The 288,358-nt window shown below is 42.1% G+C and overlaps 9 protein-coding genes across 10 annotated transcripts; 1 reads left to right on the forward strand and 8 right to left on the reverse strand.

The window, feature by feature from the left end:
* Nucleotides 1-365: 365 nt before the first annotated feature.
* acvr2ba (activin A receptor type 2Ba) lies at nt 366-42,102 on the reverse strand (the record flags this gene model as incomplete). Of its 2 annotated transcripts, none has more annotated exons than XM_080855313.1 (11): nt 366-560; nt 1,924-2,054; nt 2,437-2,575; nt 2,663-2,777; nt 3,072-3,220; nt 3,933-4,076; nt 4,644-4,787; nt 5,469-5,617; nt 6,331-6,437; nt 9,715-9,922; nt 42,051-42,102. In XM_080855313.1, 11 exons carry the CDS (start codon nt 42,100-42,102, stop codon nt 366-368), a joined length of 1,533 nt encoding a protein of 510 aa, XP_080711439.1. The 2 variants fall into 2 exon arrangements, with proteins under 2 accessions (XP_080711439.1, XP_080711440.1); XM_080855314.1 differs by having other exon boundaries at nt 5,466-5,617.
* A 91,663-nt stretch (nt 42,103-133,765) lies between these two features.
* Nucleotides 133,766-163,798, reverse strand: xylb (xylulokinase homolog (H. influenzae); the record flags this gene model as incomplete). The annotated part of the gene is made up of 19 exons (XM_080855429.1): nt 133,766-134,153; nt 141,814-141,908; nt 146,182-146,269; nt 147,516-147,574; nt 151,417-151,513; nt 154,820-154,893; nt 155,090-155,205; nt 156,482-156,597; nt 158,294-158,334; nt 159,747-159,828; nt 159,949-160,067; nt 160,598-160,670; nt 160,911-160,976; nt 161,392-161,520; nt 162,012-162,098; nt 162,203-162,283; nt 162,733-162,802; nt 162,961-163,043; nt 163,745-163,798. The coding sequence occupies 19 exons, from the start codon at nt 163,796-163,798 to the stop codon at nt 134,085-134,087; spliced, it is 1,599 nt and encodes a 532-aa protein (XP_080711555.1). The 3' UTR covers nt 133,766-134,084.
* A 12,368-nt stretch (nt 163,799-176,166) lies between these two features.
* Nucleotides 176,167-196,487, reverse strand: nrbp2b (nuclear receptor binding protein 2b). The gene is made up of 18 exons (XM_080854987.1): nt 196,102-196,487; nt 181,998-182,114; nt 181,717-181,818; nt 181,330-181,419; nt 180,739-180,779; nt 180,172-180,266; nt 179,801-179,824; nt 179,558-179,644; nt 178,949-179,004; nt 178,462-178,557; nt 178,212-178,344; nt 177,787-177,889; nt 177,599-177,649; nt 177,198-177,333; nt 176,994-177,047; nt 176,839-176,902; nt 176,666-176,721; nt 176,167-176,398 (listed from the first exon to the last, which is right to left on the reverse strand). The coding sequence occupies exons 1-18, from the start codon at nt 196,219-196,221 to the stop codon at nt 176,318-176,320; spliced, it is 1,506 nt and encodes a 501-aa protein (XP_080711113.1). The 5' UTR covers nt 196,222-196,487; the 3' UTR covers nt 176,167-176,317.
* A 7,435-nt stretch (nt 196,488-203,922) lies between these two features.
* Nucleotides 203,923-204,880, reverse strand: LOC308378144 (B-type lectin plumieribetin-like). The gene is made up of 3 exons (XM_080854975.1): nt 204,847-204,880; nt 204,390-204,483; nt 203,923-204,231 (listed from the first exon to the last, which is right to left on the reverse strand). Exons 2-3 carry the CDS (start codon nt 204,477-204,479, stop codon nt 203,965-203,967), a joined length of 357 nt encoding a protein of 118 aa, XP_080711101.1. The 5' UTR covers nt 204,480-204,483; nt 204,847-204,880; the 3' UTR covers nt 203,923-203,964.
* Nucleotides 204,881-206,345: 1,465 nt separating this feature from the next.
* Nucleotides 206,346-207,384, forward strand: LOC308378055 (B-type lectin plumieribetin-like). The gene is made up of 3 exons (XM_080854858.1): nt 206,346-206,386; nt 206,751-206,844; nt 207,003-207,384. Exons 2-3 carry the CDS (start codon nt 206,755-206,757, stop codon nt 207,267-207,269), a joined length of 357 nt encoding a protein of 118 aa, XP_080710984.1. The 5' UTR covers nt 206,346-206,386; nt 206,751-206,754; the 3' UTR covers nt 207,270-207,384.
* Nucleotides 207,385-211,805: 4,421 nt separating this feature from the next.
* Nucleotides 211,806-213,261, reverse strand: LOC308378353 (uncharacterized protein). Its single transcript, XM_080855236.1, has 4 exons — nt 212,927-213,261; nt 212,689-212,799; nt 212,490-212,591; nt 211,806-212,309 (listed from the first exon to the last, which is right to left on the reverse strand). Exons 1-4 carry the CDS (start codon nt 213,113-213,115, stop codon nt 212,223-212,225), a joined length of 489 nt encoding a protein of 162 aa, XP_080711362.1. The 5' UTR covers nt 213,116-213,261; the 3' UTR covers nt 211,806-212,222.
* Nucleotides 213,262-217,706: 4,445 nt separating this feature from the next.
* LOC308377923 (uncharacterized protein) lies at nt 217,707-219,253 on the reverse strand. The gene is made up of 4 exons (XM_080854703.1): nt 218,948-219,253; nt 218,685-218,795; nt 218,493-218,594; nt 217,707-218,258 (listed from the first exon to the last, which is right to left on the reverse strand). The coding sequence occupies exons 1-4, from the start codon at nt 219,137-219,139 to the stop codon at nt 218,172-218,174; spliced, it is 492 nt and encodes a 163-aa protein (XP_080710829.1). The 5' UTR covers nt 219,140-219,253; the 3' UTR covers nt 217,707-218,171.
* Nucleotides 219,254-219,801: 548 nt separating this feature from the next.
* LOC308378584 (uncharacterized protein) lies at nt 219,802-220,786 on the reverse strand (the record flags this gene model as incomplete). The annotated part of the gene is made up of 4 exons (XM_080855523.1): nt 219,802-219,894; nt 220,022-220,123; nt 220,253-220,363; nt 220,595-220,786. 4 exons carry the CDS (start codon nt 220,784-220,786, stop codon nt 219,802-219,804), a joined length of 498 nt encoding a protein of 165 aa, XP_080711649.1.
* A 3,288-nt stretch (nt 220,787-224,074) lies between these two features.
* Nucleotides 224,075-239,431, reverse strand: slc4a2b (solute carrier family 4 member 2b). The gene is made up of 17 exons (XM_080855150.1): nt 239,311-239,431; nt 236,027-236,163; nt 234,401-234,581; nt 234,024-234,159; nt 233,367-233,562; nt 232,345-232,450; nt 230,667-230,851; nt 229,921-230,137; nt 229,082-229,437; nt 228,697-228,891; nt 228,320-228,562; nt 228,123-228,212; nt 227,776-227,942; nt 226,799-227,052; nt 224,970-225,139; nt 224,478-224,651; nt 224,075-224,213 (listed from the first exon to the last, which is right to left on the reverse strand). The coding sequence occupies exons 1-17, from the start codon at nt 239,402-239,404 to the stop codon at nt 224,133-224,135; spliced, it is 2,982 nt and encodes a 993-aa protein (XP_080711276.1). The 5' UTR covers nt 239,405-239,431; the 3' UTR covers nt 224,075-224,132.
* Between the last annotated feature and the right edge of the window lie 48,927 nt (nt 239,432-288,358).

The following is a 288,358-nucleotide window of genomic DNA, read 5'->3' on the forward strand; positions in this document are numbered from 1 at the left end:
GAAAAATGTACTGAAATGAAGAGGTTGAGGTACCTGCACCTTGTCAGCATTCATAAGTCGGCACCTGAATGCGCTTTGAGATGTCCATTTGCTGTTTTTTAATTCTTTTTTTTTCCTCTCTTCATAAAAATACAGTAGAGAAGTGTGCTGGTAATATTGATCCGATCGGAAAAGAAAAAAGAAAAAAATGTCGGATAAAATAGCAGCTGCATTCATGTTGTTGTCTGAGATCTGCTGAGTCTGGAAAGACGAAGGTTGTTTCATTTTACTTGCTTGCCTCACATTGTTTTATGGTATGTCTTTTCCATTTGTTGATGTTGTTTTGAATTCTGTGTCATAGACGAAAAATGAAAGGAGGGTAGGACTCAGATACTGGACTCTTTGGGTGGCAAGTCCACGTTAGTGACCGAAGTCACCATAGAAACCAGGCAGTCCGAGGTAGTGGCACTGGTGAGCCGACGGATCTGGGAGATCCGCTCCTCAACACAGCCAGCTGAGAGACGGGCCTCTGCGTCGTGATCCCAGCACTCTTCTATCGTCTCGCACAACGACTCCAGGCCCTGACAGGACAAGACAAGAACCACACAACGTTAGAAAAACACACCACAAGAAATATTCTACAAAGGATCGATGAGACATTGTGACTGGCAGACTTCATTAGGTTTAGTTTTAAAGCGTCTATAAATGACATGGTTTGCAGTTTGTGCTAACTCCCAGACTGTAGGTCACTTTTTACGGTAGGTGTCTATTTCGTCCCATCAAGATGCTGGGGACATGCAAAATAATCACTAAACCGGGATGCCCATCTCTTTAAAAGAGAGGTTCCTAACTTTCTATTCAACGAACAAGATGAAATTTGACAGCATCCTGGAGATTCCCAGATTTTTTTGCAATTTTAGTGATAGCCAAAACATCATGAGGAGAGCTTGTTTATGCTAGTGCATATTGTTCACAACAGCTTTAACAGCAACATCACATCCGAACTACAGGTTCAGGCAGAAAGTTCTATTTGTTGTTGTAATACAACATGGTGTAGAAGAAAAACTAGAAGAAACACAAGCTTTCTAATGAATTTGTGCTGAAGCAACTGGCTTAAAACAGAGATCGTCCATACACTCAGTATGGTTTCTTTGTGTTCAAAATATCAATGTTGCATCTTGGCAGGGAACAGGGTTGGAACTCTTTTTATTCTCTCTATAAATTTACTTCGTTTCCATGCCTTCAGGGTCTCAAAACGAAACCTCTTTAATTCCACAGAAAATACAATCTTTCAGATTGCCCAAGACTAAACTCTGGATGTCTGAATGAATGCATGGCAAAAGGCAACCAATTAGTCTACCTTGATTCATTAGCATGCTTATCACAAACTTGGCATAAAGTCCCATGTAATATGTGCACATGAAGAGGGTTTTCACACATAAATGCGGTTCCTTCAGAGCGTGAAGATGTACTTCATGCACTGCCACATGGAAACAGCATAATTGGTAGATGCAGGGAAATCTTTGCATTGCATGAGCAATCTTAAATCTAGGCTACCATCATCTACCACAATCAAATGGCTCTTCACTGTGTTTCTCTTCAGTTGTAGTAGTCTGGCTGATGTCAATCATCAATTGCAATCAAGTGTATCATATTGTACCTCTATGGCCTATGTAAGTCATATGTACAATTGCATGTCACAACTTCAATCTTTTACACGATACTTTAAAATGACTCACAAACAGAGCCTATTCCGTTTCTATACACTCTGATTGGATAGCAGTCTAGTGATTGTAGTATTCATTTCTGGTGGAAACCGGCAACAATTGTAAACCAGAATTAAAACCTTGCTTGTGAAATCCAGCAGATAAAACTCAGGGTCATACTGTGGCACATCATGACTTGTGCTTCAGGATTCATTTTCTGCAGTTGGCGTGTACTCACAACGTGCTTAAGCCAGCAGTCCTTGAACACTGGCCGCATTTTTTTGTGGACCACAACGTCCTGAAGGTCCTCCAGGGACGGGTGCTGCCCAATCTCCTCCTCGAAAGGCAGCATGTACTCGTCTACAGGGCCTGGGGGTATATGAAGCAAAGTTCAGCCAGTGGCGCATTAATCCTGCCGCTGTGTAAATAATGGCCCAAATATACATTAAACAGTAAATATGACTAACATGATGTTGAGGCCTAGATTTCAAGGGCATCCTTGTCATACCTTGTCCCTCCCCAAATGCAATCAATTACACTATACACTTAAATCTGAAGACCTCATGTTTCAAAATGTCATGCGAGTTGTTATACAGCGCTGGGTATAACAGAATGTCATAATAATAGTGGTAATTGAATAATATATGTAGTGTATGCAAGTTATTTGACTGTATATATATGGTGCCCTATGTACAGTCACAATTGTGATAATGATCCAACAGTGGCATATGATCCAAGACAGAATCCTTACCATCGGCTGCTTTACAGCGCGAGGCCAGCTCCCAGAGCACCAGGCCCATGGCGTACATGTCTATTCTCAAGAAGGCGTCCCTCTGGAAGTTGATGGCTCCCTCCAGCACCTCAGGTGCCATATACCTTCTTGTTCCCACCTGCATGCACAAGAACAGGCAACAGTGATGTTGTGTTCTCTGATCAATGAGTCATAACTGGGACACTGGGTGAGGAGAGTGTCTTACCTGCCCGTGGGTGTCTCCAGGCGGCTTCCCTGGCTCAAACCGCACAGCCAGGCCGAAGTCACCAACGATCGCTGTGAGGTCGGTTCTCAGCATGACATTTTTACTCTTGAAGTCCCTAAGGTTGCAATCAAAACATGTGGCTGAGTTGACAGTCTACTCTCTATAACCAATCTAGATATACAACCCCACTCTCCCCCCCACCAAAAAAAAACCACTCACTTGATTGACTTCATGCGACAATACATCGTCTTTTTTTAACAAGTAACCTACATCTGACGAGTAAGTATTTTCAACTTTTAACTTCCAGCTGACAGACTATGTCTTTGTTGTTCACAACCTTACTGTCACCTAAGAGCCATCAGGGTAAGTTGAGAAGAGTTAATTGTTAGAACTTTAAAGCGCTTCTTACCTGTGAGCGATGGCTGGCTTGGGTCCCTCTCCTTTACAGCGCGGCACGTCTTCATGCAGATAGGCCAGGCCACAGGCCATGGTTTCAGCAATGTGACACATGTCATGCCAGCTCACTGCGTTCCCCTTCAGGTAATCAGTCAGGGAACCCTAAAGAAAGGACATAAAACACAACACACATGTTAGCACATGACATATAATGACATTCATTGGCTGCATGTGTAGTACAAAATATTTGTTTGCAACATTTGTATCTTTGAGTCAACATCTGTAACTGGTAATATTTACATGGGGGTAATCTCATACATAATAAACAGAGTTCAGAAAAATGTCCTGACTGACTATCTTGGATTTGCTTCATACTTTACATTAATAAAGTAATTGTACCCAACAACTATATGGAGGCTTTACAAAGGGGTTGTAGCCCTCAAAAAAAGAAAATGTGTTGTACAGTACTACAGTAACGTAACCAAAATATATCCATGACCACACCAACATAGCACAGGCACACAGGTGATGACAAAGATCATTAGCGCCATCTGCAGGTATTACAAGTTACCACAGTAAAACACCTATGTAGCCTACTGATAGTGTGAAAAGGAGTGTGACTGATAGTGAGTAGGAGTAGGAGTTAGCCTACAAAATGAGCGGTCTGGTTGTGGACAGCGTGAACAGGGTGGCCTGGGATCGAGTCAAACTCCCAGCCTTAATAACTTTCAGTCTGCCCCTGACAGAGTACACAGTTATTTGTATATAAAGTAAAGTGCAAATGGTTTATTGTCCCTGTGAGCAAGTGAGTGCATTTCTCTTTTTCCGTCTTTCTTCATTTGACAGCAAGAGAGGCATTTGCAGAGTTACTTGCCCTTTCATGAAATTCAGTGATGAGCCAGAACTCTATCTCCATGTTGGCCCCACGCTTCTCTGCAGCGATGTAGCGCAGGAGGTTCTCATGCTTCATCCCATCCATACAGAAGATGTCCCGCTCATTCTGCCACGACAACTTATCCTGTGCACACAACAGTGGGAGAAGAACTGTAAGAACAATTCAACCAAGGTTTCTATTGGATGTAAAAAACACAAATTGAATTATAGCAAATGTCAAGAAGTTCAAGGTAGATGTGTTGAAGGGATCACAGTTTTTATTATACTTTGTTGGACAGCTTACATGTTCATGCTAGCATTACAAACAAATCACCTGTTCTGATGGCAGTAGTAATCTGCACTGTGGTAGGCTGTCTTGGGGAAAGACTATTCGTTTATTAATAATGAATCATCATGAATGATGAGCGTCGTCTCAACGCACTATCCAGAAACTGAGGTCAAAACCCCTGAAAGCAACTCAACAACACCTTAGAGCAAAAACCTTAAGTAGAGCCTGTTTGACAGAAGTAGATGAGAGGGCTACTAGCTGTGGAACAGAGATTGGACAGGAGAAGGGGGAGAGAAAAGAAGGAAGAAAGGACAGGAGGCGGATAACAGAAAGTGGCATAATAGAGGTGTGTAACTGATCAGATGCAAAAGCCCTTAAATCAAAGGATGTACTCCAAGAGGAGATTCATCAAACTAAACCCACCTGAATAGGGAAGACCTTCACAGCTACATATTCATTCATCATCTGGGCCTTCCACACGCACCCAAAGCGCCCCCTGGCTTTGATCTCCAGTAGCTGCAGGGGTTTGAGACCAACCGATGGCGAGGGAGGAGGTAGGCCAGGGTCCTGAAGAACACGAAAGAGACCAAGTTATCAGGAGGGGAAAAGAACGAGCAGGAGCAGGCAGGAGTGATGTCACTTCTATTATAACACAGCTATCAAATGTGTAGTCACTGGACAATGGACATGGACTGTTTGTTCTACTGTATGTGCAATGGAAACATCAAACCAAAAAACAGATAGCATAACTAGAGAAACTAGGGGAGGAGCGATTGTCAGTAAAGGTAGAGAAAAAGAAGGAAATGTATAATAGAAAGGTAGAGTCTGGCTTGTTGTTTTCTTGACAACCACACAGTAGCACAAATTATCAAATCATTAATAGGTCATCTTGTGTGTTGCATTTCCTTTTTACAGTGCAAACTGGTGGCCGAGCCGCTCCTGTGTGGTGAAGACAGCTACCCTTTCAATTTCTGTTGTACAGAGGGATGCTACTGAACCACCACAAGATGGAACCCTTGCTATAGAATGGGAAAACAGAGAGGCCCTGCTGACTACCTGTGGACTATTGAATTCATGGCTTTTAAACAAAGGCACAGGAATACAATTTCAAAGGGTCATAAAGGGTTGGGAGGGCCCCTCATAAAGGATGATGGAGTATGACTGTAAAATAGTTTGGTTGGATGCAGAGGGACAGAGTGTATAGGTTAGTTAGAGAACAAAAGCGAGAGAAGGAGGTGTCGCCACTACCTCATTGATGTCCACGTGGCCATACGGGGGCTTGCGGTGGCGGTACATCCAGATGGCCAGCAGCAGAGCCATAGACAGCATGGTGATGGGGAGCAGGGAGTAGACCAGCACGTTCAGGAGCGAGGGGGTGGGGTGAGGGGGCTTGATTTCTGCCACACAGCAAAGACAGGAAGGCGGGTGAGGGTGAGAGAGAGAGAACAAAAATTAGGCATTTTGCATCAGTTCCTTTTCTTTTGTTAATTTTAATGAAACAAAGATGTATTCTCCAAAGGCCTTCTGAGCTGGAGAATACAGTGCATGGCACAATGCGTTTTGGAGGTTAAGGAAGAAGAGCAGTGTACAGCTCTCCTGACAGAGATATGCTACATATAGTATCTCACTGCCAGAGGAAGTCATTCGCTGCTGCTGCTGTGTGGACTATGAGACACTCAAGAGTCTGTCTGTTTACTTCTAAAAGCAATGCTGTGTGCCCGTAGCTATAGAGAGGGCAATACAAGTTAATGTTAAACAGAGGATGTTGATGCCTGGAACTGGGTTAAGCTGCCAGCTGAGGGAATTCAAGGTATTTGTTACTCATGTAATCACTGAATAAATTATAGAAGAAAGAAGAAGAAACGAGATCTGGGCATGAACTAGTGTGACTAATCAGATCTATGCAAAGAAAAGAGGAATTCTGCATGGTAACTGCATTTTGTTAATTGTGTATAAGTAGATGAGACTGCTTTGGTTCACACTGAGGTTTTTGTTTCACGTGAGGCCCTGCAGAGCCCAGTCTGACCAGGAGAGAGGGTGCTGAGGGCGACTGGCAGAGGGAGCCGAGCAGCAGTGAGGGACTGTGGGAGACTCCATAGCAGTTTCTCACCTGGTCCGTTGACGTCAGGCAGATGGGTGAAGCGCTCGTTGCAGAAGTTGCCCTCACAGCAGCAGAAGAACACCTGCGGGTTCTCCTCTGTGGCCACACACTCTTGCCTGTTGCCATGGAGAGGAGAGGAGATGGATTACTACACACATTCCCAGATGTAAAAAAGCACAAACAGCACAAACTCATGTTGTGACTATTTAAAATAAAGACTATTTGGGTTAGAGTCCAATGCACAATGGGGGGTGTCAGCCTATGTTTGACAACAGTCTCTGACCTTGTCATTGCACTTAAGACCACTGATGCCATCCCTAGTTGTTACCTTATTAGGTTCAACAGATTCAGTCCTGCTTTGGCACTGCGGGCCACTCTCAGCCTTGCCCTTGAAATTTCACAATATCCACGGAATGAGCAATAATACCACCGCTGTTCAAAACATTTGATCTATGACTTCTGCGATCTGGAGAGCTCCTTTCACAAATGTATGCACCCAAATGAGAAATCGTCTTGCATTATTCCAGACTCATGAAGCAGGGCGCATGAGGGACTGCGACGCCTATCTAAACAATCCCACTTTAGTTCCGTGGGAGTCCTCGCTCAACTAGTTTCCATCCTTTTCTCTCTCTCTCTCTCTCTTTTTGCCATGCGGATGACTTATTGCACCATTGGGCCCCCTCTTTGTGCACCAGGCAAATGAAAACGACTTATTGACCTTTCTTAGGGACTGCTGGGAAAAGGGCCCGGCGATGGCGTGCCGATTGTGCTGATGGGGCAATCTCTCTCTCCGTCGGAGTTTGGCTCCGTCAGCGCTCTGGTGGCACGTGGGTCACTCATTCAGCAGCGTCCTCTTTGTAAGGCCAAAGCAGAGGGCAAGCCAGAGCCCTGACAGATTGCCCAGAGAGCTCCCGCCTTATGATTAGCAGAGTCAAGCGTTGCTCAACGGCATCCATTCCCTTAACAGCAGTGGGGTTACACTGACCACTATCCACTTTTGAGGTCTCTATTTGCTTTATTGCTGGTAAAAACAGCACTCTGACTCTCTGGTAAATTGGCGGAGACTCAGTCGGAGAATGGAATCAGGAAACAGGCTTCTTGCAATGATGCATCAAGGGAGAGAGGGAGACTTCACTCAAAAGATTCACGTATGTCTCTGATTAGACATTGAAAGTTTAAGTATCCTACACAGCATACAGGCATGTCAACCAATAGCCCCGACCCTACATGAATACGCATCAGTCTGCTTCCTCAGATGGGAAACGTCACAATGTTGGTTCACAGAGGAAGTTGTTGATTAAGATCCAGCTGTGAGCAAATGTCTCCAAGGCCTCTATTCATGGTCGTGGGGGGGTAAAAGGACAACAATGTCACTGACATGACCTGAGAGGGGAAGTGGTGAGGGGAGGTGGTGGCAATTAAAAAGCAACAAATACATATGAATATAAGATTAATTGTATTATTGATTAACTCTGATCTTTAATTCTATGCTATTTTTTAATTGGCAACTCCTTTCACACATAGGGCCAAATATAAAAAAAGATGTAGAAAATAGTGAGGTGGCCCATTATCATAAGTCAGTCCGTATCACCATGAATGCCTAACATTGCATCTTTGCCAGCTAACTTCGATTACAGGCAATTTTAATTGGAGTTCTCTCTTTCCAGCTTGTCGCCCGTTCAGGAATGTTTGGAATTTGAAGGCTGCACCTGGGGCTTAAGGGATAGCTATTTTCAGAGCAATACCCATTAGAATAGGCAACCTGGGATTGGCAGAGAGTGTTTTTTTAAAGAGCAGTCATTTGTGACTGTCCCACTTTCACTTTGATATAAGTCCAACAGGGAGCGGTACGATCATTTAACCAATATTCTTTTCACAGAGGGTGGTGACTGATTGTCTTGCATTGACTTGCTTTTATGGATGATTTTTCCTTTTTGTTTCTTCTGGTTGTCAATAAGATCCAACTTTAACACAAATCATTTAAACAATTTAATCTGCAAGGCATTTTCCTTCTCAGAACGCAACATTGTTGAAAATAGTTTTTCTGTTAATGAAACTTCCAATATCTCATCTGTGGTGCACATCCGGGGATGCCTACAGCTTCCCATTCCAATCAATTTATAAAAACCATTTATCTCAGTCATCAGAAAGGGGCTGGGAATAGATTTCCATAGTGGGGAAGAGATGTAAAAAATCTAACATGCCGAGTTCACAGCTCCTCTTGTTCTCCATAGATAAAGCTTGGCTATTTGCCACCTTTACAGCCTATCAGGGGGGTTGTCAAGTGGATATTCAAGAGACATTTAAATGTGATGGCGAATGCGTTTGGCAATGCATTAAATACAGTTACTGATTACTGGCAGTTGCACAAGAGCTTGGGAGGCAGGTAGCTCAAAAAGCAGGTCAACAGTCATAGGAAGAGACAAAAACTACAACAGTAATAGAAAGAGACAAAAACTACAACAATTACAAATCATAATGAAAGGAAATGAAGGTGTCTGGTCTACAGATAGGGATTCTGTACAGCTCTTGTTCAGATGCACCCTTCATGAACTACAGTTGGTTAAACCAAGACAGAATGTTCAGACAACATTTTAGGACGCTGTGTATTTTCATAGTTTTTGCAGTTGATTAAAATGCCCGATTCTCATCTATTAATCTCAACAGCAATGAGAACCATGTACTAACCATGACCCACTACTCCGCATTCCATTACGATTAAAATGAAAGCCATCAAATTTAGTAATGTATCCTCACTTCAGGTCACAGGTATTTAACTTCCTACTGTTAACAACCAGCTGATAAAGTGTTGTTTTGAACTGTATTGCTTGTATTAGTAGGTAAAACATGAGCTCTAAAATAAATAGTAACCAGGCAAGTCAGTCCAAAGTGACTCATTAAGAGCTGATATTACTGGATGTGTATGGGTATTCCCCCCATCTGTTGTGCGACCCATGGGAAATATTTCTGCGTTATTAAGCGTGCAGGCCATCTTCATTCTAGAGGCGTGTGGGAAGTTAATACTGCCAGGAAATTCAATATATATTTAGCATTAAAACATACCATGTATTCACCTTCAAATTGTGTGTAATTCATTTACTCTGGTAATATGCAGGGACAAATGTTTGTGAAAAGACCTAAATCTATATTTTAACAGTAATTTTTCAAAGGAACTATTTCATAATGACACTACTCAATACCTGAACCTTAATAGTTGCTAAATTGTGTTTTTTTTCCCCTTAGGCTGGAGTCACCTTATTTGAAATAATGAAAAACACCCTCTGGGTGTTGTGAGAACATAATCCAATGTGTCTTTCATTTGGATTCAATTTTAAGGAGATAATAACCCCCTTTAAAATGTAGCTCCTGGTGTGAAGGGAACTTGAAGCTGACCTGTTGTAGCAGTTGAAGTCATCCAACCAGCATCCTTTCTTCACCAACTCAATGGTGCCGGAGTTGTTCCGCCAGGAAGCGTAGCAGTGTGAGCGCTTGTCCTTCTCCTCCTCGCAGCGCTCCACCCCACTCTGGTTGGTCTTCTCGATCTCCCAGTTGATGTTGTAGTACAAGCACTCATGGGTGTCCACCTCTCCATGGCTGGGTCCTGGGAACAAACCAACACAGAGAAGAATGTCAGTCTTCTCTGATCACCAACAAAAGCAGCTCAGATATGGCAGCCAGAAGCCACAGTAGCTGTACATTAACATACATTACATTAACAGAAGTTGCAGCTTATACTTGTGCGAATAAAGTCTGACAATTATTATTATTATTATTATACCACAAGTATGTGTGTAATTTTTCAGACAAGTCAGTGTGACACACACAAACACAGACAGAGACAGAGACAGAGACTGAGACAGAGACACAGACACACACACACACACACACCTGAAACTGGATTTTCTAGACATATGGGCATTGCTAATGCAGATGCCTTTATGCAACATTAATCTATAAAGAATTAAGAATGAAAATGAAGGGTTTACTATTGATGGATTTCACAAAAGACACCAATGATCATAGAGTGATCGCGGAACTGTTATCTTTAACATATCCTGTCATTGCAATGGTACTGGCCATTTGCAGAGAAAGTGAGGAGCCTTGCATCAGCCACTAATGGGAGAGAAAGTTTATCACTTGGCAAGGCCCAAGGGCAGCGCTAGGGACATTGTGTTTGTGGCGCTTTGTGGCTTTCGTTCAACAAGAACTTTTGAAGTCTTCCACATCAGCCCATACAGACTGAGGTCACTGCAGTAATCCAGACCGCACAAAGAGCAAGGTGGCTCACCTCAATGAAGATCAGCCAGGCTGAGAGAACTCCCCATTAAGGATTCTCATTTCAACCCACAAACATAACATTACCCTGCTCTATCTACACAGGGTTTTTTATCAAGCACAGTCTTAACTTATAAGAAAGCCAATTTCCTTGAGGGGGAATGTGATCTGTGGGAGTAACGTATATAAGAGGATGAATTCAATGTGTGGTTTTGAAACTGGACGCTACTGGCAAGCAGCTCGGTCACCACTTCCTTTGAGGTATCAGAATAGCAGTGTGACAAGGGCAGCGTATCCTTGCGAACGCAGATGATATGAGGGTCATCGTGGAGATAACACCCTGAGGTCTGCCCACAGTGTGAAAGGCCCCTCTCCCTCCAACACGAGCAGCCAAGGAGAACAGCGGGGAGGACCATATCTTTTTCTCTTCTGCCCCCCCCCCCCCCCCTCTCTCTCTCTCCCCCGCTCCTCTCTGCTGGAGTGCAAAAGCATGGAGCCATGTTTACTATACAACACAACATTTGGCAGAGCTGGATACGGCAGATGTTCTTGCCAATCTGTGCATTACGGTTGCTAGGCAACCACAAATGTGGGAGTAGAATCATAGACTCGTCTCCCAGACAAAGCCCCTTTTCAGTCACCGGTCTAAACACGTATGCACATTGAAACACACACACACACGCATAATATGCACATACAACTGTAGAGATAAACCTACAACACACAAAAGTACACTTACACTCACACATAAAACCGCGCGCGCACACGCCACACACCACACACCTCACAAATCAACTGAGGCGCTGTGCGAGTGTTCCCGTCGCTGTACTACACACACTAAAACTCTGCTGGCTCCACGAAGGGCCCTCATCTGCATTCAGCAGCTTTATTTACAGGGCTCCATGGGGATATTAAGGCTAATGGCAATAGCAGATGTCAGCAGCACAAAAGGAAGTATGTCATCAAAACATGACTTCAGAAACCTGTACCTTTGAGCTGCCCAGAACTGGACCCCCGCCCCCGCTACATTATACAGCCCATAGAATTTAAATGTAACCAAGCATATTTTCTTGGTTTACTACCTCTCCTGGCAACAGGTCATGTGTGGTGATATTGGTGGGCTGGGTGGGCTTGACTTCCTCCTTTCAGAGTGCCACCGACCCCAATGACTGTAACCCACATGCCACACTTGATAACAAAAAGGTAAGGTAGTAGGATTTATATCCCTAATTACTATTTGTGTTTAATGTGTGATTGTATCAGGGCAGAAACCTTCACGGAGTCCCTACGTACATTTATACTGATAGGCAGCTCGCCACTGTGGAGACAGAGTAGGCCTGGCTATTCTAAGGCAGAAGAGGAAATGGTAGTAGAGACAGCAAAAAAACTTGCACTAAAGTCAGCATGTCCACTTCCTTCCTTGGGAATGACTGCCAGCTCACAGACAGCTACAAGGAGCAGCGGGAGAGAGAGTGAACATCTGTTTCTGGAACTTGTGAGGCTTTGCACTCGCCAAAATCTTCCTTTGGAACAGCTCACAGCACTGCGGGTCCAATTCAGTCCCTGTGCAGCTGATAACTCCAGATCCCTACGAGATTTGGCCCAGAACAGAAACCAATTCCTACCACTGCCACCAATCACTGTCAAATCGACAATCTTACAGGAAAAGAAGGGTTCTTTTGGGATGCCGCAGCAAGCTCAAATGTTTAACACAGCTGAAAACTGCTAGAACATTTTTAATCCTATCATAGGGTCCTACATAAAATCTTTTCACTTAAAAAGGTGCATTATGGATCAATAGCTATTCGCTAAAGGTATGCTAGCAGCTAAAACTAACGAAATCTCTTGAAATGTGCTGACTTTGACATTATGACAAACTAGTTACTCAACGACTGTCCTTACACAGTCAAACATCAAGCAAGTGCAACACAAGACTAAGCAAGACAGCAAATAAGCTACTTACTAGATCAGCAGAAGGTAAACAAGCCAGGTCGGCGGGCTGCGGCAGGCAAAAATACAGAACGCAGTTATATGCCTATCGACCCTGTTATGCCAATGGCACGGACGCGATTCTCCATATTAAAAGTCATTGTAGCGGCCCAATTGTTTTTAAGCTGTTATTTTAAGGTTAGACTGCTTATCCTAACCCTAATCCTGAAGCATAATTGTTGCATAATGCACCTTTAAGTGGACGTGACAAGCGTTAAATCCAATCTGATGGCACAGTCATGGATAGTGAAGAGTGATACAACCACTGCTTAGGGTTGACACAGAAAGACTTTGACTTGACAATGCCACAAGCGAAAACCAGAGAAAATACAAGGATTACTTAACCTCAGAATATATGACATTGGTAAGACTGACCCACGGGCATATTTATTCCGGCCTAACTGTACAACAGAAACACATCACACTGTAATATTCCATGGTATCCTCAAAAAACTTGTTTGAAATATGCGTAACTAGATTTCAGGGAAACTTACGATGGGAAATTCACAGTTTTACCCATTTTAATGGATATAGAATGTGTTACCTCCAACATATTTTAAGATGGATATAATTAGCATATTTGTATCTATATCTCCCTGTGCTAACTCAACTATTGCTTCTCTTCTACAGCACCACCTTTAAGCATCACCATATAGTATATATTGGCCAATGTGAGGCATATGGGAGCCTTGATGTAAACAAACATTTGAAATGCTGAAATATTACAACAAAGGGAATTATGCCGCAATATCTGTAGGCAACGTACCCCACAGGTCTGCCATGTCAATAAAAGTGTCTGTGTGCATGTGCCGTTTAGTGATGCTGTTGAGCAGTGTGCACTGTCAGAAATCTGTAGAGGACCAAAGACTGAAGCACTTCTGTTTCATGACAAGAAAAGAGGGTTTGATACTCTTGATAGGGATGCACTGATCCGATATTTGTATCGATATCGGTACCGATATTGAAGACATTTTTTTTTTTTTATGTTTATGTATATAGGTAGTGTATTATGAGTGCACGTTGCTATTAGTAGCGATTAGCATGCTAAGCGGAGATTTAGTTATGTCCTGATGTTGATTCGCTCTAATAAAGATGGGTTCATCCTGTTAAGATTTCGACTGGATGAGCTATGAATGAGATTCATGTTGCCTTGTGTAATGTCCACAATTATGTGTATCGAGTAATATTAGTTGTGTAATTGTTATCGTGTAGCAATAACTCATGTAGGCTATAAGTAATTCAGTGCAGTGCTAATTAGTCCCCATTCTCATTGCAGACACTCACATAGGATCACATGCATCGTCATGTAATGGAAATTGATGAATGCACATTAAAGGGAGATAAAGAATACTGCTTTGGTAATCGTGGGTCTTTTAACAGACTAGAACCAGCAAATACATTAACAGGTCACCATGCTGAGCCTCTAGCGGATATATGCTAACTAATATGAACACTAGCGCTAGTTAGAACGTACATTATTTGTGATTATTTTTAGCCTATGTTATGAATTGATAGTGATGACTAGACATGATGTCAAGTAGCAAATGAGCAAAAAATGCAACAAGATCTCATGTCTCACTCCTCATTTCTCCCTCTCTCACGTGTGGTCACACACATACACACAGTTACCAGTTTCGCACAGTTTTTTTATATCGGTATCGGATCGTATCGGCCGATACTAAACCTCAGATATCGGTATCGGTATCGGAGGTGAAAAAAGTGGATCGGTGCATCCCTAACTCTCGACCCATCAGTTGCGATATTCACATTGAAGCTCCAAATCAGAATGAAGCCATTGGCTGTAATCTACAATCTACTTAAAACGGCCAGTCTCCTTGGATCCAGAACCACCACCCACAGCATTGGATCCAGTGTTGTAGCCCTGAGAACCACCCCCCACAGAATTGGATCCAGTGTTGTAGCCCTGAGAAACACCCTCCACAGCACGGGATCACAGGGGCCATGAGCAGTATAGGGTGGATGTGGTACGACAACAGAGCACTGGAAAAATAAACCACTGTGCTTTGTGTTCTACTGTAAAGGACAGGAAGTGGCCCTTTGCTGCATGAAGAGAAGCGATACTACCCTCTCTACCACAACAAAAGCCACCGCAGCAGCACCTCTCCGCTTGTACACGCACACACAAACACACACGCGCACGCGCACACACACACACACACACACACACACACTGCATGCACAAAACAAAAGATTTAGATCTGACTAAATTCCAATGCAAAACAACATTCATTTCCATAATTAGAAACAAAAAGAGTAGCCATTTCAATTAATGGCATTTCAGAAATCTTTTTTTCATCATTTAAATGCAGTTATATGGATGTATTCTGTAGTCCCCACATGAAAGCTCCTAATCAACTGTTGACAACTCAAGGTACATGGTACTAATAGGTGGTGCTATTTAGGGTTGGGTACCGAGAACCGGTACCAATACGGCACCGGTTCCATACAACCGATACCTACCCGGACCGAAATGCAACGCAGATTTCGGTGCTTCCTTTCGGTGCCTGAGCAGATACTTTTTTTTTTTTTTTTTTTTTTTTATTAAAATTTTTATAATTTAACAAAACTAGCGATAGCTAACGAGAAGTAACGTTAGTGGCGTAGATCTTTCCGAGTACGATCTGTATACTTTTTTGTGTTGATAACAGATTTCGTGGGGCACATATAAAACTGCTCCATCTCCCAATATAGACTCTCGCCTGTGTCGCTCACGCTGCATTCCGTATGGGACTAGTGGAAACGGGATTTGTGTTGAGGAGTTGCCATGGTAATGGGTTGACTTGCGTGTGGTTTCGGTTTCAAGATAAGTGTGGTTGTTCTAAGCAGAAGTTGGATACGCTTTATTAAACGGAGAGCTACCGTCTCATCCAAAGATATTCCTTCTCAATGTGAGTTCTTAAGAGAGCACTAACTAAACTTTTAAAGGGGCAGTACACATTCACGAAACCAGTGGGTTTAAATAAATGCAAACTAATTAATATTTGTTTTACTCTGAAGGCAAACATGCTCATATTTCTGCAAAAGTATTACTTAAGTGTGAAGTGTGTGTACAGAGTTTGTTATGTATTTATTTATATTTATTTAAGTATACTGTACAGTTGTTATAAGTTAATATATTGTTCATAGTTTGAAGTTAAAAGGTTTGAAGCCAAGTGTTTTGTATTTATTTTTATTTATAGTATACCTTAAACAGTTAATATATTGTTAAATTTGAAGAAAACTATTTGCCTTGGCAATAAATAAGCCTAATGTCTTTAATTAAAAAAAAAAAAAGTATCGGTTCTGGCACCGTTTAGGCACCGGTATCGTTTTAAAAGTATCGGTTATGTACCGGTATCGGAAAAAACCCAAACGATACCCATCCCTAGTGCTATTGGAACAATACATGGGTTAAGATGTATACATACTATACATCTGTTAAGCATTGACAATTGAAAACATCTGATGAGTTTGAGGGCTCTACCTTGAATTATACATGAAATTGTGATCCCTGCGAGATTTGGCCCAGAACAGAAACCAATTCCTACCACTGCCACCAATCACTGTCAAAACGACAATCTTACAGGAAAAGAAGGGTTCTTTTGGGATGCCGCAGCAACCTCAAATGTTTAACACAGCTGAAAACTGCTAGAAAAATTCAAATCCTATCAGAGTGTCCTACATAAAAATCTTTTCACCTAAGTGGACGTGACGGCGTTAAATCCATTCTGATGGCACAGTCATGGATAGTGAAGAAATATTGAAATGTAATACACAAAACCCGTCTTGGAAAACCTTTTGGGAGTTTTTGAGTCATACACTCTAGGGTTAAGAAAATAAAAATCGCCAAAACAATAAACATAATGCTGTATTCCAAATTTCTAACCACTTTTTTGTTTTAACTTTAATTTCAACCTTATTACGTTTATGGCACACTCGCTTTGGGCGACAATGCTCCAGGGTAGAAATGGGTTGTACACATTACAGAGACAAGTATGGCTGTTTGTGAGCTCCATCAGTCTACATACAATTGTGCTCACTATATTTTAGTGGCATCACTATCCACTATGGAAAAACCAAGACACAAAAGCATGACCTTTTCTGTTAACTGTTTTAAATTCAGATCACCAATCCACACCAGTGCACATGAACACAGCATCAACAAATGCATGAGTCATAGCAATTGCTAAGGTTATACCTGCTGTTCTGATGCAAGCCTGTGCATCAGTCATGCTAGTCTGCGCTAACTCTCAAGTGTGTAAGCTTTAAGTGAATCTTAGCCACAAGGGTATCCAGCCTGAATATCCACCCATTGAGGCAGTTAGGAGGGACTTTTTGTGGCATTCATGAGAATATATTTTATATAATGTCAGTAATTGACCATGTCCAGAGTTGATGTGTTCTGTTGTTGAAGTTGCCTTCTCATCACTTGCATGCGATGTGAACTGTTAACTGTAAGTTCCCTTTATGCTGATTAGGTTTCTGTCCAGTCAGAGAACCAAAAGGCACTGCACACATAAATGTGTTTTTTTTTAGTTTTGAACTACATTTTAGATGGATACTTTTTTTATCCTGAGGGAAACTCATATGACTGTACTGTGACTGAAATACATCAATGCTGACCAGTGAGCTCACAAACTATTATCATGTGTTTACACATCCAGTGACCTGAGATGAGATCCAAACATTCAGTTGCAATCACTGAGGCTGCGTAATACGGCAAGGGTAATTGCAGCTACAAATAGACTTAGGAAGAAACAACTTTTTGCCAAATGAAGACAGAAGCACTGTAATGGGGTTGCCTGTAGGGGCTCCACCCTGGGGCAATGGGCATAAGATGGTTCAGGTTCGATAAAGAACAGCTGCATTAACTCGTATCCATCCGTTTAATTCTCCCAGCTACAAGCCAACGGATGAACAACATAACACATTGTGCAGAATTTTGTTCAAATCGTCCATTGTTAAGGAGAATGAATCTCAGCGCAAGTATATGAATGTAATGGGGATGAAGAGAATGTAAAAAAAGAAAAGAAAAGAGAAGTCTGGAACTGATTTAGTGTGGTCTCATAAAGACCGCTAGACAGCACTACTGTATATACACACTGGCCACAAGGACACACAAGCCCAAAACCTCGAGCGCTACTCTGACATTCCTAACCAGACCACACTCTGTAATTACAAACAGAAGTGGCTGACCACAAAGCATGGAGCTGGTGGCGGCGGCAAAAACGAGCCATAGTTACTCCGTCACGCTAAACAAGCTGAGGTCTTCTGTGGTCCTCTGTCGAAGACAGTCAAGCCCATAACAACAGATTATTTCAATAACTGGCAGGGTTGTTTTGTTATGCCTACAAATCTTTTCATGTCCAAATGAACTACCCATATCCTAAACAACAACTGCTGTTTAATTTACGGTTGGGGTTTGTCTGCTTAAAACACTTATGGCGTTATAGTCAAAACTGAAATAACTTTAGCCTGAATTGGATCCAATGCATGCACCAATAAACTCCAATAATGTAACTATAAAAAGCATAGATCATAAATCTTGACTGCCTCCTCTGCAAGCTCCCATAAACCTTGTTACTGTCTTATTTGAATAACATATTCATACATGCTCTACTGTTATATTACAACAAACCAGTCTCTGGTGGTAATCCTAAACAGAGCCTTTAAATAAAAAAATTAAAAACCTTCAGCCATTAACATGTTAGGGCGCTAACTGACTTCCCCTAGCTAATTGCAAACTATGTCATCTTTATTTTGGAATGAGAGCTAGAGAGAGAGAGAGAGAGAGAGAGAGAGAGAGAGAGAGAGAGAGAAAGACAGACTGAGAGGCAGAGAGACAAAGGGGGGGATAGAGAGGGGGATAAACAAATCCTGACATCAGTCCTCTTCAGTGGCTTTGGCTCACTAACCATGTTAAAAGGTGTGGGATTCACCAATATAGTTGTAATTCAGCTACAGGACCTGAGCCCAGAGCTCAATTTAGCCATTGCGTCCAACACAGACCTCTGTAAGACAACATCAGGGTACCCTCAACTGGACTGCACATTCCTTGTCTGCAGAGCAATCATTTCTCTTCTTTGATGGGGAATTTACATCAACCCCCTTGAGTAGGGGTGGGTATTGCCAAAGAAGTCACGATTCGATTCGTATCACGATTCACATGCCACGATGCGATTCTATCACGATGCATCGCGATACTTGAATTATTGCGATGCATTGCGATGCATTGCGATGCATTGCAAATTTTCACTGAACACTGTTTTTTTTTTTAAGCCATTACCAGTGGCTGACTGGCTGTGTAAGATCTGGATAGTGTGTTCAATTGATAACTCAAAGCAACTCAATTCATACATAGCTGTATTTATTGAAACGACTTTTGGAGGTTAATAATCGATTCTTGGCGTCAACAATCGATGCAGTAGATCGTGAAAATTAGAATCGCGATGCATCGTCATGGCGATTATTTGGCACACCCCTACCCTTGAGGCATAAACAAGTACAATTATCTATACCCACTTAAGTATCAGATCAGAGGATACATTTCCCTATTTACCTGCAGGAGTCAGTTCAGGTGAACTAATGAGACTGCTTTATTGATCTTATTTCATTCCCAATGTGGTTTGGAGCATAGACATATTATTGCTATCGTTTGTCGGTCTAATATGATTTAGAATGGAGGAGGACACTTGTGTGTAATGGAATATTAATAAGCACGCTAAAGCTGAAGAATGGACCGGAGGCAGAGTCAGTTTCTGGAGGTTGTATTTCAGCATGGAGACCCCTCTTGGTTGTTGGTTCAAGGAAAGTCTAACCTGATAGCAGTATGCTATCGCATTTTATACAATTCAGGTTACAGTACAAAGGGAGAGGGGAAGGGCCACACTGCAAAAAATGCTTTTCTAACCTGGTGTTATTACTCTTATATTGAGATGAAAAATCTAGTTGATCTTGTTTCTAGCTAAATTGTACTTACCTTGTGCTTTCTTGGTAAGGTTATTTTTACCTATTTCAAGCAAATATTACTTATTTTAAGAAATCTTAACAAGCCAAATTTGCTTCACGCACTGGCAGCCAAATTCGCTTGTTTTAAGCAAAATCCTGCTTAAATATGTAATTATTTGTCTTAAATCTAGAGGGGCATTTTTTGCAGTGCACACCCTTTTAGGTGAGAGAAGGGGGGGGGGATACAGTGAGAGGGTCACCTATGGGGGGATGGGGATGCCGGGACACAAGGCCTCTAGCACAGGGGTCTTCAACAGGGGGTCCGCGACCCCCAGGGGATCCGCGGAGGTACTGCAGGGGGGTCGCGAAATCTTTGGTTGATAAGATAATTTTTTTTAAATTATAAAATAATAAAAAAAAAAAAAAAAAAAAAAAAAAATCAACCAATTTTTTTTTTCCACAAATTTAAATGTCTTCCAAATCAGAATTGTATTTATTCCCTTTAAATTTACATTAACATAAATCCAACATATTGTAGCGAACGTATAAATTGATCGAAAAGACATTATCTTTCAGTCCAATCGACACATTCAGCTACCCACAGGAGCTCTCTCAAGCTGGGCACCGGTTCACTCACAGCACCTTTCATGCACAGGCACTAGCCAATCAAATCGCGTTTCCGCTCAAGTCTAAAGAGCGCGAAGATCAAAAATTAAAGATGGCGGACCAAAAACGTTAATTGTAACTGAAAAATAAGTGAGGATTTGCGAGGTGTGTGAGCCTCCTAGCTAATGTTAGCATGCTACTACCTACAATCTTAACAACTTGCTAGCGGTGTGATTGGTTTGTTGACCTGTCAATCTCACTATAACATCTATGTTGTCAACACAACTCCATGCGCCAGACTCCTCCTCCGTCATCCGTTGGATCGTGTCAGTCAGGAGTAATTGAAAAGAAGATACATCTCACTAATGTGGGAGGATGTGTGCCATCGACACAATAACAGGGTAGCTATGTTTATTTGGCACTAGGCCCAGTATATTATAAACAAAATGTTATGCAATTTATATAGTAGGGGGTCCCTGCTCATCTCGGCATCAGTTTGGGGGTCCCTGGCCTAAAAAACGTTGAAGACCCCTGCTCTAGCAGGAAGAGGGGGGGGACGGTCACATGTCATTTGCATTGGATATCAGTGAGAGACAGACGTAGTACACATTAAGAGTGAGTTGTAGATACAGAGCAGTACATGTTTACCTATAATAATAACAATAATTCCAGTTCCATCATGTGTGTGCTGCTTTAGCTTCAAGTTTATTTGCAGCACAAGAGGCAGTATATTGCTGACCTATGCTGTGTTTGTCTGTGAAAAAGAGACTGCAATAAAGCAGACCAACACAAACATCACTTGAACACAGTCATGTGTAGCAACCTCGCAACAAACCAGCTGAGTTGACAAATCCAAACTGGATTCTGGTTTACTCCCAAGATCACAAAGTCAGCTCAGACCAGCAGAACAACCACAATCCAACTGGGCAAAGGTTAAAGCGTCATAGGGAATGCTGCTACCATTGTGTCTGACAAAATCCAGAGTACATTCCTTAACAAGATCACCAAGACTCGTCTCTAAGTGTCTATCTGGAAGCAGTCACCCTGGCATTTAAGCAAATGCACATTCACTGCTACATGTACATGATAGTTATATTTGTCCAGAATGCAATTGTGGGATTAAAACTACCCCCCATTAGCAGCCTCTATTTATCAGTTATTCCCTCCAAATGCTACTCTTTGGATCCAAATAGTTGGTCCTTCCCTTTCAAGTCTGCGAGAGATGCCACATTAATCAGTCGCCTAATCAGGCACAGATCTGCACACATCTCAGTGTGGTTAATGGTAGTCTTTTTCAAAGCATGTTTTCAATGGAAGACTTGAAGCCTGTGTGCTTGTCATAGCATATAAGCTTCTGCTGGCTTCAAAGACCCAGGGCTGAATCTAGCAGTCAGCCCAGAAGCCATTATAAAGTAATTATAACAAATGTAGATTGAGCACTGCATTACTTTAAAAGCCTAGTTATAGGAATAATTACTTACAGTAGAAGTAGCACACCTACGGAGAGATCTAGACAGTGAGCATATCCCTGTGGAGACACACTTCTACAATATATGGCTCCTTGGTTTTCCGTGCAAAACTCATTTTAAACAGGCACACACCCTTGGTTCACATGCTGGTTAATTATGCCTGCCGCCTATCCTAAATATTTGCATTTCAATCTGAACCTCCCTTTGATGCCATAAAGTGCAACCTGCTTCCCGCTGCATTCGTGTGGCTTTGCACTGACGCCACCCCCCCCGAGGGAGTGAAGGTGCTCACACAGAAGAGGTTGTATGAGGTAAGAGGGAGCCAAGACACTGCCGAAGATACACCTGCTACCACATTCCATACTTTTAAATGGCCGCGGGCCGTAGTGTAATGACACACAGCTAAAGATGAACTAGCTGTCGCTACCTGTGAAGTGCACATGTGGAGCTATCTGACTAGCGGCCATGGAGACAGTTCAATATATTGAGGCATCAAGGCATCAAAGCGTATACCACAATACAGGGCTTGGTTAAATAGAACACAAGGCCTACACTGAATTTAAATAAGCCATTTTGTTATACAAATATCTGTATAGCAAGCTGGTGGATACAACAAGCACTGATCAAACACCATGTTCACTCCCATCAGTCCAGTAGCAGGTTTCTCGTGCCACCAGGGTCTGCCATAGGCATGGAATGGTAGCATTAATATGAAAAATGACAGCCATTTTCCATTTTTCTGAAAAATCTGTGGCTAAAAACAGGGATCCCCATCTTTCCAGGAATGTAAAGCACTCCCATAAACCGGGGGCAGCCTGCAATGGTCGGACCCTTCCAATCCACTCACACACCAAGTTATTTGTTATTTGTTCTTGTTGTTGTTGTGTTGGAGTCCTGGCCAGCACTTCCTCACTTTCCTGGCACCGGGCTCCCACTCACACGCTGGGCCCCGTCAGAGAGCAGGAGGCTCCCGTGTTGGTCTTGGCAGATGGCTTCACCTGAGCAGTGGAGTTCAGAACGCCTCCAGACTCTTCTTTTATTAGCTGGGCCAAGCCACAGCATAGACCCTCTGTTTACTATGCCCAAATGTGAAGTTGGGAGTGATTGCTGCACAGATATGCAGTTATATTCACACACGTGTTTATCATTGTTCTTTGTCCCCATATTGACCTGGAAGTAAAATGTACTGCTTACTGTACATACAGGGTAGTCCTCCCCCAGTTTTCTACACATCTGGAATACGGTACTAAATTCAAAGTCCAATTCAATGTTTCTAATCTCTAATATCTAAACAGGTGACACTGTGGAGTGTTGGTCTCTGATTTTGTAGGAGCTTTAGTAAGATAACCAAACTAAAATTATTCATAGAGAATGCAAAATGCTATTCCATGTTTTATGAAGTGAATTCACTTGCTAAGGATACTTTATATTGAACTATTTGATATATTTTCTGCTTTTTTTTTTTATTGATGAGCAATATCCCTCCTGGCCCGAGTCGTACAATTACTCCATAATGTGAAACAATAAATGCATTCATAACAGCTGTCCATTAATCTATAAACGTATGAGAAGTTAATTACCAACATCTGTTCTTTAAGCACTACTTGGAAGGATTACACAGAGCATGAATGAGAGAGAGACATGAATGTGTGATTGATGCTGGAGGATGGAGAACAGCATGAAGTTGTGTACACTGGGCCGCATTGTTAGCGTAGGGCCAGAGAGAGATGCCATTGTTACCCCAGTGCAGAGTCCATTAGTAGTCACAGACAGAGAGGGAGACTAAAGGCTCAATGCTAGTCAGAAGGAGCAATGTATGCATACTTTGGACAGCTCATACATTATTTCAATAACTTTGCGGTGGCTTGACACTACTATCAACAACAATAATTTCAAAGGCATATTCAGGGAGTCTACACACTCCCTGACAGAGGCTTTAGGCTCAACTGTGTGAACAGATCCTGTAAACATGGAGCAAGGTGCTGATAGTGGAAACGTTTGGAAAAAAGGGACCATGGACTTTGGCCTGGTTGTGTGGCTTTGAGCTTCGGACATTCGTAAAGTGCACTTTTAGGACCACAAGCTTATGTCATAAGTGGTCAGAGTGAGGGCTGGGCAATTCTTTTAAATCATTTCAAATTTGTTTTTCCATTTAAAAAATACATATGTGATACCACCCTTTTCTCAATGCCATCTACACAGCCCAGAGGGAAGAGAGACAGCATTTTCAATCAAACAAATGAAAAAGACTACTTCAGCCATTTAACAAGGATTTTAATTTGGAAATTCAACAGCCATATAATAATTACCTTAATTAAATAACTTTACACAACGTAAATATTTCGTAATTGAATTACATTCACTCGTTAATACTATAATTGATAATGAGTTTCACACTTAATGTGTTTAATTATGTGGATGCCCTGCATAACTGAAGGAACAGTAAAGCGTCTACAGAGAAGTCATAAAAGACAGGCGCAATATCAGCTTATCACGAAAGAACATCTATCTGTCAATCAAAATGAATTTGAGAACTCATCTCAAAGAGTAACACTGTTTCTTCAGTGGTAGTGCAAACAGGTTCGTGTCTTTGAAGGGGTTTCCCCACAAACAAAAAAAATTCATCCAGAAGAAGCAACACAACAGAAATGGCAACGCATGACTGAAGAGGCCCTTTACACTTTTCTACTCCTACCTTGCATCAGAATCTGTCCAGCAAAAAGTCAATTCAAAATTAAACACATTTCCATCCATTTTTCAATGCACATGCAAACTGCGGAATTACTGTTTAGGGGTGCACCGATACCGATACCAGTATCGGGTATCGGGCTGATACTTCGTTAAAATACTCGTACTCGTTTTTGAATTGCCGATCGCAAGCACCGATAACACTCAACAGTATTTCACTACGTTAAACTGGTCGCGCTATGCGGAGAAAAAATGTGATTTGTTGTCCTACCTGTCCTACCACTCTCTGCTGGACTAGTAAATAGCTTATTTGCTGTCTTGTTTTGTCTTGTGTTGCACTTGCTTGATGTTTGACAGTGTTAGGAAAGTTGTTGACTCACTAGTTTGTCATAGTGCCAGCTCGGTTTATTTTTGGCTTGGGATAGCCTTCCGTTAATTTTGTACTATAGGTTTGACATAATCTGCCGAGGATTAAAGAAAATCTGCCTCCAAATAAATTGAACTTTCATGGAGATCAAATCTAAGAAGTATCGGAATCGGTACTCGGTATCGGCAAGTACACAAATAAAAAATACTCATACTCTTATCGGTTTGTAAAAAAAATGGTATCGGTGCATCCCTATTACTGTTAATGTTCATCATTTTCCCTGTATTGTCCTGTAATTGCCTCAATTATGGTCATGTCAAAATGTGAATCTTCAGCGACCACAGAAGCTCAGTATGAAGCTGTTCTCACTAGTCTCCTATGCCATGACCTCTTCTCATCGCTATGGAGACTTTGGATTGGCCCACCATGCCTCCCCTGCAGTGACCTGGGTGTTTGAGTGAAGGCATGCTACAGATCATAACCAGGCCCGTTGTTACATGGAAATACGTCTCACTAGGAAGAGGATCTTCTAGCCAACAAACTCCTACACAAAGCCCACGGATGTGTGTGTGTGTGTGTGTGTGTGTATGTGTGCGCCAGTGTGTTTGTGTTTGTGTGTGTGCGTCCGCCAGAGTGTTTGTGTGTGTGTGTGTCCGCCAGTGTGTGTGTCTGTATATAACATGGTAGTCCGGGTGCCCTCATCTTGAAAGCACAGGGATGCCCTGCGAGTGCACAAATGCAAATGCTTTGAAGCCTCCACAGTCCTGTGTGCATTTCAGAAATCTATATGATCCCACACAAACTCATTTGCATTTCTATAGGTGTCTGACGTCTGACTGACCCCTGAGCCTCATACCAACAAACTCACTATGACCACAGTCTCACTTTGCATCACACACACACACACACACACACACACACACACCCCCTCACAGAGTCTGTCTCCAACACAGTCAATGTGAATACCAATGCTTATGTGTTTGCATACAATTATCAAGATCAATTCCCATGCTTTAATCACAGAAGAATAACTCCATCTCTGACAAATACTTCAAGGAACAAACTAAGCCCATACCTTCTTCTGCCAAAAATTGTGTTTTCTTCTTTTGAAAGGAGAAATATGTGTGACAAGCAGATGTAAAGAGTTGCATTCTAAAATGTGCTATTTCTAATGAATGTCAGATAAAATACAGCCAGTCTAGAACTGTACCTGTATCTAAAAAAGTGTTGTGCCTCACTTAATTATATGAAGACATGGCCTCTGTCTCTTGTTCTCGAGTTAGAGACAACAAAGAACGAATATTTAGAACTAATTTATTGGCGGAAGACAAGGTAATAGAAACTGCAAAATATTTTGATAGACTTGTTACGGAAAGCTGGGTAAGTGGTTCAAATTCATGCTCTGGTACGTCTGTCTGTTTGATTGTCCGCACTCATTTCTTACATGAAAGGGTACTCCCAGTCTTTTTACTCATTGTCGTGAAGCTGTGGCACTGCCAAATCACCTCCTCCACGACCACAACTGTTACCATATGCCGTGTCTGGTGTGAACACATGCAGAGACTGGCAGAGTTTATAGCGTACGAGGGAAAGCCCTCAGCCTCCAGGTTTTCCCACCAAAACACTGACAACTGGAATGAATCACAACAACAGAGATACTGAAAACTTGGCCACATGTACCAACTGGGCACATACACTAAAATCACGCTGCGCTGTATTTATGAAAAGATACTTGCCGTATTCTTTACAAAAATGGACTGTATTTGTATTGAAATACAGGCACCAAGAGAGAATGAACAGTTTGATAATCGAAAACTTTCTTTTAAAACAATACCCAAATGTTGTGGCATAACGCCCTGGATGATTTATTCAATCTCTGGCAAGCAGTGTATGGTGCAAACTGCAAAATGCAGAAGTGCGTTATCTCAATAAGACCACATTGTCAATATATACATTTTTGTTTTTCGTTTTATTTTGCACATTAGTCCGAATTTAACTTTGAACACAGATATGACCCACATGGCAGCTGATTCCCCTAAGTAAAACCACAGGAAAATGCAGGGAGATAATTTCAAGCTCATCCATAAGCTCGCCTTCTGTGAGGAGGTTTACCTCGAAGATGTACATGCTGATCTGCACTCTTTAAGCTGCGTCTAGACCCTTATAAGGATATTTGTGGGAGTTTACACTGATTTGACTCGGGATCAGATTTATGAAGAGAAGGGGCGTATGTTGTGCGAACGTTGTGTTTGAACTATGACGGACAACCTCCATACGCAAGTCTTGCGTGAACATGGTCCTTCGGCATGTTGTCCACAAATAGTGATTTTCCCTTTCTGCTATTTCTGCTTGGCAATGTTTCAAACACATATGTCTAGCTCTTCATACCAAGAGAGTATATTTCCATCTCGACATGATCTCATTTCCTAGACTGGAGCACAGTGAACATCTGTTTACGTTTGGGAGAGAACAGGGGGATGACATCATGACAACACTGACATCAGCCCATCCAGGCGAGATCGGGAGGCCTGAGAACGTGCTGCTACGGCGCTCATTCACAAGGCCCTATGTTTTAAGCGGCAGACGTAGGGAGGGGAGGCGGGGGAGAAGAAAAATCTCCAAAAGCTCTTCAGCCCTCTTTACTCTACCACCTCCAACAACACTCAGTCAGTGGCTGGCAGGCGGCCAGCTGGATGCCAAAAAGGGTTTTTCCTTTTCTGCCGCTCCCCCTCATTCAGATGCTAACTCCAACAGAATTCTATTTATAGCCGCTGGCATGACACCAACCGCAACTCAAACCACATAACCACAGTGCAGGGAGGGGAGGGGGGGATAGAATCATAATCATAATTGTAATCATTATAATGATATACAGAAGAGGGGCAGCTCAGAAGCAAAAACAATAAGATGAAATAAGTTTGGGAAATGTGGGGCCTGACTGTTCTGCCTCTGTTGGCACATGATCTGAAGACGAGAGGGAATCTGAGGTCAGCGAGGCTCTGGGAGGCAGAAATAATAAGGCATGCTGCAGCAAGAGAGAAAAAATGAAGACAGATAACGCTCTTGCCATCAAAAGGTGAACATTGTCGTGGATCTTAGAGACCTCATTTCACCTCCGACAGTGATTTCACCTGAAGTGGAAAAGTAGGTCAAGACCATAGCCGACACATTCTGTAAGCACGTCCATTTTATGGCTTAATGCGTGTGCCTTTGGCAGAGTGTCTCCGCAGCAGCAGAGCAGCAGCCAACAGAGATGCTCAAGCAAGGCGAAGGCCTCTACCACACACAACAGTTCACACACAGCCTTGACATTTTAAGTTCTTTTCCATCATTCGGCTAAACGCCCCTACCTGTCAACACTAACATTCTGCTGGGCTAAATTAAAATTAGATTGGGTTAAATACAGGTGGTACTAGGTTACCATAATATAGCCTACAAATGTTGGCCATGGGCACCTCCTGCCAATAGACAGAAGTTGTAAAAACAAGACCACATCGAAGGCAACCCAGACTAACCATTTGGTGCCTCACCACTGCAGTTTAACACAGCAAAGTAAAAGCAGCTAATCTAAATGGTAATAAGATAATAAAGGTGATATTTCATATCTCTGGATGTTATTTAGCCCATTATGACCTAAGGCGCCCTCTCAAAAAACAACCTTAAAAAAAACAACCTTAGCAACCTGAGGGTTTTCTGAAAAACTTGACAGAACATTCATTAAACCTTTTAAGGAAGTTAAAACCTTTTTAAGAAGTTAAAACTTCTCAGCCACTGCAGCAGATAGAAACAGGGGGAGGGGGCGTGGCGGCGCCAGTTACAAACACGCACGCGTGTGCAGGGACATCAGTGGGCCGCTCATAACTTTCTAGTCAGAATGGTGGTCCCTGGGACAAAACCAGTTGAAAACCACTTCTGGGTTTAAACATTACGCTCTTACTGGAAATGATTGTGTTTGCCCTAAAGTATTTTTACATTACTTTTAGAAATCAATTAAAATAATAATTACAGAAATAAAAATGCATCTCAACAAGATAATGTAGTGTAGATAGTGTTCCCCTACAAAAGAAAGGTTTGACTCTCCAACCACCTGTTGGATAAGAAATAAATATATTCTAACAAGGCTCAGGGCAACGACTCTTTAAGACCAATGACAGACTGGCATTCTGACACACATAGGCAGACAACAAACACCTTGCTATTAAAACCTTAAATCCCTCACTCCTTGTGCTTAGTAGTTCTGAAGTCTTTTAACATTTATTGAGGTAAAAAGACTCAGGTCTATCCGGGTGGGGATCTTTTGCATGTAGTCAGACACTTTGCTGGGAGCGTTAGTTTGGACCCAAAAAAATTCCCAACTTTTCTAAAGTATAACTTTACACAAAATGCTGCTCACAGAATCCTTCAACACACTGCAATAGCAAACAGAAACCCTAACCATATATAGGCTTGCAGAATACATAGACTTAAATACTAGCTGTGATTCCACTATCAGGGCAGTGAAAGGTGGGGCAGTCTTCGGCTAACCAGTGCTAATGGTCCGAGGCCTCAAACCGCGAGAACAAATATAATTTGTGTTCCTACTAGTGGGCCGATAGCCCAGCAGTATTACTCTGAAAACTGCCAAAAGCTGCCTTGGAGTAAACAACAGAAGCCAGTGGGAAGTTCAGGTTAAGATATTATGCAATTCAGTCTGGATACCAGGGACCTACGACCTACGACCTACAACAGCATACGCTAAGAAAAGGAATAAAATGGAAAAAGAAGTGACTGCTGTTTCTGTTCCTTGCTTTGTAGAATCTACAGCTAACACTCAAATAAAGCGTAAGGTAAACAGAATCGTCAAATTCGCTACTACTTAAACTGTCATCTAGGCTACTGTAATAGTTTAGCAATCCATATCACAGGTAGCCTGAAGACGTGGCTCTAATATAAGGCAGCTATAGGCATAGTTCACATTAGCACATAATGGCTCGTAAAGCATGCTAAACATTCATTGCAGTAAATTAACTTAAACAATCATGCAGTAATTTTATGTTAATTGGTGTCATACATTTTAGCAAGCCTTTTATTGTATTGTATACATTGTATAAATATATTGAGATTACATCTTCCAGTGTTGTATATCATAACATACACCATGTCTATACCCTGCCAGTCATGTAACACAGCCAGGGCAAGTTAACTTTTTGTTAAAAAGTTGTGACAGACATGGCCATTTTCTGAGACTTGATTGTACATGCCAACCAGGTCCAAAGATTCTCCATTTTTCTCCAAGGTTATTTGGTAGCTTGTAGGTTATTTGATATTGACTAGTTAATGTCTTATGGCGCTGAACCTCTCTAAGATGACTTTGCTAACCCTGCCATTCACCTCAACACTGCCTCAAGCAACAGTTAGTCCTGCTTGGCCCAAGGGTAATCGGCAGGCCAGAAGCCCCTGGCCGTAAGACCCGAGGAAGCCCAGAGAAGGCATGAGTAAGCCCAGAGAAGGCACAAGTAAGCCCTGGAAGTGGCAATGGCAACGCAACTGTCCATGGCACATACTAGCCCGCATGGTTATGGCCCGATAATGGGAATACAGCTACTGATATAAAGGTTTATCCACAGAAGTCCATATCGTGGGGTATTTATCAACACAAGTCCATATCAAGTACCAAGTATTCTAAAACGGGGGAGGGGAAGGAGGACCTGGTCCTAGGTGTGAAAGCATATCCATACGACTGTGCCTGGCTGGCTGCTCACAATAACTATTTTCAAAGGGAAAATACAGAGATGGAAAACATGTGCCGTGAAATAAAAAAAACACAGAAAATATTCATTCAGATATGCTACAATTATGTGCCAGACTGCCGCCACAGAGTCCAACCTGCTGATTATAACCTACTGAGTTCAAATATACTGAATAAAGTCCAGATTTTCCTTTGAGAGGCAATTGAGAACATTTTCCCATGCAACCCTACATGTAGGTTGTAATTGTTAAGGGCTCATTCTAAGCAGGTGGTCAACTCTTACATTTCCATAACAAAAGAATGCCCTTTCTGACATCCTCCCTCTGCCAATGTCTCCATATATCACTGAGCACATATCATTAATATAATATTTAAACTGGAAATGTATGACAATTTGATCTAAAATGTCTACTATGTCTAGACACATATAGTTGATAAACACAGCAATAAACTCTCCCATTTCTTCATTTTACAAAATCCTCAACTTCTTTAGAATTAAGATGTCATCGCAATGTTGTGGGTGGTGATCAGATGTTTTCGTCAAGTAAACCATTGCCAAAGCCCAGCATTATTAGAACATAGAAGTTTAAAAATGATTTATATTTGCTATTAATTCAAGGACACGGAGAGGGGAAGTATGGCTGTAAAACAGTGAGAACCGTATTATGTGTAAATGCATGGGAATTATTCTCTAACTGTTATCCTGGCTGCAAGGACATATGGATATTAGGGCATGAAATCTAGGCTGCATGCTGTTAATCTTGAACAATAATAACAATGGGGACACATATATTGAGGTGGACTGGAGAGTTATTTTATATTGAACTACAATAAACACTTAGTCTGATATAACACTTAATGTTGTATTGCATCAACGATCTTCTCTGAATGAAGCTAGCGAGCAGTTTGAAATGTGCCCTACACATCTGCTATGTCTTCATACCCTCAAGTTGCATATGTACACCCCTAGCAGACAGCACATTTCAATAGATGGATTTTTTTGTGTGTGATAAAGAATTGTCCAAGCAGTTTAGAAACTATACAATGACATGGCCTCTTAAAATCTATCAGAAACATCTCCAGGCTTGCCAGAAAATGACCCTTCTGGGATTTGCTAATACTAACTCAGTTATGCCATTAATTGTTGAAGACAGAAGGCCTGTCGCATTCGCCCTGAATTTCAAAGCAAAGTGGATCAGAGCAGAAAATGGCGTGGTCAAAAGGAGGGCCCTGTGACGGACCGCGACAGCTGGGGATCGAGACAGAGACAGAGAGGTCACCAGAGGGGCCTGGGAGTCATGATTAAACACTGCATACCTCCATCTGGAGACGGGAGAATGAGGAAACGAGACAAGCATCTGCCAAATCTCCATCTCAAAACCCCCAAGTCCGAGCAGAAGGGAGGTCGCATGAATAATGGGCGCTGCACAGACGCAGGAGCACACCCAGTCTGCTGCCTGCTCAAAGGTCTGTCTCTTTCAGGAGGCAACCTGGGACACACGGGCCTATGATGGAGCTCCCCAAATGGGCTCCCACAGACAGACTGATTAAGGATTCTTCCATTTTCAATTGCAAATGTAGCAATATTCAAGCATGCAAAATAAATCACCCTTTCACACCACCCAGTCTCTAATGTATGCAATATTTAGTTTTATTCAGCAATGCTATCTACACATATTTGAGCTGTAAAATTTGTCTAAAGATGCATTCATTTTAAAAGCCAAATGAATGTATACTAATAGGCTTGAGACTATATTATAAGTACTAATACATGAGTTGAGTTACTTAGTAGAAACCAATTTCTTCATATTTAAAGCTGAACCTTTCCACGTCATATGTTATTGTAACAACACCACTTAATCTCAATTGAGTTCGATCTTGCTCCTTTGCAACAGTCTTTTTTGCCACCTCAACCCCACTCCAAGCCTTACAGCATGCATTTTATTTTAGGGTCTAATGGGGTTTGCAACAGTGGCACCTTTGTTCTCTCCTTCTCCCCCTTGCAAAGGAGAAGAAAAAAAAACATGTGGATCACAGGGAGATGGTGTCAATACCCCAACACGCTCAGAAAGGGAAAAAAAGCTTCCATGGGCCCTCCCACCTGCACCCTGCCCCCACTGCAGCCACAGAATGGGGCCAGGGCTCAACAAACAGACCTTTGCTGCCTGACATATCTCAGCAGACAGAGGGACACAAAAGCAAAAGGGGGCCTCCGCAGGGGCAGGGACTGCTTCACCAGACAGGGGCCTCCACAGGGACACATTCGGGGGGCGGCCCAACCCCCAACCCCCAAATCTGCCTTCCTTCTTTTCTCGCAACTCTCTCAGAAACAGGAATATGCTGCTGTGACGGACATGGACAAGGTCAATGACAGCAGCGCAAGGACCGTTCAGGGAAATCAGACTTGGTCTACTGTGTAACACAACATAAACGTAGGCTCCCTCTACAACTGTTTAACAAACCGCAAGAATTTGTCACACATTATCTGTTCTGCAAGGCTGAGGGAAAAAGTTCCACATGAGCTTGACACATGCATGGCTAATCCCATCCCTCCACATGTTCATAAGGACTTTGAGTGCTCGGTGTGATGTACGATGCGGCCCACGCGAGATAAGGCCAGCTGAATATCATTGTTTATGTACCGCATTCCACCCATGCAGCTTTGCCCTGATAAGCGTTATCGAGAGAGGTAAACAAACGCGAGGACGAGAACAATGTGCCTTCTGAACAGCACGCGACCAAGCGGGAATGTTCACAATCTTTCAGCGCACTTCAAACACTGCAGTTGCACTCCACACAATAACAGGAGTTCAGCACACAAAAAATGTACCAAGGAGTTGGCAAGCAAGCCAGTGATCCATTTCTAATCACTTTGAGATTCCCAGAAAACTTGGGACCAAACACTGTGAGAGCTTTAGATGACTGATCGGGCTGAACAATTCACTGAAATAAAAACCCGTTGAAAAGGAGAAAGTATTTGTGTCAGTCATATTTTTCATGGAAAAGAGATCAATATTTAAATCTATCTTCTAAGAATATTGAGTAATTGTTGTGTGAAGCTTTAATAAATACATATGGCCTCATGGGAATGGGACAAACACTACTTCTGATGATAGCAACATCAGTCATGAAGAAACCTGTGAAAACAGGATGCTGCTCGTTCCTCCAGAAGTCAATCCTCAGTCAATACACCACATAAACAGAAGCCTTTCAGGATTAGATTCAGACTTTACATGTCATTTGCCACAAACCCAAAGCAAAAGCAAAAGCAAACTGAACTTGTTGACAGATAGCATGCAGACAGTGTTGTAGCGCAACGTCAAAAATAAGGGCCAGCTTCCACGTGTTGGAGAGACATACAAGCCCTATTAGAAAGTTGCATTGCAAGAGAAGATGTAGGATTTCTATACTTTACAGTAAGTGCAATGCCATGCGTTTCCGTGGTCCAGTTTTCTGATAAATTCAGGGCTGGGCTGGACTGGGCTCTGTAAGCACCTTGAGACAATTTTATTGTTTTATTAATAAAACTGAATTGAATTAAATCTTCCCTTTTTTCAAATAACCACATGCTGTTTCTATCGTTTCACATGGGAAAAGTTTATTATCAGTTTTCTTATTCATTTTAAGTTCAACTATGATAATTCGAATTAGGCCTGGGCGATAAAACGATACATATTGTGATGGACACTTCATAGATAGCAATAAGAAAATTGTCAGATAAAAGTTTAGAGGTAAGGCTTGATAAAAGTTTGGCTGGTTAAATGCAAAGTCTTTAAAAAGCACAAAATGAATATGTGGAGCTCAGTTGCATGAACAAACTCAGCGCAGCTGATCCACCAATAAAATATAAATATACTCGGAAATATTTGACTCTTTGACTCTATGTTCAGGAGTAGAATTTTTGTCCACATATTGTAAGTATAGCAAAACAGGTTTCGCCAGTACAACCAAACCGTGGTTATTAACAATTAACCTCCCATTTCCGAATCAATTCCTTCCTCCACTGACATTTCCTTATTCACAAGCAGCCATGTTTCCCCAATAAATAAACCTGGTTACAGCTCATTCATTCATTCTCATTATAAAGTTTAAACAAGCACCAAACACATGTGTCCACTTTCCTGCGCAAGCCGCAAGGACATTATGTAGGAATGTGGACCATTTTGATCTCAACTTATCATATTAGCTCATGTTTTAGATGTGGGTTTCAGGGATCTGCAACACATTAGGATGGAAGCCAAAAGAGTTAATGGCAGATTAATGGATTCCACATTGGTCCACATTCAGGACTGAAGTCAATTTAAGTCAATGAGCGGCTCAGTTGGATACACTACTTCCTGTGTTTGCCTAACATTTCACGTTATAGCGCTAGGCCTCAGCAGCTTGAAACGACAAACACAAAAGGGGGAAAACTCAAAAGCCAACACAGGACATCATCTACAGATAAGTCCTTTTACTTCAGATAGTTGGACTGATGTCATTCATTAGGGGTAGTAAGCACTTACTGATTAAGCAATGGACAGGGGTTATGCAACTAGCATGATTTCACAGTAAGTAAATGATAAGAATGTGCCGAAAGATAAAACATTTTTCCAAATGAATTCTCCTGTTCTTTTGGCACACCACAGCACATCCCAGGGCACCTCTCATTATCTCCACTGTTTACTTATAAATAATTAAGTGCATAATAAGCAGATTACATTATCCCTCGTATTATCCCATGTATCCCTTGTGGCATCGATACATAGAACTACACAAACACAGCTTCTACCTTTTTGAGTGTGCATAAGAATTTTACAAATCAGTGGCTTTTTGCAAAACGTTGCATGGTCCATTTATCAATTTCCAGGCCTTAAAACAAAGCAGCCATTCACAATGCCATATTTTACTCACATCAGTGTACTAATGAAGAAATACACAGCTGAAGCGTTTACAGCTTTTTAACTTATCTTAGTCAAAAACACACACACAACCACCCACTCTGTAGTTATATGGCAACAAGCCATAGATGACAAAGAAAAGTGGGCTTTGCAGTGTAAGAGAGAGTATCCATACACATCATTAGACGAATATGAGATTCTAGGGACACTTTGGCAAGTCCTTTGTGTTCGAGAGAAAATCTTCAATAGGTACTGGATGCATAACATCAATGGGTACTGGATGCATAACATCAATAGGTACTGGATGCATTACATCATTTACACCAAATGGAACTCTTTAAATCTATTCAGTCTAGTATTTCATAAGTAAACCCCATTTGACCAAAAATCAGAGAGCTTCAAAAACAGTAACCTAATTAGAACAATTGGGGAAAGGTTGTGTAAATATACTTCAGGCAAATCATTTCTTAAATTTTATTTCCGAACTGACCTCTAGTAAACAGCTGGGATCTGCCCAGACGAGCGAAGTAAGACTAATTCCACCATAGAAATGACTGGGCAGAATTCCCAGTTATCTCAAAAATACCAAGCAACTAATTCAATCAATTGAACAATCTGAAAAAGAAACACTGAAATATATTCATAATTAAGGGCATTTATAGTAAATATCTGTTTAGTCACTACATTCCTTTCCAGTGGAAATTCTGAGTAGTACTTCAGGGTTTTTAAGGTTACAAAAGACAAGATGAAAATACCCCTCAAGACCTGCATGCACAAGATCCTTTCAATCCAATCTATTCAATAAGTCAGTAACTACAACAAGTTCCACATTTACATGTACACCAGGAAACATGGTTTTACCATAAGTGATGTAAGCAACGTGCTTGTTGCTAAATAACTATAGTTGGGGTGCAATGCATCTTTTGTACATTACTTGGGGCATGTATACACTAAAGGTCATTGTTTTAACAACAACAGAGAACTTTCACAGCTTTCACACCTTTGACTGATGGACCTAATGTGCATGGAAGATCCGCTGCAATGGCCCATCAACATAGAAATCAAATACAAGAAGGTGAATTTGACAAGTCAATGAGAATATGCACACGAACACTGCTCAGAATTCTGTTACATTTGGAAGACAGACGTTCCAGCCATAACACTCACTGGAGATACTCATACGAAATGTCTCTTTAAGGCGAGACATGGCAGGTGAATAGGGTAAAATTTTTAAATACAAGGGATCACCATGAAACTTTACCAGTTGATTACATACATCATTAAAAGAAAAAATGTATTACAAGTTTTTGAATTTTGCATATTTAATAATGCTAATTAGGCTGGATCTCATTAAATATGCACGTTTTTGCATATATTTCCGGTACATGAATCTTAAACTGTGATAAAGCCAGGACCAAAATTCTTTTTTTATTTTGTTTATATATCAAATGACAAAAAATCCTCAGATGGATTTTAGGATATCTGCTTTTATGACCTGGGAAATCAAAATATACTTAAAAACCCTATTTTCGCCATGATTTCCAGGTAAAATGACCCATAAATCTGGCCAGGAACAATTTATAAATAAATCCGTCTGTAGATGTCTTCATAACAATGCTATGTGTGAAACTGGGAAGTGTGGTGTACCTAGGTTCTACATAGGCTGAGAAATGTGAAAAAAAAAATGAAAAAACACTAATTTTGAGAAAACCGCATTTAAAGACAACACGTGACGCACTGAGCGAATGACGTTAGCAGGAAAGCGCCGTCAGCCAATTAATCCCTTCAGAAAGTCAGGATTGGTTGCTGAAAAGAAAGGAAATGCCCATATTTGGATTACACAGCCTTCTTATCGAGGCTCAGAGCTTTAAAATCATAGCAGACATGACAGATGTCGTGTAAAAAGACGAAACGCTGAACGCGGTTCAAGGGAGAATTCTTGGTTAATTTAGGAGAAAATGGATGCCGCGGCTGAACTAAATGCAGTGAAACAGACACATAAATGTGTCATTTTGACGTTTTCTTTATGGTAGTATGAAAGATAACAAGTTAAAGAGGCAAACTAGCCCAAAATCTCAAATTTGACCAGGGCATGAAAAAAATCGATATTTCACCTGCTGTGTCTCGCCTTAAACACCCTATAAAGAATCATTCTGATAAGACTTCAGAGGGGCAAGAAGCTAGGAGCGCTAAGGCTCCTGATCGATGTGTAGCCATCGAGACACTGATAGTTCTTGCCCCAAATATTGTCCATTGTTTAAGTGATGTGACCATACTTATTTGAATTTATGCTGACAGTCACAATTCTTGCAAGAGTACATGTTTGTGTACCTTCACATCGTTGTTGTGTTGTGCATGCTAGCAACCAAAAGTGATAAGCTTGTTTGTGTATATCTGAGCGAAACCAGTTCTTCTAGATTCCTTTTAATACTAGCAGCACAGGCTACCATCATCGCCTGTGCGTACTGACCACAATGACTACTGACCTGCATATCATTTTTAACGAAAGGCGGGAGGCAGAAGAAGTGGTGTTAGAGCCGCTGACAACTGACCAGACCTATGATATCAAAATCTCAGGAAACCAAAGTGCCAGTTTAATAATGGCCCCATGCCTTCAAATCCAAGCCGCCAAAACCACTGCACATCCTTTGAACCCATAAACATGTAAACAGGATTATTACAATTTGGCAATGGGGACAATACCTTCATGTAAAAACACTACACACTGCAAACTGTGCCATCATCTAATCATCTAATATCCAGCCCTCCATCGAACATGTCAAAACAGTGTGCCTTCAGATTTGAGGTACCATGGTTCCAAATTGCGTAAGGTAAACCCTGATTATACAGACTGAATAAGGACTTGCTATGAATTCTTAGATTAGCAGTGCTCTGTCAATCAGAAATGGTTTGTGGGCACCCTATTGGCTTGTATGTGTACTTTCAATCCACATGCAAATATTCGCAAACACATAATTCCTACCTTTAATCAAAACAGCAAACAAAATAATGAATGATATGAAATACTCTAATGAGTTAAATGGCTTTAAAACACGATTACATTTTTGGTGCTAATAAAACTAAGACAATTTAGTATCTTCCAGATGATTACATCTTTGCAGTCATCAAAGGAGTTTGTTTTTATATAGTACATAAGGGCCAACACGCTGGACCTCATATTTGGTCATAAGACCAGGGACAATAGCACTGGTGTTCTGATCAGCAGCAAAAAAATGGAAAGACAAATCAGACAAATGTACACAAATGCAGTCATTTTAAATCAAAGAGACTTTCATTGTGTCGAGGGTATTGCCATTCTTAAAGAGGATCTGATGTGTGTTATTGCTATGGGCTTTCAAACAGAAACCAATCCGGTTTCGTAGGCAAGTGCTTGCTTCTCCTGTCCAAAGACACTGGAACACACAAAATGTGTAACTCTGAAGCAACTGTGTCATGAATTTTCAAACTGTACATTTTTGATCCATGGCAGGGAAAAAATACATACTGTCTCTTTAAATTCCTGTTCTTGCTAGAGGCAACCCATCCCCCATCTCCCACAGTGCCACCCCTCTCCCTTGCTCCCGTCCCCTCCCCCATCCCAGCCCATGCACCACAGCATTTAACTGAGACAAAACACACATAAACATATGTATATTACATCACAGAAACACTGTTTCTGTTCTTTATAACCAGTGGAGGTTCTGACTGCTAAAGTAACCTAAAGAAGTGGCTAATTCTATACAGAGATCAACCCATCCTTAGTGCTCCTCCCCTCCCCCACTTCCACTACACCATGTGGCCAAACCTTTGAAAATCCAGCCCTGTGCATGCTCACACACACACACACACACACACACACACACACACACACACACACACACACACACACACACACACACACACTTTATACAATGCAAATTATTTAGTTCTTGTTAAATGAAACCAGTGCAACAACTGCATTCCAAACCCAGATCCAATCTCGCTCATATTCACATATACCCACTCGTACACATATTAACATGCAACACATTTGTGGATGTGTTGGCGTGGTTGGTTCGCGCGCACACACAGGGTGGAGGGGGATTAGGGGGAAGCAGCCCGTCCTCGCCTGATGCCAGGCAGTCAAAAGGAATTTGGGGACAAACACCAGTCTCTCTCTCCAACTTCCTCTCTCTCCCACTCTCCCAACAGATCCTTATGACAAAAAATACCTGACACAGCTGAGAAGACGATACCTCAGTGATCAGAAAGCAAGACAAAGCAAAGAGGAGTATAGGAATCTTTTGTTTCATCCTGTGTTGAGAATGGCACACACAAGCCTTGCCTGCCTTTTTACAACCCTGACTGCTGGAGGCCAGAGAGGATGGAATGCACTCAGAGAAGACCATTACACAATAGAGACGGCAGCCAAAACATCAACGTTTATGGGCCCCCTCACAGCATTGCAAAAGCATTTACAATTTTGGCATCAATGATCTGAGCATTGGGGAGGGTGCCGTATAGGGAGCAGTTCTGTTTTATTGCAAGCGCAGCCTTCACAATTGAAAGCCTGTTCTGTACAAGAAGAATTCTAGTGCCATGGCACACAAAAGTAACTATGCAAGCGGAGTTATATCCATTATCGTTATGAGGTTGATGGGTGACCTAGACTGAAACAGTGGCTATGAAGATAAATGATTTAAATCATTAAAACTTAGGTTTTTAGTTAAAATGTCAGACGTGAATATCTAAAACCAGGAGCTCAAGCTCAAATTGTTTAAATTGGGAAAATATATTTCAACACCCATGTAACAGGGTTGAGACCTCTAAACAAAGTAATCAGAACATCAAACACATGCAGTCAGATTATTATTTGAGGTAATGTTTAAAAATATAATGAAATGCTGATCTTATGAATGGAATACAAAATGCAAAAAAGTGGGAATCTTGGAAGGACAACAAACTGAAGTTCACAAAAAAAGTTAAATAAAATGAACAATAAAGACAAATTGTAGCTGTGCAAAAACAATGATGTCAATGTGTAAAAAGAAACATTGGAGAAACTCCTCCTCTGTGACAGAGAGGTCCATGTGTAGCTCTTACAACAACCAGTCTTATCTAATATTCTACAGGACTGATATTTTCAAACATTTTCATTCCCTGCGGCGATTACCACAGAGGACAAACATTGTTTTGTATTAAAGTGCTTCAAATAAGAAGCACAACTGAGCACATATCCAGACGAGTTCACGTGATTATCCTAATAAAATTGAATTCGCATTTAAGCAAAAAGTGGTAACTTTTTCAGAATTATTTGTACTAAACCTGGTGAAGCACTACCCCTGTTGAGACACTGTTAAATAAAGTTGCTGTTGAATCAATCTTATAAAATTGAGAGGACAACAGGGTTATGGTTAAACATTTGTCCTGGATTCCCCTTTGAATGCAACGGTGCAAATATCTAGAGGTTCAGCATCGAAAGGAAACCATGTCAGTTTCCCCCGCTTTAAAACACACAATGTGACATTATACCATTAGCAATCTTTTTAATGGATAATGTGGTCAGCTTCGTAAGACAGCATCCTTACGTTAACACCAATGTAACAAAACCCAATTCTAAGAATCTTTTTATATGGGCAAAGTGAACACAAACACAAAAGAACCATTTCTACACCCCCACCCCCAATGTACCCCTCCCCCCAAAGTCGTCAAAACAAGGAGGGAACTACACAACAAAAGGGTCGCGGTGGGCAAATAGCCTAAATAAATAGGCCATCTTTCGATAGTTGAATTGGTTCTGTGACTCTCGTAAATATTACAGAAAACTACATCCTATATGCATAGCCATACAGTTGCCATTTACGTTGCCATACAGTTACACAAATCCTGCCATTGGAACGAGATAGGCCCCTGCCTCATTTATTAAAATCATTAACAACGATGAACTGCAATTGTCACAAATGTCCTTACACTGTAGAGGGGTGGTGTTAATCGCCTGAGTATTTACACTTCGGAGCAATGCCATTTACCCCTGATATCAAATTGTGCAATGCATGCAAACCCGAAAATAAACGACCGTAACAGTAATGAAAAGCTAGCAGTCTCCCTTATAGGCCAATATTTCCACAATCAAAACCCCGAACCGATTTGTGGCACAATATATATTTTGTAACAGGCCACATGACCAGCACCGTGAAGACAAGCTCAGGTCCAGTTTCATTCATATTTCAGCTACTAGGCACCGGGGGTGGGGAAGAGGTGCTTGGATAAAATACACGATCAAATCAGCCAGATCTCTCCTAGCAGCTCATTACATGTAAAATAACACCCAATTATCCAAGAAAGTGCTCCTGCATGTGTGAGGAAACTGCCAACGTCTTATTTGTATCGAAATGGCTGTACCATAGTATATTTGTAAAGCAGCAAAGTACAATCATTTGCTGTCATATTAATGTCGCCTGGTGCTGATCTAAATCACCGTACAGCCGACGTAAATCTCAATATTCGAGTCCAGTTTAACACATTATCTGGAAACTTTCGCATTAAACGGTTGCATTTCAGATCAGAGATCTCTGTATGCGATTACTTAAACAACGAAATCAAGTAGCTACATTTAAACATTTGACACTGCAGTCTAAAGGAAGTGAATGTCTTCCTTATGTGTGTATACACACAGGTATTTGAGTAATGAAGTATATTACTTCAGAGTATTATTTTGAAAGAGGTTGTATTAAGGCTAACAATTTATATGGCAGTTGCTGTGTTGTACAAAGTAATTAACGCATAAATGTTGGGCTTACCTGCACAAAAAGTTCCCAGAAGAAGTGAAAAAGTCACCCAGGAGGCAAACATATTCCTTTATTGAAAAAAAATCGCACCGGATTTTCCACTTTGTAATCTCGTTTCCTTCGCGAACATTTAAAAAAGATGATCGGTACAACACTACGAGCCAAATGACCCACGGCCTTCGATGTCCACCGCACCGAGAGTTTGCCTTGCTTTTGTGCGTACAGCCCCCAATGCAACAAAATTGCACGGGCTGTAACAACTTTAGAATGTACACAAATCCATTTGGAAAAGATCGACCTACTCCAGAATGACGAGCAAAACTAAAAACAAATCAGTTCTAATTATACAGGTGTCGGATAGTCGTTCTTCGTGGTGTACGTTCACCTTTTCCTCTCTGAAACCGAGAACGGCTAGGGACAGGGTCCGAATTTGACATACAAGAAACTGAACTGAGTCCAAAATGGCTTCTGAGAGGAGAGTAAGCACAGCCAGTGGGAAAACCCGGATGTTTAAATACAAAGAGAGGAATGCAATCAAAGTAGCGAGGGGTTGTGGAAGTGCAGCAATGTCTGCACGGGTAGAATGATCGGACGAGTTGTGAAGATATTACAATTTACAAAATTGCAAACCAATTGTCACAAACCTCGTCAGAATTAAAGGGCACCACTCATATGACAAGAGTGTTTTATCAGAAATCCGAAGATCGTTTGATGTATCTGAAATAAACACCGAACGAGGCAGATTGTGATAGGCTGGCGTAGTAACTGCAACTCTAAAATCAGCAAACACACTGTATCTTTTGTTTAAGATCAATTCACTGGTTCCAATAAGAAGTGTTCAATGCTAGTTAAATATAGGCTTACAACGATATTTACCAATACTAATTTTTGCAATACAATAACAAAGTCAAACTGGAGAAAAGCAGTTTTTTAGGTCGCATGGAAAATAAAATGACAATTTTTAATTCTACTCAGAAAGTCTTTAGTAGCCTATTCGAAATTACGAATTTGTTTGTAAATGGCACAATCTTAAGTATGCCATTGATTGGCAATGTTACGCAACATGTTTCTCAACAGTGGTGTAGATGAAGATAATGTCTCCTGTCTTGAGAGAGAAGACATGGAAGTGCATCAGCCTATAGATGTAGGCTACATACTTGGATTCCTTCAATATGGAATGTGGAACACATAGACAAATCCACTTACTGCATTCTCCTGATACGATTATTATCTATATTTCAAAGGTCTCATCAGACTTTACATTTATTCTCCATTCAGTGGATTAATTTAATACACGGTATGATGCAACATTAAGATAGCAGCTCATTTGTACTGTCGAAGGCCAGAATGTTTCAAATGCATATTCCAGATAGGGTTGCCTTATATTAGAGACATTTTGCCTTTGATGAAAATGAATGGAAAAACATTTTAAAAACTTCACAAACCCCTCACACAATTCATGAAATCAGTTCAGGAAGGCAAAAAGCTTTATGCTTCTTTCACTTTACACTTAGTAGGAATATTAGAGATGGATGTCTTTCACTTTACACTTAGTAGGAATATTAGAGATGGATGTCAACAGATCTAGATAGGTTACTACTTTCTTGTGTCTTTATGTTGCGGCAAAAGTCTTGGCTCCAACCGATTTTGTGGGATCCTGAACTGCTTGACTGCAAGAGTTCAGTATTTTAAGTTGCTTTGATGTCAATTTCCATTTTTAACTCAAAACTTCCACGGCCTGGCTTGATTATATCTGAATTGCCATTTACAACCAATAAAATGCTCTAGGCTAAACATTTTTCTATCAGAACCCAGATTCACCATTTGGAGCAACACAGAGCTAAACAGCATTTAAAGTACTTCATGAGGACATAAAGTCTAACCAGTTTAATAGTTGAGGCACTGCTGCCTATATTAGTTTGCCTCTTCAAGTTTCTCAGCAGGCAAAGCTTGGATAGAGAGAGCCTCTTTGTAAACTGGTAAACTGCAGTGATATGAAAGCATTACAGTAACATTAAAGAATCAGCCTTAAACTAACACCACCTTACACAGATTGAGAGAGTACATCTGTGGCTGATTTACAAATCTGTTCAATGAGTTTGCCAAGGGGCATTCAGCCAACAAAAAAAACCTGGACTGTGTTATTAAATTGTGTTCATGATTCAAACACACCAAACAATCAGTTGTAGCCACGTGTCTTTGCACAAGGCCTTGCCCAATGCAAACCATGACCAATGCAGGTCTTTAATTCAGTTAGAAACATGCTCAAAAAATGCTGCACTACTGTATGTGTGTAAGGAAATGTACACACAGTGGCTCAAAATACACATATTCTAAAATGTGAAGTTACGAAAACAGTTAAGAGGGAATAATTGCCTTATATGTTGTCAAGCACAATGATGTTACACTACAGTGATATCCTAGTGGCTTCGCAAAACAGTTGATTTTTTGTCAATAATTAAATGACTTTACAGATACACTGTACAGAATAGCAATCCAGTATGTCGGACATAGAACACGATCTAAGGGCCTGGCTTTAGTACAGCAACTTAAGGGCTCAAGTGTACCTCAACATGTCTGTGTTTGGGCAACGAGGATGTGCACTTTGCGCAGGTTTCTTTGGCTTTTCTAATGTTTATTGTGAAGCACACGGGACACACTGATACTGTATGTGAAAACAAAGTAGGGAAGAGTGGACAAATACGCTAAATACACTTATGACACAGACCAAACATGGTTACAGAAATACATGCCAACATTAACTAAAGAAGTAAGACATGAGTTCATTTAAAAATCGTACACAATTAAACATTATCATTTTCCCTACATTGGTGCAGCACCGTGAAATCACTACATCATGTACTCACACATGCAGAAGCGAGCGACTCCTCTGGACAATACAGTATACTAGTATGTACTAGTTATGCTGTTACGGAACATGTTTCTCAGACTACTAGCTCAATCACAGTTTTTAAATTATCTCTACACCATGTAGAGTGGTTCTCCAGTAGTTTTATTCACAGGAAGCAAACATAGTAATGATAATGTGCATCTGTACTGTAAATAGCTTTGGAGCAAAATGTCTGCTAAATGAATAAACAGCATACATGGATTTTGTTTCTCTTAAGCCTTAGCCAGTGCTTTAAAACTTCATGCATATGTTCAGTCCAGGGACGTGCAGTCATAGGAGGCAGGGGAGGCAGAGCCTCATTTTGAAAAGTAAAAAAAAAAATATTAAAAAAATATATTTTTTTTTGTATAATAATCATATATATTTATGTATTATAAAATAAATATTCTTATTTCTCTAGTTATCTGTGTTAAGAGTGTCATTTCTGCATGATTCCGATCATTTCGAGCATTTTTATTATCAAAATCGCTGAATTTGAGCATTTCCGGTTCCCAGTGATCAGCCAATGAACATTGGACGTGCGGTCAAGGGAGGCAGATGCATTGCAGTCTATGGGCAGGGTAGGCAGTGCCGCCCATAGACATGTATAGGTATACACATAGACATGTATACGTAGACGCCGCCTCCACTGCTTCTCGGCGAAACGCGTCGCCGCCATATTGTTACAGGAGCTCTCTGACGTCAGAGGTCTGTCAAACGTGTCAAACAACCGCAAGTTGCCAGGAGCTGCGGTTTGTCTGGATACAAATCACGATAACCTTTTACATTTCGCAACCAATTTCATGGAGTATTCAAGGGTTTATGCTCTACGTGAAGTGTGTGAAAAAGATTTGCCTCTACATTACTTTGAATCTCGCTAGTTAAATCGCCAGTCATTCATGTGCATGGGTCTATGATAAACGCGCACCTGTCTTGCACAGCTCGTGCACTTTGAAAATACTGAGAAGATCTATAAACTATCGAAATAGTGCTTCTTTAGTTACTAGGTATTGACCATCATTAAGAGAAAGAGCATACATCAAATAGTGAGAAACTGGCAGTCAGTGTGTTTTTCATAGTTTAATAGTTCCTTTTCAAGTATGTGCATTAAGAAACCTTGAACAGTGCAATTGGCAATACACAGTTATTTCACAAATCAACATTACAAAAAAAGCTATATATTTCTATAGCAGTAAAAATATACACATCTCAATATATACATACACATCTCAATAGTTGAACTGTAATATAAATAACATAGCATATATATAATACAATATAATATAATGACTCAGTATAATGTGCAATGGAATAACATATGATATATATAATATGTGATACAATATAATATAATGTAATATATTTTAAGTATAGGTATATATTCATATTATATAATATATATATATATATATATATATATATATATATATATATATATATATATTTGTACATTTGTACAATTTGACATACAATCATGCTCATAACATTTTCAGATCTATGCAGTGCAATTGACACAATATAGAATTTCACACAATATATGATATAATATAATAATTGAATCTAGGCTAGAACCCTTTAAAAAGTATCGTATTTTTTCGACTGTTGCCAGTCTGTAACAGTCATTCATTTCTTAATGCACATACTTGAAAAGGAACTATTAAACTATGAAAAACACACTGACTGCCAGTATTTCACTATTTGATGTATGCTCTTTCTCTTAATGATGGTCAATACGTAGTAACTAAAGAAGCACTATTTCGATAGTTTATAGAGCTTCTCAGTATTTTCAAAGTGCACGAGCTGTGCAAGACAGGTGCGCGTTTATCATAGACCCATGTACATGAATGACTGGCGATTTAACTAGCGAGATTCAAAGTAATGTAGAGGCAAATCTTTTTCACACACTTCACGTAGAGCATAAACCCTTGAATACTCCATGAAATTTGTTGCGAAATGTAAAAGGTTATCGTGATTTGTATCCAGATAAACCGCAGCTCCTGGCAACTTGCGGTTGTTTAACACGTTTGACAGACCTCTGGCGTCAGAGCGCTCCTGTAACAATATGGCGGCGACGCGTTTCGCCGAGGCAACGGGATGAAGCAGTGGAGGCGGCGTCTACCTATACATGTCTATGGGTATACATGTCTATGGTGCCGCCCCTAGGATTGCGAAATCACTCCAAACTGGGTTTTACGCATGCGTGCGCAAGCGTAGAACCTTTTGAGTTGAGTTGAAAACGCATTGAAAAATATTGCAAGGGAGGCACGCACTACCACGGATTCAAGAAGGGTGGCGAGCGAGAGGGCACTTGTTGGGTATATAATCTGACGTTGGATTTTCTTCTTCACTTCTCTACTTGAGTTTGACAGCGAAAATGGAAGATTGCATTGCTAACCTGAAGCAGTTCTCAAAACTGAACTTTCAGTCCAAAAAAGAAATTATTGATAATGGGAGAGACGTTGGCCCACCTTTAGGACTGGAGGCATGTTGAATTAACTAAGAACGTTTAAGTATTTTAAGTTAACACAGTAGTATTACACATTTGCATTGGAGTATTTCACGTTTCCCAACGGGACTACATATTCATGCGCAACACGAACCTAAAGAAGCTAAAGGCTGTTGATGCAGGAAAGTTGCCTTGAAATTGTGAGCAGACCAGGTAGGTGCTAATCCTGAGCTAAACTAGCCACTGATCTATACTGATAATCGTGAGTGGATTAATTTTGTTTCACCTCAAACTGACGGTTATGAGCTCCAACGAAAGTGCACCAACTTTAAATTATACTGGCCAGTAGAACATTTTGGTATTGTGTGCTATGTATGCGGTGTTTAACTGTTTACATGTTAATATGTTGTGTAAATAAATATGGAATTGTTTTTTCGAAGCTGTCCGAGTTGGTTAAATGGTCATTTAAATTAGCATCCCACCACCGTAGTTATATTTTCTCCAGACAAAATGAAATGAGCCATATCATTGGTGGGAGGGCTACATACACTAGCTTGCAACTATTAATATCTTATTAATAACTCATCATAATACAATAAAAAAACAATCGTTGGAAAATAATGGTATTAGACAATAAAACAACGTTTTTTCAGTTCTGATCAGATGACAATTTTAAAACCATAGACATATATACATGTATATATACATTATATAGTTGAAACTAGAGCTCAAAATGACGTAATCACTTCCGGTTTCCGGAAAAGCACAGCAAACTACATACTGCTCTCGCGGCTGTCTTGGATGATTTCAAAGGCAAGTTTTCTTTGAAAATAGAACAGAAACCTGCTCTGAAACAATTCATACAGAAAAAATATGTCTTTGCTTTATTACCGATCGTTGTATCGTTGTATAGTATCGTTGGTCTGATTGGTTAAAGGCGTGTCCAATTACGTGAGTGAAGTGGACCTCCATTTAGTACTTTGCCAGACTAACTGAGCAAATGAAATGCAGTGAAGGGGCGGGGTATTCCCAGACAATGCGTCATGCACACTTCCACGGAAGTGTACTTAAGATGTCATACTTCAGAAGGTTCAAAGGTTAAAGGGTCTCACCAGCTAGTTGGAAACATTCTATTTAGATTCAGAGGGTGACAGTACTACAGTAATTGTATATATTGTATATAAATATATCATTTTTCATTGTCATGTAATTTTTTACACTGAAAGTAATCACATGAGCAATGGAGTATTGACAAGATACTACATTTAATTATACAAAAGGTGCATTTACTAGGACCTTTGAGCTTATTTGGTAGTTTTGGGCTCATTTTGTTATTAGGGTTGTCAAAATAACAAGTGAACTTAAAATAATTTGTTATAGAAAAAGAAAAAATTCCCCTTGATTCCCTTGACCCCATATTGGATAGATATAGTGGCCTGTCTGCATTACGGCAATGGTTTGTATTTCTCCCACGGTGCACTTCTGATGTGGAGCGAGCATCATGGGCTGTATTAGTAGTTGAATGGTATGTCTATAACCTCACCTTTGTGTAGTATTTATTGTTACACTAAGTCTCTATTGCTCGTAGCGTGACTGTTCTCTCCCTTGTAAGACAAAATGCTTAATGTAAATGTAAATGTAATTCTTTTATTTTTTTATTTTAATTTTTTTATATTTATGTTTTGAGTTTGAGATGGAGAATTCCAGAACTTCAGAAACGCTCACGCAAAAACCTATGGAAAACCCAGAAGGTCAATAGTAAAATATTTCTAACCACAACTGTAAACACAAACTGTGATTCAACTATACATTGCATTTCACTGAGGTGATGCAAAGACACTGGTTGTTTGGTGACATGAGTACACAAGCTATAGCTTGGTAATTTAACCATTTTATGAAATTGGTATATCAGGAATAAAGAAAGTGCGTTCTTCATTTAATAAATCCACTGAAGTATCTGTTGTTTGCCTGTAATCAGTGATGAATATCACACTGCAAAGGCTTGTTTACTTTGTCACCTCATGTCAACGGCAAATCTGACAGATTTTTGAACGCTTCTCATTGCAAATTGATATATGTGAGAAATTTAGATTAACTAGTCACAAAGCATGTCATTAATAAGGATGTTTTTATGAATCGCTTGACAGCTCTAGTTTTCTTTTTCAAACAAACAAAGCCAAACTAATAAGTTCAATCCAATTTAACCACACTGATTTGTCAGAGGACCGGGTGGCCCAAGCATGGACAGGAAAGAACCATATGGCCCCAAAGTTCAAGACGTGGTAAACATTGTCATCTCATGAGCCTGTGAGGATGGGCCTGCATAACCCTTGGCATTCACCACATCTGTGGTCTTTTAGACCTGACTCAAGTGCCCAGGACTAGAGGTCTGCTGTCTTCTCATAACCATGGTTACATTTGCATTGTCTTCAGACTGCTACATGGTGAAAACATGTGTGGCACACGTGAAATTATCCTTTATTGTCAGATGAGAATTGTTAGGAGGCTTCAAACTCATCATGATAATGCTCCAATCATCACAGGCATTATAATGCATTTCATCTGGTTATTGGAGACAATCGCTTGGGATTGCACAGCTTTCTCTAATGTTTCCTCATGAATGCATCATTAAAATGTGTATTAAGTTTAGACTCCAGGGCTTGGAGATGTCATTGTAGTCCATGCAGGTAGATCATTGACCATCTGCCAATGTTGTTTGTAAATGCTTGTAATACAACGGTATATATATGAGGTGGTGAGTAAACAGATAGATGGTAACATAACAGACAGACAGTTAGATAGTGAAGACTTCAGTGTTCAAAGGGAGGAAAAAGGAAATGGGGGAAAAATGTGCTTCATGACCAAGACCTTTAAAGCTCAAAAAACAACGTAACTTTCAGGGAACAACACGAAGAACCAAGGCATGTTTGGGGAAAAGGGCGTTTATTTTGCGAATGGGCATGCAGCACAGATATCCATGGATACCGAACGGCTAAACAAGGCGCGTTCGCTCCTCGATAACAGTCCAGCCCAAGAGGGGCGCAGGCTCACTACACAGCACTGCATGAAATAAGGAACGGGTTCACAAGAACACGGTATCAAAACAAACAGCCAAGCTCTGAAAGTAAAAGGCGAACTAACAAAAACCAGGAGGGTAAACAAAACACGAGTCTAACTCGGTAACTACTTAAACTAAACTTAAGACAAACAATAACAACACACAGAGGGTAGCGAACAAAGATAAAAAAAAAGGGCAAGGGTTCAGTCAAAACTGAGTGCGCAGAGCTAGGTCGAGTGGTACCTGTTGAAGTGTGACACCAAACAATAACCGACACCTGAGTGCATGGAGAGTGGGGAATATAAAGGGCATTGACAGGTGGGGGTGATTACTAATCAGCTGAGTGCAAACGGGGTGCAGGTGATCGCTGATGCAGGTGTGAATGATGAGACCTAACGTGACTGTGAATGTGCAGTTTGGGAGAGTGAGTGAGCTGAATGGGGCGTGGCCGGAGCAGAGCTCCGCGGGGACGTGACAGTAACTGAAGTAGCTGGTATAAACTGATTAATTAGCAGAAAGGATTCAGCTTGTTCCAGGCTAACAGAAAGACGAGAATAGTGGCTGCTGAGGAAGGAAGATTTGTCTTATTCCCAGAGTAACAGAGTTAGGTGTGCATGGGGGAGAAAGTATCTCAGGCACTGGCCATGGACACTGCAGATGACCTTAAACCACAAAGAGCAGGGAGTTCACTTCTCCTTAGAGATATATCTACAGTGAGAAGGACATGCCTGGTCTAAGACAGAGATTAGCAAAGGCAGGGAGGCAACCATGGGCATTTTTTTTTACCCATTAACCCACTGCAGTTCATGGCATGGTCTCCATGCTGGAGTGAAGCTAGGCAGATGTGAGATATCACTGATAAATAACTTCCTCTTCCGTCTTCCGTCCAGATGTGCTGAAAGATTCAGTTTTAGTGAGTCTTCAGTCTGACTGTAGTAAATCAGACACACAACTCTGACATTCTACTAAGTCTCTCTCCTCCTTTGGTCTGATGTACCTTCAAGAAGGTATCTGGCAAGCCTGCACCAGGACTAGACAAACATTCATAATTTCATATTTCACATTTCAAATTTCTTTGTTGATATTAAGGTTTTTCTAGAAAGGCGCTGTCCAGTGAGGAGGTGCTGAATTAATCTTGAGCGTTCTGTAACTCATGAAGTGCTGATCGAAAAAGGCTGAGGGAGGAGCTTCATGGTTACACAGTGCAAGTCATTATGGACTCAAGACATTTTAAAGAACAGTGTTGAATCAAGTGTCAGACACTGGCTTTAAATTGACATTGAAGTTGTTCAAGAGTTCTGAATGTCTTCCGTGGTCATTCAATGTTTTTTTTTACCACGTATGGTCATGCGCTTCATTCAATTTGAAACTAACAAAACCCTTGAATTTGGCAACCCTGATTGTGAGGCATTTGTGAAAACAACAGCAGAAACAGTGAAAAAGTGGAAAAGATGTTTTGAAAATGCACCACTTAAATTGTCAGGAAATACAACGTCATCACACACTATTCCAATTTCCAAACTATTTCAAACCCTGTTACGATCCCTTTAAAATATTCTACACCTTACACGAGGCTAGTCTACACATTATGCTCACGTCATTAGATGTTTCATATGAATAGGTTTAAAGAAAACAGGACAAAGAAAAACATCAGCAAGTCTAGCATGTGCACAGATGGACCCCAGGTGGTGCTCAAGCACCTGCCCTTCTGCCCTTTTTCACGGATTTGTTGGTAGTTATTTCAAATTTTATATTGTAGTTTTTAAATGATTAACAATGGCATACATTTTTAATTAAATGGGTTCAGTCTTATTCTGCAAGAGACCACAAGCCCCTGCCACTGCCCCTCCCCCTTCGACTTCCCTTACCACAGCAACTAAAGTTAACCCAAGCAAATAGAACGCCCCATGGACCACCCACGCCTCCCTGACTTGCTGTCATTGGTGACAGCCAGGTTACGACACTGTTCCTTAAGACATTGATTGTCACTGTGGTGGAATTAAACCACTATTAAAACCTCCCAATTCAGCCTGCAGTGGACCAAGTAGCCAAATTTAGACAAAAGCCCACCATTAAAGGTGGTGTCGGCAATTCTAATCCCATACACTTTTTTTGTCAAACTCAATGAATAGCTCCTCACAGTCCTCTAGCTGTCCGGTCAGTGTTTGCAGTGTGTTCGTACATAGTCCTGGCTCTGTAAATGGAAAACAAATATAATGGCACGGACCAAGCCATAAACAATCTCAGCCAATCAACACGTGCTTCAGGAGCTTGGAAGGGAGAGGTGTGATTTGATTGGCTGCTGCCTTCAACAACCTTTATGAAACCAAATTGTGGACCGCATCTTTACGCTTAACAAGGTAGTCTGGCGAAGAATAGTCTTGTCAATTAAAACGAGTGCTACAGAAATCCCGCTAGTTCCATTTTCAGACAACTAGTACTCTTGTAAATAATATGGATAACGTGGCTTATAGTCTAATCATATTTGAACATCAGAAACATTGGTCTATCCATCAGCATTTTCTTGTGGAGTACTGATAGAGGTGTATAGCTGTGACAGGTCGATGTCCAGTTTGATCCACACCTTCATTGATAAGCTATGGGTTATCATTAAGGACGTGTTAATCTATTGCTCACATGACTACTTATACAGAATGTTGGAAGGACAGACATATCCATTAGTCAAAAGAGGATTTCTGAGAGCCTGTTGTTGGAGACCGGAGCTAACACTAATTAATGGTCTATTTAAAGATATCCTCCTTCATTACTCTTAAATCCCTCAATAAAAAGATCACATAAAAGATTAATTAGCAGGCACTTTCTCTGCTGAGCAGGGCTTAAAAAGTGACATCAGGAAAAATGAAAAGGCTTCTCAATGCTGAAGAAACACAACCAAAAAGACACGAAAGGTTGTTTATTCCATCATTTAACTCATCCCAAGTTTGTGTTATTGAGGGAAACAAAGGCAGTCATTATTGGTTTTTGTGTTGTATTAGCTGATCATTTGTGTTGTAAAAAAGAAATATGGCTGAACTGGATATTTCTGTTGATTACTTGGGAAGAAATTATAGCACATAGAATGCAATGTATACCTACTTAAGCAATATAGCATGAGTGGGAGTGGGGTAGGTAAGCAATATAGCATGAGTGGGAGTGGCGTAGGTAAGGGATAATCCCACGGGTGTTGTTGCCTACGCCACTCGGCCCGAGGCCTCGGTGGCTACGGCCGAACACCACCCGTGGGATTATCCCTTACCTATGCCACTCCCACGAGTGCTATATTGCTTTTATAAAACAATTCTACCGTCAACAAATTAACATTTCAACACGAAGTTATTGATTAAAAATGGTTTATTTCGCCATTGTTTCTCCGCAACAAAAAATAGTTCCATTGTCAACGTCTAAGAATTTTGAATTAACGGTTATCATCAACGCAAATTTTTCATCGCGGAGTGATTTATTAGTAGCTGTGAAAAGTTCCGTAACTGTTGGTATGTTGACGAATAACCTATAGCAGGGGTCTTCAACGTTTTTTAGGCCAGGGACCCCCAAACTGATGCCGAGATGAGCAGGGACCCCCTACTATATAAATTGCATAACATTTTGTTTATAATATACTGGGCCTAGTGCCAAATAAACATAGCTACCCTGTTATTGTGTCGATGGCACACATCCTCCCACATTAGTGAGATGTATCTTCTTTTCAATTACTCCTGACTGACACGATCCAACGGATGACGGAGGAGGAGTCTGGCGCATGGAGTTGTGTTGACAACATAGATGTTATAGTGAGATTGACAGGTCAACAAACCAATCACACCGCTAGCAAGTTGTTAAGATTGTAGGTAGTAGCATGCTAACATTAGCTAGGAGGCTCACACACCTTGCAAATCCTCACTTATTTTTCAGTTACAATTAACGTTTTTTGACCTTTTACAGTGTCTATTTCTCTTTATTTAATTTTTTTTTTAAATCTAAGCAAAAAAATGTCAAACTAACAATTTATAGGTACAAACAAGACCAGCTATGGAGTTTGGTCCGCCATCTTTAATTTTGATCTTCGCGCTCTTTAGACTTGAGCGGAAACGCGATTTGATTGGCTAGTGCCTGTGCATGAAAGGTGCTGTGAGTGAACCGGTGCCCAGCTTGAGAGAGCTCCTGTGGGTAGCTGAATGTGTCGATTGGACTGAAAGATAATGTCTTTTCGATCAATTTATACGTTCGCTACAATATGTTGGATTTATGTTAATGTAAATTTAAAGGGAATAAATACAATTCTGATTTGGAAGACATTTAAATTTGTGGAAAAAAAAAATTGGTTGATTTTTTTTTTTTTTTTTTTAAATATCTTATCAACCAAAGATTTCGCGACCCCCCTGCAGCAGACCTGCCAACATGTACGCATTTTGCGTACCTGGCACGCATTTTGACATCAAAGTACGCTGGTACGAGTTGATGGTCTAAAAGTACGCAAAACCAAAAAAATATGTATATCTTTTTTTTTTTAAGAACGCAAAACGCTCAATAATGCATTGCCGGTTTTCAACGGGTTCAAACTTCACAGTCTGTCTCGAGTCACCAATGCGTACATAGGCAGCTGCAGTAGAGCAAGAGGCAGAAGAGGAGTTTGACCAATCACAGACCCCCTGCCGTTACCATCGTTATCCCCTGTATGACCATCGAAATCAGAGAATACTAGGTTACTCTGCGGTCAGAGGAATCAACCGCAGTTCAGGTGTCAGTAAGCGATTTTTCATTCATGAATAGGCTACTTATGAATAACTCTCCCTTCCCGACCACATCTGGCCAATTCTTCAAGTGAGGACATTAAACCAAGTCAAAAATCACTGAAAGGTAAACTAACGAGTAATGTAGAGATAAGACGTTAAAAATGTATTTAATTTTAGCCCAACGATGTTAACCATGTGGTTTTCGTGTTCGCCATCGATTTAAAATGGCAAATAAATCTAAGTGTCTTGGCTGTGTTAGAAATGGTTTGACTTTACGCTTTTTGGGTTTTTTGAAACTTCGTATTTTAGACACACGCTTGTAGTATGTTACCATGGCAGAACCACCGGATAAAATAAAAAGATCGCAAAACATAATTGATAGTTACCGGGAGAGATGGCCATGCCTCCGTTCTTTTCGAACATCCCCACCATGCTTTCTACACAGTGTGCAATGTCATTATTGACATCAGTCACCAAGGAGCAACAGTAACACGAACACAGTAAGATGCATATTATCAGAAAATCATAGGCCTACCTGTCAAGTTCATGCTAGAGGTCCGCGGCAGCCTACGTACAGTGTCCACACATGCTTACGCACAGCTGTTGTCATGTCACAGTGTAAAATGCTATATGTTTCTACTAACAATAATAATAGGCTAATGATAATAGCAGACATCCAGAGTCTCCCGCATATTGATAACCACTCCCTGATGCCCGCAAATGACTTAAAATCTCCCGGAATCTAGAGCGAGCGACGTGCTCCTAACCGTGTTAGCATCTGTGTAGCGCGCGCACGACAGAGAAGGAGAGGGAGAGGGACCTGGAGACTGTGCGTGTGTGAGGCAGTGTGCGTGTGTGCCTCAGGAGCATCCTGATTGGCCTGTTTCGGTAAGTCAACCAATCAATTTTCAGTGTGGGCGGCCATTTATCTCTTCTCCCGAACCGAATTAATCAGCTCAGTGTATCTAGGAACAGGGGCACCATGGCACAGGGAGAGTGCCCCCAAAAAATAAAATATAAGACATTTTACAACAGACTATACAAAGGTATACCCCTGTCTTATAAAATTAAATCACAATGACAGTCTTGCATGCTGTACTATCTGTAACAGTGATTTCAGCATTGCCCATGGTGGGTTAAATGACTTATAGACATGTTGAGGTAAGTTCAACAAGTTTAATTTCATGTGCATATTATTCATGCAGGCTAGTTGCCAGGACTACATGAAAACAAAACATTTAAACATAATTAACAAAGAATTGCATAGGGCTATACCCTATAGAATGATATTATGCTTTTATATCTTTTAGGGACCACAACAGAAATACGTAGGCCTAGGGGGGGAATACCTCCCTGAAATGACTTTTTGCAGGTTGGGATGTCTGTAATCTAAATAACTCTTCCACTGAGTATAATTTAATTAAATAATAAAGAAGCAAACACAGCGCCATCATTTGGGCTTAGCAGTTGTCTAGTCCTGGTATCACATGTAATTGGGCTTGCATTCGAACATCAGACGTGGGGAGAAAAAAGAATGATGAATCATGACACTTGATAGGTATGAGGTAGGGAAAAAATACAACATGACCATTGTTTGAGAAGTTCCTAAGTAGCCTAGAGTGAAATAACATCCCAGAGGAAATATAATAGGCCTGCTGTGCAGAGAAATGTCTCACCAGGCTACAACTTTGTTGTCACAGTTATCACTTATAACTGTTATCACAGTCTATTTTTTTTATTTCATTAGGCCTTCTAAAGTGGTTCAGAACTGCATTATTTATTAGCTCAGAATGTCGTCGATTGGTTCAAACATGCAACAACAGCATTATAACTAATAAAATGAAGGCCACAAAATCGCCGCACCGCACCGCACCGCGCGCATCAGGGTGGTACTCAAACACATTTTCAAATGTTGGCAGGTCTGCTGCAGTACCTCCGCGGACCCCCTGTTGAAGACCCCTGACCTATAGCATGGAACGTCTCTCGTCCAATCAGAAACAGCTAAATTACGCGGTAGAACCCAATTGTTTTATAAAGTAACCTAATGGATACCCACTGTTTTATAATTTGGAACTACAAAATGAACCCAATGGATGCCTTCCCCATATCTGAGGTAAAATCCTCAACCAATTAAGATGGGTCTATGTCAATATTTGACACCGTAGAATAAATCTAGTCCCAGTGACATCACGAGCAAACAGTCTATCACAAGCCAATTTTCAGGAGGCACCTTTCAATCTCCACATTTAAAATGCAAATAGCATTCATATAACAACATCACTTGTAAATGAATGAGACATTTCTGGAAGTTGGTCCATATCAGTGTCATATCACTACGGTCATATTATTTGGGACAAACCTCCTATTTAGAATGCTTGTTTAGAGAGACATTTAAAGAAAAAAAATGTAAAACAGAAAACTATTTTCCAAATTGACATTGACATTTCATCAACTCTGTGAAAAAGGAAAGTGTACATAAGTTGGCAACTGATCCTGTGAGGCCCAGAGCATATTGGGGTGGTGATTGGGGCTTTTATTTGGTCGTAAAACTGGGCAGCAGAGAGTGAAAAGAACTGTAGGTCATCTTCCTCACCAAGATGACAAACGCTGGTGGCTACAATTATGGTCCTACTTCAGCGAGAATGTGTGTGTGTGTGTGTGTGTGTGTGTGTGTGTGTGTGAGAGAGGGGGGGGGGGCAATGCTTCTGGACCATCAAGGGTGGGGTGGTAGTTGAAGTTGAAGTTGAAGTAGTCTATGAAGTTTCCCTTTGAGTGATTTCTCTGATCATCCAAAAGTCATGCATTGACTGGAAGAAGCTGCCAGGGTCCCATTACAGTGCAGGACACACATGCATCCTTATGCCCAGCGGTGTGTGTCACTGGGGTGATTTATATCAGAGTTTTCTGCTCCTACAGTTTCCTTCGGGGAGACAGAGACCCTAATAGCTCAATCTGATGCCCATGTCTTCTCCAATACTACACATCTACTTGCCATTAACTTATATACTAAGCTTATAAGCCAGAAGAGCCACAAGTTGGTTCAGTATATCATGAGGGGTGTGATTTGAAATGAATGTCCTCATAAACCACATAACATTGGCGCCATAAAGGCAGGAACAGCATCATGGTGCATGGCTTGTGCATATTTAAATCCAGGTCTATAACAGCTAAGAGATGCATTAGTGGCAGATGCCATGGTTATAGATAAACAGCAAACTATAAAAAATATGAGATCACATTAAAAGTCTAAAATGAATTATAGGTTGTATTACATATAATTATATTATAATTGCAATAAAGCAGACATACACATATCTTAGCAGCAGCCAACTGTAATAACATTCAATAACATTAATTATGCACCAAAACAATAAAACAACTCATTTGCAGTACTACACCATTGTTTGAGAGAACCTATTTGTTGTTATTGATGCGATCCATGGGCCATACTTCAATCCTTCATCCAGGATTGGGGATGGGTATAGGGCTTGTTATTCTAAGTAAAAGTGTGCACAGTGCAGTTACTTCTGAAGATTAGAAGATCAGTAGGGGGACTTCTCTGGAAACCCATTTTTTTCCACTGCAGATTTTTTAATAGGGTTAGCTCTGATTAGACCTGGCTGCATTAGCGCATGTTGGGTTGTAAATTAGCAAATGATGACTAAACAGATAACAACAATCCAATAACACTGTAATCATTTGTTTGATATTTCAGCCAACATAGGATAGGAAAGATACATTTCTAATGTTTTGTAGTTGCAATCTGTCACTGCATTTGAAGAATCAATCAGTCCTTATCAAAAGACCAGGACTTTTTTACTCAATGTTATGCTTGCCTTGGAAAATCTATCATTTTCAATCTTGGAATTGGGAGTCAAAAGGTCAGTGGATGCTCACCTTACCTCTGTGTCACTATGTCAATTTCATACATCAATTTCCATACAAACTGCTTATTGCAAACACTTTGCTAGAGAGCAAACCAAGTTGACAAAGAGGACAACCCCAAGAAGGCAGCCTAGCTTCCCTTATGGCCATTAGTTTCCTGGCCCAGACAGATGTTGTCTGACTGGTCGTCTAAGTGCCCACCCTGTCCTCTGCCATTTCCCAAGACACTGAAGGTATGGGACGCTGAAACACAACTGTATAATTAATTTGATGGCCTGAAATAAAATGCATGCATAATTGAAGCAGCTTTGTTCAAGTGGACAAAGTGAGGCCATGAATATGATCTCCTTGAATAATGGAGCTGGTTGATGACGCTGCTTTTGGTGTGACGCGGGTGATTGATGGGCCTGGCCATGAAGACCTGCGGTGGGAATGGCAGTGGCGATAGGCTGTTGTGACAATGGAAAAATCCTAGCCTAAAAAGTCAGTCGTTACACTTGAAGGGCATTGGGGAAGGATTTTACAACACATTCTTGAGCACCGAATAACCTGTTTCAAAAGCAAAACATGTGAGTTTATGAGGAGCTTATGACAGCATTCACCACACATATTTGATCTTTTTTAAATATAAGACATTGTATTGCCACATGGGATGCTCATGTCATGTCAATGAAAACTAAAATAATAAAATGCTGGAAACTATATATTGTCAATACAGAAAGAACACCTGGTACCAACGTAATAAGACGGCTCTAATCTCTTTGGAATCTCTTAGGCATCTCTTAGACCTCTTAAGGTCTCGGGAAGGAGCAGACCTGTGTTTAAGTCCTGGAAAGGGTCTTAAACACTCTTTCAGATCACTTGTAATGCTTTATTATTTTAATGTATGTAACACATCTCTATGAGCCAAGGTCAACTCCCTTAAAGACATTTTTTTTAAAGAAATATGTTTAGAAGTGACAAATGAAATCCACCATTGTTTGGATATTCATTGGTGTTCTGCATGAACATAAAACAATAGTCCCAAAATAAACCAAATTGAGCCCTCTATATCTTTGACTTTACAACACAGCGAGGAGTTCTCCAGTATTTCTCTTAAATTGCACAGTTGCACAACTCATCAGGGGCTCAGAGCTGTATTGGCACACCTCTCATACATAAATCATTGGGCCGTTGGATCTCAATGATTGGAGTCTCATAGTAAAACACACACATCCATTTAGCTGCCTGTCAATACACAAATGGTGACACCCTGAGGAACTGGGTATTAAACATCAGTGTGCAGTCAATAGTGGAATTTCAGCTCATCGTGTAGCTCTGTAGCAGAGAGCACTGATCAGCACTGGTGTAACACTGAAGGATACGCCAGGGAGCTGGAGAGTCTATCTGAACACTTCCTGTGGGAAGTATCTAGAACACAGAGATGAAAATGGGATAAATATGACCAGCTGTTTCATCATCCTTCCACACAAAAGCAACATGTGACATCATTGAATATGTTTGTTTGTCTAGGGCGTTTTAATGGTGCTTCCGTCCAGGTCCAGGTGTCGAATACTCAAGGTCTGACAGTGTGGTATAACATGTTCTATGGAACAGAATGGTGGATGGTTTGTTTGATACTTTTTTGAAGGATGATGGAGAAGATGAGACCCCCAGATGGGTCAGCTAGATAGGTCATGCCTTTCATTAAGGTTATCAATATAGCAATGCGCAAAATATACGAATACAATTATGTAAAGCTTCATTATTATTAGCACACACAAAATCATTACCCTCCTTTATCTGCCCTCTGTACTAGAGAGTCATTCAAACCCAAAGCAAGGACACAGCTCTTTCATAGGACACAAACAGCTTCAACAACCTCTAACATGAGTGTGTGACACACGGGGGTGGGGGGTGCGGACACAGGGGTGCAACTGCCCAGTGTCAGGGGGGTATGCAGCAACAATTTTGGCGCCCCCCCCCCCCCCCCCACACACACACGTTTTTTTTTTCTTTTCTTAAACAAATACATAAATAAGTGTGCCAGTCATCATCATGTATGGGCTTTAAATAATAAAGGTTTATTTTAAAGTATATCAGTCACTGCATGCCTACCATAATGGTAATGGTACGTACGCTATGGTGCATACAGTATATACTGTACACACACACACACAAATATATATATATTAGTAAATAATAAACAGTTGCAAACATTAACATTATAATGATAACCATTGCAACATAATGCCTTAAAAAGAGTAAGGGGGTAAAAGAGTAAGCTTAAAAGAGTAAGCCTGCAAATAAAGATCTTTAAATGTGATGATGTGTAACAATGCTGCTACCAAAATATTCTAGAGTGCTCTTTAGTTGCTACTAAATAATAACACGCCGTGCCTTTGCACTTGCCCATTCATCTAGTATTGCATTATGCCAACAGATAGCCTGTATGTTTGACAGCACAGCTAACATGAACAGCTAATGGTAACCATGGTTACCAGAGTTACGTTTCCAGCTTCTTGTTAGTTACTGTGAATGCTACCAGAGACCGTCTGCCACCTTATATTTACCAGTTGTTATTTTTGCCTTAATAAAATTGAGATGTGTCATACATGGGATTGGTACAGTAGGGGTTTAACCAAAATCTAAATGTAGCTATCATCAGCCTAACTGATGAGGCTTAAGCTAGCCATAAACCCCCATTTGGCTGCTACATTTCTATGTTAGCAAACGCTAGCTAGCCTGCTAGCTAGTCTGTTAACATTATTTGCATGCCTCCAAGCACAAACGTAAAGTCACCTTAAAACCTACCTGTTGCCTTTCACCATCCACTTATTTAATTGCTGTCCCTGACATGTCTTCTTCTTTTACCTCTTTCTTTTTCTGTTCCCAAAGCTCCCAACAGCTTTTTTGCTTTATCCATCTTCCATCCAACCAACTCACTACTCGTAGCTTAGTTCGAACTGCTTGTGTGTTTAGCGGTCACGGCCTCACGCTCCATCTTCTATGTCAAAATTCTATTATGGAATCTTAAGAGATAAGGCGCCTACTCTAGCCTGTTTAGTCCTCTAAAATGTTATAAAATTAAAGAAATGCAGAAATGATTTAGAAACGCACAACAGCAGCTACATATAGAAAATACCCCAAACATGTTCATGCTTTGGCGCTCCCATGGTGCGGCGCCTCTATGCGCCGCATACAGCGCATACCCACTTTTTGCGCCACTGTGCGGACACACACACACACACACACACACACACTAAAGACCTCACTTCCTTGTTACTTTCAGCATGAATTGTATTTTAAGCTAAGGCAACAGTAGGGTTAGGGACATTTTTTGATCATTTGATATCCTTGAGTTTTTAAGTGATGGTTAAACATGATTTATTCTTATTCATACAATTCATCCTAACCATAGCCATTCATTCTTCAATTTTAACTATGCTTTGTTCCCGTCACCTTTGTACACAAAGGGACAACAACTTAACGTGTTACAGACGGTGAAGGACCCTAGGCGTTAACTAGGGCTTTCCTACACCTGTTGTCTAGACACCATCCTACACCCTACCTGATCTAAGTATTTGGAAGTGGAACTTAGGTTGTGTGGATTAGCAGTGCTGTGGCGTTGTTTTTCAGGAGATGTAGAGTTTAAGTGGTTTAAAGAGAAACAAACCTCTCAAGTTTATGTAGGGAATGTAAAATCACTCTATCGTGTTGCCATTATATCCAGGCAGCAAGTTTTAAGTCAGTCATGGGTCCTGGTTTCTTGAAACAGTTTTTTTTCTAATTTCTTAAATTTGCAGACTGGGGTAGTTTTTTATGTGCCGGTTTCAAAAATCTTATTAAAATAACTGTCTTAACCACCCTTGATGTTTTACTTATTGAAACAAACTCAAATAAATAATTTGCAGAAATTGGAAGAATGGCTACATTTTTTTCTTAAGTAATTTTGGATGCAGTCCATTTACAATTTCAGGTGTAGTCCATAAGTTAATGTATATGGGCCATTCTACCGAATTCGTGTAATATGCAGTCCCTCAACAATAAAAACTATTTACAAAACAATTAGGTATTTAGGCATAGATATTTAATTAGAAAATGTTATGGTCTATATAAACCCAATGCATTTCATGAGATAGTGATAAGCTAAATATATACAAAATCATCATTTATAGGGTACTTTCTATTGGGAAGTAGCTGTCCCCAACCCTGACATCTAAATTTCAATGCCTTTAAATAACACTTTTCAATTTTTTTAGATTTTTTTCAATGATTTAATTTCAAAGATCTTTATGATTGGGTTGAAACAGAACTTGGAATATTTAGATTTATTGTGGGTTTAATTTTTAAATCAATTTTCTATACTCAAAAAATCATGTCCCTAGTTTTCGTGTCACTACCGAAACACAAGAGTTTTAGTCCATTGGCTGAGCCTGTGTTTTAGCCACGACTCTGCATTTTTGACCATGCAGTGACACTGCATCTCTGACCCTCATGGTTGAATGGTAAGTAGCTAAATCCCATAGTTTTTATATAAATGTGTTCCAAAGTCTGAAAATCGACGTGTAACCTTAAGAATTGTCACTACCGAAACGCATGTTTTCTTCAATTAAGTAAACCTTTTGGGGTTTCATGGAAAATCTTATGTTTGTATGTGTGTTCACCTCTTCAAAGATGTGTTTGCATGCCGTGTGCTTGTTAGAATTCTTTATTTATGCTTAAAGTTAGCTAGAATTGTCACTACCGAAACAGTCACTACCGAAACATATGGTAGTGACCTGATGATTTCAGTAGTGACAAAATGAAATGGTAAGTAGTTCAATCCCATAATTTTTAAATAAATGTGTTGTGTGGACTAAAGGGCGGCCCAGAGCACCTTTTGGAAGATTTTGGGAGAGAAATGAACATCCATCCAACAGTGCAGTCACTACCGAAACACTGGATGTCACTACCGAAACAGTGCAGCACTACCGAAACACAGGATGTTTTGTAAAAAATTAAGTATATTGAGTAATCAACTAAAATGTTATGATACTGATTGGATTAATGTATGTTCAATTTCATCAATTAACAACTCTGGAATCAATATGATCAGTATTTTGCATTTTACAAAGAAATATTGCACTTAGATTTTGATGAATTGTATAAATTGAACTTGAAAATTTGATAAAAAATTCATTTTTATGGATTTCATTGTGAAAACCTTCAAGAAATATTTGTAAAAATACTCTTCAGAGAAGGGAAGGAAACACAATCTGAACAGGTCAATAATAATACTTTTTTACTATAGTAAATGTGATGTTTCGGTAGTGACAATTTTTGGAAGAGGAAAAACATTCCAACACATTCTGAAAATACAATATAAAAATTGACTGTTCTTTTACTAGATAAGTGTACTTTAGATATGGTACAATATACATACGGACAAAGTTTTGGGAATAAAGCATAAAAAAAATCAAAATATTTCCGACCTGACTTTGCACCAATTCGGTAGAATGGCCCATATACTGAAGACATTTTGAGATGGTACGTTGCCTTATTCAAAAGCTAATAGCTCTTAAAGTTGTAACATATTTTTAGGTATATGAAACATGTTGCAAGTTATATACCCTGCAGGATGTATAAAAACGACATTTGTTTACAAATACAGCAAATCTAAATCTCTAAATATTAGTTTATAGGTTTGTGCTTCCCAGGATCAATTTCATTCTTTTGTCCTTAATTTTATTCATAATACCCTATTTCTTGTGTGTAAGATACATCATTTAAGCCTTAAGTCTCTAGTGTGAACATTCTGTATACTTCCCTTTTCTTAAACCCTTTCTGTATACTTCCCTTTCCCCTTTGCTTAACCCCTAAAATAAAGTAGCCTAATTTAATTTAATAATAATACCAATTATTTCTATTAATGTTATAATATTATGTTATAATATTATTATCATCATGATGACTATTATCATGATTACATTATTTTCAGCAAGTAATAGCACTTGTGAAGGTGGCAAAAATATGCAGAGAGTAGGTCTAAATGCATTTCTTTAAAGGGAAACAATAACAGTCTAACAAAATCCACTCTAATTAGCACAGTGGGCAGACCTGGCCTCTCCTCATCTTGCCTGCTCCAGCTGCAACCTTGGATGGATCAGGACAAGATTCAGCCCCCTGAACAGCCTTCACAAGCACAGCTGAGGCTGCCATGCGGGCAAGCGCTCCCTGCTTTGAATGTGGGGCTACGAGTGCCTTTCCCAGCTGCTCCAGGAACACCCTCCTTTTGTTCTGCTTATCAGGCATCCAGGTAGGGGTGATCTTACTGTAAGGGGCACTGAATGGGGTGTTATTGAGAATAATGAGATGTGTTTATTTACATGTATTTATATGAGACTCTTAACCTGACATGGGCCATCGGCATCCGTCTAGTTTCCTGCAGGCTTCGGAGGGGAGGTCCCGGCGGGATGAATGAGTGGGAGGTTCAATCAATTATGATGTTTTAAAAAGGAAGAGAAACTTTGTGACAAGGCGGCCGCTTTTGTCTGGGAATTGCGGGAGTCGGGAGAGCAAGCCAGCAAACCATTGCACGCGGATAGGTGAGATTCGGTGTCTACTAGTAACATTAAAGATAGCATATAGGTTACCAATTGATACAGCTCGCTGTAATTTGATTAGGCAACGGCAACGCATAGCCCCGACCCTCGCACTTCCCACCTGGGTAAATGTATTGTTTCTTTTTGTGCTTTAGTTCTGTTTGCTCTCCATAGCTTTAATTAACACTGTGTAGCATACTTTAGCAAACACCTCTCCAGCTCACCTGGCTGTACACGGTTGCTGTGTTGGAGCCCAGCTCAGGAATTTGTTGTGTTTTGTGTGTGTAAAGAGACTGGCTCATTTAGTTCACGTTTTTGTGTCGTGATCGTATTGATGGTTTTCATTTACTTGCTTTGATTTATTTTCCTTTCATCATTGTTTCTGGGCTTGGAGTCAATGTCTTTGCTGTTGGTACTGCAAGCAGTGTTTTATACATTTTTAACATTAGTTCGTTAATAAATTCCAATTAATATTGTACTTGCCCTTCTGCCTGTGTTTTTATTGGCCACCGAGGTACCAGATCCCTAGCGATAGAACCCTATATTTACTTCTGTTACAACTTACTCCATACCACGACTGGGCACATCAGGCATCCAGGTGGGGTCTATCTCACTCCATATCACGACTGGACACATCAGTGATTTCATGGAAGATGACCAGGGGCCAACGGGCAGTCATCCTCGCGCAGCTGTAGGTTCCAATCACCATGTCCAGGTTGTCCACACCTCCCTTGTTGTGGTTGTAGTCCAGGATGATGGCTGGTTTCCTGGCCTCACGCTCTCTGATCTCAGCAGGTTTGTGCAGGGTGCCCAGGAGGACCACATTGTTGTTCCCCTTTTGGAAGGTAAGAAACTAAAAAAGCTTTGATGAGAAGGCTTTTCTCCCTCTTGTAGATAGGAATGCAAGAGGGAGCTCAGGCTTATTCTTTCTACGTCTCTCTGACTTCAGGAGCTGCTGGGCAAGTTCATAAGTGGTGTAAAAAAAATGGTGACACTGTGACCCCTCAGTCCCATCAAGCACAACCCGCATCCCCTGGTTCTTCTCTGGGCCTCCACTGGTCGGCTTCCCAGTGTAGACTGCCAACTTATAAGTATAACTGGATTAAAAGTCACCCATATTTTTAGGTCATACTTTGATGGTTTCCTGGGCATACACTGCCGAAAAGGACGGCAACCTTTTCAGAATCAGAATCAGAATCAGATTGTATTGGCCAAGTAAGTTTGAACAAACAAGGAATTTGACCTGGTGAACTGATTCTCATTGTGCTTACACATAATATACATTACAATACAAAAACAAACACAACACAATACAAAAAACAAAAACACAACACAACACAATTACAGCAATATATAACATAATTACCAGTGAAAGACACATTACAGATGAATGAAAATAAAAATGTACCTCTGAATGAAACCTCAGTTCCAATGCTCAGCATCTCATTCACTGCCACTGAGGTAGAGGTTTGGTAGATGCTCCACCCACTTCTCCCAGACCTTTCTAAAGGCTGCCAGTTTGTCTGGCACATGTCTTGCAGCTCTTGACTCACGATTATCAAATGATAGCATTCTTGAAAGTGTGAAAGACTGCAGTGGCATTGTTACACAGAAAATCTGCCTTTCACTCTGCACCCCAGAAACTAGATGTTGCCCCGCCTCGGGACCTATACACACGCTCCAGATTTGTCATTTCCAGGAAAATGTTTTCAATGGCTGGTGTGATAAACCTGTAGAACGTTGAAGCGTTGTCTTGGGCATGGTCCACTGGGGAAATCTGTTAGGACAATCTGTGCTGCCATCCTGCCCCGCCCCGGTTGTCACATGGTGACAAAGACCAGGCTATTTTTCTGTTCTTTGACAAAACAGTCTCTCTTTCAGCTTGGGGGATTTCTTCTTCATCTGAAGATGATGCCTCATGCTTTGGGCTGCATTCTTCCCCATCTTCTTCTGCAGATACCTCAACCTTTTCCAAACCATCTGCCACCGTCTTCTTCTGCAGATACCTCATCCTCTTTCAAACCATTAGCTCCTCACTAAATGCCTTTATGATCTGTATGAATGAGGATGTTAATGGATTTGACTGATAGAGGAAATTGACAACTCAAAGGGGTGTTAGAATCAAATGTTTGCATCCAAAATGCCAAACAAGAACGTATTCTTGGCCAGACAGGGATGGTATGTGTTGGCAAACCATTATTATCCCAATGACAGCAACTAGAGGGCAAGACAAACTTCTTGCAGCTGATGAGTAAATCCTGGCAAAAATAATTACAAATGATCAGTAACATTAGTGAGGATTACAGATTTCACAAGGTCATTAGAGTATCAGCATTTTGAAAGCAAAAGAGCACACAGATCAATAAACAGAAATGTTCAGTCCGATTTAAAGGAACACTGTGCTGGAGTGAGAATTAGCCAGTGTTGTATAGTAACAAAGTAGAAATACTTTGTTACTGTACTTAAGTCGTTTTTTGGGATATCTGTACTTTAATTTACTACTTATATTTCTGTTGACTCTTACTTTTACATTTTGCAAAGAAAAGATACTTTTACTCCGATACATTTCCCCTGAAACCTTCGTTACTCGTTACAAAATCGAATCATCTTTAGAAAAAAAAAATATCATCAGAGTGATGTGACCGACGTCGGGGACTGTGGTAGGTTTGGCGAATCAGTGGTCCTAGCTAGGGGTGTCACAATACCAAAAATTCAGTAGTCGGTACCAATACCAGTAAAATAACACGATTCTCGATACCAATTTTGATACCATGGTAAAAAAAAAAAAAGGATTTTCCAAGATTCCATGTACTTGAACTTGAAACATTAACTTCTTTATTAAAATATGTCAAAATAGCAAAATGTCATAAGACATACAAAACATGTGCAATATAGCATAGCACAACATAATAAAGTGCAATTAATGGTTAAAGTGCAACAACTAGTGACCCCAGACACATTCCAGACTTCCAGGCATCTTTTAAAAAGGTGCTGTGCAAAAACAACAACCTTGCAAAACAAAACCGTGGATATAACAGTGCAGCCATTCAGCTAACAAGATGAACATGAGTTTTGAGCTTCTTAAAGGACGTATTTAATACAAAATAAATCGAAATGTTTGGTCGCGGCGAAATTCCAGCTGTTACTCGCAATTTGTCTTAAACATCGGCTACATTGAGTCCATGGCATCGAAAAAAAATACAAAATTGGGTTATCAAACCAATTGCATATTTATTTATGTGTAACTATATTAAACTAGGACATTCTGTGAATTTCCCTAGTTTAGTCATGATACTTGCAAGTGTGACGCCCCGGCTCTGCCATGCCGTCAGGGGTTACGGCGCTTCCTCCCACTGCCTATGTGGTGCTCTTATACACAAGGCTCTGTGGTTCTTATGTGTTCATGTCTCCTGTTATTCTCCCTTCAACCTGTAGGAGGAACTGGAGATAAACAGCTGTTGTTAATGAGGGGCGGGGCTCCATGTGATGAACGTCACTATATAGCTGTGTCCTGGGAACCTCAGAGGGAGACTCATTTCTGCTCTGGCCTGACGCTGGAAGGCTGGCTGCAGCCTTCCCTTTACCTTTACTTTATGCATTACACATAGTCAACATTACTGACGTGCATGACACCCTATTTTACTGACCTTCTCACTTACTGACTTTTGTATGTATTTGTAAATAAATGTTATAATTGTTAAACGTTGCCCGACGGTGTTGTGTCTTCCCTATGTCATGGCTACTGTGAGCCAAGTAACCGTGACATGTGGGGGCTCGTGCCGATTTGTATAGGATCCGGAAATAGTCTGCTTTAAGCAGTGTTCAAATTGTCTGCTTGATGCAGTGTTCAAATTGTCTGCTTTATGCAGTGTTAAAATTGTCTGCTTTGAGCAGTGTTAAAATTGTCTGCTTTAAGCAGTGTTAAAATGGTCTGCTTAATGCAGTGTTAAAATTGTCTGCTGTATGCAGTGTAAAGTCCCATGTTGGCTGTGATAGCGACGTGCGGTGGTAATTCTAGACTATCCTACGTTCTGTGGTGGCGTGAGGTGAGTAGGTCTAGTGGTAACTGGCGAGTGTTTTTGTGAATGAGGTTGTAGTAGTAGGCGTGGATTGGGCCTGCTGTTTACTCGCCTGGTTGTTTGGGAAGATCTGCACTGTCTAAGTGGTAACGTTAATTTAAGGCATTTATTGTAAGGGGAATTCTAAACTTTGATCTCAACGCAATATCCGATCGGTGTTTTGTGTGGTGTAGTCGTGGGTTTTTCATAGTCGGGCAACTAGTCTCAATAGCAAAGTTTTCCCCATTTAGAGCGCTTCCGCGCTGGGTTTTAGGTTCCGGTGACGGGAGTCTGGGCCGGCGGGCACCGCCGCTGATTAAGGCTGCATCGACTATGGTCGGGATAGCTGGCATCTGACGGTATTGGTGAGTGTACATGTATCATTGTTCACTGATCCCCGGTTCTTGGGCTCCGTCAGAAGCTAGGTCAGTTTAGTCGGGGGGTAAATGTTTAGGGGGAATGCTCATTGATTGGGTTGCCCTGCTATGTTAGCCGCGTTTCCACCTTGTTTGATTGTTTGGATACCTGTGGTTTGGGAGATCGAGTTTGTTTGTGAGTGCGCTGTTTGGTCGTGAACAGTGGGCACCACATGTTGTATTCATTTTTATCGTGAATTATTAAGTGCTGGGTTGCACTGGCTATGAGCGCAGTGGAAAACCTTTTGGATGCTCCTTCGGAGAGTTTGTTGATGACGCTATAACCATTAATTAGTTCATAAACGTCGCGGAATTGTATTACGCTGCCTAACTCTGCAAAGGAAGGCCAGTTAGTAGATTTCATTGAGTGCTTAAAATCAAAAGGTTTTTTTGTACTCCGATAATGGATCTAATATTAACGACTGGTCAAAAGTCAGATGCTGAGGCATCCGCTATTTCTCATAGTATGCTTACTTTCGCAAGCAATTTTGCAAATGCAAATTGAGCAAAAGAGACGCTGTTGGAAGAGAAATTGAACGTTTATTGGAACAGGGAAAATAGTTAGACGTTGTTGAGAGGGAAAAGGAATGTTTTTTTGGAACAGCAAAACATTCCTATTGGTACAGTATTGGACAGTCTGTAATGCAGCGATGTGAAGATGTCTGTCTGTAATGTCAGTGATGTGACGATGTCTGTCTGTAATGTCAGTAATGTGACGATGTCTGTCTGTAATTTCAGTGATGTGACGATGTCTGTCTGTAATGTCAGTGATGTGACGATGTCTGTCTGTAAATGCAGCGATTTGAGATGTTTTACCAGAAACCCATGATATGGGTTCCTGTCTTTTGGGGGGGAGTGATGTGACGCCCCGGCTCTGCCATGCCGTCAGGGGTTACGGCGCTTCCTCCCACTGCCTATGTGGTGCTCTTATACACAAGGCTCTGTGGTTCTTATGTGTTCATGTCTCCTGTTATTCTCCCTTCAACCTGTAGGAGGAACTGGAGATAAACAGCTGTTGTTAATGAGGGGCGGGGCTCCATGTGATGAACGTCACTATATAGCTGTGTCCTGGGAACCTCAGAGGGAGACTCATTTCTGCTCTGGCCTGACGCTGGAAGGCTGGCTGCAGCATTCCCTTTACCTTTACTTTATGCATTACACATAGTCAACATTACTGACGTGCATGACACCCTATTTTACTGACCTTCTCACTTACTGACTTTTGTATGTATTTGTAAATAAATGTTATAATTGTTAAACGTTGCCCGACGGTGTTGTGTCTTCCCTATGTCATGGCTACTGTGAGCCAAGTAACCGTGACACAAGATACATGCTCTCTTCCTCTCTCTATCTCCTTCTAACCAAGGTAGGCCATAGGCTATAGGCTAACAATAAAACTACAGCATAGCTTACCTAAACTATGTACATAACATAAGCCATTGTAACACACGTGCCCATCATTTTAAACATCATGTAACGTGTATTTCAGTATGACAGATTTTAAAAACTGCATTATTTGGATGTTGTTAATATGAATAAGAACTATCCTTGAGTTCTTTAAACAAATACAGATGACTTGCTAAATTGAAAGTACTATCTCCCTTGGTCTGAAGAACACGGTAGCATCGTTTGCATAATGTTCAAAAGTAGGGTGACTAGACGTCCTGTTTTACCCGTTCATGTCCTCTTTTCAAGACCTAAAAAAATGCGTCAGGCAGGGATTCCAAAAGCGTCCGGGATTTAGCCTCGTCGCATATTTGTGTTTCACAAACTAATATTACGTCTTTTGGAAAGGGTATCTCCGTTACATTCCACCTTTTTGCGCGTGCTCTCATTGGTCGACCGCCTTCCCAGTGTTGCCAGATATGATAATTATCCTCCAAAATGAGCCTATGATACGATAGGCCATTTCCAGTCTGGCAACACTTCAGACCTGGCCGCCTCACCTAGCTTCATCGTTTACAATAGTAAATGGCAGATCGGCGTGTGAAAAACATGTCAAAACTTCGACTGGAACACCGAAGCGTATACTGCCCCCGTCAGTTCCAGAAGAAGCGCAGCACCGATTCTAACATCTGGCACCGCCGCTCACGATACCTACGGTGCTTAAAAAAAATGGGTATCGTCGGTGTTTTGTTAATTTAGTACCGAAAGGTATAGTAAGTATCAGTTCTCGTGACATCCCTAGTCCTAGCGTACGTTAATGCGCTTTTGACTTTTCGCAAAAGCCCCCTTAGTTACTGTTGCTACGTCGGACAAAACTCCAAGGACTGTCAACCCAAAAGCATGGCTTGGACGAGGACAAGCGCTATATCTGTCAGTGATTCTCTTTGGAGTAATATATCTGCGATATCCTCCAGATTAGATCAAGGCAAAATGGACTGCAATATGCAGTGGAAGGACATATCCAAAACATTAAGATCAACAAAGAAGGGGACACAACAATAATCAAAGCAAAAAAATGGCTTTGTATCAGATCACCAGGTTGTGCTGCATACCTTGGGATACTCAGGAGTAGGTTGCTCATTCACAAAATGTTATGAAGATTCAAATAAAAAAAATTCATGATGGCTTTTTGAGACGTTTTGTTCAACATTGACAAAGTATGTTAAGCTCCTGGCAACTTTCTGGCGTTTGCCAGGGAATAGCTAAGCGTGCAATTCCAGATAGTAACATTAACATTTTGACGTCAACATTAACATTTTGATTTTAACATTAACACATTTGTTGAAGAGACTAGATATGTACTAGAAGTGGTAATAATACTAGTTGACATTAACCATTACTGTTTGGGGATGTTATCTTAACTAGATAGTTAGTTACCTAGCAAAAGTGTAGATCGCTTTCTAGATATCTAGCTGCAAGCAGCTCCATTTGCAGACATACTGTATGTGTGTTTGTCGATGTATTGAGTAGGGAGTCGGGTTCAAATCAGCCCATGTTTATAAGTTTGCTCATTTTTGTCTGAATAAACTTCATTATTCTCAAAATTCTGACCCTTTGCTTTTTTATTAACAGCATTGACTTGTACTTTTACTTTCAATACTTAAGTACATTTAATATCAGAAAATTACTTTTGATACTTAAGTACAGTAAAGATCAGATACTTTAATACTTTTACTTAAGCAGTATTCTAAAAGGTGACTTTTACTTTTACTTGAGTAATTTTCCAGTAACATATCTGTATTTTTACTCAAGTATGGCTTTTGAGTACTTTATACACCACTGGAAATAACAAATATTGCTTTTCCTAAATACAAAATCGTCATTGTTTTGAAATTTGGCAAAAGTTAAATGCGAATCAAAAATGAGATAAGTTTGTGTTTGAATATATTAAGAGGTTTCTGAATTATTAAAATATTGTATAGTATGTTGTCTTTTTGTCAAAACCAACATTTCACTTTATTGATATATTTATATTTTGATTAAAATCATTTTCTATTGGCACTACAGCATAGTTTGATTCAGCAGGGTATATAACTTGCAACTACATAGTGTTCGGTATATTTAGAAATATATGGTAACTTTAAGAGCTTCTAGATTTTGAATAAGACGTCTTACTATCTCAAATTCCTCTGTATATACAGTAGCTTTCCCTATGGAAAACACCTCAGCAAAGGTTTGAAATATTAAATGGGTCTCATCCAAAATTACTTGACAACAAAAGATATGCCTCTTTTTGTGTTGATATGGAACAACAACAAAAGACTGTTTGGAGCTAATTTGCATTCCCATTACGAGTTGAATGGTGTCGAACTGTGCAGTGCTCATTTTGGACCCTCTCCTTCGCTGAGCCAAACTGTCCGTCTCCAACTTCACCAAATGATGCCAAAGATACTACCTCTTTTGTGATTGGCTCAGTCATCATTCAGCACTTGCCATAGTGTGTTTATTTTTGTATAGACATGTATGAAGCAGGTTGAAAAGTTTGAGCCGGTCGCTATCTACAACTGGTCCTTGATTGGCCGGAATCGAAGTGATGGTCCCTTTAAAGGGATAATTCTGTATTTTCCCATTTTTCGAGGCCAAAGGTTTACATTTACATTACCATTTAGTCATTTAGCAGACGCTTTTGTCCAAAGTGACGTACATAGGATAGACAATCAAGCTAAGAGCAATAAAAACCTGGTGTAACAATAAATACTACTTTACATAAGAAATAGAAAACGATATAGAAGGGGGAAAAAAAGAAGTGCGGGACTATAACTGCTGAAGTGCCAGTTAGGAAGGGAGGTGCTCTATGAAGAGTGGGGTCTTCAAGAGGTTCTTGAAGGTTTTGAGGGACGCCCCTGCTCTGGTAGTACTAGGCAGTTCGTTCCACCAATGTGGAACTACAAATGTAAATAGTCTGGAAGGCCGTGCTTGCACAGGCAGCAGTGCCAGACATGTAACATTTGCCCTTACAAGAGCATTTAGGTACACTGCAAAAAATGCCCCTCTAGATTTAAGACAAATAATTACATATTTAAGCAGGATTTTGCTTAAAACAAGCAAATTTGGCTGCCAGTGCGTTGAGCAAATTTGGCTTGTTAAGATTTCTTAAAATAAGACCATTACTCCAAAAGCACAGAATGTCCTGAAATAAGACTAATTCCACTCATTTCAAGACATGTAGTTACCTCAAAATAAGCCTGATTTCACTCAAATCTAGTGAACTTCTGAGGCATTAGTACTTGAAATAAGAGACAATTCAAGCACAGAATGTCCTGAAATAAGACTAATTCTACTTATTTCAAACCATGCAGTTACCTCAAAATAAGCCTAATGTCACTCAAATCTAGTGATCTTCTGAGGCATTAGTACTTGAAATAAGAAACAATTCAGGCTTCTACATAAGACCACAAAATCTTAAAATAAGAGTAAAATTTAGACTGACAACACTGATTTCAAGTCATATAGTAACTTCCAAAGAAGTCTGTCATCACTCAAACCTGGAGTACTTCTAAAGCTTTAAGTTACTTCAAATCAGACCAATAGCTCTTAAAATCATGGAAACATTTCACAACATATTATTTATCACTGTTTTATTACCCTGTTAATGAAGAAAACCAATAACAGGCATTTGACAATAATGAGCAATACACTGCAAAAATGCTTTTCTAACCTAGTGTTATTACTCTTATATTGAGATGAAAAAATCTAGTTGGTCTTGCAGATTTTGCTTAAAACAAGCAAATTTGGCTGCCAGTGCGTTAAGCAAATTTGGCTTGTTAAGATTTCTTAAAATAAGTAATATTTGCTTGAAATAGGCAAAAATAACCTTACCAAGACAGCACTAGGTAAGTACAATTTAGCTAGAAACAAGACCAACTAGATTTTTTTCATCTCAATATAAGAGTAATAACACTAGGTTAGAAAAGCATTTTTGCAGTGTAGGTGGGAGCAGAACCAGCATGTTTTAATAAGTTAAAGGTTTACATGATCCAGTATTGAGTTAGAATACTACAACCGGCCACTGCAAATCGCCTATGTAATCCAAATTGGGCAGGCATCTGGGTCAAAGTAAAATGCTTGTTTATGCCAATACCAGGCTCGTAATGTTGTTATAAGTGTCTGACAACATATATCTGTTTACCTCAATGGAGAAAGATAAAGGACTAAAGTCAAACCCTTATAACATTTACAAGCCTGGCAGTGGCAAAAACAGGTGGTTTACTTTGACATGCTGGTTGCCTTATCAGATTCCAATGTAAAGTATGTAAGATTCTTTTCTATATTTAGGCTAACTATACTTAATCACAAAAGGTGGTCTCGGTGGTTGTAGAATGGAGTCTCAATCAAGGAAGCTGAAGTGGTTCGGATCAGAGCCAAAGATATTTATTGTAGCAGACAAGAAATATCACTAAGTACTTTTCTGAGTCTAAGTATCTAGAGTCGTGGTGGAGCAGAGTTCTTTCAGGGCACACGCGGCCTGCGTGGATCCGTCCTGGAGAGGAGATGGTGTCCGTCTCTCGTGATTCTTGCTCTGATCGACCTGAGTCTAGCACGCAGCCCAATTTAACCAGTATAATTACGTAAGCCAAATAGAATGTATAACATCTCTACCAAAGGATTACACACACACACATATGAACACGTAAACAGTCTCATGAGCTCATCGATGCCCTTGCCCTTGGGCCTGATAGAATGGGCGCCTTTGAGGAATGCCACACAGCACATACACAGAGGGGCCTAAGCAGACATAGTGGAGCTGTCTCCAACGGGCATCATATGCCTTTAGTATACGTTATGGTGACCTGTTAACCTTACTGGGATCTGGGCCTACATGGTCCCTCAGGAGGGCCTGAAAGTGATGGAGGCACCTACACTAGAGATCTGTACATGAGAAATACACCAGAATCTAACAAGTAGCAGTTGCCGGTTCTAGTGTTTTAACTCAAAACTGGACCGAATCCCGAAGTTGCACTTTAAGTAGTGTATCTACACTCTGACAATGCGGTGAACGTTTCTATTTTGCATCATGCAAGATCTGCCAAAGTCACATGATGAACAATGTGTGGTTGTGTGTCTAAGTCACTGTATCCAAGGCTCCTGGTCCACTTGTGGCTCAGGACCCACTTGTGGCATCACAGGTGGTTTGCAAACAAGTACTCAATCTGCAATATGAGCTCCGTACAAATAAAGAGACAATATCCATTCCGTGTGTCAGTGGGGTTATGCCCATTGTTTTCATGATACATGTCCTGTGCAATAACAGAGCTAACATTGCCTGTCTTAGCAGTTGAAAGGAAAATAGGATCTCTTCCTGTCTATTCAAATAAAGCACTATATATTGCGTTGAAATGTAACATATCAAATAATCCTTACTAGTGACACTTTAGTACATGGATTTTTATTTATATTCAAACCTTTATCATTCAAGCCTGAATGACAAGGATTCCATCATGTTACTGTAATAGCTTTAGTAATATATGTTCTTAGTAATATAACCACATGAGTCATAACACAGTGCAGATTCAGGAGAATACCTACAGGTAGTTGATTAGAAAAGTAGAGGATTATTAGATATGGACAAATCCCATTAGGTACCTATATTAAAAGCATCAACAAAGGCATAGTGTCAACCCCCATGTACCATATTGTGATGCTGAAGTCCCTGGACCAAGCTAATGCCTTTCCAAGATCAAGTGAGAAAAAATCTAGCCATGAATCTAGCCATGAAACCATATTAAACCATATTAAATGTAGAAATTGTGAGTCAAGAAGTATGTCAGCCCAAGTATGTCAGGGTCAACAATGGCATAATTTTAATCATGTAATATTTAAGTGGTACTTAGGCTACATCAGCTAACCACTTTAAAGGCAGTGGTGGTCCGTCAGGGCCTTCAAGGCCTTCTCTGCTGGCCTAAACATCATCAGAAAATAAATGTAATAAAATACATTTAATTTTAATATTTTCTTTTCATAAATATGTATTCAATGTCCATTATCTTCATTTCATAACTTCAAGCGTTGTTAATTTATGTTACAGCTTTCATCCAATCATATTTCAGCTATCATGTGTTGCCACGATCCGCGAAATCTTCCCCGAGAACAGAAATCTTCCCTGAGGCCTTCAGAATTCACATTGAAGGCCCGTGTACATCTGATTGGTTATCACAACTGGCTGTTTCAGTTCATTTAAGTTGAATGAACTGAAACAGACAGTTGTGACAACCAATCAGATTTCGAGTTGGCGACACTGGGCCTTCTAGAAGGCCCGGAAGATTTCTTTCCTCGCGTTGAACGTGACACATAAACGTCCTTTGATTGGATACTGAGGCAGACCGGTGCAGTGCTTCAGTGCTCAGTTTAGCTGGCTAATGCGAAAACGACGTACATCGGTTTCAATGCTTATTATGCTAGTTGTTTCAATTGGTAAGACTAAATATAATTACATTAACCAACTCAAATAAACTAGTTTACACCAACTTGATAATTACAGTTTTTGATACAATTACAACGCCATTTTCAAGACGGAACTTTCAAGAAAAACTGGATATCGTGAGGATGGGAAGTTTAATGAAACTGCTTTGCAGGTGGGACAATGCGATGTTTAGTGGACAAACTTGTTAAAGCTTTCGGTGGACTTAATAAAACTTTGTAGACTAATCCCTGAAAATCGCCTTTTATTTTTAAGTTGTGACAGTAATATCCAAGCGATCATATAACTGAGAGTGTACTACTCTTAATGTATTGTTAATACGGGTGTATTGATTTTAAATGCTACGGAAATATTAATAAAGTCTGTTGTACTCGACTATGTTAAGGTGATGCAATGCTCACTTATACTGCCTTTCTGTATAAATATAATGGTTCGAGAGCCATGGCGTCATAATGATGGTATTAGGAGGTGGATTCACTCAGTTTAACATCGTGTAGGACATTGCTGAAGGCCCAGTCGTGAAATGCACGGACCGCCACTGTTAAAAGGTATAGGGCATAAACCTTGAAAAGATTGTTCACTGGTGTAGTTCGGTGACCACAGAACTATGAAGCGCATAGCCTGGAGAGCTGCTGGGAAAGGCAGGTGTGTTTAATGGTCATTCATGTGACCATATAACATCAGAATGAATTTCAAGATAACAAAAACATACCTTAAAATGTAGCAAATTACTGCATAGAGTTGCTTTAACCGTGTTACCTGAAGAATTTAGCATAATTAGCCTGCATGACATAAGATTAGGCTATGTAATAACTGTACATGGTTAACTGTCACAAACATTAAGTTCCCTATCGCAGTGGGACTGCGATGTGATTGACGGGAAATTACCTGTTCATTGACCAATCAAAGCACTTTCTATTCACGCCTGAAGGCCGAATTGCGGCAAATCACCACCCTGAGCCCGCCCCCTCAGGTCCCTATATATTGAAGGTGACTATGCCGCGCGTCCTCTTTTCGACCCTTCGCCTTTGAGGTTACGGACCATCGAACAAAAACTCCACACGCTTTGCGTATCCTTTTGTCTTTGTGTGCTTTATTACTCTTTCGAGTTGGTGAGTTTGGATTATTCCCTTACTAGCTCTGAGTGCTACAAAGATATTCTACGCTTAAGCAAGCTGCTGTCTAGCTGGTGACCACGCTCGTCTTCGACTTGCTAGTTCACTACTGCTTACAACGTGCGACGTTGGTTAGCTCTTGCTAATTGTGTCTCTTTTTCAGATCAAGATGACCAAAGTCTATCCAGACTGCGGCCATCCCCGGGAGAAGGGTGACCGGCATCGCCGCTGTGCGCTCTGCCTAGGCAGAACACACGCTGAGGCGGCGTTGTCCGGGGAAATCCCTCCTGCTTGTGCGCTCTGTGCCGCAATGACGACGGCACGAGTCACGAGGTGCCTCTCTCTATGGGAGAGAGAGGACCTGCGTCCGGGGGTGCAGCCTGTGCTGTCCGGGGTGGTGTCCCCGGACGGACGAGGCTCCCCTCGCCCTGGGAGCAGCAGTGGGCCTGGCGGTTTCCTTCGGGTAGCTGCTGGGTCCTCCTGCTCTTCCCCAGAGCGCACAGTGGCCCCAGTAGCGGTGACTGCGGAGGCCGCCGAGCCGCTATCTGAGCTCGACGTTCAGCTCGACGAGTACAAGAGCCGTGAAGAGCAGAAGAGCCGTGAGCAGAAGAGCCGTGAGCAGAAGAGCCGTGAGGCTTTTCAGTCATGGATGCCTCGGTCGAGCAGCTCCGAGCCAATGGCCTCTTCAGGGCAGACCACACTGGCACAGGGGGTGAAAAGGAGTGGGTTCTGATCCCCAGCTCCTCCAGCTAAGGTGCCTGCGCGCCGCGGCTGGAACAAGAACCCGTTCCGGCCACCGGCCCAGCCTGCTAAGCCACAGCAGCAACAGCAGCAGCAGCCAGCGGCACAGACAAGCTCCGGGGCCACGCACAAACCCACACGACGTGGTACGAGAGGGCGAGGCAGACCGCCGGCACCCTGATGTTCGTCGCCCCCTGAAACGAAAGGGTGGGGAGGTGGTGTGCCCGCCACCACCTGGGAAAGTCGCCAGATGCGCTCATGTAAACCCCATGTCCAGCACGACGAAAATTTTCCCACAAGCACTACATTCCCATGTTCTCGACACTGTCCCGTTAGGCGCAGACACAAGACAAGCTTGCTTTTCCCCTCCCGCGATGCACCCGTTGCATTCGCAAAACCAATTTTTTATTCAAACCATGAGGGGGAAACCCCAGATCTCACCCTCCTCCCTAGGAGTGGGGTCAGATCAAGGTTTAGACAGATTGGTGATGAGCGGCTTAGTAGCCGACAAATTCAATATAAGCCCCAGGCTGGCAGACTGTGTTTTGAGCTGGCGCGCATGCGCAGTCTCGCCCTAGGTGCTGAGAACGATTTCAAGGGGTTACACTCTTCAATTCGCCAGGCCTCCGCCCAGGTTTACGAGTGTAATTCAATCAAGGGTGCCGCGAGCTCGCACACATTTCCTTCAACAGGAGATAGATGCGTTACTCGTGAAAAGGGCTATAAGCGTAGTGTCGCCAGAGAATGCAACCTCAGGCCATTACAGCAAGTATTTCCTCGTCCCCAAGAAGGACGGGAATTATCGCCCTATATTAGATCTACGTATACTTAACAAGTCTCTCATGCCGCTGAAGTTCAAAATGTTAACTCCACGCCGGCTGATTCAGTTCATAAAGCCGAGCGATTGGCTGATCACGTTAGATCTCAAGGATGCGTACTTCCATGTTCCGATTCATCCCAGACACCGCAAGTATCTGAGATTCGCATTCGGCGGAGTAGCATACCAGTTCCACGCACTTCCATTCGGTCTCTCCCTAGCCCCGAGAGTATTTACAAAGTGCGTAGAAGCTGCCATCGCTCCATTGAGAAAAATGGGCATTCGCTTATTACTATCTGGACGATTGGCTCCTGGCTTCTCGCTCAGAAGCAGAGGCAGTGCGGGACTGCCATCTTGTGGTGGCACACCTTTACCGCCTCGGATTTGTTCTGAACAAGGAAAAAAGCTCGCTGCGTCCTCAGCAGGCAGTGCACTTCCTAGGCATGACAGTAAACTCCGTTTCAATGACGTTGTGTCCGTCGCCAGCATGAATAGATGCTATCAGGGAATGCGTGCAGATGTTCAGACTAGGACAGAAGGTCTCATCCCTTCGCTGTCAGAAGCTCTTGGGGTTGATGGCAGCCGCAGCAGTGGCACGCCCCCTCAGGAAGCTTCAGGCACGCCCTTTCCAGGCGTGGTATCTGTCATTGAAGCTCGACTCCGCCAGAGACAAGTTTCGCTTGATCACGGTGGATCGCAGATGCTGGCGGGCCTTGGCCGTATGGCGATCCCCGCGTTTCCTCTCGGCAGCGGCTCCGCTGGGTGCAGTGGTGAGCCGCGTTATCGTCACCACAGACGCCTCCACTACAGGCTGGGGTGCAATATGCAAAGGATATTCTGTGAACGGAAGCCGCGTCACATATAAATGTGTTAGAACTGCGAACGATTTTCCTAGCGCTTCGGCATTTCATTCACATTCTAAGCGAGCGTCATGTTCTCGTCAGAACAGACAACATGTCCGCCATGGCCTACATAAATCGCCAAGGAGGGGTGCGCTCCCTTGCGCTCTATCATTGGGCGAGCCGACTGCTCCTGTGGGCAGCGAAGCGCATTCGCTCTCTCAGAGCAGTGCATATACCAGGTCATCTCAATTACGGAGCCGACCTTCTGTCGAGGGGCAACCCTCAAGCAGCAGACTGGTGCCTTCACCGTCAGGTGATCGACCAGATTTGGCTTCGTTTTTACAGGGCACAGGTGGATTTGTTCGCATACAGGGAAAACGCCTGCTGCCCTCTGTGGTTTTCGCTGGGAGGCGACAACCCTCCTTTAGGCGTAGACGCGCTGAGCCAGCAATGGCCCAACATGCGTCTTTACGCATTCCCTCCGATTCCTCTGCTACATTAGGTAATCAGCAGAGTGGAAGAGGAGGGTTTTGAGCTGATATTAGTGGCGCCCCATTGGCCCAGTCAGCCATGGTTAGCGGATCTAATCAGATTGACAGTGCAGCCTCCGTGGGAGCTCCCTCTGCGCAGGGATCTCCTCTCACAGGCTCACGGGATGGTTTGGCACCCCAGGCCAGACCTGTGGCAGCTCAGGGCCTGGCTCCTGAGAGGAACAGGCTCTTAGCGTCAGGCCTGTCGGATTCAGTAGTGAATACTATACAGAGCGCTCGGGCGACGTCTACCCGATCTCTGTATACGCTCAAGTGGCGTATGTTCGAGCGATGGTGCGCTGCACGTCAGCACGACCCTATTGATTGCGCCTTGGGCATCATCTTGGAATTCTTGCAACAATTATTTGATGAAGGAAAAGAGGCTTCTACTATCAAAGTGTACTTAGCAGCTATTTCCGCCTGCCATATTGGCATTAACGGCAAATCTCCAGGTAATCACCCATTGGCTTCGCGCTTTATGGCTGGAATAAGGCGTCTTAGAGTGCCTGTCAGGCACCTATTGCCTTCTTGGGATTTGCTAGTGGTGTTATGGGCACTCACGGGTCCTCCGTTCGAGCCCCTAGAAACGGTGGACTTAAAGTTTGCTTCTTTGAAAACCGCGCTGCTCCTGGCACTAGTGTCAGCGAAGCGCGTTGGTGACATGCAAGCGCTGTCTGTCAGCCCATCATGCATTCAGTTTTCGACAGGGTAGTATTGCGGCCTAATGCAGCATATACACCCAAAGTAGTGACAACTCCGTTTTCGCTCTGCCCAGTGCGCACTCTACGCATTTATGTAGAGCGCACTGGTTTATTCAGGCAATCGGATCAGTTATTCGTATGCTTTGGTGCAAGCGCCAAAGGCAAACCCCTGGCAAAGTCGAGCCTCTCCCGGTGGCTGGTGGAGGCTATCACTTTGTCCTATACAAGTTTGTCATTGGAACCCCCGGAGAAACTTCGTGCGCATTCTACTCGTGGGGTTTCGTCATCCTGGGCCCTGTTTAAGGGTGTGTCAGTGGAAGACATTTGCAAAGCTGCAAGCTGGAGCTCTCGCCACACCTTTATTAATTACTACATGTTGGATGTGGCGGAGCCCGGTTTCCTGCAGAGTGTGTTGCAGGCGAGTGATCTGTGATCATATGCAACATGCGATGTTTTATTAACTGCATGACTGTCTCCCTTTATGGATTAAAGGCGGACGGCGCAGATGGGTGTAAGTATTCATAAGTATGGGATCGGTGGTTCCGTTTCTCTTATATTGAATTCATTCCCCTTATAAGACAAACTGCCGCTGACAAGGCGAATGGGTTGGCGTGTGTATATGTATATTGGCCGACACTGTTGCACGCGGGGTTAGACATGGTCCCGTCAATCACATTGCAGTCCCACTGCGATAGGGAACATCTCGGTTATAGATATAACCTTGGTTCCCTGAGTTAGGGACCAGATGTGATAATTTTGCGTGCACAGTGCGTGTTTCTTCTGGAGGCTCAAAGGCTCCGAGTTTTCAGAGGACGGGCGGCATAGTCAACTTCAATATATTGGGACCTGAGGGGGCGGGCTTAGGGTGGTGATTTGCCACAATTCGGCCTTCCGGCGTGAATAGAAAGTGCTTCGATTGGTCAATGAACAGGTAATTTCCCGTCAATCACATCTGGTCCCTAACTCAGGGAACCGAGGTTATATCTATAACCGAGATGTTTGCTTACATTAACCCCTCAACCTAATATAAGCTGACAAACAAGACTAGCTAACATTAGTTAAAATTACAATAATTTCATGTCTGTCATTCAAACACACAACTCAAGACAGTTTAAATGAAAATAAGAAGTCTTTACTCACAATAGGGAAAACACAGGAACAACCAGGAAAAACTCAGGAGCTAAAAGAACTAGTGCACCAAACCAAGGTGAACATGACGTAAACACAAACACGAACATGAAACACGAGGCTTTCAATACACAGGACTAAATGCGAAAACTGGCCAGTCAATTACTATAGTTTTCACAGGAATTGTTTAACAGTGTATTTTAACAATAGTGACATGATCATATTTGCAAGCTTGTAACACCTAAACATCTCAAAGCCTGAGTGTTATAAGTTTTTGTATAGAAAGAAATGTTTGATCTGAAACTGAAAAAAGTGAGAGCAGCATATTGTATGATATGAGATGTAGGTACTAATTTTACAATAAACTACTGCAGTGTAAACAATGACCATGACGTGTCAAAGCCTATGCAATCTGTTGGCATGATTCTTCTCGTCTAATCTGGGCTCTACATGATTTATAAGTGGTTATCAAGCCAAAATCAATACTCATTTGGAATGAGGGGGGAATTAAACTATGTGCACCAAACAGCATTTGTCTCTCACTCTCTATCCTGTTTGACGGCCCAATCCATTCCTAACATGATGGAGTTAGCTGCTCAGCGGCCAAACCATGCATCATCCATTCTGGGATTCATGTGGGACTGCCATGGCCTTCACAGCAGTCATCATTCTGCTAATCATCCGTGAGCCTCAAATGAGCACACATATTGTGAGAGCTGATCTTTTGGCCGACTGATTATTCCTATATTTCTGACACTTTGACAAGTTATTAATGATGAATACACAGGCACAGAAGGATCAAATCAACTTGCCAATCTTGCAGTGTGTAATAATGGTCGGGTGGGGTGGAGGGTGGTGGAAGGTGTGAAGTGGTGGTGTAGGGGGGGGGATTGGGGGCATGGCCTTGGAGTGGTTGCCTTGGAGTGTACACTGAAAAATAGGAATTGTCCAATTTATTAAACCACACCACATTGGAAATACACAAACAAGTCTTTAACATGTCTTTGTAACATGATGATATTATGGTTAACCAACATATTTTGTCGCAGCACTTAATTTATCCAACTGAATCATGTAAGATGAGAACAAAGAAATAAAGTACGTTCACAACCAGGAAGACAAACGATCACATGGGGTCTCTGGAAAAATGTAGCTAACAGCATCTGTGGCATAGAAAAAAAGGGAAAGTTCCCCAAATCTTAAAGTTCCCCTTCAAAGTTACCATCGACAGGAATAGACATTATCCATTAGAAGGGATGCAGCGAGACAGAGCGTGAGTTACGAACATAACGTTTTAAAGAACCTGAAAGTTCACATTTTGGTTTTATTATAGGGTTAGCCTAGCCTGATGATGTCATACTCATAATTCTAGTCAGAATATGAGTCTGATCCTGACCCATTGGGCTGTGATTATGGGGCGTGTTTCAACGAACCAGGAAAGAAAATGCCTCTTCGCTGAATTGGATACCTAGAACCAATTAGAGCAACGTAGTATGACCATCTGATACATTAAACTTTTACCTGATCTCATAGGATAGGAAGGACGGCAAGAACATCTTTTCAATCGACAAATGCCTTAATCGAGTTTCTCTGTTCCTCTTTCAAAATGAATGCGCCGTCAATATCTGAGAGATATGCTTGCTCCCGTTATAATTATTAGCAGTGAGGCTAGCTAGCTACTATGTGTTTCAATGGATTTTTGGTCTAAGCTTTAGCAATAACCTTACAATAATGGTCTAGAGAGCTTTAGTTAAGACAAACAATACTCTGCAACATTCGTGTTGCACATACACAACTAACCGAGTCCATGTAGACATTTAAAAAGTTGTGTAGATAGCTTAATTCACATAACATATTTCCCACTAACAGGCCGAGACGCCGCCATCTTTGTACTATTTCAAATCTACCGGTTAATTCAACTCAAGCGTTGGTTGATCATCTGTCCATCATCGTATAAAGCCCGCTCTGCCAATTTCATTGGTCAGATCGTTTTGCTGAAAACTGATATTGTATCCCAACTAGCTCAAAGCCAGACCAAATCTCCCAGAACAAAAATGTTGTGGGCGGGATTTGGGCTGGTATCCAGGCTAGGGTTAGCCTGAAGTTTCTTATATCCTGTAGTGTCGTACTGTGTCATACTGTATGTTTGTCGTACTGTATGTTTGCCATACTGAATGTTTGTCATACTGTATGTATGACGTATAGTATTGTATCTGTATATGTTGTTTTTTGTGGACTGGGTTTAATTATACTTTTACTGAAGCCTCTTAAACAGGTCATCATTGTAAATGAGGATTGGTTCTCAACTGATTTTACCTAGTTCAATAAAAGCAAAAAATGGTAAATGGCTGAATGGGGGGGGGGGGGGGGGGGGTTGTGTTGATGTTTTATTTATGGCACATCTCTCTTATGGAGTATCTGCGTGTGTTTGGTTTTCAATACTTCAAAGGATCTTCAACTTTTGTGGATTTGCCGTTCACCCTAGTTCTGAAATGCCGGGATCTCTGGGTCACGACACAACAAACTCAATCTCGCACTCACTCTTACATGCCTTCCTCCTTAATCTCAGCTGTTCATATTCACACATGGCTATTTATAAACCTGGAGAGAAAACCAGCAAAACTGTCTATTCTCATTGAAATCACTATAATTATTTAGATAAGAAGCGCAGCATGCTTGACAATAATCAGTATATATTATAGATACTCCATGCATAACTGCACCCACACAAGAAGAATGGTAGAAATGATATAATAGCGTATGGCTGATAAATATAATATAATAATAAAATGCTTGCCATCATGGACTACCAAGGTATAATGTGTGAACATGTTGCCTGTCATGGAGAGAGAGAGCAGTTTGGACGTTCAGAGCTGTAGATTCAGTAGATTCGCAGATACAGATCTATGTTGCTATAGCTGTTAGGAAAAGCTAATATTGTGATTGTTAGCCAGGGTCTGTCTGAATGCCTAAATATCACCAGTACTGACATGTTTCTTTTTTGTGGCATGCTAATTTCGAGCGTTTGCTCCCCCAGCAAATAATAGATCGATTGACCTTTGTATTTCACAGACAGGATGTGTGAGCTCTAATTATGTCCCGTGGTGAAATTCTTCTATTCAGCAGTGCCTCTGGGATTGTGTTTCTTTCTGAAGCAACAGTCCCTGTGTTGTTTACATCGCTAACCAAAAGGGCGAAGGGAGATAGCACTCGGTGTAGCCAGAGCTGAGCAGATATGCAAATGTTACAGAGGGGGCAGAGGGGGCCATGGAAGCCCATCACAAACCCACCTTAAGACCATTCCGAGTAACCTCCACATTGTATGATTTCTATTCTTTCTGCCCTCTTCTGAGATACTGTATATGCTTATCCCCTTGAGACAATTAATCCAAGTCTCAAACACTCCTTTAGCCATCTGGTCAAACACACTTGGAATATGATAAGATAACATAACCACGCAATTGTTGTCATATTCTGTTTGAGGTAGAAGTGGAATAACTTACATTCGGGTGGAGAAGCTTGCCTTACACCCCCACTGAATAAGCCACAAGTCCCTTCTGTTAAATAAACATGTATTCTAATGAGGGATTCACACTCTGTAGAAATCATATTGTCTTGGCCCCCCACCCACTCACCCACTCACCTACCCACTACATCCTCCATGCCAGAGGCATATTCAGTCCCATGTGACATTTAGCTGCTTTACCTAACTAATCAAAACATCACACTCAGGCGGAGCCAGGGAAGGCACAGCTATGCTTAACTAGAAAATGCATTTCCTGAAGGAAATACCAGTGCATGAAATGCAAAAGTTAAGAAAGGAAGAATAAAATAAAGAAGAGTGAGAGAAGGAAAGAAGTGTGGAGGAAAGGAATGAAGAATGAAGAAAGTAAAGAAGAGTGGAAGAAGGAAAGAAGAAAAGAAAGCAGAGTGAAGAAAGCAAAGAAGAGTGGAATAAGGAAAGAAGAAAAGAAAGAAGCAGTCACGTGCACAGACATTTTGGGGGGCAGGTGCTCAAAAAAAAAAAAAGGGCGCCCATCACCAAAATTATTAATGAAATTAAATCTCTCTCGCTCTCTGGCTTCCACTCCCTTAACGTCTGATACATCAAATGATGTCTGGGGTGCCTTTTTTCTGTAATTGGTCCACCTCACCATGCTTGTGCATCAAATCTGAACTTGGGGAATACTCCAGCCACCCATTTTTAGAAAACCAATGCTTTTGGAATGACCACCCTTCATAATTTTTTGGGAGGAAAAATTCTGGTTGTCGTTGTAAAACAGGCAAAACGAAGAGATACATAAATATCAGTTTAAACAATGAGGGACAAGGATAGCATGACCCCGAGAGCTAGCATAGTTTACCTGCTATTTTCTAGCTGTGAATTCTCGTGACATTTATAAACAAACATTCAACATACTCTCGAAATTGTTTAAACGGCATTTATACAACACAAAATATGCACTTTCAGACAACTAATGTCATTAAACCTGACAAACGTCAGTTAACAGCTGGACAATGCTTTGAAATCAAGTTAGTTGTCTGTTTATTTTTTTAGGAAACGTCGGACCAGTCCGGTTTTCAGACGTATTGTTTTCAGCGGCACTAATGTTGTTAATTTATACAACGTCGGGGGATTGCACAAACACTGTCATTACCTGTTTGTCTGATGCAGGTCAGTGAAGAAATAGGCTGAACCTGTTGGCCTGCCGCTCAACCTTGATGTGGGGGATGAGGAGGGAGGGGCGCGGAGGGGGCTTGTGAGCACCGCAGATCATAGGCAAAGAAAACTTATTTTATGTCTATGCCGCGGAGCATGTCGGGGCGAAATTCTCACAAGAACTCCAAATAAATGCCCCCTCAGATATCAAAACACATTTGGGGAAATTGATGACGAGAGACTAATTTGTATTCTAGATGTATTGATGATTGAAAAAAAAAATTGGTCTCCAGAAAAAAAGGGCACTTTTTCTCAACCAGGGCACAAGGGCTGGTGCTTGAGCACCACTTGGGGTCTATCTGTGCACGTGCCTGGAAAGAAGAGTGAATAAAGTAAAGAACAGTTGAAGAAGGAAAGAAGAGTGAAGAAATGAAAGAAGATTGGAAGAAGGAAAAAAGAAAAAAAGAAGAGTAAAAGAAGAGTGGAAGAAAGGAAAGAGTGAACAAGAGTGGCTCTGGATAAAGACAGTAAAGAGAGAGTGAAGAGGGAAAATATTGAAAGAAGGAGAAAAAAAGTGAAGCAGAGAGATGGAGTGTGAGAGAAAGTAGAGTGAGAGGGATAGAGAGAAAAAAAAGTAGAGTTTGGAAGGTGTCTCTTAATATTCCTAGTTATACAGTTGAATGGAGAGGGACAGAGAGAAGAGGAGCCTTGGAACATTGGCGCAGGTGTCAGTGAAGCACAGGTGCAAGCCAGTTAAATGACCCTATTATGATGTCATAATGGCCCAATGTAAGTCAATGGGAAAATTTATATTCGTTTTTCTTTAATATCTTAAAAAGTATAAAGTTTAGAAAAGTGAAAAATACATAGCATAAGTGTCCTTTACAAGACCTACACGACAAAGTTTGAACGAAGTTTCTAAGTTAAGCGGTTCGAGCTGAATTAATCACAGAAAAAGGTAAAAAGAATAAGAAGAAGAAGCCTAGGAATAACAATACAGGGCATTTCATGCACTGTAATAATCCAGACCTGGACTACATATTTTCCCTGCCAGGCTGAAATATATATTATTGCTTTTGCTTGTGATTTTGCAATGTACGCAATGTAAAGAGCCTCTGTTTCTGCAGCATGCAGAAAGCAAGCGACCTAGCAAGAGCATTGGCAAAGGTTCTTCAGTGCCACTGTACCTTCTCACCCTGATTTCTCTGGATACGTACTGTATATAACATGAGCATTACATAACATGTTTAAGATGTGTACATTAGGATGTCATGGCGGGAGGGCCAGTAGTGGAGAATGGCCTACTTCCTCAGGCTATAAATACATATTGGTCAGTGTTTGTCAGTGCACAAGATCAGTGGGCCTTCTGTGTGTGTGTGTATGTGTGCGCGAGTGTACGTGTATGTGTGTGTGTGTGTGTGTGTGTGTGTGAGTGTGTGCGTGTGTGTGTGTGTGTGTGTGTGGTTTGTATATGCAAGCATTTGTGTGTTTGTCTATTGTATTCCATTGTATGCAAGATTATTTTTGCCTATAAGGTTATATGCTAAAGATTGGACAAATATCAGAAAGCATTGGCTACCATGACAACAATATGCATATTACACAACTGAAGAAAGCAGAAGTAGCTCACACTATTGTGTGTTGTGTTTTTAAATTCAAATAATTTGCATGACAGTATTTGTAAGTGGGATATATATATATATTAGTGCTGTCAGTTTAACACGTTATTAATGGCGTTAACGTAAGCCCATTTTAACGACGTCAATTTTTTTATCGCACGATTAACGCGTTGTAAAAAAATAAATAAAATGTCAACAGGCAGCTGGCTGAAAGCACAGAAGTAGTAGGCTTACCTTTTATTGGTAACCTAACTGTTACGGTTCATTGTTTTTTAAATAAGAGGTCTGACTTATATGTTCACAGCAAACTTGAAAAAAAAGAAAATATTAAGCCATGGTTTAACTGCACTATAGGCTGAGTCCTTGTTTATCTGAAATGTGCACTTTATAATTTTATTTTGTACCGCCCTGTTTGGCAATGTTTTTTTCAATAAAATAAAACATTGCATAAAGCAAGCCAATCCACTTTAAAATAAAATACAAATGATGGAAAAAAATATTTGAAGGGACATTTAGAATAGATACAATTTGTCAGGGCCGGTGAGGCCAGGTAAAAGAAGTGAACTCAACAGCAGACAAAGGAACGTTAGAGGAGTATTTAATGAGGAGCAGCAGGCAACAGAAAAGTCAAAAGGGAATGCAAAAATCCAAACTACACAGCAGAGGTACAGGCAAAATCCAGTCGTCAAAAACAGGCAGAGAGGTTGGTACACAGGTAGGCAAAAACACAGGCAGAGGTACAAAAGGGACTTGACTTGACTCACGTGGTATTACAAAAGAGGTTAGCAACAGATAGGCAGATGGGCAAAAGTCTCCAAAACACTAGGCAAAGAACAGAGTCCAAAAACAGGCATGGGTCGAGAACAGGCTTGGTTGATAGTCCAGTGGTAGTCTCTCCAACAAGGCTCAGGATAACGACGCGACAATCTGACACTGAATGTCAGTCCTGGTGTGCTTTTAAAGCCGTGCAAACGAGAGGAGTGGAGTCAGGTGTGGCAGAGCATTCACCAGTGATTGGGTGCCTTGCTTGTCAGTCAGGAGACAGGGCAGAGGGAAAACCTGGCACAGAGCACCTGGAACAGCACTGATACAGGTCACAGAGGGCGTGAACCAGAACGGGCCATGACAGTACCCCCCCTCCTACGAACGCCACCAGGCGTCCAAGCCAGGGCCTCCGGATACTGCTGGTGGAAGTCGGTGATCAGGGAGCGGTCAACTATCAACCTAGCCGGGATCCAGCTGCGCTCCTCTGGGCCATAGCCCCGCCAGTCAACAAGGTACTGGAGGCCCCTGCCTCGGCGACGGACCTTCAGGAGCCTTCTTACTGTGAAGACCTCACCACCGTCAACAAACCTGGGAGGAGGAGGGGGTTTGGAGGGAGGGGATAGGGGGCTAGAGACAAGGGGCTTGACTTGGGAGACATGAAACGAGGGGTTAATGCGACGCATTGGCAGAGGTAAGGCAAGTCTGACTGAGCAAGGGTTGATTACCTTTGTGATTGAGAATGGTCCGATGAACCTGGCGTTTAGCTTGCGGCATGGGGACTTGAGAGGTAGATTGTGTGTGGAGAGCATTACCCTCTGACCCACCCTGTACGCAGGGGCTGCAGACCGATGCTTATCTGCCTGTTTCTTAAAGGCATCTGAGGTGCGCAAGAGCTGGGTCCTGGCCTGAGACCAAATCCTCTTGCAGCGGCGCACGAACGCTTGAGCAGAGGGAACTGCAACCTCCTCCTCGTGGGAGGGAAAAAGGGGGGGCTGATATCCCAGGCAGCAGTGGAATGGAGAGAGACCAGTGGCAGAGGTGGGAAGAGAGTTGTGCGCATATTCCACCCAGGGTAAGGTCTTGCTCCAAGAGGCAGGGTTCTTGGACGTCATGCACCTAAGAGCCACCTCCAGCTTCTGGTTAGCCCGCTCAGTCTGTCCATTCGTCTGAGGATGGAAACCTGAAGACAAACTGGGAGTGGCACCAATTAATCCACAAAAGGCTTTCCAAAACTGCGCAGAGAACTGTGGTCCACGATCAGACACAATATCCGTAGGAAGACCATGCAGGCGGAAAACATGAAGGACCATCAGCTCAGCAGTCTGTATAGCAGAGGGTAATTTAGGTAAGGGGATGAAGTGAGCAGCCTTTGAAAAGCGATCTACCACAGTCAAAATGCACGAGTTGCCATCAGAATTGGGGAGACCTGTGACAAAGTCAATGGCTATGTGTGACCAGGGGCGGTGAGGGACCGGAAGGGGTCTTAGGAGTCCAGCCGGAGGCCGGTTACCTGACTTGTTCCTGGTACAGACTTCACATGCTGCCACAAACGACTGGACATCCCTCCTCATCAATGGCCACCTAAAGCGCTGTCTGATCAATGCCAGGGTTCGAGAAGCCCCAGGATGGCAGGCAATTCTTGAACTGTGCCCCCATTCCAACACCTGTGGGCGAACTGAGAGGGGCACAAAGAGACAGTTATTTGATTCCTTGACTGGACCGGGTTCCTGATCCTGAGCCTCCCGAACCAGGGCCTCGATCTTCAGCTGAGCAGCTCCAACAAGGCACCGAGCAGGAAGGATGGTCTCTGGAGGGGCTGGGTCCTGAGCGGAGGAGAACTGCCTAGAAAGAGCATCTGGCTTGGCATTTCTAGATCCAGGGCGAAACGAGAGGGAAAAATTAAAACGAGAGAAAAAGAGACTCCACCTGGCTTGGCGTGCATTCAGGCGTTTGGCAGTCCGGAGGTATTCTAGATTCTTGTGGTCTGTCCACACAAGAAAAGGAGTACTAGTCCCCTCCAGCCAGTGTCTCCACTCCTCCAAGGCCAGCTTGACCGCCAACAGCTCCCGATCACCTATGTCATAGTTTCTCTCTGCTGGAGAGAGACGGTGGGAAAAAAAAAAGAACAGGGGTGCATCTTATTGTCCTTGGGTGATCTCTGTGACAAAATGGCCCCTACTCCAGACTCCGAGGCATCAGCCTCAACCACAAACTGGAGGGAGGGATCAGGGATGGTGAGTATGGGGGCAGAGGTGAATCTCTGCTTGAGGACAGAAAAGGCCTTTTCTGCTCGCTCATTCCACTGGAAAGGGGTCTTCGTGGAGGTGAGTGCGGTGAGAGGGCCAGCCACGGAACTGTAATCTCTTATAAACCGCCTGTAAAAATTAGCAAAGCCTAGGAACTGTTGGAGACCCCATCTGAAGGCAGGAGTGGCCCAGTCAACCACCGCCTTCAGTTTAGAAGGATCCATCTTGACCTGGGAGGGAGAGACAATGAAGCCCAGAAAAGACAGATCTTTTGTGAAATTCGCATTTCTCTGCCTTGACAAAAAGTTTGTTCTCCAACAGCCGCTGGAGAACCTGCTTGACATGGAGCCTATGGGCCTGAAGGGAATTGGAAAAAATCAAAATATCATCAAGGTAAACAAATACAAAAACATTCAAAAAATCACGCAGGACATCATTGATCAGGGCTTGAAAGACAGCTGGCGCGTTTGACAAACCAAACGGGACCACGAGGTACTCATAGTGGCCTGTAGGGGTGTTAAATGCCGTCTTCCACTCATCCCCCTCCCTCATCCTCACAAGGTGGTAGGCATTTCTTAAGTCCAGCTTGGTAAAAATCTGCGCCCCCTGGAGCAATTCAAACGCAGTCGACATAAGGGGCAGAGGGTACCTATTTTTAACAGTGATGTCGTTTAGCCCACGGTAGTCGATACAGGGGCGGAGGGATCCATCCTTCTTCCCAACGAAAAAGAAACCGGCGCCAGCGGGAGACGAGGATGGGCGAATTATTCCAGCCGTCAGTGATTCAGAGATGTATTTTGTCATGGCCTCCCTCTCTGAGGGGGAGAGGGAGTAAAGTCTGCCCCTGGGGGGTGAGGTACCAGGGAGAAGCTCTATAGGACAGTCATATGGCCTATGAGGTGGTAGAGAGACGGCATGAGACTTACTAAACACAGGTTTGAGGTCCAAATACTCATGAGGAACATTTGAGAGGTCAGGGAAACACTCAGTCGCTTGGGGAAGAGAGACAGGCGTGAAGGCAGACTTGAGGCATGAGGACAGGCAAAACGGGCTCCACCCCAAAATGGTGTTGTTGGACCAATTAACATGAGGGTTATGCAGGGACAACCAAGGGAATCCTAGAACGATAGAAACATGAGGGTTTTCCATAACATAAAAGACAATTACTTCAGAATGGTTACCTGAAATTCTTAAAGAAACAGGAGCCGTTCTTTGGGTGATGGGATTCAAAGGGCTGCCGTCAAGGGTCTGGACAGAGAGGGGTCGGTCAAGGTTAAATAAGGGAATTCCGAGTCCTTTGGCAGTCTTTGAACATATTAAATTCTTGTCAGAACCAGAGTCAATGAGGGCCTGCAGGGTATGTGACTGGTCTCCATGAATTAGTGAAACAGTGAGGTAGGAGCGCCGGCTAGGGGAATGATACTGGGCTGTGCCCACCAGGCCCCCTACTTGCGCTGGTGGGCAGCTCCTTTTAAAGGACACAACTGACAAAAATGGCCCACCTCTCCACAAAAGAAGCATGCCTTAGAGTCTCTTCTGCGTTGACGTTCCTCAGGGGTAACCTGTGCTCTGTCAACCTGCATGGGCTCAGGAGGAGCAGTAGGTAATGGAGGGAGCTGACTCACTCTAGGAAGGGCCTTGGTCTTCTCCCGCCCCCTCAACCTGAGACGGGCATCAATACGGCCTGCCAGGTCCATGAGACTAGTCAGATCTGGGGGCAGCTCCCTTGAGGCTAACTCATCCTTGATGGGATCAGACAAACCCTTCAAAAATGCGTCAAACAGGGCATCATCATTCCAATTACACGAGGTTGACAATGTACGGAATTCTATGCCGTAATCATGAACTGACCGTGACCCTTGGCGAAGTTCCATGATCTCTCTTGCTGCCTCTCTGCCGGCAAATGAGCGGTCAAAAACTCTCCTCATCTCATCCGTGAAAGCCCTGTAGCTTGAGCAGCACGTATCCTCAGCGTCCCACAAGGCCGTTCCCCACTCTCGAGCTCTTCCGGTAAGGAGCGTGATGACATAAGCCACTCGGGAGCGTTCTGTGGGGAAAGCAAGAGACTGAAGCTCCAGAGAGAGAGAGCATTGAGAGAGGAAGGACCGACAGGTACCAGGGTCACCATCATATGGCTGCGGTGGAGGAAGCCTTGGTTCTCTGAAGGGAGAGGGGGGAGGTGGAAGAGCAGGGCCTGGTGGTTGGGGCACCAGAGAGGGGCTGGGCAGTAGTTGCTGTACCTGGATAGACAGAGAGTTGAATTTCTCCATCATCGCCAAAAGATTATGATTCACCTGGCCAATCTCCTGTTGATGGGATCCTAGCATTGCTCCCTGCCTCTCCACAGCAGCCTGCAGTCGCTCCATGTCCACTGAGTTCTCCATGGTCAGATTGTACTGTCAGGGCCGGCAAGGCCAGGTAAAAGAAGTGAACTCAACAGCAGACAAAGGAACGTTAGAGGAGTATTTAATGAGGAGCAGCAGGCAACAGAAAAGTCAAAAGGGAATGCAAAAATCCAAACTACACAGCAGAGGTACAGGTAAGGTTCAGGCAAAATCCAGTCATCAAAAACAGGCAGAGAGGTTGGTACACAGGTAGGCAAAAACACAGGCAGAGGTACAAAAGGGACTTGACTTGACTCACGTGGTATTACAAAAGAGGTTAGCAACAGATAGGCAGATGGGCAAAAGTCTCCAAAACACTAGGCAAAGAACAGAGTCCAAAAACAGGCATGGGTCGAGAAAAGGCTTGGTTGATAGTCCAGTGGTAGTCTCTCCAACAAGGCTCAGGATAACGACGCGACAATCTGACACTGAATGTCAGTCCTGGTGTGCTTTTAAAGCCGTGCAAACGAGAGGAGTGGAGTCAGGTGTGGCAGAGCATTCACCAGTGATTGGGTGCCTTGCTTGTCAGTCAGGAGACAGGGCAGAGGGAAAACCTGGCACAGAGCACCTGGAACAGCACTGATACAGGTCACAGAGGGCGTGAACCAGGACGGGCCATGACAATTTTTTGATTAATCACGATGAATTTTGAGTTAACTATGACAAAAATGGAATTAATCGCGATTAAATATTTATACAGCACTAATACATGACTTTCAAAATGTACGTTGATTATATAAAGAAAGTCTAATAACATCTCAGAATATCTTTAAGGTTTTCTGACTGAAATTAGGTTGTGATCATTTTTCAACATTGTACTGAAGTTGCCCAAACCATGGTGTATCCTGATATCTAAAGGCATGACGTGGAGCACTTCAATAGAGTAGACAATGACATTGTCATTCGACTCCTCGCCAACTGACTCCATTCTACCAGACTCAACCATGCGCTTTATGCATGCTTAAGAGCATCTCACAACCCACCCGACTATAAGATGGATTCTTCAAACATGGCATTTAAACCCTCACATAAACAAGGCACCATGGTGCCGTTCATCAAGTGTATTTCTCCCCCTGAGCTAATAAAGGGTTTAGGGAACCCCTTATCACTAATTTGATAGGGCTCCAGTGAGAATGGAAACAAGATGTGGATCCTCAGTGATAGTACTTCACAAGCAGAAGAGTTGAAAAGGCCCTTATTGGAGCCCAGCTATGGAGAAGCACTAAAGAGATCCAAGGGCTTATTTATGTTCAGGCAGGGCGTACCCTGTGAACTTAAGTTGTTGGAGGGTGTGTGTGTGTGCGCGCACGGGCGTGTGTGTGTGTGTGTGTGTGTGTGTGTGTGTGTGTGTGTGTGTGTGTGTGTGTGTGTGTGTGTGTGTGTGTGTGTGCACGTGTGTAAAAATAAGGAATGCTATGAAATATTGTCCCAAATACTCTTAACAGGTTTAGAGGGACAGCCTAGATGTGAGGCAGTCAATCACAGTATTGTCATTACACTCTTGAAGTATCATCCATTTTCATAGCTGTCAACACTCACTTAAAAAATAACAATCTGCTTTTTATGGCACAAGATTACCATTTCTCCTCCACTTTCCTGAACTGAAGGGAGAAAACTCAGATGATACAGCTCCCTAGGGAAATCAAGCCCTTCATATCAGTCCTAGGCCCACAGAGAGATGAAAAGCACTGGTCATGTACTTTGAAAACTGCCAGTGTTGTGACTGTATACATAATTAATACAGTGTATGAAAGCTTGATCTCATCCGTATTTTTGTGCAAGTGAGTGTTTTCCCCCTATCTTCTCACATCCTTCAGTTTACCCACCTCCACTCTCTCTCTCTCCTTTCTCTCTCTCTCTTCTCTATCTCTCTCTATCTCTCTATCTCTCTCACACACACACAGACACACACACACAGACATACACACACACACACACACACACACACACACACACACACACACAAACACAGACACACACTCTGGCAGTGTGGATGATCATGGGGTCTGAAAGCATGTGAAATACTGGGAAGGCTCAAACAGAAGCCGTTTCTGTGAAATGAATGGGAGAACATGGCCCCAGGTGTTGGCTGGGTTTCAGGACTTGTGCGCGAACGTGTCAGAGAGGAACATTTAGCCATAAAAAAAGGCTTCTCTCTGGGTGTTATTTGTGAGTTTTGTGGTGGTATTCACAACATAACTGTCTTTTTTGTTTCTAAGAGTCATAAATGTGTCAGAATAAGTAGAGGAGATTATTGCAACTCACCAAAAACTATACATTGGTAGCCTGAATGGGAGGGGGTTAGGGTAATGACTTGAGAAATTCCTCTCACTTTCATCCCCGTATCCAAGCAACCTTCATTACAGCAAGTGCACCCAGACGCCCGCACAAAAACCTCTTTCCCGCCAACAGCCTGCCTCCCCTTTCAATAGCGATTCTTGTTGGACAAAAAGTCAAGCAAGATAGTTTCTTTACCTCACCATTACTCATAACAACTGCACATGCATTAATGTTACCCCATTAAGTCACTCTGGCAACAGCCTCTGTATTGAGTGCTATTTGGCTGACATTTAACTACCAACTGCAACATCAATATGCCATTGTTTTCATTTTCCTGTGTGTGCTTCCTCAATTATTGAATAAACACAATAAAAGGGCTTGCGTATGCTTTGACCTAAAGACATGGGTAATAACACTAAGGGCACATTATTAATTACATACTCAGTTTTGTCTTCACATTTTCAAAGTTTTCTCAAAAAATAAGCAGACAAGAAAGTGCAGACATTTAAGTGAGGTGTTAACTTTTCCTATACCTTTTCTGTCCCAATCTGTTTGCAGGTGGCTGTCTAAATCTATTTCCTTAACGGGACAGTACCAGCCCTCAGGGAGCCAGCTAAATTGAAAGCAATCTGAATCTGTCAAAAATCTATTGCACGCTGCTCCTGGCCTCCCCACTGGTGAAGTTTGGTATCGGCCACATTTGTCATTTCACCGTATGGTGGGCATTCATTTTTCATGTTTTTTTTTTTTTTTCATTTTCCACAGTGGTGTTGTGAAGCACTGACGCCACTGATGACACAATTCACACCATGTTGACCAAACCTAAACACGCAACTGACCCCTCTCTAGAAGGAGGTATCTTCTGCAATGCTTCTTCCCTATGTAATAGCACAGTCGTCTAGAACGGACTGACTTTACACAACACAACCCTGTGGGAGAGCTTGGTGGCTGGGAGTGGAAGTGGAAATGCTGGGATGGAGATAGAGATCATAGATTAAGGCTGATGGCATCAAATGAGGTGCAATTCACTCTGGAGCTTTTCAACCCAGGTGCTTCGGAGTCACAACATGGCGTGGGTTAGCCCATAAAAAGACCCAGACTCCGGAGAAACTGAGCCTTAATAAAGAAGATTTACATCAATGGATGAAAGGAGGTGGGCCACACCAATCCCAACATGTTAAGGGCTTATTATGTGACAGAGGTGCATAGATCACTCAGTGCTGGAGTCACGTCGGACTGTGAGTGACAGTGGACCTCTTTTAATGGGCATGAACGATGAAGAATGGGGCAGGTTTCATGCAGACCCTCCCATCATTATTCACTGGCAGGCCATTCGTTATAATGGTGGGGGCTTGTCCGGGATGTGAAGACTCCATAAAGCACCCTCTCAGCCACACGTTCCACCCCATAGGAACCCCATTAGCGCCTCAGGCAGCGACCACTGTAGCTTTTCACAGCCCTGGAACATGAACATGCTTAAACAACACCGCCTTAGAACCTACCGGAAGTTTTATGTTATGGCTAATGAAGGTGATGTATGGGGAGAAAAGATGACATCACCTCTATAAAACCTGAGGAGAATGGACTCGCCCAGGGTGTGCTCAGCATTACCACGCATGGGTGTGAGTGACACATTTCACTGGTTCAAATATTGGTCTTGAATGCTACTATCAATTACAGAGAAAATTATTCATTTGGGAGGTGAAATGAATTTGCAAAGACAACATTTACTTTTCCACAATAATAAACATTGACAGACTTGTTGGATATTTACGTAGATGATTTAAGTAGATGTTTTTCCACACTAGAATTTTTTTATTTTTTATGAAACCACATTGCTATGCAAAACAGTTGATTGTTGTAACTCTTTTGCACAGCCATACAAAGGGTCATTCATTACAATTGTTGCTTAGTAACTTGAACTATAAGTGTGCTAATAGCCAAGTGTTCAAAAAGGTTAAAATGTGTCAAATTCATGATGCTACCTCAATTAAATGTCTTTGACCACAATACAAAACTGAATAATTTGATTAGCAAAAGTGAAATATAACTGGGGAAGCTAACTTCCAACTCATGGATAGGGAAAAAGTGCATTTCATGCCATTAGCCATGACTAATGCCACCTTTCCTAAATGCAGTTTATACAGATTGTAGTGCTTTACAACTTAAGCCCATAATGCAATAACTAATGTAAAAGCTATTTGCTATTGGGCTATTAGACATATTGGACATTTTGGGCTTTTACCAATCTGTCCCATAGACTACTAATTGCCTTTGATGTAAACATGTTATCATGGAAGTGTGTTTGCATTTACACATCTTCACAATAATTAAATACATTTTTACAGTGTGGATCTTGTTACACTTTAGGCCAGAAAAAGGTCAGTGTGAAAATAAGATTGTGACGTATTTTACCTTCCAGTAGCTGAAAATGTTTTAGATTCAGTTCAGTTTTTAGCAACTTGCAACTTCTCCTCATTAAAGGGCTGTGGCCCCTAATTTCAAAGTTCAAGGCACATTTGTCCAAGCCCACCTTCTGCCCACCCCAGTCCACTACCAGGAGAACACCATGACCAGCTAATTGAGCAAAATTCAATTCAATTCAATTTCTTTATTTCGCCATGTACACAGGTACTAGGAATTTTGAATGGTATTCTCCATCCAGGCTGGAGCATTACAAATAGAACATAGAACAGAACAAAGGGACAAGACAGAACAACAATACAAGAAAGTACCAGTATGACCATGGAGGTAGTGCAATAATAGAATTGTTAAATAAGTTCAATAAATAAAGTGCTGAGAGGAGCCATAAAGCTCATGTGCAAGGGCTGTTTATGAGGGCTATTGCTTGGGGGAAAAAGCTATTGAGGTGACGTGAGGTTTTTGTCATGATGGCCCTATATCGCCGTCCAGAGGGGAGACGGTTAAAGAGGCAGTTGGCAGGATGTGAGGGGTCTGCTGTGATCTTCACTGCTTTCACGGGGATCTGGAGCTGTGGAGGTCCTTGATGGAAGGAAGGGGGCAGCCGAGGATGCGCTCTGCAGCTCGTACGACTCTTTGGAGCCTGGCCTTAGAGCGGGCAGAGGCAGAGTCAAACCAGACCGAGTGTGAGGATGTAAGCACACTCTCAATGATGGCCCTGTAGAACTGCACCATGATGGGGGGGCTGACCTGAAGTCCTCTCAGCTGTCGAAGGAAGAACAGGCGCTGCTGGCCTTTCTTCACAAGTTGAGTGATGTTATTGTCCCATTTTAGTGTGTTGGTGATGGTTGTGCCTAGGAATTTGAAATGTTCGACTACAGTGACAGATGAGTCGTTGATGACAAGTGGGGGATATGTCTGAACCTTTTTTTCGGAAGTCCACAATCATCTCCACTGTCTTGTTGACGTTGAGCTCTAGGTTGCTGACTGCACACCAGGACTCTAGATGGCAAAATAGCAATAGCACGCCAGAATTAATTATGCCTAGTGACTGAATATATATTGTGAAAAATGTATATGAGATATACATTTTTACAGATTATGACAAGAACAACATAAATGTTTTACATGCCATGTCCACTCAGTTGCTTGTAACCTGGACATCTCCTTAAGGGGCCTTGGCCAGTCCAGGGCAGTTTGACTGTCCTTTTGTCCTTAAGCATTTACAACCTTTTTTACGGCCCCAGTGGCCATGTTTTTTAATGAGCTCCTTCAAACGAACCATTATGATTTGAGCGCACCTAAAGATCACGCATGCAAAATTTCATTCTAATGGAATGCGTGGTTCATGAGAGGCTGTTAAGTTTTGATGTGGAAATATAACACACCTTTCAGACCTTTGAGGTCTTGAGCAATCCTATCCGTCTTCTGTCAGTTATTCCTGAGCCTCATAGAACAGCCATGTTTGCTGTCTCGGTTTTAATGCTCAATAAAGCATAGCGGAATGTGGAATGTGTGTAAATTGCGCAACTGTGATTTAACACTATCTTTATACCAATATATCTTCAATATCTCAACTTTCATTTTCTGGTGAAAGAGTGACTTTACTGGCATTTCCATCTTCAACTATGCAGGGACATGGAACACAATGCAACATTTACTGTGATCATTTATTTCCGTATAGTATGAACCTAATCTGTGGCTAAGTCAGTAGCTCTGCAGAGTATTTTGTTTCACATGGTTAAAATTCACAAGTTTATGTCATCAATCAACCCAGAGCTCTTGATTCAAGTGCAAAAATGATGACAGCTGTTTGACAGCTAGCCCTTTAAGAGGGATAAGAGCATGAATAAGCAATACATTCAGATCAAAAGGCTGAATAACAAAATGGTCTCCCTCTGCCTTTTCTAAGAAATCTAAAGATCTATTTTTACATTGATGCAACTGTTAACTGTTAACATTGAAAGTGGCCCTACTTAAACAGAAATGTAAAGACTGACATCTAATTGAGAGTGCAAAGTGTTTTTTCCTTACAGAGTATAACTGCTGGGCATATGCACTGATTTATTAAGACAATCTGCCCATTCAACCTCTTGTTATTGAAACTGAATAAGGATGTCCATTCAGTGCATGGAGTTACCCTTGACTCTGGTTCAGTGTGAAAGCCTCAGCCTTGAGAGGAATGACTTTGTTAAACTTTAAAAGCGAAAAAGGGTCTTCAGAGGAGATCATCAAGTGTCCTTTGTTAATTCCCGAAGAACTAATGGGTAATTATGGTCCATTAATATCTTTATGTCATCTATGAAATTAAATGTCAAGATGTGCCTATACTGACATGGGCGTTTGTGACTTCCAGCTGCCCAGTTTTAATAGCAGGCAGGGACAGAAAAGCCAGTGGGGGAATTGAAGTACACAGATACCCAGCTATTGTAAATGAGGATGCACTTTACACAAGAGTGGTGAGAATGGGAAAAAAAAATAACATCATCATATTGCTTTCATGTGAGTGCTTGTATGATCTATGAAAGGGCAACTCCTCATACTTTGCCTCCGAGTGCCCTTGCTTCGCTCCTCTCTGGGCTTCAAATCACAGCCCAAGACTTTGGTTGGCTCACCATCTTACGACCAACCACTGCCACTTGGTCTGACACACTTGCCAGTAGGGGTAGAATTACACCTAGATACACATCTATAGATACTGTTGGATGTGATAAGCATATATTGATTTCTATAAGCAATTTGTTCTCTGGAAGTAAGCCATGAGGGAGTCTCTCAATCAGGTGATTCCCCCCCCCCCCCAAATCATGGGCACATAAGTTCAGCCCAGGAACCAATTTCCTCACAGGTTTGTTAGGGGCATAAAAGTTTAATGCTCCCCACTTGGTGTGCAAATGGAATGGAGATGATGGTGGAAGTGAAGGGGGGGGGGGGGGGGGGGGGAAGCAATACAGCAGCTGTGTGATCTTGTGAAATTTTAATGGCGTCCCCCTCTATGTCAGAGCAGCACAAGACAGAGTGTGGCCTTGGTCCTCTCTCCTCTCATCTCTCAAGTTCTCCTCACCTATCAGACCTAGTGTGTCCATCTATATTGATAGAGTCTAACGATTGGCCCCGTTCAGCCACACTCTATTATGTAGATACATCAATGCAGAAACAGAAGTAAACACGCAGTGCAGCACAATGACAAATTGGTTTTCGTGTAAAGATTTCTGTGAAGTAAAAATAGCCATACACAGTGTGTGTGTGTGTGTGTGTGTGTGTGTGTGTGTGTGTGTGTGTGAGAGAGAGAGACTGAGCTAGTTTGGTTTGTGTGTGTGTTTCAGTGTGTTTTGGTGTGCTTTCAAATGGTAGCAGTCATAAAAGTGTGCTAAAAGGATCTTTTTGTACGAGTGGAATAGCTGAGAACATCAACACCCACTCTCATGAAAACTGGGTTTCTGTTCTAGAACTGGAACTTCAGCTTCCACAATTAACACAGCAAATGCTTGGATGAACAAAGCTAGTAAAAAAGTGTGAAACCTCTCCTGGCTAAAAGCTGCTCTCCCTCCACAGATTAACATTCAATTGACGCAAGACTCTCCTGGTGTCCTTTCATGGACAGAGAGGGGACCAATCATTTTCCCCGTGCAAGGACTCTGCAGACATCACTTCACACCAGTAAACATGGTGCCCGGTCGTGTTTGTTTTATACAAGTCTGAGCAGTCTCTTTTATGCGATGCCCCAAGAATTATTAAATGCCCCTTCAGCACATGGCCAGAAATAGTGAAGCAGTGGCCTTGTGCTGGCCAGAGCAACATGCCCACACTTATCTATTGCCAGAAGAGACTACACTTTCAAAAGTTTTCCTCTTATAATTCGTCTTGGAAATGGCTCAAAACACAAGCAGTAAAACATTTTTCAGTCATGTCTGAAATGGACTATTATTTTAAATTACTTTTAAAAAGACATTACCCCATCTCTATTTTAGGAGAAAAGCAAGACAATGTAGACACTGTTCTAGAAACACAGCATGTCCAGACACTTAAATGTGCACTATGAAACACACCCTGCACTTGACCCATAACAACAGAACCTTCATCACAAGCTTCCAGGGTTCTCAGCAGAACATGGACGTGCCCTAGGAGAAAGAGGACAGCTCTATCTCTATGATTGATGAGCAGAAGGTGGGTTTGGGGTGGTGGTAGTGGTGGAGGGCTTGGGGGGGGGGGGGGGATGGAGGGGCCTCTGCAAGTAGCTCAACAAAGTACATAGCCTAGCCATGTGGAAATCATGTTGCCAGTAAATCAGCCCATAAAAGTGTCTGAAATACTGTGAGGGAGGCAGCAGGGCCAGTCTGCTCCAAGGGTCGCCTCCCAATCTGAAGAATGCTGCTCAGGGAGGTGGCGGGGGAACTGGAGGGGGTGTTGGGTCTGTGAAGAGAGGTGTGGGGGGGGGGAGAAAGGAGGTGTGGGGGGGGGGAAGAGAACTCCAAGGACAGACTTGGCCTCCATAATTGTGGTAGCTGTAATGTACTGTAGCTTTTAGCGATGCACTGTGTGCGCCAGGGAATCCTCCATCGTTTTCACCCGTCAGTGAATCATTGTGCTGAGAACCTTATTGAATGAGAACCTTATTGAATGAGAACCTTATTGAATGAGAGGATTTCAAATGATAATGATCTAATCTATGCACATGTATGCAAGTGAACCTTGCGAATAGAACATGAGAAAGGGCTCATGTGAGCTTATTGATCTTTTCCTCCTCCTTTTTCTCCCTCGTCGTGTTACGAGAGAGCTCATCATCTGGTGCTGAAATGCACAGCCTGATGGCTTTCAGCGCAGATGTGGCTCCCCGGCGTAAGGACACACGAGAGCGAGCAAGTTAAATCTGGGTCATAAAAAAGCCATCTACTCTCAACCATTTCACTCGCACTTTCTTCCTCTTCCCCACAGCTGAACGGTCATCTTGGGTAATTGCTAGCGCATGCTGTGAGTTCTGAAGTCCTAGAGTTACCTCTCCATAATGGCCTTCTATTTGTCATTAGTCATGGCCGCCAATGACAGCAGCTTGCGCACAAAGCCAGACACGGGAGGTTAGAGGGCCGTCTTAATTGTCTTAATGTGCCGTTGGCTGGGCTGATGCGAAATGGGCAATATGGGTTTGAGGAGGAGTTGGCTGCGAAGATGGCGTTTGTGGAGTGTGTGTGTGTGTGTGTGTGCTGTCAGTGTATGTGTGTGTGTGTGTGTATGTGTATGTGTGTGTGTGTGTGAGAGATGACTTCCATCATGAAACATCTGTTAGGTCATATCCGAAGTGTTCACACTGGGTGGGGTTCCATGCTGCTGGTTACGGCACATCCTCCCCTCAGCTCACCCCAAGAGCCCATCAGCAAGATATGTGCCATCAGTCAGCCCCAGTGCCCCCCACAGCCCCCCTCCTGCCCCTCCCCCTGCCCCTTCCCCTGCCCCTGCCCCTGCTCCTGCTCCTGCCCCTGCCCCTGCTCCTGCTCCTGCTCCTGCTCCTGCTCCTGCTCCACGACTGTATCCCTGGATCAAAGCTCATAGCCTGCACTGTAAACCCAGACAGTTCTACTAACTCATTAACATTATGTATTCAGTACTTAAAACCTGGTATTTAGTTAACCCACCTTAAAATGTATTAGTTTTCTTAGCAAGTGAAGACGTTTTAATTGTATTGGAATGTATTTGTTTGAGTAAACATTGCCTGATATCTCAATTTTTTTTAGTATCTGACGTCATCAACGTCGTTGAGAACACCATTGCAAAGCTCTTGTGATGAGAGACGGAGACAGCAGACTTAAGGTAGAGGAGTCGTTTAGTAATCCAGAGGTTGGAAGGTTGCTAGTCCCCACTCCTCCTTACCAAGTGTATAAGTGTGAACCCCTAAACTGCTCCTGATCTATAAATGCAAAATTCCTTGTAAATTGCTTTGGATAAAAGCGTCTGCTAAATCACAGATGTAAATGTAAATGCAATGGCTACACTGGGAAGGGGGGTCGACCAATGACAGTTCTCTCTACATTAAAGGACGTCCTGGGGATGTATGCTGAGAGACCAAATAAGAACGTTCCCTAAAAGTCCGTTTTAAGGCTCATGCGAACTTCACGCAGTGGACCACAGGTAAAGGTAACGGGGACGTTTTTGAAGGACGTCCTGGGGACGTATAGAGACCAAATAAGAACGTTCCATAAAAGTCCGTTTTAAGGCTCATGCGAACGTCGCGCAGTGGACCACAGGTAAAGGTAACGGGGACGTTTTTAAAGGACGTCCTGGGGACGTGTGTTGACAGACCAAATTATAAGGTTCCCTAATAGTCCGTTTTAAGGCTCATGAGAACGTCACGCAGAGGACCTGCAGGTAAAGGTTACGGGGATGTTTTTAAAGGACGTCCTGTGGACGTGTGCTGACAGACCAAATTATAAGGTTCCCTAAAAGTCCGTTTTAAGGCTCATGCGAACGTCACAGTAGGACCAAACGTAGACTTGCTACGAACGTCAAAAACGTTCTGGTAACGTCCTCTAGCGAACGTTGTGGCGGGGACCAATTGGGGACGATTGGGGACCTTGCGAATGTCCTGTTAACGTCCTGGGGACGTTCCCTGTTTGCGGGGTAATTACTCCCTTACGATTTTTTGAAAGGGTATCTTCCTTACGTTCCAACTTCTTGCACAAGTTCTTAAAAACGTTCCCGTAACCTTTACCTGTGGTCCTCTGCGGGACATTCGCATTCTGTCCTTCCAAAACGTCCCCTTGACGTCCTCTGATGGTCCTCTCTGAACCAGAGGTTCCGCTAGAGAAAAATGTTTTTCATTTGCCCGACATTTTAATGATAAGCCGGCCAAATATCTATTTCTGCTTCTAAATTAGCCTATTGAAGAAAACTGACGGCCTGCGTAGCTTAAATAATAACATAATCAGGTAGTTTAGAATGCAACATGTTTATTTTACTAAGTTTACAATGGGAAACAAAAACATTAATGTCTGATGCTCGTCAATAAGTGGCCTTTGTGGCGATAAAATGAGCGCCGCAACATGGTCATTGCTCTGTTCAATGAGAGCAGAGATTCTAAAATTATTAGAGCCTCTTGTGAATCCTTTGCGTCGCCTTTTCGCAGTGCTAACAGAACATTTAACTGTGACTATCAATTACCTCGCACCTTAGTCAAGAGAACTTGTCACTTCATAACGGCATAAACGCCCGACATTTCGGCTTTTTTCTCTGGTGAAGCTGTTCGAACATCTAGGGCTTCAGGTAGGCTATTCGGTGTTTGGAAAGTTGACTTTCTACATGAACTAGTTCAGTTCATTGTCCATAATTCAAAATTTTGAACTAAGTTCACAGCTCCAATTTTCAATATGCTGCGAGTGCGATAATTTTCCCAAATCTCTGTCTCTCGGCTCCAACTTCGGCCCGCTCAAGGTTTGCGCTTTATTTAAAATGCAGCATATGCGTGTTGTTAAATAACTTTCTAACGGCAGATTAGCCTGTTCCTTTAAAACATAATAAGGGCAGTGCACGTTTGCTTTATAGGCCTAAATATTAGGATTGTTGTCAAATCCAGATTGTGTTTGCGAGACGGGATTTTTAAGAAATTCCAATCAGACAATTTGACCGGTGAGCTCTACGTTCTGTTGCAGCATCTTTGAAGGGCTGCGGAAAGCTCAATGTTATAGACACTTGATAGACCTTCCTATGAATGGATTGTATTGGAATCATGCAGACATTACATTTATACCACAGATCAGTAGAGAAGCATTCATATTTATTTTATTTCATCATTCTTAGGTTGGCTAGTTATTCTGCCTCTGAATCAATGCGTAGTCTAGTGAATGAGATCGCTACAATATGCTTTTCCTCAAACCCTGTTGGCTGTCTCACACTGTGATAAACGTGTTAAAGTGACAAAATAGTAATCAGACAGTGTTAGTACAGTGGGTAGCGAAGTGGTATAGTATTAGGAAGGTTAACGGTTCAAATCCCATGCCTCGCAATCAAGTTTGTAAGCGCGTCTGTGTGTGTGTGTCTATGTATATCATATGAAGTGTGTAATATAAATTAACTTGCGCCCTCTAAGCAAAATGGCGGCTCCGCGATCTATTATTATTTTATTTTCTTCATTTAGCTCAGCAAAAACGGTCGTGCCTGCTACGTCCGCGGTGCGTCCTTGAATAATGTCCCCAGGACGTCTAAAACACGTTTTCCAAAAGTCACCACAATGCCCGCAGGACGTTCTTGCAACTTCCTGCAGAACGTCCCCAGGACCTATAGAAACACGTTTTCCAGATGTCACCTCAATGCCCTCGGGACGTGCTTGCAACGTCCTGCATAACATCCCGAGGACCTATAGAAAACGTTTCCCAGTTGTCACCGCAACGTCCTCGGGACGGTCTTGGAACGTCGTGCAAAACATCCTTGAGTTGTCAAGGGAACCATACACATTTACGTTTTTAGAACGTTCAGAGAGACCATTACAGGACGTCGAGGGGACGTAATTTTGCTTACAGGGTACTAGTTTGTGAAAGACCCAGAGAAATACAAATATCCGACGAGGCAAAATCCTGTACAATTTTGGAATAATATGAGTTGAGAGACTCAAAAATTATGAAAATGATAACAAAATAAATCAGTATAGCCGATGTATAATTTTATTTATAATTTTTTTTTTTAAATATATAAATACATGTACTCAAATTTTATTATGTAATTGGTAACATCAAAAGTTTTAAGTAGTCTGAACATGTTCAGGTTTACAGTGTTAGTAGAACACAGGTTTACAGTGTGTCAGCTCAGTTAAGCCTTTTCGCTGAGCTAAAATGCAATGCAGGCTTTGTGAAAGGCAGGGCAGATGTGTTTGCTAGTAGGGCACCCCCAGGCCCTAATGGACATATCTCATGGATTAGAATGGAAACAATGCAGTGTGTGTGTGTCAGTGTGTGTGTAAGAGAGAGAAAAAGAGTGAGCTGGGATAGCTGGGGCATTTAACTCACCTAACCATCAGCATTTGGTATTGAAGACTCGTTGTGATTTATTTCTGACCAAGCTTTATATGTCATTCAGTAACCCAAATGTTTTATACCCAGGATCAATAGCCGCTCTCTGCCTCAGCAGATACAATTGCTTTGTGACTCCATTTCAAGTCTCTTTGGAAAGGGAAACTGTAATGATGCTTCTAATCACCCATTCATTTAAATTAAATGTGTTTTTAATTAGCGCCCTCTAAAACAACGCTTAATACTCTGGTTTTAGTTAATTGAATGTTGGAATGAATGAAAAAATAAAACATGCCTTTTTAGACGGCTTATCTTCATTCTACAAGTGTGTTCTCCTAGTAACACTAAAAGCTTAAACACCATGAATGCCTAAAATAAGGGAGGAGTATGTTTGTATTTTTGTGTATGTCAAAAGGAGACTTTATTGCTGTCAGTAAATCAGGCCTAGCACAGAAATACCCAAATCCAGTCATGTAAAAGTTTTATACTTTTTATCACACAAAGTACTCACAAACACACACACAACACACAACACACACCTTTTATGCTGTCATTTGTAATAAAATGACCACTTGTCCTGCTTTTTGTTGTACTGCACAACATTTTGATCCTTTGTCCCAGATCCCACATATTGAGATAAGTCCCGCATTTACATTGGTCAATTGGTTTTTAATTTTCAGAAATAAGAACACGTAGATGGGTTTTTTTTTTGCTGCCCTGCACATAAGCCGCTAATGTTTTTCTGACATAGTTTCTGAGTCAAAAGCAACAACCTGGCTCATACAAATGTTGAATTGTCAAGCTATGTTAATAAAAGCCTGGCTTTCATCTATTAGCTGAGAAGAGAGCAGTGAAGGCGGTCATCAAAAAGTTGTGACGGCCGTCCATTAAACTGTGCAGCCATGGGGCTGGTGAACTCATCTGCTACTTCATAAAACAAATTCACCAAAACTTTGCAGACAAGGTGAATGCTACCAGGTGCTATCATGTCTCATCATATCTTTCATAAAACAAAAGCTGTAGCCTATATCTTTTGTGCTATCTGGTGTGCTGTGGAATGGACTAAAGGACAAAGATTGGGTGTTTACCAGCCCAAAGGCATTACACAAACATTTCTTTCTGACATTATATGTATAGGTTTTGACTCTCAGCGTTGGTAACATGTCCCACATTGTCCCACACAAACGTAGGCCTACTACTCATCCCACATCTGGTTTGTTTGCATCTGGTCACCCTATTTGGAATATTCTAGCGATTGCCATTCGAAATACATACACACACCGTTAGTTACCACTCTCTCCTGTACACACACCGGTAGTTACCACTCTCTCCTGTACATATGTCAGCCTATTGGGACTGTGGTTGAATAGTTTAAGTGTTTCCAGCGTGCTGTGAAAAATGTGTGCTTTGCCTGTTTGCTGTGCTATATTCATTGTTTGACTGTGTGATCTTACTACCCGGCTAGCTTTACGTGCACCGGGTGAAATCGTATAGAACACTATTTCCCACAGACTTACCATTAGGACTCACGGATTCTCAACGTCTTTCACCTGGACTAATTACCTGGACAGTCACGTCCCAACCTATCAGCAGGAGCGAGGGGCAAAGAGGAGGGAGATAAAAAGAGGAAGCTGCCAACACACGGGGTGCCCGGCTGGGACCCGCGGAACCGTGGCGGACGACGGACGGAACGGACGAACCGAAAGAAACGAAGAAACGAAGGAAACGAAACGAACCGAAGCGGGCTGCCAGGAAGAAGCAGGCCAGTCAGAACACGCCGGCACGGGGAGCTGGATTTGGATAATCAATGCTCAACGTTCCCAAACAAAGGAACGTAAGCTTTTCTTCCTGTGTATAGATTTTATTGTTATTGTGTATGTGGCTAAGCGGAGTGCTGATCCCTTGCCCTGGTCTTCCGAGGTCTGCTGTTTTCCGTTACCGGAACCAACTAAACTACACTGACGAGGAATCCTTGACACCACGAAGAACCAACGTTGTAGACTTCCAACGCCCACTAGACTCAGCGTAAAGGGAAGTACTTATTCCATCCAAATCCCAATGCGCTGTGTATTGACCTAAATGAGTCCTGATCACTTGTTTTTACTTTGTTGTATTTGAAGGCCGCGACTGACATCAAGACAACAACCTGTCTCTCAACGTCTGCAAAACCAAGGAGATGATCGTGGATTTCAGGAAGCTGCAGAGGGGGGGTCAGGACCCCATACACATCGAGGGAGCTGAAGTGGAGAGAGTGTCCAACTTCAAATTCCTCGGTGTTTACATCAAGGATGACCTAACCTGGTCCATGCAGGCAGGCTCAGCAGTCAAAACTGCACAGAAGTGGCTACACTTCTTGAGGAGACTCAAGAAGCTTGGCAGTTCTTCTAAAACATTAACAAACTTTTACAGATGCACCATTGAGAGCATCCTCTCAGGCTGCATCACTGCCTGGTATGGTAGCTGCTCCGCTGCCGACCGCAAGGCCCTGCAGAGGGTGGTGAAGACAGCGGAGCGTATCACCAGCAGCCATCTCCCCTCCGTGCAAGGCATCTATAACACTAGATGCCTGAGGAAAGCACAAAAGATTTTAAAGGACAACAGCCACCCAGGCTATGGACTATTTTCATTGCTGCCGTCTGGTAGACGCTACCAGAGCATCCGAACACGGACTACCAGACTCACAAACAGCTTTTTCCCCCTGTCTGTAAGGCTTTTGAATCAGAAACACTAACCCACTAAACAGTCGCCACCCCCACCTACTCCCTGCTCACCCCACTCATACAATCACTTCCTAGATACATTTGCACAATTTTAAAAACTTTTTAACTTAACTTCTTAACATGCCTCAATTCACACTTAAACTGCTGCTAGCCCTTCTCACTGTACTCTTAATTGTGAATGTTAATGTTATATGTTATATTGTTATAATGTCATAGTGTTAGAGAGCTATATGTTGTTCTTTAAATTGTTGTATGTTAATGTTACATTTTATATGTTTTATTGTCATAGTGTTATAGAGCTTTATGTTATTTTTTGGTATATGTTATATGTATGACGTCTACTGCGTAGATGAATGTTGCGTGCCAAGTCGTAAGAATTTTGCTGTGCTGAAGCAATTTGGTACATGCAATAATAAACACACTTTGACTTTGACATCATCGGGAGTTCCCAGGGAAGCCCTTCGTCGGGAGGGGGCGCCGCCCACGACGCCATGTACTAAGCTCCACACCAAGATCACGGTCAGGTGGACTGCAACTTATAACTGCTGACCGACGGCGTACGACAAGACTATGTTGTGGAGTTGCTTGGAGTTAAAGCTGCTTTTAGAATATAAATCATATTCCACGTTTTATATCAAATAAAGTATTTTTATACTTACATATCTAGTTTGTGGTACTTCTGTGTCCTGGGCATTCCTAAATTTAAGGAGGGGGTCATACGGCTGACACATACATACCACTCTCTCCTGTACATACACACACCAGTAGTTACCACTCTCTCCTGTACAAAAACACCGTTAGTTACCACTCTCTCCTGTACATGCACACACCTGTAGTTACCACTCTCTCCTGTATACACACACACCGTTAGTTAACACTCTCTCCTGTACACACACACACACCGGTAGTTACCACTCTCTCCTGTACATACACACACCCGTAGTTACCACTCTCTCCTGTACACACACACACCGATAGTTACCACTCTCTCCTGTATACACACACACCCGTAGTTACCACTCTCTCCTGTACACACACACACCGGTAGTTACCACTCTCTCCTGTATACACACACACTGGTAGTTACCACTCTCTCCTGTATACACACACACTGGTAGTTACCACTCTCTCCTGTATATGTAACAGGGTCAAAAATGCTTCCCTGAATTTCCCTCCCTTCATGGGTTAATTCTCTAGCACGGTCAAGGTGCAGATAATTGGTTCCCAGATTTGTTTAGATACAATGTTTTTAAATGGGCGTGATAAACTAGTTATCTCTGTGTTCTTCCTTACCTCTGTCTCTTTCCACGGATGTATGTGACAGAGGTAGGTTGACGTCAAATAAACATAGGCTTAACAAAGTGAATTAGCCTACATGTGGCGATAGGTTAGAGCTGGTTTTTATAATAGTATTTAAAGTGGCTTGCCTGATCTGTGTTAACAGGAGCTGAGCGACTGGCTGGCTTCTGTGTGAATGATTTTCTTTTCTTCATTTTTATGTGTCAGGAAATAAATGTATGAATACCAGGTAGGTGGCTGTCTCCTTCTTAAAAAACTACACAACGCAGAGTGAAACAGCGAGGGGAAGTTCACTACATATACACAGGGTGCGATTTGCCGGGGGGGATGGGGGGGATTTACCCCCCCTCTGGTTTTTACATCCCCACCTCAGCTGGATGAATTTCATACATGGGGGGGATAACCCTCAATTATTAAGAAAAAGAAGAAAAAGAAAAACAGACAGGTTGTGACAGCGTTTTCTTACACTTGCTTACATCGCTGACACTAACGTTCACCTTACCCGAACTGTCGGCATTCTCAGAACTCGCTGGCTTTCCTTACTGTACAATGAATATGAAAATAGCCTATTTGTTCACTGAATTAGCGAGTTCTGTCCAAAACAGTTGCGTTTCAGTTTCAATTTCGGTTTCAGTATTTCAACGTGAATGAGAGGGAGCACAAGAATTGAGCGTCTAGCAGCGATTATCATATCATAGACATATATGATGCATAAAGAGAATTAGGCCTATGTATTGCTTGTTTTTTTTTTCATGATAAAAAAAAAAAAAAAAAAACATCCCCCCCTCTGGTTTTTGGACAAATCGCACCCTGCATATACACACACACTGGTAGTTACCACTCTCTCCTGTACATACACACATCGGTAGTTACCACTCTGTCCTGTACTCACACCCTGGTAGTTACCACTCTGTCCAGTACATACACACACTTGTAGTTACCACTCTGTCCTGTACTCACACCCTGTAGCACATCCACCTGACAGCCCGGTGATTAATCCAATGGGTGGGCTCCCCATGAAGCCCCCTTCTCCACTCGTCAGGATTGAGGACGGCACGGCCTCCTGAGATTTATTTGTTTGTCTGAGTAAGCACAATGTTCCCCTCCGTAATTATGTTATAAGGACTGCTCACTGGCATGGCGGAAAAGCCTTTGGCACAGGCATGAATTAAGCAGGATCAATTATTTATATCACGCTGCCCTGAAGGGCCAGAATGCAAATGCGCTAAACTTCTGATAGCATTTTATAGCATTATCTGGGCCCCCAACCCAGAGACGAGAGCACATGGGTCGTGGGGGGGGGGCTGGATTTGGGGGCCGCGGGGTGAGGTTGGGGGGGTAATTGTTCTGCCCGTGTCCAGGGTAGCTGATCTATGAGCTGAGATTAACACATCTGGCCTTGCCTGTGTTGAGAGGGCCGGGAGGATGGAGATGAGATGCTTGACAGGGCAGTGCCTCCACTCCTCCCTTTTCTCTCTCGCTCACACTCCCTCTCTCTCTTTCCCTCCCTTTCTCCTTCTCTCCGTCTCCCTCCCTCTCTCTCCAGCCCCCTCCAGTGGTACTTACATCTGATGCATTATTTAGTGGGGATCTGTTTTGATGTTCTCGTGGTGATTCCGACATCTTTCGTTTCTTTTTTGCTCTCTACCTCCGTCTTTATTTTATTTTCCAAGCTGCTACTGCCGGCAGCACTGAATGGAAAAACAAACAGTTGCAGAGCGCAGCTAAGGGACCGGTGAGGAGCCTAAGAAACAACGGAGACACAACAAATAAAAAAGGCTTGAACTGCCCTGACTCAAACTGCCTTGCAGCTCTGGAGATGTGCACCAGTGTGGTGCAGAGGGAGCTGAACCAGCTCAAGGGCCCATGGGAAAGCCAGCACGGTGGAGAGGAACCCCTAAACCAGCTCAAGGGCCCATGGGAGAGCCAGCACGGTGGAGAGGAACCCCTAAACCAGCTCGGGGCCCATGGGAGAGCCAGCACGGTGGAGAGGAACCCCTAAACCAGCTCGGGGCCCATGGGAGAGCCAGCACGGTGGAGAGGAACCCCTAAACCAGCTCGGGGCCCATGGGAGAGCCGGCATGGCGGAGAGGAACACCTTCCTCTGGCGCTTCATGACACTGACAGACGGAGACGGAGGACTAGAGCGAAACCATGCCGTTGTGCGGTTAATGCGATGACTGTGCCAAAGCCACATTAAACACTAATTATCAACTTTCTGCATATTCGGAGCAAAGCAGGAGGACAACACCTTTGGAAGCGGTGAATGGTATCTTTAACGGTGTTGGTAATGATGTGACTTGATCCTGAGCTTTGAAGAGTGAAGACTTGCGGGGGCAGTGTGTCCACCTATCACGAAGCACTCTCCACAGGCTGTGGTGTGTGCAATGTATACATTCCGTGAGAGAAATGAACAAAGGTCATTCAGATGTGCGAACAGCCTTTGTGATGACAACACTGTGCTGTATCGTTTGGCAGCTTCACCCTCAGCCAGGAATGCAAAAACCAAGGCCATGCAAACACATTACCTTTACAGGTTCACATTTCAAAGTGAAATACCATATTTCTATACCTTAAGAACCTTGCCATACCATGAGTTATGTGGATACTGTTCCATCTCTTCCTCATCCCTTTCTTGAGGGATCAGACTTTGCCTTCCTCAAGCACCATTTTCTACTGTCCACCCCTCTCATCCTGTATAGTTTATGACTGCAGCCAGACTAGGGCCTGAGCAGTAGATCCCACTCCCCAAAGACACAACCTGCAATTTAAAGCTTTTGCCTACCACTCCCTGCTGCCTTTATGTTGTGTTAAATCTCTCATCTCTTTCTCTCTCTCTCTATTTTTCTCTCTCTCTTTCTCTCTCTCTCCCTCTCTCTTTCTCTTTCTCTCTCTTTCTCTCTTTCACTATGTCTCTCTCTCCTTCACAGATTGTTTCTGTCTTCCTAGCAGAATCCTCATTGCTCTGGGTTTGTATGTCCCTGCCAGCTCTACTCACTCTTACATTCTTGCCACCTACCCTGTAGTCTGACATCCCTTTAGCTCTCTCTCTGTCTTACCGTCTGTTCTCCATCTCTCTCTCCTTCTGTCTTACCGTCTTTTCGCCATCTCTCCATCTCTCCATCTCTATCCATCGCTCATTCTCTCTCTCTCTGTCTTACCGTCTGTTCTCCATCTATCTCTGTCTCTCTCTCTCTGTCTTACCGTCTGTTCTCAATCTCTCCATCTCTCTTTCTCTCTCTCTTTATCTCTCTCTGTCTAACTGTCTGTTCTCCATCTCTCCATCTCTATCCATCGCTCTCTCTCTCTGTCTTACCGTCTGTTCTCAATCTCTCCATCCCTCCATCTCTCCATCTCTATCCATCTCTCTCTCTCTCTCTGTCTTACTGTCTGTTGTCCATCTCTCTCTCTCTCTCTCTCTCTGTCTTACCGTTTGTTCTCCATCTCTCGATCTATCTCTCTAGATCTCTCTCTCTTGATGTATTTTCTACCTCCTCTGCTTTCCCACATACATATCACTGGCGCTTCCGTCCCATCTGTATATTCAGTGTGAATGGGACTTACACATACTGATCACATATTAAGAATGAGCACACACACACACACACACATACACACACACACACACACACACACACACACACACACACACCACTCATCACACACACACACACACACACACACACATACACACACACACACACCACTCATCACACACACACACCACACACACACACACACACACACACAACCACACACACCACACACGACTCACTCACCACACATACACACACACACACACACACACACACATTCTGTTCACATGCTGACATTTTCCCCTGCCAAGCATCCTGGGGCAAGAGATCAAGAGGCTTTTGTTTGGTCTGGGAGTTAAATACCAGGGCACCCATGAGTCAGCCCCAGCCCCTCTGGCCTGCTAGCCTCTCAGCCTGCTGTCTCTCCTCTCCTCTCCTCCGAGCCCGGAGAGCTGAATATGTTAACAGCGGGGTGGCCTGTATGCCTGTCATCTGGAGAGCTTTAGGCCTCTGCTGCTGGCCAATACACACAAGCACAAATACACACACACACACACATGCATGCATACTGTCACGGAACTTAAACACGACAACTGCAAGTTTTCGTGAATGACTGTTTATTTCGCGAATGGATTGACAGCACAACTCAAGGATACCGAACGGCAGTACAGGGCGCGTTCGCTCCACAGGGATAGTCCAGCCCAGGAGGGGCGCAGTCTCGTAGCGCTGCTGACAACAAAGTAGCGGGTTCACAAGAACACGTTAAACAAAACAAAGAGCCAAGCTCTGAAAGAAAAGATCGTAACCAACAAAACCAGGAGGGCAAACAAAACACGAGTCTAACTCGGAACGTACAAACCAAAACGTGACAACAACACAACGAAGCATAAACAGGAAGAGAACAAGCGAGGATAGAAATCCTTACGGTGAGCAAGAGGTTTGGTAACCTGTGATGTGCGATACCAGACACCGAGTGTGAGGTGAGTGGAGTATAAGAAGGGAGTGACACAGGTGTGTGTGATGGTGTGAATTGGGAGATGTAAATGCAGTGCAGCTGGGACGGTGAGTGAGAGTGAAACAGGTGTATGTGCTTCTGTGATTGGAACATGAATGCAGCGGGGAGCAGTAGTGAGCTGAAGGGGGCGTGGTCGGAGCGGAGCTCAGCAGGAACGTGACACATACACAGAACACACATACAGAGAGAGAGAGAGAGAGAGAGAAATACATACATTTATCTGTTTAAACCTAGATCACATTATGTTCTTAAAAATATTTCCGGATCTCAATTGGAAATAAATTATATTATGTCACAGTGTATGATGTTAATGCCAATTCAGTGGACTTTCAGCCTTGGCAAATCTAGTATCAAGGACAGTATCTGTTTCAGTTCCCATGCTGCTAAAAAAAAACATGTCAAATTGTAAGCAGGAATAAACACTACAGCAGGTTCTTTGCTTCTGCACCCTCGGTTAAACTAAAGGAGCAAATCCAACCGTTCATTGGTAGCCGACAATGAAACTTGAAACTCTGAGAAATCATTCTGTGACGGATTTCTTTTGGCACACTCTGTATATAACACACGTTCCTTATAATGAAATAGAAGTGAATGTGATTGCAATCATGGAAGCTATATAAAAACTGCAGGCACGTCTGCACATGTTTAGGTTGAAGGTACAGTATATAAATACAGCAGGCTCGTCTGCGAGTGTTTAGGTTGAAGATATATAAATACAGCAGGCTCGTCTGCGAATGTTTAGGTTGAAGATGTATAAATACAGCAGGCTCGTCTGCGAATGTTAAGGTTGAAGTTATATAAATACAGCAGGTACGTCTGCGAATGTTAAGGTTGAAGTTATATAAATACAGCAGGTACGTCTGCGAATGTTAAGGTTGAAGTTATATAAATACAGCAGGTACGTCTGCGCATGTTTAGGTTGAAGTTATATAAATACAGCAGGTACGTCTGCGCATGTTTAGGTTGAAGTTATATAAATACAGCAGGTACGTCTGCGCATGTTTAGGTTGTAAGCAGCAGATGGACTCCACCAGTGGAAGGCCAGTTCTGATGTCCCTTTGCTATGCTAGTGAGGCAAGTTGTGATGTCTCCTGTGCTATGCTAGTGAGGCAAGTTGTGATGTCTCCTGTGCTATGCTAGTGAGGCAAGTTGTGATGTCTCCTGTGCTATGCTAGTGAGGCAAGTTCTGATGTCTCCTGTGCTATGCTAGTGAGGCCCAATTGGGGTGGTCACCAAGCTCTCTGAGAGCTCTGAACTGCTCCGCAGGCTTGACATGGTGACAATACAATGCGCTGCGTCAGCCCCTGCCCCTGACAGTGATTTATACGGGGTGCCAAACAGCCGATCGACAGCGCAGCTGACATGCTAATTCACGGAAAAGAAATTAAATGTGACATGTAATTGATCTCCAAATGCATAATTGGGAAATGCAAGGACATGCGTTACTTTGAGAAAGATGTGTGCTTCTACCGCACAGACAATTGAAGGTCTGGAGGAGTGATTAGCAAGGCAAACATCCCTCAAGGACATACAGTATAGAAAAAACTGCTTAGATATAGCTGATCATTACAATTGAGTGAGTGTGCATGAAACAACATAATTAAACTACACACTGTCAAACAGTAGGTTAAGTTGGAATCTGCTGAACCTATTATGTTGATCTAACTAATTTCAACACAGAATTTAATTAATTTAACTGAATCATGTCGGACATAAAACAATAAACGAAGTACACAGCTGGGAAGCCAACACCTCCTTCATAAATGGATTCCAATCAGCCTTTGCAAGAACATTGAACTAATGAATATTTCTGAATGTTGTTCCAGATTTATTCAGAATATATCATTTCTACAAGCAGACAGGGCAATATCTTGATCTAGTTGCAGTGATTTAGCATATTCAAAACAACCTTTATAAGATCACTCAGTATGTTCCTGCTTATTAAACCTGCATGACACAATAATGTTGAAGTTACATGATTGAACAAAGAAATCCAACCAATTTATTGGAATTAGTTGGTCAAGTTGTGTATTGTAAGGAACCTAAATACATTTTGTAAACTGAATGAGAAATTCATGTGCAACCGACGATCACAACTGTCAATTGTCTGAAGATTTGTTTTCAGAGAACAGTATACATTATGTTGCCCTTGAACACACAGATGCTCAAATTGTTCTAATGAAGCTGTCATGGTATATGATTATGTCAGTTCAGCACATGATAAATTATCACTTCAGGGAATATCTGCTCTCTCCTTCTCCTTTATTATGATAATTCTGATAATAAAACCATCACGTCATGAAAGACTACCTTGACTCTTATTGCATTTTTCAAACGCATCTATATTTCTGAGGTCTTTGTTAACTCTCGTTCATTTTCAGAGAAGAAAATCCCCAACAATGCAGTCAAGTGAAACTGACATTCTATTAAAACACTGAACGTCATACACCCACACTTTTCTTTTGTCACCATTGTCACATTCTGTTAAAACACTGAACGTCATCCATCCACACAAACCTTTTGTCACACCTCTCAGTAAACTGTCGGTCTTAGTAAAAATGCCACTGTTGGCATCACATATCTCTCCATTTAGTATACTGGGAATGCGCCCTACACAACAGCCTTCTCATGTCAAGGGGGGGGACTACACACCCTATCCAACCAATTTAAAAAAAAAAAACATCTCAGGTCAGAGTCTAGAGGCATCCAAGGACACACGGCTCATATATAACACACACAGCGGCCTGTGTAAGTCTATTAAGATGCATATTAATTACCCAGAATGAATGCGGCAGTGTGTCTATGGGGCCTTGGAAGGGTGCAAACGAGTTGAGGAGGGTCTAATTAGGATGATGTAATCAGGCTGTGCAGTGCATGCAACCTCTTTCAGTGAGGCAGAGGATCTAATTGAGGTGTCTCGTTAATGAACGAACAAGCAAGGATGACTGATTATGCTTTAGCTGAAGAGGATGAAGGTGCATGAAGCTGCATGGGTCAGGCAAAATCACAGTCAAAAGCCACTTCAGAAAGGCACCCAACTGAGTCAAGTCATGAGTTCTCTCCGAATATCTCCTTGATTTCTTTTCTCCATTGCAAAGATGATTAGACCGTCATGGATGTTGCCTCATATGGTACGGTATAAAACTTTTCCCCTCTCTCTCTATCTCTCTCTTTCTCTCTCTCTTCTCTCTCCCTCTCTCTCTTTTCTCTTCTCTCTTTCTGTGGGGTGCCTTCAAGAATGTATGGCGATCAGGGAAGGCACCTCAGCTGGACATCTGAGTCAAATTCTTTCACATCTGTTTGAAGAAGAGTATGAAACAGAATGTGGAAATATAGCCTGGGGGATAAGTTTCTCCTGCATCAGAGAAAGACAGAATGAAAATCCATAAATACTTCTAGTCCAATGTACTCCCCCCTGCAGACTTGGCAAAGACAACTGTAAATCTGGAAGTTAAAACAAATGGCAGCACGAAGATCTCCTCAGAAATCTACCTATGAGATGAGTCTGGACTATGTTAAAGGTGCCGTGTGTAGGATTTAGGGAGATCTATTAGCAGAAATGGCATATAGTATTCATAATTATATTATTATTCGTGTATAATCACCCATAACTACAAATCATTGTGTTTTCGTTAGAATGAGCCCTTTGTATCAACATAGGAGCGGGTCATCTTCCACAGGGGCCGCCATGTTGTGCCACCATGTTTTTACAGTAGTCCAGAATGGACAACCCTGGCTGTAGAGAGGGTCTTTCATGTTTTAGGCTGGAATGGCAGCCTGAATTTGGTGGTGCCAGTTGGAAGATGAAGAAGTAAAAAAGCCAAATTATGGTTGCTGGTGCTGGCTAACCTTTTAGAGATGTAAGTCAGACTTTGACAAATGGAGGATCATATTATTTAGCACATGAAGAAGCAAGGAAGTGTGAATCCTCATTGCCAAATAAAACAAGAAGCAAAATTAAATCGGGCCAAAAAACAAGGATTAACATGGTGTGGCCTTTCCCAGATGGAAATCGCTGATGAGGGACCCATGTTTTCAAAGTGACACCAAAGTTGCCTGTTTTCTGCTGGACAGGTAATTTAGCCTACCAGTCTGAATGTAATTTGTTTGATGGTATAACATGTAGCTGGAGTGATGTGTGAATGACTGTGTATGTGATGTGATAGTATGCATGTAGCAGGAGTGATGTGTGACTGACTGTGTACGTGATGTGATAGTATGCATGTAGCAGGAGTGATGTGTGACTGACTGTGTACGTGATGTGTTTATTTTGTGGTGACAACCAGTGTTCCAAGCATGAATGTTGATGTCGGCAGAATATGGTTTTAATGTTCTAATTTAGAGTAATTGGTGTTTTCCCCTTTTTGTTAAAGTCTACGTGTATTTTTAGTAAGGGATGAGGAGTATTGTATAAATGCCCTAGTGTGATTTCCATTTGTCTACCCTGACAATCCCAGTCACTGCCTGCTTGTATCAAACTCTGGATATCGCAATGGGATTATAGACAGTTGTTTCATATTGTGTAAAGAAGCTCTCCTCAAAAAACTAAAATGGCTATGGATAGCTGAGATCCGGGGTGCCATTGATGGTAGAAGGATCAGAGGGGATGAGAGGATAGGAATATAAAAATATGGATTGCTCTTTCTGCTCTCTTGCCTCACGATCCAAATGACCTAACAGGTCAGAAGAAAGAGGGAAATAAAAAAGGACATGCCAATCAGCCTTGCCAGTTCAAAATGAACTATTCACGTCTTGTTTAAAAACTAAAAACAGGTTCTTTTCACTCCCATATTTCCATTTCCTCCCTATTCATATGTGAGGTGAATGGAAAAGCGAGCACGCTGAATAGATTACATCAAGGCATAGTTATACTTGACCACTCTGATACCCTGACACTGACAGGATAATTACTAGTCCTAGAAGTCTGATGATGGATGACTCTCTCACTTTGTTATTCTAGCAGATGAATACAGGAGCAGGGGAGCTGTGGGGAGCTGGGCTACATGTACGGTAAAGTGTCTGAACTGAACACAACTGCTCGGCTCCTAGGCCTGACCTTTATTCAGTTACTCCGACAAGAATCCAAGTCAAAGACTTGCCATAAAAAATCAACAATTCTGGGTCGCAGAAATTCAAAACCCCAACGCGCAGAATTGCAGCCTTATAAAAGCAGAAACAGATATATGTCTTTTTTCAGCTTTCCTATGAACGCTCCACATTGACATATTCACAGCAATTCAGCCGGCACAAGAAATCTCCATTACTTTACCTTGACTTTCATTGGCACAAACATCACAAGGAACATAAAGAAAACTGGTAGGTCGTTTCTCATAAATATATGCACACAATAGAATGGCTACTGCACAGACCAACTTGTAACTTGACAACATATTGAAATATAACTTCATGTGCAATACTTAAGTGTGCTTTGATGCTTGCCTCTTTAATGGCTCCTCTTGTTGGAACCACATTGATGGCAACAGGTCTGAGATCAGTATAATCTGACAGGATCTACTCAAATCTGAAAATAACCGTCCTGACATGCTTGCAACATACTATTCACAGAGCAGCTAGGCAGGCACAGGTCTAGACAAACATTAGCATTCTTCCTTTACATGAGAAGGTCTTCAGCAGCTGCCAGTGGCATCCAGCGGATGCTGACCCATTAGTATGCTGCAGATAAAAGGATAATCAGTCTGCCTGACACTCGAAAGGAGACAGCTACCACCCTAAGCCCATCACCATCCCCTGACCCAACCCTGCCTCTGGCCACCTGGGGCTCCACTACAAATCAGCACACCAGCACTTCATGTGCTCTACTCTTCTGTAGTCATTTTGCTCTCATACAAAACCTCATTCACATTATGGTAGCCTATGGCACCAAAGGATTGTTGTGAGGATGACCAAACATCGAAGGGCAATGCAGCTTTACCCAAGCAGGCTATCATCTACGTGGGCTATTTGTTTGAGCAGAGATGTGGCAGGTGTGGTAGTTGGGGGTGGGGGTGGCTGAATTGAGCAGAAGAGGGTATGATAAAGCAGCAACAGTCTCACTCAGCCAGGGGACTGCAGAGTTGGGTTTCAGCACTGTGAAACACACATGCACACACACACACACACACACACACACACACACACACACACACACACATACACACACACACACACACACACACACACACACACACACACACACACACACACACACACACACACACTCAACTCTCCTTCACTCCAGTTTTCACGCCAGTTTTACCTACTACACTGGCTGGCAACCATGCTTTTAGAGGGCCGTGTAAATCACAGAACAGTGCATTTGACAGGCCTGTGCTGGCCTGTTTGGAACTATTCCTGAGTTGTAGATTAGCTTGCTAAATAGGACAAGGGCAGCAGACGGAACCCAGCAGTAGCGTGCGTCTCTGCGGATCCCTCATGGTTTTTATGACCTGTGGCTCTCCTCCAGGCCCAGTGATTCATGCTAATCGCTCTTCCTGAACACTTGAAGGTGCCTGAGCCCAAACCCTTCCGTCTGTGCTGTAAATACGCCTCAGTTGAAGGTGCCTGAGCCCAAACCCTTCAGTCTGAGCTGTAAATACGCCTCAGTTGAAGGTGACTGAGCCCAAACCCTTCCGTCTGTGCTGTAAATACGCCTCAGACACCCGATCCTCGCTGTGGCCCCCTGACTCCCACCCTGAGGGCTCTCCTTTTGGCCCAGTAATGGGGCTCAGCTTCAGCACTAAAGACCACCCAAAATGGCTGACTAAGCCCAAGTGAGAATATGGAGGCTTTAATGGACTTTCCTATTCGGCTACGTCCACCCCAAACAACATGCCCTTTTCCTTGCTCTCAGGGCATGTGCAGAAAAGCTATGATGCGCAGTTATATATTTCTACATAGAGGCTAGGTTCTTGCTATTTTGTCACAAGTTAGAGCTATGAGCTACACACCTAGAGACACATCTGGAATGCATCCAGATGTTTTCTTCTACACTGAAGCCGTATCAAAGGTGAGAATGACTCTATCTATGAATCTATACAACAGCATGTAAAGCACATAAAACCCAACTCACACTTTCAACAACTAAGATGAGGGAACTATGTAGAAACTGAGCAGATGTGCACAACATCTCAACATTTCCAAATAAAGTCAGAAAAGAGGTGTAACAATCAACAAAGGCTTGTAACACCTTAATACCAATTGAGCCCCATAGCAGCGGAGAGAGATTCCAGGCTAGAGCCCATCCTTCACCTGTGCTTCTCAGCCAGCACGTATGTCTGGGTCTTGTCTTGATGTCCTGAGAAGATACTGCTGTATATTTAGTTATTTAATAAATTCAATGGCCTGTTTTCAACGTTTCGAGAGTTAGTGTATATGCAAGGACACGTATGGATTAGACATGATTGTCTATCTATTTATTTGTTTGAGGGTATGCTTGATGGGTCTTCATATGTTCTCTTCATCGTTCGAACCAGTGGCATAAGAAATTAAGAATAAAAATGGCTAGTACAACTCTTACATCATAATAACAAAATAATAATAATAATAATAGCAAAATACTTATTGGCACCACTGTTTCCTGAACCATTTTCCCCTCAGTACATTTATATTGTTTCTACAACATGCCTTTGATTCCTTGGAGGCACATTATGCAGGTTTGTACCATTTTGAGGTATGTTTTTTTAAATGTATTTAATTTAAGGCACGTGGTCATGTGAAGGACGGATAAACACACCAGTTGTTCCCACTAGATGCCTGTTTACTACTGTGATCCAGGCATGAAAGAGCAGTTTTTATAGCACAGTTTATAGCACTCGCCAAATATATTCCCAAAATACATCAGTTAACAAGCTATCAGTGCCAGCTGTGTGTTCGCAAAGCAAGTCTGTGTCTGTTTATTTGCTAGCTAGCTTGCTAGCTCAAGTTGAAATGTCCCTGCTGCTTTTTTAAAATGACATAAACATTTCTAAAACAGTGAAAAGTGAAAAGTGCTTCTCTAGATACAGGAAGACGCTTTACAGAGGAGTCCAGTCCAGTCCAGTCCAGTCATTCAGACACAGTCATACCGGTGGTGGTAAGCTACGTAGTAGCCACAGCTGCCCTGGGGCAGACTGACGGAAGAAGCCCCCTTTGACCAACACCAACATTCATTCATATTCATACCATGTGATGCATGTCTTTTATGATGGTGGGGGAAACCAGAGTACCCGGAGTAAACCCACCCAGGCACGGGGAGAACATGCAAACTCCACATAGAAAGGACCTGGAGCGATGGAGATTCGAACCCTGTGAGGCGACAATGCTAACCACTGAGCCACCGTGCTGCCCTAAGCAGAGCAGATTTTGGAATTTCAGATTCAAACTGTAAGTGTGTGTGTGTGTGTGTGTGTGTGTGTGTGTGTGTGTGTGTGTGTGTGTGTGTGTAGTGAAGTGGAGTGAACAGTAGCACACAGCAGTAAACACACACACACACACACACACAGAAATAAAGGCTCCTCAACACAATACCCTCTAAGGAGTTAGCACTTCATAGCACCCCAAATATAATCAAATAAGCTGGCAGCTTGTCTCTTGGTGCACCTTAGTGTAAATGTGTTTGATCCTTCAGTGCCTGGTATAAAGGGCTTTGTCACAGTGATTTTGCATCTTTGATCCTGTGAATCTTTGTTATTCTGGCTCGCAGCTGTTGTGTTTCAAGACATGGCATCTGGAGATGGACCCCTGCAAGGTTGATGCTATGTTAAATCATCAAATGCTTTCTGAGAGCATCAGTTCCAGTTTCAAATTGCCGCAGTGTGGCACAGAACTCAACACAAGCTATCATACTTACTGTGAGTCACTCGTCTCTCAGCAGCTTTAAAAGCACAACTTGTAAATGAATGGTTTCAAAATGCATAAATGTGGGTTACCAGATGGTCGGGAACGATGTGTCAAACCTTAGAGCTGAGGTTTCTTAGTGAGTTCACGTGATAGCAGTATTCTTTATACTGTGTACAATTATGAAATTATGAAAACTGCCTTGTTTTCTTTTATATATTTTTTGGTACAATTCAGTCAGCCAAAGGATCTAACATTTCCAATTTCCAAAGTAGCATTCCTATTTTTCGATTTCTTTAGGTGAAGCCACCACATATGGGTCAGCAGTGATGAGTTTTGTCATGAATAAGCAGGCAAGAGAAAAACAAGCAAACATGTCACAATGATAACTCGTCTGTCAATCACCCTGGTGTTATTTTTGAATATGCTATTCCTGGATGTAAGGCCACAGTTTCCAGTTAGAAGGAAAAGTATTCCAACCCAGAGATGTAAAAGACGTAAGTGGAAAGCAATATGCTTTTTTGGTTTAATCAGCTCAAAACTGTCACTGATCAAAATATTTTACAATTTTTGACTAATGTGCTATGTAATCATATAGTCTGTGGGAACAGCTATTTTAAGTATACTGAATACTCTTCACTAACTTTAATTTTAATACATATGAATGTAACTATAATTGTAAATTTTAATTTTAATTTCCAATTAAAGTGCTTAGTAGTTAAACACTATTCAACAATTCGTTTTTTTATGAGCAACTACTTTTGCTATCATTTTCAAACATTCATTTTGATGTAATATGGTCATGTAAAAGACAGGAAAACACACATGGCGTTCCAACCAGCTATTCAGGCAATGAACCATGTAGATCAGTTGTCCAGGTGGGGAAAGTATGCCAGTTAGCATGTCCGCAAGAGTTTGTCAGTGCCAAATGGGCTGTTAGTGGTGACTGCAAGGTTTATGAATGCTTTTTAGGTTGGCAGCTAGTAGGCTTTAGACCAAAACTGCGTAATGCTTCTGTAATGCTGACGGCCTATGGCAGTTATGACTAGAGAGTTAGATTAAGTTTGTGAAATGAGTGACTTTTTCTTATTCCTACCACTTGGAGAAGGAAAAATGTAATATCTTACTTCCTCAAAGGACAGTTTTAAAGCCTCCAGTAAAACCTCTCTGCAACACTCAATGAAAACATTTGTGTACAGTACAAATGTGATTTTAGGTTCCTCTGGTAAAACAAAATAAATGATGAATTCATGTGTGAGTGTGTTTGTGGTGCATGTTTGTTTTTCACATGCTTGTGTCTGTGTATGTGTATTAATCTGCATAAATATGTGTGTGTGTGTGCAGCGCGTGCATATGTATGTATATATAAACTGTGTTTGTGTGTATTCTTGTGCGTGCTCCATTAACTGGCACAGCAGGGCAGGATTAATGAGGTGTGTGTTTTCCAGAGGTCCCAGTGCCGTTCCCTCCTGCCACTCCAGCATGACGCTGGACACTGCCTCAAAACAGAGAGATACAGAGAGAGAGGAAGGGGGAGAGAGAGAGAGAGAGAGAGATAGAGAGATGGAGCCAGAGGACAATAGAAGAGAGAGGTGGGGAAACAGGAAGTCATCCTTAGCCACAGCACCCCCCTCCACACTGGGCAGTCAGCTCACCCCTCCAGCACCAGTGAGAAAATGACCACAGACAACCACATGACACCAGGAAGGGGAAGTGACACTATCGGCACACACACACATACACAGACTGAATGTCTGCTCAATATGAGGTAGCCATGCTGAATCGAAGTTACTTTTAGAAAATAAAAAAGTCTTTGCCTACACAGTTTGCCAACAGCTTCAAGCCTTGGGGCGATATACGTGTTCTATTTCAAAGAGCACCGATGGACTCTGAGACTCGGACTCCGGCAGATGAGGTCAAGGATGTGAAGTGTATTTCAATGTGATAGAATAGCCCAGTTCAGTTTCCCTCAAACTTGCCAAATCTTCCCTCTGGTAGACTGGCTACCATGGCAGGCAGACTGGGTGGAAGGGTGAGGGACAGCACCAGGGTTATCATGCTGTCAGCATCAGTGATGTGCAGTATCATGCTGTCAATGCCAAAATGGGCGTGAGAATTTAATATTCATTTGATAAAGGGCCTGAAATGCTTGAAATAGGTTTTAAAACAACTGTAACTTCATAACTGTGGTGCATTAAGGCGTATTTTCTTTCGCTCTCTCTTTCTCTGTGAATTGGCTTAGGCAGAAAAGACTTGCTCCTTATGGTTCATTGTTGTAGTGGTTTTGTTTCGGGGATGTCAGTAGGACTATGTGCTTCCAAGTCTCTTTTCTTCAGACCAGACCGTGATCATTGAAAACAATAAATGATCCCTTTCAGATGTGTCTGTATTGATGTATTCTCACTCACAGTCGGTGACAGAGTTCTGTGACCTTCAAGCATCAGAATAGCTGGCCAGCAGACACACATTCACTCACTCTTTTCCTTCCTTTTCTTAGGGTCATTACGTCAAGCAAGCGTCTTAAGACAATTCCTAGGCAACGTTTACACAACACATAACCCATCATTTCAGGAAAGATTTGCCCGCCTCACTATTCATTGTCGTTTTCGACTGTTAGACAGCGGCCGCCCACTTAACGATCAGTATGGGATGTTTGAAAAGGCATCACAATCTGTAATATGGACCTAAATAAAGCTGTTGATCATGTACGATCACTACAAACAGACAAAGTTGCCATGTAAGTTTCCCTTAAATAATGAGTAATATTCAATTCGACAGCCAAATCGACAGTCAAAGCAGAGACACGCCAAGACAAATGGAAATGCTTGATAAAGAAAACAAAAGAAAAAGCCAATTGTGGCGATCGGGACTACTATGTGCAGTAATCTGGTTCTTGATGATTGTTCACTCCAACTGAGGGTGCAGCTGATAACAGACCTCCCCTTGGAGGGGCACAGGTGGCACATGATGCCGTTATACTAAAACCATCCAATGTGTGGAACCGCTATACGCTGTGTTCAGGGGCCACCTGGCAACCCTCAACATGGTGCATCTATGAATCAATCAAACACCAGCACCAATGAATCAATCCGATGCGCAAATGTTTAATCTGTAATGTGCATATAGAGCAGGCAAAAAGGTGCTTTACCTGCCCCTTCGCAATGATCGCAGCATTCACTCAAACTCTTGATAACAGCATCTGAGAGAAACATTCATCGGCTTGAAGGACCTATTGATGGATTCTAGGTCAAACACCAACACTTAAAAAAGGACCAGGGAGTCAAGGATTTAATTTTATTTCAGTGTGCAACTTGCACAGGAAGCCATACTGAGCTTCGGCTCAGGAAACGACTGCCTGGCAGTGGAAAAGCAATTTATACTTGGCAGGTAGTATAATTAGTCAGCATGATTTAACTAGTCAGTCTGCAAAAAAACCTTTAAAAACATGTCATTCATGAGGTAGACAGAGATGAATGACGTGTGTAGAGGGTACACTGTTGACGCAGGGAGCTCGGACAGATGGAATAGATTGTTTACTCTATTGCTATCCCTCCTCCTGAGAACCATATGAGCTGAGAAGAGGATTTTCTGAGGTAGAATAAAGCACTTCACTTTCGCAGGTGGCATGAACAAAAAAAGCTGCAATAATTCGATCCCATCCACATGTATTACAGTCGTGGCCAAAAGTTTTGAGAATGACACAAATATGCATTTTCACAAAGTTTGAGTGGGAGTGGGGTAGGTAAGGGATAATCCCACGGGTGGTGTTCGGCCGTAGCCACCGAGGCCGCAGGCCGAATGGCGTAGGCAACAACACCCGTGGGATTATCCCTTACCTACCCCACTCCAACGAGTGCTATATTGCTTTTATAAAACAATTCTACCGTCAACAAATTAACATTTCAACACAAAGTTATTGATTAAAAATGGTTTATTTCGCCATTGTTTCTCCGCATCAAAAAATTGTTCCATTGTCAATGTCTTGGTTTGGAATTTTAAGAATTTTGAATTAACGGTTATCATCAACGCAAATTTTTCATCGCGGAGTGATTTATTATTAGCTGTGAAAAGTCCCGTAACTGTTGGTATGTTGACGAATAACCTAAAGCATGGAACGTCTCTCTTCCAATCAGAAACAGCTAAATTACGCGATAGAACCCAATTGTTTTATAATGAAGTATAATTACAAACATTTTATAAGTGTCACTGGCTTTTATTGGCAATTACATGAAGTTAATGCAAAAAGTCAACAAATGCAGTTTTGACCCTTCTTTTTCAAGACCTCTGCAACCCGCCCTGGCATGCTGTCAATTAAGTTCTAAACATCCTCAGAGAGCCACTTCTCCCAACCATCCAGGAACAGTTTGGTGATGAACAATGCCTTTTCCAGCACGATGGAGCACCTTGCCATAAGGCAAAAGTGATAACTAAGTGGCTCGGGGAACAAAACATTGATATTTTGGGTCCATTGGCCAGGAAACTCCCCAGACCCTAATCCCATTGAGAACTTGTGGTCAATCCTCAAGAGGCGGGTGGACAAACAAAAAAAACTTTTTCTGACAAACTCCAAGCGTTGATTATGCAAGAATGGGCCGCCATCAGTCAGGATGTGGCCCAGAAGTTAATTGACAGCATGCCAGGGCGGATTGCAGAGGTCTTCAAAAAGAAGGGTCAAAACTGCACGTATTGACTTTTTGCATTAACTTCATATAATTGCCAATAAAAGCCTTTGACACTTATTAAATGCTTGTAATTATACTTCAGTCTTCCATAGTAACATGTGACAAAAATATCTGAAGACACTGAAGCAGCAAACTTTGTGAAAATGTAAATTTGTGTCATTCTCAAAACTATTGGCCACGACTGTATAATGTCTGTTTCTGTGGAATATTTTCTGGAATTCTAGCTTCTGTTTTAAGCTTCTTAGATATCACTGTTCTGGACTTGGACAGACTGGTGAAAACAAGCAGGAGAGAATCTGATCAAAGATCACAGTGGGCAGAAGTGAGACTCTTCTGTCTTTGCATGTTCCATTCATCGTGCTCATCCACAAACACGCTGGCTCCAAACGGTATCCCCTAGTGAGCCCTATTTACGTCAGACTGTTTTAGAACCCCTCCCAGGACAGAAATACCCACTCGTCCAATAATTCCCAGAGTTCCAACATTTCCAGCAAATCAAACATTTTTACTTAATTAGGTTCTCACTTTGGCTTGGAGGAAATTCACCCCCTTCACATATTCCAACCTCATTGGCATAAATAATAAGTTGTTACGAAAGCCTCCGAGTGGAAAGGTTTCCACTCTATTGCCTTTTCAGTGTTTCATTGTTGTCATCAGAGTACCAGGGTGCATCCCCCTCGAGCATCAAAAATACAATTACCATGCAATCAGCAAATTAGAGATGAGCACTTATCTGGCCATTTCCCCAAGTTATAATAACAGTATGTTATTCTGTTCCCTGCATGCAAATAGATTCAGCTGGCTGCACACTCTATTAGATGAACTATCCACAAGCAAGGATGTGAAGAAATATGCTTGTGTCATTTTACAAGACCACAGAGACAATCATCAAGCTAAGGGACAATATACCTCTTTCAAGCTTTTACAAATATTTATGAAGAAGAAACACAGTGCATGTACACCAACTCTGCCGTGCTTAGCTCACGAGGTCAAGTGAGTTTCCACGCTGGAGCTTAAATGGAGATGCTTCTTGGTAGGGTTGGTTGCCCCAAACCCTGTCTGAGGCCCAGTCAACACCTCTGAATTTGTGAAAGTATAGCAGCAGGTTAAGGGTCACAGAGTGCATCAACAAGGCCTGGGCCTCCGTAAATGGCACCGCCACGTTATTTTCACCCATCAATGATTGACTGTAACAAGAACACAAATAGATTTCCAATGGACAGCTTGGAGGAAGACGTTTCAACATTTCACTGAAGCCATCTATGGCCTGACAAAAATTGGCATGTCATTACCTGATCATTATGGCTGTCTTAAGAGGTTGTTAGAGGTGCATGGTGTGACGTATGATATAGAATGGTCATATTATTACATGTGACAGCTTTCCACATGGTTACATATTTATTAGTTTACATATTAACAGTAATGTATAAGAGGGGGACATTGAACGAGCCCATACTTCCTGGGTTTATACGGAGGACATTCTGTTCCAGTTCATTTACATTAGCAGATGTTCTTATCCCAGAAATAATCAAATACACAAGTACAACAGGATACAACGTGTTGATCGTTGTCACTGACATCTGATATCTTTCCCCTTTGTGTTCTAATTCTAATCATCCACAGCATCAAACCCACAAGCTATGGAGCTAATTAGCTGCCTCAGTTGGCAGTGATATCCACAAGTGACAATGCTTGCGGCAAAAATCACCACTTTTACATTAGTGTGTAAACAAAGGCAAGCAGTCAGATAATGACAGCCAATCAGTTACACTGTGCCACATGGTAAACAAATATATAACAAACATGGTTCGGCTTCATAATGCATGACAGAACATGACTGATTGTAAGAAGATAACATGGCTGTCTTCTAGACCAACTACAGGTGCCCTTGGCACTGTGAGGAGAGTAGCAGTTACAGTCTGGATTAACGGCAACCTCCGGTCCATCCACTGATGACAGACACTCTCAGCCGCCTAAGCCGCGTGACCCACAGCGAAACAGACCTCTCCGCTCCACAGACAGTATGTCCTGACAATTGGCCACAGCATGGGAGAGAGCTATCCATCCCTGTGCACACCCTGGTTCCTAGCACACAAGCCAGGCACAAGCCGGGCTGTTTTGCCTTTGTCTGTCCAGGGACAGCATTTAAAGTGCAGTGCAGATGGAGTAAGGACTAATGAGCGATTGATTTAAAGTGGCAGTGGAGGGCCTTTATTGTCAGCGAGCGGGTGGAGGGGATGTGTGAAGAGCCGGCAGGGATACAGTGTATTAATAGAACAGCACTGGGAGTCAGAGCGCGAGCTGAGCAAATTCATGAACACACAACATAAGAGAGAAAGATAGGGAGAGAGGGAGAGAGAGAGAGAGAGAGAGAGGGAGAGAGAGAGAGAGAGAGGTCATAAAGTCAACATCACAAGGAGACACAAACAGGCTTCAGCTGTTGCCGAAATTGTAAGGCTGTCCTCTTTATTCTCAACAGTGTCTGAGGGAAGAAATGACAACAGTGGTTTGGATTTGATCTCCGCAGCTGGGTAAAGTTCTTGTGTTATTATTTTATTGTGTAAATACACAGGTAGTGATGTAGGACAAGAGACTATACTGTGTCAAATTTGCTAATACTGGTTCAGAAACTATTTGAAATGACAGAGCTATTGAGAAAAAAATACCCTTTTAATCAAATATAGAAATGATTCTCAAACTCTGCCTACAATGGCTTCGATTGAAAGGCTACTTCGTTAGCCAAGCTCCTCTGAATCATCTCTATGTTCTGACTCTAATCACCCAAATTGATGGGATTGGATGATGGAATACCCTGGGAGTGCTGAATCCCATCACGGCATGGTCTCCCCCAGAATTCTCTCTTCCAGCGTGGCATATCTTCTCAGCAGCGACTCATAAACCTGAAACACACAAGAACATCTTTGGATCTTTGATCTTTAACTGAACAACATACCACCAAACATTGGCCCTAAATTAGAATTCCCATAACCTCGAACCTTTTTTAAACTCAGTGGTGTTTTATAAACTTATAATTAAAAAATGGTCAAAAACATACCACAAGTCTGAGGACAGAATTGAGTAAAAAAATTCAGTGGAAAACCAGCATATTGGTTCAAGGCGAAGTACAGCCAAAGGGATGGTGTTTGTCATGAAGTTGAATTAATGCACTTTATTGCATTACTTGACTTACGCAAACCTATGTTTAGGAGCGTTTGCAACTAATAGATTCAGGAGAGATCTCTTCATAAATGTGAGACTACTAGCACTTAGTTTAAGACAAAACTACGGTAAATAAAGAATCATTAGCTACCACAATGCTATAAAATAACATAAATTACATTACTATACTTGAGTCAAGCTATGCTTATACTGTCATCCTTAAGGATCTTTGTGATATGTTGAATATTGTGATATAGGTTCTGTCTTCTCATCATATATCCTGCCAAAAAGGGTTTGAGCTAATAAGAAACCGTGTTCATTCTGATTTCAAAGCAGTCTGCTCAAAGGCCAGTGAAAAAAGCAATCGATTACATTCTTCTCATGGCCTCTTAGCACTTTTAAAACATTAATATTGGCTAGGTACAATACTGCATGAGAGTGCATTTCCGTAATTACCTATCATATTAATTACATATTATACCATCGGCCCAAAAGAGAGGATTATTGATTTAACTAGACAGGGTTTACCACTTATTCACACCCATCCCCATTACCCAGACGAGATCCAACAGCATCACGAATGTCTCTATTATGCTGTAAACTATTCCTAGATTGATGCCATTACCAAACAATCTATTCCAGAATTGTGAAACATTATTTATCTTTATGACAATGTATAGATATGACAAAGATATCAAATTGGTGTCTATTTAGATGTTACTTGCCTATGAACCTTCATATTGAAATAGAGAATGTAGCTACAAATTCCTCCTTAAGTGATTCGTAGTCAAACCTTGAGTGACACACGAGGAGACACATTAAGGCCAAACTGGGCAATTTTTTGCTTCTGGGCTGGAGGGGTCCTCCTTCCTTTTCTCCTACTCAGAAAATTGCTCTCCTCTCTCATGACATGACTCATCCATTGCATCCATGTGATGCTTGGGCAGCCCATCCCTGGGGCCTCAAGGGAGAAATATGCTGTATGTTACATGTCAACAACTCCCTGCATCTGTGTGGCAGACATTTAACTGGGGGAAATAGAAGAGCAGAGGTGGAAGTGAGGAAGGCCAAGTGGACAAGTCCCAATTAAAGAGGCCGTGGACCTACCAGCAAACCCAACCATAAACATCCCTCACCCCAATCCCAAACCCTCCCCATTCTCGCCCAATGTAAATGCACAGGCTCTGTTTCCACATGGGAACTCTCTGCTTCCATTTTGACTTCCTGTTATGAATAATGTACAGGGACAAGGGGACAATGGTGGTTCAGAATATAAAAAGAGCCGCCTACATCTCAGGGAAAACGTGACTGATCAAATATCATCGCATGGATCGCCATGAAATGCCTTTGCTACGTGAAGGCAAGCTTCATTTGTGTTATGTGTTTGATGTATTCTCAACCGCAAGTCTCCACCCACCAGAGGCAAGTGCAACTAACACAAGCAGCCATTTACAAGCATCCATTTACTGCTGTGCCTCACGTGTACCTGCGCTCCACCAATTTCCTTTATAGGTCTTCAAAGCAAGCGAGTTTCTTTGCATACAGCGGCCCAGGTAACTGTCATAAATATTTTCTGTGAAGGCCCATCTTGGCGTTTTGCATAAAAATGCAATGAACAGTAATCCAGTATGATTGATTCCTCCTCAGTCTTAAACAGGCTTCCTCGCCAGACCTGACAGCTAAACATACATCCCCCCCCAATAAGACTTGACACACGATCCGCCGCTGAAGTCCCACTGGGGTTTGGGAAGTGTGGAGCGGAACACATCTACACACACACACACAGTAACACACACACTCACATTTACACACACACAAACACACTCACAGTAACACAGAAATGGCTTCTCTCTCCACACTTTATGAGCTTCAGGAGAACAAAGGACTCATCTTCAGATAACCAACCTTCATGCCACACATAGAAAAGAGAGAGAGAGGGATATCTCACAGTTGGGGAGGGTTTAATGTGAGGGCTGTTATAGACTAGTTCTGTAGATAGCAGGGATACTTCAACCGTCCTCATCCTGCATTCTGCTCTTGTTTCATGCCTGGAGCTCCTGGATGAGTAAGAGGAAGAGAGTTCATGGTGTGCTTCATGCATTATCAAAGTTCAGTCACCATCAAAAGGAAACCTCTGCAGAGGCTAATACGAGGTTATGGTGGGGTCGGGCCAGGGAGTACCAAACGAGCACAGATCTCAGAGATCCACCTACAGCACCTTCTTCTCTATATGAATACCAGAGTCACTGGTGGTTTTGTCTGTAATACTAATGGCAATCAAAGTCAGTAAACTGCAAGACAAAATCACCATTTTGTGCAGCTCAGGGCTTCTGTGTTGACAACATGTAACAGTTAAATCATGGTAATAGTGCCTTGTGGTTAATCTTATATGAAGTTAACGTCTGTAATTTTCTAACCTCCACGAGGCAGGAACCATGAGGTGATTTCCAGTTATAGTCAACCATAGACCACATGCTGTATAATTCAGGTCTTGGCAGTATATAGTCACGCTGGAGTGAATTGTTTTCGATATCATTTTCAAAGGTTGGGAAATAAACTAATGCGCTCTCCATGACTTGTCATGAAATAATAATGGAAATGACATTTTTAATTCATGTACCTGCACGGTAGGCTACAACATTTCTCATTGCTATTTATGGCCTATGACTAAATGAAACACATGCAGTGCATATCATAACTGAACCACGGAAACATTTTCTGCATAACAATAACAACCCAGGCTTCCCTCTGTCAAGAACTCCTTGTGTAGATGGACCTGCTTCTTGTTAATGCTGAATTGTCCTATATATGGTGCGAAACACCTTGGATTCTACCAGTCCTGACAACGTATTGAAAAGATTCAGTTAAATGTCTGATGGCACGCCGTGTCTTCAGAAATGAAGGCTAGTGAAGAACATCTTCAGGGAGATGAGCTCAAAAGCAGTGGATGGTAAATAAACTCAGTGACCGGAGCTGCCTTCATCCCGCCGCTCCGGACGCCGCAGCATAATTACGAGCGAGTCGTCTTTGAGATGTCAATAGGAACTAAGATATGTGCCAAGGCAAAACTCCTGTCCCATGGGACGCTTACAACAAGCCAATCCTGTCGCCACATTAATGTGCCTTTTTTTTCATGATCGGTGGAAATCACTCTCTCTCCCCCTCTCCCCCCCCTCTCCCTCTTTCTTTCACCCTCCCTCTCTCTTTCACCCTCCCTCTCTCTCTCTCTCTCTCTCTCTCTCTCTCTCTCTCTCGTCAAATGGGATGATCAGCGGACTGTGATGTTTTCTGCCAAACTCCAAATGAAGAAACACAGAGAGCTCCCCCACACTTCGTCTCCTTTTCCTTCCACATACTGCAGGCATGACCTTCATGAAAGGCAGAAATGATGAAGGGAGAGAAAGCAGGAGAATAAAACAGTAAACAAGATTATGATGTTTGCCATTGAGCTGTCAGTGGCATTTTCATTAATATTCATGAAGGGTAAGTAGGAGTCCCCCTTCTTCACCTTGCCCCAAAAGACGTCCTGTGGTTGGCCGCTGGCTTCTTTATTTATTTGTCATCTTCGAGTTATCGCAATGGACCTCTCACTTGTCGTGGCACACGCTTTGAGAATATTCTGGCAGACGGGAAAACGAGATGATCTAAGCACTTCATTTGCACAGCTCTGTGCAGGCACAGTCGATGAAGTCACTGTTAACCATCCAAAGCAGAAGCGCCTCGACATGCTGTATGAGGGCATGGCAATGGAGAAGCTGCCATATGGCAAAACACATTAGCAAAGGAAGGAGGACAATAGCCAGCCACAGCACTAAAGGCTATAACACATGGGTCATTAGAGAGGGAGCTATAGAATAAGAGCAAGAGACCAATTTGTATAGCTGGTGTATATTTCCAATGCAATTGATTTGTTCTGACAGATATCAAATGAGATATTCAAATGTAATGTCAAATCAACCCTTTGACGATAGGACTGGGCACCCCTGCAATCCTTGCTCATCTATTTAAGTTCAATCCAAAAGAAAAAGGGACTAAATAATTTCAATGCAGGTGCTTTAAGGGATGTAGGCCACTATGATTAGGATTCAAAAGGTAATAAACTGTGTGTGAAATCTGTAAGACACAATGTTTTGACATAGAGGTGACTGATGCCGCATTTCCGGTTAAAGATTCTGACTCTGATCAATAATCTTCCTCCCATACTGTAGGGAGGGGCGCTGACCTTCATTAACACAGCCTCTTTACAGAGCATATGCACCGGTCGTCTCATTAGCATGCTAACCGCGTTACACTTTTTCCCCATCGCCTTCCTGCTCATCGCATCTGAGTCCAATAAAGCATTTATGAGAGAAGGTGGAACTGTGACTGTCATCCATATTCACAAACAAGCAACAGCTTTCTTGGCAAATAATGATTTATTCTAACTCTATAATTCCAACAGAGAGGTTTCATGACAACCTGCCGGCCTCTATTGAGCGTCTTTACATTCTCACTTAACTATATTGATATACATATACATACATTGGAAGCAATGGCATACATTTGCCAACCTTATCCATTGCCAGAGGAGATCTCAAAAGAGTCAGTCTCTCTTCATTTTTCACCTTTAACTGTTTAGTAAAACAGACATGTTCATAAACACATGCATAGGCACACACGCTCACCCTCTCTCTCACACACACACACACACACACACACACACACACACACACACACACACACACACACACACACACACACACACACAGGCCACAGCCCTTCCCTCATGTAATTAAGCTCTGGAGGAAGGAACATGGGCATTGTTTAATTGGTGAGTTTGCCTGCAACTGTCATATCAGCAGATTATTCCTTTCAATGAAGGGAAATAGGATGGCAAGCTTCATGAATTGAAAGAGCAAATTAATTTTCCATCCAAAAAAAGATGTTTTTTCTTCCTCAGATTTGGAATTATAATTGTGTCGTGGGGGGAGGCCATTTAGGGAAAATATATAAATCATTGTAATACTCCCCATTATCATCATTATTGCCAAAACCAAGCCATTTATTGCTCCTTAACGAATCGTAAATTTTCATTTCCTTGCACATTAGTGGCTGCACAAACTTTACCCGTGTGACAATGTGTCCTATTCATTTCTATTAAAGTGAGGATGATAGCAGCCTTATTGATTCAAAAGGGGTTCTCAGCACTGTACAATTAAAAAGTCTCCCTTCAACTGAGTATTGCATCCTAAGCATTGGAGTTACATTCCGACATGAGAATATTACATTTATTACATTTCAGTGAGCTCCAAAAACAGTCATATAGCATATCAGTTTCTACAGCATATCTTGTTAGTTGTTGTACTGTAGAGTATTATGTGTTAGCTCTTAAGGTATTAGTGTTAGTTCTGTAGGTACTAGTGTGTTAGTTCTGTAGGTACAAGTGTGTTAGTTCTGTAGGTACTCGTGTGTTAGTTCTGTAGGTACAAGTGTGTTAGTTCTGTAGGTATTTGTGTGTTATTTCTGTCTGTATTAGTGTGTTTGTACTGTAGGTATTTGTGTGTTAGTTCTGTAGGTACTAGTGTGTCAGTTCTGTAAGAACTTATCTGACTAATAAGGTTTCTAGTTCAGGCTTTTGGACTGTACTTATGGTTATAGTTTTGAAGGGGTTTACTAATTCCTTGTGTAAGTGACTGGTCATATGATATGGTTGAAAACAGGATAAAACCGTCAACCCAAGTTATAATGTTTTCAGCTAATTTAAATCACTCTAGCCACACTATCAAAGTTTTGCATGAAAAGACGATTGAAGGTTGTTAAATACATGGCATGATAGAAATACGAAACTAATTATCACAGTCCTTACATATGCAAACGTTACGTTTGACTGCATGTGTCTGTCTGTAAATGGACTTCCATCCTCAACATGAAAGCACCCAACTCTCATGAGCCGCCAAATGACAGTAGTTCTACCCACAGTAATCAGAGCAAGAGGCTCATTTTCACAGTGTCATGATGAGCACAGCTCACAATTCAAGGCTTTGACGTGTAGTAGCCATGATTCTACCCATCTGTAGCAGGTACACAGCTCTAAAAAGAAGCAGTCAAGACTAGCTGAATCTTTGAAACTACACTGACTATACTCACCACCATCCTCCCAATATCCACCATACTGCAGAATCCATTTTGATCACTGACCACCCACCCCCGCCACCCACTGCCTCCAAATTAAAAGACAGATTAACGTCACTGTATGGGCACCACCCCTCACCTCCCCTCGTGTCCCCACTGCACAATATCATTTCCATTTCACAGCTCTGCGTGGACTCTATTTGTGTTCCAAAGGCAAACAGGCCTGTTAATTAGTCTGCGGCTCTCCAGTCGCTCGGCTTTATTCAAAAAAAGAGAAGGAAAAGAAAATGAAAAAGAAGGCAGCGAGAGGAGAGGCTGAATCTGTCAGCGTTTAGAGCTCATTGATTGCCGTCCTCGGTTGACCCCACCCGATCCACGCACCACACCCACGGCTCTCACACCCCTCCTCTGCGGCATACATTTCCAGGGCTGGCCACCGAGCCTGGCTGGCATGTAATTTACTTTTACAATGCTTTCACCAAAGGGGATGAAGCATTTAATGAAGAGGCAGTGAGTCATAAAGTAGGCCATTCGCCGGCCTGGGCATCAGCGACTGATGGGAGAGATTGGGGGTGGAGTTCATGAGTTGGTGAAAGGGGGGTGGAGAAGGAGAACGTTGCCCCCATGTGACCCCGCCATAAGGACACGGCTGAACCGAGCATGACTCAAGAAACACCATAACACCATGATGGATCACATGAGGTTGCTCTGTGCAGTGCAATCTCCAAGGCACCTTTGAGCTGGCTGCTTCTATCGAGACATTTTACACAGAGGGTAGATGCCTGGGATCCAGCATCCACTCAAGCATCTATTACCAATACCATATCTTATTAAAAACTATATGGAGATATAATGTCTTTCATTACTTTGAAATATTAGCTATGGGAATTTCACTTCAGCTGCTCTTGATGGCAACGGCTTAAGTATATAGTCACATACTGCATTAAACACTCATCCATATGGGCAAAGCCAAGAACATTACCTTACAAGCCGTATTTAGTCCATTTATGGTCTTGTTATTAATACTGTGTTATATCCACTCTTAACAGATGCTCCATAATTCTTTATTGCCTCTACATCTGTTTGTCATATAATGTATCAGTGTTTCAGTGCTAAGGGTAGGAATCAAGGTGAAGGTGGCCATCAACGTGTAACGGCGAACATAACAATCTACATTTAAATTATGCTACGCCTTGCTGTTGATGACGTAGACTCCAAATGTCTTGAGTTCACACTTTACCATGAATGCGTAATATGTTGTTATGTTTTATGAAATGTTTGCAGACCAACCTCTTCGGCCCCTGGGGTCGGGTTCACAGCCAGCTGTGGTTCAGGGGCGTTACGGATAGCTTCCTGGAAGGATACCCCAGCCTCAGAGACCAGCCCTGGGGAACAGACACAGCCTCATGAGTCCAGCAAACATATTGAAAATACCTAAAATATTAAAACAGTATCTTACAGAGTGAAAGACCAAAACATGCATAATGCATCTGGGATAGTTTGAGAATGTAACAACAACATAATGAAAACAAGAGTTGACTTTAAAACTATTGTCAAATATTTTGGGAAGAAAACAACATTCAAAGTCTGCAACAACACCAGTCACGACTAATACACAACAACATAAACTCGCTCAAGCATGGCAATAGAATCCACAGGAAATCAATTATTTTAGTATATACAGACATATGCGTGTCAACAACATTGTTTTACAAATACCTACTATACAGTTATATGCTTAATGTGAACATCCCTGCTGATAATGGTAATTGGCATATTCAACTTACTGCAGCTGCACAACTATCTTAATTCAACATGAGGAAAATATACTGCGTGCTGCTGAACTATTGTTGCTGAACTACTCCTCAGTCTAATGTCATTCTTCATGATATACCACAGCCTATAACTATTTGACAATACCATTTTCTCATCTAATTTTATGAATCGGCATTTGCTTCTGCTGCTTATAGAAAAACTCTATGCGTGGAAGAAAAGGCAGCCCCTAAAATTAGTATCACTTCCCTGTGCAGCTTCATCTCCCCAACATTCTGCTGAGAGGATCCCGACAAGGGCTGCAGCAATTCTTAAAATTGAACTCCTGCAATGTTTCTCTACTCTGTTGAACCCACCTATGTGCACATCTAATGAACAGCACAGTGGACAGTCTTTGTTTTCTGTCTGCGGTTGTGTCCTTCTAAAGCATCCACCCAAAAAAGATCACACTCTAACACCAGAGGTGCTTATGCAATGTTCTGTGCCACCGTTGATCTTTTCTGCAATGACTGGACCACATCACCTCTTTGGTTTTAGATGACTTCACCTAGTTACTGTTGATCCTTCAGGGCAACTTGCAGCAACATGGCTTTTACTGCGAGTTGATAAACTGAGCTTAAACACACCCAAAGCAAACAGGAATTCAGCGACTCCTGCGATGAGTTCAGCTGTGTGTGGGGGAGATAGTTTCATATCAGCAGGAAGGCCAGACAACATTGTCATAATCCAGAAAACTTCTCTGAAGAGCATTGTGTCTATGCTGTGTTATATAACGCGTGATAACACAAAAGCCTGTGACACTGAACAGCATCTCTGATGTGTCTTTCATCTGGAGAATGAATCACATTTTGCAAGGAGCCAGATGCTGGCAGAGCATTGAGCCATTGGGGAGGTTTTCTCGCTTTTATTCATTAGACTTATTTGGCTCTCAGCCAGGTGGCCTGAGCCGAAGCGCGCACGCACAAACACACACACGCGCGCGCGCACAGACGCCTTGATCCATGGTCTGCACGTCGAAACGCAAGTAAATTGGTACTGACAAATGCATTGAATTAAGTCAGCATCCATCCCCGTTAAGGGTGGGAGACATATTTATTGGTTGCTGTGTTCCATCCCTGACGAGATCGAGTTACAGCAAGAGAATCCCAAATGCGATGGGGAGAGAGCAGCGGCAGGCCAGGCCTTTCCTGACAGCATCCGGTGGGACACTAACATGTAGCGCAAACATGACAGGAATACTAATAGTAATGAAATCAAGCGTAGCCAAATTACAATGGCTGTTTCATCCCCGTTTGAAAGCCACAGCACTCGACCCCATACGCATGGCCGTTTCCTCGCTTCTGCTGCTCGTCGGTGAACATAATAAATAATGACATAATTAAAAAAAAAGAGTGCAGGGCAGAATTCAAATGGTCTGGGTATGGCTGGAGAGCAGCTCGCTCGGTGTTCCACTCGAGAGCGGGGGACAATGGGGCGCAGGTGAGGTGAAGCTATGGGCCAGTTTAATTCCTTACTTGGTGGCGTTAAGAGCACTGACATTCGTCAACCATCACAAGCTGCCTTCTTTTTATGGCCTGCTCATGACAAGATCTAATGCGGGATAATTACGGAGACGCAAGAGCCAGAGGTTGATTAATTTGACGAGGAGCTCATCTAAGGCGGGTGTTATCTTGCAATAAAGTTTGCAATACCCTCTTCGTCTGCCTAAGTCATTAGTTTCATCTATGAAATTAGTTTCATCTCGATTTGCCTTCATAACTCTTCAGTGGCGTGTTTCTGTTGTTTGTATAGGGTCATTGGATCTAATTATGTCCATACAAAATGGAATGTGTAAAATGTAACGTGCTTGTCAAGGGCTTTTAGGCAATGAGATAAGAGACCAAACACTTGCTCTTAGGGAGTCTATAGTGCCAGTCTTTGCGCTGCCAGCAGCACTTGTTGCTAAAGAACAGCTATGGCATGAATGTTTTGTTGGCGTAGTGATTTGGACATTTGTGGACTTGGCGGTAATGCTCCTCCAAAGGCAGCAGGACGAGGCACTCAGAATCAAATTGACCACAACGCCACAGAATATATGAGCTGCTGAACATCATTTCTTACTGATTCCGTCAGCTCTGATTCCCTCTCCATAACCTACAGCCCCTGGCCTGCCTGTCCTTCAACTGTAGCACTGGGTAAAAAACAAGCTTTTAGGCCACAACATGTCATTCCCAGAGGTCTATATTGTGGAATTAGCAGGACATTAAGCTAAATGTATACCTGCAGTTCCCATACTTGGGCACACCGGCGTGCAGCAAGAATGGTGCAATTTCTGCTGGTGTTTGGTGTTATTTTGGCTAGTCATGCACCTCCTAATCTTTGTAACCTGTTGGGTGCAGCACGGCTAGCACGTATGCAAAATGGTCGAACTGGAGATATAAGTCGCAGCTCCGTCTCTATGACCCTTCAATGCAGGAGCATAGGGATTCCTAGATGGCACAGAACTCGTGGAGGGAGACGACTGCAACAATTGTACAAACCTTTGTGTGGTTTATTAATGTTACCCTCTTGCCTGATGGACACCGAGGATCAAAACTTGAGGCTGTGCACAAACTTAACGTTTCTCCTGATAAAAATGGGTGTCCTACCATGCCATGCATGAGGATCAAGAGTGCAAGAAGCATCAGTGGTATCTCTGGAAATGGACATGGACATTTTCAGCACCAGGAATCTTGCACATTCCAGAATAGCGTAATGTTTAACAGAGGCTGTGTTGAGCCATAAATAATGAAGCCCTTACAACCATCACAAGATGGTGCAACGGCAGGAGCTTTTGCCAGTGGTGCAAGTTTTGACTTCCATTAAAAGAGGGCTTAGGGCATTACATTAGTGTGGATTATGTGAAGAGGGTTACAGAAAAAAAGGCAAAAACAGCGCACAGAGGAAAAACAACGTATGAATAATACATGAACAATAAACGCCTGATTTAAAAAGAATGCTGATCTGTAAAAGCCCCTCCATTCAATTGTGTTAATTAAGCAACAAGGAGTATTAGATTCCACTGTCTGGCATTCAAAACAAATGAGACCAGTCGTCATAGGATCATGGAAGGCTTTTAAGCAAACCTATCCATCATATGGCAAGGAGTTAAATCAAATTAATAAGGCTGTCTGTCTGCATCGCATCCTTTCCCTACAAAGGCAGACGAGAAACAATATATGACGTGCGGCTGACATTGCACAGGCACAGACCCTTTTACTGGTCGCTTTTGGGTGTCAAGGAGGAAAATCAAAAGCAGACTTTTTAAAACATATCTGTATGTCATGTTAGAAATGTAATTTGGAATCCCACACCCCAAGGTTTGGCGAGGCTGCCAAACAGTGTTCACATAAAACAGCTGTCCAAATCATCTCCTAGCAACCCAGCCAAGTCTTTATGCAAGATTCCAAAAAAGAAATGTGGGAACAATGTTTTGTTCCTTCAGGTGCAATGTGTAACTTTACTGACCTTTCTGTGGCAAGCAGTTTGGTCTGCACAGGTGCAGCTACTGGTTGCTTCTATGTTCCCTTGCATACATGTGTGATTAATGTATTTTGTGCCAAGTATTTCACTGTTTTAACACGTCTCAGTTGCCTTCCCTAGCCCCCACCCATAGCCAATTCGTACAAAAACCGAGGCACTACAAATAACACAAATTAAATTCCATCTGTTGATTAAGCCTGATTTTATACATAGTACAAATATTTTCTTTAGTGTATGTATTTATAAATAATTTGTTCTTTCGAGCAACCTAAGTGAAAGTCATGAGTCACTTAAATGAACAGGTCACCAAATATGACTATGAAACATGATCACCTGCTGATATCTCTCTTTCTCAGACTGATTCCCTGAGAAAGAGTGTCTTACCATGCAGAGCTCTGTAGGCGCAGCCCAAGCAGGCAGAGTTGGCCACATCGATGGTGTACACCGGGGCATTGAACACATCAGACAGCACCTACATAATGCAATGGAAAAGGACATGGTAGAGTGTCATGGCAACAGATTGTCATCAACAAATAGTGATCTGGCTAACATGGAAAAATGTAACAGATATAAATAAATACCATACCATAACATTACCATAAATACCATACTATCCCAAATCCATTATAGTCAACTAATTTCACCTTCTATTGACAAACTGGGCAATGTGTTGCATCACAAACTATAACCATGGTGACAGTTTAAAAGCATCTAGCAAAAGGCCATGCATACTATTGTCCTGCTCTGTTAAGACCTGCTGGTGTTGAATACACAGGTGCTGATTGATGGGGGCTGGTTGGACAGCAAACACTACATTAGTTTGGTAATGATGCCATGCCATCTCTGTGGATCTCTGCTCTAACAATGCCAGATCGCTTCAGGACAGGGAGACACTGAACACAACATGTCAATGCTGACAACAGCTTCTTTCCTTTTGAGCAGATAAAGGCCTATTATTATGACTGTCAGGTTTAGATGGTATAAACAAACTGTACATTTCCTAGCAGGAAAATTATGGGTGCCAAGACATTTGGCATAACGTTTACTTTACCTTCTTTATTTGACGGCATATGGATACAGTACTTTGGGTTCATTTAGGAGCTTTGAAGTCATGCAAACATAATGCATTATAGTAAGTGGCCACTCAGGTATTAGATAGAGTTATCTCCCTTATGCACTGCTTTCACGGTTGTGGAAAATGGACTACTACAAAATAAAGTATTCTTGTCACAGAAGCTAAACAACTCTGTCTCTGTTATGCATACCACGCATACAACAGATATGCCTCACTTGCAGAACCTATCCACGTACATCCCCAAAGTAAGCACTGGAACAGTACACACAAACTTCTGAACACGCTCTCCCTCCATCATGCCTTCCTTCGCTCTCTGTCAGCCAGCAGTGTAATGTATGGGAGAGCAGGTCAGCGGAGGTCTCAATCCGTTTAGTGCAAATCAAACCCAAACACAGCTGAGATCCTCCCAGAGACACGCCAGTCAGATAGGATTACATTGACAAGTAACCTCAGGGCAACACACATACTATATACCCACAATGCATTGCCGCTCTGCGGGCCTTGACTGGTAACTCAGGAGTAGCTGAACAAATCCTGCTGCTCTCAGTCAGATAGACCAATGTGACAGGAACAAGGCACAAAGAGTGAATATGCCACGGTGAGTAGGACTGATGAGGCTATTATCTTTATTTTGCTCGTGTACCTGGAGAATGTCCACATTGGAAGATGCCCCACCAGTGGCCAGGACCCTGGTACCAGGTACTAAAAAAAGAAACAATAAAAAAAACACTGAGGCAAGCACAAAGGACGGGTGTTTAATTCTGTTAGTTGGCAGATTTAGAGGAAAAGGATATAGAGAATATGTGGAATTAATAAGAAACGGCAGGCATGATTCATTCATTACATGCAGTCTTTCCCCCCTTCATTAGCATGGCGGCTAAAGCGGCTCTTCTGAGGCTACATACAGTGGGCTGGCATTCTGCAGTGGGCTGCCCATGCTTCCAGTGGCACAATAGGTTATCAGGCCTGGCTGAGAGCATCATTACTGTACTCTGTGGGTGGAGCTGAGCTGCTGAGTGACTCCGGCGCAGACAGCCCCATGAGTGGCTGATATGCTGTTTTCAGCCCTTTAATAGGTGCAGGCTGCCAGATGGAAGAAAGGCTCACACGCAAACCCCACCAAGCCACCCAGCCACCCCCTCCACCCCCCCTCTCTCTCTCCACGTATTTGCCCACCAACCCTGCCTTTCTCGCCTCTACGCCACAGCGGGGCTATACAAATCTGCTCAAGATGATGGTGTGTGGGCAGGCACTCAGTACCACATGAAAGCATCGAAACAAGCGAAGGAGGAGAAAGAAAGGGCACTGCAATTATGCTCTCTTTCTTTCTTTCTCCCTCTCTTTCTTTCTCCCACTCTTTCTTTCTCTCTCTCTCCCTCCTAAAGGCATTAACATAACAAACGTCCATGAAAGGAAAAATGTCCCCTCCTGCGTTAGACTATTAAAAACAGTCACGCCAGTGATTGTAGCCTTGGGGTGCCAATGGAAAGTGAACTGGATGCAGTATATGCCTTCCACAATTGATTTGCTGCTTTGCCCCCTCCAAGCACCTCTGCCCCCCCACCCCACGTTTCCATTATCTGGCGGCCATCAAGGTTGATGAGCACGGTATGGTGAGATGTTGGGAAAGAATGAAAGCTAGAACTAAGACAAGAATATCACTCCGCGGGGAGCCACAAAACACATGACTAGTGTGTTCATAGAGAAAAAAAGATCGTCTGATGTGATGGCGTACAGTAAGGTCTGCAGATGTCAGGTCTTGAGATTTTGGACATTTTAATTCAGCCTCTTTAATGGACCAAGCAGAAATTACTGTTATTTCACAGAATTTCCATTTCTCCGTCCATAAAGATCCCCCTCACGTCCGTCTAAATGAACAGACTCCTGAGGTTTCAGTGAAATCTTATCGATCTGCTCGGTGGATCGACAGGAATGAAGTAATGAGCTGAAAAGACTGAAAGACTAGATGGCCAATCATCCGTCATCCCATCTTTCCCTTTGGGGAGCAGATGCTCTTATGAAGGCCACTGGTCAAAGCTCAGCTTGATTCAAACCCAGCATACAGGACAGCAGTCAGACATTAACACTGTGCCCCTAACCCCTGGGTCAGGAGAGAAGTGCTGCTGGGGTGGGCGGTGGCAAGACAAGGAAGTCATTTGTGTCATGAGACCAGGTCTCGAGGGGACTCACAAGCTCACTGCGTAAACATCTGCTGGTCAGTCCAGTGCCTGACGGCCAAAGGGCAATCTGGACATGAGGCCTCCTTGAATGTTTTCCAAGCAGTCCGTTTCATGAAGGCAGTTTTTTATTCTGCTGTATGTGCATTACAGGAGGAGTGATTAAGCCTGCCCTCGTTTACACTCATCAATATTAATAGAAGCGGCTCCACTCCTCCTTCTCGCTCTTGATGTGTGTTCTCTAAGCTGCAGCACAAGGAAACACTCTGTAACACATGCAGGGCCATGCACAAACACACCTACACATACACACACACTAACACTACACACCTACGAATACACACACACTTAAACTACACACCTCCACATATCACACACTAACACTACACACCTTCACATACACACACAATCAAACTACAGACACACGCAAACTACACACCTTCACATACACAAACACTCAAACTACACACCTACACATGCACATGCACATTCACTAACACTACACACCTACACATACACACACTCTAACACTACACTCTAACACTACACTCCTACATACACACACACACTAACACTACACAACTACACATCCACACACACTCAAACTACACACCTACACATATCACACATTAACACTACACACTTACAAATACCACACACACTCAAACTACACACCAACACACTCAAACTACACAACTACACATATCACACACACTCAAACGTCACGTACACTAAAACTCCCAACAGTGGTTTGTCAGTAAATAAATAACTAATACTCTAATCCTACGTGGGTACGCTGCTTAGTGGCCACCCTGGCACTGTGGGTATCCTTGACACTTGGGTATCAAAGCTCCACGCTGCATACGAGGCGGGATGGAGGGAGGAAGGGAGGGAGGCTCCACGCTGCCACACTGATACCTGCTGGACTAACCAGGGGAGAGCCAAGCATGCAGTGAATAATTTACAGGCCAACAGTGCAGTTGCATCTTTAATCAATGTCCCTTCTACCAGTGTGTGTGTGTGTGTGTGTGTGTGTGTGTGTGTGTGTGTGTGTGTGTGTGTGTGTGTGTGTGTGTGTGTGTGTGTGTGTGTATGTGTGTGTGAGTAACCTGGAGCAATTTAAGGAGGACACATTATTATGGAAATTATGCAGGAAATATGAGGGGGGAAAAAAACATTATTTCCACATGATTTAGCGCAATGTCACGGCTTAGCCTTAATATATTAGTATTTAGCACCTAGTTAGCCATTAATGAAAATTTGGACATTTGGACAATTTGTTCAAGCTAACTACAGAAAGGGTATGTGGAATCTGTGTGTTTACTTCATAAGGAGAGAGTATCATGGGTAGCTATGGGACTCTTTCATTCATACCCACCACCTCAATGTATATGGACTGTCTAAATGCTTATGTGGATGGCCTATTAGAAACAGCCATATTTAGAAAGACTGCTGTTCTGCAGACTACACACAATGAGACCACATTTAGTTCAGTCTATGCTTCCTTTCTAATCTCTAAAGCAGAGTAGCTGCCCTTAGTAAAGGAAAGATATTGCACACACACAAAGAACAAGAATATCACAGAGCCATTTGCGTTCACTGAGAAGGGACCCATTAACCAGTGAGTTCATTATTAATGACTATTGATGGACGCTGAAACTGCCGGCCACAGGCAAGCTGCACTGGGTCCCAACGAGTCCCAACAGCACCCTCCTCCAACCAGCCCCCTGCCACACAACAGCCATTACACCGTCAACAGGAGTGGACAAAAACCTCACGTCTCCGAACAGACATTAAAAACACCCCTGCAATCTGGTCGGTTGGTGCACAACCAGCGGCTCATTGGCTGATCTTGCTTTAAGGGAAGTGTGCTTGTTTCAGCCACTGTTGGCAGCCACAGCCAGAGCAACTCATAATATAATCACACTCATTTTAAGCCAGCACATCTTAATAATCTGACAAGACACACCAACCTTCACCGAACCCTGAGCTCTGGGTGTTTGTGTTAGGGACGCTCTTTATCAGCTGAAGTACCTCGGAGGGGAGCAGAATAATAACAGCAGGAGGGTTTCTGTCAGCACAGGAGCTGAGGTCGCAGAGGCACAGTTACGGGGGAGCAGGATGTTTGTTGATGAGAGCAGAGAGGAAAGAAAATGAGGAGGAGAGGCAGGGTGAGCGTACAAGGAAGTCAAAGAGAAATTATAGAGCGATTGCAAATAAAGCAAGTGAAGGTGGTAGCAGAGGGGGAGAGAAAAGGAAGGCATTTGAGAAAAAAAGGCAGACCAATAGACAATTAGATAATGAGACCCACAGACCGGATAGAGTGAACAGAAAGGAAAAACCAGAGCCAAGGCCTGAGGCACTCACATATTTTGTAGCCCAGTTTTTCGGCATGGACCCTCTTTGCCAGGAACTGTCCCTCAACCAGGGCTCGGATTTCTTCCTCCTGTGCGAAGGCCTCAACCTGTATTGGGCAGAAGCACAAAGGGAGTCTTTGGGTCAGGAGAGAGGGATGACTCCCTGTCCTCACAGAGCTCCTTTTGACAACACTCACTGAGGAGCCGCACAGCCCCCTGACCTCATCTCACACTGCAAGACAGACATCCTAAGAGCACTACCTCTCAGCACAGCAACCTGGCACCCTGTGTCCCTCCATCCCACACAATATCTCTCCATCACACACAATGTCTGTCCATCACACACAACATCTCTCCATCTCACACAATCTCTCCATCACACACATTGTCTGTCCATCACACACAGTATCTCTCCATCACACACAATGGGCCCTAATTTCATTGATGGGCAATGAACAAAGCAATGAGTAAGCCCATCACACATAACTAAAGCTATCATGTAGCGTGTGGGAGCACTGCGCTGACCCACCCATGTTTGCACTTAGGATCTTGCTCAGGCTATTCAATTAGCAAAACAATTTTGCCAAGTTATTAAATTAGCTTTAGTTTAAGTGTGGCGGACTAGGCTCGTAGCCAGTTGCCCATCAATGAAATTAGGGCCCAGAGTCTCTCCATCAGAAACAGCCATGCTGCTCAGAGCAGCAGTTGACCAACAATGATCATCCTGTTGAGCTCACTATGCACTGTGTGTGTGGGCTGTTCAGTGTGCTGGGGAACTAAATTTAGCTCACCTGAATAGTGACATCATTGAATGGAATTTTTTTTATTCCCTAAACAAGTGTAACTGTGTCAAATGTTTCAATGTTGTGACGGAGCTAATTCTGCGCCGTCACTTTAAATAGCGCAGAGAGCCGTTGGGGAAATTGTCGGGGTTAAATGAATGTGCAGTGGGCTGAATGCATCATGAAATGAAGGACCAACGTGAACCAGGGGCGGATTTAGAGGCGGGGCCAGGGGGGCGGGGCCCCTCCTCTAATTTGATTGGCCCCTGATTGGCCCCTGTTCTGCCAATCACCTGGCGAGAAAACCAAGCGGAGAATTAAATGATCACTGCTGCAGTTCCACCCCTAAACTGTTGGTGGCAGTGCGCCGGTTGCGTCAATACAAGTGAATAGAAGAAGAAGCGTTCTGTTCTGAATCTCAAATGGTGCACTTGTACCCAGAGGTTACACAGAGCGGGAAATCTACTGTATGGAGATATTTCTGCTTAGTAGACTATGCAGATTCTAATTAGGCTGTTGGATATGTCCAATGTAAGAAGTGTGATGTTTTAATGAAATATGATTCATGCAACTCTCGTTCTCCACAACAACATGGATTAAACCTCGATGGTTGGATGTAGATAGTTTCAGAATGACCGTCGGCTTGCAAAAAGATCTTCAATGGTAAGACCTATCTGTTGTGCCTCCGCTGGGGTATCATAAAACGTGAGTTTTATTAAAGCATAGCGTGTGTAATGTGTAGCTATTTCATTCCGTTTGTTAACCTTTCCTGCTGTCTGTCTCAGAACGTAGTTGGAGATTGCAGGGGAGTAAAATGCTCCACGGCCGAAGTTGATGAGCCTTCATGTTTTTGACTTCGGGGTTAATTCCCTGTCCTTTACGTCTGCTGCTGGTTAGTAAATACAGACAGCAGGAAAGGTTAACAAACGGAATGAAATAGTTACACATTACACACGCTATGCTTTAAATAAAACTCACGTACTGGTTAACACTGTTACAGCACATAAATGTTTGTCGCTACTGTCCAAACTATGCGTCACCGTTGTCACTTCCCGTACGTGCTCTTCTTAAAGAAGCCGCATCATTTTACTAAACGTTCTTGCAATGTGAATCATTTAATTTTAATATGATTATTTGCCTTATTGTGCACGCTTGTGCGTTTAACAACACTTGTTTGTGTGAGAGAGCATTTAGCTGTTGATGCCATCGTTTAACAAAGCCAGGCTATTCATAAAAAACGTCAATGTGGCATTAGTACTATGAACAGTTGAGAAATTGATTCCGTCGGGCTCGGTTCGGATTCGAAAACAAACATTTGAATGGCTGTCGGACTCGGTCCGGGCTCGATTACTATTCTGTCGGACCGGGCCGGGCTCGGACAGAAAAATTCGTCCCGATCCATGCTCTAGTGTGTGTGTGTGTGTGTGAGAGCGAGAGAGAGAATATGTTGTTGTATATAGGCCTACAGTTAAAAGCTATTGCTATCTTTTATGTTTTGTGGGTTTTATGTGCCCTTTATGCACACTGAATTAAAACATATATATATATATTACAATTACTGATTCATGATTTTTTATTTCAGTTTCAAAAGGGATACTGAGTTATTCATTGTTGCTTTTGGATAGTTGACTAGAAGTAGATGTTTTTTACTGTCAGTATGTGTGTATTGCCTTGTCGCAAATTGATGTTTATTTAAGCAGCGTCATCACTGGATATCAGATGGTGATGACACTGTTGGCCCCTGAAGGTTACATTTGGCCCCATTGTGGCCCCTGCTTCAGAAAAATCCTAGAACCGCCACTGACGTGAACCTAATTCGCTTGTGAAACAGCATGGCTCTGTGCTGGGTGAGCCTGTAAGAAGGATCACGCATGGACTACAAACTGAAAGGACATTCAAATTGCGGAGCTCACCTTCAGCCTTACCGGCACCCAAGCAGAGCACATCTGGAACAACGTCCTTATTCAAGCCCTCGCGCCAAACACTGGACTGGTCCAACTAAGACGGGTGATTTCTTCCGTTTGGAATACTGGCATTTATATCTGGCTGCCAAAAGTCTAATTAGAATTGTTGTGCATATGAAGATGACAACTATGAAGTACTGTATGCATGATACATGTTTAAGAGAGTAAGAATGTGTCTGTTTAGATGATTGATTAAAATATAATGGTTAACTCTTGGGAGGAGGAGGAGGTGCATATAACCTGAATCCAGATAATGGCAGGCAGTCTAGCTTTGGCCTCTGAGGTGAGAGGATGCCTGTACTAAGAAATTAAGCGGTTTATTGCTAATCAGTATAACTACTAATTGTTTTTGTTCTTTGTTTGTTTTTGGAAAAGTTAGTTATGTTAAATGTGCGTCTTGTCTGTCACCTGCCGGCAGTCTAATAAATCTGCACCTTTTGGATTATCTGAACTACAATCTCCTGGTTACTGCCTCTGCCGCTCAACACACTTTTTCACAAATGCGATTTTCTTTTTAATTCCCTTTTAACTCTTACTTCTTTCATTTATGTATTACTGACCATTGGTTTTCCTTGTCTGGAGAGAATTTTGGGCCAGCTGTTGTTTTTAAATGAGAAAAAAGTGACTTGACCAAAACAGTTGTTGGTTCTATACACACAATCCTTACTGTTTGATCTTCCTTATTGAACCTGTAAATCCCCACAGCAGGAGGTGTAATCTCCATGGCGTCGAAGTAGATGCCTGAGGAAGACAGAAAAATGTGGCGAGAGTGTAACCTGAATCATTTGTTCACTTGTGCACTTTCATGCTTTAAACCAATCATAGAACCGTGGCGTGTAGTAAACATGTTTGCCACTTTAGCGCTCGTTAAAACCCACTTGTATTCATCTGTCTGGTATAAAACAAACAAACAAACACATTCCAAGCGAGTGAACACCTAGGTTGCCTCGATTTCCCATGGGGGTGGACCTCAGGGCCCTGGAGAACGCGCCCCAGGTGCCCCCAGCGCAGGCGTCGCGGATCCTCTCTCGGGTGAGGGAGCCGTTCTTGAAGCTAGGGTGGAGAACAGGACAAGGTTAAGATTTTCATTGGGATTCATTGAACATGACACTCAATACCCTGCAAGCCCCCCCCCCCCCCCACACACACACACACACAAGCAAACAGATGAACTCAGACAAATGCTTAACAAAATGGTCCACTGCCCTTCCTCCCTCCAGTACACCAACCAAACCAAAGGACCTCAGAGGATGCTGTTGTATCATTTTAACTCAAGGTTTACTTTGAAATGACAAAAAAAAATCTCAGAATACTGCAAGGGTTACATGTGAGCTTTTCTGAATTGCACAGACCCTGGCGGTAGTGCAAGAATTATGATATTTGGCATTCTTGACAAATTGAATTCCTGCTGGCGTTGTGGCTGATAATGTGGTGTGCAAAGGTGTCATTCTGGCATTAGTCTTTCTTATAGATAGGATTACATAATAGATGAAAAAAAGGACATGATCTGTACACCATCTTGTTTCACAAGTGCTTCACTGGAAATCCTTATTTAAAAAGCAAGGGATAGAGAGAGCGTCTACAGAGATTCACACGTGTAAAACAAGAGTCAAGGGGTTTCAGGAGTACTACAGAAGCCTCTTTTCTGTCAAATATATGAAACACATCTGAGGGAACAGCTTCAGAGAAGCAGGTAATGCTAGGAGTAGGGAGAGCTACAAGCTGTTTTCCAAGAGGCATAATCAACGATGGAACACAGAAACTTCATACTGCCGGTCTTATGGATGAATCCTTAGGCAGAATTGAATTGCCGACCCTGACACAAAACCTATTCCACTACAATATTTGAATAAAACCCGGAATTGGAATCCACTTATTTCTATAAAACTTCCCAACCTCCATTGTTCTCTTAAACAAGACTGCAATTAAAACATCTGCTTTCAAGTCTTTGTAGAGAATCTCTACATCCCAGTATTGGTAGACTGCAGAGGAGATACAAGCAAGAGAGGAAGTCATTTAAGCCTCTGTGCCTCATCATTTCCGACACAGAACATCACGTTGATGAGTCTCTTCCTTCTTATAGAGCACTCTCAGACTGCCACAATCTGATCAAATTATCTGGACATGAGGGGGAACTCTTTAAGGCTTCATTAACTTTTAATACCACCATCAGGGAACATTACCCTCTCTAAAGTCTATGTTAATTGTGCCTTTTTTTTCTCTGGTTCTGTCAGAGTCACTAAGCCTGGGCTCTCCCTTTCATTTTGTCTTTTTAGAGCTCATGCGATGTAAGAACAACCCAGTGCCCCAGAGAAGCTGAATACTTCACCATATCAAAGCCATGTAGGCCTGGCAGTCCACTGGGTTGCAGAAGATGTGGCCCTCTATGGTGGGCTTGGGCTCCTTGATCCATAGGAAGACTGTATCACTGGTACCCAAACTGACCTAGGGGGAATCCAGGTGTGAAACTCCAGTCATGAAAATTCAGTACATCACATTATTTTGATGAAAGGCTCTTTCAGTCAAAGCACCTCAGCATCACCCAATAGGACTTCTCTTCTTCTACACTTCTCTTTATGACACTCTGCTATCCTCTCAGCGCCTCCTTCATTAGTGCTTCCACTGATCCACTTACCCTTTTATTTGTGGTATTCAGTTGACTCCCAAATGATCCTAGTTTCATTCGGTATATCCCCCTTACGAGCAATCCATTTGCCATTAGCTAGCATTACAGTTCAGTAGTCAGCTAACCTACTGCAGCAGCAGTTCAGTAGTCAGCTAACCTACTGCAGCAGCTGGTAGCTAGCAGCATATCAGAAGTAAACCTTTGGTATTTTAGTGTTCTACTTAAACACTCCCCTGTATGGGTCTCTGGTGATGGTAGTTATAATGCTCACGTAACAATATTGTAATTTCACTCTGCTTCCAACTGGTGTCCTATAGATAGGCACTGAAGCTTTTTAAGGGGGGCTGCCACCCTTTAGAAAACCCACTTCAGCTGCGGAAGGCCATTGTGTGCTCTGTGTACTCAGCCTGCACTTTAACAGCATGAAACATCTCGCCATTTTACTGTTATGAAATTCAGTACGCAAACTTCCCTTTCTGCCATTGTGTTGAGGAGAAAGACTCCCTGTGACTATGTGCACAGCTCACGAGGACAGCAGCTCATAATGTGGAGCCCTTGTTGTCAGTTTACCTCTCTGCCATTCACCCCTGCACTACAGAAAACATCCACCGCCCGCCAATATATAATTAACAAATCTCGGCCTGCTGTCTGTATGTCTGTGTTAAAACCCACACTACTGCCCAATTAGGCGATGGCAGTACACACTTTTCATTATGCAACGTTGAAGAGCTTTTTACTGAAAGACCATCTCTGGCACGAATGCCAGCTCTACTGTCTACAAGGGAGAATGATACATAACTTTCCACTGTATGGCTGTCCACTACGGTGGCACATTCAGTTTGACGAGATGACTACACTATGCTGCGCACATATTTAAAAGCATTGAGGTGGGGCCCTATGACAAGGAGCACATTGATGGTTGCAGAAGGATTTCAGGAATCCAAGAGCAAAATGGCCAATTCCCACTCGTTAAGATGTCAAGGTTATAAATAATCCCAAAGGTTTAGGATGGACGAGCAACTTCTTCAAGGTTCTTTGTTCATTATAGAAATGTCACTGCTTTGAATTGAAAAGACTACTTTCAGACTCAATTCAAGTATGGTCAGAAATGTTGCTGATGTATCTGAAGTCAAATACATAGGGAATGCATTCCAGCTTGCTGGATTTGCTAAATGTGTGGGGTACCCATATGTGGTTGAAGGTCTTTGTAATTATTTATAAGTGAGAATTCAAAGAATGCATGATGCGAGCAGCAAAGATCAAAGCTAGTTCTTTTGACATATAAACTACATCGATCTCAACCACTCCCCTGGTTTGATGAAAGGAACAACTGAAGATATCTGCCCCATGAGCTCCTGAATTAATAATCTCATTGCAGATACTTGTAGAACTCTTCCACATTGCAATTGCCTCATCTCAAAACGGTCCAAATCCCGTGCAGTAAATTAGGGTTTGGAAACATACACCTTGACCGCAATGACATGACTAATGGATTTGAGGTCAAAGAGGACTTACCGCTAGATCACCTTCCTGGAGCCTCATTCCCGCAAGGGACCCTGGAAAAATACAAGCTCATTCAAAGTCTGAAGCCTACTCTTCAGGCTCCCACACAGAGTAGATAAATGACTTGAGTTTAAGACTTGTTCATCTCAGCCAGGTGGTACTTCATATATTCCTACTCTGTCGCAAACTGCCAATATCGCATGGACAGCATATTGATCATTAATGAGAAATGAGCAAGTGCTGACAAACACACAAACAAAGAACGTTCTATGAGAGAGGACACTTAAGAATGTTAGCAATTGGGATGCAGCTGTTGCACCTTTGAACCAGGCAGATACAAGACCCGAAGTGTCAGGAAGCATCTTTTACATGTTTTAATTTAGACTTGGGTGGGCGGACTCTTTTAAAATGTAATCATTCCTGTCCATTGGGTTTCCTGGTGACCTTGCAGAAAAAGTTTGATAAATCTCCCAGAGTGGTGACACGTGTGGGGGGCTCCTGCGAGCTGTGACAGGCCCAAGAAAAATGATCCCGCAACCCAATTCTCATTTCAATACATCAGGAGCACCCTGTCCTTTCATTTCAGTTCCGCCATATCCATCATGAATCTCTGAACTCACGACGCACGGACGCAGGCACACTAAAGCGATACCTACTGTTTCACATTAAAGACAACACAAGCAGAGTCCTTCCTGAGAGAAATATTCAGCTTGTCCTCTTTCAATTATTCCTTTGGATTCTAATTCATATTCAGCTGGCCCCTCTCAGAGTGTCGTACCCATGATGCACCCTGCTTGCCCCTGATGTGGCAACCCCGCAGGATAATTAATTGTATGGGGGTAAATTGCACAATTGGATCAATTAATCCATGAGAAATCGTTCATCAGGCTGACCACCAGACACTGCAGAGATCTGGCGGCTGCTATTCACACCCTCGGCTGGGGCGTCTTCTGCACTTTTATTGGCCATAAAGCCCCTTTTATGCAGATGACACCGCTGAGCCAAGATGGCACGGGGTGGCGGGTGTCAGGGTCACTTCTGTGGTTATGTGCGTCTGGTGCTTTTTAATTGAAAAATGTCACCCCACACCTACCAATGAGGCGTGAGTGAAAACAAGCTGGCAGTGGGCCAGGTCTCCCCATCTCTCTCTTTCACACACCCCATCTGGACGGGTGACATGAGTGTTGAACACACCGGAGCTGTGGTGGAATGGAACACTGAGTGCAGCTCTGCCGCCACCTGGTGGCAGTATGGCACTAAAACATCCTCACAATCTTGGAGAACGTTTTGATATCCATCAGCCAGCCTCAGGAATGCAAGCTAATATGAAAAGACAAACTCATTCTACTCTTTAGTCTAAATACAGTTACAAACACACTTCCTAGAAGGACCGTCTAACTGTGAATGTAAAGTGCATAGTGTCGTAAAATGATTGACATCCAACAAAAAAGATTCCAATTCATACCTGGGTTATCTCCTGTAAAGGCCACCACTTTGCAGTCCTTAGGAAAGCCATATCTCTTCACAACGTAAGATGACACGTCACCCTGCACAGGCAAACAAGAAGTCACAGTTTTAGCATCGTCTAATTTGATGACATGTTTCTAATCAAATGATTATGATGTTACATAGAAAAGGGGAACTATGAAGAATCCATAAAACAGTACCAGGACGGCAGTGGATGGGAATGGAGCACCTAGTTTGGCTTCTAAACCAGGAGCTGTGGCCTGAAGACAGGGTGGTGACCACTTTTTTGAGAATATGTCCATCAAGTTCATCCCGGAACCTTGAAAACAGGAAATGAACAAGAAAATAAACACGACTCAGTCACCACCTAACACCATGACAACTGACAACAAGCACACTAATTGTAAACATTTGCCATCAGTATGCCTGCTTTGAACCTTGACAGGTGCTTTGACAGTTGTGCTAATAACACAAGTGCATGCCTGGCTGCACTTCAATCTCTCACTCAGAGCTGCTTCTTGCACAAACTGATTGGTTTGTCTGTCAATCATGACATTTTCAAATTAAGCCACAGTGCTGGCAGTGTGTATCTCTTTTTAAAAGAGGAAGATTAGCTGCAGGGCTTAAAGAAGATGATTTTGGTTTTAGTACACACTTCACTGTCCAAACTAAGCATTCAAACCGCATGTCTGGGGATATGTTGCCTAAATGAGCACTTCTAACAGATGGTAAAACATTGACTGAAAAGTGGTGAAGGGCCTCTTTCATTTCAGCCATATTCAGCTTTAATACAAATTAACCCTTACTTTGAAGAAACCAGGAAAACCTTTCAAGTCTGTTCGTGCTTACCGTCACTGTAATCAACTGCTGCATAATCACCCAGAAATATGGAGGCACCAAAGCTGCTGACGAGTGAAATCCTCTGAAATTAAAATCACAAATTCTACATTAACAGTAGGGTAGATCCATCACTTTACTGCAGGTGTAGAAGTGTAAAAACACACACACACATTTGAAAAAGAAACCTTACTTCTGGAGCACAGAACATTATATTGTGCCTTGATCATTAGACAACAAGAAAATATATTCTATATTTGAATAAGAATTACTTTTGCCCAAGTAAATGTCTGCTTTTTGACTGCAACAACGAATAAACCCTTACCTCTGTTTCAGTGTAAACATCAGGCTTTGACTGATGAATCTTAGCAATCTGATTTCCAGTGAAACGCTATTTAAATCACAGAATATTATTGTGTGAATTACCAAGTATATCCAGTGCACTGATTCAAATTATTGAGTAGGCTACACTGTACCCAAATTAAATGAAACCTACTATTAGTAATGTAAACGATTACAATCTTCGAACATGGTTTAGCTATCAAAGGAACTCTTCATTGTACAGAGTATACATGCTAAAAAATGAGCAGGAAAGGATGCCCATCTTTTTGGAAGCTTACTGATTTGCAACTACAGCTGGATCATGATGACATTTTTACTGCATTTGACAAAGCCAATAGGACACCGAGAGACATGACGTATCAGAGGATCTATTTTAGAGGCTTTGGGATGAAAAGAAAGCCAACTTAACTATTTATGACGAAATAATCATTTACTGCATTTTTTAAGATAAGAAAAGGTCACACCTCATATGCCCGGGAGCCGGTGATATCAGCCAAGGTTTGAGCACAACCTACAGATTCCTCCAGGTGTGAGCACTGAGCCGACGTGCTGGAATCCATCCATATTGGACTGTCCTGAACTGCAAATTGACCCTACAAATGGAACCATCCAAGACAGTCAGTCACGCAGTAAAATGCACACGATATGTCATATGCCATAAATATAATGAACTATTTAGATTTGGGGGGAGGAGGGAGTATTATATTTACACAGCATTCCAGAATATGTGTAAAACAAGTTCCCTACTCAAAGTGCTATTTATGTCAGGTGGTGTTAAAACTTCCTAACTTTGCCACATGAAAAAGCCACCCTCCACGGTTTGCCTCATATTCCTCCAGGATTATAACGTTGGCTTATTCCACTAACACTGAACCTGACAGACCTGCATACTCAGCAGCTATGCTAGACTAGACTGGCTTTCACCCACTAGATGACGCATTAACTTCAAGCCAGATGCTGGTCCTGCACACTCAACTTGCAGCTGCTTCGAGTTATACTCCAGCGATACTGAAAAGGACAGTGGCAAAGGACTTTGAACACCTGACAAATTGCAGCAAATGCCAGCTGCTCAAACAGGCTTTACCTGGAGGAGTTTATGCAGTGTCTTCTCTGGATCAAGATGTCTGAGTGCTTGACAGGCTCCTTTTTTCCAGTAGACACTACCGTGTTGCTGCATAGAACAAGAGGAGTTCCTCACTCAAATGACATTCAATGCTGTGTACACTTTGGGTGGATTAACTTGAAATGAAATACAAAAGCGGAGCAGCCACAGACCTGCCCACTTCCAGAGAGGGCCCGCACACAGGAGAAGTCAAAGCCAGTCGCTTTCATTTTGTCAAGGATCATGTCAAGTGCCTGACAGAAAGGCCGGAGGAAAAAACACAAAAGACACCTGAGTCACCGTATGTGCAATATGCAAGTCACAAAACACACCTGACTCACCGTATGTTCAATATGTCAGTCAAGATTGCTTGTATTGTTCATGTTATCATTGCAACACCATTAGCCTACTCCAATTACATAATGCATGCTAGAAAAGTGAACTCTTATTAATCATTAATGGCACTTGCTATTTTGGACAATAAGTGACAAACAAGCAGACAGTGACAAAATACCTTTCAGCAGAGACTTAAGACAGTGATACAATTAAACATCAAATTAATATATTTATTTAGAGTAATGAAGTATGTTACAGGCACACATCATGAAAGCCCCTTTAAAACACTAACCACCTGTAATTTGACATTCTGTCAATAAATCTTTGTTTAAAAAAATATCAAATCAAAGGTTCTGGAGATTACTACCTTTACCCACATGAGTACTGGTGAAGTAACAGTCAACCTATCAGCATGTATATGGACCCCTCCCTGGGTCCTGCATTCATGCACAGGGGGAAAGAGTTGTTTATGTAGACTGTTTTATGTGGTGTATGACACAGTTGCAGAGGAGAGACAGAATTGTTTCATGATGAAATATGTATTATATCATTCTTTCCAGGACCACTGTAATGTTTCTGTTCAGGGAAATTTTACCTGAATTCTGGCAGTTCAATGTCAAACTGCACATTGTTCTGGTGAATCAGGTCAAGGTTTTCGTCGATGGCTACAACTTTTAACTGCATACAGAGAGGTTCAGGTTATTAAACATGAAAATTGCCACATAGTATCACAATCGTGACCAATGAAATTACAACTCGATCCTTAACTAAAAATGGAAAGTAGGCCTACAATACATGAACTAGCTGAACAGTTTGGTGTGTAGGCTCGCAAAATGTTTTGCAAAGAGCCTCTCTATCAAGAGTGTTTCTTTTCAACTTGTCAAAACCGAGGAAACTTTTCTACACTTGACGATAACGGTATCTCTTCTGTAAACAGGCACGGGGCTGATGTAGGTCCTACGTACGTCACTGTACAGCTTTCTATTGTAAATGTTCTTGCCGTACTCCTCTCTCTGGACCTGACTAAATGAATCAATCAAACTCGGAGGTGCAAAGTCCAGATTTCGTTTAGAATTTGCAAACGGTATGTGACTACAAGCTGGCATAAAAACTTGACATTGTACTCATTGTCCTTAAAAGAGAAGAAGTTCATGTCATCTACGGGCATGCATAACTACAGCATTATTCTACATATCATAGCATTATGCATACGGCTTGCAGTCGCAGAAACCTACGACTGCAGAAAAACTGTTCCTCTTCCGCCTTTTTTTTTTTCTTCCTCCGCTATGCGTGTTGACATAAGTAGCCTACTTGATAACGTAGGTTACGTACGTAGGCTACAGTAAACACGCCACGTGCTTAAGACAATATGTCCCTACCTGCTGGGTGCTGAAATCAAATCCCAGGTAACAAGAACCGCTCGATGCAGCCATCACAAACACTAAAGCTTTTTGAAAGGTACTGATTGGCACGTGGGTGTCATGGTGTGTACAATGTCTCCGAATATTTAAAGGGGCCGCGTTCACGCAAACTCACAAGTATTCCTCCTCTCTCTCCATTCCTACTCTCTCTCCCTCTCTCTGTCTGTCAGAGAGGAAATTCTTTCAAACAATTCATGGAAGTCAGAGTTTGTTTTTGTGAAGAGGGAACATCATCACGGGGTCTACATGTGGTTCTGTAATTGGGGCCCACTCACAGGGCACCACATCATTTCTATTTTCCTTTTTTGTTTTGTAATTTAATAATGAAGCCTAGAATTTACCTCCAATTGAATGTGTTAGTTCCTCTATTCCAGGGCTGCCCAATTTGGGGCCCGCGGGCCAAATGTGGCCCGCGCTGGATTTATTTTGGCCCGCGCTCCGGTCAGAATTATAGTTAGAACGTCATTTGTTAGACAGCATTTTAACCCATTTTTAACAGGGTCTCTGTTTCAACGTCATATTTAACTAAGACTGGTTGCAGTTCACTGCTTGGCCACAGTTTTAACATGGTTTCAGATGGGTCAAGGGGGGCGCCATTGACCTTTTGTCAATACAGATCCATGTCTATGGTTATCTTGTTGCTATGCTAGCTAACTAGCTAGCTTTTACCTTAACCTTAAACGATTTAAATGGAAGAGCTCCGTTTGCATGAAATGATAGCTAGGTATCTAGTTGATGTTTTAGTCTTCTCAACTTACATGTATAATGGGAAAAGGTAGAACAAGTTCATTCATGTGTTCAAATTCACACATGTCAACACGAGTTTAGCAACTGCCAACTGTAAGTAGGCTACCTTACTTATGTTTGTGTAAAGAATGTTGAAATGAAATATGAAATCAACCAGTAGTCAATGTGCAAGCTCTCTCTCTCTCTATCTGAGTTGGGGCAGTCTGTCCTTCAGTTGAGGTCAAGGCATGATGCTCTCTTGCTACAAGTTTCACCTGTTCGTGTTGGCTTAACAAATGTTTGTGGAGGTAGCCTTTGGAGTCAAGTGCTGTCACGGCGCTTGTTTCCACGGCACAGCTTACACGTAACTGTTATATCTTTCTCTTTTGACGGATACAAATAGAATGGAGTATTTCCATCGAAACATCAGTAGTCACTCTTGTTGCCTGCAATCATGTTTATTAGCCTTTAACTTGCTGTTAGTTGATTGGCCATTATATAAGTCTCCTACCTATCTTCCCTGTGTATACTAATAGATTACATTAAATTAGTATGATATGTTAATAAATGTTTCTTTTTTTAACCTGAAGCAAATGTTATCTTTCCCCATTATTTTCGTCTTGGAGTATACCAGAATGCTTAATTTACATGTTAAAATAACAAAAAAATCTGGGGGGGATACCCCCGGACCCACCTACAGGGGCTTGGTTTGTCACCTTTTTTAGCCCTTCTTAGTTTGCAGGTAAGAATATTAATGGTAATGTTAATTGGGTACACATATGCACTACATTTCAATATAATGGGACCTGACCTAACATGAAACTCTGGTTTTGGCCCGCGGCCCTCCACTCCGATTAATATTTGGCCCCTGACAAGAAAGAATTTGGGCACCCCTGCTCTATTCCATCAACATATTCGTATGTTTAGAAGTGTGTACTGAGGTTATTTTTTACGGGACTTTTTGCAGAGGGTTCAATTCTGAGTATTTGGACAAAACTTGAAGGGCCTTCGATACTTCTGCATATTGCGTTACCAGCTAATTGCATGCATTATGTACAGCTGGCTTTTCAATCCCTTATTGCCCAGCACTCTGTCAGACAGATGCTGGAAGAGTCAAAGCCCTGGGAAAAATGAGGTCATTTGAAAGTCATGTGGCAGTCATCTCTCAACTAATCAACTGTCAAAGTTCTTTTGATAAGTTCCACACACAAATGTAGGCTAACCTTTGTTTCACGCACTGGACACCACACACTGTGTTTTCTGACGACTGCAAAGAAAACTGTCCTGGGTCCTGTCCTGATTAAACAGAACTACACCTGTCATTTCATTTCTACACAACCCTTTTATATCTTCCTTCTCTATTTGAAATAATCCTTTCCTACAGACCTAACATATTTTTTTCATTGGTTTACCCAGTCATTTCAACAAATTATCCAATATTTATTCTGTAAAATTAGTTGTAGTTGATGCTGTCAAGGCAATTTGATCAGCCCGTATCTCTGAGAAGTTTGGGTTATTCAAAAAGAGTGAAAGAGAGAGTAGGCGTATACTAGCCTACCTATAAATCTCCTCATATTACGGCATCACTGAGGATCCACCCATAACTTCAACACTGCTGTGTCAATATCATGTGATCCATCTTTTGACTGTTTCTTTCTTTTCACTGTGTTTATTAAGCCTTTTAATTTAAATAAATCATTTTAGATGTTTTATAAACAGACAGCAATGCCCATTTTATGAAATACTTACCACTGTATCAATGTCACACGTCCACACGTTTCAGTTTGAAATGTGTGTTGCCAATATAGGTTTTCTTTCATAAAATTCAACTGAAAGAATAGGTGACTGGCTAATAAAGTCCTTTTTTAACATTGGAGGTAATTTCAGTAAAAGTTGTAGTTACATGCACTCTTTACTGAACAAAAATCAAAGTATTATTTGCATTATTCAATACAGGTAAGTGCCAGAGCAAATATATCTGAATGCCCTAAATTCTCGACACACTGTTGCGCTTTCAATCAACCTTTAAACGTCCTCCAATGTTTGTTCTTCCTAGTCGCCCTTATGCCTGTGCCCACAAAGTATACAAATGACCACGTAGGCTACACATTCACGACCGTGTTTTATTGTGTCTCATTAGATATACTGCAGTGAATGCAAGAGGAAATAAATTCTACATAGTAATCGAAGCTGACAGGATGTCATGCTGTTGTTTAAATTTGACGTGTCCGTGCAATCGAGTGATAAGAAGTGATGAATTCCGACAAGAGACGTTCAACGGGCGTCAATTGTACACGGAAGACAGCGCCCAAACCGTTGAAAGTACAAGGATGGATATTGCGCTTCTGAAAGAGCAGTATAACTGGATTAAAGAGAAACAAAGACAGGAGACCCGCGTCGTTGTCTTCAAGAAAGGTAAATAGAAAGTTTTGAGGAAGTTGTGAGCAAGTTGACACGAGCAGAGATTCTTCCAATGCGTGTGTTCGTTTGTTACCATTTCATGTTGTTTAGAGTTATTGGGAGGAATTGTGTAATTGTGTAGGCTAAATAATTTCTAAGCATAAGTTTGTATGCTATTATTTTAAAATATTGTTTTATATTGTTACCGTTGAGTGAAGTATTTTAACATGGGTACAGCTCTCAGTCTTTATGTGCCTGCATGTGTGCATTTGAGTGAGTGAGAGACTTCATCCCATGTGTTGTCAGTCAGTCTCATTCCCCAAACTTGCTTTTATGGAAAAACTGTGACAATCCATTACTTAATCTAATAACAACTAAATCAGTGAGTGTGGTTAAACTAACCCAGGGTGTGGAGGGGCTGTATCTCATGTTTTGATAAGCATGAAGAGTTTTTATTAGCTCCTTTCTTTGATTTTCTCACAGCATCAAACAATGAAGAGACTATTGGGAAATCCCCTGTCAGTGTGGTTCCCATGCACCAAGAGGTGAGGAGGAGGCCGCTTCAAAGGCAACTGTCTTTGCGGGAAGCCCCGTCTGACATTTTCCAGGATCAAGGTAACTCCCTATGGCGCGCACACCTGGGGCTCCACAGGAACAGCTGCACAGTCGATGGTGCCAGCTCATACCATGACCAGGACCCCTTAGCCGTCCAAAGCACTCTGTTAAGAGACTCCTCGTTGGAGAGCACTGAATCAAGTGAGAAACTGACCAGCGACCCTGAGGAACCTGAGGGCTCTGTGAGCTTTGGCAGTAGCACCAGTGGACAGGAGGTAGGGGATAGCAAATTCTCCAGGAAATGTTCTGCACCATCTGTTCTGTCCAGACAGTTGAGCCTGGTCAGGCACCTTCCCTCACCAGCCCATTCGACCACTCGCCACTACCCTTTCCCACAGGTTAAATGCCCAAGGAAGTCCGAGGCGGCCAGGAGGCTTGGCATGTACTCGTCATTTTAGCCACAAAGTGGAGGGCACATCAAGCCTGTATAGTAAAACTGCATGTCATGACGCTAAGATGGCTACAGCCTCAAAATTGCAATATCTTAACAATCAGAAACGTTTGATCTGGGAATACTTTGCTGTGAAATAAATCTCCCTGCATAACAACTGAAATGAATTGTGAGTATGTGGGGTTTGTATATGGGAGTGTGTATATGAATCAGTGCTTGTGGACTTTTGATAATAAATAGCTCTTTGTGAGAATTGAGTGTTGATGCCCATGGAGGATACAGGTTCGAATCCGGCCCGATGTCATTTCTCCTGTCCACTCCCCACCTCTTCTCCCTCTCATTTCCTGTCCCACTCTTCAAGGCAGAAAAAGCCCAAAAACAAATCTAAAAAAAATGATTGCCGGCCTCATGCCACAAAACTCAGTTTCACCCTTTGTGGCAACGTTTGTTCTGGCATAAGGACACTATTGCCATTCAAGGAATATTTAATATATAGATTTAGTTATTAGTATTGTAAAATCCATGTTAAGTCCTCAAATATAGTAGGCTAGTTGCATTTAGTAGTAATGACTGTATATATGTATTCTTTAATTTCACTGTAAATTGCTGTCTCTACGTTGCTTTACTTTACACTCGAGAAATGAATTTGCTTTACTCTAAAAGGAACTGACTGATCTACTGCTCAGTTATGGAACTAAAAGTTTTCTGATTTAATCTGATTTAATAATTATTGATTCATTCAACATTCAGTCAAGAGATACATTAAGGCTCTTTACTCAGTGAGTTTTCTATCTGTGCCATACAAAAATACAATTTTGTCAAATAGTGAAGGTAGTGAAAATAGCAAAAGGAAGCAAGGTTTCTTCCAGGAAAACTTTGTACCTCGCTTCATTCATGCGTCCTTCACAAAGACAAATCTGCCCGATTCCAGCCTTGCTGAAGCACCCCCAGATAATCACCGATCCTCCACCAAGTTTCACAGTAGGTGCAAGACTCTGTGGCTTGTAGGCCTCTCCAGGTCTCCGTCAAACCATCAGATGACCATGTGTTGGGCAAAGCTGAAAATTGGACTCATCAGAGATGAAGAACTTAGAAGATGACCTCCAGTCCGCTTTGGTTCAATCCTTATGGTCTTTTACAAACCTCAGCCAGGCAAAGTACAACGTTGTCCTGGAAGAAAAACTTGATTCCTTTTGCTCTGACAATGTTCCCCAACTCTGAGGAGTGTTTTTACAGCAGGTCCATGCCACCCAGCCAGGCCAGTAAAGGTGTGGATGAAGGACCACCAGATCAGGACCCTGTCATGGCCATCCCAATTCCCAGACCTGAATCCCATTAAAAACCTCTGAAATGTGATCAAGAGGAAGATGGATGGTCACAAGCCATGAAAAGAAGCCAAGCTGCTTGAATTTTTGCGCCAGGAGGAGTAGCATAAAGTCACCCAACGGCAATGTGGAAGACTGGTGGAGAGCATGCCAAAACAAATGAAAGCTGTGATTGTAAATCAAGGTTATTCAACCAAATATTGATTTCTGAACTCTTCCTTAGTTAAAGCATTAGTATTGTGTAGTTTAAAAATGAATACGAACTTGTTTTCTTTGCATTATTCGAGATCTGAAAACACTGCATCTTTTTTGCTATTTTGACCAATGTCATTTTTCTGCAAAGAAATGCTCTAAATGACAATATTTGTATTTGAAATTTTGTAGTAATGTTGTCAGTAGTTTATAGAATAAAACTAAAATGTTCATTTTACTTTAACTCATACCAATAAATAGTAAAACCAGAGAAACTGATAATTCTGAAGTGGTCTCTTAATTTTTTCCGCAGCTGTATGTCTATGGTTGTGACGGTTGTGGTGCGACCGCACTTGAACCACACACTCCTGCCGCATGTTGCCGACCGCTAGCGCACACCAACACCCGTATTTGCATGCACACACACACACCCGTATTTACTCACAACTCAACAACTCAACAAATAAACCCACAACTGATTCCACAAACTTCTACAAAGTTGGAACCATTTATTTAAAGTAACACTATGTAACAATTCTACCTTTAAATAACAGCTTGAAAAAAATTGTGCCGCTACAATTACTTTTACTATAGAGAATGGTCTCTCCGCCATTGCCATCGGGGGTCTGTAGGGAAATTACTGCGGCCTGTAGGATTTCTGGAGCCGCCCGGTCCTTTGTATCTGAGCATGCGCGACCAGGATCAGGGAGCGATTTTGATTCAGAGCTAGCCATCTTTCTGCTGGATTAGTAAGTCGTTTATTTGCGTCGTCTTGTCAGGTATGTGCATTTATATAGACCTTTAGACTGGTGATTGTTGTCCTTCTTGAGAGGCTAAGCAGGTATTTTTTAAATAGATTTAAACTGCTTAATGTTGTCCTCTACTGAGATAGAGGCTTAACAGGGTTTTGTATTGAGATTGCTGATTGTTGTCTTCTGCGTATAGAGAGGCTTATCAGGTTTTCTAGACATTTTTGAAAAGTCATTTAACAATTTGTCTTTGAATCCTCACTCTGTCTCTGACCTTTTTGGCCAAACTCATATTTTTGACAGCAACCCGAGGCTTGGTCCGTCACACATGTGTGTCCATCCTTTGTATACAGTTTCCAGGTCCCTTTAGCATAGTCAATATCATATAAAACACCCTGCATAACATACAGGACAACAGGAGTTAACAATGCAAATAGAAAATATGGCATCTCTAGCTATTTCATACAGGTTCTACTACTACTACATAAAAAATGACATACAAAATGCAGAGTTCTCTTTGATGTTGATGTAAAATATCACCATCAACTTGAGTGTCATGGCACCTGCCTATGTGTACAAATGGTGAAACATCCAAAGGTGGAGGAGGACCACCTGTAGTATGGCTTCATGCATAACCATGATTTCACTATTTAAAAATCAGAAGTAGGTCCTTTGATGATGGCTTGTCCTCATACAGAGCTGCTCTCCAAGGTTTGGAGTCATTTTGAAAAGGACCACCCAATGATATTTGAAATGATTTTCTTTGTGTATCAATAAGTATTGAAGTAGAATGTAAGCCCACCATTGAGAAGCTTCCTCAAAGTGAAGAAACTGGAAGTGTATGAAAATGTAAGTGGTGACACGTTTCAATAATTTATGATTCTTTCAAAGTTTCTAAACTTCCAAGTGACTTTTATACAAGTTGGTGAAAATATTCTACTTTCAACACATTCATTCTATAAATAAATCGCCACATAAAAATATGACCCGCCATCATATTATTTTTCTATACAATAATATTGATTTTATTCGAATGTATGTACAGACTTCACTTGAGACTTGGACCTCTTCACAAATACCCAACAACTTTGCTAATTTAAATAAGGACGTTTCCTTAACACAAACTGTATATACTGTACATGCACGGATGATTACAGCAATTTACATGGAATTCAACCCATATAATATACTTGTTCTTTCATTTGTGCCTATAGGAATGTCCTGAAAGGCCTTTTGGTCCTGAAAGAGCCTTTTTTAATGCAAAGATTTTCATGTGGAGAAATAATCTCTATATGGCATTTTGTTCCTCATGTTTAAAAGTAAACCCTAGAAATGAAATAGGGAACAAAGGAAATCTGGAGTTCATAATTAAACCTGTGCAGTGATGCCAACTCGTACGAATTGATCCGTATTAATACGAAAATGTGGTGGAAATACGGTGATACGAATATAATGACTCATTCATACGAATTTAGGGTCAACTTGCAATATTATTTAATGAATAGAATATTTTGCGGTAAGTCCAGAAGTAAGCAAAAATGTGTCATGATTTGGCTTCCTGCTTACGAACGCGGAGGGCGCCATTCTTGTTTTGACCGACGTGATATACGCTTGAGCTGATTGGTCGATATTATAGCTGCAGCGACACGGGAAGAGTTTACTTTTGACGTTGATGGATAAAGTTAACTTGTCGCATCTGCTTTTAGTTTACAAATGGCCACCACCAACATATTTGGGTACGTTTCTGTGATTGTTTTTAATCAACTACTGCTTAATATGGTACCCCAATCAAAGGATATTAAACTACTGATCAAGAATAAAACTTTCTTGACTCGAGCGATATATTTTTCAAACACAAATACGAATGGTCAACGCAGAATTTCCGTCGAATCAAGGTATATTTCTGTCAAAAGAGTGAGCTAAATGAAAAGACTCAGGCAAAAGACTGAAGTTGGAACAGATCGCATTTGTTGTCATCCCCGTGGCAACAAACTGACACGAGCAACGCTGCTGTCACTGCTCTTCTGGGCGTTGTCTAGCAGTATTTTCCACTTGACGGTATTCCGTATAATCAAGCTCCTTTCTTACTTCGCTCAATTTGCCTTACTGAGTCTTTTCATTTAGCTCAATCTTTTGTGGACGAACACTTTCTCATTTTTTATACGTGATCGAATATAGCATGCAACGTTACAATCTAAAATTATGGCTGAAAATAAAGAAGCCATTTCCTAGGAATCAGACTTTCTCCCAGATACCAAGGAATACACTTCTATTAGTTGAAGTCCTGTGTCTACCAGTCATGCCTTTTGCACTATATGTCGGTCCACATTTAGCATTGCCCATAGTGGACTCTATGATGTTAAGACACACATGTCTGCCATCAAACACAAAACAGCCAGCACCCAAGTCCAGGGGAATAATAGTCTGCTGTCAATGGGTTTTGAGACCCAGTCCAGTGGCATGACCCTGACTGAGAAAGTCACCTTGATTTTATTTTATAAGGGTTGCATTTTGTGTACAGAAACTTATAAAATATGAGATACTTCCACCATAATATGAAAAGTTTGCCAAAATACACTATGACACAGCCAAATTCACGTGATTAAGAAAAGAGAGACCCTCTCAAAGTGAGCTTAAAGTCTATTAGTCTACGTTTGTAGGCTGAATGCCAAAATATTGTTTCTTTTACAAGTACATATCAACATTTTGCCCGTTGCACCCATTAACGCAGTACAGATTTCACTTAAGGAAAAATACTAATTTACTGGGGAAAATACTAATTTTGGAACCATTGAGTACAGATTGGCACACCACAATGTTGGCAATACTGCCTGTGATGTACATCCTTGCTCATGGGCCTGTTTGACACAGTCATCATGAGTATGAAGAGGAATCAGCAGAAGCTCAAAACACCTGCTGGCCTCACACCTTTATATACTCAACCCACCAAGTGCATACAGTAACACACCTCATAACCAGGGGCAGGATGTTGGAATATTAACTCAAGTATAAAAGTCCAAGTATAGCCCTAATCCATGCAACAACTTAAAGAGCGGGAAAGAAAGAGAATGCGGATCAAAACATAACATGGTCACCTCTATAACTTTATTCTGTTTACCCTCAAAGGGTTTATTGTTTTTTTGTGTGTTTTTTGTTTCATCTCTCTTGTGGGAAGCCTGCCAGCTCTGAAACACACAAACACGCATCCTATGTATTCTGTATGTTGTTCTCCTTCAAGTGGGCTTGTCAACAACACAAACAACAGCAAAGTCATTGGTCTAGTTCCCAGGGATCATTAGCAATGATCAAATGGATGCCAAGCATACATGAACACAACCTGGTGAAATGACATAAAGAAAGATGGAAAGAATTATTGTGGTACTGCCAGCAAGTAGAAAACCTTGGAATCTGGATAGACGACATATGACAGTGTTTTCTCAACCATTTGTATACATTGCTCTGAATGTGTGGTTCAGTTGTTATTTGTTACAGAAAGTTGAAAATTCTAGGACATATAACGCAACACTAAATAATTCAGCAGTATGTTTTATTCATGTGTCTACAGCAGTACTTCTAAAATCAGAGCAATCAGGTCGTGTCACATCTGCATCTATACACAGAACATCCACCGCTCCCACCTTCAGATTGGCGCAATGTTTACAGAATGAAACAAACGAAACCATAACAACAGGAATATACATGTTTAGACTGGTGCTTACATAAAGTCCATCTTAGTAGCCACCGAATTGTGGGTATTGGTTTGTCATGTTCTGATTGTTTGACGGCACTACCCATTCTAAAGCTTTTGCTTTGATTTAGAACACTCTGATTTAAAGATTTGCCACCGGTATCAGTGAACTGCAAATCACATGAGAGAATTTAAAAACAATTTAAAACAATTGGGGAAATAAAGAATGGCTTAATTTCATTTCAATTATAAAACAGAATTAGATGCATACAATAATCTTTAAGTAGCAGAAACCCAAGTTCAAAACATCGCCAACCACTGACCTGCTTTGTTATTGCTCATTAACTTTACAATGCAACATCGCCATGAGTCTGATGTGTGGCTGGAAAACCAACATTCACCACGGCCCTCCAAAATCTGCTTCTGTTTATCCTCCAATAATAATAGGTTGAATTAAGGGTATTCCTTTAGGTATATATATCAGTTTTTAGCTGCCATCACAAGCACTTTGCAACACATAGTCTTTCAGTGAACTTGTTCAGGGTTAAACCCTTAAGAGCACTGGAGGCTAGAAGCAAAACTCAAATCCAAGCTCTGACCTGTTTGAGCATTCGGTATAAATGTTATTCTGCCAAACACATCAATGTTTGCTGTTGAACACGCAGGCTTTATTAATACTTTAGTGTATCAGTGCACAGATTTAGAAGAGTGATTCATTGGAATCAATTTTGGTTTAGGGCGTCTAAAAATATCGTTCAAATTAACACCTTCAGAAGAAATCTATTTTTTTATGATTTTATATAAATGAATGTAAAATTAAATGAAGTATGACAGTATGTAATAGCTCTTCATACATATTCTTCCCTATTGAGTGAGTAGCCTTTAAACAAACTTGGGGTTAGATAGAGGATTTCTTAAGAGGAGAAACAGATTGATCTATAGATACCTTGTGATATTTACACAAAGGGGATGAATAAAGTGCTTACATTTCAGAATTATGACAGACCATCAGATCATAAAGGATCTAAACCAGCAGAAGGTAAAGTCCCATATACGTTTTAAATGATTTCATTTGGTCAAAATGTGAAGAGTACCATGTCAATTTTTTAACTGGTTTCACTATTTGAATTTAACATAGTGAAAACTATTACAAATAAATGAGATCCGGATATCAAAATACGAAAGGTTAAACCATGTGCCTGTGTCTGTAATGCCTGTGCAAGTATCCAAAATGTAATCAACTTACTTAAAAAAAGTCTTCAGGAGCATAATGAAATTTGTGTACAGCTTTATAGAGACAGAGAAAACATATAGCAGACAGATATGGGGCCATTAAAGTCTAATTAGTCTCTGGCAGAATATAATTTGAAGAACTTCATAGCATATTTGTATAAGGCAAAGTAGAACAAATGTTACATTACATACATCTGCTGGTTAATTGTTTCTGCACAGAACTTCACATTAACTGGCAAATAACTAAGAAAAAAGGCTGTCTACATGGACCTTTATTATGTCCAATCCATCTACCCAGTGATTATTTCTAGTTGATGTAAATGGAGATGCTGGGTTGTGTGTTCATGTAATCACAAACAGCACCCAGTGCAGTCATATGCTGGGCCCCCAAGGCTTAATACTGTCAAGCTTTTTAGAGGTTGGAGCCAGAGATCATTGGTTCATATTGTTTTTGGAACAAAAATGGAAACTTCTTCTGGGAAGTGTTCCATTATAACAATTGTGATGTATAGTATTCAAAGCTGTCTTAAGAGAAATGCAAAAAAAATCAAATGGCAAAATTCTTACCGCCTTATGAAAATGCTTTAAAGGCAGTGTTTTTTTATATATCACTAAATGACCAGCTGGGTTGTCGACTGGGATTTGGCAAGAAGCAAATTACATGCAGACAAAGCCGCCATACTTCATACTTCGATCACTCTCAGATCTTATGTGTTGACAAACTCAAGCTCGCTTGCGGTAATGCGGCTCCTGAAGGCAGGGAGGACATTACCTAAAGGGAGAAACAGAACACGGGTGCACAGTTCATCCTAAGGCATGGACACCCCTCAGATCTGAGATGGGCACAACTATCACTTCCCCACAGCACTGTGGGATGCCTCAGTCATGCCCTGGGTCCTCCAAAGGTGGAGGTATTTGGGCCCTTCTCAGGCTGGCATGTTCCTTTCTCTCTCTCTCTCTCTCTCTCTCTCTCTCTCTCTCTCTCTCTCTCTCTCTCTCTCTCTCTCTCAGTCCTGCATGTGTGCCTGATCTTCTTCCTCTCTCACTGATGAATTAATCCCTCTCTCTGTGTGTCACTTGGACTCTCTGCTCCCCTCTCCCTCATCCTTATGATCCATAGTCATAGCATCTCCCGCTTCAGCCGAATGGGCACTTCTGTCTCCATGGATCCCCCCTTCCCCAGTGGGCACTGACAGGCTCCTCCACAGTGCCCTATCTTCCCTGGGTCACCGTGGCTCCTCTGTGGCGACTTAACGCATCCTCAAGGAATGCCACCATCCTCTCGCCATCCTCCTAGAAGTGGAACACAGTAAATAAAGGGACAAAATCACTGACAAATACAATCTAACCAAAATATAGCCACCACAAGACCTGCAATTAATGACTGTTTGCAGCTTGTGATTTAATAATTCCTCACAGTATAGATACACAGAGACACAGTAACATACCAGTAAATAAGCACCTCTAGTGAGTTGCTGCCAGCAGCTATTCATTCTATTAAATCAAAATTGTTGTTGAGAGACAACATCTACAATTTACATAAATCTCAACTTTATTTACCTCACTGATGAAGGCATAGTGCACCAGCTCGTTTACCAGGTCTCTGGAGCTGTCAGCTAGGAACACAAAAGTATAAATTGTACATCATGTCCAAAGAATATCCATAAATAGCACACTTTAACATGACCTTCAAAAGCTTTTACGAAGACCACAGAGAACATCAAACAACTCACTTGGCAGGATATCACAGCTAAGTTGACGATGTAATTTGTCCTCCATTTTGAGAAACAGGGAAAGCTGAGAGATGAGGGAAACAATTAAAAACACAGATAAACCAGACCACTCCTGAACACGAAACACATGTTTCCAATAAGCCGTCTCGACTCACATGAGTTTTGGTCCCTTCTTCATTGGATTCCAGGTTGCAGTGCATCTGCACGACCTAGAGAGGATAGCGCACACTCATTAGATACACCAGACACTTTCAGAGCTGCCATCTGGGCTCTGCTCCAAGGTTGCTAAGCAACAAGTCCGAGTTCAAACAAATCATAGCAAAGCCTCCAGCCCCAGAAGGAACTGTGTAAGTTCGTACCTTCCTGCTCTCCGCCTCCTGGGGCTCAGGGGATGGGCTTTTTGAGGTCTCCACTTGTTCTTGGGACATGGAGAGGGCTCGGGGTACAGGGTGGGGCTTGGCAGAGGCAAAATTCATCAAGGGGTAAATCCCATTTCTGTAGGTGACAGAGGTAACAGTCATGGCACTAGATCAACAAGTGGTTTACAACAGGTTTGCAACAGCTCTCTCATCCACTGCTAGTAAAAGACGTTTCACAGTGATGCTATGTTATGACTTTTCTCTCTGTACATTTCCATTAAAGTGTTTTATAACACGGCCCCAGGAAAGTCATCCTGTCCACTTTCATTCCTGCCCTGAGGCTCCATTACTTTAGAACACAGGAAGTGTTGTGGATGTTAATTGTGTCCTCAGTCACTCACTTCACATCCTCCAGGAATTTATCAAGCTCCAGCGAAGACACATGAGAGTACCTGCAGGTGCGACAGCGATGGATACAACATTGAGAGGGCTCCGAGTCAAACATCTGTCAGACATTTTAAATATCTAACATTATCAGAGGAGAAAGAGAGAAGAAGGAGGAGCAGAAGAAGATGAAGAAGTTCCTTACTTAAGCTGAACTCCAGGTCGGTCTCCATGGGAAATCTCAGCCATGACAGAATTTGGGTCGATTAACTTTGTCTTCTCCTCTAGACAGTTCTCAGGGAGCACATCTTCAAGAGGGAAATATGAATCCAGTTAACCTTCAACAAACACCTTTGAATGGCATTCCTGAAGTGTGAATACCTGTTTAAGTGACTGAATGTGAGAACTATCTTCATTCATCCATTAATTAGGTAATAATATTTACAAAATCTGATGACCAATCAGAAGGTCAAGTATGAGTGGTGTGTTTCCAGTAGAACATACAAATATTTTCCCTCCATAAAACTCCTTCAGATCCTGTATCCAACACCATGTCTCTGTTTGTCCTAATCTGTCTCCATCCCTGGCCCTGCTCACGGCCCTGCTCCTGCCCAAGGGGCTCTCACTCACACTGGTTGTTGATGAAGCAGTGGCCAGCCAGCAGCTTGAGGGAGTGGACCTCGAACAGCACTCGGTGGAACAGCAGGTCGTGAGCAGTGGGCCGCTTACTGGCCTCGTGTTTCACACACGACTGTGTGAACTCCTGCCAGCGAGAACAGGGGACAGGGGACAGGGACAGGGGTTAGGATGCAATGCCAAGGACATATTGTACAGCCAGCAGCATTACCAATGAATGAATGAATGAATGAATGAATCCTACTCTCATAAGGGCGTCCTCTAGCGATTGGCCAGCATTGGTTATGGCCTCCTTGGATACCGCAGCATCTCCATTAGCTTGGATTTCCAGCACAGCCATCTGTAAGTACAGTACATACTTGAAGTTTCCGGGGGTAAAAGTGTGTTAAATAAATCATATTATCTCTTTCTCTGTGTGTATGTGATGAATGTGTGTGTGTGTGGGTGTGTGTGTGTGTGTGTGTGTGTGTGTGTGTGTGTGTGTGTGTGGTTGGCTATTAGTAGTTCTGCAGGGAAATGAGAATGTCCAGACTTTTGGCAGTGACACAGTGTTGGGACCCAGCTGTCCCTGTCTGAAGTAATTTGCACATCCACACACACACTCAGACACAGGGACACACACACAGACACACACACACACACAGAGAAAGAGAAAAAGAGAGAGAGAGAGAGAGAGGATGGCCAGGCCAACCTGTGAAGCCTTTATCTGTCCAACAGAGGGCAGTGCTTACCTCCAAAGCACAGATCCCAAAGGAGAAAATGTCAATGGCGTAATCATCCTCCCCCGCTAAAGAACACACAAGAGGCAGAGAAGAGGGAAAACAGGAGACATTACAGACTGGAGTTATGTGCAATGGAGAAGAGCCTTTTGGTACAGCAGAATGGACAGAACAGCAGAAAAACTGGGAAATAACATGATAAACAATGAACTAGCAATGGCCATGACCACCTAACAGACAGCGCAGATTAACTGACTAGAATGAAATACAGGCTACAATAACAGAGACATGAAGTCTGATATAAAGAGATTTGGAGACAGAGAGTCTCATCACAGCAAAGAAGAAGCAGACTTGCAGACGGAGACAGTCAGAGGTAATGATATGGGTAGAGGAAAGACAAGGACAAGGACAAGGACCGCAACAGAGAGGCAGACAGATGGACAGAATGTCAGAGGAAAGCTGCACAGAGAGGAGATGATAAATGAGTCATTTGGCCACAGCGAAAGATTGACTAGAGCAAGGACAGCCACACAAATAGGCAAGAACAACAGTACAGGAGGCGAAGAGCCAGACGTTACAACAGAGACAGACTCACAGACAGACAGACACCCTGGCACTCACAGCCATATTCCGGGGAGAAAAAATGCCGGTTGCGTTTCTCGTCCCGCTGGTGTCGCATCTTCCCATGGACACTGGCCTCTGGGACCACTGCGAGAGAGAGAAGGGAGGAGGGTGGAGCTCTCACACACAGACAACACCAACAGCAGTGCACTGTACATTACCCCATCATCTACAAATACACTGGAGTTTTCAGTTTGACCCAGAAGAGAAGAGCTTTGAGCTCAGTGCGCAACTCATTCTTACCATTCACAAACAGCCGATGCCACACTACAAAAAGAGCAAACAAAACACACAATTAGGGTTATTAGAAATGGGTGGACAACATGGACAGCTTACAATGTTATGGCCTCTTGTGACATGTATCTGACAAAGGTTTCACATATGGGTTTTGGCCTCATTTGTGTTAGTGTGGACACACTCATGTCTGAAGAGCAATTGGACTACTGGTTCTGATTTAGGTGTGCTGCAGAGAAGCTTGTCAATGGTCTTACGTGAAATATACAAGTGCAAACACCCACAACACACAACAGAGAGACACTCTACAAAGTTAGAGCGATAGAGGAGTACAATGATATCTGTTTGAGGAGACTCTGAGAGGAACGTCTGCAACACACCTGAGCCGATCTTGAGCAGCCCATTGTGCTGAATGAAAATGGTGTCACAAGTCAGGTTGCCATGGATAATGGGGGGTTCACAGGAGTGCAGGTAGCTGGTAGAGACGATGATAAGACACAAGTGAAGGTCTTTAGAAGACATGCAGTACTGTGCTAGCACCTTATGATGGAAACAGCTACACTAGCGTGTAAAAGACCACATGCCAGAGTAAATAGTACATACTATGTGGCAATTTATATTAATGCAAATGTAGCACAGGGATACTAAGACAAACTTACAATCAATGTCCATGCAACCATTAGCAATTATCCCAGCACTTCTTGTCATAATTACATAGGCTAGTACCCTCTCCGCCAGTTAGGAGACTTCAAGATTCACCTACATGCCTGTCAATGGTTTTTGGACTGCACTACACAGCAGATGCTCAGGATTGGAATTGGCAGCTTTAATAAACTGGTGCTCTCTGTAGAGTCCTCTTGACCAAGGCCCCTCTGTGTGAGGTCAGGCCCCTGCTGCAGGGGGCCCGCCTGCCTCTACTGTGTGAATACCTGATGACGCTGCCTCACCTGAGGGCAGAGAGGATCTGAGTGCACCACCGCTTCCACGCCTGTAAGACAGACCCATGTCACCGCACTGCAAATGGCACCTCACCTATTTTTGTCTGCCTATTTTACTGGACTCAGTTTTTTTTCAAAAAGACTTGGATACCAAGAACAAAAACTTCTCAAATATATAGCAAGATGTACATAAAAACACTTGATATGGTAAGATGTAAAATGACTGAGGTTAGGGTTAGGGATGTTTTATTGCAATCTCTGTGTGTGTGTGTGTGTGTGTGTGTGTGTGTGTCTGTGTGTGTGTGTGTGTGTGTGTGTGTGTGTGTGTGTGTGTGTGTGTGTGTGTGTGTGTGTGTGTGTGTGTGTGTGTGTGTCTGTGTGTGTGTGTGTGTGTCTGTCTGTGTGTCACTCTTCACCATAATACCAACCAGATGTGTAAGGAGACTTTAAAGTTTAACCCAGAATACAGAACCTTGTGACTGATCTGTGGCAGTCTCAGTGTTTGTCCTCCAGCATTTGTCAAGGTCTAAAGCCTGGGTCTACAGACTGACTACTGACGTCAGGCCAGAAGCTGCACATTGTTTTGAGGATGTGACTGACCTTGACATTCATGGTCTTGTGGTTTTTCTTGGTTTTCTTGAGAAACTGTTTCAGGCTCCCGGAGGACATATACTCTGTGATAAACACAACCTGTGACACAGAGAGGGAGGAAATATTACTGGAAGGGAATACAGCATCCCTTTTTGCTGTGTGCTGTGCTTGGATTTTGCTGGGACATTTGTTCCGGAACAATATCAATGTAAACATTGGGGATCTGAGATGGTGAATGAGGAAGTGACAAGAGGGTACACTGACAGACATGTAATAAATCAGCATCCGAAACATGACCTTGTGCAGAGTACAGGCGATCATGGGTTGTGAGTCTGTTCATATGTCTTTTGTGTGTGTGTGTGTGTGTGTGTATTTGTGCATGTATCACTCTCTCACTCGAGCATGGGTATCTTTCGTGTCCAGCCAGTACTTGTGGAACTTAACAATGTTGGGGTGCTCCACTTGCATCAAGTTCTCAAACATCTCTTTAATCTTGTCCTGGCAGAGATACATGCAGCATAATAAATAATCATGTCTCATAGTTCATAGTGAGTTACTGTTCTTTACACCGAGCACACACACACACACACACACACACACACACACACACACACACACACACACACACACACACACACACACAGAGAGAGAGAGAGAGAGAGAATGACTTGCAGTACCTCGAGAGCCATGAGGACCTTCCTGTCAGAGAAGAGCACCTCATTCCAAACAACCTCCACTCCTTCCTCTGTATCCATAGCCAGGAAGGCACTCTCAGAGCCGGGGACATTACCCACCTGCAGAGGGAGACACATGGGAAAGGGTTGTTGGTGGCCAGAATATGTAGGTGTGTGTGTGGGTGTTCTGTGTCGGGGTCATATTCAAAAGGGTGAACAAAACAATAGGTGTAGATAATATTTAATCCACCATTCTCTCAATGAAACTTTAAAAATTAGTGCAGGCGCCATAACGTCCTCTGTGCCAAGAGAAATCTTGAAATAGAATATGAATGGCAATGAGAGACAGAGGGGGGGGGGGGGCAGAGAGACAGAGAGAGATGACAGAATTAGGTACAGCGAGAGTAAGGAAGCGACTGGGAGCTGCTGTGTCTGTGTCAGAGTGTGTCCCACATCTAGGTCTGTCTGACACAGACTGCCCAGGGCCTTATTCAGCACGCCTGAGCTGAGCGCACATTAGAGGGTCACAAACACACACACACACACACACACACACACACACACACCAGCCTGGCTGCACACATAGGGACAGGCTTAATGAACTCAGCAGTCCTCACATGGTACACAAATTAAAGGCACATTTAACAAAACAGGTACATAATATATCTTTAAAAAAGAAACATTTTCATCCATCTAATCTAAGAACATCCTTAACTCACAATGACCTGTTTGTCCAACCAATAATATTTCAGCTGCCAAAAGTGTTTATTAAAGATTCTTTAGTATAAGTGCTAAAAAAAAAAAGTCAGTCTCTGTGAATACTCCTTGCCAGCTTCGCCCACCTGGCACCCTGGCTAAGCCCAGATATGTAGGCGGATGGCACCAACACCCATGTTTCTAAAGATAAGGAGCTAATATGGAAAGGGTTTGCACATGTCTTCCACAAAGTAGAGAATATTACGAACGAAAAAAAGGCTGGAAACCACTGATCTATCTGATGCCAAACTGGCACTCGTCCTAGCATGAGGTAGATTTCATTCAGTCTGGATGAGGTAATCCTTGGCCTCACAGTTTAGAATGATAATCAGATTAGGGGTTTTACAGAACGGGAGCACAGACTGTCTGATACACATGTGGGAGTGACACTGCACGGAACACTGTGATGTTCTCCTTAATGGCGTGTAACAGGAAACCACTTCCAACATTTCCTGTGTGCCAAAGCCACAACAACACCTTGTCCATGTGAGCAGGTGCGCATGGTGTTAATATGAGAGGCTGCTGATGGTATACAGTATATGGCTACCAAAACAGGAAGCAATAGGGGTTCACACCTATGGACTTCCCAGCCGACGATTTATGGTGTTGACGAAGAGCTTAATGTTGTACTATGAAAAAACTTACTAATTATGTAGAATCAATAAGCATAAACGTTCTATTCAGCTGTAGGGTGAGAGTTGTGAGGAGACACTATTTAAACAACATCTAGTAAGAATTATTGCTATTATTTGTTTGAATCCTATTTACTCCGAACTTATGTCACCTACAATGTCCAAGAAGGAATGTGTGTTATTGTGGGTGAAGTTGCCCGAGAGCTTTTCCCCTGTATCTGTCTGGGGTAGTTAACCCTCCACCCTTAAGTCCATGCAGGGAGAGGAGGTGACGGAAACACGGCCATAAGAGGACTTTCTCCCATCGCTCTTTATCCCATCTGAGACGCGGCCAGCCAGCCAGCCACCTGTCTGGATTACCCACAATGCACTGCCCTGGGATACCCTCGTGGCTCCATTGTTGTTTTGAGTCCGGTGTCAAGAGGTCAGGGGGTTAAAGAGGCCAAGAGAGGTGTTTTGGTCTGACCAGAACATTGTAGGATACCAAGCTTCTGGTAACTGTACTACATGATGTAATATCCTTGATTGCTAGTTTGTGGCCATTTGGAAATTGCATTAAAAGATAAATAAAAGTTAGAATTTTCCTAAAACTTAAACAAATCCATTAACCTTGCCAGCACAAAAAAGCCTCTTCACAACCAGACTGGTAAATATCAAGTTCATCCGTCTTTACAGAATGAGTATGTCAAGTACACACTGCACTATTAGAACAATGGGAACATTAAATGAATCTTACAATTTTGGCAGAGGTTTCTCTTTACCACCTTGATTATCTATTGTTTCCGTCCATTGCCTTCTGATACACTTATTAGGGTACCAAAGCAAAAGAGAGCACACTGCTAGCATAGGATCTTTCAGTTGTTCTAAGCTACTTATCTGAATGCCATCACACTCACTTGTGAGTCTTGTGCTGGGCACTGTAATTGCCGCTATTATAACAGCTATACCTTTTTAAAGCATCATCACACATAATCCCATGTCCAGAGTTTCCCAAGCCCTTTGTCTAACAGAGACGGCGGTGCTTAACGCTGAAACCCTCTCAAGGCTGTGTAGAAGGAACTAGTGTGTGTGTGGAAGGAACTTGAGTGTGTGGAAGGCACTAGGGTGTGTGGAAGGAACTAGAGTATGTGGAAGAAACTAGAGAGTGTGGAAGAAACTAGAGTATGTGCAAGGAACTAGAGAGTGTGGAAGGAACTAGAGTGTGTGGAAGAAACTAGTGTGTGTGGAAGAAACTAGAGTATGTGCAAGGAACTAGAGAGTGTGGAAGGAACTAGAGTGTGTGGAAGGCACTAGGGTGTGTGGAAGGAACTAGAGTATGTGGAAGGAACTAGAGTGTGTGGAAGGAACTAGTGTGTGAATTTGGTGAAGCTGGCTGAGACAAAAGCAGCATGTGGGGAGTCTGTGCTGGGATGAGCCAACTCCCTGTGCTGGTAAGCCTGCTCTGGCGCTATACGAGGTGGATTCTATCTCACTAGCCTCACAATCACACCCTTCTATCTTTCGCCATTGGGCATGCATTCTGAGAGGGCTCCGGGAAAACAACCATGAAAGCACTTAGAGGAAAATCGAGCATGCGGTCAACATATTGCCAATATCCCAGAGTGAGCGTTGGGATGGGGGAAGAGTGAGCGTGGGGAGGGGTGAAGGAGTGAGCGTGGGGAGGGGAGAGAGTGAGCGTGGGGAGGGGTGAAGGAGTGAGCGTGGGGAGGGGGAGAGTGAGCGTGGGGAGGGGAGTGAGCGTGAAGGAGAGGGGGAAGAGTGAGCATGGGGAGGAGTGGAAGACAGAGAGGACCTAAGGGAGGACTGTGGAGGCTATGCAGAGCTGAACATTTAGAGACAACCGAGGAGACATGAAGACTGAAACTACTTGTTCATCACTTTTGCATTAGCCACTGATTCTTTAATAATGCCTCATTATAAAAATCTTTTCAATGACACAATGCTTTACACTTATTCAGTTTAGAGCCGCCCTCTAGAGCCTTGACATTTCACTGGCCAAGTAATCAGGGTTTCAAACAAATACTCTGCACAGATTTGTATTCAAGACCGTTAGCCCTCTAACACCAGCTATAGCATTCCTTATCGGCAGTTCACCAGGCCAGTGGCACAAATCCGGAGAGATGAGAGGCAGATTAAAGAGAAGTATAATCCAGTGTGTGTGCCGAGCCTTGATGTGTGCCAGTTTATGTGCCGTCTGATAGGTCTGTGCGGCTCTGCACGACTCTGTGCTCATCTCCTCAAAAGCACCCAGGCTGCTCGCCACAGCTCGTGTGTCCCCATGACGACCTCTTTCTGTGCCGACACTGCAGCCAGACGCTGTCTGCTGACAGGGAAACAAAGTCCCCCTCAGACATGTCAACTGTAATGATGCTCCCGCTGCAGGCAGCCACAGCCGGCATGGACGGATTCAAAACAAATACTCTGATAAGATTATTACAAATACTATCACCACTATGCTATTGTTCTGTGGGGATTATAATGTCCGTGCTGCGTGAACAAGCTCTCTTTCAGGATACAGCAAGCCCCACCATTGAGTGTTCTTCCCTATGGAGAAGACTGGCCAGCAGTGGCATATCACATCGCACTTGCTCATTACCTCTGAGAGCTCCCTGGCTGCTCTGCACTGGGGAATGTCAAGATATTACATTGAGCTCAGTGTTTCCCATAGGTCTGAAGAATACTTGTGATGGTGGAGTCTCCCTCTGTAGAAGGGCATTCCAGCGGCTGGGAATGTGGAACTAATGGTCCCCTTGATAAGAATCAAGTATATTTACTGAATTGACTTCTCAAAGCAAGCTTTATTTGCGTAGCACTCCTACCTGCTCCTAACCTACCCAAGCAGCCCGCTCAAGTCCTGTGGGTTGGAACATTTGGATACTTTATGCCAAAGGAATAATACAAAGGGCAGCTTAGTGAAGTCATGTTTTCCTGAGGGAGGTTTGCTTGTGAACCAGTAGCTGTCTCTGAATGAGTCTGCCCATCGGTTCTTTTGGCCTTATGTAAATTGTTGATTCACAGGACCAGTGTAGCTATTTAAAACAAGGGATGAACAGATGTTGGCATTACTCTGATATCATCATGCAGTCTAAATCCAAAGTCGTGTGCTATACCTATACCTAAACCGTCTTCACTCCTGGTCATCACAAAATGTATAGAAACTCTCTAAGGAGGATCTAAGGAATATCATTCTAAAACAACAAGTTTGTTAATTTGTCCACTTCTTGATCAAAGAGCACATAACTAAATAATATTATTGTGCTTGATTTGCCATACTATTATCAACTTCGATACAGTTTATTCAGTTTAGCAGTGATTCAGTATGAAGTTGTTTACTCAAGAAAAAGCTCCACTTTTCTAAAGGTTTCCAGAGGGCCCAATGTCTTCACACTGACCTTCAGACAAAAGGCAGTACTAAGCAGGGTGTGTTTAGCATTGAAATGAATGGTATTACATAAGGACAGAGATGTTTCACGCCATGCTTATCTTTTAAACTATAAAGGCTTGCTTTGATGTTGGTGGAACTGTAAAAACTGAGGTGTGCAATGTTTACCTACTGTTGCACATGGCAGTATATTTATCAGCATATCATTGCTGTTAAGTAGAAAAACACACGTGCTGCATGTGCACATGCGATGCATGCATACTTATACATATGGGTGTACAGTGCACCAAGTGGGCTAATATGACATGAGATACTGTAGATATTGTACAACAGCCTTTCAAAGCACTACAAACAACACATCACATGATATTAAACAACATTTCATTTAATCTTAATCATGAAATTGTTTCACCTTGTCATTGAATGTACCTACAAGTTCCACATGAAAGACTAATTCTCCAAATATCAGTCTGACAGAATTTCCACTGAACAACAAGGCTATTTTATCAGCCAGGCTATTTTATCTGCACTTGATAGCAGGACTAATTAGATGATATGACCTGCATTGCAATATTTACACATAACATTGTCAACGCCAGCCTGACCTAAAAACTATGGCAACAGTACCCTAGAACAATGGCCTTATTAAACTTGTGGAATTTACTATAAGACTGGGCTCCTGTCTCTGCTGATCTCCTGAGGATATGGTAGAAGGCTCTAGTTCTCTCTTTATGCCATCAACTTCAGAGTGAAGGGAATAACTCACTTGGAAAACGATCAGGAGACTACATCGATTTAAGTTGCATCGACTCTACAGCGCATCAATTCTAAACCACTGTTGTGGACCAATTCCACGGTGAAAGATACCAACTCTTCAGTATATGAGAGTGGAAATGTACTGTGCTATCAGAGAGGCCCGCTAAGGATTTTTGTTCAGCTTTCCAAGTTCATCTGTACAAAAAGAGTTCAGCTGAAACCAAAGCAGAATCCAGCACCATAGCCAAGCAGGTTGCACGTCACGTACATGTTTAGAACAGCATGGGTCTTTGTGTCAGGGCATAAATAGAGAGAAAATGGGATCTTAAGAGAACTATTCCCTCATTTTCATGTAAATCACATAAAGAGGGAAAGCTTAAAAGCTGCTTTGGCATAGTTCTCAAGCTCACAAGTGCTCAAGCATAATATTTAAACTCAGAACTCTTGGACCACACAGTTTAGCAATACAAGAAAGGTGTTCCATCTCGACAGTATTGTTACACTCTTAAGAGGTGTTGTGCTCAACAGGCCCCAGATCTTTGACTGGTCAAAACAATCAACACATTGTGAAGAGAAAGATATTTCGGGGAGGGAAAAACATACCCCCTTACTGCTGCCTTCCTATAAGCCTTCCTATCATTTGAGCCCTATAACAATGTTGGCAGAGGACAACAAGGACAGAAATGGGCCAAGCTGGCAGAGCACAATGAAGTGTTGAGAAAGTGGTCATATTTGGTTGGTGAGCACGGCCCACTTCCAGGAAAGAGGTGATACGCTGAGGCGAGACGGCTCCACAACAGTTTCAGTTAATATGGACGACTGATTTGGAAGTGTTTATTTTCTAGTGCCAAAGACTGGCATACGGCCCACTCTCTTAAAGGAACATCTGGAGCTGCTGTGTTCCCAGGGGGCAGTAACGGGAGCTGGCAAAGGGGGCTGATTTTAGTGAGGTTCCCTATAAAGGGATAGTAATTACTGTCGGCTTCTCATTCAGCCTTATGAAAGATGAAGGAAAAAGGAAAAAAAAAATCTTCTTCCGTAGCTACTTAAACACTGTTGCTTTCATTCCTGCTGCAAACATGGACATTTAACCCTGTGAGTATCAAACCTTTAAAATGAGAAACTGTAGAACAACACAAACACATCAACTCATTCAAGTGGCTCTCAAGTTATTCTTTTTGTTAGGTATCACTATACTGTATACATTAAGTAAAAACAACTCTGAGATCCTCCAGGACTCTGTTATCAGTGATTAGATTACAATGGTCAAGTTGATGGACATCCCTGCCAACCAATTATTTCCAGTGTGAAGCACTATGAAAAGAGCAAACATTAAAAAAAATGTCTACATGCATTAGCTGGCCACTGTGAATGTTATAGTTAGAATAAAATGTTTTGAATATAGATCTCTGAGGGAATATACCGATTTAATGAAGAAAACATACATACACAGAATAATGCACCTGAAACAGAACATGTCTGTTAAGATGGACGCTTGCTGAGTCACACTGCAGATTACGTCAGTCTATTCTTTAGACCTCTTTTCATATCTTTCCTTTTGTTAAGACCATCCTCTAACTAACACATTTTCCAGGTTTCCGTCCAGCCTGGTGTTTGTCAGCGTGTTTATTTCCCCAGAGGAAATGTGTTTTCATTTGCCTTTAAAGGTGACGTGCCCACTTTCCATGCTCCTAAACCTGAACTGAAACCTGTTCGTTCATTATCATTTTGACAGCTAAAGGAGCAGGAACAAAAGCCTGGCCTGACAGATACCATATTTAACTGGATGCATTTTGGGTTTGGACCATCTCTAAAGGGGTTTATTTGGGTTAGAGGTTTACATGAACCCAGAGTGGGATTGGATCAAGCACTCATAGTTTACTGAATGGACCATACATCTGGAGGACCAGGCTACTATAAATTGAGAGCTTACAAGCAGTCCCAGTGAAAAGAACAGAAAGAAATATACTCACACAGTTCCATGCTAATGAATGCTAGCAGAGAAGTGATTTGTGCCTACTGTATTTTATCCTAATTGTCCTGACCTAATTTGTACAACCCTCCTTAACACCCAGTATCAAAACCAGGATTGTGTTGGACCTTCTCAAACAAAGTGCATGAACTCCTGCACAGTTCTTATTATGCTAAGACACAGCAGGATGTGACAGAGTGTGACATGGAAGTAGATAAGGTTAAAGGTCAGCTCACAAAGGCCTCTTAATCCTCTTCATTTTTGTACTGCCAAAGGTAGCTGGAAAATATCTTACATACCGGACCTTTGACATCAATATAAGTGAAAGGGCTGCAAAGGTGCACTAATAAAAAGCTTCAGCTGTTGGCTAACTTGCATACACTACATGGAGGACTATGGGTTCAATTGACTTGCTGTTTACTCTGTCTATTAACACTGTGAAGAGAACCGTGTTTTTGACAACCTTGTAATGGTAATGAGAACAAAAAGAAGTGCATCACATCATGCATTTGTCACTGTCTACTGATTTCTGCCATCTGTGTCTGCAATATCCACTGTACCTTCATGCCTGACTGGTATGCCTAGCCTCCCTGATGGCCCTTAAAGCCTGTGGTGTCTACATCAATTCCTCTAAAAGTAATGATGGCGCAGAGTGCCACTTGCTCTAGTTTTGTTGTTTGATAGAAAAAAGAACCACAAAAACTATAGGTAAAGGTAACGGTCAGGTATTTAGCAGTCACTCTGTCCAAAGGGACAAAAATACTGCATTGACTCAAACCGACCACTCAAGCGCTCCGCCCAGATGCCATACAATAAAACTCAAACACACAAGGGGGATCATGGACTAGCGTGTCCTGGCAACAGTATCCACACTTGTGCACCTGCCAGCTTCTATTTTTAGCTTTAGAGAACCTCCCACTCTCTCTTCTCTTCTGCGCTGCTTCTTATGGTAAAGCTGTCCAACCCAGTCAGAGAAGAGTCCAAGCGTCCAGCAGGTGACAGGTGAACCAGGAAAGAAACTGTCTGTCGTCTTTGGCATCATCAGTCTTAAACTGTAAGCATGAATTACTATGGTACTAAAGTATGCCACCCAGTGCTCAAATAACAAATAAGTGATGTACTTATTAGTAATTAAAGTATACAAAATGACACATTTTATTTTATGGCTTAAAGAAGTGCTGTTCTTCTCAAGTTATGTCATTGTGGTCCTGAGGCATTCAAAGACCATAGAATAGATATCAGGGCCATACAAATTGTGAAATTGGGCCTTATCGTGTGTGCACACCTGCTCACAGAATTCTACACATGCTATCTCTCCTGTAGTTGAACAAGCACAACCATACTGAAGTCATACAAATGATCTAATCTAAGGTCAGTCACAAGTATTGAAAGAGTTTATTGTTCAGTGATTTACAAATTGGGTGTTATTCTAAAGTAACACTGATTAATACAAAATTTAAAAACGATTTATATACATTCGTATTTGTCAATCGCTTAAAATTCCCATAGATTACCACAAACCATGTGAGAGCTGTATCAAAAGAAGCAAATCCAGGCTAACCTATTTCATGTTTTGAGTGAAATACTCCGGAAATAATCAATGAAGGCTTATGGGATGAGGTGAGACCCTACTTTTAATTGTTATTGCATAATAGTGAAAGATTGCTTCACTGCTCCCTCTCTGAGTGGCAGCGATTATGCTACTCCCCTACTGTAAATTAACCAACATGAACCAACAGGTGGCCTGCAGCTGTGGCACTTGTCCTCATGTCCCCCTTAGGGCAGAGTGTCCTGGAGTGGAGCACGCTCACTAGGGTGGGCGAACAACCAACAACAGGTCATATTTTGTGTGGCAGTGCCTTTACAGCATGGTAGCCTGTAACAAACCTATTTGGTGATGAGTTTATAGCCTACTTTGTACTTTTGTGATAGGGCTACCGTTCAGCCTATGTGTAAGAAGGGATAGCTAGCCTAATTATTAATACAACATACATTGTGTGGATTGATCACCTAATGAAAAGCTTAAAATATTAAAATGTTTTAAACAAGAGCTCTCATCAAATGAAATGTTAAAATCTAACGGATAAAAACGCTAAACTGTTTAAATGTAGAAACAATGTTGAAGAAAAGCTATACAACATTCTTTGCATGGGAGAGTCTTTACACCATGGTGGTGGTGATGTGTGTGTGTGTGATGGGGGGGGGAGGGGTCAAATTGTCAAAGGGGGGCATGTCATGAAGTGTAGACACCGCTGCCCTTGGGGACGTCTGTGTGGTTGTCATTCCACATAAGACAGCAGTCATCACCATCAATGGCTCATTATACTGCAAAGTGCACATCAATATAGAGATCCTCTTAGACATAGAGGACTTTATTAATAAGTGTGTGTGCGTGTGCGTGTGCGTGTGCGTGTGCGTGTACGTGTACGTGTACGTGTACGTGTATGTGCATGTTTTTTTGAATAATATGTTTGTATTTAATCGGAATTTCCGTTTTAGTTCATTTTACCAGTTAAGTTTGGAAATTTGAGTTTGGTAGATTATTTATCTGTTGTTACAATGCTCAGTGTTTCCCCTACAATGATATTAGGGTGGCGGCCCGCCCCCCCAACGGCCCCGCCCGCCCCCCCTGGAAGGTCAAGTAAAAAAAAAAAAAAAAATAATTTTTTTTTTTTTTTTTATAAATATAGCGCCAGATCACAAAATAAGTCATTTAAGGTTACCTTTACCATAAAACATGTAAAATTATACTTATTGACTGCTTTCATTCAAAGAAACACATGAACATCATAATTCATTTAAGTGTTTGTGTCCGTGTCCGCATTGCGCCGCGCCCCTGCCGCCGTCCCCCTCCCCACCACCCCCCCCTAAGCTGTAAACCTAGGGGAAACACTGATGCTAATTGGCATTGTATTTTATATCGTTGGAAAGCCTGTTTATTTACCTTTACAATGATGTCCAACTTGTAAGGATCCTGCATTTATGGGATGAGCAGCAAAGCTGATTATGTGGGTAGCAGCCAAGCAAAATTTGCCAAAATTGTCTGCCAATGGAGAGTGTTTTCACCTGGTTTTCACCAGTGTTTTCACCTGGTGGTATTGACTCTTGTTTTGAGTTGTTTGGTTGATTGGATGATGATCGTATTACCATAATAACCCTGGTGCCTGTGTCCCTGTGTGTATGTGTTAATAAGGGTCTTACATATAAAACTTTAGAGGAACAAAAAATAAACTTTATACTTTACTATACTATACTTTTTATGGTAAGAGCAATCTTGATGAATATCAGAACCTGGGGGCTCTTTTTAACTAGCTAGAGAAAATTGCTAATTGCTAATTAACTAGCTGGAGAAAAGGGCAAACATGTGGAGCATATTTTTGCAAGTTGTTAAATGAGCTTCTTTCAGTTATTTGCTAGAGTACATGAACCTGAGAGTTGAACCATTACTGTGTTTGGGGTACAATGGCAGGCCTGTTGTGTTGTCCAGCAGCGCATAAGTAGGGAGCAAAGGGCCCAGTGGAAAGCCATTTCCTCCCTTCACAGCTCCAATCAATGGCAGCACTTCAGAGGGGGTAAGCAAACATAATGCAAGCCTCAAAGAGTTCACCATTCACCATGTTTGTATCTGGCATGTTCTGTGTAGAATTATGTCAAAGAGTCAACTGTTTGATCTGACAGGGAAACAGGACTTTTAATAAGATGTACCTGAGGTCAGCCACATGTACCTTCACCTGGGACTGGATTTAAGCTCAGTGGAGCACTGAATTCTGAATGTCTGAAATCGGGGCTACAACTCTTTTGCCCAGGTCCACTAACACAGTACCAAAGGATTCACTAACATTCTCACTAGTGATTTCACAAGGAGAAGGAACTTAGACCGTCTGAAAATGTAAAATCAGGTCATCCAAAGGGATAAAAGAGTTGCATGTGTGGTGCTTTTTTAAAAAGCTGTATTCATCAAGCATTCTGCAGCATTTCTCTCATCTTGTAATTCCGTGCTGAGTGCTGCTTTCTTTCTTGTTTCATTTCATGTAAAAAAACTCATCTCACTCAAGCGCTAACACATTGGCAAACACAAACTAATGTTCCCACTCGTCTAAACCTTGGGTGACATTCACTTTGATAGGATATTACTGTATAGAATGCATGATGATGTTACTTCCAGCAATCCAGCTGGAGTAGCCATATGCCATGTTTACAAAGGACACACTGAAAGCAAGACTGTAGTGTTCTCCTAGCGCTTGCTTTTAGTGTTTCCTTTATTGATTAGGTTGCACTAAGAGAAATGGGTAACTCAGAGAATTGAGCCAACTGACCGGCACAGGGAAACGGTGCAGGATGCTAATCGTGTTTCATGTTTCCAAAAGGTTAGATTCAGAAGAGGACCATCAACAAGGTGAGGCAAGGCCCTGTAAAGACATCATTCCAAAGGCAATAGCATTAACTGCACCATGGTCGTCTGTACTTAAACACATTTCATCTGATGATGATGATGCAGGACAGATGTTGGCGGGAAAATTCAATAGTTGTTTTCTTATCAGTATAAGTAGGCTACGAGTAGCTATTTTAACTATACATGTAAGTATACTATGAGCATACTAACTCTATGTAGCCTCTTTGAAAGTATGCTTGACCTTACTTGAGCTGCACTGACTTAAGGGAGAAGACGTAGGAGTCCATACTTCCCCTATCTACCTATGTCTGAAAATGGACACTGACTGTGACTGTTGTGATCACAATTTCTAGGGATCAACCGAAATGCATTTTTATGGCTGATACCAATTCAAATAAGTAATTGCATAGGATGGCCAATAACTGATAATTAGCCGATATTCATTAATCATAGTTAGCATAATTAGTTACATAAAGGGAAATATTAGTTCATTTTCAAATATTAGTTCATACCATCCATGATAAACAACAGGCAATGTACAGATCTTACACCACCAGGAAATAATCATTGTTTCACAAACTTAAAAGTAGAAAAAACACCTGTTGTTGACTGCTGTTGATTTTAGTCTTTATCTAGGCCTATAGTTTTCTCTGCCCCTTCATGACCAAAAGACCAGGTATGTACCTTAAATTGCATTGCTGATAATCATCTACGATTCGCCAAAGCACAAAATAATCGAGTCTCATTTTATCCATTGGGTCTCCAGTAGTTTCATTCCCAAGAAACACACATACTGATGAAAACTACTGTAAGTCACTTTGGGTAAAAGCATATTCTAAATAAATAAATAGTTTAAATATATTATCTTTTGACCCTGAGCCAGTTCTTTAAAACGTACATGCACATGTGCTGTCAACTGGGATAGCCATAGTAAGCATTGACATAGCAAAGGAAGGGATAAAGTTAATGTTAACTACCTAGTCAGCTAACTTAAACAAAGGCTGAACTATGGTTACATCGCTTCCTATCTCTACACGGCAGACCTCAAGCAGATGGGCCCCTCCTAGAGTATGATGTTAAAGTGTATAACTTAGGAAATTTAAATGATTAAGCTACCTGCAGCGGATGTCTTCCTCCTAGCCCAATGTTGCTCCCTGGTGTGCCAATATTATAGAAAAGGTAAGTATAATAAAAAGAAATAATAAAATATAAATTGTTTTAGTTTAATTATGTGTATGCAAGTAAACATACCATATACATAGCTTAAACACAAGAGGGCGCATTTAGAAAATATCAGGAACACTGATACTAACGATAAGTGTCAAAGGGGGGCTATATTGGCCGACATACCGGCAAAACTAATCATCACAATTATAAGCATCTTGGTAAAAAGCGACCCAGAAATGGATGGTCGCGAAGCAACCCACTTGATGAGTAATCAATGAATGGAAAAACACTGGGGGGGGAGGGGCGGTGCGATGTCTAGAGAACTATTCTCTGTTGATATGACAGAGTGGTGAGTGCATGTTGCAGAAAGATAACCTTCAGCTTATCTCCTCTTCCAGAACACCACGACCATCCAGTTTTTTTTAACGACATCGATATTATGGCGCAGTCCCAAATTAATTTCGGTTTTGTACAAAAATGGGCAGAATTGCATATTTAAAATATATTTGGTGGTAACGCTGACTATGAAAAGTTGAGACTTGAGCCATTTTTCCTTAGGTTGAAGAAATAATAGCCTAACGTTAGTGTCTGACAAACTAAAAACGTGCTGGACAGGGGTCTTATGAACTCAGTGCACCTGCCAGAAGGCTGGTACTGGATGAAAAGGCATTCATGTATAACCTTTAGTTAATAACATGTATTCAGGGACCGAATCCGCCCGATCAATCTTTAAAATGTTATATTTGCTAATTTGCCAAAAGTGTAATTTTCGGGTTTTGGATACCACCAGAATCGACATGAACGGAGCGTCGTCTGACCCCGCCCCTCAACCGGTAACAACAAACGGTGGCTTGATGTATGACAGCCGGTTGCTATCGACTTGAATTTAAAACCAGCCTGCGTTCAGCCTCTCATTGTTAACGTGTATGCTGCCTTATGAGTATTTTCGGAATACTGTAGGTTATCTATCAAATCTGACGGTCAGTGTATGCTGTAAAACACGCACGAAACCAAGGTAGCCTAATAATCCTAGACATAATCAGTCTTACCTTATCTTTTCTTTTTTGCCAGCGTCCACATGGGCTCTCTTCCAGGATTTCACTTTCATCCTCACTCTCTTCCTCCTTGCCCTCCGAGCCTGAATTCCTCTCCGGTACTGACATAGTCATTGTATTCCTTCAGAATATTATTTTTCTAAGGTTTTCTAAGAACTTACTCAGGCGTCGTTGTAGACAAGCCTGCCAAATGGTTCAGCCTCACGGCAGAGTCGCTGTAGATAGCAAACCAACTGCTACAGTATGCCTCCAGTAATGACGCGGCTTTATCAATGCAATTTCATAGTGAGGTAACGTTACGCTTTCTGTGAAGACCATACACAACAGGTACGGTTACCGATATTAAAGACCTCTGGCACGACTTTGTCAGTGAGTATACATACTTGAAGTTATGCGACTGCTGAGCTCAATGAATATTTGAAGTATCGTTTTGGAACAACAGTAAAAAATCCATTTCGTGCATAAACCAATAGGAAAAAGATTGCGATATACTCAAACACTTCGAAACGCACTCTTCTCAGTGATAAAAAGAAGACCGTATTCCATGCATATAATATATTTCACAAGGACTCTATTTCCCCTCCTTGTGTAGCAGTGTTGTCAATAACCTTCTATTGTAATAGACATCATTGTCGCTCAGTTATGCTCGGAGCTTTAAAAGCGATCTGTGGCGCAAGAAAACTACCGTAATCAACTGCAAGTGGACGCAAGATTTTTTACGACGTGTAGCCTCTGGTGTAGCCTGCCTTTTCAACAAGTTATGTAACATTTTATACACCAATTGTTAGGTAAAGCTATGCAAACTAATATGTAAGTGTTTATATTATTATGACCTTGGAACTTATCAAGTGATAACAATTTCTTCAGTTGTAGGCTACTTGTAAAGGCTACGTCATACTTCCTGAAGCATAGGCTACTAGGCTACCTATTTGTGAGAGTACTTTAATATAATCTATAGTCTGAAATCATGTAATATAGCCTATGAAACACAATTGAGACTGTGTAAATGTTGTCTATTCATACAATATAAAACCTTGTACTTATGGAAAAATACCTAGTTTCCTTAGCATCAAAACCAGTACACCACATACCACTTGCTCTCCATGTCACATCACATCATCACAGTAAAAATATATATTGATGGGATATGATATCTGAGGTGATCAGTGGCGGCTCGTCCATAAGGGCGATTGGGGCGACGCACTGCCTATGGGAAAAGGAAGAAAATAAAAAAATAAAAAATGATAATTCCTGATGTATAAATTCAATTGCACGACTACATGTAAATGTTAATTTCATATTTTTTTTCTGTCGGATTCTACCACTAGACCGTCTGATATGCCTCTGTATGTCTTTGTCGAATCAGGTAACAGTCATTCAGTCAGCCTAAAGTCGTGATTCAAATGGCCCCGCCCCTTCAGGGCGATCTTGGACGAAATGAAAATCGCCCCAGACCTCTCCCATTGACTCCCATGTTAAATGTGTTTTTTTCACAAAACAGCGCTCTCAATGCATTCTCTATGGCTTCCGGGAGGGCTCGCCCCTCCAAGTCTAGTCATAAGTAAGCGACGCAAAAGCCTATGGTAAAATGCAATGAGGACGTCACGTCACACAGCTTCGACAAAGGCATGTCAAGATGGCACCTGTTCAGCACAACAACTCATCCGCTCTTTCACAGAAACTTCTTTTTAGTCAGTGTAATATTGAAGATAAATTGACCAAAAAACCCTAGACCGAAAGTATCCATTCAACAGTTTTCTACAAAGGGAGGGAAATTGGAACAAAAGAAAATCGCGGTCGTGAAGTGGCTAACGCGGTCTGTATCTACAGCCGCGGAAAAAATTAAGAGACCACTTCAAAATTATCAGTTTCTCTGGTTTTACTATTTATTGGTATGTGTTAAAGTAAAATGTACATTTTTGTTTTATTCTATAACCTACTGGCAACATTCCTACCAAATTTCAAATAAAAATATTGTCATTTAGATCATTTATTTGCAGAAAAATGACAATTGGTCAAAATAGCAAAAAAGATGCAGTGTCTTCAGATCTCGAATAATGCAAAGAAAACAAGCTCATATTCATTTTTAAACTACACAATACTAATGCTTACACTTAGGAAGAGTTCAGAAATCAATATTTGGTGGAATAACCTTGATTTAAAATCACAACTTTCATGTGTCTTGGCATGCTCTCCACCAGTCTTTCACATTGCCGTTGGGTGACTTTATGCTACTCCTGGCGCAAGAATTCAAGCAGCTCGGCTTCTTTTCATGGCTTGTGACCATCCATCTTCCTCTTGATCACATTTCAGAGGTTTTTTATGGGATTCAGGTCTCGAAATTGGGCTGGCCATGACAGGGTCCTGATCTGGTGGTACTCCATCCACACCTTTACTGGCCTGGCTGTGTGGCATGGAGCATTGCCCTGCTGGAAAAAACACTTCTCAGAGTTGGGGAACATTGTCAGAGCAAAAGGAAGCAAGTTTTTCTTCCGGGACAACGTTGTGCTTTGCCTGGCTGAGGTTTGTAAAAGACCATAAGGATTGAAAAAGCGGACTGGAGGTTCTTCTAAGTTCGTCTTCTCTGATGAGTCCGATTTCACAGTAGGTGCAAGACTCTCTGGCTTGTAGGCCTCTCCAGGTCCCCGTCTAACCATCAGACGACCATGTGTTGGGCAAAGCTGAAAATTGGACTCATCAGAGAAGACGAACTAGAAGACCCTCCAGTCCGCTTTTTTCAATCCTTATGGTCTTTTACAAACCTCAGCCAGGCAAAGCACAACGTTGTCCCGGAAGAAAAACTTGCTTCCTTTTGCTCTGACAATGTTCCCCAACTCTGAGAAGTGTTTTTTCCAGCAGGGCAATGCTCCATGCCACACAGCCAGGCCAGTAAAGGTGTGGATGGAGTACCACCAGATCAGGACCCTGTCATGGCCAGCCCAATTTCGAGACCTGAATCCCATAAAAAACCTCTGAAATGTGATCAAGAGGAAGATGGATGGTCACAAGCCATGAAAAGAAGCCGAGCTGCTTGAATTCTTGCGCCAGGAGTAGCATAAAGTCACCCAACGGCAATGTGAAAGACTGGTGGAGAGCATGCCAAGACACATGAAAGTTGTGATTTTAAATCAAGGTTATTCCACCAAATATTGATTTCTGAACTCTTCCTAAGTGTAAGCATTAGTATTGTGTAGTTTAAAAATGGATATGAGCCTGTTTTCTTTGCATTATTCGAGATCTGAAGACACTGCATCTTTTTTGCTATTTTGACCAATTGTCATTTTTCTGCAAATAAATGATCTAAATGACAATATTTTTATTTGAAATTTGGTAGGAATGTTGCCAGTAGGTTATAGAATAAAACAAAAATGTACATTTTACTTTAACACATACCAATAAATAGTAAAACCAGAGAAACTGATAATTTTGAAGTGGTCTCTTAATTTTTTCCGCGGCTGTATATACCACTGTCACTTTTCATAGGTTTCACAGTGTGAACTAACTTTAAATAATGTTTTATGTGATGACTTATTTTGCTTTTGTAAGCCAATACTTTCAAGATCAGTCAATAAATATCGTTGGTTTTGACGTAAGTTGCCCCCTTCTTTATGTTGTTAGTGGACATATCATGTGTCCTGTTCAGCTAGGTTACATCATACAACATTTGAGACGTGTGGATAATGAAAAAGTGGGATCATTTAATGTGGAGCCACATCATGTTTGCTTATGAAGGCTCCTGAATGTAACTTTCTTCCATAGCGTTCCACTTGTATCTTGCTACTCTAGCTATTTAGAAAGAGGGGAGATATTACTGTTGGTTGCTGCCAATAGTGGACAAAAAGGTTTTGCTGTATGAGTAAATCGGATAACTTAATGTACCTACTGAATAGGTCGCCTTAATCATTATCAAAAAAATTGCCCCCCCCCGAGAATTTTTTCAGGAGCCGCCACTGGAGGTGATAGCTGGTGTCACTCTGTGTTAGGTTACCGGCTAGGCAGTGTGGACTAGTCCTCTCATTGGTGGCGCAGAGTTAGCCTACAGCATGGGGGTGCAGCCTGAGGGTGGGAAAAAAGGAACAAGAAACCTAAACAAACCAACTACAGGTCATATTTTGCGTGGCAGGGCCCTTACAGCATAGTAGCCTATAACTAACCTATTTGGTGATGAGTTTAAAGCCTACTTTGTACTTCCCAGGGGGATGTTAAAATGTTTTAAACAAGAGCTCTCATCAAATTAAAAATATAAGCATTTTATGATAAGATATGTGTTTCAGTTCAGCTAATTGATTAAATGAAATTGAAAATGTAAACTGTTCAAATAAGCAATCTTTAAGAGAATCTATGCAACAGTCGATGGCCATCTGTTTTCTATGGTTGAATTGCAGTGTGTTTATGTGTCACTTTTTTTAAGTTATCAAAAGGGGGGGCATGCCATGAGAGCTTTGTAACCACTGGACTGGAGTCTGCTTCCTCCTGATATACTGTCAAAGAGCATTTGAGCAAATTAGAGTAACTATTTTGTCTAGTATGTGATCAAATCTCCTATTTTAAGTTACTGACTACAAGTATGAATTTAACATCAGTGCGGAACTCATAAAGAATACTGTATACTGACAAGCCGGAAGAAGAACAGCTCACAGCCAAGTAGGACAGAGGGTGTGTGTGTGTGTACAGTGGGGAAAATAAGTATTTGACCCCCTGCCGATTTCGCAAGTTTGGCCACTTACAAAGAAATGCGTAATCTATAACTGTAATGGTAGGTCTATTTTAACAGTCAGTGACAGAATATCAAAAAAGACATCCAGAAAACTGCATTTTATAACAGTTATGAATTTATTTGCATTAGGTCGCGGCAAATAAGTATTGAACCCCCACCAAACAGCAAGAATTCTGACTCCCACTGTCCCACAGAGCCACGAGGCTCACAGATAAGTCCTCATTAGGCCCAACAAGGTACACCTGATCTCAACTGGTGACGTGTATAGTGTATAAAGAAACCTTTCCAAAGAATCATCCTTCACACCTTCAACCTCATCACCATGGGCAAGACCAAAGGGTTGTCCAGGATGTCATAAATAAGATTTTAGACCTGCACAAGGATGGAATGGGCTACAAAACCATCGGCAAGCAGCTTGGTGAGAAGCAGGCTGTTGGTGTGATTATTCACAAATGGAAGCAACACCAAACAACTGTCAATCGCCCTCGGTCTTGGCCTCCATGCAAGATTTCGCCTCTTGATACATCAAGAATATGGAATTTTTCATACTAAATTCTCAATCTTGTTTTACTAATGAAAGTCAAATACTTATTTTCCCCACTGTGTATATGTGTGTGATGGCTGCTGGAACTACTGAGTTGAAATTTCCATAAAAATTTCCAAGAAAACAGGCCTTTAGAATGTCTGTTCTGTTCTTGAACACTTTTGTCTTATGTGAATTGGTTCTTAGAGACCATTTATTTTAATGTTTCTGTTATGTATTGAACAAAAAAGTCTAAGAACATCAACTATCAACTTTCAACTCTCACTATACCTTAAATAACATATATTTTGTATCTTTCGTTTATTGTGCTTTGTATGTTATTTTACTTTTGCCACCATATGCTGTATCATGCCAAATAGAAGCTATAAGTATCAAAAGATCAATATTCAACATATTGACCCTGTCATTCACTGACAATGCAAACCATGTGTAGCCTAGCAACAGGATAACATGAGGGATACCATGAAGCATGTCAGGATAGCATTAAGGAAATAAGATAGATGGGTGGCATGAACCTTATAGGCCTAAAGAAAGAATTTAAAACATCTTTAGTAACAGATACGGGTAGGACATTAGACATGTACACTTGATATAAGAAGAGAGAGTTAAAGAGGAGGGTTTTCCAGATGATTAATCACTTTAAAACAAATAATTTGAATAAAGCACTGACAAATGTACTGTATATTTGTCACTTTGATACAAATTAAAAATAAATGTTACCTTTTATTCAAGCTATAAATGTATGTCTTTGGCGGCTGATCACACATCTGCTGAGTCATTATTCCCAATGTTTTATGTACAATAATGTAAAACCACCTAAACACAGCAGATGACACTGATCATTTACTGCGTTCACTGCGACGAGAGAGACAGCTCCTATCACTGGATTAGACCCTTAAACTGAAGAGAGAGAGAGAGAGAGAGAGAGAGAGAGCTCCTATCACTGGATTAGACCCTTAAACTGAAGAGAGAGAGAGAGAGAGAGCGAGACAGCTCCTATCACTGGATTAGACCCTTAAACTGAAGAGAGAGAGAGAGACAGCTCCTATCACTGGATTAGACCCTTAAACTGAAGAGAGAGAGAGAGAGACAGCTCCTATCACTGGATTAGACCCTTAAACTGAAGAGAGAGAGAGAGAGACAGCTCATATCACTGGATTAGACCCTTAAACTGAAGAGAGAGAGAGACAGCTCATATCACTGGATAAGATGATGTACATAATTAGTCAAAACAATACTAAAGTATTGTAAAATAAGGATTCAATTCTCATTGGCTGAGCTGAATGTAACTCCCACCAAATGATTATACTCTAAATGGTTTGTTTATGCAGTGTTTTTCACATACTATATGAGTGTGGTAGGCAATGATGGTGAATTAATAGCACAGAGTGTTTGCAAATAAGCCCAATGAACTTCATTTTAGAAGGGAAGGAGAAGTCTTGCATTGCTTAGGATGGGATTTATGATGTATAAATAAAGTCCTGTGATAAAATGACACAAACCAGAGCAAGGACCACTTGCCCAAAATGCTTTACTGTGAATGGTGTGAAAGCAGCTCAGCCGCCATCTTGTGGTGAACATCTTACAGTACATCTGGCTAAGAAAACCATACAACAAGGATATTGCATTTTTCAGGCACATGAGACTAAATGCTCAATCTTGTTTTACTAATGAAAGACAGTGGAACTCTATTGTAAGCACTTTATTCTATGTAAGTAAAACGCAATGGGGGCAAAGTTCAAACAGTCATAAACAAAAACAAATATTCGAATAACTGCAATTGTGCATTTGAGACCATATTTATATTTTCTTGAGGTGTATTTGACTGGAAAGGTCCTGCCTGTATTACTGTATCAGTATGTCTAACACGTCCAACACATCTCTCCCTTCGGTCCGTCCCTTATGTCTTCCATTGTGACATGTCAACCAACTATTTTTGGTCCTCAATGTGGAAGGAAAACTACTGAGCGTTTGGTCAATCCCTCTCATCCCTAATGAGATTTATCCTTGGCACAGGTTGCACCAGCAGGACAATTGCGACGTCTAGACAGACCTTGTGTCTGGCTACGGTGGAAGACACCCACAGGGATCCCAGTTGTAAAATGCACAAGCGGACGCAAAGCCATCTAATGGTGGCAGGAGGGCTGCCAAAGGCTAATGAGTTTGAGTGCTTTAGCTTGGCCCCCTGGCTAAAAATAGATTTTTCAGATTTTCACATCTGAAGGTCTCTGTGGTCAGAAATATAACAAAGAGATGATTTCAAAAGATCATATTTAGAGATACGCTATCTGTTGTGATGCTAACCCAATATTAACCTTAGCATTCCAAAAAGGAGAATACGTTATTTAAAGTGGATAGGTAAGGTATATAAGGTATTTACAATGATGCATACGTTATTCTTTGAAAGAGACCTGGATACATTTTTAAGACAAAATATGTCTCCAAACAAACATGAACAGAGTACTACTCAGGACAAGCAGATCATTATTTTTCCATCAATTTTTATTGAGCAAGAAGAAACATGGAAGAATCCGCAGGCAGGACGGTTCAGGCCCAACCCCCTCTGAAGAAGAGAGTCACAGCTTGGAGACACTTTTTACTTGAAGCCCTTGGACTGGGCAGAGGACCACACCTCCTCACCATCCCTCTCCACCACCATGGTGCCATCGTTGCGCAGCCACATGCGGCAGGTCTTGAAGCCGCCGGAGGCCTGGCTCTTGGTCTGCCACATCATCTTGTTGTCCCTTTTGTACATGACGAAGTTGCAGTCGTCCTGCATGCACAGGCGATGGGCATCACGCTGGCCGGCTGTGTCAGAGTTCCACATGGGCTTCCAGCCGTAGATAACAAAGTTGCCATCATCCTACAGAGAGAAAGCATGGAAGGGGGAAATGGGGAACGTACATTTCTGCTTAATATGTGTTTTTCATTTTAAGGTAGTTAACGATTTCAAATGTTGTTGTTCATGACTATGATTTTGCGATTTAGGTGACAAGATGAGACACTTAAAAGTGACGTTACCTGGAAGACAGCCTTCCACTCGTGGTTGTTGGACATAAGGTAGTCTCCCTTGCGGAGCTCATCAAACTTGGACATGTAGTTTCTGCTCATTGTTCTGAAAAGAAACTAAATTTCAGTCAAGAAGATCATTGTTGAGCATTTTCTGATTTGGTCCCATCACAATAATGTAAGGGAATAATATGGAGTAGAGATTTTTTCTATGGTTAAACACACAGAACAACTAATGTTTTGCAAGGAATTTCAAATATTTCCAGAGATAAAAACCGACATTGATATTAAAAATGGAGTTCAAAATAACAGTGCAGCAGAAATGTCGACCAGTAAAGCACAGTAATGTTCTCAGACAGAGATTTGAGAAAAGAGAAGCTTGAAACATGCAATATCACATAAGTATGTCTGTAACACAAAAGCATTGGCAGTCAGATAAACCCTGATAAGTAAGCAGCATGGTACTCACAGGCTGGATAAGAAGGAGATGGTCCGTCTGGTGAAGCTGGAGCTCAGAGTGAGGTGAAGTGCATGATGTTCAGAACGGGGCTCTTTTATAGCAGAATCCCTCTCACTTACGTGTGTGCCATTGGGTGGAGAAGAAAACTGGGCTGACGTGGGGATCATCATACATCAAAGTAATTTAGCCCTGAACAGTAAAACCTGCCAGAATTATTTGTAAAGTTCATTCAAAGACAAAATGATCAAATGTTTTCATCTTATATGTCATCTATATCATTGAATGTTTTATTCTGTGGTACAGATTATAGAAGCCAATACTCTTAATTAATTCCATGATCACGTTTGTCTCCTCTGATCTATTCATTACTTTACATAATGTTAATATAAAACTAATTTAGCAGGTCATAATGAAATTGAGCTAAGGTCAGGTATTTTTTTTTTATTCACAGTGAAAAAGCATTTACAAACAAAAAAACATTTGACATACGCAGTGTTGCTTAGTTTCTATATCTATATATATAAAATACAATTTTGGCTTCAATTGAATTACGGATTTATGTAATAATGTGTCAGTTTGCCACCTCAATGAAACTGTACATCAAGCTAATCTGTTTATAGGGATCAGTGGTCCTAAGAGTGAAAATATGCTCACTATGAGAGGATTGATTGTACTCATGAATAAAATTGAAGCTGAGCATGTGGAGACACTTAGATGTCACTCTCTGTCTCACACACACACACACACACACACACACACACACACACACACACACACACACACACACACACACACACACACACTGTAACTGTTTGAGGTTATTATGTGAAAATATAGGATACATTTACAAATATATAATAGAATAAAATATTTTAGCCATTATTACATACAGTACATACCATTGATTGCCATAGACCAGCAGATAATCTCAACTAAAGATATTTGTTTTAGTTATTGTACTTTCTACTTTGGCTCAAGACAAATAATGTCATATGTCATCCTATCTACTGTAAACTACTTATGAATCACTTGGGACTGCATTTTCTGAAAACGCCATTGTGTAACCACCATGAAACTGATAAAAATGATAGCATCTCTATTTACTACTGGAGTTTAATCAAAAACATTTCTAGCAACATTACTTGTGAATAACTATGAAATATGTAAATGTTTAAATCATGCTTTAGTGTTGTAATTCACGACGGCCTAATATAAGCCTCTGCTTTATGGCGTGCAGACTGAATGCCTTACAAGACAAGACAGTGTCACACTAACTCCACTCAGACACACCAGGTGTAAACAATTAAAACCCATTTAACATAATCCTTCACTCAGCACATAACCTTAACTCATTTAAAAATTTAAGAAACATAAAACCCCAGTCTTGTGAATCACAGATTGAATTCTGTTTTGTGGAAACAGTGTCCCGTTTATCACTGAGATGTGACAGGGATTCTGCTATAAAAGAGCCCCGTTCTGAACATCATGCACTTCACCTCACTCTGAGCTCCAGCTTCACCAGACGGACCATCTCCTTCTTATCCAGCCTGTGAGTACCATGCTGCTTAGTTATCAGGGTTTATCTGACTGCCACTGCTTTTGTGTTACAGACATACTTATGTGATATTGCATGTTTCAAGCTTCTCTTTTCTCAAATCTCTGTCTGAGAACATTACTGTTCTTTACTGGTCGACATTTCTGCTGCACTGTTATTTTGAACTCCATTTTTAATATCAATGTCGATTTATTTATCTCTGAAAATATTTGAAATTCCTTGCAAAACATTAGTTGTTCTGTGTGTTACACCATAGAAAAAATCTCTACTCCATATTATTCCCTTACATTATTCTGATGGGACAAAATCAGAAAATGCTCAACAATGATCTTCTTGACTGAAATTTTGTTCATTTCAGAACCATGAGCAGAAACTACATGTCCAAGTTTGATGAGCTCCGCAAGGGAGACTACCTTATGTCCAACAACCACGAGTGGAAGGCTGTCTTCCAGGTAACGTCACTTTTAAGTGTCTCATCTTGTCACCTAAATCGCAAAATCATAGCCATGAACAACAACATTTGAAATCGTTAACTACCTTAAAATGAAAAACACATATTAAGCAGAAATGTACTTTCCCCATTTCCCCCTTCCATGCTTTCTCTCTGTAGGATGATGGCAACTTTGTTATCTACGGCTGGAAGCCCATGTGGAACTCTGACACAGCCGGCCAGCGTGATGCCCATCGCCTGTGCATGCAGGACGACTGCAACTTCGTCATGTACAAAAGGGACAACAAGATGATGTGGCAGACCAAGAGCCAGGCCTCCGGCGGCTTCAAGACCTGCCGCATGTGGCTGCGCAACGATGGCACCATGGTGGTGGAGAGGGATGGTGAGGAGGTGTGGTCCTCTGCCCAGTCCAAGGGCTTCAAGTAAAAAGTGTCTCCAGGCTGTGACTCTTCTTCAGAGGGGGTTGGACCAAGGATGAACTGTCTAGCCTGCGGATTCTTCCATGTTTCTTCTTGCTCAATAAAACTTGATGGAAAAATAATGATCTGCTTGTCCTGAGGAGTACTCTGTTCATGTATGTTTGGAGACATATTTTGTCTTAAAAATGTATCCAGGTCTCTTTCAAAGATAACTTATGCAGCATTGTAAATATCATCTACTTTAAATTACGTATTCTCCTTTTTGGAATGCTGAGGTTAAAATTAGCATCACAACAGATAGCGTATCTCTAACTCTGATCTGTTGAAATCATCTCTTTGTTATATTTCTGACCTATAAAAAGGAGGCTAGTGCTGGATGCTTTTTTCTTTGGGTGACAGGATTAATGGCACAGAGCTGGAGGGGCCAAAAAGACTCCTTTGAATACCAAATGAAATGTAATCAGCATGGAAATGTACCTCATCTAAAAGGCCTTGGCTTAGATCTTAAAATAAACATAATATGAGCAATATATTACAGTCATTGTTTGTGAAATTTTATATATTAGGACAATTTAAATGATCAATTTAGGTTTGAGTAACTAATTTGAGTAACTTTGAGAACATTTAAAGTCACTTAGTAGTTGAGGCTGTAAAATTGTGTTAAAACAATTAAGTCTGTGGGATCTCTACTATTATAATGTGCATACTAGCTACACAGCTGTGAGAAAGGCAAATAGCTATGCAAATGTCTATGTGTATTTCAAAGATAAATAGCACATATGGCAAAGAAAACTGAGCTCCCGGAAAGCTAAAAGAAGAAAGCATTTCAGTACACCAAAATGTGGTGAACATAAGATCTTCTTGATGCTGACAGTTCCAAAATATACCATTGGAAGCTTATGCTGACAAGCTCATGATACAGCTGGTACAACCACCTGGGCTTAGCATTAAGACCAAACTTCCACTGTAAAAACATTGTAATCAAACATTTGATCAAAACGTGGGTAAACACACATTTTGTTTCAGTATAATAAAAGTGTCATTGCAGACAACACAACATAGTACTTCATGCCCAGACACCTAACTACACTCTTGACCAAAGGGCACACAAAAGCTGACTTGAGCAAGAAATACATAGGATAGACCTGTGGTGTTTTGTGAGAGTTCATGAAATCATGAAAATATAAAATGGAACTGGTTGGTCACATGGATCAGCACAATGTCTGGCACACTGTCGAGCAAGACTTGTGACAAGAGAAACACCTTCACCAGCTGCCAAGCAACAGTGGCATCTATGTCCTGGGGTTAGGGTGTTTTGCTGGGAAGACTATCAGTCTTGACGCTGAGACTAGTATCATGGATTCTTTTAAATACCAGGTCATTCTAGAGCAGAATGTGATGCCTTCTGTGTAAACGTTGAAATCTGGTGAATGGGCCATCAGGGTCCTAGAGAGCATACATTCTGTGTACCAAGTAACTGCAGACTCAGACACACAGGGAACAGCTGGTTTACAGGAGGGGAAAACAGTTCCGCAGATCTGGAAACAGTTCCGCAAGAAAGGGAAAATGTCGGTAATGCCAGTTAGAAAGGGCCATGGAGCAGACAGCCTTGAAGTTCTTGACCATCTGATTGTGTTCTGCAGGCATGACTGAGTCACCAGACAGTGCGTTGGCACCATTGGCACTGCTGGGGAAGATGAGAGATAATACAGCACAAAATGGTCCTGTTTGGATTGCAGGGACCTTACTGCTGCGACAAGGAAAGTCTTATTCATCCTTATACTGCCAAAGTGTTGGACCACACAGAGGTCTCAAGTGTATTCAACTCACTGAATGTGTGTAGCAGTCGCTATTATGGATAAATAACCTCTGAGGCGAGGCACATGATGGTCATATTACTGAACTCCCCTGGCCAGTCCATGCCCATATCAACGTGGCATCTTGTTGGTTGCCCTCAGAGCCCCCTGGTGACCTCCATTACTATGGACAAGTCCAAGCACTGCATGACTGCATACATCGCAACATGTACAGTTCCCAGTATGTGTTCTGACACAACGTGGAAGAGGTCATCCTCCCAAATGTGCCTACAAACTGGAGGGACTTCCTAGAGAGACTGAGGGCCCAGTACAAAGATGTCACCTGCTACTTTGAAAACGATGTCTTCCCTGTAGAGGAGTTTGATGACAGTAGGAAGCATGACCTGAAGTGAGGGCTGCCTACAACACACTCTTTGAGAGCCTCCTCTCTCTCTCTTTAAGAGCCCTGTCTCCCCCTATAGGGCTGGAGGGCAGCAGCACTAGTACTGTCAGGGTGTCACCCACCTCATCTGCCACAGGAAAAACATTGAACTGAAAAGGATGGATTTCATTGCAGATTAAGGCTCCACAAATGATTTGGGAAGTGAGGAATATGCTCAGTAGAATGCACTGGCACTCTCAGGAGGGTCACATGCATTAACCTTTGAGGCTCATGTATATGTGTAATCTTTGCATCTGTGTGATGTTGTTTTTGACCAGTGTATTGATGTTTTGACACAACAGACAGTGACACCACAGTGAGGTTACAGATTTGCCATATAGACTAGATACAGTGTGGCCAAAAGTTTTGAGAATGACACAAATATGCATTTTCACAAAGTTTGCTGCTTCAGTGTCTTTACATATTTTTGTCCGATGTTACTATGGAAGACTGAAGTATAATTACAAACATTTAATAAGTGTTACTGGCTTTTATTGGCAATTACATGAAGTTAATGCAAAAAGTCAATAGTTTTCACTTTTGCCTTATGGCAAGGTACTCCATCGTGCTGGAAAAGGCATTGTTCATCACCAAACTGTTCCTGGACGGTTGGGAGAAGTGGCTCTTTGACGCTGTGCGTCGGGCCTAACAACACCCTCGAACAAGTACGTTATTGACAATACAGTACTGACTCGAGTAGCTTATTGCTTTTTTATCTCCCTCTGGAACGAAATACTGTTTTCCGATTGGCTAATGGGGTGTACATTAAGTTCGTATAACCGGACACCTTGGACGTAGTCCCAGTAGAAATGTTAAATCGCCGTTCCATATCAATGCTCTTGAATGGTTGCCATTGACAACCAACGTAACGTTTATTTTTTGACAGCTATACCTAAAGATAAAGGAAATTCTAAATAATAATAATAATAATAATAATAAAAACATTTTTGGATGTTGTAAACGGGAGATAAGCGGGATAACGGCCTCCGAGCTGTCCAGTTCTACGAAGTTAATGGACTTCTGCGGAGCAACACTTCTTTGCCCCGCAGCGTCCATTAACTTTGTAGAACTGGACAGCTCGTCGGCCGTTATCCCTTACATAACACGGTTGCCAGCGACATTATAAATATTTAGTCCAATTAAATTATAAATAGTAAGCTGCCTTTCAGCACAAAAAAGTTGTAGCCACCAAACATTGTGTATCGCATTTCAGTAGCATAGAGAAAATAGTCCCCCTTTGTGTGGCTGTTGCTATGCAACAGATAAACAGCATTTGGAACTTCACGTCTGTTAGCCTAGAACCAACCGTTTGTTGATGATTAGCTAGGAGATCGACATTGATCTCGCACCATTTTATTCATTCACATTGCTCATTTTATAAATTTGCCATTAAAATAACAAAAACGACAATGGGACACTGTCAACTTTGTTAATATGTGTTTATATTGATTTGGATATCGCCACTAACTCTGCCTGAGGGAGGCGTGTGAGAGCAACGTTATACTTATGAGCAGCGAGGCTAGCTAGCTACTATATATTTCAATTGATTTTTGGTCTTAGCATTAGCAGCAACCTACAATTAATATTCGAGAGCTTAAGTTAAGACATACAATACTCTGCAACATTCGTGTAGCACATAAACAACTAACGAGTCAATGTAGACGTATAAAAGTCGTGTAGATAGCTTAATTCACATACAATATTTCTACAACAGGCTCCCAACACGCCGCCATCTTGGTTCGATTTTTTTTTGGAGTGCGCACTGATATGGAACGCTCAGGTAAATGTAAACAGGTCGTACAGTTACTTTATCGCTGATTAAAGCCCACCCCGTGACTCACTCTCAGAATGCTTGATTTCATCTACCCGTGTTATAATTGCCAATAAAAGCCAGTGACACTTGCTAAAATGTTCGTAATTATAATTCAGTCTTCCATAGTAACATCTGACAAAAATCTACAAAGACACTGAAGCAGCAAACTTTGTGAAAATGCATATTTGTGTCATTCTCAAACATTTTGGCCACGACTGTATATGAGGAACTGTGCCTTTAAAGTACTTGCTGTGGTTAAACTGGACCAGTAGAGTATCTTCAGTAATTGTTTTCAGACAGGGAATTACTACAGAAATTCATATTTTACATATAAAACCTCAATGCACAATAAATTATATTTGATATCTACCTTAATTAAGTACCAACTAAATAGTCACTAATTCAGGTCCAATGGTCATGTTCCTCTGGCTCAGAGACATGGTCAAAGTTGAAACGTGTTTTTGGAGTACACACGCAAACAGAATCAAGGAATGCACACAGTAGATTTTATTAATCATCTCAGCAATGCATATAATGTTATGAGAAGCTCAGCAAAAACAACCAAACTGTAAATGGCAAGACTACACAACAGATTTATGCAACAAGATCACAACAAATCTGGAAGAAAATGATTCAGTTTTGTAAAGTTTTGATTTATTTTGAAATCCTACTGTAACTGTGGATCAAATGGCATTGCAGATTTACAATACTGATACCTATTCAAAGAAAAAAAACATTGTAAGTGCATCAGTTCAATGACTAATGATGAGTACTACTAGCATTATCTTTTTTTTGGATGAATAAATGAAAAAGTACATAAAAACAAATCATATTTCCAAGTCAATTTGTTTTCTTCTAATGTTTCCCTCATCAGACCTGTAGGATGGAAGTGATTCAGCCAAAACTCTTCTATTGCCTCTTATGAGTTAAAAGAGTTGCCCCTCCAGTGAAGTGATTCATACCGTCACAGTGATCTCTTCTTTTCTTTTTGACCTCCTACAAAAAAAGAGAAAGTCTTCTTGTAATAGGAAACTGAAAGTAAACTCAAGGAAAGATTTGATCATGTCTTCTGCCTTGGTATTTAAAATGTTCTTAAAAATTCACAGGAGAGGTACTACCTCTCCAGCTGTATTCTACTTTAAAATATGAACATTTAAAATATAATCAATGACTTACTGGCGTTAAGGAGGGCTTGTGGATGCAGTGAATGTAGGGCTTGGGATCTGGCTTGATATCGTCATCTAAGGTGTTATAGCAGGCTACACAATCAAGTAGTGGCTAAACACAAAAATATCAACAGGCATTATTGAACCTTGAATATATATTCAAATATTGAATCATTTAATAACTGAATGGTACAGGGCACAATACTCACTCTATCATTTCTGAATTGACACTTGGTGGGATCAGGATTCACAGCTCCTCTCACACATCTAGTCGCTTTCAAGTTAAAGTTATGGTAGAAATGACTCGTACCAAAACTGACCTGAGACCCAAAAACAGATGTGTATAAATGGATGTGTGTTAGAAAGGACAAACATCACAAATACAATGATCACAATATCAGACTCCTCGTGCTTCAGAACGTAAAACAATATCTAATAAAAACTTACATATACATCTGATTTGTAAAGGCTTTTGAAGAAGAGGAAGTGGTGCTGGACAGCTGAGTTGTTGACCTGCTGCAAGGCCAGGTCCACTCCTTTCCTGTAAGGCTCAGATAGCTTACTGTAGGCCTCCTGGGCTTCAGTGCAGCTCAAGACTCCAGCAGCCAGCAGCAGGAAAGTCAGGAGAAACGCCATCTTTACACCAGATGAAGGACTATTTTACCAATAAATGAATTATCTCTGCGTCAAATTAGATTCCCACTGTGGACATAAAACAATAGTACCTTACCAATGCTTTCTCTTGACTAAGACAGATCCCGAGAGAGCGTTGACGGAGGTACTGATCTACAGCAGGAGATTGCGCAAATGGTTTCATAGGAACAGAGGAGGAGGGTGGATTGCTCACATGTTGTTTACTCCAACCTCTTTTTAAGGGGGGGGGGGGGGGGGGGGGGGGTCACATTCTTTCAACATCAAATCATGTTGCACAGGAGCAGACTTGTTCTGACGAGCATAGCACAAAATGTGAAATCATCAAAAACAAATATGGTTTTGAATACATTTTTCATTAAGGTTCTTTTATTTTATGCTGTAATGAGATTACATCAATTACACTGGAGTACAAACATGAGCGTGATTCGCTGAATTAAGAGTCAGCTTGCCAGTCATAATTAAGCAACTGTATTACAACCATTGTATATTTCTACACAGCCTTGCCAGTATATTCTATTAGTCATCAAGACTACACCGCCAATTTATGCAACAAGATCATCACAAACCAGGAAGTAAACCGATTCAGTTTTATAGAGTTTTGATTCATTTTGAAATCCTATTGTAACTGTGGATCAAATGGTTTTGCACCTAAAAGAGTTGCCCCTCCAGTGAAGTGATTCAGCCAAAACTCTTCTATTGCCTCTTCTGAGCCATAAGAACTCCCCCTCCAGTGAAGTGATTCATACCGTCACAGTGATCTCTTCTTTTCTTTTGGACCTCCTACAAAAAAAAAGACAGACTTCTTGTAATAGGAGATTGAAAGTAAACTCAAGGAAAGATTTGCTCATGTCTTCTGCTTTGTTATTTCAAATGTTCTTAAAAATGCTCAGGAGAGGTACTACCTCTCCAGTTGTATTGTACTTTAAAATATGAACATTTAAAATATAATCAATGACTTACTCGGTTTAAGGAGGGCTTGTGGATGCAGTGAATGTAGGGCTTGGGATCTGGCTCGATATCTTCGTTGTAGGTGTTATAGCAGGCTACACAATCAAGTAGTGGCTAAACACAAAAATATCAATAGGCATTATTGAACCTTGAATATATATTCAAATATTGAATCATTTAATCACTGAATGGTACAGGGCACAACACTCACTCTATTATTTCTGAATGGACACTTGGTGGGATCAGGATTCACAGCTCCTCTCGCACATCTAGTTGCTTTCAAGTTAAAGTTATGGTAGAAATGACTCGTACCATATCTGATCTGAGACCCAAAAACAGATGTGTATAAATAAAATGATCACAATATCAGACTCCTCGCAAACAATAATGGGTCAAATGTCTAATAAAAACTCACTTTTACATCTGATTTGCCCAGGCTTTGGAAAAAGAGGAAGTGTTGCTTTATGGTAGGGTGGTTGTTGACCTGCTCCAAGGCCAGGTCCACTCCTTTCCTGTAAGACTCAGACAGTTTATTGTAGGCCTCCTGGGCTTCAGTGCTGCTCAAGACTCCAGCAGCCAACAGCAGGAGAGTCAGGTCAAACGCCATCTTTCCACCAGATTGGGGACTATTTTACCAATAAATGAATTATCTCTGCGTCAAATTAGATTTCCACTGTGGACATAAAACGAAAGTACCTTACCAATGCTATCTCTTGACTAAGACAGATTCCGAGGAAGCGTTGACGGAGGTACTGATCTACAGCAGGAGATTGCAAAAATGGTTTCATAGGAACAAAGGAGGAGGGTCAATAGCTCACATGTTGTTTACATCCACCTCTTTTTAAGAGACGGTTACATTCTTTCAACATCAAAGAATGTTGCACAGGAGCAGACATGTTCTGAGTACGAGCATAACACAAGATGTGAAAACAAAACAAGTATATATTTGAATACATTTGAGTGAGAAGGTGAAATCCCTCCCCTTATCACTGTGGCCCAAGAGGGAAGAAGGCAAGAATATCTGAGGTATAATAGAGAATATCTGTGCATATCCTCTTTGGTCAAGTTTGACCAGTCCAGTTTTCTTGAGGGAGCAGCATTACCATTGTTGGCCAGCAGGGGTACATTCTCAACATTTAGCAGCATAGCAAGTGGTATGTGATCAGTGGTGGCCAGCCCATAACATATCTCTATACTTTCCAGTGAGTCATGAGCATCAGCGGTGGTCACAATATTGTCTAGGTAAAACTTGTATCAGGCAATAAAACTTTACTTGATGTAATTAATTTAGTTTCATTACAGAACTGCTGCAGATGCTGTGCGAATAAAGATTTATATGACATGTCAGCATTAAAAATCACCCATGACATAGACACAAGATGAGCTGTTGTTCACTACAAAGGAGTGAATAAAAGCCAACCTGTTCAGAAATTCATCCTCATGGTCATGGGATTCATATGGTGTGTACACATTTAAAATAGTACATTTCTTTTCAATATGATTAAACTCCAACCCAAATAGCCCAGTCAACATTAAGACGCACCACCTTCACCATTGGGTCATATTTTATTTTTTCACAGTATAGCTACGCCACCAGCTTTCTTCCCACGAACCATTCTCATGCTGAGATCCGTAGTGGACTCTCCAGCACCATGAACGTTTTTGTGTAGGGTGTTCAATTTGTCCAGATCTTGCTTGGCCATCCAGGTTTCTTGAAGGCAGACAATGTCACTCTCGTCCAGCAATGTGTCCACCACCAAACGTCTTAAACTATCAGCAGCAGTATGTCCTACACGGAGGCCGCAAGCGTTGTAAGATACGACCTGTATTAATGGACGCATTAACACTCTGAAATTCTTCTGAATGAAGAGTGTGTTACAAATTATTATTATTATCATTATAAAGGATCTTCCAAGGACCCATCAGGGCAGCTGGCCGGTGTGTCTGACTTCCCGGTCTCTGCCGATAGGCCTCCGACATTCACCCAAGCATCATGACTAAGCTGAAGCTCAGTACCCTTAGAGCGGGGGGTTTGCTCTGGTCGGCCCTCCGACTGCTCCTTTAAAGCGATAAGGCTCATAGTAGCGTCCGACTAAGGCCCCTTAGGTCCAGAGCAGTGGATCATACATCTCCGCCACATCATTGATTCGGCGGTGACACAAAAGGAGCTAAATCTGCTCTGTGTAGTCTCAATTTTTTGACACTTCACCCGTTTCAGTTTATCTTTTAAATAGTATAATGTGAAAGTCACAGAGAGTGCTGGCAGCCAAATTGAGATCAAACTTAGTTGCGAATACTAACCATCTTTGTTTTGACAGCCCCTATGTTGCTGACCACACCAGTCCCGATTAGGTCGGTCTTCTTTCTCTCATGCCTCGTTGAGTTTTCACAGTGCGAGGTGTAGGGCGTCGATGGGCAGAGTGTTTAATATGTATTATTATTCTATTTTATTATGGATTTTTTTGTATTTGTATGTTTTGGATGGAAGAGTGTTTTTCATTTCTGCATGATTGCTTTTTTTTTTTCATTGTGTAGCTGCTTCAGTCAACGTCCATCCCTTACCACCTTGCTCCATGCAGGGGACTGTTCTTTTCTCTGGGCTATATCCACGGTTTGGGCTGGTTGACTGCTGTTGGTCTCACTGGTCGTCGGTAATGGTCTGCCATTAGCCCTGAAGGAGGTTGGTTCAGGGCCTAGGGGCTTCCCCGCCACAGTCGAAGGGCCCACCAAGGGATCCAATGAGTTTGCCGCAGCAGTGAGGAAGGAGGCCAAAGCAACCAGGCCTGGCGGCTTCTCCACAGCAATCAGACGTTCCTCAAGGGTTGCAGAAAACACCCACAATGTTTCACTGGCTGCTACCTGAGAGTTAACTGTTCTTTTTAGGTAGTCAATATCAGCCTTTATTTGCTGCATTTTGCAGAGAAGCGCTGACATGTCCATGTTGTTATCTTAAACAGCAGGTAGTTCATCCAGGAAATGTGACACAAATCTTGGTATATCTTCACCACATTCATTGAGCACTTGGAGGCACATTTTGACATTGTTAATGTCCTTCTTTTGTCCTCTATGCACTACCCAGCGTATGCTGTTTGGGAAGAGTTCTGACAACACAGTCTTAAAAGCTTCAGTCCTTTCAGAACTGAAGCTGCTTGAAGCAAGCAAAACAATGTCATCGTGGCTCAAAGTTCGCAGTTTAACCACAATAACATTCAAAAGTTCATCCTCAACTATGACTTTACCATCTTTGGTTTGGTAAATCTCCGGTTTAATCCGAAATATTAATATTAAGCCTATACAACTTAACACATTTCCTCTTTTTACAGCCATACTACATATAGGGTATCCCTGAAGACTGTTGAACTGTTGATCACCTGTTGCAGCAATTCATTTTAAAGCCTTCAGTGCCCACGGCTACAATTCAGACATGGAGTCTCTATAGCTGTTCATATTTTACATTTGACATTTAAAATATCAATGCACAGTACATCACATTTCAAATCTACCTAAATCAAGTACCAACTAAATAGTCACTAATTCAGGTCCAATGGTCATGTTCCTCTGGCTCAGGGACATGGACAAAGGTGATACGTGTTTTTGGATTACACATGCAAACAGAATCAAGGAATGTACACAGTAGATTTTATTAATCATCTCAGCAGTGCATATAATGTTATGAGAAGCTCTGCAAAAACAACCATAATGTAAATGGCAAGACTATGCAACCAATGTATGCACGATCATCACAAACCTGGAAGTAATATGATTCATTTTGTAGAGTTTTGATTCATTATGAAATCCTATTGTAACTGAACCAAATGGTTGTTAATGTACGTTCACAAGCACTGTACTTGACTCTACTCTGTCATCACAGATTTACAATGCCGATACCTATTCGTAGAAAAAAACATTGTAAGTGCTCCAGTTTGATGACACATGATGAGTATTACTGATCATTATCTTTTTTATGATGAATAAATGAAAAAGTGTAATAAAAAAAAAGGATATTTCATATTTCCAAGCCAAATATTATTTTCTTCTATTGTTTCACTCATCAGACCTGTAGAATGGAAGTGATTCAGCCAAAACTCTTCTATGGGCTCTTCTGAGCCATAAGAACTCCCCCTCCAGCAAAGTGATTCATACCATCACAGTGATCTCTTCTTTTCTTTTTGACCTCCTACAGAAAAAAAGAGACAGAATTCTTGTAAGAGGAAACTGAAAGTAAACTCAAGGAAAGACTTTCATTGTGTAGCTGCTTCAGTCAACGTCCATCCCTTACCACCTTGCTCCATGCAGGGGACTGTTCTTTTCTCTGGGCTATATCCACGGTTTGGGCTGTTCTTAAAATGCTCAGGAGAGGTACCTCTCCAGCTTTAAAATATGAACATTAGAAATATAATCAATGACTTACTGGCTTTAAGGAGGGCTTGTGGATGCAGTGAATGTAGGGCTTGGGATCTGGCTCGATATCTTCATTATAGGTGTTGTAGCAGGCTACACAATCAAGAAGTGGCTAAACACAAAAATATCAAAAGGCATTATTGAACCTTGCCGTTTTTTAAGATAATTATAATAACTGAGTGGTACAGGGCACAATACTCACTCTATCATTTCTGAATGGACACTTGGTGGGATTAGGATTCACTGTTCCTCTCGCACATTTAGTCACTTTCAAGTAAAAGTTATGGTAGAAATGGCTCTTACCATATCCGAACTGAAACCCAAACAGGGGTGTTTATAAATGGATGTGTTAGATGGGACAATCATCACAAATAAAATATCACAATATCAGACTCCTTGTGCTTCAGAACGTAAAACAACTATGGATAAAATAAAATAATAAAATAAAAAATAATAAAAACTTACATCTACATCTGAATTGTCCAGGCTTTTGAAGAAGAGGAAGTGGTTCTTCATGGCTGAGTGGTTGTTGAGCTGCTGCAAGGCCAAGTTCACTCCTTTCCTGTAAGGCTCAGATAGCTTACTGTAGGCCTCCTGGGCTTCAGTGCAGCTCAAGACTCCAGCAGCCAGCAGCAGGACAGTCAGGAGAAACGCCATCTTTACACCAGATTGGGGACTATTTTACCAATAAATGAATTATCTCTGTGGCAAATTAGATTTCCACTGCAGATATAAAACCAAAGTACCTCACCCCTGACAGATCCTGAGAGAGTGTTGACGGAGGTACTGATCTACAGCAGGAGATTGCGCAAATGGTTTCATAGGGACAAAGGAGGAGGGTCAATAGCTCACATGTTGTTTACTTCCACCTCTTTTTAAGGGGGGGGGGGGGGGGGGGTGTCATTCTTTCAACATCAAATCATGTTGCACGGTAGCAGACTTGTTCTGAGATGAAGCATAGCACAAAATGTGAAATCAAAATAAGTATTGATTTGAATACATTTGCCATTAAGGCCTTTTTATTATATGCTGTAATGAGATTACATCAACTACACTGGAGTACAAACATGAGCGTGATTCGCTGAATTAAGAGAGTCAGCTTGACCGTCATAATTAAGCACCTTCACTCTCACCTCTAGTGTTCTTGCTTATTCCATTTGACAAATACTTGAATACTTGAATACTTGACAAAATGATACAGATATGCATCTTTACTTTAAATCAAGGAATAGTCAGATAATCTGTCAGCATCTCAGTACATCAATAGAACTATATAACTTCAGTCAGTCATGAAACGTGAGATCTCCTCTTCCTCTTGTTCAGTCCCCGCTGCCCAAAACAGACAAGAGGGTTGGAGATCCTTGGTTGTAGCTCAAAGTGTTGCAATGATCCACGCGTCCTTTCTTCATTTTCTAATAACCACAGAGACAAACAAAAAACTCATGTCTTTTCTGAATAATACAATTCTTTGAAGTGGAGACCTTAAAAGATGTTATTCCTATATAATTCACCAATGGAGAGAGAGAGGGTCTAAAGTACCTCGGTCAGTGCAGGCTTGTGCACACAGTGTACATAGGGCTTTGGGGCTTGTTCAATCTCCCCCCCAAAGGTTTTGTAGCAAATGGCGCAGTCTATGAGAGGCTGAACAAACATAAAGGGACACACAGGCAAAGAAGAACCCATTAGAACAATTTCAGCTTTAATCTAATTTATTAACAATCTTTTCTTTTTTCAGTAGTAAGTTCAAGACAATTTTCCAACGGCACTTACTTTGTCATTCCTGAAGGCACATTTCTTTGGGTCAGGAGGAACACTTCCTTTGGTGCACTTGGTAGCTTTCAGGTAAAAGTTATGGTAGTAGAAGTTCACATTAAATCCAGCCTTTAAAAGAAGAGTATTTCAGTATCAGAGAGTATTTCACAACATTAAAAAGATTTCTCAAGTTATTTCATGGATGAGACATTGTTCGGTATGGTGTCAAGAAAGGGAAAAGCCACAAAGTCAACAGTTGCGTGTAATATGCAAATGAAGATGACTACATTAAATTAACCTAATTCATTTTTATGAACCCTTTATTCATCACCTGACCAGGCTGTAAAAAGTTTCACTTACGTTTATGTCAGACATGAGGGTGCTTTTGAAGAAGAGGAAGTGGTGCTGGATGGCTGAGTGGTTGTTGAGCTGCTGCAAGGCCAGGTCCACTCCTTTCCTGTAAGGCTCAGACAGCTTACTGTAGGCCTCCTGGGCTTCAGTGCTGCTCAAGACTCCAGCAGCCAGCAGCAGGACAGTCAGGAGAAACGCCATCTTTCCACCAGATTGGGGACTACTTCTGAGTGTGTAGAGCGATCTCTTGGACTACACATTTTAGCTAAACATTAACTTTAAACCTATCCCAACCCATGGGAAGAGTAAATACTACAAGGAAAGTTTATTTTGCTAATACTGATAGTGATACTCTTTGTTCTCCCTTTGCTCCAGAATCTACAATGACTATAAGAGGAACCAGTGACAGTAGATGAAACAGGAACTCCAGTTTGGTATCAAAAGGAGTCTGGCATATCCAGACGTTGAGAAATATACACCCCTTTCAACTTGACAGGCGCCTCACAGAAGGCTACATTAATTAGGCATTGAATTAGCTTAGATGTTTCCCCACCCACATTCAAGCCAAACCAGAGCAGCACTACAGTAGCTTTTGACGGCTTCTGTAGGTTGACTGACTTTAATTACGTCAACATCCTGTTCCTTTTATAAAAGAATGTTTTATTGGCTTCATCTTTAAATATAAGTTTTCATATAGTCCCCGATCAAAAAATACCATCCAGAAAACCCCCAAACATGCAAAGGGTATGTCAGTAACTAAACACTGATACTGCATTGTAGATAAAGGTGGGACTTCAAACAGTCAGAAAAAAGGCAAGCAAAAACACCCTAAATAGACCTTGAGTGTACAGTTGTAGCGGCAAAACCTCCCACCATCTTCAGTTAATATATCCCTCCTTCTTCAGTCAATATATCCCTCCTTCTTCAGTCAATATATCCCTCCATCTTCTTGTTTTCTTTGTGTACATGTAATGGAGATCAGGGAGCTCAAAGCTGTGTGGTTTGAAATCTCACTACCAGATTACAGAGGCCATGTGCTTTGTCTACCCCTCGTACCAATGTGTAGGTTTGATAGTTCGTAGGACACACGCACACACACACTCTCACAGGACTGTAAATCTTCATTCTTGGGAAGTTACAAAAAATGGGTTGACACAAATGCAGAGCATAAATACAAAATTACTTTATTTTTTATTCATGTACTACATACACGTACACAAATAAGGTTAGCCAAAAAGAGATACATGTTGTGATTGAATCAGATACGACATGCCTTCAAATCCACACTGGACTTTTGTAGCAGGTTAGACACTTATTAAATGTTTCTGAAATGAATAGATGAATGGATGGATGGATATGTAGTGTTTTGACTTTCAGCTTTAATGAAAAAAGTACAGATGATGCAAGGGACAAATACATGGCACTCTCCAAACACTTTCAGGAAGGACAATACAGTCATAACACTCTTAGTAGAAGAGCGCAGACATGGCCAAAGCAGGTGAAGGCAAACGAGTAAAAGAACTTGGTTTTCAAAAGAATCCAGTTCTGTGTTCAAAGATAAAAATCTGTATTTAAAAAAATTATATTTATAGCTCTTCATTTATAATTTATTTCAAAAATATAACCTCACAAAGAGTCCAACTGATCCTTAGATATGGAAAGGAAACATGATATAATCTTAATGTAGTCTAATTAGTCAAAAACAGCATTTATTGTTCTGTTTTCTCTTAAATCTGCCTTGATCTGTCAATTATGTTTAATACATTACTTTAAAATCAACAAGCAAGCAAGCAAACTAAGTCTACGTGTGGAATGTTAAGAGCACTTTCTGACCAGCTGAAGCACTTCGATGAATTCAGAGAAAGCAACCATGGACATGACTTGTTCTGAAAACATTCAAAATATATACAGATGTATGTCTAAAATACAAAGGAAACTAAAAAGATATTATATCAGACAGACAAAAAAGCAATAATACATTGAAAATGAGCTTGCGTTTAAGCTTTCTTCTGGGCGAATTTAATATGCGGCCCGTAACAGCCAACTATGACCTCCCATCCCTCCTTAGACCCCGGTGAATCATCACTGCTACCCTAACTTCAGGGGATGCTGTGGCTAGAGGCATTACTATGAATAATCAGCCAATCATGTCAACTGAAAACCGAGCTAGAGATCACAAAAAGAACCGGATTAAATTATCACAGAATTTGATCGATTGGCACTTGAGTATTGGATTATATAGCATGATTCAAGAAAATTCCCAAAACCTACAATTTCTAAAAGACTTCTAGTTCCACCATTTCTGAAAGTGTGAGACACCAGCAATACTCCCCAAAAATAACATAATTAATAGTTTTAAAAAACAAAACTATACTACACGACTGAGTGAGCCAAGCTGATCTGAACTGGATGCTCGCAAAGTCCAGTAAGAAGAACAGCAGAAGCAGGGTAAGGCAGCATTAAGCCTGCAGTTTCTACTAAGTGCAATTATAAAGTGTCTTAGATTGTTAGTGTTACCTTGGGACTCCCAATACACTGACATCATAAGGGGGTGAAAAGCTACAGAGATACTGAGGAAGGATTGGAGATACAGATACAGACAGATGGATATGATATACCACATACATTTAAACTGGTCCACAAAGTCAGTCATTTCCACTGGAACACGATATAGCAGTGAGTCTGAGAAGAACCAGAACATTACATCATGCTGCAGGCCTGAGATTGGCAATACTGAAATATTCAGCACACTGATAACAGGGGATCATATCACCATAGTAACGCCCATGTGATCAAGCTACATATACCTAAAACACTCTCTCTGGCACAACAATGATTCATATCAGACAATAGAAATAAGTGTGGAAAGAACACATGTCCGTGGACCTACGAGTATGAAGCAAAAAAGGAACGCTAGTGAAACATAGAGATGTTAAAATGCAGCAGAGGTTCATCTTTTCCTCTCGTGAGCCCTTCTGAAATGTGTAGAATACAAAAATAAATATTACAAAACATCTGCCATCATCAACCTCTAAGCCACACTACTTAGCCGGAGGAGGCGGGGTGGTGTCCAGTTGCTATTATATATTTTCCACCATAGGGAACACTAGTTTTTCTTCTAATAGGAAGAATATTCTCTGTGCCCAGACAACCTCCTACGGTTGACATGACAACCTATGTGCCAGTCACCACCATAGGCCAAGGCATCCTTCATCTGGAAAGAAGAGTAAGTGGACGGACGCTTTCTGAGGGGCCAGAGAGAAGCAGAAAAGGCTTTGGTTTGGGAGTCTACTTCATTTTGTTCCTGCCAGCTGCCTTCTTGTGTCTGGAAGTCTTCAAAAAGAGAAGTAAAGGTGATTAACCGTGAAGGAGAGAGGGTTTAAGTGGGTATTGTGCGTGTTCTGTGCGTCTGTTTAGATTGGCTTCTTCTTCAGAGAGCTCCCTAAGGCACTTCTGGTCATTGGCCGTTGGAATGGAGTGGCGGGTGGCCGAAGAGATCCCATTGGGTGAGGGGATCAGGTGTGGGCGGGGCGTTGTTGGGCGGAGCTCACACAGGCATGTGCATCTCTGTGTACTCGTCCTGGCCCTCTCGCTCGTCAAACGTGGGCTCAGCATCATCAGCATCCAGCTGAGGAGTACAGGAGAACAGCAGACTCTCTCAGCATTTTTTAAACACAGAAACATTTACTAGTCATTTAATTCATTACATTTAGTTCACAATTTGCAGGAAACTGTAAAGTATAAAGTGTTTTACGTTGAAAGAACAGAACATAGCAAGAAAATATTGATCTGTTGTTGCTAGTATCTAACCATCTGGGATAGCCACCCAGAACATTTGTGTAGGAGTGTGGTGTGTGAAAGTAGCATCTGCAGTTCTGTGTGGTGAACTCACACATTGCATCTCTCTGGCAGTGAAGATCCGTGGCATGAGGAACATCTTGACGGGGACGGTGAGGATGAGGACGAAGGGGAAGGCCAGTGACGCCGCGGTGGACATGACCGCCCACAGCACAGCCAGACACACCACCTGCAGCGCTGTGAACAGGTGCATGCGCAGCGTCTTCACCTGGGAGGGGGAGAGGAGACTCACAGTCAGATCATGGGCTCCACTCATCATGGGCGTATTACCCACTGCAGCCCGTACTGCAGAGTACCAGGGAACACCACAGGTCTGACAAGCCTTTTACAGGGCTGGTGCAACTGGTAGTGATAATACTGGAGCTTATTATTGTTATTGCTTACTATAAGGTCATGAGATGATAATTAAGTAAAAAGTTACACCAAAAAGTTTTTACACTTTGTCTCTGTCTGTCTGTCTGTCTGTCTGTCTGTCTGTCTGTCTGTCGACCTGAGACAATGAGAAAGCGCTGTGTTCAGTCCTCACCTTGCGCACATAGATGTGGTCGGGGTGGTATTTAGGAGGCATGAGCAGCAGCTGGATGCGCTCAGTCAGCTGGATTCCATTGAGTGACATCACGCCCATGTACAGGAAGATCCCAAACAGGACTGCGATGGGGATCTGGCGCAGCAGGTCTCCAATCACAATCGACAAACCTAGAAAACAGAAATGAGGGAAAGAAGGAACAGAATAAAAAGGATAATAATTCATAATAGGGTGTAATAATGTTCAAGTTAGGACATTTGATTTACTGATTACAATAAGTACTGAAGGGACCGGCATTTGAGATTTAGTTAATAAGGATATGCCATGGTCATATATATTCAATACTTAAGTAAGAATGAAGTAATTTCTGGTTAGAGAAGAGTTTATTCTGAGGGAGTGTATTGAAAGCGTCAGAGACGTGTGTCTCCAAGACCTCATGAATATTGAGGGTAACGCCTTTGGTTCTGAGAGAGCATTTAGCTAACCAGCCTTCAATGGATAAATCAGATAATCTTAGGCCACTGCCAAACTAAGCCGATTTTCATACTTTCCGGAACGGATTCGGGGTTAGTCAATCGCGGCCAGACAAAGCTGTGCTGCGCTGTGCTGCGGCCACACACACCCATTGAAACTGGTGAATCTGCTGTAGTACATATGCAAGGCCTGATGGTGGCTCTGTGAAGGGTGCTACCGGAAACGGAGAAGAAGACTCGGAGAAGAAGACGACGACAAGTTACAACTAGTTAAGTTAGTGACAGTTCAGTTTGTTGCCAAGTAGTTGACCATACTGTGCCTTTTACATTTCCAATGCTTAAATCATCATTGTTCGACCTGTATGTGATGCATTATGTGCATACCTAATGAAAGTAAGGGTTTTCATGAAGTTGCTACTGTGATAGATCGTGTGTATTAAATACCACATTTTCGGCTACCTTCTAGTGCTATTAGTAGTGATTAGCATGCTAAGCGGAGATTTAGCTATGTTCTGTTCTTATGTTGATACGCTGTAATAAAGATGTGTTCAATCCTGCTAAGATTTCGACTGGATGAGATATGAATGAGATCCATGTTGCCTAGTGTAATGTCCATTATTATATGTATCTAGCAATATTAGTTGAGTTATTGCTACACAATAACAATTACACATGGTAATGTAATTCAGTGCAGTGCTAATTAGTCCCCATAAAGAAGACTGCTTTGGTAACTCAGTGAATAATACGTGCCCTTCTTAGATTGTTGTTTGCCAGCCATAAACAGAACAGAAGACTATAAATGTTTTGTTTTTATTGCGATTGGGAAGATGAACGTGACTACTTGACAGCTTCCAACTTTCAGTGGGATAATTACGTCATCAGATTCGCGGATTCAAACCCGATTTGCGGTCAGACAGGCTCTGATAGCAGGGTAGATTGCAACCTTCCCACTCTGGAGAGGGGATTCTAACCTTGACGGTAAGAGACGCTCCAAATGGCAGATTTGTCTGGCCGGGAGGCCAGTTTGTCAAGGTTCCGTTCCGGAAAGTATGAAAATCGGCTTAGTGTGGCAGTGGCCTTAGGTGAAGCTCTGGGCGAGTGGAACTTCAGCTCTGTCTCAACAATGTGTGGCCACCATTGTTCAAGATAACCTAAATCATGACTGACAAATCTAAGACTGGATCTCCAATATATCATGGTATTAAATGTAATACCATCAGTACTAAAAAGTTATCAAAAGCATAATATACCAACAGTACACCAACACAGTGTTCATTTAGACAGAGCTTAAATCCTAGCCATTTTGCACTGTATTGTGTATTGTGTTGAGTACACGAGCCTCCTGAGGATACTCACCTACGAGGATGGCCACCAGAAGCCCCGTCACCCTCTGCTCTTTCACCTCTTGGATGCGCGGCTTGTCTCCGGGGGCCACGGCCTTGCTCATGACTGTGAGAGCGTTGACGTGTGTGACGGAGCGCACCGTGGCGGCGGCCATCCAGGGCAGGCCAAACAAGGCACAGGTCCCCCCCAGAACCACGATCACCAGCAGGTCCAAGTGGAAGCCAGAGCCCTTCACCAACTTCCGCTCCTTCTTACTGACTATCAAGCTGGAACAAGACAGAGTGGAGGAGGGTGAGAGAGAGCAAGACAGGAGTGAGAGAGAGCAAGTTAGTAGTGAGAGAGAGCAAGACAGGAGTGAGAGAGAGCAAGTTAGTAGTGAGAGAGAGCAAGACAGGAGTGAGAGAGAGCAAGTTAGTAGTGAGAGAGAGCAAGACAGGAGTGAGAGAGAGCAAGTTAGTAGTGAGAGAGAGCAAGACAGGAGTGAGAGTGAGCAAGACAGGAGTGAGAGAGAGCAAGACAGGAGTGAGAGAGAGCGTGAGAGAGAGCAAGACAGGAGAGAGAGAGAGGGGCTTTGGTTTAAGATGACAGATATGAGGTATACACACAGCCAGACAGAAAAAGAGTCGTCTTTTTAGTAAAACTAAATAGACTTGATTGACCGAGGTCAATTAAAAACAAGATAATCAGGAGGAGTGAATGTGTCTGTGAACATGGTTAAAATACATGGGAACATTAAAATACTGTTCATATTGTCAGTACTGTTCAACTATGAACATGCCGGTCAACATGACAACGCATCCTGCAATCTTGTACTGCAGTTGAATGAGATGCTTGCGACAGTAAATGCACGTGTAAGATCTCTCGCTGTCTCTTGAGTTTCTGTATTGACTGGTTATGTGTACCATACTGTATGTCAGCCCGGCCTTGCCCTCGAGGCTGAAGGAAGAGCAGAGCTAAGAGATAAGTGTAGGAGACATTACGTGACGTACGTGGTGATCTGAGTCTCCATGAAGATGAGGATGAACACCAGCAGAGCAGGGAGGATGCTGGCGGCCATCATCCAGATGGGGAAAGGGTCATTCATGCCAAGAGGATTAATAAACCAGCCACGCTTTTCCGGGCTGGTCACACTTAACCCACTGGGCACGCTCAGTTTCTGGAAGAGGATGAAATGCATAACATATATTTTAAAAGACAAGCATTTTTGAAACATATAGGCTTTTTATGCTAAAATGAGCTTTATTTGGCAATTTGCATCTTTCAATCTTGCACTGTGTTGAAAGATACTACAGAATGCAATATATCTGCTATTGGACAGTATGCTGTGTAGGTTTACCTGTGAGTAAGTGTCCTGAATGCTGTAGTCCACCAGGACCATGATGAGGATGGCAATTGGGACGCCAAAATCACCAATCACCCTGCGAAGCTGTCGTGAGCCACACAAAAGGGGAAATCATCAAAAAATTCAGTGGAATGCCACCTCAGTGTTATGACACTGTTAAAACATCTCATGTTGTGCTCATATGGCCTTACCCTGCCAGGGAAGAATGCACTGTTCTTAAACTTGCGCAGATAGAATGCGATGAAGAAAGTTCCAGACATGAGCACCAGCGACAGCAAGGCTGTGTTGGGCTCCCCGCTGACCACGGTTGATGTTGCTGTTGCTGTGCTGTTGCCTGGTAACGTACTGGCGGTGATATTCTCAAATGTGCTGTTGCCAGCAGTGCTGTTGCCATCGGTGATGGTGCATCGCTTCAGCGGGTGATGCAGGAATATCTGAAATAAGAGAGGATGACATCATGCTTACCCTTTTTTCATTTAAGCATCCCATAGTAGAAGTTTTTCTCCAGTGTTCAGTAATCAGCAGAAGATCAACACCTACACACATCCAGCCTCCGGCCCAGTCTTACCTTGCCCAGTTTGGAGAAGGTCTCATAGATGAAGATGAGGGAGATGAGGATGGAGAAGATCTCCTGAGTGAAGCGGGACACAAAGCGGACCAGGAAGCTCCCCTCAAAGGCCACCATGAGCAGGACTATGATGATGAGCCAGAACCCGATCCAGACACGGCCTGTCAGGTACTCCACACTGTTCGCCTTACAGAACTGCAGTGGGGGACAAACAACCGCATCAAAAAAAAATGTCATCTTTCCATCTAAACAAGAGTTTCCACCACACATATAGTTTCCATCAGTCCTACCGGGAATTACATTAACTGAACTATCAAATACACCTGGATGGACAAATGAAGCCTGAAAAAAGACACAAAGAGAGCAACACAAAGACTGCACTCACTGAGAAGAAGGCCTCCTCAAACACCAGCAGGGGTCCTGAGAAGCCCACCACCAGGAGCGGCTGTGCACCCAGGAGGCAGAAGAGCACCCCCTGGATGGCCGTGGACACGATGAGCTCCGACACGCCGATCAGCCCCTCCGTCTTCTCCCCCAGCAGCCCTCCGAAGGTGATGGCAGGCGAAAGCGCCGCAAAGTAGATGAAGATGACGGCGGCCATGCACTGCGCGTTCAGGGCGTCCCGGAAGTCACTGACGTACTTGGGGTAGCGGCGGCGGACATCGCGGATCAGCCCCCCGAACAGCCGACCTGTGCGCTGGAGAGGGTCATCGCTGGGCTTGCCAGCAGCAATGAGGGACTCTGGGAAGGGAACAGGGAGGGAATACATTATATGTGAGTGAGGTAAGAACACATTATACACAAGTAAGGAAGGAACACATTATACACATTATACGTGAGTAAGGTAGGAACACATTATACACGAGTAAGGTAGGAACACATTATACACATTATACGTGAGTAAGGTAGGAACACATTATACACGAGTAAGGAAGGAACACATATACGAGTAATACACACATTACACATTATACGTGAGTAAGGTAGGAACACATTATACACGAGTAAGGTAGGAACACATTATACACGAGTTAGGTAAGACACATTACACACGAGTTAGGTAAGAACACAGGTTTTATGGGACAGAGTAGGGAAACTGTACAGTAAACAGTCAAGCATTGCATGCACCTCCAATTGAGACTCATTCCCAATCCCATCCATTCCAAACGGAAGCAGGGCTCCCCTACCTCCCCACCCCTTCTCACCCCTCCCCACCCAGCCCACCTTTCTCCTGGGGGCTCTTGAGCTCTTTGGCCAGCAGCTTCTCGTCCTGCTCCTCGCGCTTGCGCAGCATCTCCCGCTGGAAGCGTGCCACCGAGCGCAGCAGCTCATCCCCGCCCATCTCTGAGGGCGGCAGCACGATGCTGCAGTCCAGGAAGCTATTGATGGCGTTCAGAAGATCGTTTCTGTCGTCCGCCAGGTACCCTGCCTCGTGGAAATGCTGTGGAGTCCGAGTGAGGAAAGAGTTGGAGACGGGCAGATCCAATCAAGCAGACAAACAAAGTACAGCTCAAGGGACAGCTCTTCCTTTCTCCCAATAAACTTTAATAATAAATACTATTCTCATTCCTAGTTCCACGTTGGTGGAACGAGCTGCCTAGCACTACCAGAGAAGGGGCGTCCCTCTCTACCTTTAAGAAGCTCTTGAAGACCTCTTCAGAGAGCACCTCCATTCCTAACTTGTATTTCCTCCCCCTTCTTCTTCCTTTTTTATCTATCCTTATCCTTCCTCTAATGCTATCTCCTCTAACTAGTACTTAACTTGCACTTAGAGTAGTGACATTCTTGCACTTTTTTGGGTGGGAAAGGAAGGTGGGAAGGTGGGAATTTTCATGCAAACAGTGACGGTACCAGTTTTAGTTCACTTTTGCTTTAACAATATCATTCTATCAACCTGACTGTTTGAACACAATACTGCTGAGTGATGCCATTGTCTGCTTGGGATCATGCATCCACATCTCTTAACCCACCTTGTCAGACATGAGTGTTGAAATGGAGCGACCGATCTGATGGTAATCCATGCTAGTGCTGGGTGGCCCGAGTAGGACGAAGAGAAAGCGGACCGGCACCGGCACTTCCAGCACTGAGTCCAACTCCACGGCCTCCAGCAGACGCACAAATGCCATGGTGGGCTGCTCCAGGAAGTCCACGGCACCTAGAGTGAGAGAGAAGGGGAGACCGTGTCAATCTGGAAGGACCTGGATCTGACCATTTCTGAACACATGCTTAATATAACATCTGTAGTAATATGTAGTACGTGTGCATTCTGCCTAATATAACATATGTAGTTATATATTGTACGTGTGCATTCAGCCTAATATAATGTAGCAAGTGGGCAAGAAGTGATAGTTTGGTGCCTACTTCCTCTCCAGTTGCACAGTTAGTCTCTCTCTATATCTCTCTTTCTTTCTGTCAAACAGTACTACGTCACTAATTGGGGAATGGGTTGCAATTGATTAGGCTACCTGACATATTATCCACAGGCTTATGTATAGGCACCTGGGGTCCTAAAGCCGGAAGCTTGTCAACACCACTGGTTCTTGCGATGTGTAGCAGAGGCACGGGTGCTGCGTGATCAACAGGAGGGCAGACGGTGGCAAAGCCGCTGTATTTGGATGTGCGTGATGTGCGTGTGAGGGAGTGACACTGTGTATTTGCATCTTGGAAAGTGTACCCTCGTAGCTACACAGGGGTGCTAGTTGCTGTTCTCTTTGTATGTTTGATACATTGGTGCCGCTTATATTTTGTTAACTGTATTGCGTTTGTTTATCTTCCTCTAGCCTATCGGCCTGTAGCCTATGTGTAGGTACAGCCGATTCAATGTGAGCCGCAGGCTAGAGTGGATTTATTTTCTTTTTTTACTTTATTTCCAGTTCCTGTGTCCCCCTTTCCCCCTCCATAACTAATAGCCTCCGTGCTGATAAGGCCATTAGTACATTAACTTAACAGCTGATCTCTGTAGTTTGTTTCTCACCCCAGTAGCCTACAGAGATTGCAGTGTGTATGTAGTGAACTCTTAATTGCCTTGTCACATATCACAGTGTCTTGAAGATTTTTGTATTATTTGCTTATCCTGTGACCAACCAACTCCACTGAATTGTACTATTTATTAATAAAGACTCCTTTTGCACTTTCATAAACCCACTGTTGCAATAGTGATATTGAGTTCCCCTTGCTCCAATATAATTAGATCACTTCAAGGGGTGGCGTAGTCGACAGTACCCGAGAGGGCGCTACAATTACATATGTAGTAATATGTAGTATGTGTGCATTCTGCTTAATATGACATTTGTAGTAAAATGTTGTACGTGTGCATTCTGCCTTATATAACATACGTAGTAATATGTAGTATGTGTGCATTCGGACTAATATAACATATGTAGTTATATGTAGTACGTGTGCATTCGGCCTAATATAACATACATAGTAAAATGTAGTACGTGTGCATTCTGCCTAATATAACATACGTAGTAATATGTAGTACGTGTGCATTCTGCCTAATATAACATACGTAGTAATATGTAGTACGTGTGCATTCCGCTTAATATAACATACGTAGTAATATGTAGTACGTTTGCCATCTGTCTGTTAACAAAACAGTTGTTTGTGCTCCTCCACTGGATCCACTACACTATGACAGAAACTCACCAACAAGTACAACTGTAGCCTCAGCATTTTCCGGAATTTTCTCCAGAAGTTTCAGTTCATGCTTTGATTTTGACTTATGCATTCCAATAGATGGCATGGAGTCCTTCTGTATGGGTTAAAAACATGAGTAAACTCAGCTACAGTTCTCACACACACACACACACACACACAACATGTGCAGTCCATGATAAATGGTCAATCAACCCCTATATTTATGTGGTGGGTTGCAGATTATTATATTTTAATGATTCATTAAAGCAAAATTGTTCCTTTCTTTGCCCCCTTTCTACAGGGGGGTTCCAAAGAGACCTCAGGAACAGTTTGAAGGTGCAGTATCTACATCTCACTCACGGTGTGTGTCGAATTCACTTTCATTAATCCAGCCTACTGATTTTTGTTTAGCCTCCTATCTTGATCTATTTCTTTTTATTGAGACGTTACATAACTTTCATGACCACAAATATAAATTGGTCAGCAATTTAATTTGTTTCTTAATGTAGAATGGTCGGAGCAAAGCCTCATGGGTAATGGGACAACTCCCGCACAGTTGAACTGTTTAACAAACTCCCGCACATAGGAAGAAGGTGGTTATCCTAAATGGGATTTATTTTATTGTCAAAAACGCGAAGTGGAGTTTATTTACAGCCAACACCATTGTATTACAAACACTGACAACACACACACATAATGAGAAGGTAGCCTACACCTGGCGATTCTCTTGCCTTTAATCTTTTACCTTTGAATAATGTAAATCGTCGTTTTAAACGCTGTTCCTGTCTTTATAATTATTATTGCCGCGGTAGATTACTTTCAGCACCCACAGCCGTCGTAGAAGTGTATAGGGCCTGTAAGTGCGATCAAATCCTTCTGAATCCGAACACCGGCCCATTTATTTTCGAGGGCGGAGAAGGTCGGAGAAGGATGCAGAAGTATATTTCACGCTTAAGCCAACTGAAAACTAAAAATCCCCCAAAAATAAAACGCATGACAGCAGTATGTCAGGCCCCAACCTGTGTGTGCACCTCGTTCTTGTCCATGTCGATGCGCAGCTCTCCCTCGTGCCCAGTGCCAGTCATGAGAGGCTCCGTGACGGAGGTCTCGGGCTGGGAGACGTGGTTGCTGCTGTTGTGGTGGTGGTGGTGGATGAGCGAGCCCAGGCTGGCTGCGGAGATGTTGCGGGGGAAGGAGGAGGCGTGCTCCTTCTCATCGCTCGGGTGGCTAGGGGAGGGGAGGAAGAAGCTGGTGAGGAGGAGGCCTAGTGATTGCACAGGGTGTTGCTCTGGTCTATGGGGGGGGGGGTGAGAGCGACGCCAGGAGGAGAAGGGGGAGAGCACAAGTTGAGCTGCAAATACACCACTGACAGATTACACATCTGAAGCTGAGTAAACCGTTTTTTGTGTCTTATAGGCACATTTGTAACGAAGATGTGCTTTTGTGAAGGCTACCACACCTTGCCCTGCGTCCCTTAAATAAAACCAACAAATTGACCCAAACTCCCAATAACATCAGTAAAGCCAATTGGTCTTGGCTTCTGCTGTTCAAACTCCGGCTTGAGTCAAGCTCCTTTTCCCTTCCCCCGACAGCCCATCTTCTCGGCAACCCTCCTGGACTAATCCATCATTAACGAGACGGCCACACAGCTGGAGGTCGCCTGTGTGTGCCAGTGCGCTGCAGCTCACCTGTGCTTGAGCAGAAGGGCCCTGAGGACGTTGGCGCGGTCCTCTGCTTTGATCTGGTCCGAGATGATCATCTGCTCCACCACCTGGTGAGCGATGCCAGGGAGGGTCTTCTGATCCAGATCAAGGAGCACGGCGCCTACAGGGGACACGAGGAGGAGGCAACGTCACACTAAAGGTAGTCTAGTACATTACTGAGGAAGAAGTAAGTGCATATCTGAGTTGTTGAGGTTGCCTGGGGTAGTCATTCTCTCTTTGATGCAAATATTGGTCATAAACATAATAGTTTCAGCGACTACAAACCTTCTTTACTGCTATCAGTGTTACCTTTCTGGTGTTGCCACAATACAGTTGCTTATCGTGTTTGGTGAGGGTCTCACCGTGAGAAATGGTTTTGCGGAGCTCCAGGAGACTACGGAAGGACAGGGAGGCCACGTGGGGTTTGCCCCAGCGGTCCGTCTCCTCCTCCACGTCCTCCTCAAACTTGATCCAGCGAGCCGTCTCCCTCCACTGCATCTCCTGGTTCTTGTCCATGATCAGTTCATTCAACTCCACAAACACCTGATGCAAACACATGCACACACACACACACACACACACACACACACACACACACACACAAAGTCAACCCCCTGAATGACTATGCAAAATAAATATGGATTTGTTGTCAGTTAGAATCATTAAAACCATGGTTAAAGCCGTTCCCTCGTAAGAGCATAACACATAAACGTCATACATCTTCAGCACAGAGTCAATTGTCAAAGGACCAAACGAGCAACATGGCTAAATATCAAAAGAAAGACAGTCACAGATATTGAAGAACAAAAACCATGCAAATATCACATATTAGTAACCAAATTAGCTTTTACTCTTTGACTTTAGTAACAATTAACAAGTAACATTAACAACGTTAACAAAACAGGAAACTCTCACAACAAACTTGAAGAAAACAGTGTAGTTCAATATGTTAGCACACTGTCCTTTACATCAGGACTTTAAACACAGGTGTATGCTCTGCACACTACAAACAACTCAACACTCACATTTCTGGATTGCGCGTGATGTTACCTGTCAATATCTACTAATGCACAGAAAGACACACTCCAAAGTTCCACAGTTGCAACCACTGCACTATAAAAACACCAGAGCCACATGCCAGGCACACACATCCAAAAACAGCATTAGTATCTCCAGCCAAAAAAAACCCACATATCTATCAGGTCCCTCAAGGCTCACCCCCACACTCAAAAGCAGTCAAGCAGGCACATTGTCCCAACAGCTGACCTTCTGGTGGTGCGCCACCCGACTCGAGAAGTCCAGGAGGACCATGCCGTCGGGTCGAGAGGCAGAGCGGTACAGAACCACTGACTACAGGGATGGGAAATGGAGGTGTGAACTTCAGGGACCGCTCACTGCCCGTGTGGTCTTCTATCGAGGGGGGCAAGTGACCTCCACACACACGCTTCCCGATCACCCACTCCCACTCTCTAGCGCACATTCTATGAGAGGAACCTGTTGTTTACCTGGCCGCTGGGAGGTCTGAGTATGTTAATAAAACATCTCCGCTTCTCAAAAGCTCGTGGTGTCGGGTTACCTGAGCTGATCAGTCTTTCTTTGACGTGTGTGAAAGGAAAGAAGTTCATTCATTCATTTTTAATTGCACCTGACCCCTCCTCATCCACTCAAATGGCATCAGGGGCTTTGCCAAGAACTTGGCCAGAGTTTTTAAAAATGTCAGAAGACAAAAGAAGACTCTAAACTGAACCTCCAATCTGACAGAGTGAGTGATCCAAGACCACTTCCAAGGACCCTGCCAATCACATGATGGAAAGGCCACACGATGCAATGATCCACATCTGTCATGAGTTCCAATATTCCCAAAGATATCCAAGACATAGCACAACATAAAATAATCCACAAATGAAACCATATCCCCCAGTAGCAGAGCCAAGTATTAGGTCAAAGCCTGTGATTGAGAAGCATGCATGTCATGGAGAGCAGCTCACCTCGTGTGGGGTGCGGTCCAGTTTTCGGGCGCGAGTGGAGGGTTCACTGTGGTCCTTGCTGATGTGCACCACCTGGCCCTTCGTGCTCTTCCGCACCAGGTGTCTCCGCATGCCAGGGACATCTTCAAATCTGTGACCTGAGGGAGGGAGAGGGAGGGAGGCAGACAATTAGTGAAGGCTTGTGATCACGTGGATTAGGTGGGAAAACAGAATCCTGTTGGGAAACAGACTCTTGGAAGAAGCCCGACACATACCTCACATTTGTAATTGTAAATAACATATTACGTCCACACACACAGACACACACTCGCACACACATACACTCTCGGTCACACACACACACACACACTCACAGACAAGGGCACAACACTAAGTGTGAAAAACCTTAAAGCTGAGTCTAGCACACTCAGGTGAAACACAGACTGCCTAAGGGTCATGGGGAAACACAGATGGTCGTGGTAGAAACTAGTATGAGGAGCTCCAGAGCAACCAGAGGGTTCTGCTGGAGAGGTACTTCTGCAGGCACTGATTATGGACGTATAAAAGGAGAACAAAAGGTGACTTCCATCATGATAGTCCTGCGAGAATGTTCTCAATGCACTCTGGACAGTGTGTCCCTGCTTTAGTTTTACTGCTGTCAGGATGACCTCACCCAGGAGATCAAATCTCAGTCGCTGAATTAAGGGAGCCCTGTTCACCTTTGTTCTGTTTCCCCAGCCTTGAAGAATCCAGTTACAAGACTGGCTATGCACCAAGTATACACGGGGGGCTACTGTGTGTGTGTATATGTGTGCTACTGTGTGTGTGTGTGTGTGTGTGTGTGTATGTCTTTTGTATGTGCTGTGACATTGCTTGATTGGGTAAGAGTTTGCTAAAGGTGAAGAACTTCTAATTAGCACTAACAGCATGAGGGACAAAGGAACATAGGTATGCAAGAGAATGTGATGGCTGCACTCTCAGAAATGGACCACGGAGGACAAGCTCATGTCTTCTTTTCCCACACTATGTGTTATATTACATTTCACTCCCCAAGCAATGACCTTAGTGTGGGAATGGCTTTACAACACATTGCATTCTCTTGGTTCACTTGGTCAGCAGTTACCCAAAATCCCAGAGACAATAGAAGAGCATTAGTTTAGAAAGCAAAAAAAATGGCTTCATATTGCTTGCCTCTGACATACCGGCTTACTAGTAGGATTTGAGGGTCAGGTAGGCAGGGTCATTTGCAGGAGTAAAAAGTAAGTCCTACAAAATCACCAATTGAACGATACTAACCAACAGATAAGTATTTATTGCCAAATTTTGACTTCTATTGCATCCTTACCTTCACCATTGGGAGTGTCAAAGAGATTGTGGTCCTTTTGCGTCTTCATAAGCAACCGCCTTTTCCAAGCAGGACTACATATGAGACTTTAATGAGTCTGCAGTCTCCTCAGATGATATTTTTCAGCACCATGGAATCTCAGTAGCAAACTTCCTAAAGTCATTCTGTACCTATGTCACCGCTAGACAATCAGCAAACGAATACCTTGCACGAAGATTTTTCTGTTTAATTACAGACAATTCTCTGTAAAGCACTCAAGCGTAATATCTCTGAGATGGTGTCAAGCAAATCCCAGTGTTTTCAGACAAGAGGAAGTTCCAAGAGGGGTGTGGCATTATTGTAATTCTGATTCCATAGACACTAACCCCTGATCTGCTGGTGCCAACGTTCTTTCATGACACTGAGGAGAGACGTGACTCGCGGCAGCAACTGACCACGGCCCGAACCTAACAGGATCAGCCCATCCAGGCCTATTAGGAAGCCAAGGTGCTGACGTGCCTGGGTCGGACAAAAGGGTAGAGATCAATTTTAATGATTCCTGCTGTTGAGCACTGGCCAGGAAAAAATGAGAGAACTGAGTTTCCCAGGCTAATTACACTAGCACAAGGGCTAAAGACTGGGCAGTCAAAGGGGCCATACATCAGTGGGCACTACAGACATGTGGCTCCTCCTGAACCACCCACTAAAGGGCCCATGTGTGGCTGGAGCTCCAGGGAGAGAGACAGCAGGGTCTCCACACCTTAAGGGCCCATGTGTGGCTGGAGCTCCAGGGAGAGAGACAGCAGGGTCTCCACACCTTAAGGGCCCATGTGTGGCTGGAGCTCCAGGGAGAGAGACAGCAGGGTCTCCACACCTTAAGGGCCCATGTGTGGCTGGAGCTCCAGGGAGAGAGACAGCAGGGTCTCCACACCTTAAGGGCCCATGTGTGGCTGGAGCTCCAGGGAGAGAGACAGCAGGGTCTCCACAATGACTTCACAAGGTGCGCCTGGTGATCCGTGCTCACTGCTCCCCGAGTCACAATGGAGCAATTAACTTCAACACCAGTGATATGAGAGCAGCTCTCCCCTTTCTGCAAGAGGTTAAGTCCAGTTCACGCAGCTGTAGGAGGAGCCAGGTAATATAATCACACGCTGACCCTCTCTGGTGACCACACATTTTTATCATGAAGTTAAGCGCGCTATTACGCAAACCAGAGTGGACCCACCTCTAAACAATCTCAGTGCAGTTCAGGGACTGGATGCTGGAAGGGGAGGAGGCATGGTACCTCTGTCTCGCGTCTGCCCAACCCCCCCCCCCCCCCCCCCCCCCCCTGCCAGTGCGATGACCTTCAACAGCACTGACGCTCAGGGTGCCTGGGACAACTTTTAATTTCAAAGCACCGCAGGAACGATATGAAAGAGGCCTACACGCCTGCAGACACACACATACACACACACACAACCACACACACACACACAACCACAGACAGACACAACCACACACACACACACACACACTGTGCAGCGTGAGGCCACGGGGCAGCAGGAGAACAAACTTAAGCTTGATGAAGTGAAATTTAAAAGGACAGCTCAGAATGCCGCACTGGCACAGCGGCCAGAGAAAACATCCCCAGGTCACGGAGAGTTTAGATCCTAAACACAGGTACTCTCATTAAAAGCCCATGATGGAGGACAACTCAAATAGGGCCCGAAGGACCCCGTGTTAGGAGGCCAAGTCATGATGGAAAATTGTAGACTTAATTGGATTGAGAAACGGTAGCTAATAGTGAGGAGATTATAAGTGTGCCCTGGGTTAAAAGACACCTTATAGTCCAAGGACTGTGTTGTTGTGTGTGTGTGTGTGTGTGTGTGTGTTTTCAAGTACTAGAAATTACATTAGCATTTCCAAAGCATTGCTGTTGTTTAAATGCGATTCCTAACTATTCCTGTGAATGACACCAGCGAGGGCACTTGAGACTCACTCTTGATGCCGTCCAGGTCGGCGGAGGCCAGTGTCTGTGCCTCGCTCTCGTCTGTGGGAATGCGCTGGTACTTGGCCTGCTCCGTGCCCGTCATGTTGCCGGTGCGCCGCCGCTCCTGCAGGTCGTAACTTCGGCTTGACACTCTTGCCAGAGGGGCTTCAGGAGGTAACCTAGGTAACATACATGAAGGAAGAGCTAAATAATCTTATAAAAGAATGCACAAGTGTAAAGAGCAGGTACAGATTAAGCCCATCCGTGACACCGTACAACACAAAATATACCACAGGAAAATGAAAAAGTGTTTTGATACATAAAATATGAGTATTTGAGACCATTCGTGCTCCAGATTGTACGTACGTGAGTTCAACTGAAATACTTATGTCAATTGAAATGCTTAAGTTAAATGTAAGCCAAAATCAAAATCAACCCTGCTACAACATACACATACATCAAGGTTGTATTGAGTATATGTTATCAAACTTATAAAACCAGGATAACTACTTTAACAACACTCACCTGCAATGACCTGGTCCAAAAATAGAACATAAAATATTGGCAGAAATATTTTGTTGGGAAATCAGGGTCCAAGCCTCACATTTCGAAACATTTCAGCCACAGATATTGACACTGTTCTGCCTGCTACAATAGACCTACTCCCCTGAGCTCGAGTATCTCAAGAGGTCTTCGGAAGAAAACAAGGAAAGAGTTGCAAGCGAGGAATCTACGAGCCGTATCCCACAAAAGGCTAAAACTGCAATGGGAACTGCAATGGGACAGGTAAAAAAAGTAGGGAAAGGAAGAGAAGGTGAAGGAAAAAGGTATATAAAAGAAAAGGACAGTAGCCATGGAAATGGGTTGAAATATGGGGTTCGGGGTGACGTAGGCTTTTCAGGAACGAATTTCCCTCCTGCTGGCTTCCCGAATAGCTGTGACTTGGTAACGTACACGTTGTCCTGTACATGACCATCTCCTGACCTTCCCGCAAAAACCCCAGTAGGCCCCGGCCTCACACAACAGACAGTGAGTGCCTCAGGCAGCTACATTCAATAAAATACTGAGAAAGGATAAGCCCCTTCTTACAACATCATGGCAGGCATCTCATGACTAACAGAAATGAGAAATGATAAAATAAGGAAAATAAGAAGCTATACAATGCAGTGTGAGAGGGTTTGGAATGGAAAGCTACTGCCCAGTTACAAAAACCATGGCAATGCCAAATGTTATTCCTCATTTCAGGCATGTGTGTAGAACTGAACTCTGTGGTTTGATAATGGGTCGTTTGAGAGAGAGAAATAGAGAGGATGCATAACAAGAGAAGAAAACAGTCAGACCAAAATCATTCCCCTATGGGCATTTGCTCTGAGACTTTCTGAACTGAGGCCCAACTGTGGATCACTGTGCATGTCATTTCTTCGTGCACTTAATGTATTTGCTGTTAAGCACTTTGAGCTGCATTCTTTTGCATGAAGATATATAAATAAACTTTATTATTATTATTATTAACTCACTCAGTTGATGTGGAATCCTCGGGGGCCGCCCCCCCTGCTGAAGTGGGCACCAGAGAGACATCTCGGGGCGGGTGAGGGCTCTCTGGCCCTCCAGTGGAGGCCAGCTGGGGGTCCTCAGAAGACACAAAGAACTGGGTGAGAGGAACAGAAGAAGGGGAAGTGAAATCTCCTTTAAAACATTCAATGTCCACTGTCATTTAAGCGCACTGAAATGAATGCTCACGTTAAAACTGATTGCTTTCACAGTATACCACTGCAGATAAACATGGCTAAAATGGAACTGTCTACCTCTACATTAAATAAACCATTAATGACCCATACTACAAAAACAGACTACATTTTCTGCATAATAATTATGACACCCACACGTCTGCAATGCTACAAGACGAGAGAAGAAAAGACAACTGATATTGATCAAGGATCTGACTGCTAATGGATCACTGACACTAAGGGGTCTAGTCAAAATAGGCTGTTTGGAGGCATGACACAAAAAGGTTTTGGATTTCATATTGACAAAACACACCCCCATTAAATAAATGATTGAAACCTTCCTAAAATATTAACAAGGATGCACTATAGAGAGAGGAAGCGAGGTGACGTGATGTGCTGTGCTGTGTTGGGGGGGACCACGTGTGGTGGGCACGGCTACCCTCTGGGACAGCAAAAAGCTTCACTCATCTCCCGCACCCATTCATACGAGCCAGGCAACGTGGATTAAAGAAGGAATTCAAGCTTCTCATTTCCATGAAGTGGTTTAGAGTGGTATTCAGGGACTAAAGCCTGTGGGGAAGATGCTTAGGAGCCGTGTCTGGCCTTTACCTGAACATCTCGGCTGGAGTCGGCCTCTTCACCCTGTTGTGCAGCGCTGCTTTTGCCGTCTGTGGCCTCCTCCTCTTCCTCCTCCTCCTCATCCTCTCCCTCCTCTACAGCGGGTGCTCCGCCAGGCCCGGGACTGCTGCGGTGATCGCGGCCCTTCCTCTTCTTCTTCTTCCTCTTGCTGTCTCCGGGGAGCTTGGACAGAGGCCTATGGATGTGATGAGAGGAGCTGCGATGATCTGCAAAAATCAAAAACAAAATCATTAGTAAATGTGGGAGCAGACTGGGATGTATAAATTAAAGCAACAATCAACTGCCTTCCTGCTGCTTCATCAATGCAACAAAAACAGCTGCTGTTTGTTACTTTCTTTTCTATCGTTTCTGCAAGGCAATGTGCAGAATGGTCCCATACAAAGAGTTAAACACATGCTCCAAACACATGCTTCATTTCTCTGTCCTGAGTCATTCCTCTACATGTTGCTGAGACGGTTAAATGAAATTCACTGCATATCCCAACAATATCTACTCCAACTTCAACATGAACTGCTGTCTGTGGTTTCATCCTGTCTATATTGAAGGTGCTCACTCACAGTCAATGTCCTCCTGGTGGCAGGCGCGGTGTTGCTCGTCAGGGACTATGGGAGTGGGGCTGAGGATCTGCTGGAAACGCTGCACACCCAGGGCCTTATTCAGGTCCCCATCGTCATCCTCCTGCTGCTGATGCTGTCTACTCCCACCACGCAGCGAGGAGTCTGTTGACTCCGGCTGCAAGACAAAAGAGCAGACAGACACATGAATGACGAGCTTAGATAGTTGCCCTATATGTCTATTGTTGTCACGGAACAGTGTAAGGACCATCTTGAAATGTTGAATTTGTTTTGATATGGCAGCACTGTAAGCAACCAGTGCTGATATTCAAAGGAATAGAAGATATGGCTCTTATTGAGAGACTAGGCAATTAGGTTAGAGGCTGCTGAAAGTGTGTTATCCTCATTCTCCACTAGGGGGACTCATCATCAAAGTAACAGCAGCTTTATTCTGTATGTTCACACGGGGCAACATTTGTACAGCTCGTTAAAATGAGGAATATGCTGTCAAAAAGATAATTTCATAATTAACCATATCAGATAAATAGCTGTACTTCACACTACTTTACACCAATGGTAGTTCATAGATATTTCTCCCCCTGGCTCTTTTTGAGGATGTCAGGGACAAACGTACAGACTGTTAGGGAAGGCATCCAACACTTAGGGTACCTCTAGTCCACACAGAGATCCTCAGGTGACCCTTCCATGCCTTGGCATTAAAGAGGGACTCTCTGACGTCATAATTAGATTAGCGCCCCCCTATAGGGTCTGCCATCCTGCGGGTGAAGTGAACTAATGAGCTGTTGCCCCTTTAATCTGGCCAACCTCTGTGCCCTCTGCAGCATTAGCCAAATGCCACTTCCACTGCAACCCAACCCAACCGTGAGGGCCATGAGAGAGGAAGATGCTGCTGCTGCCTTGGTGAGATGGATTTCAAAGGTTTCTTTGATCTGACAGCAGCGTGCCATACCTTTGAACAAATAAGAAATGTTGCAAGGGTACCTTGTCATGACAAGAATGAGTACTATGCCCCCAAACCAGGATGAGGGCTCCTGGGGTTCAGGTTAGAGACCAACGGGACCAACCCTTTACTGGGGGAAAATTCACCACATTTTTTAAATTGTATTAAACTGTTGACAATGTCTGGAATGTCAACCATAAGGTTGGCATGTGCAGGGCAGTTTTATAACCAGTACACTACTATCTTTTATGAGGAGAAAATACCTCAAACATTCAGGCTTAGATATGACATTCAGGTCATGCCATCATGAAATGTACAGACAAGCCCCTCGGCAGAGATCCACTACTGTCTGTCCACCAGTGGGCTTTATATTGAAACTATATGGTGCATTACAGCTCAAAGAAATGATTCTGCATTTCCATAGGCATTCACAGCAGGGGATACCTACCCAGACAAGTACCGCACCGCACTATATTAGTATATTATATTATAATAGTAGACTATATTCTGCTGCACAGGTAATAGGCCCAAATTACAGACAATACTAAATGAGCCACTAAAAATCACAAGGATGCTACAAAACATTACTGGCAAAGAAACTCCAGTATCACCTTAATATCAACATGGACTCAATCCAGCTGGGAGAGAGAGTTGGGGAGGGCAGCTTTAAGTTCATGTCAAACTCAATAAGGTCTTGGATATGTGCATGTATGCATTCCACATGTGTATGTGAACAGATACATGGAGCCAGTACATACTAGCAGCAGATCTCTGGCCACAGAGGAAAGGGGTCAAACAACACAAACTCAATATTGACCTAAAGAGGAGCCGTCCCATAACCTTGCAGCTCTGCCCTGGGAAAGTTCACTCCCCTACCCTACCCTACTGCACACCAAGATACTCACACACATATAGTTCACTCCCCTACCCTACCCTACTGCACACCAAGATACTCACACACATATAGTTCACTACCCTACCCTACTGCACACCAATATACTCACACACATATAGTTCACTACCCTACCATACTCTACCATACTACACACCAAGATACTCACAGACATATAGTTCACTACCCTACCCTACTGCACACCAGGATACTCACACACATATACAGTAGTTCACTACCCTACCCTACCCTACCGCACACCAAGATACTCACATACATATAGTTCACTATCCTGCCATGCTACACACCAAGATACTCACAGACATATAGTTCACTACCCTACCATACTCTACCATACTACACACCAAGATACTCACGGACATCTTGTTGCACTGACTGCCTGAAAAGAGCTGGTGCAGTCTTCTATCAGCTTTATGTCAAAGTCATTCTACCAGCACGCAGAAGGTTCTTTCATTCATTCAAACCAACAAGAAAAATGAACAAATACCATACGCTCCTTATGTAAGAAAAATAGTTGCAATTGAATATTTGACATTATGAAACAAAACCAGAAAGCATAACTTTCCATGTAAGCATTGTTGTAGCATGCCCAGCAGGATAGGTCTGAGGTTGTCCTGCACCAGAGAACATCAGTTTTTTTTCATCCCAAAACCCTTCACAGTAAATGCCCAGAGCTAGTGCGGCAGTGTGAAGGCTTGGCGTAGAGGTGAAAGAAACTCTGTGGACCAGGACAGGCAAACTTCACAAAAACAACCTCAGAAAAAAACCCTCTTGCTCACAATTGGGTGGGGGACAGAGTGGAGTGTTGGTTTTGTGCATACACACCTCTGACCATTGCTTTACCTAGGGCTTTGATATATTTTAAAAAAATCAAAAACACACACACTTCACTATTTAGAAAGAAACAACCAAAACTCAGCATGGACATATGGTTGACTTAAAACTGACAAGCTTTATACGTACCATAGAAACAAGATGTGTAACAGTCTGTTCACTGCCCCTCATGACTACATCTCTCTGCGATTATCTATGACAGCTGTCTGCTTGGTATTTTAGGCAACCAAACTGTAGATATTAATTCCCCCAGAGGTCATGTTCCCCAGCCCTCTGAATATGTCAAGGGTTCAATTAGACACAGGGAACCCCTGCTAAGTACAGTTACCTGGCAATCACAGAGCACACAGCAACACTTGCTTGCATGGGGTAGAGTTCCTAGCAGTTGGAAAAGATAAGCAAAAATCTGACCTGCATAAATCATCTAGGAGAACTGTCCAGCTGTGATAACTACGCTTAAAACCAAAGTACCAACGAAAAGTTATTCGCAAGATTCTGTAGCGGTGGTAACGTTCTGTCTCCATGTCAGAAAAGTAACGCAGTTCCCAAATCAGACAGGAATCCTTTCTGCACTATAAATACACCCCCAGCATCCTCCGACAGGGCTTACCAGACTCATGGTCCGGCGTGTGCCGTTGCAGCAGTGGTGAGATCTGAGACGGCCTTCGGCGGTGTCTATCGGCAGTAGCCGTGTCTATGACAAATGTGTGGGGCGTCACATAACGACATCACTTTAATAAAAACGACTCATTTTATCCCCCACCTCCCAATCTCACACTTTCTCCCTCCCATCCTCTCTCTGGTCACATGACGTTTGTACAGTAACTGGCACCCTGACCAGGCGTGTGTGTGTGTGTGTGTGTGTGTGTGTGTTGCTCCATTCTCAGTGTGATTAAAACAAACACTGTCCATTCTCCCTCTGGAGGACAAACATAAGGGCACACAGTTATTTGATTTGCTCAGAAACAATACCGCTCATTTAATCTTACACTTTTAACATTGCCATGTATAAATATTGACCATGGCGCTTGTCCCTCAAAGCCTGCAGCCCAGGCCTAGACATTACCACCAGGCTTGTTAGGTTTATGCCACAAGCTCTTTGATCTAACCTTGTGCTCAGAAAAGTCCGAAACACGTCACCTCAGGAAAAGGAGAGGTCACACTTCACATAACACTTTGACAAATAAGGTGCCTTATAGATTACTCACAGGTTTTGCAGTCATATTAACAACTGAAAACCTAAGAATAACTAAAGACGAGGCAATATTCTCATAATAAGCCACATTGCATCTCTATTGAAATCGCGGATATGTGGAGTATTGTGATCAAATCAAATCAAACTTTATTTGTACGGCGCATTTCATACCAGGAGGTAACACAATGTCCCTCAGAGTAGGAAAAAAGGGGGGGGGGGGTGGGGGGTTTACAAACACAGATTTTCCAGAGATAAATAAACAGGAAACGACGTACTAACCACACTGGCACCGTGAAGGACTGCTCATCACGTTGTTCAAGTGTTACATCAGTTCAGCACCTCTGACACTACAAAATGTCAAATTGTTTCCCAAAGAAAAATAATACATATTTTATCAGAAGACAAACCTCACCCTGTTCCTCTGACATCATTACATATTTAAAGTGTTTTGACATGTAATACAGCACAATATCTAGCTGCATGTTGGGATATTCAAAATCCAATGAGTCAACACCGTCTAGTAAGTACGTTTTTTCTCTAATACATCTGGCTGCAGAAACAGAGAGAACCTTCTGGAACAGGCCAATACTCATGCAGCTGCCTTTAGTTAAAGATGAACCCTAACCTTAATCTCCAGAGGGTAATGAACCGCCTCCTTACTGTTACAGTTCAAGTAAGAGGCATTACCATTAGTAATCATTTCTTTCATGTTGCCTGAGGTATTTACTCACAAAGAAAGCCTTAGCTGAGCGTTGCCTTCAGGTACACTCGGCTGCTCATGGATTAGCAGAGGCCAGGAGGTGACTAATATCCCACTGAGTCAGCAGCACATTCTCTCCTCACGATATCAGCACAGACAGACAGGTAGAGAAAGGGAATGATACAGAGAGCAACAGAGGAACAGAGTAGCAGACAGGGAGAACAAGCTACGAGTGATATGTTATTTTCTGTCTACTGTCTACAAATGACATCTGTAAACATCACTGAGGGTCAGCTAAACCTCAATCTGGCCAGATTCCCCCCGCTAATATCCCATGGATCCAAACAATTCATAAGTCCATGACTCATCCTTTACCTCTTGCCACCTTCTCACACATGAAGGTATTACATATACAGCCGCGGAAAAAATTAAGAGACCACTTCAAAATTATCAGTTTCTCTGGTTTTACTATTTATTGGTATGTGTTAAAGTAAAATGTACATTTTAGTTTTATTCTATAACCTACTGGCAACATTCCTACCAAATTTCAAATAAAAATATTGTCATTTAGATCATTTATTTGCAGAAAAATGACAATTGGTCAAAATAGCAAAAAAGATGCAGTGTCTTCAGATCTCGAATAATGCAAAGAAAACAAGCTCATATTCAAAAGGAAGCAAGTTTTTCTTCCGGGACAACGTTGTACTTTGCCTGGCTGAGGTTTGTAAAAGACCATAAGGATTGAACCAAAGCGGACTGGAGGGTCGTCTTGTTCGTCTTCTCTGATGAGTCCAATTTCACAGTAGGTGCAAGACTCTGTGGTTTGTAGGCCTCTCCAGGTCTCCGTCTAACCATCAGACTACCATGTGTTGGGCAAAGCTGAAAATTGGACTCATCAGAGAAGACGAACTAGGAGACCCTCCAGTCCGCTTTGGTTCAATCCTTATGGTCTTTTACAAACCTCAGCCAGGCAAAGTACAACGTTGTCCCGGAAGAAAAACTTGCTTCCTTTTGCTCTGACAATGTTCCCCAACTCTGAGAAGTGTTTTTCCAGCAGGGCAATGCTCCATGCCACACAGCCAGGCCAGTAAAGGTGTGGATGGAGTATCACCAGATCAGGACCCGGTCATGGCCAGCCCAATTTCGAGACCTGAATCCCATAAAAAAAACTCTGAAATGTGATCAAGAGGAAGATGGATGGTCACAAGCCATGAAAAGAAGCCGAGCTGCTTGAATTCTTGCGCCAGGAGTAGCATAAAGTCACCCAACGGCAATGTGAAAGACTGGTGGAGAGCATGCCAAGACACATGAAAGTTGTGATTTTAAATCAAGGTTATTCCACCAAATATTGATTTCTGAACTCTTCCTAAGTGTAAGCATTAGTATTGTGTAGTTTAAAATTGAATATGAGCTTGTTTTCTTTGCATTATTCGAGATCTGAAGACACTGCATCTTTTTTGCTATTTTGACCAATTGTCATTTTTCTGCAAATAAATTATCTAAATGACAATATTTTTATTTGAAATTTGGTAGGAATGTTGCCAGTAGGTTATAGAATAAAACTAAAATGTACATTTTACTTTAACACATACCAATAAATAGTTAAACCAGAGAAACTGATAATTTTGAATTGGTCTCTTAATTTTTTCCGCGGCTGTATATAGGTGCTTGTGAGTAGCCTTAGTCACCTATGGTATTTTCCTAGACTTGTGTCAGGATGAACTACAGATGAGGGGGGGGGGGGGGGGATCAGTCGCAAACAGGGGGGTTGGTGGGAGGGAATTGGGATGGGGTGTGTGTATGTGTTTGTGTGCATGCGCGCGTCTGTCTGTGTGTATGCCCATGTGTATGCCCATGTATAAGTTATGTATGACATATTGTCCTATTGTTTCCCCTCATTGGGGTGTATATTTTTCTCCTAAAAAACAAAAAAACCCAATAAATATTTGGTCACAAAAAAAAATGAAGGTATTACAGACTAGGAGAGAGTAACGTCCTGCCACTCCCATTCTCTCACATGGCTGATGCTACACTAGATACTTTAGGACATTCATTTAAAAAGGTGCTCAGTTTTTGGCAACAGAATATGAAGTGCCAATCACCTGAGCTGCAAAGACCATATGACCACAGTAGCCAAATCACCTTTAGGCTGACTGGCCACACTTGGGCATGACTGAAACCAGCCTTTAGGAAACAAACATCTTGGCACCAAACCAGCTGATGCTAACTTGCTGAATGTAGCCTCCTGAGGCCAGACACCCCATGGTTTGTGGAAACCTCAGGATGTGATCTACGATGTGATCTAGGACAGAAGTCTTTAAGTCATAAACAGGATTATAAAGATGATGGAATTGTGCATGTCTATGGATGAATAAAACATCTCTAAAAGAACCCTTTGGCGTGCCAGAGGTGTCAATAACCCCTAAGGTTGTACCTGTAGGTGTCAATGTTCACAATGGCAGGTGCAATCTAGTTCAATTCCCTACAACAAATGACCAGACAACTAGGTAGTTACAACATCCATTCACTTCCATTCAACTAAATTGAAAAGAAATTCATGTTTTGTTACTATGATAGACTAATACCAGCATACACACTCTCAGCTTGTGTTTTGTTAATCTGTGAAATTGAATGAATGACTTGGCAAAAGAACAGAGGGACAAGTAGAAAGGCTAGAAATGGCATTGTTTTGGCAGAGGGAAAGTATTTACAAAGAAATAGCTGCTGGAGGATGAATTAGATCCTGAAGTCAGTGGATAAGTGAACAAGAGAATTCTTAACCGGATAACGCAAAGGGGTATTTTTCGACAATTTCCACCTATTTTTCATTGTTTCATCAGGGGGAAAGAGACAACCATTAGAGGACAATGATTTGATCAGAAAGACTAAAAGGGTTAATAGTACTCCTCGGGGTAGTTTACATTACATGTTACATGGACTTGCCAGTGTAACATTTTAGTATTCAAAGTGTTCATTCACAGTATTCAGGACAAAACCCCCAAACAATTACAATTATTACACAATCCGTTTGGGGACATCCGTTTGGGAGACATCCGTTTGGGAACAACGGCAGACAAGTCTCAAAATCAAATATTAACTGGAGCACTCCCTGACAGCTCATGCTAACCTAAATATAAAGAGAGTAAAGTAAGTATAAAGAGAGTCTAGGCAGTGTGCCTGTTTTCTTCAGAATGAGGACTGAAAACGGCATAGCACTAACAGAACATAATGGCTTACTGACCCCAAAGCTGTGTGACCATATGGGGGGTTAGATACTGGTAAGGTGCTGTTGTTTTTAACATTTTCAACATGTACCCTGACCTCTAACTGTGTGTGACTGTGGAGTGATACAACTGTCTGGGTTCTCCAATGATTTATTCAAACTGACCTTTGTGTAAAGGAAATCCATTAATCGCGGGCTGTAGTGTCGTCTAGTCCTGGACAAGGTTGGAAACGGAGTGGTAGTTCCCTTGCTTTCATAGAACGCAAAGACTTTGAAAAGCTGTTCTGGTCACTTGCTAAGGAACTCTCAAACATGTCACTGTTCACATGACGACCCAAGCAACAGGAAGTAGTGACAGACTAGTTTCACAATAACTGACCCTATTTCAAAATACAATTACTGATTGCTGAAAATGACCACAACCAACAAAGTAGACTCGCAAAGACCATAATCATGGCTTCCAGATCAATCATTAACCCCAGGGAACCACTGTCGCATGCTTCATGGATGGTGACAGCCAATAAGAGCTGAAAAGGAGTCACATAGCAAATGCTCTTATCTCTCACAGAGAAGCTCGCTGTATCTGTTTAATAGCCCATGGATTGTAGACACAACTGCTTTTAAACGTAGCTTCATAGACCACGCATTTTCCATGGAGACCATTAGAATGACAAAGGACAAAATGCATTTAAAAGATGTTGCCTTAAAAGGGCCAGTTATTGCTTACGTTGAATGCTTGACCAACAATCAGAGGGTTCACCGTGGTTTGAGTACAAATCCAGGGTATATATCTTAAAACAATCCATTTATCACTGAGGGGTCTTAATATTATGGAAGGTTATCATGGATAATGCTGTATACTATATATTAGAACTATTACGTCCTACAATATGATGGCTGTAAAATATAATAATGATTGTTTTCCTAAGAAAGTGTGTACACTAGTATAAGTCACATTGACTTCGGGGGGTTTGGTGAGCAAGTGCATAATCTTAGTTCTACATGTCTGTGATGCATTAACAGAGATTATTGTTATATTGATAGGCTTTTCTCCAAGGGTCAAGGTCATGGCAAAGCAAATCTTGTCTCAGACAATCTAAACTTCGAGGTGTGATAAAAAAGTTCAGAAACTGCGCCTTTAACAAGCATAAACCGCACATGATATAAACCTGGTGTTGATGCAGGTGATTAAACTCAGGTGTGTTATGTTGGAGAGCCCAAATCTCATCGCAACACAGTTCAGTTTGTTTGGCCTCAGAACGTCACAGTAAAACCACGTTGACAGCATGACCCTCAGAGACAAATTCACCGCGCACAACCCCAAGAATGTCAAAGAAAAGCACCAGCATGCTCTTAGTTCCTGACCAGAAGCACCATTTTCTGCCTTGGAACTGCAAACTCTGTCTGTGCTTTGTAGCCGTAAACCAAATTCTTGTCACTGGTGATGATCCTCAACATAAAGGTTGGGTCATTCTGGGCTTGTTGACGAAGATCCTTGCAGACTTCGACGCTGTGACACGGAGTTAGGAGCGTGAGCATGTTTCTTGGACATTTTTGGAGGTTGTGTTCATGCCAGGTTGCCCTGACCTTGTCGTTCTCCAGTGACATTCTGCCCTTCTTGAAACGCAAATGCCACCCAAAACACCACGGCCATCTCGTTGCTTCATTCAGTGGCACTTTCTGAAGGATTTCATGGGTCTCCGTTGCCAATTTCCTGAGTCTGACACTACATTTGATATTTGCTCCCTGCTCAAGTTTCAGGTCCTTGGTGAAATCGCGAATGCATCCATACCAGTGGTGACATGCACAGGTGTTACACAGCTGCTGTTGTTCATCAAGCGACGTAATACAGAATACTCTCACGAAAGGCACTGCTGGCACCTGCTACATTTGATTACAGTGCAGTGCAAAAGTCTCTGAGATCGCGCCTCGTATTTCTGTATTATAAACGCAAGGCCACTACAGTATGTTAACTCATTTGTAAAGAGCATTCTTCGCAGTGCCTGGGTAGGTCAAGGAAATGAAGGCAGAAGTACTTTTTGGGAGAAAAAAAATCTTATTATGCTTCCATAAGAAGGCAATTCCCCAGTTTTATCTAATCAGGGTTTACATAATTTTTTCACCCTGCAGAATCCCGTCCTTCACAGAGATGTAAGCCACGTATCAATGTTTGTTCATGGAATAAAGAGCACTTCAGATATGAAGGCCCAATGACTGACAGCTTCCTTGAAACACATTACTAGAAAGGCATGGTTGTGGATAATTGGTAAGTGCTAAGCCTGTGTTGGACACATTCTGCTCTGTGGTATTCAAATTTGATCCACAAGGTGTTCAAACAGCGCTCAGTTGGAAATCCTTTTGTGCTCAATCTGCATGAGATCCCATCCTGTGACCTTAATCTGAAATCACTGACTAAAATAACACACGGATGCCTGAGATGTCAAGTGAAAGGAAAATCTTGAGAAGAGCATTCCTGACCTCTAATATCCTTTTCATCTTGCCTCACAGTACGTACTGTGGTGTGTCATGCTTGCTGATCAAAAAGAAAATACTTCATTGAAGCTGGCAAACAGGCAGTAACTTTGTAAAGTGTGTCGAAACTGGATCAGACTAACTTTTTTAATTGACTATGGGCAGTAATCTTTTCAAAAGAGCAAATGGAAAGTCCTTATTTGATTCTTATCGTACCCAAAATGCCACACAGCTGGGCACAGTGAAGAACAGGGCGATTGGTGGAAGAACAAAAGTATGTCTGTGTCAATAAATGTTGTAAGGAAAAACAAGTCTTCAGTGCAAACAGAAGTATGCCTGTATGCTAAAATCAATTAATTTGCCTCTGGAAATGGCCCTTCCCTAACCAAACTGGGATACAGCCCTCTGTAATGACAGTTTTCTTAGCCAGCTGGCTCTCTAGACACTGGTGAACTGAAAATGGTTTCTCAAAAATGAACTTGCCACAGTAGACATATAAAATCAGCATAAGGCTGTTTTGCCTTATGCTGATTTTATATGTCTACTGTGGCAAGTGCAGAGCTTACTACCTCATGTTTTAATAGCTTCCTACAGTAATTCTTAAATAAGATAGAGTTTGTGCTCCCATTGCAGGTTCCAACTGATTGAAAGGTTCATCTCCAGAGCACATTAAGTAATGCAAGTAATCTAATGCAGAACAAGCAAGAAATACCCATCCTGGTTTAGGGAATGTTCTTCACTGGTACCAAAAGAGATATTTTTCAACAGTACGACCCTGGAACCACAACACACCAAGGTGGAGAAGGAAAACCCTGTGAGTCAGAATGAAGGCTAGCTCTGCGGAGGTAAATATCTCTCCCCAAAAACCTAAACGAGTTGACTTTTCAAACTCAAAAGGCACTGAAAGGGCTGACCAGGCATAACACGAGCCCAGAGAGGATGTGCAGCTGGACAGAGAGAGAAGTATTTGGCACTGTCCTCCGATGCAAGACTGTTGACTTCACAAAAACAGCCAACACAGGTCATGGAACGCAGGTTGATTCTAATTGTGATGAATGTCTTACTGGGGCAGAACCATACTAAGAGGGGGAAGCCTGCTCCATGTGGAGACATGCTGATAAAGAGAAGCGCTCGGAGGGGGTTTTCGAAGATGCTGCTGGTATCAATAGCTCTGTAAAATAAACTTTGTGGAACGTTTTTTTGTAGTACGATGTATGATCCACTCATTCCATACTGATATGTAGTTAGCAAGTTCACTTCTTCTGCAGGGAGCACACTGTTTTGACTGTACATTTCTATGCGATGAGCAATAGAAAGCTGTTTAGCTGTTTCTGACGTTCAAACCTTGCATGAAAACCAGTGAAGCCAGACTGCATTCATTAACGTGTAAAAGCACAGCAATTACCCATCTCAATTTTGCTATACCAACTGCTTACCAGATTAAATGAAACCGTGAGAAACTTCAAATGAGTAAACATAAACAGATATTGTTCTTTCATATGTTTCATATTTAATATTGGTGCATCCCCACTTGACACAGAAATCTAAGGTTAGGGTTCCCTTCCCAAAACAAAACTTGGAGCTCTCTTGCCTAACCAAATGGTCTTACAAGGTGACAAATGACAAGCTTAATGAAAGGAAAGAAAATCTATATTAGGTTGAAATTTCTTTAGTTTGGATCCCACCAATTTGAGAGAGAGAGAGAGAGAAAGAAAGAGACTGAGAGTGAGAGTGAGAGAGAGAGAGATGTACTCACTATGTAGCTGACGGAGGTCAGCGTGTCCATGACCTGGCTAGGGGTCTGAGGGTCACTCATGGCTCCTGCTGTCGGGTGCAGCTGTGGGGCTGAAGGCTGTGCTGAGGCTCTGCAGAGCCCACTGCTTCACACCAGGCAGGCTTTAGCCCTTCTCTTTCTCTCGGGGACTCAGGCAGGAACTTATGGGCAGCATAACCTGTGGGCAGAGCAAATGAAGAGATACATGATTGGATGAAGGCATAAACTTGTGTGTTTGGTACCCTTCTATAGGCTCTTTTCTTCAGGGTAGGGTGTCCTGTCAAACAAACCCAAATAGACTTGAATTTATCATCACTTAAAAGTTTTTTTTGTATTAGTCACAGGCATGGTGTAATAGAATAAAGGTGAATCATTAATGATGACATTGAGGTTTGTGGTCAAGGCATTTCCTCTGAAGGAGAAAAAGGAGAACCCTACAGCAGTAATCGCGCCCAAAGGTACTTCCTACGTATCAACACTGATTAAGTATTGAGCGACTGATAACAATCCGATAACAGCAGCTACTGTGGAACTGGGATAAAGATAAGGAGTGGCACGTGGCCTACAACACAGCCGCTATAGTGCAGCAAAGGAAGACAACATGACTGAGGGCAGAGGACGGTACCCAAGAAGTGTGAGAATGTCACATGCAGCAGATCCCCCTTCATCTGGACAGGACTGATGGATTGAATGTCCTGCACTGTATGCACTCAATGCACTGTGGCCAACAATGAGGGAGACCTGAAGTCATTACTAAAGGAAGAAAAAGCAGGAAAACCAAGATTATGTCGACCAGCCTTGTTAAGTTCCGGCTAATAACTGGGGAAGAATCAGAGACAGTCACAGATTTTATTTGCCTTGACTCCAAAATGACTGCTGATCACGAGATACCAGCTTCTTGGAAGGACAGCAATGGCAAGCCTAAACAACATACTGAAGAGCAGGGAGATCACACTGTCCACAAAGGTGTGCATTGTCAAAGCCCCGGTGTTTCCAGTAGTGATGTATGGATAAGAGAGCTAGACTTTTAGTACCATTGAAGGCAAAAGAATCATGACATTTTAACTTGGGGTTGGAGGAAACTAAAGAGAAGAAAAAGAAGAACAAGAAAAGAAAGACAAACGAATAAGCAATTAAACAAATACAAACAGATTGCTCAATGGAAGAAGTTATGATGAGATGGAAGCTGACATATTGTGGACATATCATGATAAGATGTGAATCTTTGGAAAAGGATCTCATGATGGGAACATTCAAGAAGAGATGTCTGATTTCTGATCAGATAAGTTGTTGCATGTTTACATCAACTGAAATTGAATACATGGCTTCATACCTTGCATGCTCAATTGCCCAACTGAACCATAGAGCGATACATACCACTCTTGCCTCTCCTGATACTGGTTTGCTGTAAAAACACCTGATAGACATACAAAAAACCTGATACCATAAATCAACCTACAGTTATCCTACAGACCACCTGGACAGCGTCCTACTCTTACAGGTTCACAAAGCATAGCTACAATGTGTTTGGAATCAGCTGTATGTTTTCCTTGAGCTAGACTTAGAAGTACCTCCTATTTCAAATCATAATATAAGTTATCATACTTGTTCATCTTTTGCAAGGATTCATTTATGGATTTTAACCACTGAGGTGTCTGCCCGTGAGGCCAAATCTATTCTTTGGTGGTTAACATTCATAACAACATCCCATGGCAATCTTATCTCTTAAACCTTCTGTCGTATCTCTGTTAATTGGTTCCTTTTATGTATCCCTTTTAATGAACAAGGTCACTGATATGACCATATCTTAAAGTCTGCAAAGCAAGCGGCAGGGCCAAACCGCTCCTCACTGTGATAAGAATTTAAAACAAATCTCAACTGTACTGAGAACCAGCATACACATGTTTGATGAATATAACTAAATTACAATTATCAGAAGGGATTTAGTGAATGGGAAGAGTATTAAGAAAGGACCTATGCTCAGTTTAAAAAGAGGAAACATATGTAAGACACAATGGAATACATGCTTGGGTTATGGCTCAAGAGCAATTTACTCTTGAGAACATTTTGATATGACTGAAACCGTTTTAGAATTCATTGGAGATACAATTTTAGAATAACTGTCTCAAAGGGAATTTCAGAAATATAAAAATGAAAAAGAACAAACTGTACAAATACAAAACAACAAATAAATGCTCAATTAAATTAGTTTAATGAGAACAACCAACAAATAAGATTGGTTTAATAGTTTACTGCATGCAACAGCCATACTTTCTACAAATGTTACATGCTAGATTCCTGGGATCACAAAATCATACAGGAATGTCAAACACAAGAACCTAAACGGTCAAATAACGATAGTCTGAACTCTAATCATAGCACTATTATGGTCACACAGAAAAATGAGAAGTGGCAATAATATTTTTACTTTAAAATGTAATTGAATGCACGAATGCCCTGTAATAATAGTGCCATTTAATCCCTAGTTATGGGGCCCTGAGACCCAAAAGGAGGCCCAAGCCCATGCCCACCACAGGACTTCCCTGGTCCTACTGCCAGAGAGCCAGATTAGATGTAGGAGCCGTGGCTGTTTGGTAACTGGACTGAAGCCCTCACCCACTCTGCATGCAGCCTCCCTACCTACTCGTCAATAAGTAATACAAAATGCCCCCTGCTGTGCTGTGGCTGGGTTTCCATCGCAGTGCACTAAACAATCTTCAAATACTTTAGGAGTGGGGCACAGGAGTGGGGAGTTCCTGTGGAAGATTTTGGAACAGATCAAAATAGTGCTCTCTGAAAATAGGCTCCACACTGGAGTTGGAGTTACTTCCTTCCAGGTCCCGATAATGATATCATTGCTCAATTGAACAGATAACGTATACATAATTTCAACTCTATTTTGGAGATGTAGCCTACTGTCCTCCCTTGTTGCAGCCTGATGCAGATCTTATGTAATGCCCTCAGCAGTGTGTAGTGAAGCCAGTGAGGGCTGGTCAGGTGCTGCTGAGAGGGAGAGAGAGAGAGGAGCAGGGAGATGAGGAAGAGGAGGAGGAGAAGAGAGTGCAGGTCCTAGTGGTACAAGAGAAAGAGGAGGAGGAGAAGAGAGTGCAGGTCCTAGTGGTACAAGAGAAAGAGGAGGAGGAGAAGAGAGTGCAGGTCCTAGTGGTGCAAGAGAAAGAGGAGGAGGAGAAGAGAGTGCAGGTCCTAGTGGTACAAGAGAAAGAGGAGGAGGAGAAGAGAGTGCAGGTCCTAGTGGTGCAAGAGAAAGAGGAGGAGGAGAAGAGAGTGCAGGTCCTAGTGGTACAAGAGAAAGAGGAGGAGGAGAAGAGAGTGCAGGTCCTAGTGGTACAAGAGAAAGAGGAGGAGGAGAAGAGAGTGCAGGTCCTAGTGGTACAAGAGAAAGAGGAGGAGGAGAAGAGAGTGCAGGTCCTAGTGGTGCAAGAGGCAGAGGATCTAGAGGAAGAGCAACAGAGAGAAGAGTCCTACATACCTGTCAAGCTATTATTAAAGGAGCCGTTTATAAAACATTTACTGTAGTAAATCATAAAATGAACATTAAGATATAGGAAGCATGCTAAACTGGCTACTGACTTCTCTGACAACAATGATACACCCAGTCTCCTTAGAAAACTTCCGTTCGGAGCGGAACGTCTGTTTGTGTTTTGGCTTGTGTGATTCTGCCCACTGGCCATTCTTCCAGTACCATTTTGACTACGTGGGTCGCCAGATTACAACACGATCACAGCATGCAACCGTTATTGAAGCAAACAAACTGGACCAACAGACATGATGACCAAAAAAGCCTTGGCATCTTTCCAAAAAAGTGGTATGACCAGAGACATGGTAAAATGTCGGTAAATATTAGAGATGTATTTAAAGGATAGCAAAGAACACAGCAGGATTTTAAGACAGATGCAGAGATGGTTACCTGAACAGGTAAAGCTAAAGTTAGTTAACCTTAATTAATGTACTCGACTTCTAGTGGGGATGTGCATTTTAAGTACTATATTCATACTCTGTGGTGTGTGTGCAGCTGGGTTATCAAGGCAGAGAGTATTTGAGACACGGAGCCGGTGAAGTGTTCCAAAGTAGAGTTGGCTTCGGCAACAACCAGCATTACAAAAACGTCAGACACTGCAAGACTAACCCTGAATTTACGAACGCAATTCCTCTATACGTTGAACAAATACTGACGTTCAAATAGAGTAACTCTTGCCCATCCCTAGTTACTAGCTAATCTTATTAAATAGAAACCATAGCCTGGATGCCAGACCGAACTTAGCCCCGCCCACAAAATTTGAGGTTAGGAAGTTCGGTCTGGTACTGCTCCGTTAGGGGGAAATTATCAGAAGGCAGGATTCTGCCGGACCAATCAAATTGTCAGGGCGGGCTTTATATGATGATGGACAGATGATCAACCGTAACGTTATCAACTACGTCACCAACGCTTGGGTTGAGTTTGAATTCAACAAACATGGCTGCCGCTGGAGAGCTAAAGTTTGGGGATTCAAGTCTGTTTTAGAAGACATTGACAACGCATTCATTTTGAAAGAGGAACAGAGACACGCTATCAAGGTATTTGTCGATCGAAAATATGTGTTTTGCCGTCCTTCCTACGGGATCCGGTAAAAGTTAAAACTGGCGCCGATGGTCATACTACGTTGCTCTGACTGGTTCTAGGTATATCCAATTGAGCGAAGAGGCAGTTCGTTTAAAACACGCCCCATATTCACAGCCCAATGGAGCAGTATCAAGACAGGTATATAGTCTCAATGGATTCCTCTGAGGACTTCCATAGAAAGTGGGACAAAACATTTACAAGGGCAATGGGACTAAAAACACAATGAGCTTGTCTGTGTGGTTGATTCTATCAGTATTACAGTTTTGGAATGACTACTAAAGAGGGAAACTGTTAAGAATGCAGGAGAATTATTCTCTAACGTAGGCTAGAAGCACATGACTTGACACATGAAATGCAACAGGAAGGCAGTCATTGGTCTCTCTCAGGTGATGAGCAAGGCCCTTTTCTAAAGGAAGGCAGTCATTGGTCTCTCTCAGCTGATGAGCAAGGCTTTTCTCTAAAGGGGTCACTCAGCAGAGTGAGGCAGCTTTTTCTAATCCTACAATAGTCGGACAACACCCAAGAAAAAAAGGAAGCAACTGAAGGAACATGCTTAAATTACTTGAAAGAGAAACACTAGACATGCAGACATGGACAACTAAACATGTCACTTGTAAAGTTAGCCCTGACCATATTCAGTAAAGGCTATTTATCCAAGTCTGACTGCAAATTATAGACATGGATATCATTTATACGACCTGTTTTTTCCCATTTGGCAAATACAAAGCGGTGTGTGGATTGCATTTTGAAAAGACATCAAAAGAAGCTATTCCAGACGCAAAGCTCAATTGAAAAGCACAACTTAAAAAACTGCAAATTGCAAATACCATTCCTGAAATAGATGTAAAATCACAATGTGCGAACCCTCACAGAGGAATAGCTTTCTTATAACAAGAGGACAATGACAGAGAATTGAAGGCAAGTACAGGTTTGCCTTGCAAGTTTTATGGATGGGGAACGACTTTAGCCAGCTTGCCCACATCTTTACAACATGTTCTTTTCAGTCATCGTCTGTCCAACTGGCAGAGGCAACCCACCACTGAATGACAGTTTCTGACTGATTTAAGGGTCAGCGGATGCATGCTTATGAGTGTGTGTGTGCACGGGCCAGAATCAGAGCTCTCAATGTTTTACTACAGACATGTTTTCATATCCAGGTCCTCTTTAGAATTCACACATGCTGCACGCATACACGCATGCAGGTGGGCACACATACACACGCACATTGATACACACACACACACACACACACACACTGTGTGTGTGTTTCCAGTGGTACAGAGGAACCCTGGGAAAGCTGATGTTGTAATTGTCTTATCAAACTCACAAGACAAGGCATATGTCCCCAACCTCTGATTGCCAGATCACTGCAGAACACTATTACCCTTTTATTGACTAAGAGGCCAAAGAGCCGCTTTAAACCCCCCATACATCTTACTCTGACAACAATTAAGAGTTAGTTATATCACAGACTTCATTCTTTGCAGAGATACGACCCGCTTCATACCTAGCCTGGTTTGCAATGTCGGACGTACACCCTCACTCAGTGCACATCAAAGAAAATACGAATCATAATCCCTCTGGACCTCTTAAAAGAAAATATGCCTTTACACAGGGTAACGTTATTCCAGCAATGACTTTCAACTGTTAAACAGATGTGCAAGTTTTTTCCCAGTTTCATGTCTAGCTTATATAAAATGAGAAAATTACATCTCCATACAATTCTGTGAACCTCAAAGAGTCTTCTTTAGCCAGCATTCACAAGTGTGAAATAGAGCAAAGCATTTCAACTGGCATAAAAGTGCCGGCGGGAAACCAGCACTAAACCGTAATCTTCAAGTGTACAAATATTATCGGAGTTGGAGGGAAAAAAACATTGTAAACAAACTTAGGGAATGAATGCAATAAAGGTACGAGAAAAACAGCTGGACAAACAACAGACTGGTTTAGAAGATGGACTGAGAGTGTAAGAGTGAGTGAAAGACCGTCTTACCTTAGTTTGGTCACTGCTGTGGAACTACCACTGACATCATAGTGTAGAGCGTGGACACTGTGGAGGAACAGAAGACGGGGAGAGACAGAGAGACTGAGAGATACAGAGATAGACAGGCAGGGAGAAGGAGAGAAAGATAGAGAAGCTGGTCAGAAGACTGTGAGATTTTTCAGTCTGGGGCTCCCTCCGTGCGCTTCACGCAGCAGCAGACTGATCGCTAAATCCTTCCTCCTCTGGATTATGTTTCCTCGCTCAGACTTCTGACAAGCAGCCATGTGACCAGGGGGACAGCTCAATAGTGACTCAGCTCTGACACACACGCCCACATGAGCACAAACTCAAGAGGACTGAGCCGCGGCCAAAGGCAAGACAGAAGTGTGGAAGATTTTAATTTTGGAACGGAATTGATCTTTTTGAAGCTTTAAACCGCTACCAGATTGGCAAGACTATCTTGGCTTAAATGAGTCACCTTCACCAAAGCCATCAGATCCGCAAACCATGAAACCAGCGTAAGAGGAGTGTTATCAGCAGCTAACCGCTATAACCCACACATCACGCCCAGACTTCAACTAACCACTATAAACCCCACATCACGCCCCGAATTCAACTAACCACTATAAACCCCACATCACGCCCCGACTTCAATTTACCACTATAACCCACACATCACTCCCAGACTTCAACTGAATGATCTTGTTCCCCCTTGTACAGTGAAGTGGGAAATCATTGTAATCAATTCTCCATGCCCCCTCTACAGGGAACCCTGCGCTCTATGCCCTAGATGTCACAAAGGAGACCAGCAGTGGGGTAATGCTCCAAGTCATGCTTCAACTCAGAGCCATGCTAGTTGGTTTGAAGATGGCACTGCTGTTATAAGGAGCAGTCTATTCTGGTCCTAAAGAGTCCTTAAACAAAGCACTCTCTGATCCTGAGGCAGACAATTCCTCAATGCTTACGGAGTCCAAATAAAACAACAAGGCTCCTCTTCACCAGCACTTCCAGGCTGACAAAGAGCAACAGTGCCACTGAACACTCTTCCTGTAGTATGGAGCCCCTATGGCTTTATGATTGTCTCAAAACAATACAAATTCTACCCACCACCACTCCTTGTGCTACAACCATTTGGGCGATCAAGTGTGTTTTCTGAGTATAGAACCACACAAATATTTAACGGTTTGTTTATATTTGCACTGAACAGACAATCAAATGACACCCCTCCCTTTCATGCTCCTGATGCACCATGCTGATTGGCCGGGATTGTTTACGTCTCAGTCTGAGCCACAATGTTTGTTTGCTATTTACAGAGGCAGGAATGTTTACAAACGGAATATGTTTTTGAATGCAAACACTTCACAGACCATGCAAGCAAAAATACGGTTTTCTCTGGTGGCACTGGAGTACATACAGTGCCACTTTAAAGTATGTGAACCCCTTGACCACTTAGGAGTTTTCTGTTGTTTTACCATGATTTTTCATTTTTTTCATCACCAATTTTCCTTAGAAGGAATGTCAGGTTTATGTTTATCATTTGAATGTACTTTTTTTAGAGGGAATTGTTTGAGTAGCCAAAAGACTACATGAAACATGGAATTAGTCCATTTCAAAAGTAAGTGAACCCCCAGCTGAATTGGTAAAGTCAAGCAGGTAACAGATTCAGTGAAACTTATTTGGGTGCTTAATTAGTCAATTAAGCAAATCGATCATCTGAGACATCCTTAGGGAAAGGTTTGGGCAACACAGATTAAAAGAGAGAGGAAACCAACCAAACTACTGTAGTGCCAAGGTGTACCCACACAGATCAACAATGCCGAAAGGAAACGAGATATCCGAGAACATCAGGAAGAAGGTTCTGACAGCCCATCAGTCTTGGGAAAGCTATAAGACCATCTCCAAAAGATTCCAGCTCCATCCAATCATCCAAGACAAATAATTTTGAAATGGAGGGCATTCAACATGACCGCATCTCTGCCTAGAAGTGGACGCCCATCAAGACCATCACCAAGAAGCACCAGAAGAAGAATAAATCAGGTAAAAGTCAACCCACACATCACCTCTAAAGAGTTTCAGACCTCTCTGGCAGCATCTGGGGTAAATGTACATGGGTCTACAATCAGACGAAAATTGAATAGACATGACATTCATGATCGGGTTGCTAGAAGGAAGCCTCTGCTCTCAAGAAAGAACAAAACTGCCCGTTTCAACTTTGCCCGAGAGCACTTGGATAAACCAAAGGCCTTCTGGAAGTCCCTTCTTTAAACAGATGAGTCCGAGATAGAATTATTTTGTCACGATCAAAACCAACAATTTTCGTCTGATTGTAGACCCATGTACATTTACCCCAGATGCTGCCAGAGAGGTCTGAAAATCTTTAGAGGTGATGTGTGGGTTGACTTTTACCTGATTTATTCTTCTTCTGGTGCTTCTTGGTGATGGTCTTGATGGGCGTCCACTTCTAGGCAGAGATGTGGTCATGTTGATTGCCCTCCATTTCAAAATGATTTGTCTTGGATGGATGGATGGAGCTGGAATCTTTTGGAGATGGTCTTATAGCTTTCCCAAGACTGATGGGCTGTCAGTACCTTCTTCCTGATGTTCTCGGATATCTCGTTTCCTCTCGGCATTGTTGATCTGTGTGGGTACACATTGGCACTACAGTAGTTTGGTTGGTTTCCTCTCTCTTTTAATCTGTGTTGCCCAAACCTTTCCCTAAGGATGTCTCAGATGATCGGTTTGCTCAATTGACTAATTAATCACCCAAATAAGTTTCACTGAATCTGTTACCTGCTTGACTTTACCAATTCAGCTGGGGGTTCACTTACTTTTGAAATGGACTTATTCCATGTTTCATGTAGTTTTTCGGCTACCCAAACAATTTCCTCTAAACAAGTACATGCAAATGATAAACATAAACCTGACATTTCATCTATGGAAAATTGGTGATAAAAAAATGAAAAATCATGGAAAAACAACAGAAAACGCTTAAGTGCTCAAGGGGTTCACATACTTTCAAGTGGCACTGTAAGTTGACCACCTGATATTGCACTACAGACTGACGTTCCTCACAGATGAATCAAGGCATAATCTTTCTTGTACACACCTTTTTAGGCAATTGCATCACAGAGTTGATTCTGCTGCCATTAAAGGTTCTCACTGTTTGATGACTACACCCTTATTTCTCAGTGTTAGGTTTTTTTTTTTTTCTTCACAAATATTGACAGATCACACAAACCTACCATGTGAAATTTAGACTGTGTTAAATCAGAAATAACATATAAGCCACTGCTTATATCCTTTTTATGCAGGAAAATGCAACTGGATCTCCACAAGGTAAAACTAGACACCATTCAACGAACTCCAAAAATAGATTCCAGCTCAAATACACCTGGATTAATCTCACTGAGAAACATTTGCTTGGCTGGGAGCCTGATCAATGGAACCTACCCTGATCAATAAATGCATGTCTCGACGGCTTAATACAGATGTTTGTCAGCATATGAAGTACTACATGTGGCCGACTGCATTAGTAAAACTAAAAATCAGCGTGGACATGACCATGTTACACCCATAAAAGGATTGAGAAACACCTTAACCACTGAAGGGGATTTTGGAAAAAGAAACTTAGTGCAATGGTTGCAAGCAGCCAATCATGACAAATAATGACTTTGAAAAGTTACAGTTTAAGAATATGAATATCCAAAGTACATAAAATGTTGAACAACACCCAGCTTAAGTCGTCTCTAGTGCCTGGTGAGCACCTAAACTCACATTCACATTTTGCAAAGTATTATACAGAGCCCTACAGAACTTTCCATACTGTGCATGGACAACAGAGAAATGCCTATATGGCCTACACATTTTGGAATATGTTTTCAGCCCAATAAAAAGCTTCTGGTGAACGACTATAGCCTACACCAACTGGCACATACTATTCACCCCAGTGGTCTAGGGCTAGTCAGCCCCTTAACCTAACAGAAAAGCTGAATAACTAACTTACCAAACAAATATAGCCTACATTAAAAGCATGAACCTAGCAATGTATTTTACCTCTCAATCACTCCTTACAGCAGGTGAGATGTGTAGTTCATACAATCTATCTGGTGGAGATCTATGGAGGGCGACGGTGGCGATCTACATAGACATCCGAAACAGTCAAGAATCTGATCTCAAATCAGCATCAACTGAAAGTTCTTTAATTAGCATAATTAGACTGTAACTAATTTGTCACATAGAAAAAATTAACTACTGCCCACCCACATCAAACAGGGGTTTCTGTAGTGAAGGACTATATAACAATGTGGCATAATTCATTATTAAGACCCTTAGAAGAAGTTAACCACAAAAACACTTTGTACTAATACTAACTATACAAAGAAACCAGAGCTACACTTCTAAAAACGATGCCATGATCTGATGTGTGTGCCTGGTGGTATTTCCACATGTGCATGAGAGTGAGTGTCTGCTCGTGAGCATGTGTCAGTGAGTTTAAAAAGCACAAACCAAAGTCACATGATGGCCAAGGGTGAAGCATGCCTGGGGTAAAACCCCACTATGCTATGCTATGCAATTTTCTCTTTGCCAAAATTCCAGAAATAAAAGAGGTCCATGGCATTGTGGTTTGCCATCAGAAAAAAGTCCATTCACAATAGGTACAGTGGCAGGTGAGAGATCTTTGAGAGCCAACTGCATCATACCTTCAGATTTCTATACGTATCCTTGGTGGCACTTAATAAACAGCAAAAAATGAACCCAACTATTGGTGGCATCCCTCAATCAAGCTATGCCACAGTTTAATTTGAGTAGGTGTCAAATCCTAAAGGTATATTTGGCCTAGATATGTTAATAATTTTCAGCTTTGGAGAGTGCAATAATTGAAGGTCAATCCATGAATAGTTCCCAAAATGTCTTTTGTGTAGGTGGTAATACCAAAGTTGCCATCCCTTTGACCCTTTGTAATGAGTATTTAACAGATGTTCTACATATCAGAAATTATATGGTTCGATACATTCCATTTAGCGGAGTCCAAACTCAATTTCCCAAAAATTTCAGGGGTTTGTTTTTGAGGTCAACTAGTTTGCAATTATCATAAAAGTTTGTGCATGTGGTTTTCTGTGGAATTTTTGGTTACTGGTAGGAACTAATCTGAATTCAAACTGGACAGTTTAAATGAAAAAACTGAAAACATAATCCTAAGCAGGCCCGTAACTACATGGAGGGGAAACACATTACAGTGATAAAACATTTCAAAAGACAGACTCGGAAACGACCATTATAATTGTTGATAGCAAAATCAGTCAACAAGATGTCCCAATTAAAGGTGCTATCTAGTGTAGGGATTGACCGCCGCATTTTTTAGGGGCGATACCAATATCAATATCTAATGGCCAATAACGATATCAGGCCTATATTTTGGGACGATATTCATGCATCATATTTGGCTGTTACAAACAAACTAAATAATTATTTCCCTTTAAGCAATATTATGCATAAAGGGAACTATACTTAATTTGCAAATACCTTCTATAGGAAACAACAGGCAATGGGGAGATCTCACAGGGATCACTATGTGTTTAAAATCTATGAAAGGGAAATGAAAAGCACGTACGATGGCATTGACTAAGGTAGCAAAGATAGGCAACGTTGCAGTCCGCGTTTCAGTTTCGTGAAAGGTTGTTGATATTTGTGCTCAACAGTCAATCAAATTACACATCTCCCTTCCGTGACGTCAAACATAAGATCCTTGTCTAATAAACAGGGGTGATTCAATTACCTGATTACCCCTTAATCAGAACATGACTGAGAATATCTAACTTCTGAACATTATGTTAGGTACTTCATACCCTAAAGATGGACTAGAACCCCCAAACACATCAGCAATATCAAAGTCAAAACCTTAGAAAACCTAGGGAACTTTCAGTATGCAACATAAACTTGGATCTCTCTCAATCTACACGCGTAGAGGACATCTCAGCATCTAAGATTCTTTGTACCTGGACCATTAATGAAATGCCTAGGTCTCCACGGGAACTTACCAGCAATGCCTATTAATACCTTGGCTGCGCCTTTTCCTCAGAAAGCACCCGCCACTGAATAAGAGCCCTGCTGAGATCCCTTGTCAGGCAAACATTGCCGTAGCTCTGACTGGAGCGTTTCACAGCCTGGTGTCTTAACTTCACGGGGCCCTGCCACTTGGCAAGGCTGATAATGTTTGGCACAACCTTGCTAAGATATGCACCCACTGTAACTGGAGTGTCTCCAGAGCCACAAGTAGCCCACTAGATGGATCACTCTTTATCTCCCTTTATTTGATTTTCTCATTTCACATAATTTTCTTGCGCCTATGTGCTTGCTAGGCACTAACATTGTTTTCCAGTTGAACTCTCCATCAGTGCAGCTCTGAGTTTATGACTGTTTGTCTGTTGATTCACTCGGTCTCTGCATGCTAGATACCAACTGCCACTGGGAGGTGAGGGATGAGATGACATAAGGCGCAAACTGCATCTGTACCCTCCAAAAATAAAAAGGTGAATGTCATGTCATGCCAACCTTCCCAGCTGTAAGGCACTGATGACAGATAATTAAACGTAATGAAATGGCCCAAAAGGCGTTCACATGAAAGCTGGAAAGGGAACATCAAGCCAGATTCAGTGTGCTTGGTTTGAAAGATTCTCTCTGTGCTCAGACAAAGCATACATAAGGAGGGAGACCCACCATTGCTGAAAAACTAAATAGACAATTGTACAACAGCAAAGAATGGTCTGCTGCAAAGAACTGGACGTCTGTTCATTCATACCCATAGGTATGCAGCCACATATCCTGTTTGGTCCAGCCTGTGGGTCTGCTCCAATGTCTTTCATCAAAGACAGAGGCACACCGCCAAGACCAAACCATCCCCATCCCCATGGGCTAAACATGGGGTCAGAGTGGAAGTATATGACATTCACCTGTATTCATTTCAAAAACAGTAAACGCTCACACAGTCTGCAACACATGCCCTCAGGACACTGGAGTTTGTTTTGTTCTGGAGTTGAATCTGAGAGGAAATAAAGCCAACTTAGGCCTACATGAATGAAATCATTATTTTCTCAATCTCACCTGCATCCCCAATTATGATGGAGTTTGAGAGGCACTAGTAACAAGAGGATGTGTGAAAAAGTGAGTTGCATCCATAATTGCTCCTAAGGCCTGCTCAGTTTTCTAGTAGACAAAGGGTCAGTAACATTTCTCACACTCCAGCATATTTAACTTGGAGCTATAACCCCAATGATGTGTGTAACATGAGGACACCAAACAGGCCAAGCACTGAGAAGGAAGAGAGCTGAGAAAGGACCAATAAACGCCCAAAGTCTCAATAAAACACAGAACAATAGACCTGCAATCTCAAACTTTCATCAAGAAAGTTCAGGACTGGCAACATATTTTCTGGGAAATGGAACAGCATGGGTGCCAGCAGAGTCAGAACAGGACCTCTGAGACTAGAACATGTTTAGGGCCTCAGTGTATAGGAATTCCATAACCGACCAGTCCGGTCTCTCACAGTGAATCATTTTAACTGCGTAGGGTTGGGGGTTGTTAAATAATCAAATAAAACAAAGGTGGTTATAGTTCTCAAATATCACCGTCAAAAGTCTGAATACTTGACACAACGGAGGGGACAGTTTTGAGGGCATGACTTCAAGGGCTCAGACAAACTCTTGTACATGAACAAATATGTCTGCTTGCCCAAGGCTACATCAAAGAACTCCATTTGATGCACAGCCTGATTTGAACAAAGATACCTGTTTTCATTTACGATCACCTTTTATAATCTACAAGCCATTTTTTTCCCCTCTTAGCCAAACACAAAGAAAATCAATGTGCCGCCAACTTGGCTTTCCTTTTCAGCAAGTTTACAAAAGGCATCAAACAGAACACAACACACACATTTCCAATGACAATTGTAAACGGAACATACAGTCCCCAAGAATAACGTAGATACCACAAAGCCATCTAAAAATGTATATTTTGACTTCTTAGATTGTTTTGCTTTTCCATCTCACCTCTCTGCTCTTTATTGGAGGAAAACATACATTTCCATCTGTTATTCACTAGATGTAACCATTGTATGGGTCTGCCTGAAGATTGGTCTAGCGTAACAATACGAGTTGAAAGAGCTGAGCCCTGTCCTCAGCTACAGACGTGCTCTGGACCCGTACTTGGCAAACAAAGGCTGCGCTCCAACCCTCCTCCCCAGAGCCGTGTAGAGATATTGGTAGGCTCTGCTCCTCCCTATTAAAAACAAAGGGAACAATGGTATGGAGACGTGGGAAGCAGAGACGAAACATAATAACATAATAATAATAATAGTTCCTTTCATGAATGAATGTCATTATTCTGGTGGGCTTTAGAAAACATTTCCACAAAGCATAAACCTATTGTAAACCACCAGGAGCAGATATATTAAAAAATGCATTAACATGGCTCAATAAACACATCATGCCACACACACCTTGGTGAGGTCTTTCACTTACAGGGGGAAAAAAAGCCCTGGCCAAGTTTCCTAGGCTGATAAAAAGCTCAAATAGGTCATGTGTAAAGATCAATTGTAGAGGGGGGGAAAAAGCAACAGGAAATGTTGATAAGACAATCTACCAACAGAAACAAGGGATGTGATGTGTCAGAACACCTCACTAATCTCTTTCTGCATGGTTTCTGGAGAGCACAAAAAGAAAGAAAGGCTGTAAGGAGAGTGATGGCCCCAATAGAAGGCAAGAATATTAATCATTTCTGGCACCTGCTAATGACATACTTGCATTAAAAGACTACACCTATGCCTACTAATGTCCTTCCTGGCACCTGCTATGCCAAATACACACCTGCAAATATTCTTTGGATGATGCCAAAAAAAATGCATTACTAAACTAAACAACGACTGTCCCATATCTAGTGCATTGTATGTCCCAATACTTCACATGTTGATTCTAAGTTATAAATATGCAGCACAAGTATAAACCTGTTCACGAACATGACTGGTAAAAATCATTTTCACTTCACTGATTAAAAGATAACTGGAACAACCCAGTCTGAGGTAACAATCAGCTTAACTAACTAAAATCCAAGAAGGTCATTAAGGGCACTATAAGAATAGCCTACTATAAATAGGCCCTGTCGTACACACTGTGAAAATATTAAACAGTCACTGTAAGCCACACAAGAGCCCAGTGTGGATACATGGAGAGAGTACTAGAACATGATTCATTCCTGATTATCATTCAATAATTATAATCAGCTTTCTCTAAAAGGTCTTAGCACAGTAAAGGTGTAAAACACAAAGTCAGCAGATGTGCAAATATCTGTGCAAAAACCATTTGTCTGAAAGAGGACTGACTTCCACAGCCCATCCTGTCATATGGCCTCTGACAGATTTAGTGTGAGCAAAGCACATAGGACGAGACTGACCATGGCCCTGTTCTTTTTTGCTTAGGAAGGTTACTTACTGAGTGAAATGACCCGAAGGTATTTAAGTGGTATCCATGATAAGATGGTCGAATTCTCTCAATGCTTTGGATAGGAGCTTCAATGCTTCCTTTCGTATGTCCTTTAGCATAGGGTACAGTTGAGCATCCATTAATGGTGGGCATATGAAATACCTGAGAGACATTCCTGCTGTAAACTATGAGATGCTACACATTTTGAAATAGCCTACAATAACTGGACATTCAACAATTCACAGCGAGAACTCAAATATAAAAATTACCAAATGATCATCAACGTTTCCTTTTCCTACTTTGAAAAATACTACTAAATGGGTGGAATTGGAAAGTTGCTAGTTTCCAATCTGACAGGAGCTTGCATAGCATTATTGTCAATTTCAGCCTCAGACCACAAGATGTCAGACCGTCTCATAGACATTAATCACCAAGTTGAAAACACTAGCAAACTGCTCCAGCTGCAGCAACTGTTTGTATGCAATGTAAATCACAGACATTTTGGAAGAATACAGGTGCTGCTATAATACTGGTGAACATTTAGCTTACGTTTGGGGGTCACCAACTGATGTTTGATTAGGCAAAGAAAAATGAAAACAGTTTGTGTAAATGTTTGTGGGATTCAGTCTGACTGTATTTCAAGTACTTGATATGGATTTGTGAACATGTCAAGCTAGCGAACTCTGAACAAAATTTAATTTAGTGGTCAAATTTCTTGGTGTCGTTTGTGCTCTTGTTACTTGTTATCCATATGCACAATCAACTTTAAATTAGAAGTCAGCATGTCTGATATCAGATATCAGTATGCTTCACAAAAAGCGGTGAGCTGAACATACTATTTTGTTGATGACAACTTGTTAGTAAGCTGTTTGAGTCAACCATCTACCTAGTTATGCATATTGAAAAATGCAAAGCAAAACAAAAAAAAAGCAAATTGGGCTGCTAATTACCGAGAGAAGAAATTGACCAAACAGCCTCTCTGAGGTTAAGTCACACCTGTTATTCAGCAAAACCCAACTAAACTGGGAGATTTAAGTGACTTATTGTAACACACGAATTTAATTTATGATGCGATCTTTTTCTTTTATCATTACTTGTGTCATTGCTATGCCATCCTATAGCGGCAACTATGAAGCGCTAACCAAGAAAGTTAACTGTTGGGGAAATGAATGGAGCTCAGCTGTCCATGCTTCATTAGCTACTAGACCACACCCCCAATTGAACATCACTGCTAGCTTAAGTTAGCTCAAGTTTATTGTAGTAAGCGTAGACTAAAAGTGACAAGTGTTTTTCCCCTTCATTTTAATCATAATATTGATACTTACCGAGGCATTCCATTAGACGAAAGTATACGTCATGTGACTGCGTGAACTATAACGGCAGTATATAGTAGGGTTAGCCCGAGACCGCTTACTATGAGATAACGTGGCCAGCTAAGTTAACGTAAGCTAGTGTCATTAGCCAACTTCCAAACAAAATATAGGTATTTTTTTCTGACTGACATTCAGAAAATGTGAACACGGCAGATATTAACAAAAGTGCACGCAAGAGTCAGCTACGTCGTTTGTCGGAAACCCCCACTCATCATACATTACAGTTCCTTGAGATGCCGTGGACAAAACGGAGATCTCATGTCACGTTCCAACAGGAAAGCTGTCACCGAATTCACTCAACATGGTAATCGTCTTATTTCGATTTTTACAAGGTAGGATGTCAGGTCACAATTAGTTAACGTGATATCGGTAGTTAACTTACACCAAGATAAAAGATAACGTGAACTTGGCCCTTGTTGATCGCCTGCCAGGCACGTCTGACTAAGATAAAATAAGGATGTATCGTATGCAACGTCTCTCAACGAGCAGCGTGCATTGATTTGGTAGCAGTAAACGTGTATTCCCAGTGAATTATAAAATGTTGCATTTGTTCATAAACAAAATCAGCAAGTAATTGTTGTTGCACATTACCTCATATTGTGAGTGCCACCTCCCGCTTCACAACTACACACGTCTAATTCATCATGCGCGTGCGTGAGATACATATTTAGAGTTTCCAAAGGATTTCTGGTGTTTGGTCCAAAATTGACAACCCCGCACGCATTTAAATGAAAGGCTACTTTACATTACATTGAGTTGCGTTATCTTACGACTTGTATTCGCAAATTTCAATAATGTCTCTCTTCAAACTCAAATGGTTCAAATAAAACGTCCCCATGTCATATAATCCTTGATGTACCCTGACGTATCTGTACGGGCTGATTTAGCTCGCCCACATGAGGATGTTCTGCTTCTCATAAAACTGCCATTGAATCGTGTTGGTAGTTGATAATTGAAATGTCTATATTGTAAACCAGGCCTCTGATATTCTTTGAATGTATTCTAATTTAGGCTATAAGAAGCCTGCACAAACCAGCAAGGGCGTATGTTTGCATATGGCAACTCAAAAGTGATATTAACTGGTGATAAGTTAGCCTATTTGATCCCTTGGCTAGTAATACGGTTATCTCTGTTCCCTGTAATCTCTCGACCAATGTCAGCAGTCAACTAAGCATGGTAAGAGTCTGTATTAAATTGGTGAATGACTGTGCAGGAAAAACAGCAGCCTGAAGCTACAGATGTAGAGCAGGGTGATGATGAATCAGCATCAGGGTTTCAGGTGCGACGTTTAATTGTCCATTTTCCACAAGCTAGTACACAAATGTTAATATATTTTCATAAAGTTTGCCTGTTACTGTTACTATATATTATATATGTTTGGGATGCAAAAAATGTGGAGAACGTTTTTTATTAATTGATTCAATTATTTATTATTGTTTTTTTTTTGGTTCAGGATAATGTTTTGTATTTAAAACAAAATAGTTTTGTATTTACAAAGACTTTTTTCTCTCATTAGGCCTAATGTCTGAGATAATGGCAATATCAAACCAATCATTTTGATGACAAATGCATGAAGTGATGACAATTCCACATTTATCTAAGATTTGATTACATGTAAGCAATCTTAACTATCATTATTAAATGTTATAACACCTAGGACTTTAGTTGAGGGGGGCTTTAATTTTTGATGATGTGCCTGTCTGCGTTTAAACAGTAGGGGTCGCACTTATACCGGCTAGGGAACAGGAGCATGACTGGGAGAAAACAGTAGGGGTCGCACTTATACCGGCTAGGGAACAGGAGCATGACTGGGAGACCTCACCAACGGAGTCGATCAGAGGACCTGTTGCCTCGTGAAGGAATTGGGCCAAATAAATGGTGTGCTGTCTGCCGAAGTCCTCTAAACTAAGAATCGATGCTTTCAGAAAACATTTAAGAGTTCGTTTTTTAGGGATATTTGAGTGATACTATTTTGTTCACTCAGTCAGAATGCAGCACTCAGATCTATGCGCTCTGCCCACTTGCTTTTGCTAGTGCATTTTTGGGTTCTCCACACTTATGGCTATCCCAGACCCAGTTTTTGGAGGGAATGAGATTGGAGTATCAGCTCACCAGAATTGTCTCTGACTGCCTGATATGCTGTGTTACAATGAATCATGCTATGATGACAAAAAAAAAAACATAGAAAAAGGAAGATGTCAAACAATGAATGGTTTTGTCTTGCAAGCTCATCAGATACTGATATATACGCCCTAGGAAATAAGTATGGCACACTCTGGCTCCTTATGCACTCCTCTTGAATAAAGATGGCCCTCAGGCCTTCAAGATCAACAAAAGTTAAACATAGGCACTGGTATATAATAAAGGCCAAAACCTTAGTAGTACATCTGATGGTGTTTAGACAACCAAGCTACCCATTCAGGTGAGAAAATTAAATCAAGGGGCCTTCAGTGAATCACTTCAAATCAAGTCACAAGTACCATTGTGTCTCACACACCACTTTCAGTTTTACATAACACATTTCAAAAATGTTAAAGATAGATCCATTTTTGATAGATTACTCATTAAAAGTTAAGGAAAAGTTAACCTCAGCATTAACAACTGAATGTAAATGTCAAATCAATAGAGGTACATTACAGAAAACACATAAATCATAATCTATGTTCAATCCATGAGGGGACAGGGTTCACAAACAGTGGATCCAATAGTGATGGAAAGTAAAATATCCAAATGACCTTCTCTTGGTGGGAGAGATACCTTCTCAGGACCATAAATCTTGGAGAGGAAATAAGATTAGATTAGATTAGATTCAACTTTATTGTCATTGTACAGAGTACAAGTACTGAGACAACGAAATGCAGTTTAGCATCTAACCAGTAAGTGCAAAATAGCAATACAAGTGCAGAGTATGTGCAAATGTAGGGTGGACTAAGTGAATAAATATGATATGTTCAGTCAGAGGTAAATATGACACAGATTTGTAGTATAAACAGAATTGAATAGCAGCAATTGAGGTAAGAGTGAGGTAATGATATATAAAGTGCAGGTGAAAGTAAACTGGTGGTAACAAGTGAAATCAAGTGAATGAGGTAGAAAAGTACATTCAATACAGGTAATAGTAAAGTGGATACAGAATTAAAAAGACATTATGGTACAAATGTTCAGTGGCTGGAGGAGCGTGTGTGGCAGTCAAGCCAGGTTTAGGGGGGGGAGGAGAGTGAGGTATAGTGCAAATGTTCAGTGGCTGGAGGAGGGTGAGTGGCAGTCAAGCCAGGGTAGGGGTGGGGGGGGGGGGGGGAGAAGTGAGTATAGTGCAAATGTTCAGTTGCTGGAGAGGGGGGGACCATAGACATCATATAGGTAGACGCCCCCTTAGGCCTTGGACGGCATAAATCGTCGGCGCCATCTTGTTACAGGAGTTATTTCGTAGATGCCTACTTCATGCGCCGCTTGGGGGTGCACCACCGTCAGGACGATTCAAACAAGATCACAAGGAATTACCTTTCACAAGTAAGACTAAACAATTGTTTCTATTTGTAATTGTAAAATTCAGTCACGTAGATCATGTGTTATGTTGAGAGCTAAGAGCTGTTGAGACAGCTAAGTTGCCACCAGAATCAGACTATAGCTAGTCTAACGTGAAATGGACATGGTGAGCAAAGCCTTATTCTATCTATATGATGTCTATGGGGGGGACAGTCACAGGGGGAGGTGTGAGAAGGGGTGGGGGGCTAACCCCCGTGGAGCAGAGTTCAGCAGGGTGACAGCCGCAGGGATGAAGCTGTTCTTGAACCTGCTGGTACGGGAACGTAGGACCCTGTAGCGCCTCCCAGAGGGGAGGAGGGCAAACAGTCTGTGGCTGGGGTGTGAGCTGTCCTTGATGATGCTGCATGCCCTCCGCAGACATCTCTTGCTCTGGACAGCCTCAATGGTGGGGAGAGTGCAGTGACGTGCGGTGAGGTTCCTAGCTGATGAGGCACAGAAACCGGAAGTGATTACGTCATTCCGATCTCTAGTTGTTTAAAAAAGATTGAAATGTATACATCATACATGTATAAATGCATATGGTTTAAAATGTGTCATCTGACCAGGACTGAAAAAACTTTGTTTTATTGAGTAATACTATTACTTTTAAACGATCGTTTTTTTTTTTTATTATAAGAAGTTATGTGGCTCAACACTCAACTGACTGTTAACCTAACTTTTACAAGGCTATAAGCCTACAGCTAAACGTACAACCGGTGTGCTAATTGAACTTTTACACCCTGTCAAATAAGATATTAATAGTATCAAGCGAGCGTATGTAGCCCTCCTACCAATGATGTGGCTCATTTCATTTTGTCTAGGGACAATATAACTACGGTTGTGGGATGCTAATTTAAATGACTCGGACTGAGTTTTGAATTCGCAGTTTAGACAAATACAGTTACATATTTATTTACACAACATATTAACAAGCAAACAGTTAAACACCGCAGACATAGCACACAATACCAAAATGTTCTACTGACCAGTATAATTTAAAGTTGGTGCACTTTCGTTGGAGCTCGTAACCGTAAATTAGAGGTGAAACAAACGTAATCCACTCACGACTATAGTTCAGTGGAAATCCGTTGTCTTTACCCGCGATTTCCCTCCTCTTCTTGAGCGAATGCAGTCAGTAGTTAAGCTCAGTAATAGCACCTAGTCTGCTCACAACTTCAAAGCATTTTCCCTGCGCCAGCAGCCTTTAGCGATGTTCGTGTTTCGCATGAATATGTAGTCCCGTTGGGAAACGTGAAACACTCATGCAAATGTCACTTTCACTTTCACTTTCAATACCTTCTGTCCCGTCGTTTGAAGCAGACATTTTAGCTCCGGTATTGGTCTCCCATTATTAATCATTTCACGTTTGGACTGAAAGTCCAGTTTTGAGAACTGCTTCAGGTTAGCAATACAATCTTCCATTTTCGCTGTCAAGGTCAAGTAGTGTAGAAGAAGTCCAACGTCAGATTATATACCCGATCGCTCGCCCCCTTCACTGAAGCAGTGGTAGTGCCTGCCTCCCTAACAATATTTTTCAATGCGTTTTGAGCTCAACTCAAAAGGTTCTACGCTTGCGCACGCATAAAACACAGTTTGGAGTGATTGCGCAATCCTAGGGGAGGCACTGCCTCTCCTGCCCATAGACACCAATGCATCTGCCTCCCTTGACGGCACGTCCATGTTCATTGGCTGATCACTGTCACTGGGAACCGGAAATGCGCAAATTCAAAGATTTTGATAATAAAAATGCTCGAAATGATCGGAATCATGCAGAAATGACACTCGTAACACAGATAACTAGAGGAACATGAATATTTATTTTATAATACATAAATATATATTATTATTATCATTTTTTTTTAATATATTTTTTTTATATATTTTTTTTTTTACTTTTCAAAAGCCTCCTATGACTGCACATCCCTGGGAGAGTGGAACCGGTGATGCGTTGGGCAGTTTCACCACCCTCTGTAGTCTTTTGCAGTCGGCAACAGAGCAGCTGCTGTACCATGTTGCAGTTTGTGAGAATGCTCTCAATGGTACAGCGGTAGAAATTCTCCAGAATCTGAGGAGACAGGTGGACCTTCTTTAGTCTCCTCAGAAAAAAGAGACGCTGGTGTGCCTTCTTTACTATGGATGAGGTGTTAAGGGTCCAAGAAAGGTCATCAGAGATGTGGACACCCAGGAACTTGAAGCTGGCAACATGCTCAACCTCCATCCCGTTGATATACAGTGGTGGCCAAAATTATTAGAACACTAGGCATATTTAAGAGGTTTCAGTTGTTTTTGTTGAATTGGCCATTAAAATACCCTTAAAACGAATGAAATACCTACAAAGTCATCATTATGCTCTATAAACCATAGAATAGAGCTATCATAAGTAGATTTAGGTCAATTTCCGTACAAAAACAAACTAGGCCTATTTCACTGTCAATGTCACACAATCATGTTCCTTCACAGAAGAAGAAAAATTACTTGTTTAATCATTGTCAGGTGTGGTCGTGGTTAAATTGATGGTAATGCAAGAGTCTCAGGACACAGCTCGGTGATTCTTTTGAATGTACAAGGCCTATCTTCCGCATTAAGTGATTGGTAACATAAGCGTTTTGTCACTGAGGCCACACCACCAATTGGTATAGATTCAAAGCCTCTAGAGGCAGTCTTGAAGCAAATGTTGCTCTTTGAACATGGCTAAGGTGAAGAATGAGCTAATGAGTGAGCAACAGGTTCGAATAAAGGCACTTTTTGATGCTGGCTGTAGTTACCGCCGCATAGCCAAGGACTTGACATGCAGTCCAAGCACTGTAAAATACACTTTAGACCGCCATGCCACCAGAACCGAAAGGGGAGAGGCTAAAAAAATAAACTGTGTGAAGTGAATCATCTCAGAATTATCAGTCGTAAGGACTGAAGAAAGACTTCACGAGAATTGGTGACGAGATCAACACCACAATGACTAATGGTTCAATAGTGTTCCCAAGAACTGTGCGTCGGAAGCTGTGAGAAAAATAACTTTTTGGCAGAATAGCAGCACAGAAACATTACTGAAAGAGAAGCCTGAAATTTGCAAAAGAACACAAGAAATGGACAAAGAAAGATTGGTATAAAGTGTTGTGGACTGATGAGTCCAGGTTTGAATAGTTTGGCAACAAGCGAAGAGTGTATGTTTAACAAAGTGAGGGGGAGAGATATAAAAATGAGTGTCTCTGGCCAACAGTTAAACAAGGAAGGGGTTGTATTATGGTGTGGGGTGCCATTTAATCCTTAGGAACAGATGACTTTGGCGAAATTGATGGCATCATGGATAAGAAAGTAAACCATAACATTCTGGTGAGGTATGGAGTACCTTCTGGGAGTGGTGTTAATGGGCCTGGATTTATTTTCCAAGAGGACAATGACCCTAAACATTCTTGTAACTGTGCCAGTACGACCTGTGACAGAAGAAATCTATGGACCGGCCCCCTCAAAGTCCGAACCTCAAACCCATCAAGCAAATTTGGGGCGAGTTGGAAAATAAACTGGACAGATCTATTGTACATTCAAAGGAAAGCCTTTGGCTTAAGTTGCAAAAGGCATCGGATAACATTAGTGTTGAAGTTCTCGAGAAATATATTGACTATGCCAGAGAGATGTGCTGCTGTAATTGCTGCCAAAGGTGGGCGACTGGGCGTACCAAATATTAGAGTTAAAAGTGGATAAAAACAGTAGGAATCAATTCATCTGATATTTGTTGTGCTCAGAACAACCATCTGCATGTTTCATTTACATTATGAAATTAAATAATGTTTTGGAGACAAAAAAAAGGTCAATATTCTCAGATCTGTAAGGTGTTCTAATAATTTTGGCCACCACTGTAGATGGGGGTGTGTGTGCCAGCTTTCTTCCTGAAGTCCACAATGAGTTCTTTGGTCTTCGTGGTGTTGAGAGCCAGGTTGTTGGCGGCGCACCACACCGCCAGGTGCTGGACCTCTTCTCTGTAGGCCGACTCATCGTTGTCACTGAAGAGGCCAATCACCGTTGTATCGTCTGCAAACTTGACAATGGTGTTTGAACCATGTACAGGAGTGCAGTCGTAGGTGAAGGGGGAGTAGAGAAGAGGACTAAGCACGCAGCCCTGTGGCACGCCTGTGTTGAGGATGAGGGTTGAGGAGGTGTGGTTCTCTAACCGAACAGACTGGGGTCTGTTGGTCAGAAAGTCCAGTATCCAATTACAGAGAGAAGTGTTGATACCCAGGTGATTGAGTTTAGTGATCAGTTTGGAGGGAATGACTTGTTGAAGGCTGAACTGAAGTCAATAAACAGCATCCTCACATAGCTGTTGTTACTGTCAAGGTGAGAAAGGGCGGAGTGTAATGCTGTGGAGATGGCATCCTCCGTACTCCTGTTCTTGCGGTAGGCGTATTGAAAAGGGTCCAATGTGGGTGGTAAGCAGCTTTTGAGGTGAGCCAGGACCATCCTCTCGAAGCACTTCATGATTGTCGGAGTGAGTGCAACGGGGCGGAAGTCGTTAAGGCTCACCGCAGCGGAGTGTTTCGGCACCGGCACAATGGAGGTGGTTTTAAAGCATGCGGGGACAGTAGCTTGGGCCAGAGACAGGTTGAATATGTCAGTCAAGACCTCAGCACAGGCCCTGAGCACCCGTCCAGGGATGCCATCAGGGCCAGCGGCCTTGCATGCATTAATCCTGCTCAGTGCAGCACACACGTCGGTGGAGGAGAGTGTAAGGGGTTGGTGGTCTGAGGTGAGCACAGCCTTGATGGCAGCGTCCTGGTTGTCCCTGTCGAAGCGTGCATAAAAGCTGTTCAGCCCGTCAGAGAAGGAGCCCGCACTGTTATGGGGGGTGGTGCTGGTGGGTTTGTAGTCTGTTATGGCCTGGATGCCTTGCCACATGCGTCGGAGGTCGGAGTTGTTCTTGAAGTGCTCCTCAATCCTTAGCTTGTGGCAGTGCTTGGCCTGCTTGATGCCCCTCTTCAGGTCAGCCCTGGATGAACTGTAGGCCTGAGCATCACCTGTCTCGTGCCTTCAGTAGTAGGCGGACCTCTTTGTTCATCCAAGGCTTCTGGTTGGGGAAGGTAGTGATACGCTTGAGTGTGATGACACTGTCGATGTTGGAGTTGATGAAGTCCAGAACGTATGAGGCATAGGAGTCAATGTCCGTGTGGGAGTCCAGTGTGACTTGAGTGGCAAACACACTCCAGTCCGTGTGTTCAAACCGGTGCTGTAGTGCAGAGTCTGCGCCCTCTGGCCACACTTTAACTGTCCTCACTGTGGGTTTCACACGTTTGATGAGTGGTGTGTAATTGGGGAGAAGGAACAAAGAGAGGTGGTCAGACTGACCTAGGTGGGGGAGGGGGGCTGCCTTGTAGGCATCAGCCATGTTTGTATATACTTTGTCCAAAGTCTTGTCTCCTCTAGTGGGGCAGGAGACATGTTGATGAAATTTGGGGAGTACAGTCTTCAGGTTGGAGTGGTTAAAGTCACCCGCAACAATAAAGGCTGCCTCCGGGTGTAAAGTCTGTTGCTTGCTAATGGCAGAATGCAGTTCTTTCATTGCCAGCTTAGCATTAGCGTCTGGGGGGGATATAGGCTGCAGTCACAACAGTAGATGTAAACTCTCTGGGCAGATAGAACGGTCTACACCTAACCATGAGATATTCAAGGTTAGCAGAACAGTGACTCTCGATGATAGCAGTGTCCGTACGCCAAGCATAAGATGATTAAACTCACTGGATTATTAATGTTTTCTCTATCTAATAGTGCTTATGCTCAGCATTACGAGTATTCAATGCTCTACTCGTGGGCTGACCTTTAATGTAAGTATGTCAACTGTCAACCGCACAGTAACAACGGGGCTAACTACTTTAATTCTTGATTCATCTGGATGGGTAGACAGCAAGTCCACAAAACCATGCCACACAGGGATGCCACTATTCCACTTAGTCTAGAACAGTCAACCAGCAGTGGACGAAATGTTGCTTCATGAGTATCTTTCAGGGTCCACATGATTTGAAAGGCCACATACCAATAAGAAAAAGACATTAATAAAAAATGATTTAAACAAAAGTCAACATTTTTTAATACTAAATACAATTATTTAACTGAAAATACATTTTAGTTTTTAATTATTAATACAGTTTATGAAGAGCAATTACAACTAGAATGCGTTTCGTGAACGAACTGCGAGAGTGTGCTTGCTCTGTTGCGGCCATCAAGCACAAGCAACTGCAGTGGCCGAGTGCGCATATGTTGTTGAGGGGCCTCACAGACTGATATCTGAGAACAAAATCTGTATAGTACTGTGTTTTCTGTGTTCAGTACAACGTTGAATGCAGGTTGTAGGATGAATCTGACAGCCTTCCAGTGTAACCATCTGCAGTGACACTGAATACACCTTTTTGTTTTCAACCAATATATTTTAGCAAGCAACCAAGCTCAACCATTATATTTAGGCTCCACTGACGTTTAGACATATGAGGGTATCTTTGTTGTTCTGTTTTTGTTTGTTTGTTTATTGTGAAAGGGTCTAGTGTGTTACATTTAGCTTGGAGAAGTCTTAAAATAGGCTCCAAGTGACATTATCTCTTATGGGGTGTAATTATTCCTCCAAAGGTCGTGTTAATCAATGAGTCTAGATTTTGAAAATTCAAAAGATGTGATGGCACAATACAACTACTATGCCTAGCTGGCCTTAGAGTTAAATCAACCACATATCCTCCATATGAAATGCTGCGAAATCTCAGAACCAACAGATTTAGCTAGACGGATAGTTTTGACAGTTGAAAGTGGTGTCAATGATAATAACATTTTCCCAAATAGACAAAGCTATTCAAACCAGTCACATATTCATTTCTTTTTTGCTTGATTAATGTTGTGCATACTGCAATGAGTTTACTAGCTAGGTATCGATGCTTCAAATTTGGTTACATTACTCTGACTGTTAATACTTTTCTTCCTCATCTGACACGTGAAATTACCACGACAAAAACAAAACACACAAAGATGATTGAAAGCTACAATTATTTCTAGAAGGACAAGCTTAGATAAGTATCTTAACGGTATTAATTATTGGAAGGCATGTGTTAACGGGCAAACGTAGGCGTTGTCATGTTAACCCGTTATTTAAACTGAGGATATCCATTGTTAATCCAGCTAGTTTAGCATAATTGATAAGATCCAATGGTATATAATGCTACCTAGCTAGGCATGCAAACTGTCGGTATCGTTAACTCCACAATGTCATGTCACTTGCATTAATCTGAGAATGGCATGTTAGTAGTACATTTAATATCAGTACAGTGTTTAATTACCGCTGATACTTACATTTACGGTCTTCTACCACCGCCTCCGCTGTAGCCACATCGTGTATCTCGAACAGAACTAGAATGCGTTTCGTGAACGAACTGCGAGAGTGTGCTTGCTCTGCAGTGCAGTGGCCGAGTGCGCATATGTTGTTGAGGGGCCTCACAGACTGATATCTGAGAACAAAATCTGTATAGTACTGTGTTTTCTGTGGTCATAGTCATAATAGTTCCAGAGTTTCGTTATACTGACTTACTGAGCTAAGTGAATTGTTGAAATTGTTATCTTGGTAAAAGGAAACATCTCTGCAACAATATTGGAATGAATGCGGTTACATAGTCAGCTTTACTTAAAGTGTATTGTAAGATATAGCTTGTTAGACTTAATGCACTAAGAGTTAGACTGTAGGTCTAGTATCTAACGTAAGCAACACTTTTACTGTATAGATAGAGAGCACGTGTATCACATTGGTTTATAGTCTGTCAAATTAGTTATTGGTGTTCGTTGGCATAAAAAGTTTGTCTTCTCTTATAAGCCTAGGTAGTACATCTGATTAGAGCTAGCAACCATGAATTGCAGATTAAGGGGTCCCCTATCTCAGTGTTCATTTTGGCAGCTATTTTTAGATTCAGTCTTAAGACAAAAATGCATAATAGTTTTAGTCACATTTAGTCATAGTTATCCTTCTTAGTTTCAGTCTAGTTTTCGAAAACTCATTACAATTTAGTCTAGTTTTAGGCACATTTAAAATTCCATATTATAGCCACATTAAACTCCTTCCCTTCTCAGGCCTAGGGACCTCCTGTGTTGTGTCAACTGCATAGTTATCTAGCTTGCAGTACTTAAATTGTGGATGCAATTAGTCTCCAAGATACAGATCTCATGCCTACAGCTGAATTCGAATTTGTTTGTAATAAATAATCGAATGTGATGATGAAGTACGGTATGCAGCGTCTTAACTGAAGCTCAACTCAAGCAGCTAGCTTGCCGCTAACACTAACTGAAAACACACTGGAATACATAGTGGCTAGGAGGTAGCTAGCTGCTAATAAGTAACATATATAAGTAACACATCAGCAGTAATGAATCAAGTGTACTGATATTAAATGTACTACTAAATGTACTACTAACATGCCATTCTTAAATTAAAGCCAGTGACATGATGGTTAACGATTAACGAGTTAATGATGGATACCGACAGTTAGCATACCTAGCTAGGTAGCATTACCATTGGATTTCAATGGCAGTTATGCTAGCTCTGGCTATCCAGACAAAGGAGCCTTGTTTTTGGACACGTATCACTTGACGAGCGGGGGCAATACAGTCATCTGGAAAGTTTAAAATGATACTAAACGAAGGGAAATCTACTGTATGGAGATATTTCTGCTCAGTAGACAATGCAGATTCTAATTAGGCTGGTGGATATGTCCAATGTAAGAAGTGTGAGGTTTTAATGAAATATGATTGATGCAACTCTCGTTCTCCACAACGACATGGATTAACCTGGATGGCTGTATGTAGTTTCAGAACGAACGTCAAAGATCTTCAATGGTAAGACTTGTCGGTTGTGCCTCTGTTGGTGTCTCGTAAAACGTGAGTTTTATTAAAGCATAGCGTGTGTATTGTGTAGCTATTTCATTCCGAGATGGCATGGGAGTAAAATGCTCCGCTCTGCTGCTGGTATATACGGAAAGGTTAACAAACGGAATGAAATAGCTACACATTACACACGCTATGCCTTAATAAAACCCACGTTACTCACATACTGGTTAACACTGTTAGAGCGGGTGTATAAACTGTACCTGAAACTGTTGCCACTACATTCGTTTTAATATTTTGCACTCTCTATCTAACCACTTATGGCATTTAAGAGAGCTTCGCCTTCTCCTTTCTCAACTGATCTAATTTCAGTTGGCTAGAGTGTGTGACGTCACAATGGCTCAACCTTCCACCATGTTAGTCAATGAGAGAAAAAGGTGATGAAAAAGAGGAATAAAAAAGGAGTGGCAAGGAGTACCGCCACGAAAAGTCATAGCAGCTTGCACCGGATCGGGCCGGACGTTTTGGTGTTTGAATGGCGTCTCTATCTCAATCGGGCGAGGAGTAGTTAGCTGCAAGAAAAACGTACGGAATAAATAAATAAACTAGAATGTGTTTCGTGAACGAACTGCGAGAGTGTGCTTGCTCTGTTGCGGCCATGACCGAGAGAACAAGTGCCTTGGAATTGGGGCAGGTGTCAGCTCTCCAGCTCTCCCTGCTGGATGAGTATGCACAAATGAGTATGCATGAGTGAGTATGCATGAGTGAGTATGCATGAGTGAGTATGCACGAGTGAGTATGCATGAGTGAGTATGCATGAGTGAGTATTCATGAGTGAGTAAACATGAGTGAGTATGCACGAGTGAGTATGCATGAGTGAGTATGCATGAGTGAGTATGCATGAGTGAGTATGCATGAGTGAGTATGCACGAGTGAGTATGCATGAGTGAGTATGCATAAGTGAGTAAACATGAGTGAGTATGCATGAGTGAGTAGAGCCCTGGTATGGAAGGTGTATCTTAATATTCCTAGTTATACAGTTGAATGGAGAGGGACAGAGAGAGAAGAGGAATCGTGCGCAGGTGTCAGTGAGAGTTGTCAGTGAATCACAGGTGCAAGCCAGTTTAATGAGCCTATTATGATGTCATAATGCCTCAAAGTTCTGCCATGCAAGTCTATGGAGAAAAAAGGTGATGGAAAAAGAGGAATAAAAAAGGAGTGGCAAGGAGTACCGCCACGAAAAGTCATAGCAGCTTGCACCGGATCGGGCCGGACGTTTTGGTGTTTGAACGGCGTCTCTATCTCAATCGGGCGAGGAGTAGTTAGCTGCAAGAAAAACTACTAGAATAAAAAAAATAGTAAAAAACGAAGAACAATAGTGTGCTTCCCTTCGGGCAAGCACACTAATAAAGTGTCTTGACCGCTCACGAAGTTTAACTGTGTTTTTGCAAAGCATCTGCCCCAACTTTCTTTTCCCGATATTGACATTTATGTTGTACATAATCCATCCCCATAAACCGGAGGTTTCAAGCGTACAGAAACTCTTCTGAGCAGGCAAGGGTGCCAATATTGGCTAACGAGTTGTAGCCAAGCCCTGGGTGAAGGCTAAATAGCTCGCTAGCTATTATCACTTTAGCTTGCTCAGTAGAGTGCTAAGACACAGCAACTATTCACGATTGTATCAATTGTATATCTAGGTTTTCTTTGGTGACTGTTGTCGCAATCAACAGCACAACATATCCCGGGCCTTTTGAACTGTCTGTGGGTTGTGAACGTAAACAACTCGCTAGCTATTACTGCTAGCACTGTAGCTAGCTCAAGAAAGTAGCTATATAGCTTTGATAATACACAGCCATTACTACGACTGTATCAACGTGCTGCATTTCACTTAACAGGTCAGTCATTCCCTAAATCTTTAGTAATTGTATATCTAGGTTGTCACATTCAACAGCACAACATATCCCCTAGCGTTTTGAACTTTCTTTGAGTTGTGACCGTAGGTTATGACCGTAATGTGTTTGCATCAGACACAAATATGGCGGTGCTTAAAAGACAGTGACGTAACATGATATCCATGAATTCTGAAGAGCTCAAAAGGCGCTGAAGGCTGCGCTTTTTTCTAAAAAAAGAAGTCTAGTGTGAACCCCGCTTTATACAGTTGAATGGAGAGGGACAGAGACAAGAGGAGCCTTGGCGCAGGTGTCAGTGAGAGGTGTCAGTGAAGCACAGGTGCAAGCCAGTTTAATGACCCTATTATGATGTCATAATGGCACAGAGTTCTGCCATGAAAGTCTATGGGGGAAAAAGGTGATGAAAAAGAGGAATAAAAAAGGAGTGGCAAGGAGTACCGCCACGAAAAGATATAGCAGGTTGCACCGTTTCAGGCCGGACGTTTCGGTGTTTGAACGGCGTCTCTATCTCAATCGGGCGAGGCCTAGTCAGCTGCAAGAAAAACGGGGAGAATAAATAAATAAAGAAAGAAAACTTATGAAGAACAATAGTGTGCTTCCCTTCGGGCAAGCACACTAATTATTTAAAACGTATTCTCTAAATCACCCCAAATCTACAAGTCAATTTAACACAAATGTTTTGGTATGTTACAGCTATATTTCTAAAATAAAGTAGAAATGTTTTAAATCCAATACAAAATATATACTTTTAGGAGGTTAATATGACAAACCTGCACCTTCTTTTTCCATTCAGATGTATTTATTAAATAGTTTAGAACGGAAAGACACTTAACTATGCTGTAGGGGCCAGCAAATGGACTGGACAGGAATGGACTACTAATGATGGACAACAAAGCCAGTGCCTGATCCTGTTTGAAAACACCAAATCACTGCCTTCCGATTGAACAGACGCTACAGATGCATATGTATAAAACTACAGTTTTTCTCCCATGTCTGTTATTGAGACATTGTCTTTCCACACTCTTTCAACTGCTATGCCGTCTTCGGTGGCAGTTATGACATCACACCAGCTAAAATATCCATAATACACTCATCAAAAATGAGGTGAATTGCATTTGTCTTTACAGTTACACTATCAATACCCCTGCTCTGTAACTGTAACACCCCAGTGGTGTTCCTCTACTTCCTGTTTGTTACCGCATACGTACATAGTTGTGCTGCACAGTAAAGTCTTAGATGGGAGAGCTAACCTCATTGGGTTAATGGGCTGGTCTCCATCATAATATCCCTAACTACGCTCTCTGCTTCTGTGCAGACAAAAACACCACAGTTACTGGTGTCTGTCTGTTGCCAATGATGGAAACACAATGTCCCACAGGGCCAGATCGCTGACCACCTAAGTAGTCGATGCAGTAGTCAAGATGAATCTATCCTGTGTGGGCATGTCCCTGTAGATTCCTAATGAATCATAATTTTGAAAACATTTCTGACTACCATTAAGTCCCTAGAAAATGAAATGGCCACCACATTCAGGAGCACGTGGGCCAATGAGACAGGGCAGTAGCACCATTACCTAAACCATTACCTAACATCTACCTACATTTCTCTCTGGATTAATGAAGTATCCATCTATCTATCTATCTATCTACCTATCTATCTATCTATCTATCTATCTATCTATCTATCTATCTATCTATCTACCTATCTACCATGTCATGGACATAACTCAGAGACCCACTCAGAGAGTCACTAATGCAATTATGCACTTTCAAGTGCAACCTGGATGTACAGTGCCCTCCACAAATATTGGCACCCCTAGTAAATATGAGCTAAACAGGCTATAAATAAATATATCTTTGCTGTTAATCCACTTGGTGTTTCACTCAAAATATTCACAAAAATCTTACCTTTTCATTGAAGTAAAATTATTAAAAGAAAAAAAAACATTGACATTAAATAAATATTTTTCCCCAAAACATGTGTGCCACAATTATTGGCACCCCTTAATGTAATGTTTTTTGCAGCCTCCATTTGCCAAGATAATAGCTCTGAGTCTTCTCCTATAATGCGTGATGAGGTTAGTGAACACATGGCACGAGATCTGAGACCATTCCTACATGCAGTATCTCTTCAGATCCTTCAGAATCTGAGGTCAACGTTTGTAGACTTGGCTACAGCTCATCCCAACGATTTTCTATGGGGTTTAGGTCAGGGGACTGTGATGGCCTTGGCAAAACCTTTATTCTGTGGTTGGTGAACCATTTTTGTGTTGATTTTGAGGTGTGCCTAGGATCATTGTCCTGCTGGAAGGTCCAACCACAGCCCATTTTAAGGCTTACTG

Source organism: Sprattus sprattus (genome assembly GCF_963457725.1).
Source record: "Sprattus sprattus genome assembly, chromosome: 17".
Lineage (NCBI taxonomy): Eukaryota > Metazoa > Chordata > Actinopteri > Clupeiformes > Clupeidae > Sprattus > Sprattus sprattus.

Bases quoted from the DNA above. Each gene is read 5' to 3' on its own strand.
- LOC308378144 (XM_080854975.1), bottom strand. From the start codon at position 204,479: ATGAGCAGAAACTACATGTCCAAGTTTGATGAGCTCCGCAAGGGAGAC. The intron at 204,232-204,389 runs GTAACGTCACTT...TTCTCTCTGTAG, and splicing joins AGTGGAAGGCTGTCTTCCAG to GATGATGGCAACTTTGTTAT.
- slc4a2b (XM_080855150.1), bottom strand. From the start codon at position 239,404: ATGACGGGCACGGAGCAGGCCAAGTACCAGCGCATTCCCACAGACGAG. The intron at 232,451-233,366 runs GTGCACACACAG...TAACCCATACAG, and splicing joins TCGACATGGACAAGAACGAG to AAGGACTCCATGCCATCTAT. The intron at 224,214-224,477 runs GTGAGTTCACCA...TGTACTCCTCAG, and splicing joins CTGCCAGAGAGATGCAATGT to CTGGATGCTGATGATGCTGA.
- nrbp2b (XM_080854987.1), bottom strand. From the start codon at position 196,221: ATGACTATGTCAGTACCGGAGAGGAATTCAGGCTCGGAGGGCAAGGAG. The intron at 178,345-178,461 runs GTAGGATTCATT...TCTCGCTGGCAG, and splicing joins TAGAGGACGCCCTTATGAGA to GAGTTCACACAGTCGTGTGT. The intron at 177,334-177,598 runs GTGAGTGACTGA...TGTCACCTACAG, and splicing joins AAATTCCTGGAGGATGTGAA to AAATGGGATTTACCCCTTGA.
- LOC308378353 (XM_080855236.1), bottom strand. From the start codon at position 213,115: ATGGCGTTTCTCCTGACTTTCCTGCTGCTGGCTGCTGGAGTCTTGAGC. The intron at 212,592-212,688 runs GTGAGTATTGTG...TTTTGTGTTTAG, and splicing joins GTCAATTCAGAAATGATAGA to CCACTACTTGATTGTGTAGC. The intron at 212,310-212,489 runs GTAAGTCATTGA...CTTTTTTTGTAG, and splicing joins ACAAGCCCTCCTTAACGCCA to GAGGTCAAAAAGAAAAGAAG.
- LOC308377923 (XM_080854703.1), bottom strand. From the start codon at position 219,139: ATGGCGTTTCTCCTGACTGTCCTGCTGCTGGCTGCTGGAGTCTTGAGC. The intron at 218,796-218,947 runs GTAAGTTTTTAT...TTTGGGTTTCAG, and splicing joins TGGACAATTCAGATGTAGAT to TTCGGATATGGTAAGAGCCA. The intron at 218,595-218,684 runs GTGAGTATTGTG...TTTTGTGTTTAG, and splicing joins GTCCATTCAGAAATGATAGA to CCACTTCTTGATTGTGTAGC.
- LOC308378055 (XM_080854858.1), top strand. From the start codon at position 206,755: ATGAGCAGAAACTACATGTCCAAGTTTGATGAGCTCCGCAAGGGAGAC. The intron at 206,845-207,002 runs GTAACGTCACTT...TTCTCTCTGTAG, and splicing joins AGTGGAAGGCTGTCTTCCAG to GATGATGGCAACTTTGTTAT.